This window comes from Tubulanus polymorphus, chromosome 2, assembly GCF_964204645.1.
Source record: "Tubulanus polymorphus chromosome 2, tnTubPoly1.2, whole genome shotgun sequence".
NCBI lineage: Eukaryota > Metazoa > Nemertea > Palaeonemertea > Tubulaniformes > Tubulanidae > Tubulanus > Tubulanus polymorphus.
Window position 1 is genome coordinate 25650203 of NC_134026.1, and position 287484 is coordinate 25937686.

General features: G+C 36.5%; 30 protein-coding genes and 2 long non-coding RNA genes across 39 annotated transcripts; 14 read left to right on the forward strand and 18 right to left on the reverse strand.

Moving 5' to 3' along the window:
- The first annotated feature begins 13174 nt into the window (after positions 1–13174).
- LOC141899258 (serine/threonine-protein kinase NIM1-like) lies at positions 13175–22123 on the forward strand. The gene is made up of 4 exons (XM_074785446.1): positions 13175–13266; positions 15877–16330; positions 17333–17601; positions 19573–22123. The coding sequence occupies exons 2-4, from the start codon at positions 16066–16068 to the stop codon at positions 20335–20337; spliced, it is 1299 nt and encodes a 432-aa protein (XP_074641547.1). The 5' UTR covers positions 13175–13266; positions 15877–16065; the 3' UTR covers positions 20338–22123.
- Positions 22124–33396: 11273 nt separating this feature from the next.
- LOC141900372 (E3 ubiquitin-protein ligase RNF34-like) lies at positions 33397–36824 on the forward strand. Its single transcript, XM_074787239.1, has 5 exons — positions 33397–33917; positions 34030–34329; positions 34587–34787; positions 34876–35095; positions 35174–36824. Exons 1-5 carry the CDS (start codon positions 33804–33806, stop codon positions 35338–35340), a joined length of 1002 nt encoding a protein of 333 aa, XP_074643340.1. The 5' UTR covers positions 33397–33803; the 3' UTR covers positions 35341–36824.
- A 1102-nt stretch (positions 36825–37926) lies between these two features.
- LOC141899507 (zinc finger Ran-binding domain-containing protein 2-like) lies at positions 37927–40244 on the reverse strand. Its single transcript, XM_074785868.1, has 8 exons — positions 40073–40244; positions 39924–39976; positions 39710–39815; positions 39544–39626; positions 39336–39415; positions 39037–39186; positions 38598–38773; positions 37927–38393 (listed from the first exon to the last, which is right to left on the reverse strand). Exons 1-8 carry the CDS (start codon positions 40162–40164, stop codon positions 38231–38233), a joined length of 903 nt encoding a protein of 300 aa, XP_074641969.1. The 5' UTR covers positions 40165–40244; the 3' UTR covers positions 37927–38230.
- Positions 40245–46048: 5804 nt separating this feature from the next.
- LOC141898761 (ubiquitin-conjugating enzyme E2 W-like) lies at positions 46049–48710 on the reverse strand. Its single transcript, XM_074784842.1, has 6 exons — positions 48671–48710; positions 48249–48340; positions 48062–48164; positions 47814–47969; positions 47516–47591; positions 46049–47364 (listed from the first exon to the last, which is right to left on the reverse strand). The coding sequence occupies exons 1-6, from the start codon at positions 48683–48685 to the stop codon at positions 47351–47353; spliced, it is 456 nt and encodes a 151-aa protein (XP_074640943.1). The 5' UTR covers positions 48686–48710; the 3' UTR covers positions 46049–47350.
- Positions 48711–48796: 86 nt separating this feature from the next.
- LOC141898734 (inositol monophosphatase 3-like) lies at positions 48797–51557 on the forward strand. Its single transcript, XM_074784803.1, has 5 exons — positions 48797–49259; positions 49369–49534; positions 49839–49934; positions 50013–50204; positions 50316–51557. The coding sequence occupies exons 1-5, from the start codon at positions 48936–48938 to the stop codon at positions 50594–50596; spliced, it is 1059 nt and encodes a 352-aa protein (XP_074640904.1). The 5' UTR covers positions 48797–48935; the 3' UTR covers positions 50597–51557.
- Positions 51558–51587: 30 nt separating this feature from the next.
- Positions 51588–53350, reverse strand: LOC141898733 (exonuclease V-like). The gene is made up of 3 exons (XM_074784802.1): positions 53184–53350; positions 52638–52877; positions 51588–52527 (listed from the first exon to the last, which is right to left on the reverse strand). Exons 1-3 carry the CDS (start codon positions 53290–53292, stop codon positions 51770–51772), a joined length of 1107 nt encoding a protein of 368 aa, XP_074640903.1. The 5' UTR covers positions 53293–53350; the 3' UTR covers positions 51588–51769.
- A 451-nt stretch (positions 53351–53801) lies between these two features.
- LOC141900128 (uncharacterized) lies at positions 53802–56131 on the forward strand. The gene is made up of 2 exons (XM_074786883.1): positions 53802–54300; positions 55013–56131. The coding sequence occupies exons 1-2, from the start codon at positions 53904–53906 to the stop codon at positions 55489–55491; spliced, it is 876 nt and encodes a 291-aa protein (XP_074642984.1). The 5' UTR covers positions 53802–53903; the 3' UTR covers positions 55492–56131.
- A 123-nt stretch (positions 56132–56254) lies between these two features.
- On the reverse strand, positions 56255–60137 carry LOC141898508 (mitochondrial enolase superfamily member 1-like). Its single transcript, XM_074784432.1, has 16 exons — positions 59957–60137; positions 59307–59409; positions 59110–59225; positions 58945–59031; positions 58825–58851; positions 58670–58710; positions 58380–58411; positions 58259–58297; positions 58028–58110; positions 57792–57826; positions 57618–57705; positions 57404–57538; positions 57153–57324; positions 56974–57073; positions 56813–56894; positions 56255–56737 (listed from the first exon to the last, which is right to left on the reverse strand). The coding sequence occupies exons 1-16, from the start codon at positions 60029–60031 to the stop codon at positions 56621–56623; spliced, it is 1332 nt and encodes a 443-aa protein (XP_074640533.1). The 5' UTR covers positions 60032–60137; the 3' UTR covers positions 56255–56620.
- Positions 60138–60354: 217 nt separating this feature from the next.
- Positions 60355–69172, forward strand: LOC141898507 (sodium-dependent lysophosphatidylcholine symporter 1-B-like). Its single transcript, XM_074784431.1, has 14 exons — positions 60355–60625; positions 61615–61776; positions 61863–61984; positions 62084–62210; positions 63446–63524; positions 64144–64292; positions 65035–65125; positions 65214–65326; positions 65415–65498; positions 65584–65667; positions 65747–65859; positions 65976–66113; positions 66267–66443; positions 66523–69172. The coding sequence occupies exons 1-14, from the start codon at positions 60530–60532 to the stop codon at positions 66662–66664; spliced, it is 1677 nt and encodes a 558-aa protein (XP_074640532.1). The 5' UTR covers positions 60355–60529; the 3' UTR covers positions 66665–69172.
- A 338-nt stretch (positions 69173–69510) lies between these two features.
- Positions 69511–71392, forward strand: LOC141900348 (peroxisome assembly protein 12-like). Of its 2 annotated transcripts, none has more exons than XM_074787200.1 (8): positions 69511–69749; positions 69920–70028; positions 70102–70217; positions 70346–70438; positions 70516–70733; positions 70831–71002; positions 71083–71168; positions 71253–71392. In XM_074787200.1, exons 1-8 carry the CDS (start codon positions 69621–69623, stop codon positions 71368–71370), a joined length of 1041 nt encoding a protein of 346 aa, XP_074643301.1. In that variant the 5' UTR covers positions 69511–69620; the 3' UTR covers positions 71371–71392. The 2 variants fall into 2 exon arrangements, with proteins under 2 accessions (XP_074643301.1, XP_074643302.1); XM_074787201.1 differs by having other exon boundaries at positions 70951–71002.
- A 184-nt stretch (positions 71393–71576) lies between these two features.
- LOC141899315 (rabankyrin-5-like) lies at positions 71577–78719 on the reverse strand. Its single transcript, XM_074785552.1, has 23 exons — positions 78704–78719; positions 77947–78136; positions 77743–77861; positions 77537–77675; positions 77324–77447; positions 77088–77237; positions 76832–76997; positions 76552–76747; positions 76205–76449; positions 76019–76116; positions 75708–75936; positions 75382–75634; positions 75128–75296; positions 74914–75032; positions 74768–74830; positions 74388–74682; positions 74123–74299; positions 73884–74031; positions 73713–73803; positions 73515–73639; positions 73288–73434; positions 73109–73199; positions 71577–73017 (listed from the first exon to the last, which is right to left on the reverse strand). Exons 1-23 carry the CDS (start codon positions 78711–78713, stop codon positions 72882–72884), a joined length of 3480 nt encoding a protein of 1159 aa, XP_074641653.1. The 5' UTR covers positions 78714–78719; the 3' UTR covers positions 71577–72881.
- A 27-nt stretch (positions 78720–78746) lies between these two features.
- LOC141899316 (synaptic plasticity regulator PANTS-like) lies at positions 78747–79778 on the forward strand. The gene is made up of 4 exons (XM_074785554.1): positions 78747–78858; positions 79024–79069; positions 79179–79297; positions 79388–79778. The coding sequence occupies exons 1-4, from the start codon at positions 78781–78783 to the stop codon at positions 79613–79615; spliced, it is 471 nt and encodes a 156-aa protein (XP_074641655.1). The 5' UTR covers positions 78747–78780; the 3' UTR covers positions 79616–79778.
- Positions 79779–80299: 521 nt separating this feature from the next.
- LOC141900178 (E3 ubiquitin-protein ligase RNF10-like) lies at positions 80300–84568 on the reverse strand. Its single transcript, XM_074786949.1, has 14 exons — positions 84136–84568; positions 83838–84019; positions 83555–83763; positions 83382–83472; positions 83244–83301; positions 82911–83168; positions 82705–82817; positions 82446–82607; positions 82045–82363; positions 81724–81857; positions 81429–81648; positions 81259–81348; positions 81089–81174; positions 80300–80970 (listed from the first exon to the last, which is right to left on the reverse strand). The coding sequence occupies exons 1-14, from the start codon at positions 84233–84235 to the stop codon at positions 80698–80700; spliced, it is 2295 nt and encodes a 764-aa protein (XP_074643050.1). The 5' UTR covers positions 84236–84568; the 3' UTR covers positions 80300–80697.
- Positions 84569–85358: 790 nt separating this feature from the next.
- LOC141899097 (uncharacterized) lies at positions 85359–87339 on the forward strand. Its single transcript, XM_074785250.1, has 7 exons — positions 85359–85386; positions 85471–85631; positions 85704–85808; positions 86000–86123; positions 86210–86540; positions 86643–86747; positions 86832–87339. Exons 1-7 carry the CDS (start codon positions 85359–85361, stop codon positions 87337–87339), a joined length of 1362 nt encoding a protein of 453 aa, XP_074641351.1.
- Positions 87340–88282: 943 nt separating this feature from the next.
- Positions 88283–92455, forward strand: LOC141898824 (RING finger protein 24-like). Its single transcript, XM_074784940.1, has 6 exons — positions 88283–88290; positions 88546–88675; positions 88766–88805; positions 88899–88937; positions 89241–89320; positions 89411–92455. Exons 2-6 carry the CDS (start codon positions 88575–88577, stop codon positions 89526–89528), a joined length of 378 nt encoding a protein of 125 aa, XP_074641041.1. The 5' UTR covers positions 88283–88290; positions 88546–88574; the 3' UTR covers positions 89529–92455.
- Positions 92456–92798: 343 nt separating this feature from the next.
- LOC141898472 (nucleolar protein 14-like) lies at positions 92799–112064 on the reverse strand. Of its 3 annotated transcripts, none has more exons than XM_074784384.1 (23): positions 111987–112064; positions 111424–111620; positions 111205–111339; positions 96870–97020; positions 96684–96802; positions 96502–96597; positions 96306–96395; positions 96156–96224; positions 95933–96036; positions 95600–95745; positions 95363–95520; positions 95216–95270; positions 95008–95138; positions 94692–94916; positions 94514–94615; positions 94342–94404; positions 94161–94251; positions 94006–94078; positions 93847–93924; positions 93617–93761; positions 93414–93535; positions 93098–93253; positions 92799–93010 (listed from the first exon to the last, which is right to left on the reverse strand). In XM_074784384.1, the coding sequence occupies exons 2-23, from the start codon at positions 111598–111600 to the stop codon at positions 92905–92907; spliced, it is 2592 nt and encodes an 863-aa protein (XP_074640485.1). In that variant the 5' UTR covers positions 111601–111620; positions 111987–112064; the 3' UTR covers positions 92799–92904. The 3 variants fall into 3 exon arrangements, with proteins under 3 accessions (XP_074640485.1, XP_074640486.1, XP_074640487.1); XM_074784385.1 differs by having other exon boundaries at positions 111995–112055; XM_074784386.1 differs by lacking the exons at positions 111205–111339; positions 111424–111620; positions 111987–112064 and adding an exon at positions 99635–99730.
- Positions 108883–115654, forward strand: LOC141898473 (nicotinamide/nicotinic acid mononucleotide adenylyltransferase 1-like). Its single transcript, XM_074784387.1, has 12 exons — positions 108883–108893; positions 109441–109585; positions 110537–110832; positions 112231–112327; positions 112556–112644; positions 112724–112791; positions 112885–113063; positions 113241–113368; positions 113454–113555; positions 113651–113709; positions 113874–113969; positions 115333–115654. Exons 3-12 carry the CDS (start codon positions 110653–110655, stop codon positions 115640–115642), a joined length of 1308 nt encoding a protein of 435 aa, XP_074640488.1. The 5' UTR covers positions 108883–108893; positions 109441–109585; positions 110537–110652; the 3' UTR covers positions 115643–115654.
- Positions 115655–117644: 1990 nt separating this feature from the next.
- LOC141899600 (stAR-related lipid transfer protein 7, mitochondrial-like) lies at positions 117645–120212 on the forward strand. Its single transcript, XM_074786006.1, has 8 exons — positions 117645–118162; positions 118484–118674; positions 118748–118797; positions 118907–119017; positions 119102–119146; positions 119227–119364; positions 119452–119536; positions 119662–120212. The coding sequence occupies exons 1-8, from the start codon at positions 117741–117743 to the stop codon at positions 119778–119780; spliced, it is 1161 nt and encodes a 386-aa protein (XP_074642107.1). The 5' UTR covers positions 117645–117740; the 3' UTR covers positions 119781–120212.
- A 788-nt stretch (positions 120213–121000) lies between these two features.
- On the reverse strand, positions 121001–153108 carry LOC141900577 (uncharacterized). 2 transcript variants are annotated; one of them, XM_074787542.1, is made up of 22 exons: positions 152938–153108; positions 147135–147272; positions 146578–146697; positions 143754–143948; positions 143010–143094; positions 140744–140838; positions 136177–136273; positions 131928–133902; positions 130921–131140; positions 129531–129659; positions 127360–129309; positions 126580–126877; positions 126137–126460; positions 125933–126052; positions 125602–125847; positions 124625–125379; positions 124364–124535; positions 124064–124285; positions 122842–123104; positions 122585–122761; positions 122334–122468; positions 121001–122221 (listed from the first exon to the last, which is right to left on the reverse strand). In XM_074787542.1, the coding sequence occupies exons 1-22, from the start codon at positions 153103–153105 to the stop codon at positions 122075–122077; spliced, it is 8031 nt and encodes a 2676-aa protein (XP_074643643.1). In that variant the 5' UTR covers positions 153106–153108; the 3' UTR covers positions 121001–122074. The 2 variants fall into 2 exon arrangements, with proteins under 2 accessions (XP_074643643.1, XP_074643644.1); XM_074787543.1 differs by lacking the exon at positions 129531–129659.
- A 599-nt stretch (positions 153109–153707) lies between these two features.
- On the forward strand, positions 153708–164244 carry LOC141898659 (receptor expression-enhancing protein 1-like). Of its 2 annotated transcripts, none has more exons than XM_074784687.1 (10): positions 153708–153886; positions 157579–157651; positions 158168–158244; positions 158644–158764; positions 158867–158980; positions 159062–159173; positions 159256–159387; positions 159613–159698; positions 160203–160293; positions 162521–164244. In XM_074784687.1, the coding sequence occupies exons 1-9, from the start codon at positions 153855–153857 to the stop codon at positions 160290–160292; spliced, it is 837 nt and encodes a 278-aa protein (XP_074640788.1). In that variant the 5' UTR covers positions 153708–153854; the 3' UTR covers position 160293; positions 162521–164244. The 2 variants fall into 2 exon arrangements, with proteins under 2 accessions (XP_074640788.1, XP_074640787.1); XM_074784686.1 differs by lacking the exon at positions 153708–153886 and adding an exon at positions 155869–156020.
- A 323-nt stretch (positions 164245–164567) lies between these two features.
- On the reverse strand, positions 164568–166723 carry LOC141899748 (beta-1,4-galactosyltransferase 7-like). Of its 2 annotated transcripts, none has more exons than XM_074786246.1 (6): positions 166657–166722; positions 165834–166190; positions 165521–165746; positions 165354–165437; positions 165172–165276; positions 164568–165097 (listed from the first exon to the last, which is right to left on the reverse strand). In XM_074786246.1, exons 2-6 carry the CDS (start codon positions 166169–166171, stop codon positions 164897–164899), a joined length of 954 nt encoding a protein of 317 aa, XP_074642347.1. In that variant the 5' UTR covers positions 166172–166190; positions 166657–166722; the 3' UTR covers positions 164568–164896. The 2 variants fall into 2 exon arrangements, with proteins under 2 accessions (XP_074642347.1, XP_074642346.1); XM_074786245.1 differs by having other exon boundaries at positions 164569–165097; positions 166652–166723.
- Positions 166724–169964: 3241 nt separating this feature from the next.
- LOC141900430 (uncharacterized) lies at positions 169965–171979 on the reverse strand. The gene is made up of 6 exons (XR_012618690.1): positions 171590–171979; positions 171310–171511; positions 170866–171123; positions 170616–170791; positions 170403–170528; positions 169965–170321 (listed from the first exon to the last, which is right to left on the reverse strand). It is a non-coding gene; the product is annotated as an uncharacterized LOC141900430 (long non-coding RNA).
- A 25689-nt stretch (positions 171980–197668) lies between these two features.
- Positions 197669–200606, forward strand: LOC141900042 (N-acetyl-D-glucosamine kinase-like). Its single transcript, XM_074786744.1, has 10 exons — positions 197669–197745; positions 198202–198286; positions 198367–198465; positions 198574–198715; positions 198798–198908; positions 199002–199114; positions 199574–199661; positions 199848–199942; positions 200015–200093; positions 200178–200606. Exons 1-10 carry the CDS (start codon positions 197696–197698, stop codon positions 200348–200350), a joined length of 1035 nt encoding a protein of 344 aa, XP_074642845.1. The 5' UTR covers positions 197669–197695; the 3' UTR covers positions 200351–200606.
- A 713-nt stretch (positions 200607–201319) lies between these two features.
- On the reverse strand, positions 201320–205272 carry LOC141899766 (F-box/WD repeat-containing protein 4-like). Its single transcript, XM_074786279.1, has 9 exons — positions 204508–205272; positions 204122–204214; positions 203801–203983; positions 203435–203573; positions 203275–203366; positions 203136–203201; positions 202679–202825; positions 202463–202601; positions 201320–202098 (listed from the first exon to the last, which is right to left on the reverse strand). Exons 1-9 carry the CDS (start codon positions 204804–204806, stop codon positions 201985–201987), a joined length of 1272 nt encoding a protein of 423 aa, XP_074642380.1. The 5' UTR covers positions 204807–205272; the 3' UTR covers positions 201320–201984.
- A 2383-nt stretch (positions 205273–207655) lies between these two features.
- Positions 207656–210514, reverse strand: LOC141900414 (uncharacterized). Its single transcript, XM_074787304.1, has 2 exons — positions 210447–210514; positions 207656–209210 (listed from the first exon to the last, which is right to left on the reverse strand). The coding sequence occupies exon 2, from the start codon at positions 209160–209162 to the stop codon at positions 207678–207680; it is 1485 nt and encodes a 494-aa protein (XP_074643405.1). The 5' UTR covers positions 209163–209210; positions 210447–210514; the 3' UTR covers positions 207656–207677.
- A 1920-nt stretch (positions 210515–212434) lies between these two features.
- Positions 212435–215730, reverse strand: LOC141900368 (cysteine-rich venom protein-like). Its single transcript, XM_074787235.1, has 11 exons — positions 215535–215730; positions 215135–215277; positions 214345–214530; positions 214158–214264; positions 214029–214067; positions 213846–213941; positions 213557–213682; positions 213402–213479; positions 212932–212985; positions 212716–212835; positions 212435–212596 (listed from the first exon to the last, which is right to left on the reverse strand). The coding sequence occupies exons 1-11, from the start codon at positions 215715–215717 to the stop codon at positions 212451–212453; spliced, it is 1278 nt and encodes a 425-aa protein (XP_074643336.1). The 5' UTR covers positions 215718–215730; the 3' UTR covers positions 212435–212450.
- A 2323-nt stretch (positions 215731–218053) lies between these two features.
- Positions 218054–220309, reverse strand: LOC141899949 (uncharacterized). The gene is made up of 3 exons (XR_012618650.1): positions 220110–220309; positions 219573–219625; positions 218054–218218 (listed from the first exon to the last, which is right to left on the reverse strand). It is a non-coding gene; the product is annotated as an uncharacterized LOC141899949 (long non-coding RNA).
- Positions 218214–219551, reverse strand: LOC141899948 (fatty acid desaturase 6-like). Its single transcript, XM_074786589.1, has one exon. It carries the CDS (start codon positions 219474–219476, stop codon positions 218565–218567), a length of 912 nt encoding a protein of 303 aa, XP_074642690.1. The 5' UTR covers positions 219477–219551; the 3' UTR covers positions 218214–218564.
- Positions 220310–234936: 14627 nt separating the features above from the next.
- LOC141899099 (matrix metalloproteinase-21-like) lies at positions 234937–238230 on the forward strand. The gene is made up of 6 exons (XM_074785251.1): positions 234937–235283; positions 235817–236543; positions 236865–237152; positions 237262–237516; positions 237604–237779; positions 237949–238230. The coding sequence occupies exons 1-6, from the start codon at positions 235125–235127 to the stop codon at positions 238228–238230; spliced, it is 1887 nt and encodes a 628-aa protein (XP_074641352.1). The 5' UTR covers positions 234937–235124.
- A 3670-nt stretch (positions 238231–241900) lies between these two features.
- Positions 241901–254090, reverse strand: LOC141900250 (uncharacterized). The gene is made up of 3 exons (XM_074787052.1): positions 253486–254090; positions 244800–245005; positions 241901–243749 (listed from the first exon to the last, which is right to left on the reverse strand). Exons 1-3 carry the CDS (start codon positions 253877–253879, stop codon positions 243249–243251), a joined length of 1101 nt encoding a protein of 366 aa, XP_074643153.1. The 5' UTR covers positions 253880–254090; the 3' UTR covers positions 241901–243248.
- A 10188-nt stretch (positions 254091–264278) lies between these two features.
- On the reverse strand, positions 264279–265825 carry LOC141900319 (uncharacterized). Of its 2 annotated transcripts, none has more exons than XM_074787151.1 (6): positions 265583–265825; positions 265335–265400; positions 264901–265251; positions 264694–264768; positions 264516–264605; positions 264279–264433 (listed from the first exon to the last, which is right to left on the reverse strand). In XM_074787151.1, the coding sequence occupies exons 1-6, from the start codon at positions 265730–265732 to the stop codon at positions 264329–264331; spliced, it is 837 nt and encodes a 278-aa protein (XP_074643252.1). In that variant the 5' UTR covers positions 265733–265825; the 3' UTR covers positions 264279–264328. The 2 variants fall into 2 exon arrangements, with proteins under 2 accessions (XP_074643252.1, XP_074643251.1); XM_074787150.1 differs by having other exon boundaries at positions 265529–265825.
- A 430-nt stretch (positions 265826–266255) lies between these two features.
- Positions 266256–267149, reverse strand: LOC141900418 (uncharacterized). The gene is made up of 4 exons (XM_074787308.1): positions 266889–267149; positions 266724–266765; positions 266538–266627; positions 266256–266460 (listed from the first exon to the last, which is right to left on the reverse strand). Exons 1-4 carry the CDS (start codon positions 267024–267026, stop codon positions 266341–266343), a joined length of 390 nt encoding a protein of 129 aa, XP_074643409.1. The 5' UTR covers positions 267027–267149; the 3' UTR covers positions 266256–266340.
- Between the last annotated feature and the right edge of the window lie 20335 nt (positions 267150–287484).

A 287484-nucleotide genomic window follows, 5' to 3' on the forward strand; every position in this document is an offset into this window, starting at 1 on the left:
TCAGCGAGCAGAAAATTGAAAATCATTAATTAGGCCCTCCCTCAAAATAAGGCTTTCATAATGATTCCAGTACAGGGGGCAAGGGCCACGGACCGCTAATGACCAACTCGTCTTAATTATCTAATAAATACGAAAATCGATTTGACATGTATTCCAGATTTAGAGACGGAAACATAATGAGCTGTTTCACTTGCGATGGAAGAATGAGTTTCTGGTTGATTGAATCGTTGATAATCAAACGATATTTTCTCATTAGGCTCTCATTCGATGGTCAAGTAAAATCGTGATCGGTTTTTTGTCGTTGAAATAATTGCCGTCTCGGGATTGAACGCGGATGCTCACACGACGACGACGTGTTCTAATTCGGCGCGATCGGGCTGTATAAAAATCGTTGGCACTTATATAAAAATCAGATATCAGAGAGTTATTTTTCAACGCCGGATTACGGAACGATTCGATCAATTTTTGCACGTATCGCAGCTGTCATCTTGAGATGTATGCATCGCCGTGTCCGAGTGTAACAACAAAATCCATAAAACACCGAATTGTTTTGTCAATGTTGTCGAACTGTTCATGATTGATGATTTTAGAATCATATTTTTGGTCAGTTTATTTTTGAGGATCTTTTTTCGTCGTCGGTATATTCAGTCGCAGAATGAAATTAATTGCCGATGCATTGTTTCATAGACGCTAAGGACATCGTTTGCTTTTGTCCGAAGACAAGTGAAGGAAATTTATGCAAATTCTGCCCTCGGGGTTTTACGAAGACTAGCAATTTCCTGTTCACCCCACTATACTGTATGATTAAAATAACAGTTAACGCCAGTATAAAGTGAAAATTCCCGAAGGTGCTCTAATAGACAGCTGAAATATATTAAAAACTGCAGAAACTACACATGCCTTAGTCCATCAGCAAATCAACATCTTTTGCGTGTGATGCATCGTGAATTTTCAAAGTTCGATTAGAATGAGTTGAAATGATTTAAATTTCTAAATCGATCAATCATTTAGTCAGGCTTTATTCTGATCATTCCTACTTATGTATATTTCGGGATTATTTCATAATTAGCCCACAACGCACAACAGCTTTTTGAGATGAAATATCTGTCATTTTGATAAACTTAGAAAGCGTCCGATGCGGTTTGAATATTTGCCAGCTCCATCGAATGTACATTAAGTATTATAAGCATCAAATATTCATAGCAGTGATTCAACAGTAATCCACACTGTTTACTGGTCAGTCTAATTTACATTGCAAGAAATTTTGCTTATGCAAGCTCGCAGCTTTGGTAGTAAATTGCCTTCGGGTATTATATATATGTATGTGTAGATATCTATGAATAAACTTAAATCTAACTGATGTATATTCCAGTGGTATATACTGATCAATTACTAATTTCATCACCATCTAACAGTACATAAGTCGTGCTTTCTGCCTTCGGACAAGATTAACCCTTTCACTGCAGTTTGATCGCGACGTTTTGCGTTGTAAGACGTTTTGTCGCGGCTCACTTATCTTGAATCTCATGTTATAATTGTAACTTGGAAGAGAATCATAACCATGACTAATTTGAGTGGGTGATGATAACCCTTCGAGTTCCGTAAACATGTCTATTCTGCCAGTGTACACGATGTTGTTGCTATATTGCAAATTTTGTGATTTTTCTTGCTTAAGCTTTATTGTATTCTATATATATATATATGCTATGATTGTTGCCTTTTTGCTTTGCATTTTAGCTTATTAATTTGTCAGTCATCACTACATGCCTGGATGTTTTGTCCTTGCTAATTGCAACCAACACTGGCATGTGGGGATGTCACTCGCATGCATTTATTTACTTAAAACAAAATATCATTAAAATAGCTATATATATATATATATATATGTATATATATTAGATATTGAATAATATATAAAATATGTTGGCTATCTCTGCCACTTTCACTTTTTTTAAATTTATGAAATGATTATGTCCTGCCTTATACTGCTGTCAGTTGTCTCTGGGGGACTATGAAAATAGCACCAAAGTTTATCAAATAAATGGTTTTATTAAGCTTTCTCTTATGGTAATTCAAACCAACCAGACTTCTAAGTCTGTCTAATAGCTAAGCACTTGAAATGAATATACTCCACGAGTTTTGAAATACATGCATTGTTTGCAACAGATTTTTAATCACAATTTTAAACACTAGATGAATATATAATATTTAAACGTATATCATGCATATTTATTTCCATGAGTGAAAAGGTGTGATTTCTTAAACCCGTGTGATTTGCAATTGTGGATTTATCTTGTTTGAAAAAATAAAAAAATGATTTGTAATTTATTAAAAGGACAATTTCATGTGATTGTTTTGCTTCTTATACATGTTTTTCTGCTTTCAATGGACGATGTTGTTTTGTTGTCAACGTTATTGTAGATGAGATGGACCATTCATTGTTTTCTTTTTCCAAATATTGATCAAACTTAAGCAGCCACTCCGAAGACATGTGCAATTTAGAACACGGTGCATTCCATCTACAATAACATTACAATATGCGTCCAACATGGATTCATAACCAAAACTAAAATAAAACTCAAAATTCCGTTTGGATATTGGCCAGAATCTGTGATGGATGCTGTTGAGAATTTCGGTGTTGTTGCAAAAATACGATACATTCACCTGATGATGATGTTGGCTTAGAACTAGCCCGGAGGAGCGAAAGAGAAATCTCGGTCCATAGAGGAGACTACGGGAAGAAATTAAGCCATTCCATTCTTATGAAATACATAGATCTATACAAGACTAGCGCTGATCTCAATTTCATTTTGCTGAATATTGATTAATTTTATTCAAGTATATAGTCCATCCATGGCTTATTATAATTATCCCCTGGTGAGCATGGGAATTACAGCAGTTGTCCCTAGATAATTAAGGGCAACGTATTTGAATTGAAGCCTGGAAATTGGACACACCTCACTTACATATATAGGTATGTATTCTAATCGAAGTGGTTTGATTAGTTCTGTTGAAATCCTTAAATTGCCATATTCACATTCTGAATGCGGTTGACTGAATTTGCTTTACATGTTTTAAAAATCATTGTTGTGAATATCTTCGTTGTAGTAAATCTTTTTAGGACGACGCATTTGCAAGGAAAAATGCCATCTAATGTCCATCACTGAATCGGTATACAGCTTTATTTAGCCACATTCAGCCTCGCTGAAATTTAATCTAATCCATCCCTTAGTTGAAGCGATAATCGATGAATGTTTAAGGGTTAATCTAATTCGAATCATGATTACGTAACTTAGTTGATGATGTTTAATAATATAACAGATTAAGCCGAACTGTATTTGTAATCCTGTAGTATTAAACTGATGATGCAAGGTTGAGTCATATATTTAGATGTAGTTTAGACGGATATTCACGTCTTAGGCTTTAATTATTACAACGCAGGTATTGTGATTATTCGCTGTTATTCAAAGAAGTTTCGAATTTCATAATCAATCCATTCAACAGATTTCTTCGCACCCGAATCAAAACATTTCGTTCCAAAGTTTGAACCACACCAACTTAAAAATCAGTCGACGTGTTTTTGCCTGTTCGCTGTCCCGGTGTTGCCTCCAGCTCTATTTCACGGACAAGAAATCTCATTTGTTTTATAATGAGTAAGAGAACTAAATTTGTCCGGAAATTCACTTGAAGCAGTGTGTCGCACAATACATTTTTCGTTTCTCTATACGCCGTATCACGAGTTCTTAATTATGTATCTCATAGAAATTTTGATAATGGAACCCTTTCCATTTGATTGGACTCGGACAGAACTAAGTCATTAAGAATTGTTTCAGTTTTCTATCCGCACACGCTCGCAGGCTCTCGACAAACTGATTAGGAATTATGAATGTGTCTTGTCCTCTCTATTGTCCGCGATGCACAGTATGGCTAAACTGCCGCTACACACTTGGACAAATAAACTAATGAAATTTATTGTGAACAAACTTCTTCAGTACCGGCCGTTCTCACAGTCCTTCAGCGTCGACAGCTTATGAAAATCGTTAATTAATTGATACACTGATTTTATATATTGCTTCACGATTGATTCATCTCACGTCAACCGTGAAATCCGTAATCGGTGCTTCTAGAAAACTTTAATAAGAACGCGGCTTCGCGCAGTCGATTACCATGTTGCTATACGTATATACACGCGTATATGCGGTATTTTTACCATTTCCACAAACGTCGCTTGAAAAAATTTATAGAATCATTCATTGCGATAAACTCGTATAGTACAGTGAAGAGAGACGGTGATATCCAAAATTATCTATCCAACCATGTTATTCGTATATCTTAGGGGAAAACTAATTTTTTCGTCCACTGAAAATTTGAAATTGGCCAAATTCGTGATTTGAGGTAGAGTTTGGTCAATTTGCCATGCCACGCGTCAATTTCATTGACATCGTAATGCAGCTGCCATAGGGCGAGTTCGGATGAAACTTCGGTCTCACGCGGAAGATTACTTGTTAGGCCTATAAAAACGTTTGAACATTCTTTGAAAGCTAAGGGGAATGAAAAAAGCTGCCAATTGTCGCGATTGAAAACATAATTCACTCGGAGTTATTTATAGAAAAATAACGATGCAAGGCGTAAGAATAACCACTAATCAAAATGGGCATAGATTGAAAAAAAAGGTTAAAGAATGGTCCATAGTTTCATGAAAGTGATATAAGCCACTACCAATTCTATGGAAGGTGTAATATATTTTTTTCATGATGCATCACACGGACATTAACACCATAAGATATCAGATTAAAAATTGTCATGGAAGTCGAAATCAGGTGTATACGCGCGTTTGGCCATTTCTTTTTGTACCTGCTGAAATTAATTTTCGTGTAAAATAACACTTCAAAGGTTGCTAGGGGTTACGCGGCGTAAAAAGATGAAAGCACTATCCGGAGAAATTAGAGATAAAATTCGGTTTGTTCACCAGAGTTTCATTGTTCGTCGTGTACATGTTTATCGAAGACTTGTAATATTGGATTTATTTCCGACGAAAGACAATCAGAGATTTAGTGCTCGTACAGCGCCCGGTTCGGTTCCCGAATAGACGAAACTGACAGTTACATTTTGAAAAAGTTAAATATGTATTCTTTTGAGATTATCGCGACGTGCGTCTAACGTCAGATGATTGGCAGCCGCAAAATCTAAACGCATTATCTCCGAAGAACATAAGGGACTTACATCAATAATTGAAAATTTGATGCGATAAATTCGCGTTTTAAAACAACAATTGATGCCAGACAGGCGACTATAAAACACACTATTTCGCCGGAGAAAAAGGTTTAATCGTGTGCAGGTAAATTGTATTTCTGTCAATATAATTCCATTCAATTCGAAAAAAGGATTAACTCGCTGCAATTTAGATAAAGCCAGTCAGTCAATGCGATCAATTTGATTGACAGTTATTATTTGAATTCTCTGGAAAAATAAACGCTGTACTGTTTGGTTCTCGGCAGAGGTTCAAAAAGTTGAGACTGTTCGCTACTAAAAAGACTGAAAGTTAAGCAGTGTCCATGTGGGTTCTATCCACCCCGACAACACATGAATGACCAGCCATTGTTCTTTCTTTCAAGTGTTCATAATTAGATCTCTATCTGGTTGACACTCCAGTGACCACCGTTCGTAAAATACAATCACAGATGGGAATTTTCAGATGGTCTGCCGAGAGCCGGTCATTCTTTTACAATGAACCACGTTTTAGCAGGCATCATTGGATTTGCGTTAAAGGCCAAAAATATAAGAAAAATTTAATAATCCTCGGACAAAAAAAAACTAGTGGACACGAAAAAAGCTAATTTCTTTGTTGAGTAGCCGCACCTGGTTGGCTGCGCCCAATGCAGTAAAATAAAATTTTATACTCGGACAGATGGTCAGTGCTCGTTGAAAGGTCACTCAAATTCACAATGTGGTCAAAATAGCCGAATAGCCGATACGCCGTCGGTCATTTATTTGGGGACAAAAAAATTCCAAAAATGACCATGTTGCATGTGAAAAATGAGCCATAATTCATTCCGTGGTGATTTCAACTACTGACCGATCTCTATTGACAATTTTGCGCTGAAAAAATAATCAGGACAAAGACATTTTTAGTGTCCCAATCTGGCGTAAATATTTTCACTTCGGTGTTTGGGAGACTTGAAAATAAATGTAAGTAAACCAAGTCGGCTATGTCATTAATTCAATATACTCGCGTCCATTGTGAATATCCGATGTGTGGTTATCAAAACATTTCAAGAATCGATTATAAAATGTTGATTTTTAACTCGCATTTTTCATATATTTTTAAACGAAAATCGAAGTGAACATTGAAACATCTTATGCCGTAAATGTTTCATCATTAAAATCTATTCGAACGATTTTTCACATCAAACGAACTCTGCAACCGAAACATTATGGAAGATGAAAGGTTTAGAAGTTTGCTTTTATTGCCAGAAAACATGTACATCATTGTGAATGAAATAAAAACAAACTTGAAGTTGAACTTATTTAATGCGAAGTGCTTGTTTCGTCCTAAACCCTGGACCCAATCATCAAAGCTATTGATCTACACCTGCATTGAATCACGGAATACCCTTGTTAAAATTTTTTGTTCATGTCCGAAATACTTTTCAAATAGACATTAATAGACTAAAACAATGAAAATTACAAATATTCATACGTGAGTTCGCGTTTGAATGAAAACTTGACTAAATGGGAAATCTTGTTTTTGGTTTCTGCTCCAGGCAATCAGGCAATAACTGCAACATCAAATATTAATTCCAAAGCCGAAAGTATTCCTGTGCCATTGAGATTGTAAAAAGGTGTTTCTCGTTCGGACAATGAACGTTACAAGGATTTCATTTTAGTTTATACGGTTGATTTGGCACTTCAGGGCAATTTTTTAAAAGAAATACTTCATCTACATCATGGTTTGGGTCTCAGCGTAAAGAGAGATCGCCTACATAAATTTTGGAACTGGAAAATTTAGAAATCAGAAAAAGTGTGAAATACTGTGTGCTGGGCTTTTTGACATATATACCGACGTTTTAAAAGACATTTTAAACATACGTGAAAACGATGAAAATGTGTAAGATATGGTAGAAACAAAGTGTACTCAAAAATATAGATTAGCCATGTTCGTTTTCTCTTTTTACCCTCTGCAAGTTTTATTTAATATTTGCATCTCATTTTTTTTATTTTATAAAATGCACTGCTTTATTAACCTCATCTACCTCAACATTTTGGTTAAAAGTATTTTCCATCCATATTTTTCAACATAATGTGGGACTTCCAACATAAATGTACGATTTTTTGTTGACACGTCGATGTTATTTCCACTAAACCCCGTATCACTTTTTGAATTGCTTTATTCAAGTACGTAGACATCGAGTATAATGATGGACTCTAAAACGTTCGTTTTAGAGTCCATGGTTTAATCAAGTATTTGATACTTCGATATTTGCTCCACAAAACATAAGGATCTGAATCCTAAGGTTAAAGTAAAATTCACAAAGCTTGGGCAATAAAAATTATTTTCATCTGTTAATATTTCTGACAAAATCATCAGTGAAACTGATATTTTCTGTAAACCGCCATATTGTATGTTAGTCTGTCCAATCCGTGCACCCTCTGTAACGGAATTCCAAAATCTTAATAAGATTGCTTAAATCTAGTTTATGCGCCACAAATGAAATGACACAGATTTTGAATAGTTTCATTTGTCATGATATCTTTATTTCAAGAATATAAAGAGTTCATTTACACTAATCCGAAAGCTTGAAAAATAAAAAAGGGCATTGTAGTTTGTATTCAAAATATGTGACTGAAAATTGTAAAAAGAAATACATATTCCTTTCTGCTAAAGAAAAAGAAAGTTTCTATAATGCTGTAAATTACAGAAAGTCTAATATATGTAACGCAGAGTTAACTGTAAACTGTTTTTATACCGACTGAACCCATTTTTTTCTTGTTCATTTTCGTAACGACTTGAAATCGAAGTTTACCTCAAGAAACACATATGATTCTTGCTTTATTTTGCTAACCTTACCATTTAATGACAGTCCGTTTTAGTAGATGTATCTATCCGACAGCTATTATGTCAGTACGCTTTTTGCATAATCTTTTCTCACTTTATGAGGCATTTTGCTTCAAATATATATCATTATTATCATTTGAATCATTAGTTAGAATAATACAAACAAACCTCTGTTAATCATTATATATCAATTATATATGATAATATAAAGTTTTTAAGCAAAGTATTTTTTAAAAACCCTGTTGTGATTTATTATAAAGTATATCCATTTCAAATGGACCGGTGTTCACATAACAAATTCTTCTTTATTTACTCGAAATCTCTCTTAATCCTTCCTGTAATCTTATTTGCCTGATTTTACCTCTATCTACCTCTTATACCTGTAGAAACCTTGACGCTACTTAATTTGCCATTTTATCCTATTGCCAATTGATTAATCAACAGAAACAATTCGTAATAACATTTCTGATAAAATGAAGGTCAGTTTATTTTATGTTCTTGTATATATGTACAATGTATATTACATAATCTGTATCTATTGGTTAATTGATAATGAAATGATTGTTTGATTCAAACTAACCAAAACGAAGAGATATGTCAATGATATGATATCGCTAGTATTCAACCCTGATCATTGTGGCAACGGTCAGTATTTCGTGCATAGTAGACGTGTTGATATGTTCTTTTTATAATAAAAAAAACAATGTTTATATCTATACATACATACGTATATTTGAATATATATGATATACTGATGACTCGATGATATATTGCAAAACAACGATGTACATATAAAGTAAAATGTTCGTCTGTGAATTGTGTAATAAATAAACATGTTAATTATGAAAACACGCAGAGGATGTATCGGTGGATTTTTAACCCCAATATAATTGACTGTGTATATGTAACTATATTTAGAACCAATTGGTCATTAATCATTAAAATGTATATGACCATATGTTTCCTCAGTGTATTATATATACATGAATGAATTTCGTGTTGATTACCAGTAAATATATGAATATAATATTTATGAAAAATTTTACGTGGTCGGATGCGTCTCATAAGGCGTCAACGACGCGTGTGTTTGTGTGTATGTATAAGTTATGTTTAATTTTTAGTTTTGACATGAACTTGAATGTTAGCGCTTTTCGTATCAAGACGGTTTGTAAAAATATTTGCTTCTCTGCTGACGAGTCAAATAAAAATAAAGAATTTATTGAAAGGTGAAATTTGACTTTTTGTTTTGTATTATGGATTATGGATTCTGATGGAACGAACTTTCCCCCTCATGATTGATACTTTTGGACGAAATCACGATGACGAGGAGGATATTGAAGCTCAAAATGAATGGATATTCCCAAATTAATGAAAGTTCGCCCTTATCGCAGTTGGTGCTATAGATTCCGTTTGAAAATGATTTCCCGCCCCAAACTGGTGGCAGCACCAGCCTGTTTACTCGAGCCAAACGCCTGAAATATTCGCGTGGAAAGGAGTGTTGATGATTCAAACATTGGTAAAAACTGGAATACGTTTATTGTTTACCGGATCTCACGCTTCCAAAAAGTGTCCCCTGTTGTCTCACTTGTAATAGATGTTTATATTCATCGATGAGAAAGGGTTGAGAAACCATCTGATTAAAGCAACGATGAAGTCATTTAGAAAATTATAGCAGCGCCGAGAACCGCCTAATGTGTCATTAAGTTACAAGCTCAAACGTATAATGTGTTTAATTGATTTCTGCATGCCAGTGAAGTAAACAGAATTTCACAGGTTCACGTCCTCGGTAAAAATGCCGCGATGTCAGTTCATCCGTAAATTTCATTTCTATGTTCAAAGCGAAGCCACGTCTCATCCCATTAATTAGTCGAAGGTTTTGTAATGAGCGTTTTTAAATAATTCCCCTTTTCATGCTTACAACAGCAGCGTAGTGAGTTTCATACCAACATTCAAATTGCACCAATTCCCAGAAATCTATACTTGGCCACTGCATGGACGTATAAACTAGATATATAGTTTATACGTTGGTGGCTACAGCGACACAGGAGCCTTCGACCAGTTGAAGTGGGTTCCACCAAGAATATTCTGTTATTGCAGACAAGGTGATGGAACATGCTATTAATACGTTCTACACGTATATGTTATGAAGAGCCTCTCTCGCTCTCTTTTTCATATAACTTCGCTGTGACAGAATTTTAAGTGAAAGATCTCTTCAATATAATCAAATTTGGCGTTTGTTTCTGAATTCCGTTTAATGGGTTTAGGTTTATTGCAATTTTGCGCGGTCCCACGTAAAGTGGAAATAATTTGATTATAAAATCTCATAAGCTTTCATAAAGCAACGTAATTTAAGTGAAATGGCCATAGTTAATTGTCAGTTCATTTTACTTGATCTATGCGAAGTCATAAATAAAATTGCGTTGTTTGCATCAAATTTAATCTGCAGCTTATAATTGAATTTGAAAGCGAAAGATATAACTGGATGGGGGGAATTGAAGTCGACTAGAACATTTTCAAGAGACAGTTTAAAAGCATGAAATTGTAGATGTCGGTTCTCTGAAATTAGCTTCATATTTCATGATATCTTATTAAGAAACACGAAATTATACCACAGCCTCCTATCTTTAAGGGCTGGTCCGGCTGTCGGCCTCGGTCGGACCAATAATTTCCCAAATCAGTTCTACTCAAATTCGTCATTTCACTCCAATAGAAATTCTCGCCCAATTTCGGCAAAATCGTATGTTTCAAATGCCGGAAAATGCATCTAGAGCATCTGATTTTAGAAATCATTCTGGGGGATGACCCTTCGGCGCTCGCCGGTGATGCTATCGACATTTGAAAATGTTCCACTAATCCTTTCTGGTCGCACAAATCCCAGATTGCTTCCACCGGCCGTAACTAGAAAATACTGTCCATATAACAAAATTCCAATTTCCAATTTCAAACTTGTCTTATCAGATATATAAAATTGCCTTGCGATGGGGGCATCTCAATCACCGGAGTAACCAGCAAAACTTATCCCAATTAAAATGCATTATTGTTGTTTCACGCGCGAATGCAAATTATGCGACTAGAGATTATAGCATTTTAATAGCAATTGCCATTACGTGCCGCGCCATAAGATATTACGACTAAATCGATCTATTAGAAAAATGGAGTGAAATTCAAGATCGTATTTACGACGCATTAATAAACAACCAGCGACGATTCAGAGCACTTTACGGAATACGATTAAGGCTCATTTAATTTTCAAACCGTGATCGAGAAAATTCAAAACGCAATTACATTAAATTGGAATCGTTAAAAGCTGACGCATGAACGAAATGATTGTGCAATTTGTGCTGCATGACGCCGATTAACAAAATATCGGGTAATCGGGAGAGTGAATTATTGCTCACAAATGCCCCAACTTCAAACCACCGGAAAAACTGTGTGAAATTCACCACGAGATGCTTATCATAGACTTAAGTTGATCGCAACAGAGGGCTGGTTAAATAGTTAACCCGATGGCAAGAGTAGTTGCTAATCGATTCCACGGTCATGCTGGGGTTGTCCAAAATAGGTTTGTTGGTAATCAATCGAGCCGTTTGATCCCAAACATTTGTAGGGGAATCCGCACAGGGGTGGAACTTTGGGGACCTGTGAGAATTGTAAAAAGCTATCAAATTTTTTTGCAGTGCCTTTTTCTATTTTGACTACAAAGATAATTGGTGTATTCATACCTCTGTGGACATCAAAGTGCCCTTTTGTGATGTGACAAGTCCTTCAAAACTAGCCCCTCAGTGCGGGAGTACACATGATATTGCCTTTTTGTACGTCAAAGAGCCCCTTTGTAGCAAGTTCTTCAAAATGTGCATCTGAATCAGCCCTGTACATCGTCTGGTATTCAAACTAGGTTTGATAGGGTTCACAGATTTTTCGTCAGTATAGCTTATTAAAAACTTTAAGATGGCATAATAAAAACTAAAATTCATTGTTCACAGGTTTGATTTTTACAGGGTTTCGTTAGTTCTCATCAGTGTTGTACAAATTTTGACGAGCGGTTGTCTCAAGACGTTTTTTTTTCGCGAATTATCGACGTTTTTGTGCTTCGTAAATCGAAGAAAGCTTTACGTTGACTTTAATCCGGCCACTCTAAAAGCTCTCCAGCAAATGGCGATATTTTTATAACGTAATACCGGGCGAAATATAAATCAAAGGGAATACAAACTTTATTCATTTGCGACGTCTTGAAACCTACAGTGAGCTCAGTACCTGGTCGCTACGGATGAGAAAACTTTTAATTCTAAAGTCAATACAACGAAGGATTAGCCCCACTTTGATTTCAGCACCGATACACAGTGACCACACGAAGTCTCTGAATCAGAATGAAATCGAAAAGAACTTTTTCCAATTCAATTTGAAGCAATCGGTTACCATGGGAACGCACGGACGGGTCAGTAGTACAAACGTAGACAATGCATCTGAGGGTAATTCAAGCCTTTTAATCGAATTGTGTTAAAGGCAGGTTTCGATAGGTTTCTACCGATGAAACGTTACTATCAGAATACGCTTTAACCCTGTCCGGAATATCATAATCTTAAACCTTACAGACGCCGGCATCCATTTTAATCCGGAATTAATATTGTTTTACCGGAACACGTTCAACTTGCCTAATATTATCGGTAAAAGGCCGAATTATTCAAAATTGATATTTCAGTTGAGTACGGTACGCGGCTCAATCATCTCGTAATAAAAATGCACCCCACATTTTTTTTATTGCAGGGACTCTTACTCCGCTGGTAAAAAAAAACAATTGATCGCCTGAATTAAACGACGATCCAAATAGGTGGCACATTCATCGACAGTGGCACATACATCCATTATTAAAATGACGACTGTACGACATACGCCCCGACCCCGGTAGTACCTATTTCTTGAAAAATGCGTGATTTTTCTCCACAATATCTCAACCATATAATGTATCTTCGTTCTATATATCATTTTATATTTTCACTGAAATCAACGGAGTGAAGCTTTTGCGGTGAACAAAATCCGCCATTTCAGTGATATGTTTTATTTTTAAGTGGTGCTCGTTTCGTCAAATGTTTTGCACTTCATTTACAACTTGATTGGTGATGGGTACCCATGGTGATGGCGTCTATTTTCCTGCATTTTCCTGTTCATTCCACGAATAATAAGTATTTCTTGGACCTCGGAACTGCTTTTAGGTATGTTACATGTATGTTAAACCTATAATATTTATGTTTCTACAGATTAAAATGACTATAGTTGATACGAACGATCAGACTAGAATTTGAATGGTGTGTGAAATGTCAATGCAGTGTGAAAAGAATGAAATTCAACCATAATTTATTGATCGATCATGTGCTTTCTTAGTCAGACGACATTTAAGAACATGTCTGGCCGAACCCGTCAGTCCTTATTAATCAATCAAAATGCCATATTTTACAAATCTATGCTTATCTTGGTTTTAGGCTTGCTTCAGGCCAGCATCGCATGTGTTCTGTGACTGATATTACACCTTAAACTTTCACTGAGAACCTAAGTGTCAGTGGTATATCGCGATTGCGACCCCTGACACTAAGGTTCACACGAGCTCAGTACACACAGTATCCAGGTTGCGCGAAACGGCCACTTTCAGGACTGGGTGAACTAACACTCTGGTCTCCTTCCACTCCCTACCGCCCTACCCTTCATCTACCCATAACATCCAGACTGGGAGAGGGATCTTAATGGGTAAGAGACCACTCTCCCAGTCAGGATAATGTCTCAATTAGTAACAGACCACACAATTTATTCATCCTTAGCCTAGTACATGCAGTTGATAGTCTCCAGTGTTTTTGATTGTGACCTCTTTTCATAAAGCAACAAAACACATGTGAGATATATATAGTACAGTAGTATTACATTATTAGCGTACATGTAGTGTGACAAGTTTGGAATTGAAGACCAATCTAGCAGAATCGCTCAGAACGAACGCTTACGTTGTAGGTATGGTTCATACCATGTTCAAATTCAAGAAATTTTTCCCTTATTCAACTTGATTAAATGAGACTCTATCGTAATCCTTCCAATTGGTACAAAGCTGGTATAATATCGGATATTCCGTTATTGTGATTTTTGGGATTCTGTTGGGACCTTAATGAGCACCCTAAAAGTAAGCAAAATATCCCAGAAAAACAGGTCTTATCCATTGATAAATGGACCATAGGCCTAATCCTTAGGCCTATACGTTGTTTCTAGGTTAGTCCATCATTCTGAAAATAGCTTTCTTGGATAACTCGGAAGTTCGGCTGATAGTCGGACTAATGCCTATACCACTCTATTCTAACTGTATTCACAAATATCACTCATCAGTAGTGTTGTGTTAGAAACCAATCGAAATAACTAAAATGTGCGGTAACTATTTGCATTATTGATGTCTTTTAGCTCAGCTACATTCCATTTGACGTTATCAAAGTAAAGTTTACTATGAGATAAGAGAGTTACATGCTGTCCAGTGTCTACTCAGCATTCATCTGGTCTAATTGAGCTTAGATGCATTTCATTAGTCAGGAGCTTGCGAGGTTTTAAAAACTCCAATTATAGGTTTCCCTAGTTATACCTTAATGAAATTAACATTTGGGACAAAGACCTAGACCTATCTGGTACATTTTATGGTAGGTATAAGTTGATGGGTAGGCGCGTGCCTGAGGTGTGAATGGTGGTTTGTGGGTTTGTTATATAAGTTGTAGATGAAGCAATATAAATCAACAACATTGATTAACCCTTCTCCATAGTCTACTGATTGATCACTGATATCCCATATATACATGCATACATAGCCTATGTACATTCATAAACCATTTTGGATTGGAAGGAAATGTTTCCTGAAAATGAATATTTACCTTTTTACGATGGTTCATCAAGTACATGCTATTTCTAAAAATTATTCAAAAGAATTATTCAATCAGTATTCTTTACTATGAGTTAGATTAAAACTGTTTCTTATCGATATTTTCATTACTGACTGTTTATTGTCATGCAGAGATAGGCAAATTTGAAGCTTTCATATCTATTCATGGATTACTAGGTGTGTCCAACATTTTCACAATTAGAAAAAAACACTGAATAGCCTCTGCCTATGGGAATTCATTCATTGAGAAAGCTTCTTTCAATTATTGTGCGCTCCATGGAGACGTGCATGTTTTATATAGTATTACCAATGTCATTTTCTATGTTAAGCGATATGAAAAATTCCGGTTTTTTTCAATCTTGAAAAAAAAACAGTTCAGTGACGGGATTATTTAATCAAAGTTTCCAGTGAATGTGGAATGATGTGGGAGTTGAGAGCAGATCATATTTTATGCGGTAGCAACGTTTCGAAATCGTTGCCTGTTGGTGATAACGCAATTATCATTAGCAGAAAACGGTGACAGAATTAGAAAAAAAATGATTGTTGTCAACTGAATGCGACAGTGTCTATATTCATAGAAATTGTATAATGATTTCTCTTCACTGTAACTATCCAAAATTGAATTTCCAAATATCATCAATAATACATTTGTCCCAATGAAAGCGTTATATTTCACAACATATCGCTTCATAATTATTGAAATGTAATTTATGAAATCAATTGCATTTCGATGTTTTTATGGATATATTCACCAGTTCCAATTAAATGCATATATGCCATTCTACATTCAGTTCCGACTCATTACAATTACGAAAGGAAGCTAAGCTTTTAGCGACATGTGATTATTGTTGCTATGCAACAGGAGCGACGAGGATGGCTGCGATCTTTTGTGCTCACGTAAAGGTTTGCTTTTATTTTGCAGCGATCAGTACTCGAGAACAGGAAGTATCCATGGAGTCTATAGAAAGCGAAAGACGTTTAATTAACGAACATTGAACATTGCTCGGGACACAAATATACATAAATTTCATCAAACGAAATGTAGTCATTACGTCGTCTGTGTGGAAAGCATGTTTTTAACTGGTGCACTTCCTCGATTTCGTTTGTTGTGATGCGCGCAAAGAGCACGGACGGTGCAACGATGTCGATTTCGGAGCCGCGTTTAAACAGCAGGGGCTCGCTTGAAGAACAAGAAGAAATCAAAAAGGAACGCCGACTGACGGCGTACGAACGAGTCACCGAAGAGCTTACCAAAGATCAAAAAGCTTTAAAAGAACTCACTCTCGGAAAACGAATCGGATTCTACCGAATTCGCGGAGAAATAGGATCCGGTAATTTCTCTCAAGTTAGAATGGCAATACACGCTCTAACCAGGGGTAAGTTGAGGACGCTTTAATGTCTGAATAACGATGTTGTTAACCAACAATCATCTGGATAACATTGTGAAATGATCGATAGTGAATGAAATCTCTGAGAATCATATTTATGATTGGCATAATGTTTGATTTGACACGTTCACATATCAATTATGAGGAAATGATAGTTAAGACTCCCTGATATATTTGTGAAATAAGGTTAATTTAAGAGGTTGTAATTAGCAAGTAAGACAATAGAGACTGGTTTTATAAACAAGTTTCGACTTAACCCTGGGTTTACCATTAAACGATTGGTTAAAGTTGAAAGAGTCGAAACTTGTCTGTGAAGTTAGCTCATGTTGGCTAATTTCTGGTTAATTTAGTCGATAAACTTTTTGAAAAGAAGTTTTTGTCATGATTATATGAAAAAAAGGTCATTTGTTTCAATATTTTATCTTTAGAGCGCTATAACTGTCATGAAATAAAATCTCATCCCTAAATAGTGCACATAATGATGTATAAATCATTCAAAATCATTAAAGAATTCTTTTTTCTTCTACATTCACATCAATTTCAAGAGCCAATATGTCTAATGCAGAATGGCAGATTTTACGAATATCTGGCTGTCAGATGCACACCATTAATAGCGCCTCATAGCAAATTGCGTCTGTGCTTCGAGCACGTGATTTTAATGTGATTTAGCTTACAGAATGCGCTACTGTGCATTACCAAGCGTGGAAAGGTTTTTCAAATCCAATTAACTGCAAAATCTCCGCCAGAACTTTTCCATCATCGTATAACGTATTTATCAGGTGTCATGATGATTCTGCATTTCTTGAGATGAAAAAAAAACTTTCGTTTAAAAAAATTCTCAAGTGTCACAAAACTAGCGTTTTGTTGTACATGTATATTGAAAAAGTATTTCAAATCTATAATCAACCACTGATTTTTTCCGATGTCGATACCTTCTGATGACGTGCTAATTACGTATAACTGAACTCTTCTCTGTTATTCATTTAACAGAGAAAGTGGCAATCAAGATTCTCGACAAAACGAAACTCGACCAGAAAACTCAGCGTTTATTGTCGCGAGAAATTTCCAGCATGGAGCGCTTACACCATCCGAATATCATACGTTTATACGAGGTGATAGAGACACTAGCGAAATTACACATCGTCATGGAGTACGCTGGAGGCGGTGAACTGTTCACGAAAATCTCACAAGAGGGTAAAATGTCTGAACCGGAGTCAACACGAATATATGCTCAAGTCGTTGCTGCTGTTGAACACATGGTATGTACCGCGTACATGATCAATAGATGGGGTAATGTCATATTTGTGAAATTAGGTAAACCTTGATTTCAGTCAATCGTCAAAAGTACTGTTATCCCTGAACGAATGAATATAGCGTGTTTGTATTGATGTCGTTTTTGTTGTAGCCATTAAATCTGTGCTATAACTTTGATTTATTATTTACCGGTTTATATCGAGTTTTATTGCGGCTCGGAGCGAGAATATCTAAGTGCATTTATAGAGATCTGAACACGGACGTATATAAACACTAGTTCATAAGTCTGTGGTCTGGAAAGCAATTACATGGTATTAGTCGCCGATGATATTAGTGTGCGACGTATCTGCTATAGCGAATCACTTGTGTACACGTTAGAATTTCTCAAGCTACATCATTAAAAGTCGGATAATTCCCTAATCGGCATCGAAATGATGACTGATGAGTTTACATTTTCTTCATCATTCATGATTGCATGTATTGCATTTCTAAACGCCTCAAATCTCTGCAGAGTTTCATGTTTTTTGTTCATCTCAAATCAATTCATATTTCAAATGAATGCGTTGAAATTGAATATAAGCTCGGGTCCTCGACGCAGCACGTTCCCACCAGGGTATATCAGATACTACATTCATCGTGGGGGATATTTTCACTTGCATAAATCGTATTCTCACTAATTGGCGCGAACTAACTTTTAGCACTACTGACACTGCTGTGCAAAGGGTGTTCTTCCTGAAAATTGTATACATTCATCAATCTCGGGTCGATGCTACGATTTCAACCGATCCACTCTTTGGACATGACATTGTAAGTCCTTGCGGGTATATCGTATTCAATCCATATATTGTATACATATCCATCAACAACTAATCAAATATCATGTAATATATTGATTATTGATCATGGCATTAGACGCAACTTATTCCGGAGGAAGTAAAAAATCATCTCATGTTGATGAAGGCACGAGATTTGTTATCATCGGCCTTGAATAAGATTTGATCAAATTTGTTGGAATAATCTGTTTTTATGTACAATTCGGCCACAATTACGATATAATGACCAATCCATCTTATATATGATAGATCTTTTCCAATTTTTGACTTGTTTCGGTTGAAAGTGTCAAATAAGAAGTGATTTATGCAAGAATCTATTCTACGTTGTTGACAAAAGAGATATAAAGATTCTATTACTGTTTCCCTTGAATTAGTAGTAAAAATTGTAAATGTATGATGTCCACCATTACATCGAACACCAGCATTAATCACAATTCAAATTGTAGAGTATGGACCCCATTACGAATACGTGTTCTTTTCATCCGTCACCCGTACTGACTGTGACTGATGATGATGGAAGCTGTGTCAGTACGTAGAGGCGTGTCGGTATCGCTGTGGACCGTTGAGAAAATTGGTATCATTCAGTTCACCTTACTTCTGTTCAGATGAACTGATTGAATGTGTAGTTATTAACAACTGCGTACTATTAGATTACCCATCCCATTAACAGCCATGACAAATCCTTGATCGATTTCATGTCTTGGTTACACATGGCAACATACAATAATATCCTCACGTTCGCTTTGTTTGGGTTGCAGATATTTTTTCTTAGTGTTTCCTATTGATGTATGATGAGGCAATTTGAGTTAGAAATCTTGATGTAATAATTGATAGGCTTAGCCTTGGGGGCACCCCCGAACTTTTTACCTCGGTTAACAATTTTAGTACAATGATTTGGTAAGTGGTTGCTACGGTCACTCTTGGGTGACAGGAAAATTCTTGATATCAATCTCATTATAAAAAATTCAGACCCCCTTAAAGGACTTTTGACCTACAGTCGTCCTCGGTAACAGAAAAGCTGTTGTGTACACAGTACTTCTACTCGGATGCCCTTCCCCCTCCCCCTACCCTCATTCAAAAATTAGGGGCATCAACCTACCACTTTTCTAACTTTTTTTAATGAACTTTTCTTCTATTTTTCAGCATGATAATCACATAATACATCGTGATCTGAAGGCGGAAAACGTGTTTTACGCGAGTCCTCATTCTGTTAAAGTTGGTGATTTTGGCTTTAGTACATTCAGTCGTCCAGATCAAACACTAAATACATTCTGCGGATCTCCTCCCTATGCCGCACCGGAATTGTTCAAAGATGAAAATTATTACGGTGTTTACGTGGATGTATGGGCCCTGGGTATATTGTTATATTTCATGGTAACTGGAATAATGCCATTTCGAGCCGAAACCGTAGCAAAACTGAAAAAGGTCATTCTGGAAGGAGCATTTACGTTGCCGAGTTACGTGTCGGATAGTTGTCAGTTTCTTATACGTAACATTCTAAAACCACTTCCACACGATCGTTTTTCAATAGATGAGATCCGAAAATCGGAATGGCTCGAAGGGCAAGAATTTCCGGAGCCTTTAGAACAGTATGAACTGAATCCTACGCTCAATATCGGTATGTTAAAAGACGACGAGAAAGAAGCGCGAAAAGTTTTACTCGAACTCGGAATCGACAACGACCACATCAAACAGGTTCAAGGTCGTGATTCGCGGAGTAGCGTGACGGGTACGTATCGCATCGTTCTGCATCGTATTCACAAGAAAAACTCGAACATCCAGGAGACGATCGCGGAAGATGAGACGAATGCCAATCATGTACAAAACGGAATTAACGAAATTCCCCAACAGAGGCCTCCGGGTGCAATTCAGGATAAACGCACTTCTAAATTTTGTACGATTCTATAGACTTGGCCTTATCTAATGTTACGTGTCAAATAGCCTGTGATCCTTTTTCTAAAACTGTGTTAATGTTGTGTTATTGGTTATATATCTATTTTAAGTTTAATATTTATTGTGTATACTGAAACGGTACCAGTACCGGTATAATGAATGTCACTCTCCTCCCCACCGTTTTAGCCATGCAGGTCTAGGCTGAATACTTTTAAATCGCACAAGAAGTGCTCTGGTTTTATGACACTGATCTCAACGAAAATTGCGGGGATCGTATGACAGATTTTATAGTGACAGACTGACATCTTCTTCAATGCCGTTTGCGTTTACTGCATTTGATAATGAATCATAATTGTGAAAAATAATGTGACATACTGTCACCTTTCTGTTTTTCATATTACTTTGTGTATGTGCTATCAGCAGTGTTCACACTTGTCTGGGCTCACTTTATATGTATCAACATATCGAAGACTGGTTCTAATTTCTACCGATCACTGTTAGTTACAGTTCAACCCAATGTCTGATTTAATGATTCCAAATTTGGTCCTGGCCAGAGATGTCAGTGTGAATGCGGGCAGCTTGAGTGTGAATCTCACAATTTGTTGTTTTTCCAGTTTCATTAGAATCATGCAGTGTAGGCCTAATGTTTGCTGTTAATAATACTCTCTCAAAATCATGACAACTTAACCGTTCATTCTCTACCAAAAGTGTTTTTGTTCAAGAGTTATGTGTTTATATGTAGCACATTTTGGAGATGAATACATTATGTACAAATACCCAATATCCATTTGCAATATATTTGTTACCTTAAAAAGTCAAGCCACGAGTAATGATATCGAATGACATAATTATGATCAATTTCAAAATTTTCAGTTCATTCTATTTACTATTTTGGTGGTAAACCCCTAATGGTTACTCCTTTAGTCCAGAAATGTTAAAAACTTTATCAAAATTTGAATGGATGTTAAGTCTGCTGGCAGACAATGGTTAGACTATGTTGTGGCGACAAGCTAAGACTGTTATACATTAGATGTGATTAATGGTTTTTCGTTGAAAAAAGTATAAATTGTTTCAGTTTTGTTTGCCAAAACTATATACCGGTATACTAAATACTATCAAACAACAGGGTCTTTATTTTTCATTCAGTCATCTTCTGTACGATTTGTTCATCATAAAAACATCAAAAATAGTATATTCGTAAAGGTCCTTGACTTTTTTCTCAGTTCCCGTGGCAGCCTTTTAGAAAATTGACTTTTCACAAGAGGCTTTTGTCACATGTATGTCTCATTCAGTGCAATTAAGTTCAGAAGGCTGATCTATGAATTTTTGCTAAGACAGTACCCCGTTTATTGTTAAGATCATCAAAGAACAATTATAATTCACTATGCTTATTCACGACCGATGTCAGAGCATTAAAGATTTTAGGTAATGCATCAAAACTGGTGTAAGAATGTACTATGTGACATGAGCTTTCTTAGCCATTTCTACCACCAATGAATTACAAGAATAATCACGATACTTTTTAATAGCTCTTGTGAGTGGCCTTTTGCTCTTGAACTCAAATGAATTCCTTGCACAATACATTTAATTGTTGGTGAGATGTTGAAACTGCTGAAATTCATTGAAATGATGGGACCTTGAAATTGAACAGGAAATCACATTCTATGTTCTATATTTTAGCACTCTATGGGGCACAAATCACTGCGAGTTGTTAATCTATTATTGTTATGTGTACTATTTTTTCAGAGAAGATATATTTTAGACTGAGATATACTAATGAGGTTGTTTTTTTTTCATGGTATCAGAGTCTAGTCTTTAATTGTAATAACAGAATGCACATTGAAGCATGTGCAAATAAAGTGTAAACTTTTTAAACATTCCTGTTTTGAGCTTTTCCAATTCTTAGTGTTCGTCCATTTGAATATTTATTTAAAGGCTCTTTGGACCAGAATCAACTTTCAAGCTGGCTTTGTTACATTCCTATTCTCAAATCCTTGAAGAGATCATATCTGCAAAGAAATTCATCAGGCGTATGTATTACGTATTAGCTCTTATCGTTACAGCAATAGAAACGACTATTTGAAATCTTCCAATCAATGAATGAAGTAAAAACCAAGAACATGAATATTAATTTGCATCAAAATCAAACAATGATTTAATCATTTACTAGTAACAGAATTATGCAAAATACCATACATGCCGTTTCAAATGACCGATTATGAAAAATCTAAATCTTAAAATGCCAACGACGAAGTGTTAAGCCTAGCGCACATCGACACTGGGGTTGGAGACAACTAGTTGCAAGGCAGTTTTCGGCGCATGAGAGGAACTGGCTGGATACGTACGATCAGTTGCTTGAATGTGTCGATGTGAGCGAGCTAACGATTGGTAAGCGTCGATCTATCTCCAGTTCCAGCCAGTTGCCCATGTTCTACTTTTGAGCAACTGGTTGTACTCAATCGCAGTCATATCCGTCGATGTGCGCGCTCTGGATCTCGACATGCGCCATGCAGTTGCTGACCGGTTGTAACTAGATTTCGATGTGCGCGGGGTAATCGTTCGGTATCAACTAGTTGTCTCCAATCGCAGTGTCGATGTGCGCTAGGCTTTAGAAACATATCCATTAGAAAGCCGTAAAACGAAACTAACGACTCGAGGAAACATTAAACTGAAATGTTTTGACCGTTTCCTTTGGGATAACTATGAAAACTGCACCGATGCTCTCTTTCACCGGCCGCAGATTAGACATCCGAGCTACAGAACTGCTATGCGTAAAAATGACCGTAATGTCTGTTAAATGTGAACTTCGCGTTTTTAAACATTGTTAAAGTCATGCGAAGAAAAACGTAAAGATCAAAGTATACACAAAATCATAGTGTCTTGACGAGATGAAACACATATTGTTATGCGTCAAGTATGCGACATGTATTTTAAAACTGCCATCGTCAGAATTGACGAAATTAGCGCGGACGAGTTTGATAATCGAGCCTTGGTCGTTGAATTGCAATAGTTCTCTTCACAGAAGCAGTATGTGGCGGTATATTTTCCTTTCGTGAATTCGCGACAGCCTGCGCTGAAATTCAATCCAGGTATCTGATACGGAGAGTAACACACCCGTACTGTGGCTGTTATATAATCTAAAAATGAAGATATAACTGTATACAATAGATCTTCAGACTACTGATTAACGTACGAGTAATTGAGGTCTTGACAAAATTTCACACCATTCACAGATATCCCTGGCATTTAATAAAGAATATACGAGAGAAATCCCACATTAAATTCAGCCAAAGATGAAAAGTTCTATACTCGTTTACTATTGACATTTTCATGTTAGGCTGATTTATTCATTGTGGGATTTCTCTCGTATATTCATTTCACTTTATTTTAGGGAGGTGCGCCTGTAGCCCTTCTAGATCCACCCTAGGCCATATATAAGATGGGGAATGAATAACTGATAAATGATTGAAAATCTTCCCCATCAACACTTGATCGCAGTTTGATCGATGGACTGTCGCGCAACTACTTTAAACGTTGTATTCAAACAAAATTTAATATCACTGATCGAAATCAATCATCGATTTTGATAAAGCCTATATCGACAGCCGCTCAAATAAACGACTGAATTTTCTCCCGGATAAGATGGATTCATTTTATATAACATAGATTTCGTTGAATACTCGTTTACAAGTTCACCGCATTCGAATTTATCAATTCCTAACCGTTTTCTCGTTTCGGATATTGAATTTGGACTGCACAAGTCTCAACCCCTGGTCCACACGGGATAGGAACGATCTTCCATGGGTCGAATGGATATCCACAACCTGGATGATGAACACTTTCACAGTGGTAGCACATGATGCACAAACCTGAAATACAAATGTTGTTACTTTTTAGTGTATGGCAAGCATTTATTGTTGATTTTGGCGCATTCAAACTTCAGCGTATTAACGAAAGCTCCCAGTATCGGCCCTTCAAGCCATTTTCCGGTTCATTGAAAATTGCTGAACTAACTTCAGAGGTTAGTTGTAAAATATAGGCCTTGTAATTGCTTATCGATTCAAGCACACTCGAGGAGATCCGAGATCGCTTTGAAATTTCGATAGAAATAGTCGATGAAGTTTTTATTGTTTCATTGAAATTAACGCTCGATAATCTCAACAATGCTGTTGGCTCGCTACGTATCTTCATGTTATGTCGTCTGGCATGCAGTTTCACGAAAGCGGTGAACAGAAAATACAGAACTAGTCGTTTTAATCTTTAATGAGATACGGTCCGTTTTACTTTCATTCTATATCGTCGAAAACAACGATAATTGCTATATGAGTACAAATAGACAGTTTATTTCTGGAATAGTTTGTATAAGCGATGCGGAGAGCCTATTGCAAACCATACAACGTGTAAAGGATTTTGAGCATGGGGGTCACATTTCCCTCGCTCCCTGGTCAGAGATGTCTGGTTGGGTTACTCGTTGATTATCCCAACGTAACGTGTTATTCGTAATGATGTTAGCGAAGACCTACCATTTCCTGACGAGGGTGCGAATTGGGTACGGGCATGGAGTAAATAAGACTGTACTCCAAGGTACGCACGGTATATCGGTGAACCACATTCTGTCGTCTTACTGATTTTAATCCATTCCAAATGCCATGTCTCGCATATTGTGATCTTTCCAAATCAAATTCGGATGCTATGAATGTTTGATTCTTGTTAAATAAGAACGTGAAACTGTTGCGCGGGCAAATTGTTTACACTGTGACTAATTACTTTAGTGATATTTGCAGTAGAGGATCATGCACGCTATTATTCCATCCCATTAACTAATGCAAAACGAAAATAACGAATTATGAATTATTTCGTGAATCAACGTCAATGAGTTGATGTTCGTCGTTTTTACATTCGAGAACATGGCTATTTACCAGAATATGATTCTGTCGAGCGAAAGAGCATTGAATATCCAGATAATTAAGAATAGTGGCAACATAACGTGGTTCAAGGAGTCATACTGTGGATGTAATCTAACGACGCAAATGATTACAAACAGCTTCTCTTTCCCCGAGCAATTGCGGTATCTCTAAGACTCTGCAGTCACGCAAAAAAATGCGTGAACAGAATCTAACTTTCGGATGGTAATTTTACTTCTGAAGTGAAACAGGTGTCTTAAAAACATCTACCACGGAACGATATATGAGTGTGGGTTGTTTCAGTAAACGCGATCAAGTTTGCAAAATGAGGTTCAGTCAATCGACCGAGAATCATTTGTGACAAATAGCACGACAGCGTTTCCGCTTTCTATTTCCCTGATTCATGTCGCCGAAGAAAGTTGAGACGTATCGGATCATTGAATATGAGGTTCTTTTCATTAATTATTTCTGTTTAATGCGAAAATGTCCTCACAAGAATCTCTGCATCGTACGAGATAATGCGTGTATAGTCTTTTGGTTATGGGATTAATGTCTTAACTTCTCTGGTCGATTGAGGTGTACATATATCATAGTAGTGATTCTCTCCGAGAACAGGCGTCATGAATAAATCTGTTGCATCAAGTAAATCCCTCAACGCGCACATAGCCTAATAAATGGCCAGGTTTGAGAGTAAATGTGAATAATTTAGAATTGTGTTTAATTTCCGAATAGTCAATACGATACGAAAACTGAGAATCGGAAATCGGTATAAAAGCTAAGCTTGTAACTGATACAATTTGAGTCCTTAAATCCATTTATTCAGTAAGAAGTAAATATTTAATGGTGTTTTCCTCGCTTGCCGGGTTGAAGTCATGTTCTATCCTCGTCCGTAGAATTTAGACAAATCTCGTATTACCAAAGTCCAAAAGCAACGTGGGTATTTCCTCCCGGCATTTCCTTTTTCTTCTTATACATATATACTTCCCCTAGCGTTTTAACACTAATTCAAACGCCTAGCAAATTCGATTTAGCACCATATACAACTATCATCATCGATTGTTCAGCTATACGGGAATCGTCGGTGCGTCAGAGCGTCAGATTCTGTTGCCATTTTGTAGGATTGATTAAAAAGCATCTTATGTCGAATCAAGAATCTCGATTTTATCACGACTTGTCAGTTATCATTTGACATCTTTCGGAAACCGTGCAGTTCTTTCCCTCGAAGCAGTAGCAGAATTATACAGAGCTCTTTATTGTTAGAATAATCATAGCGATGAATTGTTTAAGACGTATAGCTAGACAGCATAGCGTATGAGACAATAGTTTTGTCTTATCGAATTCGACGAGTGTTATGACTTGCAATAAGTACCAATATTAGACGATCATGACGCGGAGAACGTTATTAGAAGGATCAGAACTGAGACAGTAGTGGGCCGTCGGCGGTTAGACGTGTTTGATAAAACATAGTGTCGAAAGAATCATAGAACAAGTTCACCAAGTGTTCTATTTTTTAGGAAGCAGAATTGTTCACGTAGCTGCGGGTTTTTCATGTGTGCACTTATCATTTCCATAACGTCATGACCAATGTAATGGTATGGCATCGCTGTCCCCGATAATATGCACGCTAAAAATGACAGTTGATCACCGACAAAAGAAAACACACCTATGATTTGTTACTGGATCAGTCTATGGTACGATTAAGAACGAAAGCCGATCTTACATGCTTAGACATAATCGGCTTTTGCAAAATATTAGCGCGGCCAACATCGAAGATAAGATCTGAGACTGGAAACCAATAATAACTGGCCATTTACGATAGCTAACTCAGAAAGCAATTTCAAGACTCTGCGCCTCTTGCCTGATAATAGAGAGAAATCTTTCGAGAAATGTTAATCATCAACGTTTTCTGGCATTACCAAAAGTATTCGTTTATACATCGTCTGTGTATTCGTCATAATTACATATCTATTTGCCTTAGTTCTCTCGCGAATTGTCATCTGGACATTGGGCAATAACGGAAAGTACCTCAGACACAATGTATTTATACAAAAATACACGAGCGGTCGATATGAAACATAAACCGACAAATGAACACACACTTGTATTTGGTAAAAGTAATCTCCGTCTAAAATCGACCAAATGACATTCGCTGGTGTAATCGGTGCCCCTAGAGTGTAATACATCTTTCCAAAACTTCTTATCTATTCATTAACACCGTGCCGCCACATGCAATTATAGTCTCCCAAAACTGTCGTACGGCACAAACGCCGCAACTGTACCGCACTGTTGCTCAACTCGCGAAGCAGATCATACAATTTGCACTCTCGTCAATTTTCCCGTATCCTCTCGGAATTATGAAAATTCCAATATCGAGCCGAGTTCGTTCGTGTAGAAAATAAACACGGACGAATGGAAATATGGGAAAAAATCGCAAGTAATATGCAGGTGTGAGACACCGAACGGTTCACGATATCCAGGTAATGTACGCAGAGTACACTTGCGTTCCATTAGATTTACACCGCTACGAACATTTTTTGAGCATTTGCGAGGTGGTGGTTTCATTTCTATCCAATAAAAATGACATCAGAATCCCATTTGCTCCATATCGACGGACTAATCATCCCTGACATTCCATCAAAGCAAATTGAGTAAACTTAGAAAGCATCGTTTTTATCAAAAAGTTCCAAAACCCAGAAGAGAAATAGATTTAGCTTTATCGAAATATGGTTCGTGCACTTTTGGTGTATCTTGAAATCTAAATGAACCATAGGCTAATTTACCTAAGGGCTAAAACGTTTCTGGAAGTCAAGTCATGCATATTCGATGCAAAACGTGACAAAACATGCGATAAAATGAATCTTTTCGGCATCCTCGAGCCACTCACCTATTCTACCAATCCCCTCTCGTTATAACCGATTGGAAATGAAGAGCCTGGCAGTGTTTGAGTTTTATGAGCTTTGTCAAAAGATAACTTTATAAAATGGGAGAGATTTTTAACGACGGCAAACGCCCGGGGAGTGTTATCAAGTCAAATCAACTGCAATACAGCGTATCCATCTTGCTCCTAGTGAATCCCGTGAGTCTGATGAAAATGTTTTAAATCATCTTCTTATCTAGTCATCAGAAAACAGAGTACACTTAGAAAAACTTTCTATTTCTATCGACTTTCCCGCGGGAAAATGCAAACGTAAATGATAAATGCAAAATAGCAAACATTAATTTTAGGAACGTTATTCTTAGCTAGAAATAACTTATCCGTGCCTTTTCGGGCATCCATTCTATTGTGGCTCTTTGCATGCTTTCTTTTTGAGGCAAAGCCTACGAAATCTCTACCCCCCCCCCCCCAAAAAACAAAATATAGTTCTTGTAACTTGCGAGGTAAAAAAAAAAACGAGAGAGCGGTTGTTATCGTACGCTTCAGGGAGCAATTTAACGAGATGAAATATAAGAGGCCAGAAAACACAGACTGTCTCCAAATAGCTTCACAAATAATATGTCACCACCGATGATAAGGCCGATGTGTTTTCGTGTTATTAGAATTGCTGTCTATACAGTTGACTACTAGTGTTAGATATCTTACGGATGGTAGATTGAGAAAAAATATTTAACATTTCCCAGATTTACCGACTAGACAAGACTAAAAACAAGACTGTTTCATTTATTTCATCATTAACAAAGTGAAGGTATGGAATACAAGGCAATTGATTTGAGTTGATGCCGCATATTCTTCACTGATTTACATACCCGCCCGTTGCACTATGTGCGGACGTAAGGCATTTACTTGATAGTTAAGAATAATATCAGGAATGTTTCAATTTCCGCAAATCTACCTCTAAGTGGCCTAGAAATTGATGAAATATATAAACGTTTCCAATCGGAGGTCACAGCTGAACTAAGCCGTGATAATTAAGGAATAGTCCTGTTAGTCATTGTCTGGAAAGATCGTACATCGAATCATGGACTCATTCCTTTTAGAGTCCACGATCGGATTCACGTGATGTGTTGCCGAGTAATTTCCACCATTTACGTACTACAAAGAAAAGCTCGCCTTAACACAGCTGGGATATAACTTTTCTACTCTGGTCACCTGACACTAATTAAAGCAGATACCATGCAAGTTCGTGTATTTTTTCCAATAGAATAGCTGAAAACTATTCAAATAAGGGAATAAAACAGAATGTGTTATGAAAAGTTCAAAAAAGTGCTTTGAGAAAAAGAAAGGCGACCAATTTTCAAAATAACGTTAAAAGTATTATTTACCTTTAGAACACAGTTCTGCAAGAAAATAAAGTAGCAGAACCAAGCATCGATAAAGTAAATCCATATTTAATAAGCACTGTCAACCACTATCCATCGTAGCACGACCAGCACTGACAGCAGAGGTGAGTCGCGCCGTGACTTCATAACATTAAGCGTCGAGTGAACGGATGAGAGCTAGTTTCTATTTCACAGGGTAATGACACTTGTTGAAGTCCGAGGCTTCATCTATCATATCACCTCTCAACATCAGGCACAGATAGCTTTAATTGGGTTCACTAATTATATCAAGAAAGTGTTAATGATGTTGGCGAAAGAAAGTCTTTATCGATCATTCTAAAACATTATTGAAAATTTATTGATTTATTGATTGACGTACTTAATGTTTATATTGATATAGCTTCGACGACTTTCAAATTTCGCAGCAGATAAAATAACTCGATCAAAACAAGCTGATTTGTTGATATAGGCTTAGTCACACAATTGATCTCCACCTTCTTTCATTTCTTCTCGCTATTTCTTCTGCATTTAGAGCCAAGCTAATTTGCATCACGTGAATTTTGATCTATTGTCAACCCTGAAACATATGATTTTCTTTTTATTAAGTGCATTTGAAACGGATCCGTTCCCTTTGCGAGATTGTTTTTCATCCAATGCTCGGCCAGCTTCTGAGATGTAACTAATCGGATTACAGTATATGGTGTCGAAATACCTTTCACTACGCATATTTTCTGTACGTAACTCTGTTGATTCATAAGATCGCACTGTAGGCCGCAAAATTGATTCAAGGCGTATTCACTGCGATTGAAAGCTCCTGAATCTATTGAAATGACTGTTCGTATATATTATCTCAGTTGCTAAGGGAAAATTATAAAATTCAAACTTAAAGCACTTGATAAACCCTCTTTCTCTTCCACAATAATTGTTCATCTTTTGTTTAGTTCATATATGAACTTCATTTTACTTACCAGTCATGTTTAGTCACATGTTTTTAACTCCCGATCCGAAGTGTCGATTTACTTAGTAACAAAGAATCAAAGTCTTGAAAAACATCAACAGATTTAGAGGAAAAAGAGATAAAAACCAACAGCTATAATTATTCAGAGGTGTAGCGTTGTTTGGTTTCCAACCATGGATGAGAGGACTTAGTGTGGAGAGAAGATCAAGCATATTTTTCTCTGTCGGTGCGAAAGCTGAGATCAGAGTGATTTGCGAATTAAGGACTCCGCAAAGAACGGATATTTCATTATTGTGTTCACGTACCTAACTGTTACGCCTAAGTATAGTTACAAGGTTAACAGATTGTTTTTCGTATCATTACCTTATTTACGTTATAAGCAACCGTTTACATATTGATAATGGATTAAAAATATTTGAAACTTATAGTTGGAATATTAGCAAAACGGTCCAATCAATAAGAATGTCTATCCTTCAATAGATGTTTCCTGTTCTATAGTTATTTGATGAATTATAATGCGATGAGTTACGCAGAGATCCATGTCTCCCATCTGTTTATCTGCACACGTATAAATCAGATGAATCTATTCAATTACGAAGAAATATCAATCACTTTGTATCGGCCTTGCGTCAAAATGACTGTCAGGCTTTTTACACGGTCATTTTTGACTCGTCGTCTCTTGAGAGCTGTTGTGTCGCTCGATATCCGACAACTAGGCTTAATTGGAATTTTACGGGGATCAATGACAGTAATGAAGGGACCGCTCTGGTGTCTGTCGCGAACAGTGGATAATATCACCGGCTGTAGATTTTATCATCGGACCATCAGGGTATAAGCCCGACTGAAATGACTGGATAAAGTTACATATCAATGTTCAATGAGAGCCGTTCTCCAATAACATCACCAATCGCAAAGGCGACGTCGTTTTTCTACATTTCTTATTAGTTTTCTTTATACTTTTTGTTTGCTTAACGTCGGAAAAATACGTGTTTGGAAAACTAAAACATTTTCATCTTGAAATGCATGCTTTTTTGTATTACGAAATCCTGTTCCCTATATTACCTCCCTACGTCTAACGTAGCCCATATTAGTAGTTATCCATTTGTTTTATTTGGTTAATTTTGTTTCCCCTCTCTTTGCATAGTGCTTCATAGTCCGCTGAAGTTATTTTTAATCGTACCATTGAATCAACTTCAAGCGTCTATAATTCATAAATCGAACTAAATGCGACATCCTCGGCAAATAAAGTGTTGATAGATCTCTTCGAAATCAAACATTTCTGCTCGATTCGCAGACAGAATCAAACAAATGAGAATAATTTGTGTAGCGGCTCCCGATAAAATTTTTCAATAAAGAAGATGATAACGTCAAGAAAACGTCCTGGGGTGCATGGAAGAGCTTCCCTATCGTAAAGCTTACTGACGTTAATGTACACGTTAATTTTGGTTCCGGTTTCCATGAATATGCATTGCATTTCTTGAGATTACCGATACTTCGTTAGCTCTATCAAGTCTTCATCATGTAAATGTAGTAATTTATTCATTATGAGTGTTTGAAGTATATACAGCTGTATGTATTCTCTGCAGCGATAGTTGGACATTAGCGATAGGTCTGATGAATGGTAAGGTCGGTGGCGTACGACCTGAGAAGCGCATCTTGGTTAAATTACCGTACTCTTGGCTCGAACTGCACGGAATGTTTTGTCACCATCATCCCAAACTCTATACAGGCGTGCGTGATGAAACCGTATCTATTATTTAAGTCGAGCGGTCGATGATAGTTTTATGTAGCTAGGTGACCACAGGTCATGTAATTACCGAGCGTGGCTTGGTCGAGCACAGAAATTATCCAAGGGGATTTAATGACAGTAATGAACATATGGATGCCTATATATATATATATATATGATATGTGGTACTAGACATGAATAATTAATGTGGTACTTTCCTTTTGTAGATCGCCACTCAAGAAGAGAAGGGTCGGTATTAGGAATACTCCCTGCAAGGTTTTGACAATGTATGACCCCACAAACAGCGAATTACTTTTCAACATATCACTTGCTCTCAAAAAGTACATGCTTGGCATCTGACACATTCTTCTTGATTAATATAGCTATTGATTATTTCTTCTCACAAAGCAACTTGAGAAATTTCTCATAAACTGTCGATGTACAAGACAAGTACAGGTTCTCATAGACGTTTTATACGGAGAAATATATTGTCATACTAATCGAGTATTGCTGTAACACCGAGGCCTGGCCAGGAGGAATATCAGTCAGAAACCCTTTTTGTATAGTAAACAGTTCCATTCATATCGTGTACAATGGAATTAGTAGAATCATTCCTCACAATGTCGTCCCGTATTGACATTCGCTAATGTGTTGGCTTGTGCGCCAACACCATCATCGATTACGAATTCATATTCTTACTAGATGTTGCAAAATGCGATCTAAAATTTTAATAAGCAACTACAAGAGAATGAAATCTAAGTTATCGGTGAACGGCGCCCACGCCAGCGGCCTGCAACCGTGATTGGACAACGGTTTACGTGATTAAGAAAATGTTATTTGTTTGTTGTTTGTGCAGACAATCAATGCGGGATTCCGGCTATGAGTGAAGTCTAAACATCAACGATCTTTGGCGGATTTCCCTTGGAACCGGCGTTAGGCATCCGGCCATAAAAAGCGCTTCTTGAGCCGATCGGTGGTGAACGGAACGAGTTTGAGGCTTTTCTGTCGGATGATACAATGAACTGAAATCATCCATTATGGTCATTTCATGTATCATCGTCGGAAAATTGTAAAATTTGAAATTTACTCCGGGTAAACGAGACTTACGTAAGCGGCAAGTCCGATCTACCAAATACGCGTTATAGCGTCCCTACCCTGGAAAGTGAGGATATTCCAATCGCCTGGCTCTGCATCATCCGATCTAGTAATAACTTCGATAGATTATTCCGGGTTTCCTCAATCCTTCCCATATTTCTTTCGTTTTGATGTTTTTAGGCTTTCACTAGTCCTGTTGATATTGTCGTTGTAACACTTTGGATAATACTACTCTTGAAATATTAGCGGTAGCCAAACAGGAGAGAGAGAGAGAGCTGGGCGCAGTCTCTTTAACTCTCTCCTAAATTGGACAATTCTTCCTTCATGTTGTTGTTGACTTCCAACCATCGCCGTGGCGTATCTATCTATTCTGTCACACATCATGTCCACGTTCTATTGAAGTTAGATTTTAACGTTTTTTAAAGTTGCAATTGTCTAATCTGTTATCGTTTGTCTATATGGATTGAACACGCAATTTATTTGATAAGCTGCTGATAAATAAAGATTTAGAAGGATAGGTCAGGATTAATTTTTACGAATGGGGTCTGGTAATGTGAAACTGGCAAATACTGCAGAATTGTCAAATATCACTAAATTAACCATGACATCTTGTGAAAACTGTTCAACGTCGTTCAACATATTCAGAAGGAAGGTATGTTTTCATTAGCTTATTTCGAGCAAGGCATTCTAACACTCCGTTTAACTATAGTCTGTTATTCATAGGTCATTCAATAATTTCTGAAATGAGTTTTCTATTTTTGTAGAAAGAATGCAATGAATGTCACAAACAACACTGCACTGATTGTCTAGTCAAAGAGCCGTCGCGAGCGTCCAATCGGAGGCGCTGTAACCGATGTCGTATATTGTCGTCGGGGACGCTGATGCGACGCGATCTCGTGCAATTGAAAATAAAACATCTCCGAGAATTCCTACACAGGAATTGTATACGTACGGTGGATTGCAAGGAGAAAGACGACCTAGTAGAATTGATATTACTACATTACGGAAGTGATGCCTATCACAGGCAAAGGGTTGAACACGACCGAGAGGTGCTAGAGCTTAGGGTAAGATTAATAACGTGTAGGCCTACAGTAAACCTCACCTTACTCGGACATGCCCAACTCTTAATTTTAACTAACTCTGACAAAAACCAAATAATTTAGGTGATTTCCTAACTTATCTTAACTCGGGCTTCACTTACCTCGCACTGATTTTGTCGGTCCTAGTTTGTCCTAGTTAGTTAAAGGAGATTTACTGTATTACTACAATTCAGATATGAGAATTTTTATTATATTTTGTACTAACTGCATGAATATTCCAGGAGCGAAATCTGCAAGATTTTAGTCAACAAGATCTAACAGAGAATGAAGAAGCTCCGCCGGTGAATGGTGAAGAAGAAGACATTGCTATAAATGAAAATGAAGGTGTAAATGATAGTCCAATAGCTGAAGCATCTTCTAGTGAGGATTCAGAAACACCGGTGCATGAACAAGTATTAGAAACTGACACTAACAGTCTAAATGTACGTCAATTCAATTTTTCTATGAGTAAATGAATGAAAATGTTCCGACAGGTTTCAAAATAAGATGATAATTTCTATTCTTTTTTAGAATGTTAATGTACCTAGCACACGAGGAACATTTTCAAGAGGAAAGCGAATGAAAATAGATGAAGTTATGTCGGTCAATCAAATCAGAGATTTAAGCGTTAAACGACTTAAAGAACTTTTAACTGAGAATTTTGTTAATTACAAAGGATGTTGCGAAAAGGGGGAACTTGTAGATCGTGTAATCATGCTATGGAGAGAGCATCAAGTAATCAAAGCAAGAGGTAATTGATATTCTGATTATAACTATTCCACCACTCTTTATGGACTGCTCTCTAATTGATTTGCCATTTTAATTTCAGTGACCGATGATGACAGTACATGTAAGATATGTATGGATGCAGCAATAGACTGTGTACTATTAGAATGTGGTCATATGGTTTCATGTACTGACTGTGGTAAAAGGCTTGCCGAGTGTCCAATTTGTCGCCAATATGTCGTTCGTGTGGTTCATACCTTCAAGGCCTGACCAATGTTTTAACTCCGTTACGGCAGCGGTTTTTTTTTGAGACTACAAATTTTCAGTACAGTTTTATGTTTTGTTAGGTTTAACCTATGATGTCAAATAAGTGTCATTTTCGTTGTATGTACAACTCTAAATATTTGTTGGATCTACATACATTAATCCTTGCGTAAGTCGGATCTTTTGGGACTGAGAAAAACACTCCGCCTTGAAAAGTCTGACTTTGAACTAGTCAGATTTAGAGCCTTTTTCCAAAAACTACGACTCGAGAATTAATTTCTGTAAACGTAAAAATTTACATCTACGAGAAATGATTTAAAAACACTGAAATATTTCGGGTTTATTTTTCTATTCTAATGCACTAACCCCAACTAAAATAACGCCTGTTGGCATGAATCGTTGATTTCAAGCCAGGAATAGGGAAGACATCGAACTACATTATGGGATGAAAATAGCCCTCCTACTTTTGGGGAATGATTTACAACCGATTTTTATTTTGGGACCAAGAAAAGTAGTACGAGATAAGCGAGTTTCCGACTAATAAAATCCGACTGGAATCTCTTTGAAAAAGAGACTGAAATTGGGACCATCAATACTCATCCGATATAAGCAATTATCCGACTTTCGCCGATCCGACTTACGCAAGGTTTGCTGTATTTTCCACGTGCTTATTTAGTTCAATTAGATTTTTTATGAAACAATCATACTGCAAATTAATATGGATAATGATGATTGCCCGGAAGATGGTAAACATTGATATAATCAAAACTTCTAATTTATGGTTCACGTTTTATGTTCAATGCTTCAGAACGTATCTTAAATTGACAACTGGAGCCAGACGTGTACATGTTTCCTGTTTCATTGTATGACTACCAATTATCCAGTCAGGAATGAGTATATTGGCAGAGGTTAGATTTTAGACATCCCTAGTGCCACGAGACATTTTTATTGAGCGAAGTTGGCTTCAGCGTAGACTGATATTTGTAATGCTAAGTTCACACACACGATTTTTCATCCAGGATTCTAACAGTTGAGCTCAACCATTTTAGATGAAATCTATGATAAAGTTCTATCGAATTAGTTCCCATGAATGGATCCTGTTCAGATATATTCCTGGTATCTGGCGGTTGTCTATCTTATCTGACACTTAGTGATTTTGTGTGAACCTATCATTAGATATATATGTAGTTTCAATGAGCTATGCACAACTCAAACAATGTAGTATTAAGTACTTAGTGACATACCAGTACTAGTACTGAATTAAGTACATTGTCTTCAGTCAAGTTGCTCTTTTATTTGAGAATAAGAATGGTGCCTAACGATATTCTCAGGGGCTAATTTCAATTTACAGTAGTTTTCATTTTCCAGCTACATGTAGTAATTTTTATGTATTCTGGCGATAGGCACTAATGTCTATTTATTAATGGATGAGACCTGTTTTTCTGCGATATTTTGCTTACTTTTTGGGGTACATACCTCATTTATGTCTTAACAGAATGCCAAAAATCGCGGACAACAACTGAATATCCGATATATTTCCAGTTCTGTACCAATTAGATGGATTGGCAAAAAGACTCCTTAAGTCCAGTTGAATGAGAGAGAAAATCCTCCATTTTGTCAAATTTCTTGAATTTTTACATTGTCACCATGCCTACGAAATGAAGTTATTTTTCTTGTGGGGTCTCAACAACTAAATCAGGGTGGCGTAGGCATGGTAACAATGTTCAAATCCAAGAAATTTGACAAAATGGAAGATTTTCTCTCTCATTCAACTGGACTTAAGGAGTCTTTTTGCCAATCCATCTAATTGGTACAGAACTGGAAATATATCGGATATTCAGTTGTTGTCCGCGATTTTTGGCATTCTGTTAAGACATAAATGAGGTATGTACCCCAAAAAGTAAGCAAAATATCCCAGAAAAACAGGTCTCATCAATTAATAAATAGACATTAGTACTCGAGTCTACATGGCAAGCAATGATATTTTTGTATTCAATTAATGGTCACATTCCATCAAATCAGATGCCGATTTCTGCAAAATAAGAACCTCACCAGTAAGAATGCCTATACTCACACTGCAGTTCCATTGATGTTATTTTAGTTTTAATGTGTATACATGTAATTACAAATAATTGGAATAAATATTTTTAGAAATAACTGTTCATATCTGCCTGGTTCAGTGTAGCTGATTTGCTTAAGAATCTACAAAGTTACTCCTATCCGAGGAAAGATGAAGTCAGCCTTATTCAAGTGCCAGAGCAAATGGCGTACACATAAAATAGTATAACTTTGACCCCCTCCTCATTTCAAAAGAATGTCCTCATTGCACTAAACCCCTTGTCCGTCTGAAGTGGGAAGGACGGTGTCTACATCGTAACAGCCCTACTGAAGTATAAAGTTTACAACCCCTCTAAACCATCATAGCTCCCAGAATTTCTGTCAGGCCACTCGTACGCATTAACAGGAAATTCTCCAGGACATAAGGTTTTATCTGCACAGGATCAGTAATAATGGTACCAGTGATAGAAAAATTCAATGAAAAATTTATTTACTTTTGATGAACAACATTTATTATGTAATTTCAAAGCATACGCACACTCACATTGACATAATTTAGACAAAGTATTGAAAACAAGAATATAGTACACGTAGATCAGTTAATCGCACTGTCATGACACATTTTCATTAGTTCCTTCTCCCGTGGTCATTATATCTGAAAAATTGAGAAAAGAGCTCTACAGATATTGCAACTTATTAAAACCGGTGCGTACTATTCATCTAAAATAAATAAAGGCATCATTCTCCGGATTAACATATTACTTTAAAGAAAAGAAAGTACAAATGCATATACTTAAAACAAACATAAATACACATTTAACTTGATATCAAATAATATCTAATTCAAACACGCCGGTTCAAATATTACAAGGAGAATGAAGGTTTTTAAAAAAGAAACATCCATGTCAAACCTCGACCGTCTATCTCTTGGCGATTGTGATCTTGAACGTGATCTCGAATATGAGCGTCCCCTTCTGCTGCGGGAATTCCTAGAACTTGACCTAAACACATACAATATACGATTACAAATCCGAAAATGCTGTAATACACATCACCGTTCAATTCAGACGTAGTTTTCATCTTGTATTAAACATTATTCACCGGTTTCAGGTGGTGACTGTCAGTCACAGCTACACTAGCAAAATGATGCCATGAGAGTTTAGGAAAAAAGATAGCGACCTTTTTAACCTTATACCCTCGGTTACCTTGACCTAGATCTTGATCGACTGCGAGAATACGACCGAGACGATGACGAGCCAGATCTCGATGAGCCGGACGACGGCGAACGTGACTTTTCCTTCGTTGCACCAGGTTTTGTTTCCGTTACATCGGAAGAAAGATCATATTTACTAGAATCGGCATTGTCATCATCATCATCATCCTGGAATGAGGTATTGGAACAGAATTTGTATATAAATCAGTGGCAGAAGACTTACGAAGACCCTCAAAATATCAATTGCCGCTTAGATATACAGGTACTTTCTCAAAAAGGGCAAAATGTTATCGAAGATAAATCAAAAAGAGCGCTGTCGATCAAAAGCTCTGTCAGAATGCCTTTATATTATCAATTTGCCATAAAAACATTTCGTAAGAGCCTCAGATTTTGATCCTGATCTGGAGGAATTGTGAGGATTGTAAACTCACATCATCTGAGTCTAATTTATATTTTGATATGTCTCCATCATCGTCATCATCTTCATCATCATCATCCTCTTCATCTTCATATGTATGATTTGTTTTCGCTATTGGTGGATTTTCCGAGCTTAAATTTCTCTTTTTCTTCCGTCTTCCAAACTTCAAATGAAAAAAGATCATTTTGTCATATTATTGTGGGATTCTCATCTATAAATTTTACCATCATTACACAAATATAGTGCCTCATCAAAGGCTTTCGATATCCAGTTGCATTGAGAGGTATTTGTGGAATATTTTCTAGCCCTCACCTCGTCAAATTCATCATCAGAATCTTGCTTCTCTTTGTATTCGACAACTTCATCTCTTTCCATATATCCTCCTCCATATCCTGCAATGAATAATTGAAATGAAGGTACATTGTATATACTACAAGTATAAGCAAATCTTTACTTTTTGTATATTATTCACAAAAAAGGATTGTTACCATGAATTTAACGTGTTCTTAGAGGTTCTTACCTGTCCTTGCTTCCAGTTTACCATACTTCGGTGAATTACACATGTTGCATGTATTTCTCCTTGCCCAATTTACGTTTCCACACCTTCAATAACAATCCATTCAAAACAGATATCAACGTAAGTAATAAACAGGCATCAAAACAAATTTAATCACACAGACACCTACATTTTACATTGCCAGTCATCGGCAGTGAATAACCCTTTACTTCGGTCTGCAGCAGCCTTTCCAATTTCAGAACCTCCTTTTTTATAGGAACTACCTTCCATCTTTTCTGTTCAAGAAATTACAGCCCATCATGGACATGGTATTAATTGAGTCAACCCAATATCGCAAGCCAAATGATATGCAGAGTCCAGAGTAAAATAAGCTGTGTGCCTACCTTTACCACAGCGATTGCATTTTGTTCGTTTTGTAAAATTAACATTTCCACATCTTAAAAGGAAACCACAGACTTAATTAAAGTTGACAATTCAATAAAAATTGATTGGAATTTACTTCATCATTGACATATTCGATTTTGAAAATTACGTTGAGTCGGAACAAATCCAATCTCCTTCACTTGGACGGAATGCTTTACTTCCTCCTCCACCTCCTCCTTTAGATGATGGATCAGCAGCCATTGAAAAATTCTACCCGCTCCTCTATTATTCTGACTTGTTATAAATAAAAAGGAAACAGGTTAAACTGCAGCTATGCAGCATGTCCCGTGAGAGGACCTGGGGCCTGTGACGGGACATCCTTGTCCCGTCACAGGTCCCGATGGAAAATGAAAACTTTGCATTTCATAGACGAAATGTCGAAAGAAACTGCACTCGATCGGTTACTATATACACTCAAAATAATGTTAAGAACATGTTAATAATCGAAATTTGTTCGTAATTTTATTATTTCAGATCAATGATATCATCAAATCGAAACATTAAATGTAATAATGAAGATCGGATCAAGAGAAGACAGAACCACAGCTATCGAAATTTCAATTTTTAGTGTATAGACTGACTCATACTATCGAAAATAAACTGAATGTATCTTGACAATTTTGGTGCCAATGGTGTTAGTAACCGTTTGTTAAGCGTTACACTGCAAACAAAAGTAAAAGTGGAGGGGGCAACTTAATGGCCCTAGATCACTCTCGAAAGAGAGAATTCAAAAGAGGACCCGATTCAACACACTGTCCCGTGAGAGGACCCGATTTTAAATACTGTCCCGTGAGAGGACTCGATTCAATACACTATCCCGTGAGAGGACCCGAATCAACACACTGTCCCGTAAGAGGACCCGATTTTTAATACTATCCCGTGAGAAGACCCGATTTTAGATACTGTTCCGTGAGAGGACCCGATTTTAGATGCTGTCCCGTGAGAGGACCCGAATCAACTTACTGTCCCGTGAGAGGACCCGGTTCAACACACTGTCCCGTGAGAGGACCCGATTCAACACACTGTCCCGTGAGAGGACCCAATTTTAAATACTGTCCCGTGAGAGGACCCGATTTTGAATACTGTCCCGTGAGAGGGCCCGGTTTCAAATGATGTCCCGTGAGAGGGCCCGATTCAACACACTGTCCCGTGAGAGGACCCGATTCAACTTGCTGTCCCGTGAGAGGGCCCGGTTTCAAATAATGTCCCGTGAGAGGGCCCTATTCAACACACTGTCCCGTGAGAGGACCCGAATCAACACACTGTCCCGTGAGAGGACCCGATTTTTAATACTATCCCGTGAGAAGACCCGATTTTAGATACTGTCCCGTGAGAGGACCCGGTTCAACACACTGTCCCGTGAGAGGACCCTATTTTAAATAATGTCCCGTGAGAGGACCCGAATCAACTTGCTGTCCCGTGAGAGGGACCGATTTTGAATACTGTCCCGTGAGAGGGCCTGGTTTCAAATAATGTCCCGTGAGAGGGCCCGATTCAACACACTGTCCCGTGAAAGGACCCGATTTTTAATAATGTCCCGTGAGAGGACCCGAATCAACTTGCTGTCCCGTGAGAGGACCCGGTTCAACACACGGTCCCGTGAGAGGACCTGATTTTAAATACCGTCTCGTGAGAGGACCCGATTCAACACACTGTCCCGTGAGAGGACCCGAATCAACTTACTGTCCCGTGAGAGGACCCGGTTCAACACACTGTCCCGTGAGAGGACCCGGTTAAACACACTGTCCCGTGAGAGGACCCGAATCAACTTGCTGTCCCGTGAGAGGGACCGATTTTGAATACTGTCCCGTGAGAGGGCCTGGTTTCAAATAATGTCCCGTGAGAGGGCCAGATTTTAAATACGGTCCCGTGAGAGGACCCGAATCAACTTACTGTCCCGTGAGAGGACCCGGTTCAACACACTGTCCCGTGAGAGGACCCGATTTTAAATAATGTCCCGTGAGAGGACCCGAATCAACACACTGTCCCGTGAGAGGACCCGAATCAACACACTGTCCCGTGAGAGGACCCGAATCAACACACTGTCCCGTGAGAGGACCCGATTTTAAATACTGTCCCGTGAGAGGACCCGGTTCAATACACTGTCCCGTGAGAGGGCCCGGTTTCAAATAATGTCCCGTGAGAGGACCCGATTTTAAATAATGTCCCGTGAGAGGACCCGATTCAACACACTGTCCCGTGAGAGGACCCTATTTTAAATACTGTCCCGTGAGAGGACCCGATTCAACACACTGTCCCGTGAGAGGGCCCGATTCAACACACTGTCCCGTGAGAGGACCCTATTTTAAATACTGTCCCGTGAGAGGACCCGATTCAACACACTGTCCCGTGAGAGGACCCGGTTCAACACACTGTCCCGTGAGAGGGCCCGATTCAACACACTGTCCCGTGAGAGGACCCTATTTTAAATACTGTCCCGTGAGAGGACCCGATTTTAAATGCTGTCCCGTGAGAGGACCCGAATCAACTTACTGTCCCGTGAGAGGACCCGGTTCAACACACTGTCCCGTGAGAGGACCCGATTTTAAATAATGTCCCGTGAGAGGACCCGATTCAACACACTGTCCCGTGAGAGGACCCGATTTTAAATACTGTCGTGAGAGGACCCGGTTCAATACACTGTCCCGTGAGAGGACCCGATTTTAAATAATGTCCCGTGAGAGGACCCGAATCAACACACTGTCCCGTGAGAGGACCCGAATCAACACACTGTCCCGTTAGAGGACCCGATTTTAAATACTGTCCCGTGAAGGAACCCAATTTTTAATACTATCCCGTGAAGGAACCCAATTTTAAGTACTGTCCTGTGAGAGGACCCGGTTCAACACACTGTCCCGTGAGAGGACCTGATTCAACACACTATCCCGTGAGAGGGACAGTATTTAAAATCGGGTCCTCTCACGGGACAGTGTGTTGATTCGGGTCCTCTCACGGGACAGTGTGTTGATTCGGGTCCTCTCACGGGACATTATTTAAAATCGGGTCCTCTCACGGGACAGTGTATTGAACCGGGTCCTCTCACGACAGTATTTAAAATCGGGTCCTCTCACGGGACAGTGTGTTGAATCGGGTCCTCTCACGGGACATTATTTAAAATCGGGTCCTCTCACGGGACAGTGTGTTGAACCGGGTCCTCTCACGGGACAGTAAGTTGATTCGGGTCCTCTCACGGGACAGCATTTAAAATCGGGTCCTCTCACGGGACAGTATTTAAAATAGGGTCCTCTCACGGGACAGTGTGTTGAATCGGGCCCTCTCACGGGACAGTGTGTTGAACCGGGTCCTCTCACGGGACAGTGTGTTGAATCGGGTCCTCTCACGGGACAGTATTTAAAATAGGGTCCTCTCACGGGACAGTGTGTTGAATCGGGCCCTCTCACGGGACAGTGTGTTGAATCGGGTCCTCTCACGGGACAGTATTTAAAATAGGGTCCTCTCACGGGAGAGTGTGTTGAACCAGGTCCTCTCACGGGACAGTATTTAAAATAGGGTCCTCTCACGGGACATTATTTAAAATCGGGTCCTCTCACAGGACAGTGTGTTGAATCGGGTCCTCTCACGGGACAGTAAGTTGATTCGGCTCCTCTCACGGGACATTATTTAAAATCGGGTCCTCTCACGGGACAGTGTGTTGAACCGGGTCCTCTCACGGGACAGCATTTAAAATCGGGTCCTCTCACGGGACAGTGTGTTGATTCGGGTCCTCTCACGGGACGGTAACTTGAATCGCGGGTTCCGTTGTAAAATCCTGCGTGAAAAAGGTGCATTCATATCCCCTATTGTCCCCCTGGCCCTGCAGTAAATAAGAATTTATCGGTAGGCCCTTATGTATTTATAAATGAAATCAAAATGGAAAATGTAATAATTACAATCGATAGTTGAATTTATTTATTCATAATCGTTATAGACAGAATACATAAGAATATTGAGACTCGAAACCGCTAGCATTGGAATCGACGTTTCATGTAAGAATTCTACGTTTGTCCCGTGAGAGGACCCATGTCCCGTCACAGGCCCGGGTCCTCTCACGGGACGCTGCAGTTTAACTCATATGATAAAAAGGAGAGCGATTCGACATAAATTTCAAGGGGGTTATAAATAGATGGTAACCTTCGTAGTGTATTCCACTTACCAGGGGCACGCTTTATTAACCTGTGGATTCGAATCCTGAAATATAGATATTAAAGGTATTCACGCTGCACCCTGCAAGACCATCGCTTTGGGTGGACCATTGGCGTATAACCTTTAGATTATATCATTATCTAGTTTATACGTCCATGGATGGACTGATAATGACGTATAGGCGTATGGGCCATAGAAATGGATAATCTGATGGCATTCCATGCGAATCGAACATACATTATTCTACCAAGAAACAAAGATTAGGAACTTAAGGGATTAATTTCACCAGAGAAATGTGACCACATTGCAACAGCGAGCGTATGAATTTGGACGAGGCAAATTGAAAATTACTACTTTTATTGCATTGTGACAAAAAGCGCGCTTCACGGAGGGGACATTGCCGCAAGTAACCAAGCGGCAATTTATACAAAAATATTGAGTCTTAACATAATTCTTAGTGAAGCTGGGACCAGTCACGTCATCATCTTGGTTTACTTTCTTGATTTACTTTCTTTGACAAATGAGTTTATTTATTTCTTTCCTAACTTCGCTTCCCGATACGAGATATAGAAAGAAATTTACGGCGTAATTAGTAACGTAAATAAATGATAAAACGCCATGTTTTCGTGGGGATATTAACTGGGCAATCCAATGTGGTAGAGACAACCCTAGATAGGAAAACGTGAGGATGAGCATCATAACTGTGATTCGCTGTGACCTTTGATCCGTTTTTTTGTGATCACTGGACATCGCTTTGAGCTGTACAATATTAGCCACTATGAGAGCGTTAAATGTCATGATAAGCGATGCTGGGAGAAAAACGACAGTGATTATGTAAACCTGGGTAGTACTGCTGTGGCTAACAGGGTGAGTAGTGAAATAGCATCGCCCTGAAACGTAACGGATGCTAATGTTGTTCAGAGCCACTAATGAACAAAATGCGGACGTAAGGATGGTGACGATGCGTGCGATTCTTATATCTGAAACTTGGTGAACCAAAAACGGAAAGGATACGGACAAGAAACGCTCAAATGAGACGATCACCATAAACCAAGCAGATATGTGTTGCGCGACTGTGGGTAAACTATTCACGATAATGCATCGACTGGTGGAAATTATCGTAATCATTAAATGATAACCAAAATTCAAAGAAATGAAGTTGACCCAATACATGAAATGAAAGCATAAGACGACTGTATCGGATACAGCGATGGCGGTCAGGTACAGTGAGTATGTCCGCTGTCGCAATACTGTTACCTGCATTACAACCACGGTGAATGTGTTACCGACAAAACCGGTTAAAATGATTAGGGGTAAAGCAATCGAAGTCAGCCAATATTTTGACGGTTTCATTGAGGTAAAATTTGTGTAGCGATTTGATATCATAAAATTCCAATAAGAACCGTGTCTAATTGGATACGCAGAACTATAGTTTCCTTCCATTTGGCACAAGAAACTAGTTTTGATCGGAACTATGCGATCAGAGTTAGATTTGATTATCATCATCATTATTTTAAAACATAGATGCAAATGATTTTTTTAACCATCAGTATGATATAGGCCTGCAATATGGATCTCTGGTGGCAAAATATCAATATCTTAATATTTTTTTCAAAAACATATGTATATGCATATTTTTTTTTCATTTTTCAATATAAATCATAAATACCGGTATATTGGATTTGATTTTAAAATGCCCCGGGCTTGTTTTTTGAGAATTCATTCCCAATGAGATACTTCTAAATAACACAAAAACAATGTTTCACCGTACACACGAAAAGAGTTATTCATTTTTCACCATGCCACCTCCTTGAGTCCGTATACACTAAAATGTACATGTGATCATCAAACAAAATGCACGATGATCTGTTAATTTCGCTCCATGCATGTGAGATGCGCAACGAAGCGTCTTTGAGAAAAACATGAGCAACTACACGTCAACTAATGTGAAAACAAACAAAATGCTAAATTTTATTGTAAATCTAGTTTTTTTTATTCACATTTGAGAACAGTGATTCACCAGGTTAAATACGTATCAATACAACATAACAAAAGCGCAACAAACAATCACCCATATTCTTAAATAGGAAGTTTAGAAATATCACTGAAAATGCTATTTATAGAGAGACAGACTTTGGAATATCTGATCAGTTAACAGTTTTCTTATTCAATTCCTAATTTGAAAAAAAAGACTTATTATATTTACAATGCCTTACAATTTTCTCTTCCTTCATCAACCCTCCTTTCATGAACATAAATCGTTAAAATGAACTAAAAATATAGTTCTATCCAGTGAGCTTACGTCTTATTGGTGACAATAATATTGCCCGAAGACATAAAACTGCACAGCGTATTTTAAGAATAATATGAACATAAATCAATACAGGTACTACCATACGTACATGTCTAAAATTCAAACTCGAATGTTCTCTATGTATTAAATATACACTCATTTCATATTATTTCATGTAAAAAGATTTAAAGTGAAAAGAAACTAAATAAAATCTTGTGAAATTCTACCGTGCGACCATTTCAAATAAACCGAATTTCGAAAAGACTTCCTATATAAACTCCACACATTAATATGCAATATATTAAATATATCAACCACCCACCGCCCTCCCCTTCCCCTGATAACAATTCTAGTAACTGTGCACTAGGCTTAGTACATAAGAAACAAAGATAATGTTTCCAAACTTTAGACTGACACTACACTTTCTAGAAGTGTCTATCTCCATAACAGAGCCCTTGCCGCCCTATTATAGGCAATATACCAAAGCCTTTATTTCAACAAAGATAAAACACACCCTATCGAAATTATCTTAGCAGTAGGCAGCATTCATACCATTGCTTTTCTATTTTAGTTCATTGTCTGAGACCAATCATACTGGCCAGTTATACCATTGACTCAAGGGCAAAGAGTCGATGGTTATACCAAAAGCTTTTCGCACAAAAATCAACGCAGTTCAATCACAGTAAAACGAAATATCCCACAGTTAAAAATTATGATCTGTTTAAATTTTTACATTATTTGTGACAACATTTTCCAATAGAATAAGGCGTGGTGATTTTCACAATTAGGCGAAACTTATCATTCGCTAAACAGGTACGGAATTGGTGAATTAGTTTGGCACAACGTGACTAGCAATAGACAGCAAGGCTAAACAATGCGCATTGATTCCTTCACAACTTATAATTTCAGATCTTCTTTATGTAGTAAAGAACTATACCAACAATTAAGCTGTCATACAGAATCATCTGAAAAATAGAGCAGCAATGATACACATTATTACTTCAATCAAATAAAGAAACCGGTAAGTATTCTAAAATCATTTCAGTATTGATTTTAGATTCCTTAAAAGTTCAGTGCAGTTAGCCATTTTTTTCAATCAATTGATCAGGAACTTACCATGATACCACCATTTAGTTTTTTTCGGATTTTTGTTGCAAGTCTTGACATAAAATGCATTGTCAGGGGGTCGTTTCTGAAAGAAATGAGAAAAAAATCATCCAGCTTATTAGGAAATATATGTTCTGATGTTTTATCATGGAATCTACATTTTAAAGTAATACATGATTTAGCAATACTTATTACAGCAGGCAGATTTAATGAACTGATGAAAATGGGTCCAACTACAGTGAAAGTTGTCATATATGAGTTTGAAATATATTTCGACAAAGAGTTAAGGATATCAAATGAAAAGTACCTTTTCTTTACAGCTACTTAACATGCTAACAATGCTTAGACAGACTGACTGAACTGAAAGAGCTGGGGACCAATCATCTGTCAAGATAGACAAGCAGATGTGACCATTGCTATAAACATGTGGATGCAAAGGAATGTTATCACCGACAAACATCACCTAAAACATAAGAAAACATTATATTTTAATTAACAAACTGAAAGTTATCAAATTTCTGTAGGCAAGTTGCGGATTATTCTAGAAGGGTCTACCTGAGGTGAATCGAATGGATATCTAGAACTGAATTTGAAAAGCAACTGAAATTGTTCTCCTTCGAAGAGTGAACCTTCAGCTCCAACAATGTCTACAAACCACCTGAAATAAATCAAACCACACAAATTACTTCAAGAATTTTGAAAATGAATCGGTGGTTATAAATTCATTTAGTTGACAACTCACTCGGTTAAACTCGATCCCATCTGATCTGTATTAACTGTCACTCCTGGGGGTGGGTCTTTTTTCATCGAAGTTAACTCTTTATTCAGTCGTTTCTGAAAAATTATTCGAACATGCGATGTAACCAAGCTCACTATTCTATTTTTGGGTTTTGGCCGATTCAATTTCCATTGTCATTTCGTTTGGTTTGAGCCTGCCATTTTTGTACTACTACTATTCGGTATTCTATCTCTCCGAATCGACGGCGACGCACACAGGCATAACAGAGATTTCCTGTCATACTAATGCTAAGTAAAGCTTTGTCGTTACCCATAAACAAAAGCCATTCAGCAATTAGCAATCTATATTCGGTGACGTAGTTTCAATTTAATCTGATTAAAAAACTAATCACATGATCCAAAACAATGATCGCAAAAAATCTTTACCTCCATCGACGCCATCTTGCAAGAAATGAGTCAATTTCGGGACTCGAACCGCAGAGACAGGACGATTTGTGAGAGAGACACGCTAATCTCCGGACTCAACCAACTAGCGAGTCCCCAGCCGAATATTAGTGATGACGTTGCCACTTTTCGTTTTCTCCAAGGTCGCGGGCAAATGGCCATAATCAAGATTTGACAGCTAGAAAAGTTGCGCTAAAAATTATTCTATCACGGCTACGACAGTTAAAGATTTACTTCAGCATCAGTCATGGCTGCTGTCAGTGTACGTATGAATCCTCTTGGCATCACGCTTATGCTTTTGATATCTGGTTGTTCTATATTTTACTGGTTTGGAGGTGCTAATTTGTTGAGATCCGAACCGAAGATAAGTATGAAAGAGTTGCTGTGTGTTGGTATAGAACTGGCTAAGCGTGGTGGTAATAGAGTTAAACAAATACATGACAGCAATAAATTGGACGCAACCAGCAAAGGCAAAACGAAGGAAGGTGCCAAAGAAATGATGACAGAGGGTGATTTGCAGTCTCATCGTGCAATTGTGTATGGCTTTGATAAAGCTTTCCCAGGAATAAAGGTTAGTATCATTCCTATAGTAATAAATGATAAATATTCACTCAGATCTAAGATAAAAAATTTAGAATTATGTATGAAACATTGACGACATTATTGCCATTCGATTAAAGGTGATATCTGAAGAACACGAGCGAAAACCTGTGGACTTCAAAGTTATTCCAGACCTTGTTAAACAGATGAATGAAGTGGATGAAATCATAACCAGCGATGTACAAATTCCACTGAATGAAATATCGGTCTGGATTGATCCACTCGATGCTACACAAGAATATACCGGTAACTATTTTGCTCTTGATCACAAGATTCTACGGCAATTATGGTCAACTGCAGATACTATTGTTGAATATATTATTATCTTAGATGTTCTATGTGCACCACACTATCACTATGGAACATCTGTTGGACAGAAGTAATAATTGATATGTTTCATTCTATTCTGTTTGTTTAACCGCGATTAATGTAGAAACACCAGCTGTGTTCTACAATGTGTTCATCACTACTTCTGAAAATTTAATCTATGCTTGACTACTAAATTTTCATGTTTACAACAATCATGGAAATTGTTTTCTTTCAAATACAGAGGGCTTGACTCAATATGTTACTGTAATGGTTTGTGTGGCGGTAAATGGTCAACCGACGATAGGAATAATACATCAACCTTTTCTCAAAGAGACAGGTGAATTAACGAATGAAGAATATCAATTGAATGCAGTATTGAAACATTTGGCGACACCTTTTTTGTTTTGAATTTTAGCCTGGGGTTGGGTTGCATATGGTACGTCGAAAAATGTGAAAAATCAAGTAAATGAAAAAGACCAGAAAACCCCTATCGAAGGCAAAGAGGATCCTGTTAGGTTGATAGTATCAAGATCTCATGCTGGCAAGGTTGAGCCTTTGGTGAAAGATGCATTTGATAATGTAAATGTTATACCAGCGGGAGGAGCAGGTAGTTAGGCTATTTCAAACGTTTTGAGTTTTGATAATACATTCACCCTGCCATATGAAATAAGTACACTTAATAATCCGCTCGTACAAATATTTATTATTTTCGTTTTAGGTTATAAGACATTAGCTTTGATAAAGGGAGAGGCTGATGCATACGTCCATGTTACACGAATAAAAAAGTGGGATATTTGTGCTGGGAATGCACTTCTTAATTCTCTCGGTGGACGGATGACCACTTTAGATGGTACGCACATTGATTATCATGCCGAAAGTAACCCGGTGGTTGATCTCGGTTTGTTAGCAGATCTACGCGAACACGATGTTTACCGCAGTAAACTGAGTAAAATTGCGGAAGATTTAAAAGAATCATCACAGAAACAGCCGTCATCATAATCACATTTTGTAAATGATTTGATAATTTTTGACATGACTGCATATTATCTTCGGAAAAGGGCCTCTTCTAGCTTTTCGTGCATTTCGTCTTTGAGTTTGACAATAATTTGTGTATTTATTTACCAGTACTCTCTGACTGCTAAGGTCACCACCGCTACCATTAATTTTAGCTTGGAAAAACAAAAATTGCATCTGGCAATCTGAAGAACAAAATGTTTTCCCACCACTTTTTAAAAGCTTAGGAGTTAAGTTAATGATAATCATCATGTAGTTATTTGTAGAACATGTTCATGCTAGTAACTTACAAGAATTTTCAACATTCCATTTTCAAATGTCGCATTGATGGTGGAATTCTTATATTTTGTACTTCACTTCCTAATTTTATTTCATTTTGCCTTGAGATTAATTCTTGATGTTGTATACTTGAATGTTCAATATTGGCTACAGTTCAAATGGCACTGAAAAGCCAGTCAAGCTGAAGAGATCGATATTCAGTACAGTAACGACAAGTATTTGAAAGGATTGAACAATCAGCTAAGACTTTTAATTTATTTTGACTATCATTTTGTTGTTGATTTTGGTTTTATATGTATATTAGTTATTCAATCATTATTTCTTAACTTAATCATTCACAACTGTATAAAAAATTGAAATTTTTACTATAAAGATGTATGTATTTATACATTATGTATTCTCTTGGTTAACACTATATGACAAGAAAGTTTAGTTGTGAAGCTCTTTGTATATCTTGGTATATGTACTACTATTGTATTAATGTATTGTTTGCAACTGTTGTGTACCAGCTCACCAGATATTTCCTTCAAATATCACTGTTAATATTATTCATTATTTCTATAACTCATTGGATTAAATTCCGAGGTTTTCACAGCATTGTACTATAACTCATTCAGTATACTCTTGTCATCACTGCCTTTTATTAGAAATAAAGACTTTTTCTAAAACATAACTTACAATTGTCTGTACAAAATTTGTTTGGATAATTGCATTTGTAAATCAATCAATAGTTCACTACAATAATAAAAAGTCAATACATTTGATGTATATCTTATTCACTAAGTTTCGGGAATTGTACATATAAAAATTACATCAATTGTTGGACTTTATCTAATCTAATTTATATCTAATACAAAGTCTATGGTAATGATAGTTCCCTTATTTGTCATTGATCTGGTTATTTTTACCACATAGTTTTGCTTTTTGTTCACGCCAATCACATATCTCGGAGAAGTCGCATCGTTGACATTTCCACGCTTCCTCTATATCAACCCCTGAAGGTTCGCGTCTGCCTAGCCAGAAATCCATATAATAATCATATTGTTTTTTAATCCATTGCTCGTCATTTTCGACCTGGTCGAAACCGATAGTTGTCTGGTTGGCTTGATGGCAGTATTCAATCAGAACACTATTGATACATGTTAAACACTGAGATTTTGTAAAAAGACTTTCCAACAACAAATCTAAGTTTCCACATTCTTTGTTACCAATTATATGTTTTGTGGCTAGTTTCATTATCTCTTCACCAAATTCTTTTTCTAGATCTAAACGAAAATTTTGTGCAATAACTTCTTTCATTAAATTACCCTTCACAATATCATTGAATAATTCCTTGTACAACAACACTTGAAGATGGTGGGAATGTTTTTGTGATTTTGATGGCATTCTGCAATCATTTCGAGTCTTGAATTCTAAAAGTTCAATTTCCATAGTTTCTGGGTCACAGCGCAGTTCGTCAATGATACCCATGAAAAACACATCCTTTCCAAATGGAGCTCCAAAAATTGGTACCTCTCGACAAACCTTGGCTCCCTGTAGTAGCTGGTCAATTGATGTCAAAAGGTTGAGCACTTTAACTGCAAATATATCCTCATCCGATGTAGTTTTTATCTTCACAACATCATGAACCTCTAACTCTTAAAAATGAACAAAATATTTTGTAGGTTAAATACAGCAAATACTATTCATAATTAAAACGAATTAAATGAAACCAAGAAGTGAGATTTTAACAGAATATTTCACTAACCTCTAGCTAAGTGAAGATTTGACCCAGCGGTAACTATTTTACTTTCTTCAATAGGAGGTATAATTTGTGGCACAAGGAACGCCACGCCAGTAAGTTTGTATATCATTTGATGTTCACACCATGACTGACTGATCAAGTCAGACACCCACAGATAACCGCCACGAATTCTTTCCAGCGGGTTCTGGCCTTTGCTGCTTCTTTTCTCAAGTAAAGAAGAACAACTAATTGTTAAAACACCACCTGAAATTCAAAACAGTTTTAAATAACAATAGGGAGGCCTAGCTTCACAAAGACAGAACTGAAAAGTAGTAGACCCCATAAACTATTCGATTTAAAGGGTAAAGCTACAAATCAGAAGTTGGTTAAATTTAACCATGTGAGTGCTAATCATCCGAACAAGTCCAAGGTTTACCAAAACTTGGAGTAATCACTGAATAATGATTACTTGCGGTAAGTAATTTTCTTGCGGTTGAAAAAGCCGCCATTTTGTTGTTGGTAACATGGAAAATCCGTTTAATAGAGAAAAAGATGATATTTGGGAATTACCTTCATGATTTTCATTGATCTTGATTTTCTCACGATCTATCTCAGTTGCAGCTAGGATAAGCACATCATCACTTATTTCATCACCCCACTGGTCTTCAAATTCAGCCATCTAAATGAGTTTGCAATCGAAGAAAAAAATTAAAACAGATTAAATTTCCCTGGGCGCAGCCATGTTATTTTTGCTGCAAGAAACGTAGGTTCGAATCCTGATCATTATTCTTACGAATATGACTTAGTTTATGATTTTATTTGTTTCATTTCGATTGATTTTGTGATAATTGACAAGCAAAAATAAAAAAAATTCTATGAAAATATATCAAATTCAAATGTTTTCTCTAAATAGTAATCTGGGATTCGAACCTCCTTCTTATTTAGGTACTTGTGCGTTTCTATAGAAACCATATCACTACGCTATCGGTATGATTTGCAATAATCATTCGGTTTATGGACCAAAACAACACTTAGAAAATAGATTTGTGTATTGAAGTACCAACGACATAAGAATAGATGCACCATTTGATTGAATTTGAATATGAACTATATCATGAGTAAAATCTGCGAAGTTTTACATTGTATATATAAGGGGTAAACTGGCGTCACTTCCGGGTTCGTTTTGACACTAGTAGTAGTGATTTTTTAGGTTTACTGCACCGTCTTTTTGTTCGATTCATCGAACATGGGGACATTAAAATAACTCGGGACACGACGAGTCACTCAAAAATGGAAGGCAAACACAAAAGCAACAAGAAAAACCATAATAATGGATCATCTCCGTCAGAGCAAAAATCCGATAAGAAAAAAAATTCCGCAAAACGCCGCAACCGAAAAAAGAAACGAACGGCAGCCATCGGTGGGAACAATACAATCGATTGCGATAGTAAAGTAGCGTTGTTACAGTTGCAAAATGCAACTGCATCAACATTGACCTGTGAAATCAACTGTGAAGTCAATAATAATGATTCGGACGTTAGTGTTACTGCCGTGAGCCATCAACAAGATTTTAAAGAGTTAAAAAAGAACAACAGTGCCATAACAAGTAATGGTAGTCATGAAAGGATTCATTCTGATGAAGCATTAAAAGGCAATTCAATTGTCCCTCCACAGAGTACAGTTACGGGTAAATATTAATTGCTTAATGATTTTGGTTTCTATACTATAATAGGTAACAGCATTCCGATCTCCAAGAAATTAATGAACTCAAGATCAGACAATGATTCCAGATCAAAAATTTCAGATCATATTGCTTCAGTAACAGAGCGGCAATTATAACTATCACTATTTACCTAGCAATTAAGACGAATATAGTGGAGGCAACCAGTTTGATAGGCGGGGATGGCCTCCACTTTTGCTTGCAATCACTATGTCATAAATTGAGTATTCGAACAAAATTATAAGCCTGAAGACACTGATACATGACTTCTGACGACAGCTTCAAATGGCGTTTGAGCTTTCGATGCTGAAGAAATTCTTTAACAAGCGTGCACGCACACTTATCAATACCTCGTAGACATAGGCCTAGTTATTTTGTACTTAAACACTGAATTACTAAGCTGTGCTCTATTGTAACTTAATACAACAGCACATTCTTTATGTATATGCTTTCAACTTGTAATGAAGAAATGAATCAACAACATATTGCCTGCATGTCACATTATATTGGGGGCATTAACCGCTGGTGTTCAATTACACGTATCCATTGTTAGTTCATCTGTTTACCTCGTTTACTGGATAGACATATATTTGTTAAGATTACCTGTTATGCTTTCCACATTTCAGCCTGGCCATAGAACTATTAGTATTATTTCCAAATCTTATACTTTATTTTCCAGGTACTGTATCAGAGAGCATAGTTGCCAATCTCCGTGCTATACACATCAATGATCAGAATAGTAGTAAAAAACTGAAAAAAAGTTCATCTTCCGGATCTTTAGTTTCAAAAAAGATATTCAAATCCGTATCGAAATCTAAATCAACAACTTCAGCTACGCCATCGAGTGGAAAATCTAAACAGTCAAAAATTAGTACTTCACAAATCGTCTACAACGAGAGTCTGCGGTGGGAAGAACAAACAAATGACCCAACAGAGGAGGAAAATCGATTGAAAGTTTACAAAATGAACCGCAGGAAACGATATCTAGCAGAAAGACAACGTCTTGGCCTCGATTGTTCAGTGTATAATAGTGGTTCCAGTTCATATTCGGGCAGTAGTTCAGACTCATTACCTACCGATTCTATTGTGCCAACATTTGCCATGAATCCGATCCATACACATAGGACTGATATGGACATACGTGTAAACTGTGCTTAACCCATTGAAATAATAATAATCTTCTAACAATTATTCTTGAAATAGGTCAAAGCTGGCTTTTCATAGTGCCAAATTCCCTGTCTGTTAATTCAAATTTTTTAATGAAGCTTTACACTGTGTGGAATGTATTGTATTGGATTTTAATGCATAATCAAACCATTAGTTGTTACTCTTTACTACTCATGTAAAATGCAGGTGGTTTTAGTTTATTTGTCTCACATGACTGCAATGGAATGTTTATTTCATATACAACACCTTTAAGATTTGAGCGCTTTAATTTACCTAGAAGTCTAGAGTTAACTTAACAAATTCTTTCCTTAATACTTGTGATAAACAACTGACTCCGTACATACAATGTATTTTCTACCAAATTTTACATCACATTTTGTGCCTATTTAATATTTAACAACAGTTTAAGCTACCATGTAATAGTTTTTAAGATTAACATGGGGTTTAAACCCTTGTACAAGATATATATCAATGAGATTTTGGATTGGTAGTTGAGTGATCAAGTATTGGTAATTAAAAATTACTTAACTGGAGATAGCATTTAATACTAAGCTTTATCTGTTTTAAACCCACACCAACAATATTTGCTAATTCAAATTTGAGTACCGGTATGCAAATATAACATATAATATATGCAGTGATTGATATTTGAATCAAATAAAAATTATGTAATCTCCTAGTTTCGAAATTATTATCTTTTTATGCCTGTTTGTTGAGATCAACCCTTCCTCAAGATGACAAGAAATACGTAAAATGATTTATCAACCATTTATTTTCAGAGAAATAAATAAAAGATACAAATAAATCATTGCCAACCCTTTCCGTCGAGGCATTAGATCATGAATATAAATACTGTATAATTAAAATATAAGATTTATGATAAACGTATTAAAAGAATTTAGCACCACATTTTTGTAGATAATCAATGGCCCGCAAAAGATAATTAGAAACATACTTTCCATTTAGTCATTCATATTCATTCACATGATATTATCACACCTTCGTAGATATTCATGAAACATTGTCTTTAACACATATTATCCACCAATAAATTCCCAAACGCCCATATCATGGCTTTATTTTTCAAATATTATGACTTAAATAATTCTAAATTAATAATCTAAATTATTTCAGGTTTGAATTTCCCTTCTTTGAACAGCTGCTGCCACTTCGGACCATTAGGATATTCGTAGTCTATGAGCGATTGTTCATGCATCTCGCAACTATATCCAGCCATCTAGAAGAAACAACATTATTACTTCATACCAAAAAGATGCCATTGTGAAAATCCATAAAAAGTAGAATGTCATACCGTAGGAGCTAGGTAGCAGGCATTTCTAGTGCGAACAGGGTCTTTGAAATGTTCGTGTAGATGATCCACATGTTCTATCACTCTACAAGTTAACAGAATTATACCATTCATAATAGAGAAAAAAATCCAATACAGCAAACATGTAAATGGATATTGTTTACTTTTTGCCTATGTCAGTACTGATGCATATAATATTGAAGAATTGCAAGTGCTGCACTAATTCACACAACCCAACACCGCCAGCATGTGGACAGACGGGCACTGTAAGAAATGGAAAATATTATGAATGTTCTAGAGCCTCAGAAGATCTGATGTAGTGAGACAAAAATCTTGCATATACCTCCAAATTTCTCGGCTAATAGCATAATGGCAATGTTTTCATTGACACCTCCAACTCTTGCCGCATCAATTTGACAGTATTGCATTGCTTCAGCTTGTAAAAACTGTTTGAACATAACGCGATTTTGACACTGTTCACCTGTAGCTACACCTATACCAATAGGATTCAGAGCCTAAAATTGAAACACACTTGTACGCATAACAACGATCGTCCTTCAATAGCCATGACATTTTTTTTTGCACTATCAGTACCTTAGCTATAGCAGCATGTCCAAGTACATCATCAGGACTGGTAGGTTCCTCTATCCATAAAGGTTTGAACCTAGCTAAAGCCTTCATCCAATCAATTGATTCCTGAACATTCCAACGTTGATTAGCATCAGTCATCTACAAATAGCAAAACTATTTTCTTTAAATCTGAAACGAAATTGAAGTATTTAACTACCACAGATTCTTTGTTATTAACCATTTGATTTTCATATCCAATCTCTTCTCGGATTATAGTACAGCGTCTTATATCATCTTGCAGATCTGCACCAATTTTCACCTTGAATCTGAGAAAATTATATCAATTGTCTAACAAGCATGTACACACTCAGCAGTGAGTTTTAAACACGATTAAAGGATCTCATGGACTTACTTAGTGAATCCATCAGCAAGGTATTTTTTGCAAAGCTGCAATGAAATAATGTTAAGCGCGATGACTGGTTGAGAAATTCAGAGACGATTCTTTTTAATGAAGTAATCTGGATCCTGTTCAACGGCGTGGAATTTGACTTCGGAGTTAATCCTATCTTAGCTGCAGCGTCACTGATGAGTCTAACATCATTCTTAAAAGTTTTTAAAGGCTTAAAACGTCTCAGAATCTTGACTTACCATTCGTATCTTATCATCGCTATATCCAATCCATCCACAATGAGTAGTGTAAGCTGGAAAACCAGATTCTAACATCGCTTTTTCTGAAAATGGATATTTACAATGTACAAAATCTTGTATCATTATAGGCCTAATAGAAATAGAGCCGGTAATTATTAATGCTAGAGCAATGATGAAATATTAATTGCATTAATTCTGACTAATGTTAATTTAAACGAACGTAACCCCTACCACGTATTTCTTTTCCTTGTTGACCTTTCCTAAGGATATCTAGAATTGAAATATTTTAGCCTACAAACAACCTACCAGGTACATGTATACAAAAATTATTAGAATTGGTAGTCATATTTACCAAGAGCTTCCTCTTCAGTCAGAGCATCTGATCTGTAATAGAAAATACAATATACAGACCTTGTGATTATAACTATTTAGAGCTTGTAAATTGAAAAGGTTTAAAATTAAATGAATAACACCAGATTCGCCGTAAAAACAATACAGCATCTTAAACACTGTATGCCTACCCAGTCATAGTTTTAATGAAAGTAATGTTAGATTTTGCTATTGACCTAGGGTATCGTTTTTCTTCCAATTGATCTAAAAAACAACAAACCAACAGGATCGATAGATCATAGAACAACTTACATATAACGGAAATCTATCAAAGAAACAATTTCTTCTGGTCTCTAAAACATACAAAAAGGTTTTACCGATTTAAATTACTTCAAATGAAAATTCCTTCAAAATGTTAAGATCTACCCTCGGCACTCGGATTTAATCTTCCATTAAATAATGCTTACCATATCTGCTAGTAATTTCCACACTGGCTATAAAATAATCACAAAATGCATAGAACTGATTAGGCTACATATGAAAAAATATAATTTCTTTATAGAATAATTCAATCTAAGAACAAGTACCTTATTAGACATTTTTCCCCATAAATCCCACAATGCATTCAAGACAGCAGCTGTAGCAAGGTGTATAACACCTTTTTCTGGACCTATCTGAAATAATAAGAGAGATTTACTATACTTCTAGCCTACTGACTGAGTATTTCATAACAAACCTTTATCATAGCTTACCCATCTTAGTTGGCTGTCACTTGTCAACTCGCGATAGAATTTCCCAAAGTTACAGAATATATCAGTTGTATTCCGTCCAACCACAAACCTGGCTAAAGATTTCGCTGCTACAACAACTGGAAGAGATCAACTAAACAGTTAAATTGATGTCTACAAAAATCAGAAATAATCTAAAAACTGAGGATGCCCTATCTTACCTATATCAGTCCCTCGACCAATTGTAAATGTCAAGCCATGGCCTTCGTGCTTGCCATCTCCTTTGATAATCACATAAGCACACGAATAATCAGGGTCAGGGTGCTAAAAATATAAGACGGGTGATTTTAGTACTGAGACTTAGGTAGCCTATCTGACTTTGTTCTTATCGGTAGCTAAGTGCATATTGATAAAGTTATTCTAACCATATAGGCCTAGTGTGTCCTATTCAAAGATTAATTCAAGGTGGAGCAGGACAGTATAGGCCTAGGCTGCAAGTCATTCCTTGGGTTGACAACTCATATTAGAAAAAGAAATTCAGGTAAATCTTAAAATCAAGAAGTTTGAGATTTATGTTTAATGCAATTATTGATCTCATGAAATAAATGTGAAATTTAAATGCAATAAGATTGGGTTGAGTTTCTTGAAATTTGCAAAATTTGTTTTAAAAATTGAACTAGCCTGGTTTAAAGACATCGTAAATCTCAGAAATTCTCTCCCTCTCTGTACTTCTTAACTCCTCATAGTCTACCAAAAGATAGTCAACTCGCTAATTTAGGCCTAAAACAGACATTGTGTTGTTCTATCATTTTCCCTCAGTCATATAGTCATACTTTAACTTTACAACACTAAAACAGTCAATTGATTTTACCATAGCATCGGATCCATCTGCATCTAATGATGTTGGAAAGCGAATGTCTTTAACTTGTAATGATGAGATTTTCATGGTTGATGAGCATTTGAACCACGGTCCGGATTATGTGTGTGTGGAAGGTTTACACCTGTCCGTCAGTCAGCAATCAGCTGTGATTGTGTGTGACGCGCGCGCTCGGGTCGCGACAAATGCTTCAAATATGTGGGTCATCAGCGATAATCACTGATCGCACACTCAGATACGACCACGTAGACCTATAAACGATAACTGAGCTTATTTTTGAGATGTTCCATTTCTGTATTTTAATCTATTATCACGGGCCGTGAGCCATTTATATTTTTGGGGCTCGATCCTTACGCTGAATCAAGGGGAATTTCACAAGAGTTTGGGCTGTTGACGTTCGAGCCCCAAATATCCGAACACTAGTATGGTTCTCAGTAGTTAAAGGGTTAATATTTACGGCGCGCTGCCGCGTCATAAAATCTAATAATTTTGATTGGCTGCATGACGCACACCTCTCTCATTCATAAATTACTATTGACGCTCTACACGTAGAGCAAGAGAGTTAAAATGGCTATCACCCGCGATAGAGAGATGTCGGATATTCAACAAAATGATGCCGCAATTAAAAGCACCGATGTCCTTATTACGCCTAAAGCCGGCAAGGTAAATTACGCTCTTTATTCACTTTGAATCGGCGTAGCAAAATAAACTGACCATGGGGGGAAGAAAGCGATGATTGGAAGGAGACGAGGTCGAGATGATGGCCGGCTAGAGAGGCCGAGGGAGAGATGTTTTCATTTCAGACTTGGAGGTGGCCACGTTGTCGTTATTATCTACGTACAAGAATTAACAATTTAATGTTCTTTTTTGTCTCATCCGTGTCGGAATAACCGTTAATTATATCCTAACGTCCGGTTTACAATTCTTGCGAGCCAGTGTTTAAAGTCTGAGGTCCAGATCTTGGCAAATCAGGAAATTGGCATCCAGCCAAATTTTAAAAATGGTTTTCTTTTAAAAAGATGTTTTTATTGCTTCGTCCAATAGCTGTATTTTCAGTCAAATTTGATATCACTCTATAATCGAGGTCCTCTTGCATCTGAGCAAAGTTTATCATATCTCTCAGCCTTGTCTGAATTAATTGTTGACCTTATTGGTGTAATCAGAGGCTCAAATCCTTGGCTTACAAATGAAAACTGACCCCCACATCAGTCAGAAGCCTTAGTGTGAATACCAGCTGATCTCTGGTTACCCCAAGCAAGATATAAACAAAACTTTTTTCTGGAGCAATAGATACCAGACCAAGTGCAGTGTTGTTGATATTTCAGGAACCAAAATCTTTTTATAGGTGTTATTAATCTACCAAACTTTAATAAAATCAAATCTTGTCCTTCCTTATCATTCTTAGCCATCTGATAACTGATTGATAGATGACCTATTAGATACTGGGACTATAGAACTATATATAATAGAATTTAAACAGTAGGTCTATGACTGCTGGTAATTTGGTTATTCATACATAGCCTATAGCCTATATCATTACAACAATGTTGGATAATTCAGCAAGTATCTCGTTAGGCCTACCTGGTATTTTGATACTTCATTTTAGTGAAAATTATGAAAATAGTTATTTAAATGTACTATCACTTTTTCAGGAAGCTCGCCCACTCATGGAGGGACATACTCCAAAACCACCTAAAGAAAAGAACCTTACGATCATTCAAAAATTATGTTACGCTGTTGGTGGTGTCCCATATCAGATGACCGGGAATGCCATCGGTTTCTTTATATCAATATTCTTCCTTAATATTGCTCAGGTAATTTGAAGATCAGAAACATCTTTCCTATTCAAAGTTGCTTATTGTCAAATCTCTAAAATTCATCATTCATTTTTGCATTGTAGGTAAATCCGTTTTATAGCCCAATCATCATCCTAACCGGAAAAGCTTGGGATGCCATCACTGATCCGTTAGTCGGGTTTTTCGTCAGTAAAACTAATACACGATTTGGACGTATGCGACCATGGTAAGTATGCCTGGAATACCTGTGTGTCTGACATTAATAATTTCAAAAGGATAATCGAATTTAGGAATTACTAAATTCATATATCGCTTCTTACATCAGGATAATACTTTCGGGACCGTTTGGATGCGTGGCTTACTTCTTTCTTTGGTATGTTCCGGACATAAGCGATGAAGGAAAACTTGGATATTATTTCATCTTATACTGCAGTTTCATGGCGTTAATCACGGTAAGACAAATATTGTTATTTACATTAACTAGAGAAAGCATCAGTTTTAAGCCTACTGGTACAGTCAATAGGATCTGCAATCATACACAGAAAATGAGAATGGGTACTATTTTTAAGTTTCTTTTCTAAAAAGATTCTGACTCAATTTTGCAATATCGACAGCAGGCGCGTTGGAAGCAATGTTGTATTGCTGCGGTCAAATGCCGATTTTGGACAGATTCTTAATATTGCCGCGGCGAATTGACTTAATTTCTTTTAAAACGTGGTATTCAAAGAAAAAAAAACGTCATTCAGTAAATTATTGCAGCGGCGATGCACTTCCAACGCCACTGTACAGGATACTATTGTTAAAACGATATACTGAAATCTATGGTGAGTGGCGTAGATATATATCTTCTTCTGAAATGAAAAGCAGCTGTGCTTGTATCCAATTTTTAGAAAACGATTCAAGATTCCTTGACGGTATTTTAGAAATATAGACCTTGGTATTCATGCATTAAGTGGCATTTGTGTCAGTGTGAAAAGCAATTAAAGCATTCGACATTAGAATTCCCGGGTAGAGCTGGGATTATGAGTTTTGACGGCTTTTAATTTGTCAAATAAGGACAGAATTTTACATAAAATACTCATCTGATAATAAGCGAGGCAATTTATTGGTCGCTGTATAGCGTCTGCTAGTGCTAGCAGCTGAGTACACGAGCACTAACAAAGACTGAGTAATGTGCGGGTGTAGAGCGAGCATTATGAGTGGATCAGGCGATGTGATGTGTGGTGTGTTTGTTTTCTGTCGTCATATCACGTCACTACACCAGACATTCGTGTTTTTGAATGGATTGCAATTCACAACGAAAATCATGACAGAAAACGATTGTCTGTTCGAAATTTCATATTTCCCTGTATATCTTTACATCCAGCATCCGGGAAGTACATTGATCATATATCAGGATTATAATCACCCAAAATATCAGTCGTAGAATAACTACTTAATGAAAACATCCTGTCGATGGAACAGACAGGAATCTCTGTGTAAAGATAGATGCGGTAGATAAATCCCATAACATAAATTCCAAAGAAGAGCAAAAAAAGTTTAACAAAAATACTTCTAATAGGTACATAAAACATATTGTTAAAGAATCTCCAGGGCCCTCCATCGATTGTCTGAAATTTGAACTTTTCTATTGCTGGGGTTTTATATCGTATTTAAAAACTATGAAATTATGTTCACTATATTACAGTGCCTTCATGTGCCCTATACGTCATTGACTATGTATATATCGAACAATCAAGCAGATAGAGATTCAGCCACAGCTTACAGTAAGTATCAGCAATTAGAACCCCACCCTTTCATAAACAAGCATATTAATAGCGATAGAAACACAATGATCCTATCTCAGATGGAGTCAAAACATTCGAGAATATTATGATATTTTTGGTGCTGTGCATTTTCAGTTGTGGGATATATGCAATACTCTTTGTTTTTATCAATGTTTACCTATGATTTATCGAATCACAGAGTTATGGAATTAATGCTTTGAATTTGTTGCAAAATGAGAAGCTTGGTAATCTTAAACCAGGCAGGGTACATGCCTGACTCTATATGTTAAGTGACACCCTTTATATGAATAGCAAGTGAATCAATTTCTTCATTGTATCTGACACTTGTTTGTCTTCAGTATATGTATATCTTTCTGAAGATATCAATACCATATTGGAACCACAGCACGTGTTCAGATATCATGGGATCAAATACGGTGTGGGATCACATGGTTTTCAGTCTTTAGTATTACCATATGTTCGATATTGCCCTTAGTACATGACCTGTAAATACTGTATTTAAATATACATTGAAGTGGGAAAAATGAAAAACCATTGTTCTACCACAGATTCCCCCTTTCCTATCATAACAAATGTCTTATGAAATATGAAATTACAGGAATGATTGCTGAACTATGTGGGCTGTTATTGTCAGTGGCAGTGCAAGGTGCTTTCGTTGACAAGTATAAAGTAGATGATGGTTGTGGTTCTACTAATGCAAGTGTTGCAGTTGCAGCTACTATATCACCTCTAGCTCTAGAGCAAGGGGTAAGCAACTTTTTTGTCTAACAATAAAGTAACTGCAAATCACCCGAATAGCGTTGAGACCGATTTATGTTCAATTGGCTCAGATCCAGTAAATAGTAAACAGTGTTGTGAGAACAAAGTTTCTTTACGGAATTTCCAATATGGTGACTAAGTTAGACACCCAACAATAATTATAGCGTACTATAAAATCACACCATTCTTTGTACGACTAGGTTTGGAGTTCAGTTGTGTCTTTATGATTTAATAATGACAAGATGTTTCCCTTGCTGGCAGTTTGCCAGTAGATCTTGCCAAGTGATATTTTGTTTTTACAAAACTGTTTAGCATGAAAAAATAATCAATTGCAGTAAATATTTATTCATATTTTATGAATATGCAAATCTTATTTTGTATAAAAACTAGAGAAACAATGATAACAGTGCATCAATAATGTCAACGATTGAGAAACACCTGTTCATAAAATCTGAACATATTGTATTTACCTCTGAAATATAGTATCTGTCAAGTATCGGCTAATTCTACAGAGTTTGTATATAGCCTACGAGTGAATGGTTTTCCTGAGTCTCAGTACTTGTAATACATCTTATTAGTCCCGAGAATAGATAAACAAAAGTTACATGTGCTGCCTGCTAATATATTAACATGGTTTAAAAGCTTATAGGATTCCACATTGAAAGATACGTAAACCGTGGTAGTCACAGTTATTAGACTTAAATTGTATGTTTATTGTCATTATTTGTAGAGAAAGGCGTATCTCTATGCAGCTGGGACTATATCTGCAATTTTTCTCGCATGTGTTCTAACCGTGTTTTTCGGTACAAAAGAAAGATCAGGTAGGTTTTTAAGTTAGAATTCGAGCCAAATTTGCTTTTTATTACCAACGTTATGAGGAAATTTGAGAGAAATCTATTGTGTTTTCAGATGTTGTAGCTAACAAACGTGAACCATTTCTACCGAGTGTAAAAATGGTATTTAAACATGGACCATACGTGAAGCTAACATTAGCTTTCTTATTCGTTTCACTCGCAGTTCAGGTATGTATTACGATACGAGAATAAACGCTCTACATAGATTCTTCAACCGCCGTCTGTGTTATTGTTTTGGTAACCACTTTTTTTGTAGATTGTGCAAGGAAATTTGGCTCTTTACGTCACACATTCCCTCCACATGGAACAACATCTAAGTTTGAGTCTTTTAGTATTAATTGTAAGTTTTGGAGAGGTTCTATTAAAATGTATTGTATGTAGAAGTGTGTTAACTGAGTACGACTTCTATGTTTTGTTTTATACAGGCTGTAGCTATTTTAGCTATGCCATTGTGGCAGTTTTGCTTACTGAAGATTGGCAAGAAAACTACTTTTGCCATCGGAATGATTGTAAGTGCTTACAAAGTTGAAATCGTTCTTCATTTTCGTTCTTAAATTATTTGATCAAGATTTCATCCCTTTCTTTCAGATCATGATTCCTGACTTATTTGCTCAACTTTATATGCCTGGAAATGTTATTGGTGTTTATGTTAGTATGGTAATAGCTGGACTCGGTATTTCAGTTGCCTTCTTATTACCCTGGTACGTTCAACTGACTAAATGTTGATTGTGAGATGTAGATGCTTCATGGACTATATCATCCGGACTAGTTCATGCTGTAGTCATAGTAGTTAAGAATGTTATTTCTTTACCTAAAGGTCTATGTTACCCGATGTAATTGATGATTTCTCGCTGAAAACGGGACAACGTAAAGAAGCTATTTTCTACTCGATGTACGTTTTCTTCAACAAGCTGGCTGTGGGTGTTTCTCTTGGTTTATCGCAGCTTGCCTTAGCGTAAGTATATTACGAAAAATTATTATTGCACATATATGCCTAAATTATTGTAATCAACCTGTATGATTAAACTATTATTATTGCACATATATGCCTAAATTATTGTAATCAACCTGTATGATTAAACTTTTGTTTTTCTATGCTGTATTTCAGTTTGGCTGGTTATCAAACCGGGGCCTGTAATCAACCTTCTTCAGTTGCCTTAACACTGAGAATGTTACTATCACCATTCCCTATAGTGTGTATACTTATTAGCTTATTATTTCTATGGCGCTATCCGATTAACGAAGATCGACGAAAATACGTCCAAGCTCAATTAGAACAAAGGAGGTAAGTTTCATCAGGATCTCTCGGTGTAGACTATGCTGAATAATAGAAACGGATATTGACATGAAACTGATTTTTCCAGAGCTGAAGCTGCTGAGCGAGCATCGAAGGGTAGAGCAAGTAATGGTACCGGAACTTCATCGTCATCAACAACTGAGATCTCCGAAATTGCGGAAAATTATCCGACAAGTCGTGAACAGCTTGTATGCACTGTAACTGTATAGAAACTGGAGTAACAAAGTTTGCTGCTGATGTGTAGAGCTATGACAATTCACTGACCGTTAATGGTAAACTAGTAGTGTGTTAGATTGATACTTTCATGCCTTTATTTACCGCTAATATAGGTATTGTCTATGTGTAGGCAGTCTCCTTAGCACGGGTTGGTCTTCAAGAACTATTTAGATCGCTGGCAGTGTCTATAATATGGTTGACTTTTCGGCAGGATTTTCTTGTTGTACATTGGTTACTGATACTATTGTACATCGGTATTCAATAATGCCATTCACCTTGAATTTATACTCCCGAGACATATCCACCATAGAGACTTGTATGTCTATAAATAAAAAGTTTGTGAACTTCTAGTCCATACTGAAATGGTCTGATTTCTGGATGATATTTCAAATTTCTATCATTCAATTTGCATCTGATTCAAAAAGGACTTTACATGATCTGTCTAAAAAAGTTCATTTTTAGTTTTCCACTGGTTTATTGTATATTTGCCATCACTTCATAGAACATCTAATGGACGAGCTTTTCAACATCGCTTTTTGAAGAAATTTATCTTATAAACATTCCTATAATGAAGATGAATATGGAAATTATTGCTAGTGTTAATTGCATAATCAACTGTTAAGTCTCTGTTACAGTATAATCATTCAGTTGCATATGAATTGGAGCAGTATGCATTTAATGTAGAAATGAAATTCTGTAGATATGGAAGTGTATAATTTATTACATGTACTAGTTTGTATATATATATAGATGTACATAACTGCCTTGTCAATGCAATATCATGGGAATATTTCATAAGGAGAGAACATGATGCTATTTTTGTTTGATGAATTTCGCATGTTGTATTTGTGTAATGTCTTGGTGAGTGAGTCGAATGATATTTCAACTTCTGTGATATGTATATTTTCATGTTGATGAAGCGACTATTTGAAATCAGATGTGGACAGTTTTATCTCATAGAAATCTGTATAAGGAACCTCATTCTGAGCACCTTTGTAAACCATCGTATTTCCTGCCTCTAACTAATTTATTTATTCGTAACATCTTAGTGAGGCAGCTATCACTGAAAAATGATAAGTTACTTTTTCATATCAACATGTTGTTAATGATGATAAGCACTGCCCTCCTGTAAAAGGAATTTAAGTCAATTATGCTATTTGTTTATACTACTTATTAATGAAAAGAAGTATTGATTTGAATTGATCTCCAGGAACTATTAACGTCACAAGTCGTCATCTATTGTAATAATGCTATTAACGATTGAGAAGCATTGAAGTTGATAAATCATAAACATCATGAGTAAATCAGGGAGCAATTTAACATCTTATTGACTCTAATCTGTAAATGATATCAGGTTTTGACAATTGTGAGTATTAATGATTCTATTGTAATATATGTATTACTAATGCCGATAGATGTTATACGTGTGTAAATTATCTAGGGGCTGCTTTTTTGTAGATATCCACGTTTCTTGACGATTGGTTTCTTCCCTGCAGTATGCGATGTCATTGTTAACCTTCCATCTCCTCTAGTTCTGTTTACATGTATTTCAATCATTAATTGTTTTAAACGTAATGTGACTGACAAACGATGAAATGTGCTGAATCTGTAACCAGTGATTTCTGTAATGTCATGAAGAATGCATTTCAATTTTTTAAAACCAGTCAGGTTTTCATATACACAGCTTTCTTCGGTAAGGCATTTTGTATTATACATGTACTTCCTCATCTTGGCCACAGCTGGGTGTTTTTATCGATACATGGCAGGTAATCTGTGTAGCAATTGATCATGATTTGGTTGTTTCACTGATTGTAACTTCTATATAATTAGCAATTAAGACTTTTTCGTTTTTGATCAACAACAAAATTATATCTAGTTATTAGTCAGTTATTGTTCTTTAATGTTGAATAACAAAGGACATGGAATGAACAATGAATATGTTCTTTTGGGTTCAACTAGAACTAGAAATCTAGTGTTTTTCCACTGCCTTTGCTTTTCAATTCTACACACTAATGAATTGAAAGAAATTTGCGCCTGTTTTAAAAACCAATAAACTTGGCTACCACTTTGTCATTCTTTCTGATACACAATAATTCAGGCTTCCTACAGATTTTGAATGGGTCGATTCATCCAGTTCAAATAAATGGGCAAAGTTCTACTGAGGAAGTGATGTGCCTGAATCATGTGTCTCTAGTGCAATGTGAATTGTAACATGGAATATACAAATTTAGCAATTACGTGTATTTTTGTTTTTCAAATATTTATATAAAAGTTAATTGAAAAAAGATTATAAATGCAGTGCATTCCAATTATTCATGTGCTTGCTCGGATTCACATTGTAATGATATGACTACAATAAGAGCTGATTGTAGAGGATTATTATTTGTAAAACCTGTTTTGTAAATTTGAAAACTTTACTTAGTAATTTATTTTAGTTGATATGAGAGTGTGTTGCTTCACTGTAAATTATTTAAAGGTAAAATAAAATGTTTTTGTAACTAACGGGATAAAATGATGTCCTTTTTGTATGTTTGTGAAGCGTTCTTTGACTGATTCAGACGCACTCTGAGGCAGATCTATGATAGGTTACTTGGAAGCAGAAGGTTACTAGGGATTAAGGATCAATCACCATCATCAGGAGCATAGACCAACTTCCAGGCTCCTAGTGGAGCCTGACCCGCGCTAGTGGTCATGTTGACCAACCCAATATTTCTGCGGTTCAAAACGCCGCCATTTTTCCCGACACCACTTCCTTTCCGAATTCCGTGCCGTACTGCTAATTCAAGTAGAGCTATAACCGGAGATTTCCTTTGAACCCAAGGTCGTTGGCGATGGGGAGTTTTTCATTTTCTGAATATAAATTTACCAAATGATACTCACGAACTGGTTTTTCTGAATACGGTGCGCCTGTGAAACTTTTTTGAAATGTGCCAGATTTAAGTTGTTGTTATGGCTGAATTTGGAGCTCACATTACGAGTAGTAGAAGCTCGGTTACTTCAAAACCATCGATATTTGAGGTTTTAGCTCAAGAAAATCTGACAGCTGCTTTGCGACCAGCTATAAAACACGTATTAAAGGTATATTCTTTTGACTCACTTGATTTGCAAAATTGCCCTCATGGAAGTTACGCTTACCAGTCGGTAATTCATAAAATATGCAGCCAGGACCACAGGTCACGGGCAAAGTAAAAAAATCATCATCTGCTCTATAATATTGACGTAATACTTTCCTCTGATTTACACTACAGGTTTTAGCTGATAAGAATCCAGCAAGATTCCTAAACCTATATCGTTTTGCAGATGAGATTCATCTATTTATCAATATCATTCTTGAGCATGTATACCTTAAAAAGTTTGGTAAGTTAGGGTCGAGGGAAAATATAAACGAATTAAGCTTACAATTGTAACATATTTCATATATACATTTTAGGTGCTTCATTTGCTGAAGAATTCTATAGTTTGAGGCGGGAGACAAAGTTAACTCAATCACAAACTCAGCCCTCAGTGCTTCCTACGAACACCAGGATTAAATCACTGATATTTTTGGTATGTTTGTCGTTGGAGCGATAATCTTGACAAAATGAATACTCTAAGGTTTATCAGAGGTACTCAGGGTTCTACATGGCATTACTTACAATATTAAGTTTTATACTTTATATTCTGTTTTGACTTAGGCTGTGTTCCCTTACCTGAAGATGAAATGCAATAATCTGTATGAAAGACTGCTATATGAAACACAAAACCTCAATCAACAGATTGGGAATAAAGTAAGATGTCGGCTTTCATTACTTTATAACGTCCTGATTTGATAGTATAGCATCTAAATTGACTCTTCTAATTTCAGAGTTTACATAAGAAACTTTGCCTAGCTTATGTATCTGTATACCCATACATTCACAGCCTGTTTGAAGCCAGCATGTTCATCTGCCAGCTTCTGTACATTTTTGGAAAACTTGATTATCATTCATTGTTCTTGCCACTGGCCGGCGTTCGCCTAGTTTGGCAGAAACCCAAAATGAATAATGAAATGGATCAAGTTAAACATAATGAAACTGCAGTAGGGTAAGAAATCTTCAATTTTATTTATACCAACAGTTAATTTCTCTTGATTTATCAAATCACATGCATTTCTCAGTGAAAGGAAACTCATTTATTTCAGACTTGTTAAACGAATGCTGTCAATATTGTCTAATTGTAAGGATCTATTGATAACTCTGATTACAAATTCACTAACTACAAGTGTATTTTTTCTGCAATTCCTTGAATGGTGGTATAATAGTGATAAAGTTCATAATATAGCTGCGTTACCGATCCCACCTGCACCTAATAAGGTAAGGCTTCAATATTATCTATATATACTAACAGTGATCTATTTCTGTAAATGAAGAACATGAGAAAATTTTCATTGAAGGATGAATACCTGAAAGATATTCCAAATACCAACTGTCCTCTATGCCATCGAACAAGAACAAATGATACTGCGCTCACTGTATCTGGGTAAGTATCTAGCTATACACTGACACATACACATTCCTTGGTTGAAATTGATTCGTAAAATCTTTTCATTAATTGTTCTTTCAGATACGTTTTTTGCTATCCATGTATTTACAAGTATGTGTCCTCTCACCACAGATGTCCTGTCACTAATTATCCAGCCACTGCCAAAAGCTTGATCCGTTTATACAAAGATGGATTGTGATACACCTATATGATGTTATTCTAGTCAGGTCTTAATAAATAGTTTATTTCTATTGAAAATAAATAAATATGGCTATTTTTCTGTGTACCGATTGGAGTACCAATCCTGGGTTCACTAAGAAAACATTCCTTTAGATTGAAAAAAGAACCATCTACAGCTGAACTTGCATTCATTCCAGATAACTGAACAAATTCATTTTCATAGGCATTACATATATTTTTATATCAATTTAGATTTACAAGAAAATAAGCAAATAAAAATCGCTGCGTTACCCTAAATGAACCCTCAATATGATTTCCCATATATGGCAACTGAACAATAGTCGCTAAATAAAAATTACATGTTAGTTAATTTTGATACATGGATGAGAAAAACTGACTTCAACTTCAAACATTACTGGCCACAATGATAAACGTTAATTCAAATTGGCAGCGCATGTAACATTCAGAGATCAGGAGATTATTTCAGGCGTGACTGGTAGACTGATATTAATCTCAGTATTTCAGAGTAAATGAGCAAAACCCACAGTTCATGATTTATTCTGACAGTTTCAAAGTTTTGACTAAACTTCATCATCATCTGCTGTTTCTCTGATGATGAAGTTTATTCAAAACTTGAAACTGTTTTATCATCAACTGTGCTTTGCTCATATCAGATATCAGGCGTACTGGTATGAGAAAATCGATTTTGCATGTATGATGGAGAAGAGGCATGTGTATTTAATGCAGCAGTACCGGTACTTCAAATACAACGCAACATACCTTATTCCAGTACATATATCTTTTCATGATCATTTGCTGGTAAGAATAATTTCACATAAAACTTAACTAAAGGTACCTTTTGAGACAAAACTACTCCCAGGTTGTTACTGAATAGAATGATTTATGGGTCATGAAGAAACAATATCATGTATAATGCTCATTGCGATTTATATATTCATGCATCGATTATATTCATAAAAGTTAAATATGAATTTTCAATAGATGAATTACTTAAAATGATGCAATAGATAGCCTGAATGATTTATTTCTTAATACAAAGCCTAGAACAGAACAGGAACAGCAGAATACAATGATGAACTTTGTTCTACAGAAACCTACTACATCAATGGACTACATCAAGCTGACATGAACGTTCTGCCTTTTTTTTCTAGGATTAAGTTCACAATAAGACTTAATTCAACATACTTATATGCGTATACAAATGAAATGAAATCTAAGGACATGATTTTGCATGAAAATACATACGGTAATTCAAAAAGCTCTTAAGTCTTAATTAAAAACAACTTATACACAATTTTTAAAAATGTACTCTTGCTTGCTGGTGGGAAACTGATTTTCTTCAATTTCAAAAACTTTCAATGGACATGAATCCCTCTTAACATATCGTATATTGCGTTTAACATCGAATATCAACCACTCATGAACATGGAAAATAGTTATGACTGATAGAAAACCTTCATTTAGCTCCGAAAACCTGCGACAACAAACAACTCCATTTCTTGTCAGCGTTCAGGTGAATGATGTTCCCATTGTGATCACATCAAAACAGATCTCACAAACACGTACAGGTTTAGTCAAGTTAAATTTCACTATAGGAATGTCTTTATCAGAACATTTTGAACACAGGACTCGACCACAATGACGACTGAAACCAGAATGGTAATATATCATAAGAACTTTTAAAACGAATTTTGTGTACAAAAAAGATGTAACAAACTAATGGCCTTATGACTTACCAGTGATGCTTTCTTGTCTTAATCGTAAATTTAGTTGTGCATTCTAAACAAACATCGCTATCTGTCCATGGAGGTTCCTTAGACAGCATATCTACAGATGTGGAAATTAAGACAAAATAAAATTCGATATATAGAGTTTTTGGTGGTAACGTTAAGTGCACAGAAAAACGTCATCTTACCCAATAATTTGAAAAGAAGTTGCTTAGTAGGGACTTGAAAGTTGAAAAGGGTGACTCCATATTTATTCATTCCACCGAAAGAGGCTCCAGCTCTCACAACAGCACGGCATAAATTTGAGTTTCCATTCATATACGCCAACAACAATACTGAAATGATTAATCTATTAGTCAAATGATACATTTTATATAAACTATAGAAGAGATAAACAATGCTAATAATTTTTTACTTGTATTTCCCTCCGAGTCTGGATTATCTACTGGATATTCAGGCATACATTCTCTGAACAGTTCAAAGATTGCAGCTGCGCTCTCCTTTCCGTACTGACCAAGTGTGTGCATCGGTGTTTGGCCCCTGATGACGAGAAAGATACCAGTACAAACATCAATGTTAATCCAATACTGAGACCACACAGATTATTACATACTTGATATTTGAAGCCTCAGCATTTATCCGGGATTCTGTGAGCAGAACACGTACTGTATTAATGAAACCATTCTGTACAGCAACATGTAAAGCTGCAAAAGAAAGGTCGATGTAGGAGCTTCCAAGAATTTCCAAGAGAACAAATTATATAGAATTCTGGTCAGATATATACCATTATTGAGGCTTTCATCAATGGCATCATAGTCCACATTATTCTCCAACAGTACACTGCCAATATTAGCTTGGTCAGATTGAGCAGCCAGATGCAAGGCAGTTTGTTTAAGTACTGTCTTTGCATTTACCTGAGCTCCAGCAAGAAGCTAAAATGAATTATATTTTGGTCATATCAGAATAGATGTGCAAAAACAGGAACTGGTTGAAATCGAAGCTACTGATCGTCATTAAGCATACCAAATTCCGAACAATGATTTCAGAACCAGCAATGACTGCCAAATGCAATGGGGTTAATTGATGAGAATCTTGAACACGTGAATTGATATTGGCTTGAACACCGATCAAGAATAAAACACTCTCTATGTCTGACTTTTGGATGGCAATATGTAAGAAATTTCGTCCTTTATTGTCGACCTGTAAATTGTAAATTGTAAATTCATCATAATGGTGGTTTTCATTGAATACAAGAACGTTTCGCGTTTCAATGAAATTGAATTATGACCTGTTCAGCCGCAGTCGGTTCTCTATCCAGTATACTTTGAGCAGCTTTATTGTTCTTAGTCATCATTGCCGCTGCGAATGGTGTCAAGCCTTGTTTGTCACGTACGCTGAGATTCAACGCCGGGTGCGACATTAATAACTGTATAATCACCGAATGTTGATTCATGATTGCAACGTGAATAGGAGCATTACCATCGGCATCCTGAGCATTCACATCACCATTGTGTTCAACTAGTGCTTGTACAATACATTCCAGCCCCCAGGAACTGGCTAAATGAAGTGGAGCCTGCTTATCCCTTAAATAAAAGTGATTCCAATGTTTTCGCTAATTTCAATTAAGTATATCAGATGATAAATGATGCTCTCTGTAAAACTACAAACCTTGCTTCATCTTCACCTTCACCATTAGGACCCGGACGGCGAGGAGAATTCACATCACACCCACTAAACAACATAACAAACTAATTAAAATATGTCACTTGTTTCATAACATCTATCATTTCTAATTCATATACTAATGTACCAACCTTCTAATGAGAAAAACACCAACAGCTTCATTGCTTTCATCGATAGCTCTGTGCAATAATGTTTGTAAACAACCACTTGGACCAGATCCCCACATATCACAATCACATCCGTGTCGAACCTACCGGTACATTGATATTAACATCAACTATCTAATCTATGAACTGTATATCAAACATAGAATAGAAATCAAGGAGTTCTCGCAAGAAAACCTACAAGAGTTGACGCAACATCTTCTTGACCAGTTTCCAATGCTAACCACAATGGACAATCACCAGATTCATCAAATACATTCATCGCTGCTCCCTGACTGCACAAAGCATCAACAACCACTGGAAGATGACGCTTAATAGCTAACTGTAATGGTGTTTCATTATCTTGTGTTCTAAGAAAATATACATACACGTACTTAGAGATACATGGATGAAATATCACTTAAAATGTGTTACCATTCCCTTATCATACCATACCTCACATTAATATCAGCTTGACGTTCTAACAAGAATAAAGTACTTGCGGTGTCTTGTTTTAATATGGCTTGATGTAACAGAGTAAACCCTTCAGAATTACGGTCATTAACACTAGCACCGCCTGTAAGTAGCTGTGTAGCTACACCATGTAATCCACTCCACAATGCCAGACCGAATGCTGTATTTTCTTGCGAATCTTTCAAGTTGAAATTTGGTATGATTAACATGGCGTCTTGTGCTTTCGTCACCATTTCTATGAGAGACAGAGAGATATGAGTATGAACAATAAGTCAAACTGATTAACTGAACTCAGTCAAGACACAAACCTTTTCGACGCAGGAACACATTAACGCACTCCTCATGTCTATTTGCAATAGCGATGTGTATCGGAGTTTGTTGCGAAATTCCTGGCTCATCCTCACCAAAAGGATTAGAATCAGATGGTCCATCTAATGGAGCCCTCGTTTGGGCATTCGGGTTAGCACCTTTTTCAAGTAAAACATGGACTAGTCGAGGTAGACCCATCAAACAGGCAGTGTGTAGAGGAGTTTCACCCTGAAATGGCAGCATAATCAAAAATACTCTAAGTCAATTCCGGCAAAATTTTTTTTTCACAGGAAATGTTGTAATGTCCTACCTTATGGTTTATATGGTTAGGCTTTGCTCCATGTTTAGTAAGAAACAAAGCAGCCATTTCATGACCAGCTCTGGCAGCACAATGCAATAGAACATCACCTAGTATGATAGATAATCCGATTATACAATTACCGGTACAGTTTTGTTTGTCTTATCTACTTTTTTGTTATTTCATTTCGATATTGACCTGTTTCAGGGTTGATAGCGTCACATGAACATCCTCTTTGACTCAGACGGAATGCATAACTATTTTCACCATAGTAACCATCAGGTGTCTGTTCACCGGAGCCAGAATCTAATTTACATTGCAGAGCCAGCCACAGAGGAGTTTCTCCTTCGATGCTTTGTAACTCTAGATTCAACGCTGGATAGGATAATAATATCGAAAATACTGGCTCGTTTTTACGTAGAATGGCTTGATGTAGTGCAGTGCTGAAATACAAGAATACCGGAATTACAAAATATCAAAACATCAGCCTTTTGAATCCTTAAAAAATCAACATGTTGTTAATGATAAATGTATTCAGTACATACTATCCATTTTGATCTTGTGCATTTGTGTCAGCATTATATTCTAGTAACAGTTTTGCTATTCGTGCCATACTCTCCATCAGCGCAGGACTAGTATTTTCTTTCGCCACCAAATGAAGCGCAGTCTCTTTCTCAATGTGAGAAGCCATGTTGACATTGGCATTGTTTTTTATAAGAAATGAAGCTGAGAATTCGTCCCCTAGAGAAAGAAAAAAGAAAATCAAACAATAAAATCACTTTCTTCCATGTAGCATTTGATTGATAATAAGTTTATATGACTGACCCCGTTTTAAAGCTTTATGTAGAAGACATCGACCAGAATGATCAGTTTTATTAACGTCTACCCTATGCGAAACCATTGTTTTTGCGATACTTTCTTGCTTTTCCGCTAATGCCATATCCAATGGAATATCATTTCTGTTGTCAATCTCATTCAGTTTACCAGGCAACTGTTTTATGGAAAACAAAACATCTCTTTTTGCTATTATGAAGCTTAAATTTGATTTAAAAAGGCACAAATTTCCCTCGTTTCAAATTACCAATGAGTCGAACTCCAGCAAATACAACATAACCACATCCTCGCGTCTAGCTCGTATTGCCATATGCAAAGGATACTCAGTTTTTTGTTTGAACATGCCATATAATAATGGGGCGGTCATCATTGCAAAGTCTTCACTAGTAAAATCATGCTAAAAATAGATGTGTACGAAATATAAGTGGATTAAAAAATACACTTGGTTATCTCAGAATATATTATTGAAAACATAAAGCTTACCCAATGATTTGATATCAATTCAGAACAATGATTTAGTAGAAGTGAAGCTCCAATTTCATCAGCAACTTGATAATATGAGATACAGTTCTTAACATTTACGGAGCTAACCAATGCCTTCTCACACCTTAAACAAAATCATTTTGCGAAATGCTCAGTTTCAATAAATGAAACTGTAGATATATTTTGGGAGACATTTTGATGTAAATTCATTACCTATCTCGCAAGGGTTCAAGATGGAATTGACTCGCCGCTTTCATGAGTCCCAATATGAATTTGTCATCTTTGGCCTTGAGATCCACTTTATCTGTATAAACCCATTTTAACATAGACTGTCCGATATCAAATGGAATACCTGGAAACAGACCAAATGTTAAAACGGCAGTACTCAGATGTATCCCACATTCGGTCCTTATATATACCTGTGAAGTCAAGTTCTGACACAGTAGCCAGATCAGTGACACCCCAATGGTCACTGCGGGCTGCAAGTACAAATCTATGAGCTAGGATTGTCTCTCCATCTAAAACTACATTTAAATCACTGAAATGAAAAAATCACATTCATATTACTCATGAGACTCTTGTATTTTCTTCATTTGAGTTCTTCTTTGACTAGTCTTATTAACCTATATAAAGGCTTATCGAATAAATCAGCAACCGTTCTAAGAAGGCGGGATACAAAGTTTTCATCATTAGACTGCCCGGATACCGCTGCAGCAACATGATACTTTTTCTCAACATCAGCCAGTTTGTTCTGTAATTTTACATATTCTTCTCTCAGTAGTTTCAGATGATTCTGTAACTTGGTGACTTCGGCTAGAAATAACAGCAAAGTGAAATGTCATAAAATAATATCATTGGTCTTGGACAATCTGGACAATCACTGAAAATTCAACAACTTTGTGGCCAGGATATATGCAAACTATTACTCCATCCGGTTTTTAATACCGATATAATATGATTTCAAGTGTTTAAACCGAAATGAACTAAAATGCTATATTTCATGTATTCTCAGTAAATTGTCTGGATCCTTTTGGGGATCATAGTTGACTGGGCATTCTACTTTCACATGACAATATTGCCCCTGTGGTTGAAAGCACTATCGTAACACAAGTCAAATCTGTTTGATACATGATTCCAGCACAGACATATGACACTGACAGAAACAACAACACAAGAATTTGACAGGTGAACGAAGGAAGATAAATTGACTAAACACTAAAAACAGCAATTCCATTTTACTAACATACTTTTATTTTTCTTCATAAATTGCATATCCCAATATTCATCATCAAAATTACATTCATTGAATGATAGCAGGCCCCGATTAACTTGTACGGACATTTAATTATAAAAAAAATTACGCCCAATAATAAATTTTACCTTCCGCCATCTTGACCACTAGAGAAGTCACATGATCTACGTCACTAGATGGCAGCAGCAACTGGTGCCTTTAAATCATGGATTCTCCGGTCAACGAAAGATTTAATATAAAAGACCCTGAAGTAATAAAGGATCTTCCTGAAGATGTATGGATGGTAAGAAAAATGGCTTATCTTTTTGTGGTACTACTTGATTTTCCCTGACTGGTTTAGATTCAAGCATAAACCCCTCGATTTAAAGGCTCAATTCTGAATCAAATTCAACATCAATTCAAAGATTTAATTAATACATAATGACATAAAGATTGTCAAAATTTCTAGATTCGACCATGTGATACATATGAAAGCGAATATAAAGAGTGTAAAAGTAAGTTATTTGTCCGGCTATTGTCATTAATCAATGTTTTTGTACTGTTGATTAATGTTATTATTACTGTCAACAAAGTACTAAACTACTACATTCTCAATCATTCTAGGTTATGTTGGACGCTTTTATCAACATTTCATTCAAGGAGAATACACAGAATGTTCAAAATGGAAACATGACCATCAAAATTGCCTCAAATTCATGAAAACATTAGATCCAACTGTCGCTGTAAGTGAACAAATGTTAACCGTTTATCACGCTGTAATCAAATATGTAGTTTATTTGAAACATAACTTTATCGATTTTCATTTCTTGCAGGAAAAGATTATCGAAAATGAGAAGGAACGACGTGAAAAACGTTTATCAGCCTCATGTGCTAATGATATATGGGAATATCGTACGGAGCCTCCGGCTAACTGGAGTGGGCCATTACCCGACTGGTGCAAAAAGGAGACCAGTGTTCAGATGGAACACCAAGAAAATCTGCGCAGAAAGAAAGGAGTGGACAATACATCAGAGAAAAAATCATTTTGTATTATATCGTAGCATTTAATTAGTTTATCATTCTCAATGCGGCAACCAGTGGAAGGTTTTGGCGGAATAGCTTTTTGTTTAATTTACATTTTTTATTGATCGATATAGTTTTTTAATTGTTACTACATCCTCTTTATTTAGCATGTGGTGAGTATTTTGTATTATGTATGTATAAACGGGTATATCGAAATAAAGCTTACGTGAAAAAAAAGTTTTGAGTTTTCTTTATTCAACTCTCGCGAGCTGGTCACACATTACTGGTGCATTTTCATCAAAGCTGACAAACGGAATGTACATCAATTGATACTACAGTGGAATCTCATGACAACGAACTTCAGGGGACTAGAAAATATGTTTGTCATAAACCGATAGTTTTTATATCCAGTATGAAATTACGAAGGTATCCTATTTGGGATGGAGTACTAGGTTTGTAATACCTGATTGTAATATCCCACGATGTAAAATTGAGGTTCTGCTGTAGTCGAACTCCAATAGTCGTCAGATATTGTTGCAGGTCGCAAATTAGTATGTTATGTATTAGCAATTCCGTTTACTAAGTTGAAGTCGTCATTTGATCATCCCGATGATGCAAGTTTCAACGTAGTCGGATCCAATCTTCAAGTATTTCTACCTTAATATCGTCCTAATCCTCCTGAATTTTGTGCAGTACAGGAAGCCTTTATCAACACACAAAAGTTTGTTATCTTTAGGTTTATTGTCTATCATAAGTCACCATCGTTTACATATAGCTTTCAACTTGCACGAATAAGTGTTATCAAGTGAAAATGTGAAATAATATTCACTAATTATATAAACATAAATAAAGTTAAGCTCAATTAATAACAAAGCAAGCAATCCATTGCATGCATTACATACATTAAGGGTGCTTCTTGATTTTCTCCAGTTTTAATATATACACTAAAGGTAAAAATAAATATTGATGAAATAATTGGTTTACCCTTCTCAAATTAGCTTAACATATCAAATTCATTCCAAATATCGGTATAACAATTAACTCAACAGCTATAATAAAGAAGTCTTAAATAACGAGACTAATATCGGCAACTTTAAGATAGCCCTTTCTTAAGCTCTAACTATTTCGATCTGTTCACTGTGGTAGTGAATAAAAGTTTCTTCCCCTTCTTTTTCTTTTTATTGCCAGCTTCTGAACTACTGGTGTCTATAGCAGCTTGTATAGCATCTCCAAACGACTGACAAAAAGATTGTTGATACATCGGAGCTGCCACATGATCTTCGTTGTCACTATCGGGAGTTGCAGCCGTTTTAGATGAAGTTGCACCCATCACTGATTTGTTTACACGAGGCCAAGCATCATTTGGGACAGACGATTTCCTTGATCGTAGCATCTGCAAAACAGCCAGAAGATTAAATGTATTCATTCCTCAGAAACACAACAGAGAATATTGATTGAATAGCTTAATCGAGGATTAAAGAAATCATTAAGGCTATAAATGAGGACCTTACCTGCGCAAATGAAATAGATTGCGGCATCCCATCTGGACTAACAAGAACAGGAGATGAAGGTGATTTATCAGATGCACTCACTGTTTCTATAAAAACAAAATATATTTCCACATGAATATATCTTTCGCATACAACTTGCAGCCAGTTAACTAAAGAAGTGCATTGCATACCTGTGTAGTCATTAAATCCAGTAGATGATGTAGTAGGTATTGGTTGTGGATTAGAATGCTGTTCAGACCGCACCACTGTTATATCATTATCTATATATAATCAACAAATAATCATGTTATTTACAAACTATTCCCCATCGGGTGAATGGAAAAATTTAGCTATCACTTACATTTAGCGAATGCCTGTCTCTCCTTGGCTTCAACGCGTCGATTATGATTCTTCTCAAGCCTGGCTTTCTTCTGACGAGCTCTTCGTCTCGATTCGATTTCATGAAAGTAATGGCGCAGCGTTTCCTTGCTCACTAGTGGTGCTTTCAGGGTCAACTCTGCCACTTGGAACTCACAGGTAAATGGTAAATGATTCAAATACCGCAGGCGCCGACGGAGCTCCTAAAATTTTCAGTAATAGTTTCGGCTACTTTGTATTCAAGGTTGGTTTACAATAACGAACAGTAGAATAATTACCTGAGTCATACTGATGCCTTCAAGCTCTTCGATCCTGGCTGTTATTGTTTCAGGGCAGTTTTCTAGAGTACCGTAGTCTCGCAACAAGCATCGAGCATTCAAAGAATGCATGTATATATTTTGTCCATCATCACCTGGAAGGGTTGGGAGACAATGTACACTTATTCCTCTAATGATTGATATCCATACATAAGTATAGTCTGTGTGGTTTAGTTTCACGATCAGATATTTTCACGTTGGTATAAGCCCATCTGATTATAAAAGCTTACCACCAACGATTAGGTGACTAACTGTACAAAGTATAGAGTCCTTTTTACTTACTTTGATAGAAGTAAAAGAAGTCATCATCATGAAGCCTTTCTTGTTTTTTTCTCTGCGTAGTTTTCCCACCTGGTAATGGGATTTCTAGTTGTTCCGCTGCCTCGTCTACTGGTAGGACATCACGGGTCTCTTTCTCCATAAGGATAGCTGGAGGGCCGAGTGGAGGTGAATGAGACAAGCCCGGTGGTATAGCATTGTCGTCAGTTGATGCTGGCGATTCAGATAGATCCAATTTTTCAGCTTTGTGCGTCAACGAGGGTTCATTTTCAACTTCTTCCTCATCATCAGAGAATGCCGAGGCATATGTGAAAACATTCTCCTAAAATAAAATTTATGCCATATTCTATTAACTCATCCACACCACAAGAGATAGTAGAATGTCAAATTTTAAGAATACAAACCTTTTTACCAATCGTTGTACCAAGGGGTGGAGGGGAAGGTGGTGGTAGTCCAGGAATAGCGGGTGGTTTAGGTACAGGTGTCATCCTTTGATCCGAATGTAAATCTTCCTCGCGTAATAACAAATGTTTCATAGCAGCATCGACAAATGAACCAGTCAAACTCTACAAATGAAACCACATTACGGATTATTTTAAGTTCTTAGCATCTGATGAATTATCTAATCCTGGTTCGTTTTGAAAGCTGGCACTTATTACTTACATCTCCCTCTTCTGATTTCTGTTGATTTAGACCCAATCTCTCACCATCTATTATATCTTGTATATCCTCCTTTGTGGCCAGAAGTAACTTTGAAAATTTTGTACCAGAATACGCTGTAATAACAGAGTACATGTACATGTAATGACACTTATAGCAGCAAAGCATATATCTACGAATCCAGTATACACTGTTAATTGAAGCATTACCTTTCATCGTTAAGGGTTTAGTGCAGTCCTGCCACTGCGCGATTGGTAAAGCAATTGCGGACCCCTTTGCTTTTTTCATTAATCGCATTGTGATCTCTTCACCGACAGAGAACTGATGGGTCTGTGTGGCAACAACACTCTTCAGGTCATTTTGTAGAACAGGTTCAAAGCAGATTGGACATTTATTATCTTCATCAAGCGACAAATAATGCAACATACAAGCCCAACAATATATATGTCCACATCGTGTAATCTTTGCTGAAAAATAGCACACACTGTTACAAAAAAGTTTACTGGTAACTGACTGAGGGAAAAACTTCCAAGGTTACATACCAGCAACAGGTGGATACAAACAAATTGGACAAGATGATTCTTCATGACTGCAAGTTCTCTGAAAAAGATCGCGATGCTCATTAATTATATGAAGATCTAGGCCTACTATTCTCAATCAATACTGATTGCAGTACTTACAACTTGTTGAATAAAATCCCATTCAACTAATGTATCAGGATCTGCGGAATATATGGAATAATCACAATCATCCCGTACGATAAACTGACAACTGAAAACAAAACCATATTTACCAAACATTAGAGATAATTCTTAGTTTTTGATAGTTTTCATCACGTTTACCGACCACATACTTAGCTTGGAGAAATTGTTCTTTGTTATATCTTGCTGGTTTTGTCCAATTTTTATGACGTGTCCCACCTGCAGAGCCATAACCTCTAGTAGCGCGACCTCTCTGTGTTTCGCGAGCTGTATACTTGAAGTTTAGCAGATGATTAAGGTTCTGTTTCTTCGATCCGGTCATCAAAGCTGATCCAATTTCAGCTTCATAATTATCGCTCACCTAAAATTTAAGAACATTATAAAACATTTGCAAATTTTTAAGAATTGATCTAAAAATAAGAAGTTCTTTCCGACCTCTTCTCCTTGTCTATAATCAGAATAAGTTCTTGATTTCGTTTGCCGTTCGTAACCCCGTGATTTCGGGGACTGTGTAAATCTTGAAGAAGAATTAGCAGCGTCATTCCACCGGCCATTTGTATTTGCTTCACGACGCCTCGGTTGTCGTGAATATTGTTGTTTAGTATACTGTCCATTTTCTGAAAGATAAAATTGCCAATTTTAATGTTCAACTCAGAAAACTGAGAACTAGCCATGAACCACAGATACGACAAAATGTCTAATTACTCTCAATTTTCAATACAATAAGGCTCACCCTTCTTATTATATTCTGCACCATTCCCATTTTTCGGAGGGACAGAACTGGGTCGGTTTGACGATTGCTTTTTCTCCATGTTTTCTTCCGAGTTTTGCATCAACAAAACTGATGTTAAATTCCCTGCTAGGCCGGGAAGGACGAGCCGCTGAGAGCAACAGATGCTGATTCTCAACCAAATTTGACCTCAACATTTTCAAAACGCCATGATTTCAACACGATAAGAAAAAAACTAATTTTGTTCCTTTTATCAATGTGTAAATAGTTGAATGTGGGGTTTTAAAAACCGTTAGAATGCAAGGAAGAACGCTCTCAGCTGGGGTTGTTCCCCAGATGCGCCGTAAACCTTTACGGACACTGAAAACAGAGACTTTCGGCCTCTAAATCACTTGAAATGGCGTCCGTGCGCCAGGCATATAGGAGGAGGAGGAATAGGATATGTATTCGGTTACGTTGGATTCAGAATCAAATATTTAAGATTCATCATTTCTTTTTTAAACTCATATTAAAATCTAGAAATAATTTCAATCTTTTAAAAATTAACGATTCAATTAATTCTAGATTGAAATGCAGTCAAGCGTGTTCAAGTTCAGTCGGCAAATCCGTCAGTAGTCTGCATCCACGTTTTAATTTTCGGCCGTGCTGTCTACCACCTTCGCAGAAATTCCGCTAGGCGACCGTATGAAGATTCCTCGAAAATCCGTATCCACGTTGTTGGTTTTACCTATGTGTGGAGCCACCGGGAATTTCAAAGTACTTTCAAAATTTGGTGAGTTCTTATTTTTTAGTTTCATCGTAATTCTGTTTCCTATCGACACCAGCATTAGGTGGGTATCATTCACACTCACTGATTTATTCTTAAATAAGTTGAGATAGAGCTGGTTTTACTGGATGCTTAGGGCTTTGTCCGATCACTCGATTTATTGTCAAAAGACAATTGAATTGTCTGCCGGTTCGTTCTTGCCGCGGTCGGTGTGGGCGTGGCGTGTTGTTATCATCAACCAACCACCAGGAGGGCGGCCAAAAACTGCCAAAGTCAAAATCAAATCTATATTTCTTTTTAGCGTGTTATTGTGAATATTTTCAAGCACTTCTTCCACTTGACTGACGATACCGACCGGTACCAACAAGAAGATTTTTCCGTTCACTAATTTTGATTACTGAATCAACTTACTTGGATTTGGTCATCAGATCGAAAACTATCAAGAAGAAAAAAATCCAAAATGCTGAAACATGTAAAGATAAAGAGGAGTATGTTGCAATTTTCAAACATTTTATCAGTTGTTGCCCTTATAATTAGCCAACGTTTATTTAATACTTTAATTTGATTTGCAGAGGTACCTGTAACTCCACCCATGGAATCGTCAATTAGTGGTCTCGTAGAAGAGTATAACTGTTCACCACTTCCCCCTCGACCGAAGAATCTGTATTGTCAACAGCTTTCAGAGACTCAGTACGAACATCAAGCTTCAACTGAAACGGAGAAGGCTCTCAAGGTGATAACAATTTGCCTAGACCTAGATATCTTGTTTATTGACAGTTGCGTGATTAAATCGCTCTTCTTGTAGGAACTCGTTGAAACATTAGAAAAAAATCCTGATATGTACAAACAGCTGCTAAAAAAGCGTAAACAAGAACGTATGGAAAAATCTGGTATATTCACGTATATTAAGGTAACTGCCGGTGCAGATCCAGGGGGTCTTGTACAAGAACCTCAGATGTTTAGAATTGCCCTTATCTGCATGAACTCCTAACTTTTCACCGACTTCAGGATTGGATATGCCCCCCTAAATTGCTATAAGAAATATGCATGTACTGGTAATTTATGATGGTCACCTAGAAAGCTTCTGCTTAAATATTTCAGATGAAATTCCAGCAATTTATTCAAGGAACAAAATATAAAGGACCACAAGTAACAGACTCTGAATGTTGGATCCAACTTTATGCTCTGAAAGCTGGAATGCTAGAAGCTTTCGAATATTCACAAGGTACGAGGCTCAAAATGCATATAGCATGTTTTCATGAATCTGTAACATAATGACGATATTTGAAAATATTCTTTTATTTCATTCAGAATTTCGAAATCTTCGCAATAAAAGAGAGGGTAAGAAAACTCTTACATCGAATCAGGCTGAGAATCGTCTGAGTCTTTTGACTTCGACACCTCGTTTCCCACCAGCTATTAAACGCACAATGGAAACAGAGCATAAGTCGTCAAACTTAATCAAGAAAGCAACTCCTCTTAGAATGCCTCAGCCACCTAAACTGAACATCTCCGTCTGTGCAGATAAACCGCCGTCGGAGTTATTTGTTCTGCCGCAAACATATAAAGCACCTAACTTGACCAGACCACCATTAAGAGACTGCAATCGTATTCCGCGAGTGGAAAGGCGTCAAAATAAAAGGTAATTAAACTTCGAATCAACTTGGAAGTTGTCTATTAGTGATTTATAAATGAATGGTTACCCGCTAATTGATATGAGTGTGTATGTGTTTTATCTGTATAGATTGTTACCATCATTAGCTCCATTTTGTAAGAAGACAAAATTAGATGATGCTCAAGTTCTTGAATCTCATCAAGAGAATCATGTTCGATTTAAACAGCACGTTAAGTACGTACCGGTGTATAACCCTGTATTCTTAAAAAAACCTAGTAAAGACTCATTTAAAGAATTATTTGTCTTCTCGATATTCAGATCACCGGGCTCCACACCGTTCAAACGAATGAATTGTAAAAACCAGACTCAAGACTCTATGATGACATACAACAGTTTGAATATGAGTCTTGAAGCTTCTCTCTGTCAAGCATTTGGTGAAATCATGCAGCGAGAAAGTATCCGAAGGGTACAAAAATCTGAAGTAAAGACAAATTCTACAGATGATTCTGACGTTGACCAGTCTAATACTGATGGTGGCAGTAACCAGTCTACTAATTCTGATTCTGGTATAAGTAACCAGTCCAATTCTGATTCTGGTATAAGTAACCAGTCTACTAATTCTGATTCTGGTTTAAGCTACCAGTCCAATACTTTTGTGAGACCTGAATGTATTAATGATACTACGTGTTCATCAATTAGATCTGGAATATTCAAATCTAAATATAGTTTTAGAGATCATCTAAATTTAGGTAATCCAGTAGATTCCAGTTTCTACCAGGTATCTGGTAGTGATTCGATGTTTAGCTATTCTGAATGGCAAGTTTAACTCGACGCTGAATGTTTCAAATGATACCCTCATTACTACTCCATGCTTATAGAAATTGGTTGATTATATTTGATCAATTACTGTATTACTGATGAATTTTTATCACAGACCAATTGCTTATTTTGATTATTGCAATAACTATACATGTAACCTTCCGATCTATTCTGCATTTAAATTGTCTTAAAAACTTGTACACATTGATTGTCGTCATTATTTCTTAACTTAATTACTGTAGCTGTGATTATTTATTGGTGATGGTTGTCTGATACACTTATGTTTTATGTCTCTAAAATTATTCTTAAACCGTCCTTTTAATATCGTTGATTATGATATGTGAGAATGCAATAATGCTTAATCTATAATTCAGGCCTGTCTTGCCCTTAGAAAAAAATTATGTCTTTCCATATGATTTTAAGATCATTTTTGTGAATATTGTATTAATCTAGTTTTTTTTTCTTTAATTAGACTTTCCTATACCGTCCTTTATACACATTAATTTAAAACTGTGACTTTTTCAATGCTCTTGCTTTAACTTAATGTAACAGTTTTATAATTTTAAAATCATCTTTCTGCCTGAATAAAATTGCAATATATCCACAATTTCTTGTTTATATTTTTCTGCTTCTGTGACTTGAGGCTTTTTTCAGCCTGTTAATCTACGTAGTAATAAGCTTTTTACATCATTTACGTTTGGTCAGATTATGAGTCAGCTGCTGGATAGGATCTACAAACGGGATTAAATTGCTAATCAGATGATCTTTTTTAATACGATAAATCCCTATATGGGTCGGAACAGATGTGGCAAATTATACAAATATCTATTTAGTGGAGAAATGTATTCTTACCAATTCTTAAACTACTCCGATAACCTCAGAGCGTTAAAATGGTTATGGCAAGCGAGTGTTTGATATTTATTACAGCTGTTACACATCCCTGTGGTTTGTTATGGTGGTTAGTATACTGTAGCACAAATAATGAAATAATTACGCGTATTTATGTAATTAATTTGTCTCGTTAACGGATTGAGATATATTCCATCGTATTTTGTTTTAAAGGCGCTATTGTGTGCTTGTATAGCCTTTTTAATGATTTCCTTAATGATAATGAAATGATGATTGGGTTTTTTGACAGCCAGATGACAGATGTCAAATGTTCACTTTTAAAGTACGTGTGTCTATTATTGGCGAATCTGTTTCTTTTTTCCAGTATTTTTACTTAGCCGGCCAATACCATGCATGGATATGCAAAGTATACCCTTCAGTGCAACCATTCCATTGTTAGGCTTTGGTGCAGCAACTCTTCTTCTAGGATTCTTCTTTTGCTGTTACTTGTGCAGGTACGTACACCCTTTAAACTAGAATATCTTAAACTAGAATTTATTCTGAATTAAGAATTTGTTTTTATAAGCTTAAGTTAAAAATTTCAGACTGAAAAAACAGGCACGAGATGAAAGAGGGTATAGGCAGGTAAGATGTGCAATGTGTAATCGCCGTTAAAATATTGATCGCTCAAAAAGATGATAGTTACATCATATCCAATGAACTGCTTTTTACTTTCAGGTTATTTTTCATCGAGGGAGACAAATTTCGAACAGTGATGTAAGTTTTTTTTTAGTCTATTGATTAGGCTTCTCACTCTCTCTCAGAGGATCTGATATATACCGGGTAGTAGACTCTTCCTGTAAACTTGAATCAATTTGGTCTAGTGATTTTTGTTCGAATAAGGTGATAATTCAAGTTAGGCAATGGAATCCAGCTCGGATCTGATGCAGTGGTTCTAAGATTTGTGTTCTAGTTGAAAATGATCTGACTTGAAAGCATTCAACTGAAGAGGAGTCGACTGAATGCATTGAAATACCTGTTGCTTCTACATAATGAAATTAGTCTTTCTTGTTTTATCAGATATGTCCTGTATGTTTAGACGAATATCACACAAAGGAGCAAATTGCTCTGTGCCGCTGCGGTCACACATTTCATAAAAAGTAAGATTTTTGACTCGAATTTGCTCGATTTATGGAAATTTGCATTGCGGATATTTTTTCTCGGATGTTGATTCTCATCGTTTCTTGCAGATGTTTAGTGATGTGGCTTGATCAAAAGAATAACTGTCCAGTTTGTAAGGCAACAGTTCAACAGTGTCGGTTCGACGAGGGATCGGGACTCGTTCATAGCGCTGTCAGTCATGTATAGGATGAACCAGTGATTATACCTTATTGATAAACGTGATGGATTTAGTGGAATTTCAGAATTTCCATGCATTTCTATGCGATTTATCACGCGTGAATCGTGAGATATGGATATTCAGTACTAGTTTTAACATGAATTAGAATGTGGATTTAGTTCGATGTGATAGACGATTATCCCAGACAATTTTCTTTGAAAAATTCCTGTTGTTGTATGATGGATACATGTGCGACTGTTATGCACAACTCGTTTTACCTTGGAATGGATGATTTTCTGGCCATGAGCATTTAAGCTTTTGATGCGTGATTTTCAAATGTCAGGGAAGGAAAGCCAGAAAAAGATAACTCATTACAAAATGGTTGTTTCTTTCATTGTTGTTTATGACTGAAAAAAATGAATGAATGTACATTGATTAGGCTTAGTTGACATCTAGCTGTGCTACTCGAAAAAAATTAATGTGTTGTGAAATATCCTTGGTATTATGCAACAAATTACTGAGTCTGAGTTTATGAAGATGAAAACCTTTGTTAGTTTCCTCTAATAAATGTGCTTAAATCAACAGTTATTGTGGCTTCTAATATGATCAGCTATTCCAATTCATATCAACATTGCAGTGACAATCTGAAAAAATGAATATACTTGACCATAACAGGATGTCTAAAGATATTTGAAATTGAAACCCACATTTGAATTTAAAGGCGTGTTTTCTAAGATTATCTGGTGTTTGCTTATTTCGTTTCTTTCCCCTTTCATTTTGCAATCAACATTTTCTTAATTCATTTATGTTTAATCTGAGCTTGATTAATGCAATGTATGATATACATAAGAAGATTTACACTAAGGGACCTATCGGTTTTCCGATTCAAAATGTTTTTTAATGTTTATATTAATGTGAAGTGTATAATAATGTCTCTGCTAAATCTAGCGCTACGTAATTGATATATCATTATGTAGATCTTGCCTAAATTCAATTTATTACTCAGTATTATTTTTTTGTGATATAATTGTTTCTATTTATTCCCGTTTTACATGCTTGCATGCTGTTTATGATGGTGCAATAAGTTCACAATTACACTCAACATCTTTCCGCTTGATTATTTTAGAATATCCTACATGTATTGGTATTTATCATAAAATTCTTTAAATAGCCTGCAGCATTTTCCAGTATTTTCTCATTCCAAGATTTTATGGTACATTTATCTTCATATGTGCCTTCGCTAAATAATTGCTACAGTATGTTGATCGTTTTATACCTTTTTTTCTGATGAATCTATTGCATATTGATTGTACAGTTTTTTAAGTTGCACAATTTTCGCACAACTTTCAATGTTTGTTATAATGGAGTAAATAGACTCATCAAACTCGTGTGCAGGGAAATTACTGTGTAAATGCAAAAAACTTATCCAAGGCTTTTAAAATGCCTTTTCCAAAAATAGAATTTGAGGGATATTTTAATTTCTGCTATCCTCCACTCTACGCTTTGATAACCGTCCAAACTGCTCATAAATGTTTTTCTTACCTGGATACCTTGCATCTGTGCATTATCTTTTTTCTCATCTATTCAGATCCTGCAAGATCTATATTTTGTGTGATATAGACGTGAACATGATTTCAATGTCTGTTTGTTTTCAAGCCGTGCATTATTTCTTTTCATGATCTTGAAAATTATTATAGACTGATCAATAATATTTTGTTACTGTTTGGCCATTACGGTAATACAGGTACACTGTTAAGATATTCAGAATTGTCTTTATGATCCATGTTTGAGATTTTTGGACTGATTTTGATTTTTTGGATTTGAACAGTTGCATAATTCTATAATACAGTAATAATCTCAATATGTTCAACATGTCTTTCAAAATGAAGAGAAGATTTCCGTAGAAAGTTTATTCCCATTGTGGCATTTGAAGGTGTTTGGTATATAGGTACATGTATATGAAAGTATTCATTTATGGGTATTCAATTATGTACTTAAAAAAGTTGTAAGAAGGTCTCTAACTGCTATTTGTGAACATAATGACATTCAGAAAAGTGGGTCTATAACACTTAACATTGAAAATATTCAGCTATGATAATTACTAAAGGTTGTTATTACATTTTTATTTGATTCACACGCGCAAGGTTATTTAGGTATTCCACCATCATGCTGAAAAATTCATTATTATTCGGTACTAACACATACTTATGTTCACGCTACTGATCTCTTACGTATGAATGCTTGACAAAAAGCCTCACTGATGAACTGATTTCCGAGTTCGCACAGTTTAATTATCCTGAATTCGGAAGAATTTGCTGCGATGTATGTTTAACCTTTTTGCTAATGACTGGTTTATCTGACGAACATGCACATAAGTTGCTGGTAACCTATATTACCGGTACCAATTATTATCACATGTATATTCATATCATTGTAATTTATGGGCTAAGTTGTACATTTTTTCGTATTTAATATTTAATGTATGAAGTAATCTATATTGTAAAAAACTGACACATGATTGAAACATGTTGAACAAAATGCATGGGTTTTGTATGCTTTTTACGTATGTGAATAATCATCATGATAACTATGTGAACAAGCTTCTCCAATCTGTCATCAAAAAATATAGTATTCAATACTGAGAAATGAACAATTTTCTACTCACTTGAAGCTATATAGCTTCAATGATAATAATGACGTACATACTAATGGAAATCTTAAACCATTATGATCTAACGAATGATTTTACTTAAATCGAAGTATATTACGTGAAAAAGAACTACTACGAGTAATTCTGTTTTAAAGATACCTGGTAAGATTAAGGGAATCCTTCAATTACTATTGTCAACCAATTGTCAACCATCGAGAAGTTGTTCTACATGTATTTTTAGAGATTTTCAAATAATTGCTGCAGTGGAATTGTTGTACCTGATTCATTACATAAGAGGCCTGTACGCACCATATAAATGAAATAAAAACTTTCATACATCTACATTCATTTCTGCTTTTTTTCATTGGATCTGAAGTTCAATACCTGTAAAAACTATTGTTTTCTTCTCGACTCATGAACACCTGTACCATGTAGTTATAATATCAATCGGGTAACAATTAAATAATAATTGATATAAGAAAGTTTGATCTCTATCCAAGTCACATACTGGTTGACATCTATTAAAACTGGTTTCCCTTCATCTGATTGTGGAGGATATGAAAGAAGTTTCCTTAAGGTGGATCTGTGAGTAATTCCTCTATTCCTAAGGTAGTCCCTCAATCCAAAAAAACATAAAACAAACACTCGATTGATAGATATCTGTACATCCCCTCATTGGGTATTTTATTATACAAATCTACAAACCAGTTACTGTGTATCACAAGATACAACTATTACAATTAATCACTATAAACTTAAGTGATCTTTTTCTTTTTGCCACGCTTCAAAGCACGCACATCACCTTCTTGTGTACCCAATAAACCATAAATCTCCTTAACTTTTCGCTTTCTTTCGGCATCCCTGAATTTACACAATCATTTGAACTCATGTATTGAGGAATATATGCTATTATTTCGATAAGGGGTGGTGGAAATACAAATTACGTACAATGTCATTTGCTGTTGTAGTTTTTCTCGAGCAAGGAACTGATTATCTCGACGCAGTTCTCTTATAGCACCCTTCATTTCCTTCTTATATTTATGTACGAGCGTTTGCTTCTCTTTGGATTCCCGACTTCCAACCCGTTTTTTACGTCCATCAAAACTGAAATATAGCATTAAAATTTTCAAGTTATTTAACGCTTACATAGAGATAAATCAGGATTTTATCTAATTAGGACGTTATCTACACTTAATCATGCTTAAATGTATGTTAAAATTATCCGGATTGAGTCGGTTTTATTGTATCTAATCGTACAACTCACATTTCATCAAACTTTGGTTCAATTTGACGGATCATTGGCGGCTTTTTCTTCTCTTTTTGTACTGGTTCCCTTTCACGAGTATCATGACGAGTCAGACATGCCATGACTTCAGAATGTCGATCCTCAATGAGAGATAAGAACAAAATATTACATAATTGTTTAGTCAGTGGCTGTCTATGAGATAGTACATGTAATTTTCTAACCTGTAAAGCTTTTGGATAAGAACCTATTGGTAATTTCTTAACAAAGTGCAAAACTGGAGCGAACACTTCTTTGTAAGCTGGAACTTGACTGTAAAGTTTAGCAAATTCCAAAACGAGATGAAGACAACAATTGATGTATGATAATCTGCAATACAAAATAAATGAATGAAGCTATAGTAAATGCGATGTAGTTAAAGCAATCATTCATGTTTGTCAATTCATTTACGTACCTTTGCTCAGCATTGTCCAGTTTTCGTAAATCTGTACAACACAATATAGTGAGCTTTAACTTTCCTATTTCACATTTACTGCAACGAAACGTACAAAAACAATCATCGAGGAAGTCTAATTTTTATCTAAAACTGTCTTATTCATGTAAAAATTCATACCTTGCTTCTTTTGAAACTTCTAATAAATGCACTGTTGGGCCTACAGGTTTGAACGGGGGAACCACTGCTTCAACTGCAAATAATAAGTTTTCATGTACATTGAATGATCTCATTAATGTTACGCGAAATACGATATGCAAATTGAGTATTCATACTTTCAGTCTTGGACTTTGTACTGGCTAAAAAGAGTATCCCACGAAGAAAGTTAATGACTTCAGGTATATATCGCTTTGATAGTGTAACATACTGAAAAAAAGAGACCCAACAGTTTCAAACAAGGGAGTCATCATCAATATCGTTAATGATGGAGCAGATTTAAGTTTAGTCTTTACTTACTTGAAGCAGTAAATTTGAAATAAATAATCCACTAGCGACATCTCTAAGATGGTTTACAGAACACTTAAACACAAAATGAAATGATGGAGGATGACAGTAATTCTTAAAACACAAGTGTTGAACTGTATCTGAAGTCTTGTCTAAAAAGTACGTGTCAATTGAAATATCTTACCTGTGATAATAAATGTGTCATGAACAGGACTGTTGGTGAGACAACAAGGTGAACGCGATCAGATGTCGGAAACAGCACCGAAATCAGTTTGAAATACAGCATCTACAAGTTTGAAATGTAAAACTGAAGCACAATTTTTCATGAACAACATATGGCTGTTTTATGACCTCATACTTACTGTATCGAGTCCTGGATAAATTCCTCGTCCTTTTCGACGTTCGCAGTATTCTACGAAGCCTTCTTCACGCTCCTGTATCACTTCTCTCATAGCAATAGCAGATTCTAATGGCGACTGTTGACACAGTTCATATAAATGCGTGGTCAATTTATCGATGAGTTGAAGTGGTGGAGTATTTTCTGTAGCCAAGTCTCCGTAATATTGTAAAATATGTTTGAAAATCATCTGTAAAAAGTGAGGCAATAATAAAAACAGTTTCTAGTATAAACTACTCGGTAGTACCAATATTTCTTAACAAAATGATATGGTGACAGACCTGGAGCTTTTCCTTGTTTCCCTCAGCAAGGCTTGGATGATGACATTTTCTCAATCTTTCTACGATTGTCAACTGATCCTCGGGAGAATGCTCTTCTAATAATGCTAGAAAATCTTCATACATTTCAGGAGCTGAAAACAGACACAAATACTTTACATATAGACACACAGGAACAAGTTTGCCAATGAAACCAGGGCTAAGAACTCACCGGTAAAGGTATACGGCAGTTCTTTTCTAGCCTTGTCCATGACTTTCTTTCTTTTCTAAAATTGATAGCATACTTATCGTATCAACCTAGTTAGACATTTCATAACTTCTTTACATCTTGAAAATCAGTCAACAGTATTTCATTGACCTTTAACTCTTTAACAATTTCGTTTGACTTTTCATTTTCCATTTCAGTAGAAACATCTTCTGCTTCATGTTCGTCTTCATCTTCATCCATCTCTATATCCGAATAGCTGTCATCACTATCGTGTGCATCATCATCATCATCTTCCTCATTTTCATCATCTAAAAATCAAGAAAACATGGAAGTATTTATGTAAAGAGTAAAATCAACCACTTTTCACATGAAATTTCTATATCCTACCATCCTCATCTTCAGCACTTCCACTATCATCATCGTCATCCTTTGTGTCATCATCATCAGCAGCAGCTTCTACTTCGTTGGCATCAGATATCAGTTTACCATCATTGTATCGCACATGATATCTATCATCTTCATCCAATAACAGTCTGAAAAACATGAGACCAATATCACAAATATCATCATGAACATTGCACCAGTAATAATCTAAGGAACATCAACTATATTACAAATATATATATTATGATTTAAAATGCTTGCATCAGGTACATTCTCGACAGTCGAGCGTAAGAAGTTAACAATAACAGCTTTAATATTGGGAGTTAGTAAACATACCCATCATCAAGATCTTCAGCTGATCGATGTTGTTTAGATGATTGAGCGTGTACACTTTTCCCATCCTCGTCAACAATACCTTTCATTCTTAACATTCGATCATGCTACAAACAGTACCGAGTATTCAATTAGTCTAAATATTTGAAAGCAGCAAGTTCCACAGTTGTGGATGAACATTCTACCGGTAATCCAAAACAGATGAGTTCATAGAACTGATAGTTACCTCCAATTTTTCTAATCTTTCTTTCTCATCTTTTGCAAGTTCTTCTTCAGTTTTTAGACGATCGGTTGCCTAAATATAATTTGAACCAAATGAATCAATAGATCATCAAAAATACACAATATTACAAACCTTTTAGATCGAGCAACTCACCATTCCTTTCAATTCGAAAGCCATTTCTCGGACAGCTATATCGTAGTCATCAGTAGTTGGCTTATACGGTTCATTTCCCATACCGAATACCTGAAATAAACAGATGAGTGTAATCCATTGATGCATGCACCATCTATTGTAGTTATACATCATATTACAAAGCAGTAAGATACTGCCTAGAAAATCATATTCCTACCTTCCCAGTTGACATCAGACCGCGTACATCTTTCCATTCTTCATCGAGTTGATTTGTCATTTCCACAGCTTTCTCTCTTTCGGACTGTCGTTCGTACTGTCACAGGAAAATGCAAAGACTATTAATTCTTGACTATATCGAAGTGCCGGGGTAAACTAGATTTAGTAGGATGATTAACTAACCTTCTCCTTCTTCGACTTTGCAATCATTTCCTCCATCCTTTCCTTCCAAGTTTTATTTTCACTCTCCTGATCTTTCTTTGTCATGAATCCACCAAAATGCGCTTCACCAACGATTTTAGCTACAAATTAATCCAACTGTCAATAACATAACTCCAAATTGTATCAGTTTAGAAACCAGACACTTACCGTCAATTCGTCCTTGATCTTCATCATCAATGTCCTCGTCATCGCTAACAACAGGGTTCTCGAATTTCTCAATCTCGGACAAGGATTGTCCATAATGGGTCAAGTCTTCCTCGTCATTCAAATTAAACACATTGGACTTATCATGATTTTTCTGAAAGCATAGAAACAACAGGATGTTCATCAGAAAAATGAAATCTGACTCGTATACAGGAGTGGCTGGTATGGCAGAATATATCCAAGGAAAAGTTGTTGGGTTTTTGTTACTCGACAAGAGAAAGATTTACCATTGTAGTTATTGATGGGTTGGATGATTGACCCATTATTCATCAAAGTCAATAGTCCTATAATCTAATGTCAGGTTCTACATGGCAAACAGTTCCTGAGACTGAATATCATTACAAATATAACCACAATTGCGTGCAACTGAGATTGAATTTGTTGGAACCCATGGTTCAATAGTTACTGAATTGCATGTGCTTATCATCAATTTGAGAAACCATGGCCTCCAGGGCATGTAACTTGAAAATCCGATAAAAAAGGCAAACCAAGTGAAAATTGATTTGTTGAATGCTTTTATCCCTAAATGAATATATTGGTCACTTGTTACAGGCTTTGGTAGAGGTATGAGTCAATAATTGTTCATCCAGTAATGAAATTCTTTCAGCAAAGTGTAAAATCGTATCAGAATTATTGACTAAGTTTCCAGAGAGACATTCATTTATTCAATACAACCACATTTTTATTCCGGAAACTGTTTATTGGATTTTCTCAGCACTCATGCCACGACAGACCGGATTGATATATGAATTAATTTTGTCCGTTGAAGAAAAAATTCAATAACGAGTGATAGGTTTATATTAAATCTTAAATTGCTGTATAACAAATTCCTTGTAATATTCAGAATGTCACATGGAATTGATTATAAAATACCTATCGTTTACCTATCTTACTAATGAAAAGATGAATAGTACATAATGAGATCTAACCATCAAATGATATACCACTAAATAGTTCTTGCAACCATACAGTTTACAAATAGTAAATTAGTTTAAAAGATCTATGATCAGCGTACAGTGATTTGTAGCTTAGAATAATAATAGATTATTCTGGAATGCAGCAACTAGATTTACTTCGATTTACAGAAACCAATTTATGAAAGCCACTGTTACTGCCTATCAGATAAGTTATCTCTGTTATATTGTAGAAAGTAAAGCAATCTCCACAAGCCACTTGATGGACTTTACGCCGACAATGTCCCATAGATCGTTTCCATTACACAACTAAATCGAATTTACGTTTCTTCTATCCGAGAAAATCAATGAGATTATTTCTCTTCAGAAAAGCTACTCGATGCGCAAAGTTACCAAAACCGGCGTGCTAAGACTACAAACCATCGGAAATATTCCGGCGGATTCTAAAATTACAGTCAAACTAATGTCAGATGGAACGTGAGACCTGGTATTTTCAATGTTATCCCTGTATTCGCATTAGGTTCAATACAGATAGGAATATTCTCACTACAAGTGTTGTAGTACTGTAGTACATATATCCCATCTTAACTTGTAGTGTTTTATCAGTCCATAAATTGCCATCAATAAACCCAAACGTTTCCATTAAACTGTCACCTCAACTGTCATTGTAACCGTTAAGAGGACAGCACTTGAATCAGGCGATTGCGGCAGAAAATGGCAGAATAAATCACTCACAGAATCAGTCATTTATCACTGGTCTGAAAACATTGGATTAACTCGGATATAAACTAACCCCGCAGTAACAAGCACCTGTCATATGAATAAGCAATATTTCACTTTATACGATACGAACACAGTGACATACTGAGCCGATTGGAGAAATAGAAAGAATGTCCGCAAAATTCTTCCAATTATGAAGCGACAAAATGAGAAAGTTCTTGTCTCTTCATGCGCATTCTAATTGAATACCAACTATGCTCATTTCCATATCTATTATGCCTGAACAAACTGTCATACATTTATATTCAAGGCGTTTGTTTCTTTGATAAAATCATCCATACCCTTTGGCAGAGACTTCTTCTTCATTGAATTGACTTCCATCGCATAAAATGCATGTACCGCGTATTTACAATACTGGCAGCGAGTCAAACTCTTGCAGCCCTGGGGGGCCGACTTGATTTGCTGAAGGATTCAACTTAATCCTGCCCTACGATGGGATTCACCATATCAAAAATACTTCATATACAGTGGCAGAAAGAGTAAATGTAACACAAGCCTCATAGGACGAACCTCCCATTACAGTATCTTTTCTTCTTTTTGATAACGTATCCCATGTTCTTGGTGTCAATCAAGCGTTATTGTTATATTGTCACACAAGACCGACAATAAAACAATGATAACAGAACAGAACGCAAATATTGAATGCTTCTTATTGGCTATATCTGAGCTCTGTTGAGGAGAAAGATTTTCAGGGTTGGTTCGAGATAAAAGAGTTACCAAAGCAAATGAGAAGACACTATTCGCAACAAATGATACGTAATTGACAAAGTGTACCTTTGATCTCTGGGTATACAAGATGGTGGAACCATGTTTAAGGTATGACAGCGGCATTGGATTTTCTTTGAAGTCTTAATTGAAGCTTAAAATACATTACATTTACGATAGATAGCTAGGCGCAGATTGCTGCCTAATCAACACTGAGATTGGAAATGATTGGAACGAAGGAAAACGCTCGAATATGAATTTGTTCTATTTTGCAAAAGCACAAAAAGCTTTTAAAAAGACCTTCCTTACTCAATTAGGTAGAGTTCACTGTCTTTTTTTTCACAGTAATCCAAATCTCATATTCAAGGCACATCAACTGTCAAATGCTAAGCCAGCATCAGGATGCTTATCAGACAGCCTAAGATATCTATTCCATCAATTGTAATCTCGACTCATAAACACGAGAATAGGCAACTCCACTAATAATGGATACGAAACTGAAAATGTAAATCTGTCATCATATTTGAGTTGTCGAACAGGTAACTCAAGGATGAACTGTCACATGCATTCATGATTTATTACAAGCCAGCAGTCATAATCCATACTATCAAATAATCTTGGCTGTATGTGACTTATACTTAATTGCTTCAAATCTCAATACTTCCCTATACACTGATGCTTGCTTAATCCATCTTAGCTCATGTTACCATTCCAATATTTGTTCACAGAATATTAGCCGCGCTGTACTAGGTTCACGTTGAAGGACATTTCACCCAATTACCATGTAAGAAGTTGAGCATAGAGCTCGCAAAACCAACAGCCGATGGCAAAAACGTGTAAAATCATCAAAAAAATAGAAGCAAAAAACTTCCAGTCAAATAAAATCAGAATACAAGTGAAAATAATGTATTTGGGTTCCAAAAGAGTGAATTAACAGAAAAGTAGTTTATGCCTGAAAGAATCTCATCATTATCAGTGCAGTTAGATACACACGACTACAAACGCGTGTCAGTTTTCAACGAGATAGCCACCGAGACCATCCATAATATCGTCAACATTGGCAGCAGACGCATGTGGTTTGTGACTGAGAACTAAAACTCACAGATACGCACCTTATTCTTCTTAACAGCGTGACAAGTGTGCGTAGGTGGAAATTTGCATTGAAGATTTGAGAATATGAGATGTTGAATTTTCAATTCCTACTGACAACTTAATCACTATGCTGGATGTATAGCAATGTTTAAACGCGAACAATGAAGCCTCAAGGATCTTTACTAACGTGAATCGAGGGACATTTTAGTAAATTGTTTCGCGAGTGGGAAATCACAGTTTTAATGGTTTTCGGGGGGATGTTTAGAAGCATTACAGGCAGGCGAAGACATCACCACTAATTGGATTCAAGACCAGCCGTTACAGTCTGCTGTAAAAAACTAAACGAAAGTGTCTCATGGGTGCAAACTATTGAAGGATTTACTGGTGGGAGAATGGATTTCAGTTAATATCACGGAGAGAATCTATGTAGCTATTGATTTACTCAAAACCGTCAACACGGACTGAGTTTCTAAAGATTTTGTGTTCAATAACTAACAACATCTTGTTGATGAAGCGAAGAGCCAGAGCTGGGGAAAATATATAAGCGAGAAAGGCGCCAATAAATCAGTGGAATAACTAAGAGAATGTTTTATTACGCTGTAGTAGGAAATACGTGATTAATGAATTTCAACACCGTATGAGTGATGGATTTATAGGATATATTAATACCTGTGTTAAAGACAGCACATATTTCTGACAAAGCTACACAGAATAAAATATTCATATGGATATATTTCAATAATTGATACATTTATGTTGATTTGAGAAAATGCCACACCCGAGTACGCCATCACCCGAGGATGGGGTAGAGACTAAAGAAGTAGCCCAGACTCAAGATAGTTCGCCGAAATGTCAAGAGCAAGTTAAAAGCCATCCGGAATCACCTTGTAAAATAGTCAAAGAGGTAAGAAAAGATTGTTCTTGTTTTTCCATGTGGATCTGTCAGGAAGAGCTCAGTTCCATGCTCTTATCAATTCCCCAAACGGCGTTCTAATAGATGGCTGCATAGTAATCAGCAGTTTTTCCTGAGATGACCACAAAAAACCTGTCACAGGGTTATCACAGCCTAGCAGTGAGCTGAATAATCTACAGAAGGTGAACATCAAATAATCTGAGCATCACACATTTCCTAACGATCAACACACTTAACAAGACATATTTCATGGTTGATTTAACTCTATTAACAGCTCATTTTTATCACATCGCAACACGAGGTTAGGTGTATTAATTAAAACACACCAAAACATGAATAACAATCACAAGATTGATTCCCCTGAGCTGAAAATGACCAATAAACTCATTTCTGCGAAAGATAAATAGAACAGAGAGGTTGGATAGAATGAATTGAGCATTTCTACTAAGATTTACAGTCATTTGACTTCCCTCTCCTGATCGGTATAATCTCCCAGCTTTTGAGATTGAGGGGCTTCATGTTTTATGCTTTGTTCATTGTGCATTATGTTCATTATTTTCAATATGCTGTTATTCTGTATTTCACTGTGTGCTTGTTCTTTGTCAATTTTTTCCATGTTTTGTCTTGCGTCAATTCATTAGATGTTCAATACTACGTGAATATTATCTATGGAGCAATAAATATAGGTTCAAGTTCATCCTGCAGCAGATAAGATAGTTGAACACACGAGGCGAAATCCGGTGACTAATTATCGATTACTAATTAGTACGTTCCGGTACGTCTTGCCCTGAAGACCTACGAGACTCACGCCAAATTCATGTCTTAGACTAATGAACTCGAAGATCTTCAGGAAACACAGATAGTGCTGCGAGAACAACGCGCTTCAATGACTTAAGAACGATGCTTAAGACGCGGGAATATGGACATTGAATGAGACACTCGAATTACCAATGACTTGTACCTCGTTTTGTGTTAAACGTTACCGATAGATTTTATTACTCGGTTCAATGATTTGCAAGAGAAATGCGACAAAACTTTACATGAACTCTTCTACTAGATCAAAGGAAACATATAGAAGGGTGAATTCTAACACCCTTCATTATTCTACTTCGATACACTTCATCCTGAGAAATAAAGCATCTGCTTCAATATCGTCTATATTTCTACTTAATAATATTTTTAACACGCGAGGAGATCATCAGCGATAAAAGTCATTTCAATCATTGCGGCAGACACGAAATCGCATTGTTAATTGCCATCCTTAAATGGTGCTGAAATGCGAACTAATTTCTTAAGCAATTACAACATCACTCGCAAGTTGATGAGAGAACAAATATTGAGCTGATAAACTCGAATGAATGTCTAGCAATTCAACGCTAATCGAACGAGACAAGCGTACAAAATTTCAAATGTTCACTTATTCAATAAAATGAGACTTAATCTGATAGGACAGTGGGAGTGAAGCTCATTCATCGACTTTCTTTTAGAGAATATAAACCTCGGTATTCATGGTACATTTGTGGCGTCCTAACATGATATTCTCCGGGGTACATTCAGACCGATCAATTCACGGGAATAGTTGAGATAACATGCGCTGCTTTTTAATCTTCTAACTATCCATCAACGTCTGACGCGATAACATTTCTTAAACAGCGCGTTTTATAGAATGATTCTCGAATTACGTGACACCGAATAATTTTTGATGAGGAATAATCGACGAGCACTTCTAAGCAGAATAGAGCGGTTGTCTTTTGACGGATTCATAATCCGCCGTAAGAGGTGATTTCTCTCGCAGATTTAGCGACGCGGCGGTAACTTCAGCCGCCGTATCAATATTCAGAGATATTCCATCGAGAGATCGAGATAATTGAAACACCAGTGTATGAATAATCATGGATCAGTGATAGGATCGATTGAATGATTAAATCCAGCACAGTCTTTACCCTATATACCCCAATAGTACCCAATACCAGATTTAAATCAATTTCAGAATTTTGACATCGCCATACGATGATGTTCATTAAGTACAACTTTTGAACGAAGCTACCATTTGTTTTACAAGTAAGCTAAAATGTATCATTCGTCACGGAGGACAGAATCTCTGATGAATTTCCCAGTTGGATTCCGGAATACGTAATAAATCACTGCAACTTAATTTGAATGTACAAATTGACGAACTCATTCATAAACATTACTAGAACATCGCGTAGACACAGACACGGTTGATGACGGGAAAATAGTGAAGCTGCGTCTTACACATGATCGATTGTTATTCAATATACGATCAACCCTACATTACTCCTTCGACTATACTACCTGTAGCCTCGCCGAGAGATAAAAAACACCCGGATTGTTCTAGTACAAATCTGAGCAATAATAACACAACGATAAATTTGATCATCGTTAAAAATATAACGTTTGCAGAAATACACAGAGACAAGCGTCCATCAGTTTTTACATTTCATATTCCCGTGCGGGCGAGTTCCCAGAGATATTTTCAAATTACCTCCAAAACGCTGCAGGCTTCGACTTGTTGATTGCATATGAAGTTCTCGTCTTAATCTAATAGAATTTACTTGTAGTGTCAAATCCTCTCATTTTAATTAGATTTCGGCGACATTCTAATTACGAAGTAGTCGCAGGAGGGATTTGAGGATTGACAGCGGAACTCCTTTCTCAGTTCAAACACTGAGATTATTTCTCCAGGAAAAAGACTTATATGACCTAGACGTAGGTGTGATTTGGTCATTGAGATTATACGTCTTATTTCAAACATCATGAGAGATATATATGGAATATGTAGGCGCGTTAAGATTAATATTACCTTTCAAAGAATTATGAAAAGATTTTCCCAAAGGGGCATCACCGGAAATAGAATTATCTTATGCTCTCGGTAACATTTTGCCACGGACAAATACACCCCCACGAATCTGACGATCTATTCTTAAACTCTATAAGAAGTTGCAGACCAACTCCATATTCCGATGAAAAGAAAGTTGAACTATTCATGAGACAGGAGTGTATCAATCTAAATTATCTTTGACACCGATCGGGACTGTACAAACCTAATCCCAACTATTGTTGGCTCGGCAATGGCTATCAACAATACTTATCGTAACTATATCCTTGTTAGTAACCATGGGAACACTGAAGTTCTCATTTCGATCTCATAAATGAGAATATTTGTTATTCAGACGCGTCAGCTTTCAGCTATATAGCCACCAGTTTTCATTTAGCCTCCCACGGCAATAATAATTTCATTTCTATAACTGCGGATTCGCAGACATCAACAAATTAAGGGAAAGTAATAGTCGAAATATCAGATTAATATAACACCAGACTGTCTTATATCTAATAGACGAATTAACACACGAATCAACATTTCATGTCAGTCATGCGCGTATGAAATTCGGTTATGACGAAATAATTTCATTACTGAACTGACCGTTTTGTTATAAAATGCCATCACCCCTGCGAGTGATATCAATTAACATTCGGCTGATTGAGTTATCTTCTGGTAGCGGCAATCTGACCCGTACTGCGGGGGAGGGGGGGTTCTGGTAATTTCATCGAATCCGATTAGAAAACTGTGATGGAAAAACAGGCGTATATAATTTAGCACGGGTAATTTGCAAACGAACGCCGACGTGGAGCCAATTAGGAACGAGACACTGAACTCGGCGCGGAAACACGCACAAAAAGTGCGATTCTATTGCCATAGAAACCGAAATATAACAACAGGAAAATGGAAGCCAACCAAAACATAATACACATTGTCGCGAAAGGGATACTGGCTTAATAGCTAGATATCGCATTCATTTTATAAGTGTAACCGGTAGAAAAACAGGTGGGAAATAAGTTCTGCAACTTAGCAACTTTTTTTTCAACAAACTACAGAGAACTGTGGACATACCAAGGGTTCATTAGAGATGAGTGATGCTATCATAGGAGCTAGCTGACAATAACACGTTCTGAGGATAACAAGCAAAAGTATGCTGATGATGTCAATGGAAAAACCAAGCCCCAGGAGTTAAACAGCCATCACTTAATGATGGTTGATGATGCTGACACCAGTAGCAGTAGTGCTGGTAACGGGTGACCAGTAATGATGCGGACATCCCCTCCGGTATCAACAACCACATCTGTAACATCTAATGACTTTCAGAAAGTGCTATAAACCATTTCTACATGACATTATCACATTCCCCCGTAATAAAACTATCATTATATGACAATTTGAACTGATAGAGGATGTTGAGTCTGAAAATCACAAAAGTTAATAACGCTTGATTATGAATTTCTGTGTAGCAAAAACAGTGAATCATAGAAATGAAAAGTCTTTCAAAACTTTCTTTTTCAATAATAAATTGTTCTATTGCTCTGCGTATTAATGGTTGATTAAGGTCACGAACATATATGAAAATATGACATCAACTCGCACTCTAGAGAAAAGAGCTGAAAACAATCAAGCATCATCACTATTCACATAAAAAGCACTTATGGGGAAACGTTCTTCTTTCGAGCCGTCGGCAATCTTCGTAGAAAGTCTAGCTACATGTACGAACCCATGGCACAGTACACAATGCGTCAGGATTAGCCATCAGAATATCATAATCCAAAATGTCAGTGTTTCGAAATCCGTAGGGAGAATAAATCTGTACAGGTTTCCACAGTGTAAAGCTCACCTTTCATTCGTGATTGCAGCAGTAAAGCGCAGCTGCACGAAACTTCCAACATTTGTTGATGCAGTTTAATAGCAGATGTATTCGGCTTCAGAGCTTTTTATGAGATTTTAGTTGTTCAACGTGTAGACTTTGTGCAAGAATGTTGTGAGTACAGTTGAAATATTCTAAGAATGGAAAGCTTTCCAGATTTCCAGATTCGTCAAAATAACTGCGGATTCGCAGACATCAACAAATTAAGGGAAAGTAATAGTCGAAATATCAGATTAATATAACACCAGACTGTCTTATATCTAATAGACGAATTAACACACGAATCAACATTTCATGTCAGTCATGCGCGTATGAAATTCGGTTATGACGAAATAATTTCATTACTGAACTGACCGTTTTGTTATAAAATGCCATCACCCCTGCGAGTGATATCAATTAACATTCGGCTGATTGAGTTATCTTCTGGTAGCGGCAATCTGACCCGTACTGCGGGGGAGGGGGGGTTCTGGTAATTTCATCGAATCCGATTAGAAAACTGTGATGGAAAAACAGGCGTATATAATTTAGCACGGGTAATTTGCAAACGAACGCCGACGTGGAGCCAATTAGGAACGAGACACTGAACTCGGCGCGGAAACACGCACAAAAAGTGCGATTCTATTGCCATAGAAACCGAAATATAACAACAGGAAAATGGAAGCCAACCAAAACATAATACACATTGTCGCGAAAGGGATACTGGCTTAATAGCTAGATATCGCATTCATTTTATAAGTGTAACCGGTAGAAAAACAGGTGGGAAATAAGTTCTGCAACTTAGCAACTTTTTTTTCAACAAACTACAGAGAACTGTGGACATACCAAGGGTTCATTAGAGATGAGTGATGCTATCATAGGAGCTAGCTGACAATAACACGTTCTGAGGATAACAAGCAAAAGTATGCTGATGATGTCAATGGAAAAACCAAGCCCCAGGAGTTAAACAGCCATCACTTAATGATGGTTGATGATGCTGACACCAGTAGCAGTAGTGCTGGTAACGGGTGACCAGTAATGATGCGGACATCCCCTCCGGTATCAACAACCACATCTGTAACATCTAATGACTTTCAGAAAGTGCTATAAACCATTTCTACATGACATTATCACATTCCCCCGTAATAAAACTATCATTATATGACAATTTGAACTGATAGAGGATGTTGAGTCTGAAAATCACAAAAGTTAATAACGCTTGATTATGAATTTCTGTGTAGCAAAAACAGTGAATCATAGAAATGAAAAGTCTTTCAAAACTTTCTTTTTCAATAATAAATTGTTCTATTGCTCTGCGTATTAATGGTTGATTAAGGTCACGAACATATATGAAAATATGACATCAACTCGCACTCTAGAGAAAAGAGCTGAAAACAATCAAGCATCATCACTATTCACATAAAAAGCACTTATGGGGAAACGTTCTTCTTTCGAGCCGTCGGCAATCTTCGTAGAAAGTCTAGCTACATGTACGAACCCACGGCACAGTACACAATGCGTCAGGATTAGCCATCAGAATATCATAATCCAAAATGTCAGTGTTTCGAAATCCGTAGGGAGAATAAATCTGTACAGGTTTCCACAGTGTAAAGCTCACCTTTCATTCGTGATTGCAGCAGTTAAGCGCAGCTGCACGAAACTTCCAACATTTGTTGATGCAGTTTAATAGCAGATGTATTCGGCTTCAGAGCTTTTTATGAGATTTTAGTTGTTCAACGTGTAGACTTTGTGCAAGAATGTTGTGAGTACAGTTGAAATATTCTAAGAATGGAAAGCTTTCCAGATTTCCAGATTCGTCAAAATACACCGAGTGAAGGATAAGAAATATTCATTTATGCTTTTTCAGAAGTGATTATTGGACATCATTGAGTGAATATGACACAGTTTTATAGCCGTAATTGCAGTGGGAATATGTACGGATGGAATGATACTCTGGTCGTAGGAATATTTATTCATGGCGCTTGTTTTTCGGGATACTCGGGATACTGTTTAGTATTATTGAGGATGTTAAACATATCATAACAAGAAACGGATTTCGTTCACAGTATGCCTACGCATACTTGACTTAGTTTTATAGTAATGCACAAATAACTAAGGTACGACTAATACATGAATATATCCAACCAACTCACTAAAAACATTGATATCAGTTGAGTATCTGTCCTAACATAGCTGTAATCAGAGAGATTTATTTAGTGCGAGACACAACTCAATTTCCTGGGCAGATTACAGGGCAGGGGGTTATTTTTCCATTAGTATCATGGCAGAACTGTACATTGAGACCTGCCACAATAATAGCCAGTGAAACTACAGGTGGTGGGTGATCTGTGGTCTCGATGATCAAGGTTGACAACGGGGAAGATGCCATATGAGAAATATCGATATCTTGATGCACCTAATATCAGTCAGACTGGGAGAGTCCAGAAGTAGATTGAGAGGGAAAGTAATGAAGTCGAATCTAAAGAATTGATCTCGTAACAGATACAAGTCAAATCGGTTCCTTCATTAAATATTTATGATCTTTCAACCTTGATATAAAGAAACATCTGGCTATTAAATAGATAACAGAAGACACTACCCGTAGCTTGGCTAGGACAAATGAATCGTACATAATGAATGACAAACATGTATATTTCCATTCGTATGGGCACAATGAAAACAACAGGATGATAAGCCATAACTGCATTACAACTAGCACACGATGCTGAAAAAAAAAATGCTCGATGAAAAACAGCAAATAGTTTAGCCGAAGCTGAACATCATAATGTAGGTTGACAAATATACGTAATGAATACAACAGGCAAAATACTTTCAACCAGCCATTTACATGGATGCGATGCAAAAGTGTTGAGTAATGTTGCTAAAAGGGATATTCATAAAGTATCTATAAAATTCACGTTGTTATATCATATCATAAAGTGGTTAAAAGGCTATGATGGAAATCATCATTTCTACTGCATTTTCAATGATGTTTGTCCTGCCGAGCTCATCAATTTGTGGAATATAGGGAATGAGATGATGCAGTAAATTGCACAATAATTAGTTTCAGAGTCAACGGATCTTTAGGAATACAGATTAATTGGTATATTTATGATGGATAAGTGATGAGAGATGTGATATTTCATTTCGTGTCGTGGTATATCATATCAGGATCATAGAGCCAGGGATCAACTAATTTGTGGGTCGGACTGAAAAACAAACTGACAGGTTCAAATACAGAATAATTCATTTTCTAACTATTATCCTGGTTATTGTACGTTGTCAGGAACTGTCATATGATAAATTCCGCGTAATGTTTCCCAGTTTTGCCTTTTAAGGCGATGATCCGGATTTCGTGGTGAGAGCTTGAATCTAATTATGATGAATGGCATCTAGTTCATTTAAGTTTGTCTATACAGATGCTAGAATACAGAAACTACTGATCTACTCGACAGAGATTTACAATATCAATCAGAAATCAAATTATTAAAAGCTGGTGGATTTAGAAATAGGGATCCATACGAACATATGTTGCTACTGTAGATGAACTGAGTCGACAAAACGGTAAGAATATTTTGAGGTAAAATTTTAGGATGAGCATACGATGGGTAACAAACACGACTATCACATTGCAAAAAAGGAAATGCGTGTTGCCATCAATCAAAGCCAATTCCGAACTAAACTTTATCTCTAATGTTGAATTGATATTGCATTAGCTAGGCTGGAGGTAACATTCCATTGCGGTGAATAGGGTAAACTTGTAGGCAATTATAGTACCAATGTACGATTGGTTTTAAGGATAAGTAGTGTTGTTGAATTGGTGAAGCAAGATCAACGAACTAAACCAATATACCACCATACTGACAGATCAAATCAAATCAGTACCGTGTACGCCAATGGATATGATGTACACTGACTGACGTTAAATGGTAGCAGCAGTTTTCAGATTGGAAAGTCAATCCAATAAATCCCTCAGGATTGACCCTGTGAACTGGAATTAACAAAGTTGATGACTAGTGACATATAGGCCATTGATATGATGCTTCTTTTATCAAACTTTCTGAAAATATGGATACGCATGTACAAGTAATTATGGGTTATACAGTTTGGATGTGGATCCATAGCTTGCGAAGAGAAACAGTGAAATGGCTCAGAAATACGATTCATCAGATATTTCAGAACCACATACATGATATAGATGCTAACAGTACATACCTAGTTGTTGAGTTTATACTATCTAAGCAATATGATCACTTGTTTAGCCATTATAGTTTAGTTTAGGATTCATTTCTAGCTTCAAGAGTTTATGTATCTTACATTCCTAACAATATTATTACTGATAGTTTTGGCATGTGTTTGAATGTAAAGTATGGACAAGTGCATTTTTCAACATCCTACAGAATTGTGTCAATTACAGACTAAATAATCGGACCCACAAAACCTATAATCTTTATTGTCTTATGTTTTGGTAAGGTGGAAGCCTTTAGGAATTGAGAAATCTATTTTCATTTTTAGCTGAATGAAAGGATAGGATAGTAAAGTAAGATATTGGAAGGAGATTTTACACTATTTAAGAATCGAGAATAGGTTTTCTGAACATGTAACAGAAAAGGAGAATAACTATATCAAGCATGATGGGCAACACAGTGACTTGTATACACACAATCCCGCAGTCTCCTGTGAAGAATTTAAAAGCACCACTGGTGCCTCTGCCTCGCTCACCAAATAGATACCAAGTACACCAGTGTGACTGCTGTGATGAAATACAAATCATTCACCAGTTAGAGACATTACAAATGGAACAGATTGCGGTAAGTCTTACTCAGGGGTCTCATAGACCAATTTCATAGAGAAATAGCCATTCCAGTTTAAACAAAAACAAATACTTTCCAATGGACTTCAATATTGCCACACATTCCTCAAAGAATGAATAAAACTAAATCTATGCCACCAGTGAGATTGTGATTATTCAATTGAATGTGGAATTATGTAGAACTGGATAGTCTTAATAACCCAGTGAACAGGCAAAGCATTCTAAAAATAGTTTATTTAGTCACAGTCTCATAGTTTTAGAAGAATCGTACAGGACATACAGACGGAATAGGAATAACATGCTGATATGGGAGTAAAACATAGCTTTGTTGGACCAGAACCTGAAAACAGTGAAGTAATTTTATAATTACCTGTTTTTCTATGGCAAACCTTGCCAACATCTTCTCTTCAACGGACAATTCTGGATTGTTTTCTCCGAATCGTTTGTCGATGATCTTATTAGCTTTGTCTTTCTTCTTAAATTCGACCAACAGTGTTTGTTTTCGCTGGAACGATAACGCAGTACCGTTAGAAATGCCATTTTATCCAAACATTATCACTGCTTCAAAACGGAATATCCGATCACGTACCTTAGTGATGGCCTTTGATCTAGAAAGACCAGGCATTCCTTTATCATGTTTTGAGATTCGGCGCCCGAGAACGTCATGTTTCTGGCGATTAACTTTAACTTCAAATGGATTGACTTTTTTATCGACTTCTTTCTTTTTCCTGTGAACCTTGTCAGCGACGATCTTTCTTTTACCCATTTTGATGAGTAGTGATTTATCTAAGAAGAAAATTAGAATATGAACAATTTAATTCATATGGTTCTGAATGTTGTGACTGACTATTTAGGAGAGAATGGTAAGGGTAGTTGATCAAGACATACCAACGGCAATCGCTTTGGTTATACTGACTGATGAAACTGAGGGCCATGTCATATATCAGCTGCAGTATTTTGCACCATGCTGTATTTTCAGCAGTCAATCAATAAAAAATTTAATTGAATTGTAACTGTGCCACAACACATGGATCGAAGTTAGAACCAGACACTTGACGCGTCATAAACTACACAATCAACCTTCGACTTTTTTAAATCGTGATTAGTATCGCTCCATAGCTTATTAAACATGTTAACATGTCTGAGACGTACATAATTACCGTTCAATCTGTGTTTAATCGCAAATTCTTCTAAAAATTCTGAAAAATTAATCCGACATGGGCGCGGCCATCTTATTTGCTGCGGGATGACGATCGTCGACTGTAAATAAATTTCAAATGATAGATTATGACAAAGATTTTACTAGAATTAACGAATCATTAAATCTTAGCTTCGTTATTAATTGTCTCTATTTGAAAACAATTAGTGATAATTTATGTTAAATGTTTAATTACAGTCACGTGATATTGATGATTCCAAGATGGTGAATAAAGTTGTATTAATCGCTTGTGGATCGTTTAATCCGATCACTATTATGCATCTGAGGATGTTTGGTGAGTATTTGTGAGTTTAGGGATGTCGTTTGAAGTTTCATGTTTGATTTCAGTTCGGTATCGAGTACGAGAACATTCCAATGTGACGACTGTCTCGTGATTTGTAGTATGGGACATTCAATCAAATTCATGACTTTATTGGCATTGCGTTTCAAATGTCAACAGGTACCTGTAGTCTATGCATAAAATACCCAGGCCATATAATATATGCTGATCTTAATGTTTCAGAATTAGCCAGGGATGTATTACAGCGAAATGGAAGCTGTAAAGTTATTGCTGGAATAATTTCCCCAGTTAGCGATGGATATGGAAAGAAGGTAATTGGATTTGGCTATTCATATTTGTTGCACCGTCACCTACTACTGACAAATGTGTTCATTTTGTTTATCTGAACAGGGTTTAGAGTCTGCAAAACATCGATGTGCGATGATTCGTCAAGCATTGAAGTCATCAGATTGGATCAAGTATGCATCTTTCCTGAAGTCATTACTTATAGGCACAAAATTTAGGAATATAAACTTCAATCCATTTGTCAAATTGTGAATATTGCATTGCAGGTTGGACACGTGGGAATGCGAGCAAGAAAACTGGTCTGAAACAGTGAAGATTCTTCGTTATCATAAAAACCGAATTGAAACGCGTTATAACGTGGACAATTCGACGGATGATATCAATTCTGTTATGTCTCCATCCAAACGTAGACGAGTGAACAGAAGTCAAAGCAATAAAAATAAAAGTAAGCATCAATTTTGATTTATGTCAATGTTTTCAGAATTTTTGGTATAAGTTTCATCATCATTGATTGACTGCAGTTTTCAGCTCATCATTATCAGCTTCAATGTGTCACTTCGTGTTGCCTACGGCATGCTTACAAATAAGTTTTCATTGTTCTAAAAAACAATTTTGTTTTCAGCAACTGATAGTTGTGATTATAGTATTCCTCTGAACATGAACGATAGCGGCAATGTACAACTGAAATTATTATGCGGCGCTGATGTATTAGAATCATTCGCTGTGCCGGGTCTGTGGTCGGATGACGATGTTAGTTACATTTATTAACAAAAATATAGAAATCTTGAGTGCATCGTGAAATGAATGTATTAATGATGTGTAAATATCTCTGCAGATGGAAGAGATTGTGAGTAATTTCGGCCTGGTGTGTGTCACCCGTGGCGGAAGCAATATTGAAAAATTCATTTATGAATCTGACATATTATCGAAATACCGGGTAAATAAATAGCTTTCAGATTTCTCGCGTAAAGTAGCAGTCGTTGTTTTTTCTATGATATGATATGAAATTTGATTGTCTTGTTCTATTTATAGGATAATATCACAATTGCAACTGAGTGGATCACAAACGATATTAGCTCAACCAAGATACGGTAAGTTACTTTTCATGAAATTATGATAATTTCAGATGACAAGCGCTTGAAGCATGAGTTGGGAAATATTCAAAATATAGTGAACTGCGTCAAATCTAATGACTATTAAACTGGATGCTGCAATACTCGATGGATCAAATGTAAACTGTCTTTTGAAATTTCAGGCGGTCATTACGACGAAACGAAAGTGTGAAGTATTTACTACAAGACTCTGTGATAGATTACATTAATAAACATAATCTATACAGTGTACCGGACAAGTAAGACTGCATGCTACCATTCGTGTTGCGTCGTCGTTGCGATCCTTATTTACTGTCTGTTCGGCATATATTTTGTAGAAACATTTACCAAATTGGAGAAAAATCTGATTGTACGATGATTTCTATTTATTTTCATATACATGTACCAGTTCTACAAAAATCCCTGATTTTCACAGAGGGAGAATAATCGATCTATTGCTGTGTATGTGTATTGAATGTATTTACTTGTGTATTTATTTGTTTGTACGGCAAGAGGGGAAATTTGTATTAAACAAAAAACTTATTAAGCTGCCAACAGCCTCTTCAAATGTTGCTTAGCATTTTACATGATTTATACTAGCTGCCTTCAGATTAGGTTCTAATCTCTGATGATAATTGATTATTAAGTGTTTTGTTATAAAAGAATAATCGGTATATTGGAAAAATAGATCTGTGAAAACACAATTTGTATTGCGAATTTTATGTTACATTGTCTTTGCTCAAATATTTGAAAGCCTTTATTCATCATTTCTAAAACGTTCAAAAAGGAGCTTTCATTTAGTAGGTGTGTTTGTTATTTACTCTTTGAATTTGATATATTTTGTGATAGAGTAGGTTTTGAAGGCCTCCTGCTTGCAATACAACAATTGTTGAAATATTGTCTCTTAAACATACAACTTGTGCCAGTGAATATTAAAATGGTGTTGTCTGGTGAGCTACCGGTATTATCCAAAGTATTGTTAAATTTTTAAGAGTTCATTATCCTTGTATTGTGATGATACAGTTAGTGTCTACAAGTATATCTTCCATGTTGGGCTAAGTTTGATACGAGTCTATAGTTTAGTAATTTCATTCATTTTGTATTTGTAGCATAAGATTTACAGTAGAAGGTACTAGGTTTTGGTTCAAATATAGAAAATTAGTGTTAGTAAAATTAAGCTCACCTAACACAGAATGAAAGCTTTATCACTCAGGTTGAATTACATGCTCATGCAGTACAACTAGACAATCTTCTTAGTTGAAGAAGTCTTGTCTTTACTTTCTGCAGTTATCAGTAAAGCGATAACTTATGTATTTATTTGTAATTACATTTTAAGACATAAGGTTTCTTCTCGTATGTGCATGGAAATTGTTTTATTTTATATTTTTATACTGAAATTAAAGACATTTTTACCTTACATATGTGTTATTTCTTTGCTTTTTTACTTATCGTGATAACTGTAATTTGTTCTTTGATTTATTATCGCTTTTTGGTCGTAACTTTCAGTAAAATGGACTTGTGTTTTTGTGCATGAAATTTATGTACTACTCCGATACTCTCTGGATCTACTGCTACCTGCTCATTACTGCTGGAAAATATAGTGCCTTTGTTTCCATTAAACAGCAGGTCCGTGAACCACATCACACCATCGCCGAACAGAGATAACGCCCCAGATGTAAATCTGCCTTCAGTAAAACACATTCAGTTTCTGTCTCCATCTCACAGTAGCAGTAACAGTACCACAAACAGCCCACCAAGCAACAATGAAACTAGTCCAAACAGTGGATACAGCAGTGGTAACGAGCTGGAAGACAGCGACAACTCGTCTCCAAAAAATACACCTCGTAGAAACAACCCTGGCTGTATGACAGATCTCAGTTCTATTGTTCGTCGAGTTAAACGTGTTGCTTTAACTCCTGAAACCTGTGTTTAAATAAAATCCCATTGATGGTGAACAACTCGTGGAAACTCGTTAACAATTGCAAACATTAAGTTCCACTGTAACAACCATGTGCATATTCTAATAAGCTGTTTAACCATAGTTAAATGTGAAAAATAGGCTGAAATAGGAATAAGATGAAGGGATATTCTGAAACAAATATCAATGAATGTTCAGTAGGAAAATACTTTCAATGTGCCATGTTCAATAACTGGTATATAATCTGCTATCTAACATAAATGCTAGATATGAACAAGTATTATATATCTGTATGTGCCTATATGTTCATGTACATGTATGTGATGCATGTTATTTAGCCATCTAGATGATGGAAATATAAAAATTGAATCAAGCTATCTATTTCAACAGATTTAAATAAAAAAGACCATATCTCATACCTTTGATATGGAGGGGAAATACATCATCATACCCCTATTATGAAAGTTAAGTGTAGATAACATAAATTACTGGGATATCATGAATGCTTGCTTTTTAATGGTGCTATGTATTATATGAGATGAGTACATGTACAGTAAAAATTTAAGTTTATAATTACGGAAGTTTTAATTCCAAGGATTATACATGTATACTACCTGTTACTAGCAACAAATGGAAGTTCTTCCAAAGTGTATATACATGTAGCCTAGTTATTAATTATTCTCAGTGTATAGCTACCTCAATAACTTCAGAAAAAAGATAGTAAATGAATTGTATTCCGATGTCACTAGAGAAAAATATTGGAATAGGTGTGCCATAATATCAATGAAGAGAAGTTTCATATGTAGACTCAAGACGGTGTATATTAACTTTTGTGTTCTGTTTCATTAGATATGCATCTGAAAATCAGCCTGGCTTGATAATATTCCCATATAATGTAGCTCAAATATATAAGTCCTATATTTCGACAATGTTCTTCCAAACCATGCTTAATGAGTCCCTGTTTCATTGATCAAAGTAAAGTAAGATTCCATTTCATGAATTAGGTTTTCATACATTTTGTCTATTACGGTACATCTAAAAAATGGATATAATTCCAGTCTAGTTTTACAGTTTTCCTGATGACCTATAGATTGTTACATGACAAATAGAATAATGTTCAATTATTCGTTAACAACTCATTTAACATGATGTAATCAATTGTTTGATGCCTGAGTGAAAATGCAATTTACAAGCAATGTTATAAAATTCATATAATTATGTTTTTGATAATAAAATAATACTGTTAACCAAATCTATCAGTTTATTTCATTGAATACATCTTTTTCATTTTTTTTTGAAGGGACAATACAGAAATACATCTTTCTCTTAACATTTCAAAATTCAAGATTTTCTAGTGCATTCTCTAAGGCTTTTACTAATTTTCTCATCTGTTCTATATCAAGTTCAATGTTTTGAGAACCAGTGGTTAGATCATCTTTTATAAGGAGCTGTATAGTATTAAAAACCTGACTCATGCAGCTCAAACTACTGGTTGATATAACCAATTTAACTTTCCAATCAAAATCAAGTAGACATCTATTGGAGATGGAGAGAGATGAATTGCTCAGCTCAAGTCGACATTCCTCCTTTCTTGAGAATATTGCATCGAGAATTGGTGTATCTAGATAGATGCGGCACATTGCCTGGCTTCAGATTGTACTTTGATATTGCATTTACAACATATTCCAGTGATTCATTTATGTGTAACCATTCGTCGAATGTCCAAATATGCGAACAATCAGAATATCCTGGGCCAGCCTTTTCAAGGCAACTATCAATGATTTCATGCACTACAGAAATCTGGAAGTCAATTAATTAGCTCGACTTTGTTGATCAATTGAAGCTTGTCTAACTTTTTGCCATAGAAAAGTTCATGAAGAGTAGTGAAATATTTATTCTTTGGGATGACACTTCACCAACTAAAAGATATTGGCGATTTTTGAACAGTTTGATTGATTCAGGTTGCTGCCAAACAAACAACCCGGAAGTAAATAAACGTCAGAGGGCAGCACTGTCCGGTCCATGAACCCGGAAATACCGGTTTTCATGCTTCGACGCTTATGTTTCGAAAAACTCATATAATTTTACTAAATCGTAAAAAATAGACTCTAAAATGGGTACGCCAGGATTCTTTCAGGCAGCTAGGATATTCTTCAGACAAGGGATTATCCATAGAGCTTGTGAGGGGCCACGAATCGACGTCAATTCCAGCGTGAAACATTTCTGGGGTAGTTCACATTCGACCTTGACCTCATCTTTAAGAAAATTTGCCAATGCTTTTAATGAAAAATTGAATGTACTCGGAGAAGTGTTCGCAAAACAGTGTCACGCGATTGCCGTGCAGCGTGTGCGAAGATCTGCTCAGATTATCAATTTGTACAGCACATTATACAACGAACAATCGCTGGAGCAAATCGTTAAAAAATTCGGCCATCAATTCTTGCGGAATTCAAAAGGACGGCCGCTATACTTGTTATTTGGTGCATCGCTATTTTCCTGGAATGAAAGTAAAGTCACTGATGAAGAATTAAACAGGTAACAATTAAACATTGTAACTTGAATTATTTGAGAATTTGATAGATTTTCCTCTAATCCTGGTAATATTTGGGATTTTCTACACTCATAGCTAGCATTTGCCAAGGGCAACTTTCTTCAGGAATCTTACTTGAAACTCACCAGTCGCCACTAAAATGTTGGATGTGCCTGTAGTATGATGATATTCGTTCAGTTTTAATAATGCCCGATTTTCAATTGGGAAAATTGAAATATCACCCATGAAATAATTAGGAAAAACTTGGCAATTTTGATTCGTGTAACCGTGGAAACCGTGTAATATTAATAAATCTTATATTGTAGCTGTGTGGATGATATGAATCACGTCACCGATTTGGAAAGTCAAAAGCTTCACATCCCTGATGACAGCAGTAAAGAACCAAACAATAGGAATCAAGATCATTACATGGATCAATGGGAGCTTGTTATCGACCGTGAAAACATAAAACTCTGGCGTCGACCGATTCAAGACACTTATCTCTATGAGTATAAAGGTAAGATCATAATTTTGCTAAGTGCTGAATATGATTTACTATTGATTAAACATTTGCATCTTCTTTATTGCAGTGTTTGGAAGGTTCTTTGATATTCCGGCTAAAGCGTTCTACAGTGTACAAGTAAGGGTCAGGTTTCTTGTCCATTTAAATTCACTAGTACTAGTCTAGTACTATGTATGATTTTTGTGGCTCTTTCTCCAACGATTAATGTAGGAAGTTTTAATTGTAGGTTGATATAGAATATCGTAAACAGTGGGACAGACTCGTTATCGCTCTGGAAACTGTTGATAAAGATGAACAGTCTGGTTGTGAAGTGCTTCATTGGATCACCCATTATCCGGTAAGTTGCTATAAATCATTCTTGAATTTCTCCAACTCAGACAAGCCGCTGATATGCGTTATGCTTCGTTTTTTTTTGTGACAGTATCCTATGTACAGCCGTGATTACGTTTACATTAGAAGACATCGGGTGAGTTATCATTGGGGTCGTTGTGAATTGTCAAATAAACACGCGAAGACAAATATCATGATCGAAATGAATGATTTCAGATTGACTATGATAAGAAAGCGATGGTTCTGATATCACGTGCTGTAGATCATCCGTGTCGACCCGAATCAAAGAAATATGTCCGCGTTAAAACGTACAGTTCTCAGATGGTGATCAAGCCTCATACATCGTTCGATGAGGTATTTTCCCTTACTGAAAAATAACTGCAATGATAATCATGGAAGGGAATGAATTAATCTGTAATTTTGTGTTGTCATCAATTTCAGAATGGTTTTGATTATATTTTGACGTACCACGACGACCCTAAAGCAGCCTTTCCTTCAGTAGCGTATAACTGGATGGCTTCAACTGGTAATTGTCAACTGAATATACTTATAATTAATCACATCATGATGATCCCAGTGTGATAATGTGATACAATGCTGAACTTATTGTTGTCTCTAAAGAATTATTGGGTATAATTGTTGTATTTTCAGGTGTACCAGATTTTGTAGACAAACTTCACAATGCAGCAAAGACTCTTCACGAACGAAAGGCCAAGCGATTTAGTCCTCAAAATGAAACTACCGATGAAAATATATCATGTTATTCATGAATTTCTCAAACTTGGAACCTCCACATGAAATGAACAATTCAATCGCTCTAATATTCGCCGCCAGAGTAAATGAATATGATATATGAATGTGTGAATTCTATTTTAATATTTCACCGATATACTCTATATAAGTGACTGGCATACGTACAGTGGAAGTGATACTTGATTTTAAGTGAAATAAAGCAGTTGTAAGACCCATATATGAAGCAAATTAGATTTGCTATATTATAGGTGGTCACATGTTCATTGATACTTAAACTTTGCTTAAATGTTTTAGTAGATCAGATGTAGTACACTAGTGCTCTGCCCTCAATCTACAACGCAATCCTTGTTATGTAATCAATTCAATTTGACTAGTTAGTGACTTTAGACAATGAACATTCATTCAAAACAAATCTTTATTTCTGTGATTTTGCTTGGCATTAGGTTAAATGTGAATAAAATGAATGATTTACAAAGCATTTGAATTTACTTATATATTATTGACACGGACTGCATACCTCTTCAGCAAGCGACTCCTCCAAAAGCAGTGCTAATGTTTACATTCCAGTGGTAAAAATGTGTTCACAGATATTGCCCTATCATTATTCATGGGGCAGCACTGAACAGCTGAAATTTAACAGCACCTTGCAGGTTTACTGAGGCATACGAGAAATACAGATATGAGGTGCAGATCCAGAGGGGGTTTGAACCTCCCTTTTCTGACCAAGTGCCCTTTTGAAAATCACATGAAAATTCCAATCGACATTGATCACAGACATAAGTCCATAGTACTTATTTAAGCTGTTATATGCACAAAATTTCCCCCCACGAGGCCATCGCGCCTTTGGCGCTCACCGAGACTCCCTCCAAGTGTAATGAAGTGCCCTTTTCATATGAGGTGAACCCCTCTTTCTCCCAGCCTGGATATCTCAAATTGCATTCATCAATAAACACTGGTTTAAAAGGATAATTGTATCCTAAATGATAAGTCGTGGTTATGGAATTGGAATGAGCTAAGGCTGTATCCAGTTTTGTCATTCAGAGTAGTACCATGTTACTCATAGGAGTCAAAATTGGTCCATTTTTGAATGCATACTACAGAACCTTTGAACTGTTGAACCCATATATATAACTTGTGGTCCATTGAATCTAGAGATTTTATTTAAGTCCTTAGTGTATCTTGAGTAACCAGTGCAGCGAAGTTTGAGAAAAATAAAGCACTAAGTCATATGTAAATGTACAATGTGATATTGTTTTTTATTAAGAATCGATAGAAGACTAGCCCACATACATACAATACATACTAATATCATATAAAAATATTTCTCCTTCATACAGAAATACATAGAAGATGCACGTACATATAATATAATATATATATTCATATATATTGTTAACAATGCCAGCTTTAGAAGTTATACGCACAGATGGACGATGTGTTCTATGCTTATCGCGCCATGGCATCAATTAACATATGTATTCGTTCTCTATGTATCTGTACATATATATCCATTTAAGTCTGTGGCGACTGCGTTCCATAGCAAACATTTGAACACATAATTTCTGTCAGGAATAATATTAATAATAATTACTCATTATGATAATAATATCTTATCTTTATGAAATCTACTTTAGATATTTATCAATCTACCATTCTGAAAAGGAGTGATGACTGCCATGATACAAAATTATTTACAGATGATTTATTTACAAATGACCCCACATACTATAGCTACATTTTTGGCCTCAAATAAAGGGAGAAAAATTTTCTTTTCGAAAGAATTTATAGATTTAAAGCATGAGTGTATGTACAAATTTTGACATATTCCATTCCACGATATAAACATAATCTTATAAGAATTCTTTTTGCCAACAGCAAAAAATAAACAGAGCCAGGGTCTGCGGACCGTTTTCATATATCACTATGGCTCTAGTTTGTGAGAACAAAACAAAATCATAAAATTTCCGAGACTTTCTAACAAAAGAATCTGGGACAACAAAACAACAACAATACGTAACAGTGGCTCCTTCAGGTGGAGAATCACAACATTATTTTCTGAATACCACAGCGTCATCATACAGCTAACTACACATCAAAAACATGGAGAGCAGAAGACATACGTTCATACTCGAAAATCAAAATTACTCGAAAATCCACCCACAAAATTCACTAAAGTCACTAAATTTAGATGGGCACAACACTTTTGTAGTAAGAAATGGTCCAGTTTTTGCCGATAATTGCTGCCTGATTTGACTGAAAGGTACTTGTCACCATGGCAATGCTGCAACTGGTCGGGTACCATGGCATTAATTTAATTCTGCTCCATGTTTTCTTCTTGTTTGATATTTTCGTCCGTATCATCTTCATCCATATCATCTTTATCCTTATCCGTGTCATCTTTTTGTGAAATGAGTAAAGCACAAGCCTCTTTCACAGCGTGATAGATGATATTTTTGACCTAAAATTACATAAACACTAGCATTAAATTATGAAATAACCCCTGAAAATCAGTATAAATACAACTAAGTCAAAACCTCCGAGGGTGATCGGGAAAAGTTGTGTTAATTCACCTGTAATTTGTCTTCATGATTACTGTGAGCATCTGACAATTGGCGAAATTCTTGCGTCAAATTGAAACAATGATCAAGATGTTCAGGTGAAACAAAGTCCTCGGCAACTTTAATACAACTGTGCAAATTCCGCACCTAAAAAAATAGAAAATATCAGTGAGTGATTGAACATGAGGAACATCAGCCAATACAGAGTATTTTCCCTGTCAATTGATTCACAGATTCACAACAGAATCACAGTAGATTCGTACCTGATGTGGAGCTCCAGCAGGGATGAATACTGCATCACCCCAGCACTGTATGATAGTGTAACCAGTCACACTGTATTCTTTATACAATCGATCCCGCAATGTCAGATCAAGGTACCAACTCTGATCATGAATAGGATCGTGATCCGGCTCAACTGTCTCACCATTCTCTTTGGCCACCTGTAAAAATTCTCAATCTTTATTTGCAAATTCTATACAGCAAAAAAACAGAAATATAAATCTATGTCCATATAACTAACCTTGTTCAGCAAATCACGAATCTTATCTGCATCTTGGGCATCATAGACATGCCACAGAGCTCCGGGTCTTTCATGTACCTCTCGTACACGACGTTTTGTTATGATGTCACATCCAGCCTCGTCAATAGCTTTCAATGCTGCAGCCTCGTGGTCAATACCCTTCAGATCATCGTTCGGGACACCGACATAGCACATTATATTTACAGCATCCGAAATGTCAATATGTAAATTTGTAGTACCTTCGTGTGGGAAACAAGCTGAGCCTGAGAATAAGAAAAAAACAGAATGTGTTTAAATTGCAATCATATTTCAGTCACAATAATGGCTGTAGAAGTATCTATGTAATACCTACATCAGTGAGACACACTTATGGTTAGAAATGTGTCAATGGTTCGAGGTGAAATGTTTCTATCGCATAGTTTTAAAAACCATTGGTTCATCAATACAAGATCTAACCAATGGTTAAACCACCATGCTTAGATATGCAATCCAATGAAACTTAGTCTAAATTGTAATGTAATACCTACATCAGTGAGACACACTTATGGTTAGAAATGTGACAATGGTTCGAGGTGAAATGTTTCTATCGCATAGTTTTAAAAACCATTGGTTCATCAATACAAGATCTAACCACTGGTTAAACCACCATGCTAACAAATGCAATGTAATGAAACTTAGTCAAAATTGTAATGTAATACCTACATCAGTGAGACACACTTACGGTTAGAAATGTGACAATGGTTCGAGGTGAAATGTTTCTATTGCATAGTTTTAAAAAACCATTGGTTCATCAATACAAGATCTAACCACTGGTTAAACCACCATGCTAACAAATGCAATGTAATGAAACTTAGTCTAAATTGTAATGTAATACCTACATCAGTGAGACACACTTATGGTTAGAAATGTGACAATGGTTCGAGGTGAAATGTTTCTATCGCATAGTTTTAAAAACCAATTGGTTCATCAATAACCACTGGTTAAACCACCATGCTTATGAATGCAATCCAATGAAACCTAAGTCTTAATTGTAATACCTACATCAGTGAGGCACATTTATGGTTAGAAATGTGACAATGGTTCGAGGTGAAATGTTTCTATTGCATAGCTGTTAAAACCATTGGGTCATCAATCAACGATCTATCCACTGGTTAAACCACTGTGCCCTTACAATTTACAGAATTAGTGATAGAGAGATCAGAGTTTTTATATTCCCACTTACCATATGCATTGTACATCTTTGGTCCAAGATCGGGTTTCACAAAGAAATCAGGAAGTCGAGATGCAAGGTTAAGAATACCATTGCGACGTGTGTATTCAGGTAAGGGTAACCCTTGCATAACATCACTAAACCAGGCCGGTAAGAGGTCACGGAAATCTTCAGTCGGTGGCCAATCTTTCAATTTCAACATCATCGGTTCATTATCATCATCCGTTAAACGCTCTGGAAAATTGTCAACAATACAACATAAATTAATTCAATCATGACAGAATTGAGCCCAAGGTCTAGGAGGATACTCACTCTGCATGGTCTCGAATCCTTCCCAAAACACTTTCATCGGATGGCCAATGATTACGACACCGTTATGACAATTTACAAGGTCATTCTCAAGTTGACCATACTCCTGAGAGAAAGCCTCCGGTCTCCACAGATGCTTATCCAAGTATTTATGACAACCAGAAACAAGAACAGGCTGAAATGAAAAAACAATCTCATGTTAGATTTTTACATAGATTTTTTTACTTTTGCAAAATATATTCATCGTACTCTAGGCATTCTTACCTGGCCCTGTTTCCATTGTTGCTGGAACAGTTTAACGTTGCCCTTATGCTGTGGATCGTGGAGTCGCAATAATCGTCCATCGCACAACCAGGAATGTGGTACATCTGGGAATAGCACACTAGTTTCAGTTAATGTATAAGTTCGAATAGGAGTATTACGTCCATACAGTATCTGACCACTACGTGGTTTGTAATGCAATAGTTTCGGACAAGTCTGCGATTGAAATTCAGTGTTGTGATCTTTCGGGAGACTCTTTTCTACGACGGATTGAATAATATCATCTAGCGTACTGTTCATCGCTTTCTGATTAACTTTTTTGTCATTTTTCGCTTTCGTTGTTTTCGTGAGAAGTTCGCGCAACGTCGAACAGTTCGGTCCGCGTTTGTCGCCGCTATCCGAATCGATTTGTTTCTCGCGAGATTTTTCGCTGTCCATCGAAGCAACGTCGGCGAGGATACTGAGCGGGGATGCTGTTTCCGCGTTGTAAGACATCGATGTTTTGAGATCACTGTTCGGCGTTGAGCTGCGTTTTTTACGATGTCGTTTCGACGATCCATGATCTTCACCGATGCCATTCGCGATTGGTTTCTCAGTTTTAGAATCCGATGATGACGATGATATGTGATTGACAGCCGACAGAATTTGCTGACTGACACCATTCTTCGGCGTGACTTTGGACTTGCCGCACGGACAATTTGAGACAATGTTGTATTTATCTCGGACCACGTGAATTAAATTCCCGAGATCCCACAGCACTGCAAATAAATTCATTCGTTATTTGAGCGACACAATGCATTGACAGTTATTAACATATGAATAGTGATGTGTATTGTGGAAGTGTCACAGCTGTTATAAGAGTATGAGATCGATACCCGAGAACATTGATCAATACTTTATTAGTATACTGGGCTAAATTCTACAATGTCTGGCATCATCTGCACTTCAAATTATCATGAATAAAGCGGCATTATGCTAACCTGTGGATGGTATGATCTGAGTGAGGACTAGTTTCTCGGGTTCATGACCTTGTCGATTCGCGCTGCACGTGATCCAATCTGCCGTACTGTCATCCGATGTTTGTCGCTGCATTTTCACTTTGAAACAATCCAAACAGACGACAAATCCACACTTGTGACAAACCCAGTGTATGTTAAAGAGAGTCGTGTCGCAAACGTCGCACATTTCACGTACACCTTGAACAGCTCGTTTCCAAGCTACTTCAGCTAAAATACAAACCATTGAATATATTATCTAATATTATCTAAATGTCCATTTACTCGAAACAATATTTACTGAGCATCGCCTTACCATTTTCTGGTGCCCAACTTCTGGCTTCTTTCTCCTGTTCAACTAATTCGCAAAATTTGTCGCCGACATGTTGTACGATATAACAGCCAACTTCAGCAGATAAACGTGGCGTTTGAGTATCTGAGAGTGAAAACATAATGAAACATTGATCAGACACCGCTTCGAAAGAGAACAATTTAATGGATGAATTGAGTTGATACTTACAGTTATTTACATCAGGTGCCCATAAAGCCAGGTCATCGGCCTCTGCATCAGAAGGTGATGAAAATCCAGCCATTACTAATGTGCCTTTTTGGTTGTATTTCAAACGCCGGAAAGCGTAAAACCGACAAAAACTGTTGTTGACTTTTTTATTATTTTTTGTAACAGGAATGACTTTACACTCGCGACACTTGGCTAGCTTCGGCGTCACTTCCACACAGGACCCGTCCTGAAGAAACGGTTGTAGGCTTTTCTTTAATTGTGCGACTGTCATCTTAACTAATGGGCGTTCGACTACAGGAGCGGGAGGTTGTGCTGGTCCAGTTCCTGAAAATAAATGCATTGAATTATCAATTGAGCTCATACTAGGCTTTTCATAATACAGTAGTAATGATCTGTTTTTATAAAAAAACGTGTAATCATTAATCCAATTGTTGAATTTCTACCTGGCTTCTTCAACTGTTCTTTGTCTTTCTTCCTTCTTCCTCGGCGTTTTTGTGCGTCATCATCACCGGCACCATCTTTACCATTCGGTAAATCCATCGACGAAGAACCGCGCGTGTCTTCGTCATCCATTTTGACTTCGCCAGCATCGTTAGTCTTCACTAGTTTACTACGACCCGTGCTATTGAGTTTAGAAGAAGTAGATGTTGTGCTATCGCTGTCGCTGCGTTGGCGTTTCGCAGTGGCGCTGCTCGGCCGTTTTGTCTTCATTCTTCGTTTTCGCTGCCCGTTCTCTTCATTCTAAAAACAAATATCTATCGCTTTTAAAAGATAGTTCATCGATGCCAACAATAATAAGGTACGCCACATCATTCTATTTTTATTGATGTTTTCTTACGAGCACTGTATAAATCAAATTTCTATTCTGGAAAGACATTTACCCTACGATCAAAACAAATATATTGGATATTGAATAGAAAGGCGCCAAAGTTATTCTATCCCCAAGCACTTCATACATATGAAGAATTCAAGGTCATTATATAAACAATTCATAGATGAGTATACCTCCCCGCCATCCACAGCAAACAGAAGCTTTTTATAGCAGTAGTCGTATTGATTATCGATTCAGTATTGCTGGTGGCGGCTGATAACGTAGCATTTGGTCGGTTCATGTATAATTCATTACTTAACGATGAATGCCTGCAGCTACACCACTCTGAAGTCTACCTACCCAGTGAATACAACAATGAATAAACAATTTATAAACTAACGCAAGAAATTACCTGAGGTTCACCCTCTGAGGCAGAAGTTGTAGAATCATCTTCTCGTCGGATCAGATCTTTCAAACCTCCATTTAACGAACTGATCGGGCTTTTACTTTCTCCTTCTTTAGTCGGCGAAATGTAAGAACAATTAACATAACAATCTTTCACTGCAGCTGGACTAGTCTTATTACTGTCACTTAAGTTTCCGGGATCGATAACTTTCGAATCGACTCCTGTAATGCTATGTTTGTCCTCATCGGAATGACGCTGTAACCAGGCCTTCTTCAGTTTCGGAGCGCTCGGAGCATTGTTTGAACGACTCGGCGAAAAAGATGTTGTACTATTTGTTTCCGATTTAACGGAGTGCGGTGGTGGACTGGGTGCACTTAGTGTATCACTATCAGTGTCTATGATACCATTCGCAACTCGGTTAATGGTTTCCATTAATGAAGAGGTAGAGGTAGCCGAGACACTATTTGGTCGACTCGGTTGCGAGTCAGTTGTACATGTCGGTGTTACCGGTGAAGTAACAGTCGCAACTGCTGAAGTCGAGACAACTGATGGCGGATGATCGAGCTGTTTGTTTTTCATACGAAACTTCGGATGCCGTGAATTTTGCGTTTCGATATCTTGCAGGAATGCGTTATGAACAGTATTCTCGACGAATGACTTAAAGCTATCCATGAATCCAGTTGCTTTAGCAATATGATGAGTTTGTGATGTCACTGCTGGTGTAACCGTGCACGTGGTTGGAGCTGAAGTGTTAGTTACAATGGACTGGGTACTATTTACAGGCGCTGATGTGCGCACCAAATTGACGGGTTCGTCTACTTTAGGCTTCTTACGTGGAATTGCTTCTTTCTGTAAACGATGTTTTTTCGCGGCCGCGTGTGCCTGCTGAGCGGCAGACGTTGCTGTCAATGTTGAAGAAGTACTAGTAGCACCACCCATTAACTGGGTCCGTAAAGTGTCTGCTGTATGTCGTGACGCACTTGAATACATCGGGTTTGGTACAAGACCTTGTTGGATTAAGTTATATGCATAGGCTGCGGTCGTATTCGCCGGCAGAGAAACAGGAGGCTGAGCTATAGTTGGTAATACATGGCTGCTCGTAGGTACACTGCTACCGAGAGATGAATGGCAGCTAGTCGGAATGCTATTACCTATGTGCGATTTAGATTTTTGCAATTCCATCGGTTGCCGAACTGCCGCTGAGAGCTGCTGCGGTGAGGCTACATGCAATGGACTTTGTGAACGCGAAACTTTTACGTTATCAGGCCGTTGTTTATAATCTAAAGCACTGTCATGGTTCGTGGCAAATGAATGTGAGTTGGGAGATCGCAATCGATCTTGTGGTTGTTGTTGCTGATGTTGCTGCTGCTGTTGCGGATGTCGACCATGCATCATCAGATGTAACAAACGACTCTCTTGTGACATCAATGACAGTTTAGAGTCTTGTCCTTTGTTCTCGACAATCACCGAATTTTTACTATCTTTACTCGATGTCGGCGACACTTTAAGGTGCTCGGGATTCACCTTGACATCTGGTTTCTCCTCTTTCACCATAGCACTCGCGCGGTCGTTTGCTAAATGTTTCTGTAATTTATCAGGGGTTATATACATTTGCTGGTACGGCTGATAGCCATACAGATTAAAGTTCGGCTCTTGTTTTATTTGATGTCCCGATGACACTGCCGCTGCCTGCGCTCGATAATAAGCATGCGTCGTTTTAAGGAATGCTTCCTGTGTTTTAGGATCACACGATTTAAGTTTTTCAGCGAGCGCTTTTTGCTGTAACTCGTGTTGTATCTGAATATGGTTCAGCTGATGCTGTTGTTGTATTGCTAGTTTTCGTTTCTCTTCTGTCTGTTTTTGCAGTAAATCCTGCTGACTTTCGATCAAAAGTTTATTCGCAAAGCCTTCCTGATACTTCTGTTCCGCTGCTTGTCGTTCGGTTGTGTCCTGGTCCTGAAACGTAATACAAGTAACCTATAAAACCTACTCGAACAATGACAATATCACATGGAAATAACTATGATATTACATGCTTAATTAACTCTGAACTGTTCACGAAGAAATAACTGTGGTGTTGTTTGTAATGATTGCCTGATTATTCATAGTCGCAAAACCTTTTTTTCAATATCTCTATAATTATCTCAAGTGAATAGAAAAATTCAATCTATTTGAACCTTTTTGTTTACGGTAGTATCTTTCTGTTCTGATGCTGATGGTTGCATCGATGAAGGTTGTGGCTGATTCGCCGTCACTATTGTGGGCCGAGAAGCTAGTCCCAATCCCCAGACAGCATTCGCTTGTGCCTGTAACAACACAAATTACAACACATCTGTCGAAAGGCATTTGGAATTCCTTAAGGCTAGATTAGTAGGAACACTTATAAATCTCAACTAGTCTATATTAATAACTAGGTAAATTGATTAGACTAAATCGTAAGTATACGTAATATCAATCCTAGCTGAATGAAACTTCTCTGATTCAAGCATACGTATTGAGACTATGTTAGTACAAAAATACCAGATTTTGTTAAATAGTCATTGATATATATTATCATTTTGTTTGATTGATCTACGTAAGAAGTTATATCTAGGCCTATATCAGGTGATAATAGTCAGCAGTAAGTCTGGTTCAGGTCAGCTTATCTCCGATAGAATACTGATGACCCTTTGTACTATGATTGAGCAAAGTAGGTGAGCTGTCTATTTCCCTATGAGCTGAGAAATAGTTATGTTAATTTATATTGATCGAACAGCTATTCCCAAGGCATATCGCTACAATGGAAATCAGCATTCCACTGTGAATACGCAAGTAGTCTAAGTCTGTTACTTGTCCCTGGAGGAGATAGATTGTGTAGAAATGGCTTTGTCTGAATTATCAATACCAAGAAAGCCTGTTACGCAGTATTGATTCATGTATATGTATGCATGAACATATAGCGGTATCAATAATGGTTCATATTAGACTTGATGGCATCTTACAAGCACAGACAACTCAATATGCGAGATTAGCCTGAGGCTACACAAATCTACTACAAGACTAGCTATAAACACATGGTAGTTAGAGAAAATCTATTACATCTTCATAATCCTAGCAACATTTTTATCACAAAGCCATCATTTCATCATCCTCAAAATATCAAAAGTAAACATTTCAGATTCATAATTTTAGTTGTCATAAAAAGCTGGGATATGAACACGCACACACAGTTAGTGCTTAAAGCTTTATCAATATTAAAACCAGCAGCATAGAGTTAGTTAAGCATGCGTATCTATCATAGATAATAAACAAAAATTCCTATTCTTCAATGTCAGAATTAATTCATAAACTTTTTAACAAATTGTGACCTTAGATATAATGAGTGAACAAGCAGTATACATATCAACGTTGATTCATCGTGCATGCTCAATACAATGTACAATGCATATTCCACAGCACGTTTCTCACCAGCTGTTGTGCTCGATAATAGCACATCATATGCATCTGTTCTAGATTCATTTACTAGAATATCATACTCGCTACGATGATATGATATGACATGCCATGTACTGTAGATAGAAGTGATACCTTTTGACTGGCTAGTTGTAGAGATTGTTTGAAGTGTTGGTTGACAGCGGCTGCGGCTGCTGCTGATTCCGTTAACACACGTTTACGTTCTAAACGTTCGCGTTCATCTCTTTCTGCGCGTTCTCTTTCTTTGCGTTCGAGTTGTTCTCTTTCTCTATCGCGTTCAGCTCGTTCTCGTTCTACGCGTTCCAGTTGGGCTTTCTCGCGATCTTTTCTTTCCCTACAAAAATGTCTGTACATTACTACTACGGCGACATTAGTATCCGATCAATTATCCGCATTATCAGACAGAAGACAGAAATGTTCACTAATGCGTCATATATCTGTGAATAAGAATATACAAAATGTCTAGCATACACTGTGTATGAGTACATCCGCCAATAAGAGATGAGAGTAGTGTGTATACACAACATACACAATAGCTTGGCTATTAGAAATTTAGGTCAACACTAGTAACACAATACAGGCTATATACAGGGACCTACTAAAATTAGATTAGCATAACAATTACACTGTAACCACAAACATTATGTGGCCATACCTGCCCGATTTTGCCTAAGTGGGATGTTCTACATCTAAGATAAATTCCTTCAAGGTATTCATTTACTACCATGTATATAATCAAGACTTAATAATATTCCAAGCAAGACGCGGATGAGCTGATGAAAATTACATATGTGGATGCTGGTTGTAGAAGGTCATACACTGGATGCCGTATCACCATAGCAACCAAGCCTCATTATGTAGGCAGCTAATGTAACATCTATCTACATGACACTTAGTCAGTTGGAAAACTAGTGACATATACCTATTCAGGCATACTTAGGAATGCAGTACTTGAAGCCATTTCTAACCTATGCGCATAAGAAAAACTTGTTGACCTTCGTTCAATTTGTTTTCACACTACAGACGCAGCAAACTGGTTCAAAAATATCCAGACGAAAAACCTTAGTGGTCTAATAAGACACTAAATTTATATTTAGAATTCATTAGATAAATGGTCTTACCTTTCAACGCGATCTCGTTCAGCATGTTCACGTTCTAAGCGCTCTCGTTCAGCACGCTCTCGTAATAAGTTCACTGGTATATCCCTTAATAGTTCGTCCTGGTATTGTGCTAACATCCACGCAGGCGGTACTGGAATGGCCGGGTATTTTTGTTGCCATAGCAATTCTAACTGCGGCAATGTGACGTTACCGGGCAACGAATAAGAAAGCACATGTTGTGGAGGTTGCTGTAACAAATGGGCGGCAGGATACCCGAATGAGGCTTGTTGTAAAGCTGCCAGGCCCCTCGGGTCTAACGTATGCTGCATGTGCGGGCTCATCGGACCCAGCTGATGTTTATAATGTAAAGGCGTCAGCATTGACTGCGATTGTTGATGAGATGCAGTAATGTGTGATGTTAGTCCATGATGACTGGCCGCTATAGGTGTATGCACTGTAGGATAAGAAGATGACGGTTGAGCAGTGGGAGCTGCCGTTCCTGAATGCGTCGTCGAATGATGTTGCATCATGATGTGCTGAAGCGAATTGATCCGTCGTACTTCGGAATCTTTCTTCAACAACTCCGGATCGCGATAAACTTGTATCGGTTCGTTTTTATCGAACACTAACGGACTCGACGAAGTGTCTTCTTTCCTGTGAACATCTTCCGTAGTATGAACGCTAACCGAACGTTTGTCGTCGCTCGCGCGCGAAGAAACGCTTTGTCGTGAACTCGATCGTTCCTCTCCGAGTTCGGCGTGTACACTAGAACTCACACTGATCGGCGTTCCTGAAGTGCGTTCTGGATGCCGCGTATCGGAACAATGTTGGGATAAGGTACAACCTTCGGTCAGCGATAGCCCTTGACTATCGACGGGTCGGTATTCGGACGCTACTTTTAAACTATCGACTGAAGATGTCGATGATATAGAAACTGTGCGTTTATCGTCGGCGCTACCGTTATTATTAAATTTACGGAACTGTTTCGCAATTTGGTCAGTTACTGAATGATTAACGTTTATATTCGCCGAAAGACTTTCACTGGCCGGCAACGGTTTATCTTTCACCAAATTTTCTGAGAGCAAATGTAATTTCTTAAAGTGCATATTTTCGTCGCTTGTAGCTTGTTGATTCCTGTTCATACTCTCTGACTCGACAGTCTTCAATTTCTGCTGTACGATACATTCCCGACGCACAGATTCAACTATACTATCCACTAAACTTTCATGCGCTTTATCATCGGAATCAGACTCAGTTGCGTCTTTTTTTAATGATTCACTATTTACTTCAACTTTACTATCTGAATTCACAACGCCGCTATTACAGGAATCAGTTGTGGAAGTAGATGCCACAGATTTTATTGCTTCTTCTGTTGAATTCCCGCAATGTTTGCTTTTCTTAGAATTTTCAGTCTTTTTCCTGAAACTTTTCAATGTTTTATTTTGCAGGTTGTTGGTTTTATTCGTATGTTTGCTGTCTTTTTTCCTGTGTTCAGACTTCTTCACGCTCTGACTAATGACGGAAATGTTATTTACTGGTGGTTCAGATGGTTCTGACTTTGGCACATTGACAACACCAGAGTTATCACTAACAGAACTTGGCACATCAGATTGAACGGAATTAACTGTTTCGGTTTTATCGACTACCAGGTCAGGTGATATACTCTCTACTGGTGAAGATAACAGTGCCTTTTTGACAGATTTGGCCTTCTTACTTCTACTACTTCTTTCTTTTGGAGGGTCCCTTTTATTATCTTTTACTGGTACTGGTTTAGCTGTAGCTAATTTCTCCTTTCTAAACACAGGTTGGTCAACTGGTTTTGGTGATATCTCTCTTTTCTCTGGTTTTAGAACCGTTATTTTGTCCGACTTCGGTTTCTTATTTGCTAATGGTAACGTGCTTTTCGTATCCTCTGTAAGCGGAGGTAGGGTCTCTGTTTTCCGTTTTCTATGCTCCTTAATAGATGGTTTTAGTTTTGTCCTCTCTGATACTCTTTCTGCAATATAGAAATTATACAGGATGATAAAATCAGAATAAACCATTCGAGCATCAATAAAAATCTAGTATTACAAACCAAAGACAGTTCTTAAGAGCTGCTTAAAAGGACTTATTCTCTTTCAAACCTTCAAGGACTCTAGAATTGGCAAACCCATAATTACTCAGTCTGGCCAGCTAATTAGTGATTGATGTCATTCTTCGAGATACACCAAAAGCGATACACCAGACAAGATAAATCGATAAATCGATGTGTGCTCACTATAATACCCCAAGCAAATTTATTTTGTATATATGCTATTGACATTCTTACATACACCTACAGGAGAGGTGGAATAAACTCGGAACTCTTTGTCAATTTATGCATGCATAAATGCCCCCGCAATATGATCGACATGGAGCTTTAAGTTGCTTTGACAATAGTGCTAGACGCGTATAATTCAAATGCGCCCGGAGAAGCCGCTCTTTTGAATTCAACCAATATCAACGCAACTGAATTGAATCATAACTAGATTTTGAATCCTGTTATTTGTTGTATGGACTTCTTATCCAAATCTTCATACAGCCAGAGATAACTTAAAATATTATGGATAATAACGAGGTTATAAATGACTTGAAAACTGAATTCATATGGAAATATATATTCTGCCAAACAATATATTACAAAAAAAATTCATCATGTAACAGATTGGATAGTTATTGCCGTGACAAATTACTGACAATCTTGATAGACATAAAAATTACCATTCATCTTATGATTATCAGGTAGTGGTTTTTATGAAGAGTTTGTACAGTTCTTAATTTCCAAATGTTTAGGGGCTTTGCTTTACTGATTCACAATGAATGAATGCACCTATGATAAACAAGTCCTGAACTTACAGGCCACAGAAATATCTCTATAGAACCAGGTGACAAAAAGCCTAGAATAAAAACATTTCTTCATTGCCAAATAAGGAAAGAGAAGGAGCGAAAGAGTACACTTCGGTTGACTGATTCACCAAGTCTATAAACTCGTCTCACACCATACAGTCTATTGACATAAATAAATAGGAAATGTTGAACAAACAATGGCAGATACCATTTCATTTCACTAACCAGATAACGCATGAGCTTTGATATTAGAATTCTAAGCGCGCATTGACAATTATCGAACAAATACATGATATCAGTATTATTCAACTGGTTCAATATAATTTGAATTTACATGCCATCCGAAAATACCATGAGAGTTGTACTGCTGGCTTCTACGTAGTAGAAAAAGCTACGGCAAACAAAAAAGGCCTATTCAGAGAGGCTATTATCACGCATAAACAGCGTTCTAAATCGATCCATTTCCTTTCTAAGTATTCATTAATAATAGATGACATCGTATTCAGACATGAATGACATGTATCCATGGCAACTACTAGTTTTTTTTCAATTGCTGTCATTTCTGAGAAATGAACGGGTTTGATATTACACGCAGTTGAAATAAGAAACCTCCTACTAAATATATATATATACATATATGTATTGCTATATCCAAGGCCTGAAGCAATATGAAAAAAGGCCGAGCACCTGAGGCAATATATACATACATACGCATATCAGGGAAAAATAATTTCTAACACAGTTCCACTATCTAGTGGTTCTTATTTTCTCATTACCAAAGGGATAAGTTATCAATATGTAATGAGTCTCATCTATTTACTATCATCAATTAATAATTTTCACTAGTTGCTAGGTAGGTGTAAAGTTCACCTGTACACAATACATACAATGAGACATTCATATATGTGAATATACAATTAGAATATCTATGGTTTATCAAGACCTCGACAATTTATCACAATATCGAGACCATATGCCGATAACGCATAAATGTACCAGATGTACATACTTAGACCTACTACACGTTCTACATGTACAAACATATATTTATAAATTTTGTCATATCTAATGGCTTATTTGAATCGCAAAATGATCTAATATCATCACATATTTTCAGCGCTATTTAAGCTATACTTAAATGTTTTCACCTGAATATCATTAAGATATTTTTCATATGTTTCACCTACAAGTTCTTCCTATCGAATCAATCTCCCAGTTACTGGATTGTCTACAGCTAATGGTTTATTCCTCGGGCAATAATCAATCCTATGTGAAATCTCTCTTACGTGTCACACCCATTGAATGATACAAATAACAATCTACATCGTTATTTATACCCTATATAAACATATCGTTAGAAATTCTGATTCAGCAGTTTCAAAATTTGATTAATAATGATACTAACCCTTTGAAGAAACTTGTGGTTGTTTGACTTGCAAACGTCTCGGTGGTCTGTAGTGTCCGACGTTGATTGGACTTGAACCTCGATTTCGTGCTGCTGCCTATAAAACAGATAAAGGTCCGATAAGAATTCTGCTGACGACAACAATGACACACACACACACACACACATGTAGATAGCGCCTGAGGTCAAGGTCAAGTTCTATCACATTAGGACCCGCCACGCGGTATTCATTGATGAACGTGACAATGGTATTGCCTCACTATGCTTGGTTACAATAAAACGAATGGTATGGACATAACTTGCACTAGAAACATATGATTACATAGATTGTCTTGGAGAAAATCAGAAAGCACTTTGTTGATTATCAATCCTTGCCGCAGGCTGGTGCCTATCCTCAGAATACCCGAGATAATTTCAAACTACACCACGCATATACAATGAATACATTGAACAACCGGTTTACAACTTCAATCCTTGTCAGGTGAAGTTAACATTTAACAATTTTTACGCTCGCAGGGGAGGCAGGTTGTTTGAATTCTATTTTAGTCTGGAACTGCGCGACATTTTCAAATGGATGTTTTCTGACGATCACAGCACTTATTACAACCACGGAAAACCGAGACCGAAATTAAATTCGAACTTGTCATCATTACTTGTCACCAATGACGCGATATATTCTCAAAAATGTACACGTGTGTATCGTTAACGCCTCAATTAATTCCACGGACTGAAATCCTTAAAATAAATCTAAAACATGATATGCGTAGAAATATATCGAAACATATAATCACAATCTAAAACATGACGCAAAATGAATAAAAAATAATATCAAAATCTAAAACTGGAGAACGCATGAATATTTGATGACAAATTATAGTAAACTATCAAAACACAAGACGTCAGCTTTGTAAAATGATAGAGCCTACCTTGTTATAAATAGTAATGAAGCCGGTGTGTAAAATATTTTTCACACGAAATATATATCACGCATATTTCCAGTATACGGGTTCGGATATTAATGCCGCCGAGTAACAAACAAACCGTGAGTCTAGAATTTAACCTTGGGACTAGTTACACTTCATTATTCAACATTAATAATCAGATATAGTCATAATAACGAGACTGTAAGCAATACAAATGAAATATTCATTTCCATGCGAAAAGCTGCCTCGTTAACATATGAAAGGTTAATAGGAATTGCACTTTTGGATATAAGTAGACAAATAATAATCTTGGCTAGATAACTGTGGGATTTATTGTCAACACCATCAATAGCCTGACCTGAATGTATGAACACAATACATTTACATTTAATAGTGTGCATATGCTTCATGGAAATAGGAAATTTAATTATCATACAGAGAATGACTGTTATAAATAGAGATCTATAAAATAGCAGGTTTTTATTATGATGAAAGCGGATTCAACTGTGAGCAACGACCAATCATCACAAATCCCATACACGCATTGCTGGCCACGACAGGTATTCATACAATCAAACTATTTCTGACCCGACCACTAGTTTCATGTTCACCAATAAAAATAGATACCATAATGCATGGAGTTAAAGAAGAACGCAAAACTTCGAATACGTTTCTGAATAGAGCTTTTGACTCATAAACATTAAGTCATAAATATTAAAACTTACACTGAGTTTCTATCAATAATCTTAAGATTTATCTAAAAATGCTGGGCGACTTATAAACAGCATTTTCATCTGAAGAATAAAACCCACAATCAAAGAAAAACTGTAAGAGGATTTTGACGTCAATTCAAATGAGCCATTTTCAAAAGTTTTAGAAAATGGCTCATGAGCATTTGAGTTGAAAAGTAAAAATCCTCTCACTTTTTTTCTTTGATCGCTCGTTATATTTTTCAGTTGAATTAGACAGTCACTCGTCTATGAAAAGAGCATTTTCTATGTCTGCTAACGGAAATCGACCCCAAAACTATTAAATGGACAAGCGCAACCAGATGACCTTGACCTTCCATGCAGCAGGCACATGCTTTTCTGAACAGTCCCGCTGCAAATAATCTCAGTCTGCGGGGTTTCATTCGTCATCGGCAGAAATAATTCCCTCCACGTATTCAATCCGAGCAACCAATTTCTCCAGCTTCCTTAGCGAATATTTGTAACCATGGAAACATACTCGTTCTTACGGGTGTTTATTACTCCAGCGGAGAATGTATGCAATCACATTTTACACTGCGATCAACAATCTCATCCCTTCATCCATAAAATAAATGAATGATATGAGGAAGCCTTCAATCAAAATCTACAACACACTCATTTCGACCAATGTCTACTAGTACTACAAATATTATTTTCATGTATGTCGAAGACCTTTTTTTAGAACATTTCTGGTCAAACATTTATTTCATAGTTACCTTTTATCTTAAGCAAATGTTAACATCAAATCCAGATTATATGTTTATCAATACTGCCACGAACTTCACTTAAAGCTATTTCACGTTCTCAAATCTGACCCGATGTGATAGATCTATATCAAGCCTAAAACTAGCTATACATTCAAAATCTAACCTATATTCAATATTGCACATGATTAACTTCCTTGTGCTATCGTATAAAAAATAGGTAAAAAAGATATAGTAAACCTGTAATCTTGATTTCAACATATTGAAACTGAAAGTGTAATAATTACCTAAGTGCGCAATCAACAAAGAGGTAACCGTCCTTTTTTACTATTTCGCAATCCAACGACAAATATCAATTTATCCATTCCATTTTGTCAAATCCCTGGACGAACGTTTTGATACAATCGGTGGGGCAACAATCCCGAATCTTTTGGGAGATCCACTCCTTCACTTCACGTTTAGACGCAAACAATAGTACTTGTGTAGTATACTTGGAATATAGTTGATATACACTATGGCTGGTAGTAAAGCTAACCACCATTCCGCGCAAATGAGTCATGCGGTTGTTGATAGTGTTGTGTTGGCGGCTGGCTGAACTTACTGTTACCCATAGTCATAAATCTACGCACCACATGGCAGAAACAGGTCAGAACAACACTTGATATCATATCAGTTAGAAAGAGTACACACACCAATCTTTATTATTAGAAACCGGAACTTGGCCTTTATATTTCGAGTGGAAAACTATTCATCTATGATCTTTTTTAAATGTACACGTGATCAGGTACAAAGGCGTGGAGCCTTGGAACAATCCTATGAATTTGAATCCAATAATCAACAGCTAAAACATACATACGCAGCTGCTATATTGAAATATAATTATATCATGCAACATATTTGAGCATATGGGATTCTTCCAAGGTCATTCAGGAATATGTAAGTCATGACCCAGCTGCTTAGGGGTTCCTCGATGAGAATCGTACCTATAATCATTTTTAAATGATATTGTTTTGACTACGGCAGAATAGACTTTTCTAATTCAAGTCTGTTCGCAATTCCGCACGGTAATTTTGCGAAGGTTATGTAATTTTTTTCATATACTCCAAAACAATTAAATGCACAGACTCTTCTAACAACATTATTTCTATCTGACCCATATGACATGTATTTTATTTATTACAGGCTAAGTTGGAATGTGCGTAAAAAAGCTACTGACTATGAAAAAAAAACAACACTATACAACAAATGTTGCTGCGCGCATATATCACACCACACAGATAGAGAGCTCAGTGCTCGGGTTCTCTGACTAGATAGTTCTTAGAAATTACTTTTTATACCATCATGGTTTTTATGGTGGCTGATTTTCAACCTCATTGCCATCATGTGGTTTAAGCGCTTGGATCATTAGTTTTTGTTTACTGGTTGAAACAGGTATCTTAGGTTTGCAGGTAACCTTTGCCTTTTTGTCCCCGTAGGAAAATTCACCGACTTATATATTCCCTGCTTTTTCCACTTTTCTATTTCAACTATTTTGTGTTTCATTATCTATAGCTCATAATATAACACTTAGTCATCTATTATTAATGTACGCGATATAATCAGTACAATCATCATTCAACAGCCATTCATCTAGGGCATATGTAATGCCAGACATACATATAAATATAATCAGACAAAAAATGGATGACATTCAAAACATGAAATATCAATAGCTGCATGTGCGTAATACAACAGACAGTCCCCAGGGTCTGTTTTAACAGACAATGTGCACTTATTGTCTGCATTCTTCTTCAAAGTTATAAATGAAGTCCTACTAGGTACACCTCAGGTAGCCTTACAAAAACATGATTGAAATGCCCTTTAATTATCTGCGCACTATAATTGCCATTATCGTAGATAATATTCATTGCGTGGACCCACCCTGTTATTCACTTCTAAAGGTATTTATCATGCGTGCAATTTGACCCCTGAATAATCTGACCTCGGTCAAGCATTTGCGCGCGCATGTAGAAGCAGCTTTCACTATGCGGATAGTACAATAAATTATTTGAAGAGTAATGAACCTTATCAAATACTAACAGCTGTGCGTATGGGTTTACAATAGTTTACAAAATGTGCCACTTCTCACATCATCAAAACACACATAAACTGAAGTGAAATCGTGTTGTTTACGATATTGAAAGTAACTTACTGTATTTGAGGTCGTAGAAGAAGTGTTTCGGCTATTACAAGATCTACGTCGAGGAGCTATTCCAACATCTATACCCTTCAATATTGAATCGACCACTGAAATATATAATAATGGATCTAAGTTATCATCGCTGTCATTTTTTTTCTCACCGAAACTTATCCGTTTCGGCAGTAAATACTTTGACCCCATCGCGTCAATGCGGGGTAAAATGCCGACACGGCAATAAACTGTCTGCTACGACAATGCCGATAATCTGCAAGCAAAAGTGACATTATATTATTCGGGTAACAAAGAATGAAGTCATCATTGCTGCATGACTTATCCTCAAACAACATGACTCATGAAAGACTCACTCACCCGTCTGCTACAACCTGCAGGATAAGAGAGATGAGACGATTGTTAGTATTTCCACACCACTCTGCACCGGAGAGAGCGAGAATAGACACCGCTGCGTAAGAACTCTTTAAATTGCCTCTAATACGATCAATATGATAGTCTACCCGATTTCAGACTAACAACACGGCTGATCTGCGCACATCACATAAAGGAAGATGATGCTCGCCGATCTACACACATCGAACAAGGTGAATGCTTTCGACATTGCTTCCACATTCCGTAGAAAAAACAGGTCATTCCGTAAGGCGCATTATGTTTACCATTCTTTGACGTATGGGAGGTTTTCTGGTTGAAATTCAGTCAGTTGATAATAGGATGACCTTTAGCCATTAAATCACTAGTTGTACGCGGCTTAGTCGATTTCACTATACACACAAGGGGTGAGAGGATAAGGTCGTAAAGCAAGTAATTTATGTTCCTTCGTCAGTAGTGTGCTTTACAGATGAATTATGGCACTGACGAGTGAGGAAAGCAGTTGCCATAGAAACAGAGTATTACAACTGCCATGGAGTGGTTAGAAAGGTTCAGAAAATGACACGAAAACTTGATGGCACACAACATATTGATAACGAGACATGTAATACATACACTGCTGCACCGACATGCCTCGCATTGATTCCACACAAATGAATGGCACTGATTGGTATATTTTCATTAACATAATGAAGTGTACAACTTCAAAGAGCTTAACATTGTGATTGTATGGAAGAAATACGAGATACCATCATTGCTGGAAGTATACACAACGAATATACCTGCAAAAAGCAATGGTTTGGCAGAATGCCACCATAAACCAGTAGTGTATAAAGGTTGAAGTTACTGATGCTATACTGGATGATGTATGAAAAAGCCAGTTAGAATATATAGATATGTCAAAAGCGCTGTTCAAAATATTTTCCTCGTGGCAGTGCATGTTTACATGTTACAAGTAAACAATCCATGGCGACAAAATTCATCCAAAGTGCATAAATAAATTCCACAGACTGTCTAATGAGGCACTCGTTACGTATGTAGTGATGTCCATTTCACTAACTATGAAAATGACATCTAGAATGCGGAGGAACAATGATAGATTAGCTTCTGTGCTGACTCGATGTTGCGTAGTGTCACTGTGAAAAAAATAATGGCCACCGAAGAAACAGATAGAGTTCAGCGAGTAAGCGAATCATTATAACTGAAGGTAAACTAACCATAAACAACACGCATAAATGTTCAATCATTAGGAAAGAGTAGAGTACGTAAGTCATCTTCCAAAAAAAAGATCGCCAATGATACCCATATCTCCTAATCATGAATGACCATACCAGCACACGGTCCTTACTATGCAGTCTCAAATACCACCACTTTATAAAGAAAAATCAACTCAAGCTTGCTTCACGATGCCATATCGTTTTGTCATAATATCATCGGAGATAGGCATATTCAGCCGTTAGTCGACTGCTGGTTGCCCATTACAGGAGCAATACATTTTTCATTGGCTGAAGATTTCTCAACATTAAGGCACATATATCAATGTAACATGGGATAAAAGTACAGCAATATGGGTCTCCCCGAGAGATTAGTCAACAAACTCTGTGAGTTTTGTATGAATCACTGTCAGGATTTTTATGTGAATCAGTCTCTGGTGACGTCCATTGACTGAGGAATGCAAATGATTTTCTGTCAAGTATCCCAAAAGATTAGCATTCTTCCGCAGCAAGACTCTCCTTACAAATGCAATATAATTATATCATCACAACGTAGTGGTGCCAAAATGATTTGATTAAGAGAGAAATGCTATTGAAAGCATTGTGAATGCGACGAAATAAAAACCGGCAACACCGAACTGAACCTAACTGCGTATGATAATAACCAATATAAAGACACTTACCACCATCTCCAATAAGTCGCATCTGAACCAGAGCTGGATCTTCATTATGTTCTTCGAGTACAGTATCATCAACAACAGTCAGTTCCTAAAAGGAGACCACAAAAAGATAAATACAACTGAAGATAAATTGCACTGTTTACCTTTTTATGTCGAGAACTACAAAATCGAGGACAAATCTATAAACTTTTGATGATATGTACTTGATGTACAAACTGTAATGCTTTTGGAGTGTAGTATACAAAAATGAATTATCATTGTTAAATCATTATTAGCAATTCTAACTTTATCATGCTTATGTTATTCGGAAACGCTGTACACGGAATAGTGTTACCAACATCAGAAATCACAACGTTAAAATTATGATATACCTAATCGGCAATATGATACTTTGCCTGGGCGCTGAAAACGACAACTTCTTCCCTTTTCCTTTAATCAATGAAAATACCGAGGGTCGTACTCAATCACCGCCATGACAATTTACCGGTAGTGTTACCATAGTGATTACTGTCACCATGCATGAATTCATAAGGTAAATCTATTGTAGGAATACGTCATACGTTTAGTCGGCCGTATATATGAAAGTATTGGAAGTACTGAACAGTTCCTAATGAATAACCTTTCTGAGAAAGTCAAACATTGTCCGGTCAATTGTCAATTGCGCCGTTAACACTTTCAGAGGCAATGACCTTGAAAATCATTGGGTGCTTAATATGATAATTTCTGCGGAAATACGGAAATACTCACATGCGTGGAATCATTGTACGACTTGATAACAGCTGTGTACCACTGCGTTGTACCTTCGGAACGATAAACCCGCACTCTGAATCCAACTAATACGGTCGGCGTCGTCAATAAGATCTTCTGACCGTCTTGTTCTTCCAGCCAGTTCTGTATTGCCCGCTGCGTGTCCTGATTCGTTAGCGTGCGCACGTCTTCTTCCTGGAAAATAGAACGGCGAAATAAACTAAACGAAAAAAAATCATAGATGTATCTAGCGGCGGTGATGTAAATATAGCGGGTATATACTATAGCGAGAAATCTGATGCAGAAAACAGTGTAATGAAAAACATCAACATGAAAACCATGAATAAGATCTCATACAATCAACGTATAATCATGTACCTAAACCTATATATTTAATAACATATATCAGTGAATATAATAATGACTGTAGACGCGTGGTTTCTAGTGGAGATATTCATTGCGCTGAGCCATGAACGGATGATGATATTGCGCAACTACAGCGTTTCCGCGTGGCGCTCAAGAGGCTGGCTGCTTTGATGTATAATTGAGAATCAATGCGCGTCATATTGATTGAAGCCATCGTAAAAAATACCCGAAACAGTCGAATATCCATCTCTCTCTCTCACGGGCGCGCGAGACGATGAATCTACACGACACAATCAGCTGGAATAAATGAGGTTACCATGGTGATGGTGCAGATCAACAAGTCAGTAAATATTGGCGGCGCCCGGCGACGACGTAGGGCAGCTTCACAGAATTAAAGGCGACACTGCAGATAATCACATCTTCCTTTTACAAATATGTCTCGTTCATAACAGGCCTACACTGAGCACCCGACCTGTTTCTTTATTGTACTATTGTTACAGTTACATTTGAAAGATGGATAGGCTGTCGAAATAAAAAGACTTCTCGACTGCACTTGCCTATGCGATGTCTACCGTCTACCACTCTTTTGGTCTCCATGGTTAGTAGAAATCTTTCCCTTAGTAGATCATACAATGATATTGGATACTCCCATTTGCAAAGCTTCTTCACCCAGAAGTAGCTCAATCTTTAGCCGTACTACAGACAACAAACAAACCCATACTTCACTAGGAAATGGTTATTTTTAGTCGTTTGGAGCCCCTGTTTAACCTGATGTTAGACTCAAGCATGTTAAGGTATCTACATATCACAGATCTGTAGGTATGTTATGTTTACAAATATCCTATGTTTAGATTGCTGCTGCCAGGTATTCTCCACTCATATTTTCTGCACCAACATCAGTAACATCTTTGGGTAAGTTCAATACAGATAAAACGCGGTGTAAAGAAAATTCTCACAGATAAAAAGAGCAGAGATAATGGCAACAGTGTGTGAGAATATAGAGAGAGAGGATCAGCTGAGCAGCTAAGCTATGCATCAGCTGGAGGTGGAAGGATTGAACAGAGATATTTCAGAAAAAAAGAAGCAGCTATATTTTTAGTTGGTAATCACAGGGTACTTCCACTCCCATAACCCAGTGATACACATTTGCCCTTGCCCTTGCCCTGATCAACTGTTTTGTGGGAAGGCGGAATGATTTATATCTCTTAAGCATGCATATGATCGATTCTAGTTTCAGAAGTCAACTAAATAAAGTACTATCAGTCCTACAGGGTTTTCTGTGAAGTGTAACAAAAAGATATAGAGATAAACAAAGCCCACCACAAAATGATGTAATGTTCTATATCAGTACTACTGATCGATGATTGCAGTTAATATGTTTGGCAAAGCTTCAAGAATGTAGAATGGATTACTTCATTAAGGGATAGTATTCTATGAAGAGGTCATACTAGGTAATCAAGTTTCTGAAACTATTTCAGGAGTAAGGATTGAGTTCGGGTTGTCTCTTCCGTGGACTGTTACATGACCTACTGTACTGACAGCAGCTACATCATGCAGGTTATAAACATCAAGCTCATATTCCATTCTAGCCTGAAAGCTTGAGCATGAATAAACATTGAATGATGTTGAGTACAGTGTGAGTCAGTACTGTGTGCGTGAGTCCTGACAACAAAGAGACAACCAGTGAAACATGATTCATACAAGAACCTCTCCTCGATCACACACAAGCCCATCCTTTCGCAATCCATATACCCGGCATATCCTTTTTCAAACCATTACATTCATTTCTTCGCGATTATCAACGTTGGAACCTTATGCATATCTTTGATACGCCAAATCGAGAGACGAATTACCATGGATATACACTATTTCGACACCAACGTCCTTGACTGCAAAGATTGCTTTCGCAAGTTACCATAGCAATGGCTTTTTATGAAGAAGAAAAAGATAAATGGTGCCTGGGACTTGGCAACGAATTGCAGAAACGGTACAGAGAGCTCGTATGAAGAATATAAAAACGGACTTGTCAAAGATAAAGAAAACGAAAGCCTTTTTAAAGCTATGATGGATCATAATATGCATCATTCATTTATATCAAGGCTGAGGAAACTGATAGCATTTGATGTCTGACTCAAGCTGAATTATAGTGAACCTCAGCAATCATCAGACACTAGTCATTGAAAAGAATAACATGTTTGTGCTCATCGAGCATAACCCTCCAGAGGTTTACATTGCTATCATCTTATCTAGAAACAAATTTACAGGCATACTCATGTTGCGTCGAATTCGGAAAGGGTAATGACCTGGAATTGTTGACCAACAACTAGGCTCAAAGATTAGAAATACCATTATTGGACCTGAATAATCTATTAGTTGTAAATTCTTCCCAACAACCAATAGGAGGAGCATCTTATGCGTCTTGAGTTACGTCTTCCGAAAAAGTTTATAATTTCCTTACCTTGAATAATTTGATATCTTGCTCGTCAACGAACTGAAGTCGAGTATTCTGTTCAAAATGTTCAACAGGAATGAGCTTGTTATTCGTAAGACCAGCTTTATCAACAATCACTTTAAAATTCTACAAAAATAATCAACGCATCACACAAATGAAATAATAACTGATCAGAGGACTTAGGGAACACATAAATCTAGATACAGTTGAAGGGTTAGGCAGAGTAGGTCAACAACTGAAAATTGTCTAGTCAAAATTTTCAGGTTTTTTTTCAAATGGGATGACATTAAAAAAAGAGAACATTTTTTTTCTGAAAGGCAAAAGTAGGTTATTTGTAAGCATAATGACAGCCGATTGTCAAAACAAGTCACGCATTGTAGACAGACGTATTAACCATTTAACACAATGGCCTTGACCTTCATATTGCAACACCTCTCTCATGTAAAATAACACGTAAGTGTAAGAGGATACTAGAATTAATAGGTGGCATACGATATATCAGATTTAATCGATTATTCATAACAGTAGCGCGTATCTATTATAGTTAAGAACCAAATACTCACTAGGGCCGGCCAGCAGATTTTCTGTTTCGATTGAACCCACACTAGACTATTCTCGACGACGAAAATTTGGAATATGTTTTCGTTGAGTTTAATCCATTCTCGTCGCGACCAGTCTCTGTCATCGAATTCAACTAATACCTGCAAAGATAAAAATCGTAGGATACGAATAACATAGCGCGACCATGCAATCAAATCATCACGTGCAAACGGACCAGCTGTCTGAGCTGAAGGTTAACAGTTTTGTCGACTGAGTTACTAAAAAATGACACATATATTCATACGGATTCCTTGGCTTATTTATAAAATTGAAACGAGTAGAATAGCTTTTAATTTTTCTACGTAGCCTGTGATTATACAAAAAAATAGCTGAAAAATGTCGGGGAAATAAAGTAACATGAACAAATTTATGAATGTAACAGGCATTAAGGCGCAAAACATTACAATAGAACATTCATCAAAGGCATGGAAACATGGCCCTTCATACATGTTTTTCCACTCTCTTTCTCGGTGACATGAAAAGAGTCTGCAGTACCCAGCACAGTAGCAGTACTGACATAGCAATGTCGATTCCTGGCTGTATTGATTTAGCTCTCAGAAATGAGAAATTTCTGTAGTTATTCCAATGCAAATGGAGTTCCATCAATCTTCAGTAACAAGACAGTGTGTGCTTGATTGCGCTGCCATAATGAGCGAGTATTACTTGGTCACCAGCAGCCGTATGATGTCATCTTAAAGGGGCTGCATTAACCTTTAACTACTGATTTAGACGTGCACTTGAAATTCCCAAATGCCCTTAAGCCTTATGTATACAGACACCACCCAGAAACACTACCTGTGTTCCTCAGTAAACTGGGGTTGAAACATAAAATACAGATGCGAATCTTGCATCTACAGGCAAGCGGCAAAAGTATGAGTTTCCAGATACATGGTGTAGCCTACAGTCTGGAATATGATTCGGATTGTACAACCTTTACTATCCCGGTCCCTTCGTAAGAGATTAGATCAGGGCCATCCATTGATATATGACACTGTAAGACCGGGACCGAATTAGGCCCAACCAAAAACATCGGTCAGGTCAAATCATCACTTGTGAATGCCAACTGGTTTGACATTGTTAAGTATCAAGTGAGTGGTTAACGTTTGATCATGCACACTCTATAGGCACGGGCCCAATTTGACTCGGGTCTGTATGGGCCAAATCGTCTCTGTATGATTGTCGCACATCTGATATGAATTTGAAGATTCAATTTGACATCAATATAGGGATACAAATGATTTTTCTAAAAGAAATAATCGATGATTTGGTCATGTATTGCACAGAGGCTGGAGTATCCCAGTTGCAGAATGGTCAATATTGATTGAATACATGTAGTCATGGATACTAAATACTGGGATTACAGATGATAATGACAGGCTTTTACTCCCATGGAATAGTAGCACTAATAACCTTGATTTAGCAGCTCACCATAGTGCAATAGATTCACATCAAGATGTATATATGCTACAGACAGAAATTTCACACATTGTATATAATCACTATAAAGAATTATATTGATATGAAAACAAATTTACTATTCAAATATATATTTGATAATTCGATTATGAAGATTATCAACTAATTAAAGAATAGTACTATTTAATGAAGCCTTTTTGTATTGTTCTAACAAGAAATGTTCACCCTAAAATCATTCATAATAATCATAATATCAATGATAAAAACGTATTTCAGGCTTAGAAACTTCATCTTCATCAAAAGCTTTGAAGCCTTGTCAAGTTTCGCAAATTGTCAAGTTTCACAAATTGTGAAACTTCTATCAAATAGGACTGTAATATATCTGTTCTTTCCTTAACAATCGCCATGCAAGAGAGGAAAATAGTTTACTCAAAGAAGGATTTGGCGAACTATTGCATTTTTTTCCTACCAAATGCAGCATTTGAGCAATGGTTCTATCGCAGATAGATCTATATGAATTTCAAATCAATCATTTTCTCCCTCAGCATTCGTAAATAATTGCTTATCATTTGTCTCGGTGAATCTAAAATCTGCTGGAAATGATATTTCCATACAGCGATCTAGCAGTGCATCATGCTGTCAATGCGAGAACCCAATCAATAACTGGCACCGGACTTTATAATACAAGAGACACATAATACATCAGGATTACGTCCCATGCTATAATCATTAATTAGACACGATAAAACAGAGGCTTAATTAATACATGTAGCATTAGTATGCGTTTCGTCTTTATTAAAATGAAATATTACAATTAGTGACATCTAGGAGATATTGAAATCACTAATATTCAATGACTATCCTATGTTGAATGATGACCGTTGAACCAACTTATTCAAAAACGAGTATTTCAAATAGCATTAGGGGAGCAATCAGAGGCTTTCTAAAATTCATTTTTTGGTATTTTTCAATGAAAGCAGATCTACAATTTAACGATATTTCTACTGTGGGAAATAGAATATTTTTACAAACAGTGTATCAAATACTAATCACTGCACGGCAAAGGTTAATTCAGGACCTACTTTTTACTACAATACACACAATTACTGAAGTCTGCAATGTAGAAGCGACTAAAAAGCGGTGTATACTTCCCAGCAAAACATAATCCTTTGTTAAACCTATCCAAATATCTAGTTATTCAGGTACACTAGAACTTGCAAATAATTTTAAGTGCCCTTTTTAGTCATTATCTTTGCAGGTTAGCTGTGTATCAATAATTTCTCGGATATTGTAGGTATATTTGAATATTGTCGGACTTCCCATATTGAAATCACTGTGTTGGAATAGGGCTTTATAACAAAAGAAACCACATAATAATTCTAATTGAAAAGGAACTTATTAGAATGATAGTGAATGTGTGAGCCACTCGTGACTTATTTAACAATATTACAGAGATTTATACCTTCACTGTCTCAATGAATACATTACATAGAATCATTCAGCAAACCTGAACCCTAATCAGACAAGCCAAATACATAAACCTTGTATATTACAAATACATATATACAATAATAATCCATAGACACCATCTGGAACTACTTTCAGCGTGTACTGTATAGTGTAGTGAATGCACATTGAACAGGGTTGGCTGGAAGCCAAGCAGGTGGAATCTACACTACACACACACACCACAGCACTATATGTATAAATACATGCTAGCACAAAGAGAAACCATTTTTGTCTTGTTAGTTCACATTTTCCTGTAGTTTCATGAAATGTTAATTTTTTCGTAAGGCCCTACTCTTAACATTATCAAAAACTATGCGCTAGCTCGATTCAGATGAAAAACGAATACTACATTTAAACAAGACACTGGAGTTCAAACACTATACCCACATGAGTCCGCAATTTAACTAATTAAGATCCCATGATAATTGATTTTTAAATTTTAATGAGAGCCACAAACAGATCTAAAGCTCAATGGTATAACTCAGGTCACCAAAATAACAAAAATACCGTCTTTATTATTACCATCAAAGACTTGAGAAAAATCCAATTAATGTGAATTAATGGATAGTTCTCATCTCAGTAGGACTAGAAGAACTAGTGAAATACCAGATGTCTCAAGCACAGAGAGTCCAATTTCACAAAAAAGCATTCACCTGATGAAGCTTCTATACATTAGTAGCGAAAGCTTGTGCGTCAAATAAATAGTTAACCTATATAGTACTACTCGTCTGGTTATTTATTTATTCTTAACCCGGTTAAGACGGCTATTCTACGAATCTTCACCAAAAAAAGCTTTAACTCTCAAAATAGATTTAAATTCTTCATTAATCCAGTTTATCTTTAATACCGACTAAGGATTTCATTTTTTGTAGTCTGTAAATAATCATGCTATAGGCCTAACGCACAATGATGTTAGTTTCTAACGTGATCTTCGCAAGTATCATGGCTTCAGAGGATATGCGGAGAGAACACAAGCCCGTGATAACCGATCAACCGGTATTAAAGCCCCCTACGCATCTCCCAACAAGGGAAATGAAACATGGACCATGATGTCTATATCATTTTGATACTGAACAAATCTTCAATAGGTTAAAGGCAGTAATGAACGCCTGCCGCTATTATTCAGCCTCCCTGATCTGTGATATACAAAGAGGTGTATAGCACACACCAGGCGTATTGCAATACAAGATGTACTTACTAGAACTTCAATAATACCAGTGCGATGATTCTTATAAAAACCTGGTCCTTCATCATTAGACAATATCAAAAATGTTTTACAATATCAGATCATCATTTGATGCTTCCAAATCACTTTAGCACAATGATTCTAAGAAATATTTCAAAGGAATCATTATTTTGTCTTATAGTACTAAAACATATCTTCAGTATGGCAAAAACTAGTAAGGTAGTGAGCATATCTTATTTTATCCCTTTTTAGATAAATTGGTTTTGTTAGTTCCTTGGACTTGTCATCTTTTTAAAACTAACATGTCAAAGACCGGAAACCAGAAAATCCACAGTAGCCACCAGTTCGTGCCTTAAATTTATCACAGTACGCAATATTTTAGTCCCAAGGTTATTATCATTATCAGTTAGCAGAGAAAGCAGAAAATAATAGCAGTAAGCAAAGGTATCTAGGGAAAGACGAAGGGTCCATGCACCAGTGCTGAACACATGGAAGCCCTGCGCAGTTTTTCTCCAAGGAAAGGCATTCTTCAGGCTTCCGTGAAAAAAAATTCCTTGAATTGTTGCAATGGGTTATCATGCCATTTGAGATTTTTCAATATTTAGTGCCCTCCAAAATCTGAGGGCGGGGGATAATGTCCGGACCTCTTGGTTAGCCTACCCCTAGTTTAGGGAATATCCTGTAACCTATGTCATCGCTGTGTATATTAATAGGCCTAACAAATTAAACTCATTTAAATATCTTAACATATTCCTTTTCTTTTTCTCTAGGGCACTACAGCCTATTCAAACTATTTTCTGTTTGTATAAGGCTATATCTCTACAATATGGCACGATAAAATTCAAGTGTAAGTTCAAGATCTTCTGCTGTCCAATCTATGTGCGTTAATATGATGATTTGATCTTTGAGCATTAATATTCCAAATTTCTCAAGGTCTAGGCCTACATCAAAATGCGTGATCAGCAAGACACTTCACGAACAGAACTCACACAGGGCTTAGTTTAATGTAAATGTTTGACTGGCTATTGGTTACTTCGTGATTTCAACGAGGACAACAATTCAAATTTAACCGTTTGAAAACTTTTTCACGAAACTGTATCCAGGAGTCAGAACTTTACTTACTAGGTCACCTAACAACCAGACCACATATAGGCCCTACAATGTTTTTATAGTCGCCTGATTATAAACAAGGTTCATACTATCTATGATATTAAACACCTAGAATTTCCAGAGTTTTCCCTGAACAAAATCTTCAAATCTCCATTCTACAATAACTGAATGACTGATCCATTACCAGAGGGATGTCGGAGAGAAATTTACGATGGCGTGGCTTAAAAGTTTTTGTTATAAATGAAGCAGCTCTAGATAAGAAGAAGGAAATTTCACGATCACAAAACTCAGCAATAAGTAGCAGTTAGCAACATAAAATTGTAGGCCTCTATATGCCACTACTAAACTCTATATGTTAGGCATGTTTGGCACTTGGAAGTCCTCTTACATTTACAACGACTAATTTTAGATTCAAGATGATGCTGTTGACAGGCACCGTGCTAAGCTATTTAATATTTTGAATCTTTACATACCAAATAAATAAAAATCTCAGAAATTACAATAAAGAAGTAAATACACGGTTCAATGAACAGATAGGTACTTACCGAAACCTCAGGGTTGGTTAAATCCTTATGAGAAACAGCACGTACAACTCCAGCCCGCCATTCCCAATCCGATATACGGTTCAATTTCAGTTTCACGGCGCTCCGTACCGATAGAAACCGCTTCCCTACGATCTCTTCTCTGTACTTCAACGCCATATTAAACGTCATATATCCATAATTGTATTCTAAACATGAAATTTCGACAAAATTTGTGAGTATATTGCTGAGGAATGTCAGCTCTCAGTGTATCAGCGCGGAGCGTTACACATGTTGAGGTCAAAGGTTCCACGCTGAAAACAGTATGCCTACGCGGCCACTCTGGCATCATATAGGTCTAAATTATTTGATAGATATTCGCCAACGCATAATTTCTTTCTTAAAAATTTTAGATTTCGACCGGATGAAATGCTCATGCGTGTGCACTCATTGTATGAGACTAAAAAGAGGAGTTAGGAAATTATTGAAGTTTCAAAATGTGTCAATCACAATTCGCGCACCTGCAAGGCAGTGATCGAAGTTCGGTCGTCGTAAATCGTACATTTTGCGTTTTATGCACTAAAACCTTGCATTGAATATTCTGAATAGTTCGTTTCACATTAGAATATAAAGTAACTACGCATCACATACACTTTTATCAGAAATTGTATTTCTAATGGTGCGAAATACGCAGAAAATCACATACTATCTTTCAGGTTATAACGCTAATTGGATTGACCTAGATTTGTAGCGAAGTTTACACCATGTGACTGTCACGTGGCTTGATCCAAAATGGCGGCGTATGCTACAAAATATTCATTTCCTGGTTACGCTTCAGTTTTTGGGATAAAAATCTTCATGTAGGCACCGTGTTACGACTATCCATTAAGTTTTTTTCGTATTATCCGTGATCTCTTCTCTGTGAAAATCAAACTTCAGCCATGATATCAGCGCTCGTGTCAAGAATAATTATGTAAGTATCGTTTTCATTCAACAACAAAATCAAATTCAATATTATTTATTACCATCTGGGCCCGTAGGCGTAATTTATCATATCTGTTCCAAAGTCTGTTGGCTTGTCTGTTTGATCTGTTCGTTCCATTTCTAATTGATATTTTATATAGATGCAACCATGGAAAATCAACCGCCATCTTGAAGCATTTTTTATAGATTTCTAGTAATCAGGCTGCTCTCTGTCTGGCACAGTTGGCTGTCATTTCAGGCCATAGCGGTCTAATGTATTTTTACAGCAAAATAGTTCCAATCATGACAGTTGTATTGGCCAGTGAACAGGTGCAATCAATTCATCCATCTTTTCCTGGTTCTATATTTTTGATGTCTTGGAGGCAGCCATTTGAACAAATCGCATAATGATAATCAATGACCAATACTACTATACATAGGTTGAAGAAATCAATCAATACTAACTATACGTATCTTGTACATATATTCATAGTTGTCTATACATATATTTTTTTTAAATCAACACAATTGGTTGCAGCTGATATAGTCTGATAGCAGATGTTTTAACATCAAAACACAGGCACAAATATGAGTATTAAACCTTTCACTCCTTAGGATTAATTTCAGGCAGTCACTCACTTGAAATGTCTATGTCTGTTACCTAACTAAATTAAAAAGTTATTGGGTGACTCAACAATTAATTAATTGATTATTAGGTGTGTAATTTGAATGTTAAAAAAAAGCTGCGCTCAAGTGAGAACTATGCAATCTTGTATAGACTTATGCAATTGATCGTAATGATATGTCTACCTTCATGAAGGGCATTTATGAAAGGTTTTCATTTAGTATGAATAACAATGTTTTAATAGGGACCTATTTATAGTGATACTTTATATCAACGGTATTGCGTTATTGGTAACTAAGCATTACACTAGATGGCGGCACTTGCCAGTGAGCACAGAATATCGTTGTTAGTGAAAAAGTTGAATATGTTTCAAAGGCAATTGTGATATCTATGCATATTTAATAGGCCTATAACTGTTAAGTGAGACATTATGTCTATAGTCAAATTTTAAATGACTTTTGAAGTCAAGGTTTTAAAGAGTCTATAAAATGTCTTTGATGTTTTGATTTATTTGATAATCTTGCCTTCGTAAGTGAGGAAATCCTTCCTGACTCGAGAGTTTGTGTTAGAGCAAGTAATGGTTGTGTAAGATATATTTGATGAAAGATGATCTTGTTGATTAAAGGTTAGAGAAGCAGTAATACTGTTCTCTTGACCGCAGCATCTGATAAATACATTCTTCCTGCAGTCAGCCTATTGAAAAGATGGATTAAACACTCGTCTTCAGCTAGGATGGGTATAATTCATTGATTAGATTCCGATGGATTCAGTTTTTACAGAGTTTTCGAATGAAATTGTGAAGGTTGTGAAATCTAACTATGCGATAGAAGATTGCATTGAATTAGCTAAACTGATCTAGGATTGGTTTCGATATATTTAGTGAATGCATGTGTCTATTGAATTGATTAAATGAAGGTTTTGTAGGTAGGAATTAGTAAAAACAGGCTGATATTTGCCTTTTCTTTTAGGTGGTACTGATCAACCCCTCTGTAACTAGGATGGGGGTGTTAGATAAGATATCCCTTTTAATACTTGGGTTTTCAGTAAGAGTTTAGACTAATTAAATTTCTCCTTGTAGATTTCAGGGTGACATAAATTCGGTACTGACCTATCAAGTATGAACACTTCGGTCCGAACTGTAGAACAGAAAAATGACTGTAATCATTGTTATGTAATATAATAAGCTGTAATAGAGGAAATTGTGTTAATCGCTGATAAGGCTTCATCTGTGCATTTACTCTCAATAAATTGTTATTTGTAATGGCCAATTTTATCCAATTAGTTAAATCAGAAATATTATTCATCCAGGAATCCAGGCCTTGCTCTACTGCATATGCGTAGTTATCTTCTATAACCAAGTAGCTGTGTTCAGGGAAACAGTCAGCAAGTTGTGTATGCATCCGTCTACGTAGTTTTTCTCGGTATAGGGAGGTCAAGCTGGGAGCACCTTGTGGGGGTTGATTTGGATTTAACCAATGTATAGGGAAAAAATGCTGGATTTTGCTGGTCGGATTATAATGTAAGTTTTATTCTTTTGATATCTATTAAAAGACTTAGAGCAAAAACTTCTTACAAAACGTATCTATCATCTTAGTCATTACTGTAAGGTGGTTAAGGAGATGAATATATCAGGCGTGCGTGAGTTGGTTTGGAAAAAGGATTCAACAGTAGGATCCATTTTATGTTTGAGTTTATTTTCAGTGAACTTACGTAGAAGATTCATAGCTGCTGGACAGTAGTTATCTCGTCCAAAATGAGCTAAGATAGGAACTTAATTTCATCGGGTTTTAGGAACAAAATTTTTGCCCAGATTGTGTTAGATTTAGTTTAACGCAACCAGACTGGATACAATCAAATATCCATAGATTTTTCTTACTGTGTTAGGTAAGAGGGTTTTTAATATAGTGAGGCCACATACAATAGCTCACTATACTACATTATTAAACCTTTGAAACATAAGAAAAAAAGTTCTTCAAAATCCTGGTGAAGTTGTGTTACAACTTGTCCTATAATATTTGTTACAACTTGAAAGCATTTATACTTATCAGAAATCAAATATTGTGCTGAAAGCTCATTCGTTAGATTTGAAGTGTAAAAAAGAGAGACCACGGTCTGAAAACTTATCTTTAAAAGCTTTCGATAAAGATCTTCAGACTTCAATTGATCGTTAGTGATATTCAATGCAATCTTTTTAGACTAAGAGGAATAAGCAATGGAAACAAGTGTTCGGCATCAAACCAAATGTGTTTGAACTTAACTTTCGATTCGGTTTCATACGCGACAACGAGATTTTGTTACCCCTGTCAGCAACATGAGTCCTAAATGGCTTTGAAATCGAACTGCCAATTTGTGTATGGATTTACAGCTCATGAACATATGATCCAATAGCTACTGATGTCACAGATTTCATCATTGCCTGACTGGAGTCAAAAAATGTTTGACGTGTATTGGTTTTAAACAGTGGCTGTGGAGTATTGGCCAAATTCACATCAACTCTGGAAGCTATATATTGTTTCGTTCATTAAAATACGTCCAACTGTGACTGAACTGTAATTGTTAAGTGTTTCACCACATTTCTTTGAAATGCTGAAATTGCTGTAAAATTGAAAGCAAACAGTTCTACTAGATTTGTATTTGGAACAAGAACACTTCTACTTGATTGTTGTGCGCATATATTAAAATTGGTGCCTCGGTCGCATAACTGTGAGCTATTTATAATTGGGGACCTTTACTATGTGGTGCATATATATCCCAATCCAGTATGAAGACAACACCATTGACTGAGACAAAGAATGATCATAGAATAGTGATTAGGAATAAGATCAGCGATCAAAATAGGCTCTCATATCTGTGATTGGAATATATCAGTGATTTTAGACTAAGATTTGTGTATCTAATAAGTTACGAATTGGTCACTTGACAGAACAAAGACGTTTCGATGGATATCAAATTCGGATGGATTCCATGAATTTCAGTAGTAGCGAAACCGTGAACGTGAACTAGTCCTCGATGGTGTCAGACTTGTGGTGGGATTGTATTTATAAAATGATTGTGACGTTTTTGTATATGTGTTTCAGACTAGTGTTTGGCACGTTATACCCTGCCTACAGATCATACAAGGCAGTAAAAACGAAAAACGTCAAAGAATACGTAAGTATAACTGTGAAATATTCATGTGAAATATTCTGAGGATACATTGTAAATATATAGAATGTAACTGGAGACCTATCTCAGAAGTTTTGACAAAATTCTGTTGGCCATTGTGCAAGGCTGCGAAATAACCATATAAGTGTTTTAAGCTTACGCTTCTATGAAATAAGTAAGGAACTCTAGTTTAGTACAGCCAACGAGCAATCTGTGTGTGCTAGAGTAGGTACAGCAGATACTGTAGTCTATGCTTCTGTACAGCTACTGCATAACGGTTACTACTGTCTTAAGATGTAAACACTACCAGTAAAACTGATAAACTACCTGTTTCTGATCTGGCATCTTACACCTGGCTTTCTGTATATCTTGCTTTTAGTACATCAAGCTCCAGTGCTGAGATGAATCTCTGCTTTTAGTACATCAAGCTCCAGTGCTGAGATGAATCTCAAAATTTGTTTTGACTGCCTGAAGATCTAAACCTTAGTAAATTGGGTTACATGAATTTATTTTTTATTTCAGGTAAAATGGATGATGTATTGGATTGTATTTGCCTTATTTACTTGTGTTGAAACTTTTTCCGATGTCATCCTTTGTTGGTGAGTAACAGTAATATTATTGTAAGCACTGGAGGCCTCGGGTAATTTGGTGCAATAGATCGTTCATCTTCTGCAAATATTTTGAAGGCTCTATAATCGAGTGAGATCTTTGAGAGTGTAGTTTTACCACAGCCATATTTCATCTGTTATAGTATATCTTGGTAACTTTCTGTTCCTTTCTCACACAACGCGGTGTATAGATATAGTCTATTAACAGGTGTGTTCAGAAACAACTTTCCTATTCAGATTTATCAGAAACATTCATTGATAGAGAAGAAAATTAATGTATCAAAGAATAAGTGCTTGCGGCTCAAAGCAGTTGGGTGTTTTTATGTAGAAAGAATTGTGAAACGATTTATTACCACTTCAATTGTAATCCATGACATATTTGTTTTTTAGGCTTCCATTTTATTATGAAATTAAGATAGTATTTGTGATATGGCTGTTATCTCCTGCAACCAGGGGCTCCAGCATACTGTACAGAAAATTTGTCCATCCGCAGCTTATGAAACGAGAAAAGGTTCGTTTGATAAAGAGAGGAAATTTAATACAAATCATAATAATGTATATAAATGTACAAAGAAAAAGAAGGAATTCTAGAATATTTTGTTCTTCATTTTAGGACATAGATGAATATATTGCTCAAGCTACTGATAAAGGCTGCGCTGCACTTTTCACAATTGGAACCAAGGGACTCAATTTCGCTGCTAATACAGTGCTTACTACGGCTATGAAAGTAAGCAGCACAACACCTCGTTAATTGAGCAGTTTTTGTCGCATCCATGAAAATACAGTAATTGTTTTTATTTGATATCAGGGCCAAAGTACATTAGTGGACCACATTCGACGTAGTTACAGTATGAATGACATATCTGAACCTCAATCCAGACCCAGACCGGTTTCAGTCGATGAAACGATTGATGAAACAGGTAAAGAACCATTCGATGACCGGTACTCGAATCTGCTCTCAACATTTAGAATTTTTCACGCCAGTTGAATTCTGTTTTGCAGATAATCGTTTCTCTGAAGATGAAGATGCCTTTTATCAAGAAGAACTCAACCGATCAACTCAACAACCCCAACGATACCAATATACAGCTAAATCAGGTATATCATCTACCACTAGTAAGAAGATAACTAAAGGTATATTTAAACAGTTTCCTCATCCTGGCATGGTTAGTTTTTATTAGTTTTCGCTTTTATTTCGATCTTTTAAGGTTTTTTGAATACTTTAGTACATAATATATTATTCAATCTTTGATTTCGTGATCATTGCTATTTAATTTGTGAAATAACTGTATAGTGAATTTTTATGTTATGTTTATTTTATTAGCCGTTATACATACAACAATTTCTGTTCTTTTCTAGGTTATGATAAAGACTCACAGTATGATCCTTTGTCACCTAAAACTACGGCGACATCAGCTCAACAAAGACGCACATATACAAGAGAAGTAAGCTTTATTTTGTCATCTCATAGCTTCTTCAAAAAAACCTTCATGGAGTAATCTCATTAATGTACAATTATTCAATTTTCTTGAAAACCTTCATGGAGTAATCTCATTGGTGTACAATTATTCAATTGCTTGTTTTATAGTTTTTGTATAGTGAAAGGGCTCATTACCTGCAGAAATAAGTAAGATTATACACATGCCTAGTATATCCACTTTTTAATATGCTATAAACAAAGAACTATACACTGATATATGAATATCTATCTACATATGAAATAGAAATGTGTTTCAACAATTTCTAGCGATTTAGGAATTAAATGAAAACACAAACTTTAGATATGATATCATAGCAAAGTCTGTTTTATTCACTCTCTGAATTGCCTAAGAGTATTTCAATCTCGAGAACTGGGAAGTTATACAAAGATTACTAAGCAAATGTGTAGACCATTTGTCTAATTCTGAGAAAGTGAACAAGAATATCCACGAACTGCATTGTATATTTAGGCACGACTTGTGACCCCCGGCCGCGTTCAAGCGGTTGCATCTAAATTCAACGATGACAGTTGGCTCACAAGATTAAACTACTGGAAGTGAAGTAATGATTCCTATTTCTCTTGGCATCTCTTTGTGAAGTTATTTTTTCCACCAATTCATTTGGCCTTGGACTTCATGTGGATAAGGAATCTGTAGTAATACAAACAAATTGTATAGCGTTTACATGCGCAAATGAATTGGTGGAACTGATATTGATGCTTAGCTTGTCCCTGACTAACAACTATATTATAAATACATCTATTTGCGTGTGCACACTACACCTCAAACAGAAACTTATACAGAAGGAAGTATTAGTTTCTATGTATAATGATGACTTCTGATTTACTCATCAATACTCATGTTTATCTAAAGGATGATAGAAAGATTGCTTCAGCCAGGATATCGGATGAAGAACTGATGCATCCAATTTCACTTGGATGAGTTGCACGATTATCTTGTTTTATGTAATTAATGCCCAGACGCCAATGTTCAGCTTTTGGCAGGCACTACGTATGTCTCTGTTGATTCCAGGACCTCTCCCACCTTATTTACAACTGAGATATTTTCTTATGATAACATTGATTGTTGAATACAGGCGATGCCGACAATTACAGAAGAAGCGCATGCCCGTAGATCCCCTAAAAACGTGGAAAAAAAGTTGGCAAACAAAGAGCAAAATAAAGTGATAAAAAGCTCACTTGGTAAAAGTGAATGTCATACTAAATCTACTGGTTCTATTGGAAAAAATGTCCGAAGACAAGGTTCGAAAAAAACCAAAAAGAAGGGATCTTCTGAAAGTTTAACTGATGCTTCTGAGGAGAGAGTAGTTCCGCAAACATCTGATGAAAATCTTTTGGGTCTTGACGAAAGTGTTACAGCTACGGCAACTGATAAAACAAGAAGAGACTCAGAAAGTTCCACAGTATCTGAAGATGCAACTAGTGATTCAAATTTGAAAAGAAAAGGTTCAAAAAAGAAGCAAACCACCATTGATACAAAATGTGAAGAACCAGCTGATGACGAGTGGGAAGCTCGTAAGAAAGCAGTTAGTGATTTTTGGACTGCTGTTACCAAGTCGGTATGAGACGTTTCAATTTTCGGTTATCAGTTGTTATTGAAGGATAGATAACGTAGATATATTCTGTTAGAATATTCTGATCTTGGTGATTGGTATGAAACAGGACTCAGATATACATTGTATGGTGAAGGGTATTTTCGCCATTATGTATCAGCCATTATCTACGCCTATACTCTAGACAGCTGCGGAGAAACTTTTGCTTATTTCATTTGGACAAGATTTAGTTGATGTTTTGTGGGCTTTTCATACAACGCGGTCTCCGTGGCTTCGGAAGGTAGTTTCCTTAAGCATGGAGTTTTTTTACACACCCTGTAGTGGAGCATGTTTTAGAATGGTTTCTACAAATGTTTTTTAATTTCCATGTATTGATTTAATCACAGATTCACTGCTTGAATTTCACTGATACAATGTTGAATGTGATGAAAGTAACATGTAATTTTCATGGAAATAGAAAACTATTTAAGTAAATTAATGAAATTTTATTCCGTATGACATTTTAGGTGAAGAAATCTATGAAGAACAATAACAACAAATAAGATGGGTGAGGCTTAAGCCCTTAAAGGGTTCACACACCACCCTTTTGCACATACCCTTATTACTGGTTATTCGGTATTATTTAGATTAAGGTGGAGAGTCAACCCTTCAGATCTTATCACATTGATGTTACATTACAACTCATCTTTCAGATAAGCATCTGTGAAAAAAAGTCTGTCGTGTTTTAACAGATTAGCATGGATTCTCAATTCTGAATGAAAGATTGATAGTCCATGTTTATAGTGTTTTGATTTCCTTCATTCTGGCAAGTGAATAACAATTGATAGGAAGGTTTTTAATCTAGAAAATAAGTTTTTTTAAGAACTCTTTTATCTTATCTTTTGTTTGAATATCAGTCTTGATTGGGCCAGTTGCCCAAAGGTGGTTAAAGATAACCGACGCATAAATACCATAGTAACGATGAACTTTTAATTGTCACTATGCCAACTATCCACTGGTTAACTCTAACCAACTTTAGAGCAACTGGTCCCTGGTTCTAACGTGTGCTTTTATGTAAGATTACTGTTCTACTGTCTGTCACTCCATTTTTATGTATTTTAACAGAGTTACATAAAAATGTTTACGCATATCTATCTATCTGTATACGCAAAGTGTGCTTAGATTGATTTTCTCTTCATTGGACAGTTTATTCCAATTTTATAATTTTTACTTACAGAGTTATGAGTATGAGTCGCAAACTTTGCCGCGAATGACAAGATCTCGAGCACGAGCCACATACTATATGGATTAGCAATGTGTCCGGAGTGGTCAAGTCAGTCATGCCTCTTTGCACCTGTATTTTTGTCTGTGATGCTGTTACCAGGGACACCGACATCTGATTCATGCCTTCAATTTGTTGTACATAATAAGGAACAATTTTTGAATCTCAGTTGGAGAGGAATGTATCAAATAAGAATAATTAATTAGTCAAATTTAAACCATTTATACTGTATTGGTACTTGTAAACAGTTAGTGTGGGAATCTTCTCGACGCATAGTACCCCCATAACTAATGTCTCTTGGTTTGGGTATTTCAGAAATGTATTATGGAGTTAACTGGTGTCAAAACTTGAAACATATCAGTCATTATCACACAATGCTTGACTTTTCGTTTTTAAGCCCTGTGAGCACTGATGAATTAGTGCTCAAAAGGGTTCGTAATAATTTGTTAATATGATTATGGTTTAGCATTATGATTTGCACAACGTGATCGATTTATCATTAAGAATTGATAATATGTAATGTATGTATTTCAATGTTTAGCCATATTTTTGTAATGAAAATTGTCTATTTCTGCCTAACTTATATTTATGTAACCTATTAACTTATTTATCTATTCTTTCATTCATTCAACATATTGAATTTCTTCTGCAGCATATGTCAATGATATTAATTTTTCTTCATGTGTAAATTAAGGATTTAAACATTGTTTAAGGGATAGAACAGAGGCTATGGAATAAAGGATATTGGACACATGAAATATAGAATAAAATGCCCTCCAACTTCTACTAGGTGTGTAAGGAAACAAAATATTCTAGCTAAAATGGATGCTGGACATGCCATGCTGGACTTGCATACACTGTTCTTTTCGTAGGCGATCCATTCTAATTTACTCTCAATTGTAAGATGGTGACTGGACAATTAATTAGCTGTTGGTTGTAATTTTACTTTTGAATGATTATGAATATCTGCTGCCAGGAGCCGTCCCAAATTAGTTTAAGCTATGTTGAGTGTCATTGTCAAACTCACCGTCCATGACTGAAATATAGCATGTTGAATTTGTGAAAACCTATGCATATTCAGTAAAAGATTTTAAGTTTTGTGAACAGGTTTTGTTAAATAAAGTATATTCAATTTTAATGCATGGAAGTATCACGCTAAGAAAAATAATTCAAAATTCATTAGGGTTCCGGTTGAACTTACCGGTGCTTTTATCTAATCATAAAAATGTGGAGGTGGCGATGATAGTACCTATTCCTTGCATAATAATATAAATTGGTAATGTTTAATCTTAATATAGCTTTTCGTTTAATGCATTTAAAAAACAATACATGAGATAAATTCATTCATTCTATGTCTCTTAATATGGTTTTCTTGAAATTTGTTAGTTCATTAGGCAATTGATAAAACATATCTAATTGATTTAACAATTCACCCACTACTTGGCACACGTGTAACCCTATTCTATAAACTTTGAAATTGACTAATGGAAGCTTTGGCACGCAGTTATCAATGTTATGTAAAATGTATGAAAGAATGTATTCATCATTTTGTGGCTGTGATGAGAGTAGTGATGTATTATTATAAGGGTATTGCTCTACTTGTATATAATAGACTTGTTTTATATTATCATATTATGTATGGATGGATACGGTTTTTCAATAAATGCTAACTATGCAGATATTCAAGTAAAACATTGTTTTTCTTATCGCTGCATCCTACATTCAATTTAAAACTGGTTGAATGAATATCCTGCTGGAGTATTGTGAAAATGATGCAAATATGAGACTGGTACCAGGGTCAGTATTGTACATTTGGTATTAGGTTGTTAGATCCTCCTGATCGCTATTTCAGCATGATTTAACTGAACACCTGATCACCAAGTAACGAAAATGCATGAATGAGTTTACTGGTGACAGATATTAACACAAATGTATAAATGATAAAATATACATGTATTTCAACGATAAAACAAGACATGCAGACATATACAAAGATACAAAATACTCTGATTCATTTTAAGCATTTCACAGAAACAGATGAAGCACAAGTCACAAAATACAAAACAACTCTTCCTAAACAGATCCTTAACAATGAACAGAAACAATTTCAGTAAACACTTCGATGAAATAAATAGGAAATGCAAATTTGAATAAGTATAATTTAAGAACTAGATTTTGTTTACACTTAAGATACAGATGTAGAGATTCTGTATAAACAATAAGGACACAAAAGCTCAACGTAGGACAAGTTTGACAATAATTTCATTTTCCCGGAAGCTATGAACACTGAAACATGGACCTTACAGTTTCATTAACAAACTAATGCAGCAGCTATTGTTTCAATCGTTTTGGTGGGCGCGGTTTCTTCGGTGGATTCGTTGGATGTGAACAGAACGGAGTCAGACGATAATCACATGTCAGCTGTACATTAATTACTGTTATATTAGCACCATCTACTACCAATGGAATACGACTGAGTACTTGATATTTAACATTTCTTATACCAGTTTTGTAATCACGTTTGCTAGTAACCTGGAATAAATGAATCTATTCATTAAGGATACTGACAATTTTGTAAATTAAGATATTTGAACACTTAACCATACTTGTTTTTGGTTTTCATATTTTGCAAAGTCTCGCTTGCGTTTATGTCTGTCATGGATATGGTAGAATGTCTCATAACCGGTAGTAATTCCTTCAGGACGTCGAACCTAGTAAAATAGTTAAGACTAACTCATTATTCAAGTAGATTATTAAGCAATCTATGTATAATAACCAATAAATTTACCTGAAGACCAGCTTGCATCATTCTTACATAAAATTCATCATCTTCTTTACCCCAACCCCAAAAAAGATTTGTTAATCCACCAACCTAAAACACAGAAAGGTTGTAATATGAACCTCACACTTTATGATATCTCAAATTCCAATTCAGATAGTGTAATAGGGCTGTACCTCATAGAAATGCTCTCTTGTGAGAAGTAAAATTCCGCCGACAAATTTTGGATAATGGTAAATAGGGTGTAGTTCAGGTGAAGATACATGAAACGGTCCTTCACCCGGGTAATCATAATTCAGATCTAAATTCAATGGTAATAGGTCTACATCATGCATAGCCATATAATCGCAATCATCTCCACTCTCTTTGACACCGATATTTATTAGAGAACCACGATTAAACCTATAAAAGGAATACAATCATAATATGGACTTTCAACTGCTGCAAATTAGATTTGTAGACGAATCTCATATCACAGAATTTACTCACCTGAAACTATCAGCTTGATTTATTACGTAAATATGATGGCGGATTTTCTTGCTGATTAGATACTTTTTCATGTAGGGAGCAAATTGCATCAGTTCATCAAATCTATCTCGGAATGGGACGATAATGGCGAGTTTATGTTTACCCCAAATTGGATTATCATCGTCTGGTTGAATAGATTTGTCTAACAGTTGCTTATTGACTAACGGATTCAACACCTGATTGTCGTTTGAAAGTTTGTAAAACATGAACGCCACCATGAATAACGTAAGAGTTATAGCACTGATTGCTACTCTTTTCAAGGCTGTTATGCCACTGCATCTTCTTTTCTTCATTAACATTTATTCTCTTACCACCAACCTAAACAGTAAAATTCAATAAAAATGCATTGTTATTACCGATATCTTTTGCCAGCGAGTAGACTATATTAAAGTTATTTAACGCACATGAAATTGAAAATTGAGTAAGTAGTAGTAGACTTTTTTTAGGCCTAACTTGGCTAAAAATGTAAAAACTAAATAGGCTAAAGCAGCTTTCGAAAAAACAAGTTGCACGATCACAGGGGCTCGTATCAGAGTTGTAGGTAATGTAAAAACGATAATCTGTTAATCCAATGTATATAGTATATATAAAATAACTTATATATACTATATACATAAATAAATAAATAAATAATACATTGGATTAACAGATTATCGTTTTTACATTACCTACAACTCTGTCCTGATACGAGCCCCTGTGTGCACGATTAGGAATGAATCAATTGACTTAATTTTAGGACTTTTTTACTCCCATAGTTTTACCACAATTTGCGTACTTACCTTACCTTACACAGGGTATACGGGAGCATGAATTGAAAAGAAAGCTGTACACCCAAAAGCCAAATTCAACTATCGTGAAGTGAGCCTGTCATTCCAGCCTCGTATTCACATATAGTGTGTACACATTGAACAGCTGCATGTACATACTGGTTGATGTGAAATGTATAACCTAACGCTTTGACCTGACGAAACGACGATCATTCAATGAAGTCACCGGGGCAGTAGAGTGCTCAATAATTGTTTTATATAATTCATTATTGTTTAATTAAAATATGAATTATTTTCGTAAATTTCATAGAATCTCATCGAAATGTATCTTACATCAATAATACCTGTTACTTCAATACGATTGCGTGACAGGATGCGTTATTTGAATTTTAAAATTCGAATATGTCTAAAAGTAAAACATAAGGCTACCTGAAAATTAATAATCCGAACGGGGAGACACCATATTGTTCAATTTGGTATTATTAATTAATAGCTAGCCCACGCGATGTCATGGCGCACAAAATCTAATGAAAGATCAAATTTCACTAAAACTAAAGCCTGAAAATTCTTGAAAATGGAGCATTTGACGAAAATCTCTATTCTTCAAGTTAATTTTCAAAGCATATGTCTTGATTTGTTCATAGTAAAAAATACGCGTATTTCAATTTCACGATTGCATCATGGCTCAACATTAAAAAACTAGAATTCAAAATCAAATTTCTCTAAAACTATAAAACCTGAGGCTTTCTGAAAATTGAGTATATATATTATTTAGGAGACTCTATTCTTCAGGTCGATGTAAAGCAGATGTATGTGCATTGATTTGATAATAGTTAGAATACGCGTTATTTCAATACACGATTGCAACATGTCGCGGTATTTAAAAATTAAACTTCAAAATCAAATTTCTCTAAAACTGAAACCTGAGGGTTCCTGAAAATTAAGTATATCATTAAGGAAACTCTATTCTTTAAGTTGATGTAAAGCAGATGTCTGTACATTGATTTGATCATGGTTAAAAACGAATAATTTCAATACACGATTGCATCATGGGGCGGTATTAAAAATCAAAATTCAAAATCAAATTTCTCTAAAACTGAAACCCGAGGCTCTCTGAAAATTTGGTAGATTATTAAGGAAACTCTATTCTTTAAGTTGATTTAAGGCAGATATCTGTGCATTGATTTGATCATAGTTAAAAACGCGTCATTTCAATACACGATTACATCATGGCGTGATATTTAAAGATTAAAATTCAAAATCAAATTTCTCTTTAACTGAAACCCGAGGCTTTCTGAAAATCTAGTATATCGTGAAGGAGACCCTGTTCTTTGAGTTGATCTAAAGCAGATGTCTATGCATTAAATTGATCATAGTAAAAAAAACGAAATATTTCAATACACGATTGCATCATGGCCCGATTTTTAGGCCACTTGGGGAACACAAAGTTTTGTCCCAAGTAGGCTACCAGTGTATTGATTTCACTTTTCGTCAAGAACGAATGATGTTATTGACACGATCTTGATATTTGGTTTATGGCATTTATGCCTACTACGCAAGTGTATTGGCATTCCTAAAGTTGGATGTGTTGATAATTTTATGAGATACCCGCACGATTGATTGGGGGAAAACTTAGGTCATTTCTCAAACATTTGTTATTCATAATTTACAATTTGTCATGGTACTAGTTTGGGAATTTTTTGAGAAAGTTTGGGAAAAAATTCAGATAATTATGATGGAGAAAATTGACGACTCATTTAGGCCGTAGGCCTACGTAACGGAATGGCTGTGAACGAAAAATATGGCCTTATAGCTCGGCTGGGTCATATTTGTAAAATATGATGAAATTTGTAAACAGTTCATTTCTATAGCGACCGGGTCTGTAATGGTAAAATTGATCACGATTTTTAAAAAAAGTCATGTACAGGGACAGGGTAGATAGGCGGCCGGCGGGTCTACTTTTAAGCTTGGCAGAGCGGAGAAACAAGGTTCCAAATCAATTTCTTTAGCCTTAGACATGCTTGCAACTGCTGTGATGATGAGATAAGCTATCTAAACGAAAGCCCCTTTTAAATTTTTCGGAAGGCATTAGAGAGGATGGCTAGCCACCCTCACCCCCTAGATCCGCCCCTGCTAGAGACCCGCTAGATTGGCACTAGTTGCAGTGAAAATCCGAGTGAGGTTTACTGTAGTTTTCTATCACCTAATAATGTATCAATAAACTGGAAAATATAATCCCAGGGACTATCAAGTTTAAATGTGCATGAGTAGACCGACTTCTAACTAAAATCAATTAAAACAAGTGAGTACAGGTGATTGTACAGACAATAGATTGAGTTTGAAAGTGTATGAGTCCGAGTCGATACTATAATTGATTAGTGTGATTCTTGTTAAAGAGCCGAGAGCTGAATCATCTGTAGATCACAGAAAAATAACAAAAACAATTTGTAGTGATCAACTAAACCACGAATAGGTTTTAGTTGTTGTCATTAATAGTTCAATATGTATTTACATGTAAACAAAGGTCAACCAATTATCAAACACCAATCACAAGCCCTTTAAATCAATTAAACACCACAAAATCAATATAATTCATCAATGTAACAAATAAAAGACAAGATAAACTGGTAACGTAAGTACTTTCCACCTCGTTTTATACTATTCTACACCAAGTTGAGAATACAGCTCCTCTACGAATCGATCATCTCATTTCATAGAAATAAATATGGTATTTACAAAAACAATCGAGTTAAAATGCATTTTAATTAACCAACACCGACAGAAATCAACGAAGAAATCAAGGTCAGTCATCATGTCATGTCGATATTCAAACACACTACGGAACTGACTGCTGCATTTCAGTTAGACCTCAAAACAACATCAACAATTCTTTAGAAGCGATCAAAGATATTCTAACTTGTTTTATTTAAATCAAAATAAATAAATAAATCAAAAATCTCAAATTGAACACATATGTTCATACACATGGTCAGTTGCACCCACAAGAATTCTCAAAGTCTTAACACGCAGAAGAGTTGTCCAAGTTCCAGGAACACATTAAGAGTTCTCCAAGTTCGAGCAACGCATTAGAGTTATCAAAGTTTCAGTAACGCATTAGAGTTCACCAAGTTCCAGCAACGCATTAGAGTTCTCGAAGTTCCAGCAATGCATTAGAGTTCTCCAAGTTCTAGCAACGCATTAGAGTTCTCCCAAGTTTCAGCTACGCAATAGAGTTCTCGAAGTTCCAGCAACTCGTTAGAGTTCACCAAGTTCCAGCAACGCATAAGAGTTCTGGAAGTTCCAGCAACGCATTAGAGTTCTCAAAGTTCTAGCAACGCATTAGAGTTCTCCCAAATTTCAGCAACGCAATAGAGTTCTCGAAGTTCCAGCAACTCGTTAGAGTTCACCAAGTTCCAGCAACGCATTAGAGTTCTGGAAGTTCCAGCAACGCATCAGAGTTCTCCAAGTTCTAGCAACGCATTAGAGTTCTCCCAAGTTTCAGCAATGCATCTTGAAGTTCCAGCAACGCGTTAGAGTTCTCGAAGTTCCAGCAATGCATTAGAGTTCTCTTAGTTACAGGAATGCATTAGAGTTCTCTAAGTTCCAGAAATGCATTAGAGTTCTCAAATGATTAACAGGCGCCATCTTACTATTAAATTAGATGTATCACACATCTTTTCACCTAGAAGACAAATCAAACAAACATTAGGATATTTTAAACAATCAATAAAACATTTCAAGTCGTTTTTCTATTACAATATACCTGATTTATAGTCTGTTCAGATTCATGACTCATCCATTCTTTCATCCTTTCAACTAGAAGAATATTCATGTGAATCCCTGCAGGTATTTTTCCATCTTGTAGTAACATAACATCTTTAGATATTTCCTACTTACAACACGAAAACTCAAAATATGAATAATATTTGAATAATGTCAGATATGAAAATTGATTCATGTAATTTCAAAATTATACCTGATTTAAAGTCAGACTCGACCTTCCTTTGCAACTGTTCACTTTGTGACACTACTTTGTTGTTGACTAAGGCAGATAACTCAGTACTACTGATCTCAGCAGTGACATTCATCTAACTGATGCCTGGTGATTGTCTCATCTATAGTGACTCGGTTCTGTGGACCTCTCAATATTTGCTACAAGAAAACACAAAATATGAATACCGGCAATTTTCAATTTTTGAGATTTCTATATAATTTCAATATTATACCTGATTTATTGTCAGTTCAGACAAATGACTCGACGTTCCGCTGGAACTGTTAACGTTTGACTCTTAATTGTTACTTCGTTCCTGACTTAGAGGCAGATACAGCACAGCACCACTGATCTCATCTCACTTGTGATCCTCTTATCTCACTGGAGACGCCCTGATCTTACCACTTGGATAGACATAGTTCTGTACCGATCTCACTGGTGATATTCCCCTCTCTGGTGACCCTCAGTTCTGTGGTAAACCTCTCAATATTAGCTAAAAGAAAACAAAATATGAATAAATTTAGATTTTGACACTTTGATCTATAGTCAGTTCAATGACTGATCCTTCCTCTGGTATTGCATGTCTAATGATTTGCTACAAGAAAACATGTGACAGACCATCATAACGTTTGAGACTTTCCCAACAACAAGAAATCCATGTCTATCTAACTTAATGTACCTCATTTATAGTCAGTTCAGATAAATGACTTGACATTCCTCTGGAACTATTAACCTTCCTTGCGACTCTGTAACTCTGTTGCTGACTTTGACAGAGATGAATCAGTACTACTGATCTCAGTGGTGACATTCATCTAACTGATTCCTGGTAATTGTCTCATCTCTGGTGAGACTCAGTTCTGTGGTAAACCTCTCAATATTTGCTACAAGATAACACAAAATATGAATAATTTTCAATTTTGAGACTTTGAAAATTGATATATACAATTTCAATATCATACCTGATTTAAAGTCAGTTCAGACTTATGACTCGACATTCCTCTGGAACTGTGAACTTTCCCTGTGACTCTTGTCACTTTGTTCCTGACTTTGAGGGAGATAACTCAGTACAACTGATCTGGCTGATCTGACGCTCTAATCTCTCTATAATCACTGCGACTTAATCTTCACTATATTATTTCAGACATTGATAATTTCACATTTCATTTTTTCCATTTTCCAATTAATCATTAACCTTTTATATTTTTGTCTACAAAATGGTATTATATCCACACACAAACAAAGATAGATAGCACTGTACATGCTAATCAAGTTTTTTACCATGCGCATGGACCCGCGGGTGTGCATGTGTATACCCTGAAATACATAAACAAAATTTGTGTGTCTTTATGTATTTAGTGCCATTTCATGCAAGTGCGTTAGTGCATGGATGCATCAGTGCAAAGTGAGACGTCAGGTGCTTAGTAAGGAGACGTCAATTGTTTTCACCGGTGTTTATGATGATCGATCTTCACTTTATAGGCTTTAATAGACAAGAGTTGGCTCCAATGTTTTGAAGTTTTATTAACTCAGGTTTAGAGTTTATCAGCATTCATAAATTGCTCCGACCCAGTTTAGCTGATTCAAGGGCTATCTAACACCCAGGCTATCAAGGGCTATCAAGCAATAGTATCTTTGAATATAACAGTCTTATAACGCAACTCCGTAATATGATAATAAGTTGCTGATACAATATATATACAGTACAAACACCAGTGAAATTTCAATGATACAACCACCACAAAGCTATCGATGGATAGCTCCTTTGAATATTTATACATTACATATGATAAGGGAGATCAGGAAACAAAACTCACCAAAACTCAATATCACCCCCAAAATAGAGTGTATCAATTAACACCCAGCAGCAAGCAGCAGTATTAAGGAGGTCATCAGTGATGTAACACACTGACAATTCAGTTTGTTTGTCACGTTTCTACTTGACAGTTGAAGTAGGAAGGAGAAGACTCCTTAACTCAATATCACCCCAAAACAGAGTGTTTTAATTAACATGCACCAGCAAGCAGCTGTATTGAAGGAGGCCATCAGTGATGTATCACACTGACAATTCAGTTTGTTTGACACATTTCGATATGACAGTTGAAGAAGGAAGGAGAAGACTCCTTAACTCAATATCACCCCAAAACAGAGCGTTTTAATTTACACCCAGCAGCAAGTAGCAGTATTAAAGGAGGTCATCAGTGTTGTAACACACTGACAATTCAGTTTGTTTGTCACATATCTACATGACAGTTGAAGCAGGAAGGAGGAGACTCCTGAACTCAATATCACCCCAAAACAGAGCCAGCAGCATGCAGCAGTATTTAAGGAGGATGATTCATGATGTTATGATGTTTAATGTAATAATTCTTATTGTAATAATGTTTAATGTAATAATTCAAGAAGTTCATGGAAGGTGGGTGGTAAGAATTAACACCACCAGCAAGCAGCAGTATTAAAGGAGGCCATCAGTGTTGTAACGCACTGACAATTCACTTCGTTTGTCACGTTTCTACATGACAGTTGAAGAAGGAAGGAGGAGACTCCTGAACTCAATATCACCCCAAAACAGAGTGTATTAATTAACACGCAGCAGCAAGCAGCAGTATTAAAGGAGATCATCAGTCTTGTAACACACTGACAAATCAGTTTGTTTGTCACGTTTCTACATGACAGTTACCGGTAACAACCTTCAGGTGCAAGGAACCAAAGTGAAGCAATCAAACAATAGCATCTTTGAGTATAACACTTTTAAAATGCGTAATGTGATAATATTTGCTGATACAGTAAACACAGAGAACCACACCAGCATTATTTCAATGATTCAACCACCACAAAGCTATCGATGGATAGCTGTTTTGAATATTTATGCATTTAAAACGTAAAGTCATAATGAGGACGATCAGGAAACATGATCAATCCCATTTCACCGACATACATTACAATATATACAATGTACCAACACCAGTGACGTTTCAATGATTCAACCACCACAAAGCTATCGATGGATAGCTGCTTTGAATATTTATACATTTAAAACGTAAAGTCGCAATAAGGACGATCAAGAAACATGATCAATCCCATTTCACCGACATATATTACAATATATACAATGTACCAACACCAGCGACATTTCAAAGATTCAACCACCACAAAGCTATCGATGTATAGCTGCTTTGAATATTTATACATTTAAAACGTAAAGTCGCAATAAGGACGATCAAGAAACATGATCAATCCCATTTCACCGACATATATTACAATATATACAATGTACCAACACCAGCGACATTTCAAAGATTCAACCACCACAAAGCTATCGATGGATAGCTGTTTTGAATATTTATACATTTAAAACGTTAAGTCGCAATAAGGATGATCAGGGAGCAAAACTTGCCAAAACTCGATATCACCCGCAGCAGCAAGCAGCTGTATTTAAGGAGGTCACCAGTAATGTAACACACTGAAAATTCAGTTTGTTTGTCACGTTTCTACATGACAATTGAAGAAGGAAGGAGGAGACTCCTGAACTCAATATCACCCCTAAACAGAGTGTATTAATTAACACGCAGCAGCAAACACCAGTATTTAAGGTCATCAGTGTTGTAACACACTGACAATTCAGTTTGTTTGTCACGTTTCTACATGACAATTGAAGAAGGAAGGAGGAGACTCCTGCACTCAATATCACCCCAAAACAGAGTGTATCAATTAACACCCAGCACCAAGCAGCAGTATTTAAGGAGGTCATCAGTGTTGTAACACACTGACAATTCAGTTTGTTTGTCACGTTTCTACATGACAATTGAAGAAGGAAGGAGGAGACTCCTGAACTCAATATCACCCCAAAACAGAGTGTATCAATTAACACCCAGCACCAAGCAGCAGTATTAAAGGAGGCCATCAGTGTTGTAACACACTGACAATTCAGTTTGTTTGTCACGTTTCTACATGACAGTTGAAGAAGGAAGGAGGAAACTCCTGAACTCAACATCACCCAAAAACAGAGCCAGCAGCAAGCAGCAGTATTTAAGGATGATTCATGATGTTATAATGTTTAATGTAAAAATTTTTATTGTAATTATATTTAATGTATTAATTCAAGACGTTCAGGCAAGGAGGTAAGAATTAACATCCAACAGCAAGCAGCAGTATTAAAGGAGGTCATCAGTGTTGTAACACACTGACAATTCAGTTCATTTGTCACGTTTCTACATGACAGTTGAAGAAGGAAGGAGGAGACTCCTGAACTCAATATCACCCCAACACAGAGCCAGCAGCAAGCAGCAGTATTTAAGGAGGATGATTCATGATGTTATAATGTTTAATGTAATAATTCTTATTGTAATAATGTTTAATGTAATAATTCAAGAAGTTCAGGGAAGAAGGTAAGAATTAACACCCAGCAGCAAGCAGCAGCATTAAAGGAGGTAATCAGTGTTGTAACACACTGACAATGCAGTTTGTTTGTCATGTTTCTACATGACAGTTGAAGAAGGAAGGATGAGACTCCTTAACTCAATATATCACCCCAAAACAGAGTTTTAATTAACATGCACCAGCAAGCAGCAGTATTAAAGGAGATCATCAGGTTGGACATCAGGAGGACAATTCAGTTTGTCACATTTCTACATGACAGTTGAAGAAGGAAGGAGGAGGCTCCTGAACTCAATATCACCCCTCAAAAGTGGAATGATTAACATGGAGAAGAAACTTGCCAGCTTTTTTGATGGCCATAATGCGTAATTTGGTAATGTAATTATGTAACAATTCATGATGTAATAATGTTTAATGTAATAATTTTTATTGTGATAATGTTTCATGTAATAATTCAAGAAGGTAAGGGAAGGAGGTAAGAATTACTACCCAGCAGCAATGAGCAGTATCAAAGGAGCACATCAGTGTTGTATCACACTGACAATTCAGTTTGTATGTCACGTTTCTACGTGACAGTTGAAGAAGGAAGGAGAAGACTCCTGAACTCAATATCATCCAAAAACAGAATGTATTAAATAAAACCCAGCAGCAAGCAGCAGTATTGAAGGAGGTCATCAGGTAAGACACCAGGAGGACAATTCAGTTTGTTTGTCACATTTCTACGACTGACGATTAACGTCAATGACAATGCGAATTGGAATTAATTTCAGCAGTAATCAGCAGTATTTGGGAGAGGCAGCAATCAATGTAGGAGAAAATTCATAATTCTTTTAGTATACCTTATTATTTCATACCTATCATTCATACATATTATTCAAGAGTGAAGAAGGTCATATCAACTAGCCAGTATCATAGTTATTGAACACTGACATTTATCATATCCCTAAAAGCAGAGGAGAGGAGATAAACGTACCACCAAATCAGTATGTGTATCACTGTTTCAGTATATGTATCACTGTTTCAGTACATGTATCACTGTTTAAGTACATGTATCTATGTTTCAAGATGGCTGAACTCCACAGCAGCTATCAGCATTATTCAGTGAAGTTGATAAGTTGATGTAGAAGCAACTACCATACAGCAATAATCAACGAGAAATATTATTTCAAACGAATTGTTATCATTTTTCTAAGCCTATTATTATTCTATACCTATTATCATTTCATACCTATCATCACTTAATATATTATTCTATATCTATCATTATTTCATATCTATTATTATCTTATACCTATTTCAAATATCAAAGAGCGAAGGAGGTCACATCAACAAGCCAATATCATAGTTATTGAACGGTGACATCACCCCTAGGAAGGGGAGGTAGAACAAGCCACCATATCAGTATACATATCAATGTTTCAGTGCACATGTATCAATGTTTCAAGATAGCTGAACTTAACAGCAATTTACATAGCGTACCAGTACAACACCATGTACTACAACACTAAGTTTGAAGTCTTAGACTTAGACCTATCCCATAAGCAGTCTTAGTAGTCTAACATTTAGACCTATCCCACAAGTAGTCTTAGTAGTCTTACACTTAGACCTATTCCCCAAGTAGTCTTAGTAGTCTTACACTTAGACCTATTCCGCAAGCAGTCTTAGTAGTCTTACACTTAGACCTATCCCGCAAGCAGTCTTAGAAGTCTTACACTTAGACCTATCCCGCAAGCAGTCATAGTCTTACACTTAGACCTATTCTGCAAGCAGTCTTAGTAGTCTTACACTTAGACCTATCCTACAAGCAGTCTTAGAAGTCTTACACTTAGTCCTATCCTACAAGCAGTCTTAGTAGTCTTACACTTAGACCTATCCTACAAGTAGTCTTACACTAAGACCTATTCCGCAAGCAGTCTTAGTAGTCTTACACTTAGACCTATCCCGCAAGCAGTCTTAGTAGTCTTACACTTAGACCTATCCCGCAAGCAGTCTTAGTAGTCTTACACTTAGACCTATTCCGCAAGCAGTCTTAATAGTCTTACACTTAGACCTATCCCGCAAGCAGTTTTAGTAGTCTTACACTTAGACCTATCCTACAAGTAGTCTTAGTAGTCTTACACTTAGACCTATCCCGCAAGTAGTCTTAGTAGTCTTACACTTAGACCTATCCTACAAGTTGTCTTACACTAAGACCTATTCTGCAAGCAGTCTTAGTAGTCTTACACTTAGACCTATCCCGCAAGCAGTCTTAGTAGTCTTACACTTAGACCTATCCTGCAAGCAGTCTTAGTAGTCTTACACTTAGACCTATTCCGCAAGCAGTCTTAATAGTCTTACACTTAGACCTATCCCGCAAGCAGTCTTAATAGTCTTACACTTAGACCTATCCCGCAAGCAGTTTTAGTAGTCTTACACTTAGACCTATCCTACAAGTAGTCTTAGTAGTCTTACACTTAGAACTATCCCGCAAGCAGTCTTAGTAGTCTTACACTTAGACCTATCCTACAAACAGTCTTAGAAGTCTTACACTTAGACCTATCCTACAAGAAGTCTTAGTAGTCTTACACTTAGACCTATCCTACAAGCAGTCTTAGTAGTCTTACACTTCGACCTATCCCGCAAGTAGTCTTAGTAGTCTTACACTTAGACCTATTCCGCAAGCAGTCTTAGTAGTCTTACACTTAGACCTATCCTGCAAGCAGTCTTAGTCTTACACTTAGACCTATCCTACAAGCAGTCTTAGAAGTCTTACATTAGACCTATCCCATGAGCAGTCTTACAATTAGACCTATCCTTTAAGAAAGACTCTTAGGCTTAAATACTTTGATAGTTGCTCAAGGAAAGAGAATTCTTATCGATGTCTCTTAAGACAAATCCACTAGAGGTATCTTATACTGTGTCTAATGGAAATCTTCTTAACCACTGTTCAGTATAAATTCGGTATTACCAGCAGCATCATCATCACCACCGCCACCGCCACCGCCACCGCCACCGCCACCGCCACCACCACCACCACCACCACCACCACCACCACCAGAGGGAGAGCGAGAGGGAGAGGGAGAGCGAGAGCGAGGGCGAGGGGGAGGGGGAGGGGGAGGGGGAGGGGGAGGGGGAGGGGGAGGGGGAGGGGGAGGGGGAGGGGGAGGGGGAGGGGGAGGGGGAGGGGGAGGGGGAGGGGGAGGGGGAGGGGGAGGGGGAGGGGAGGGGGAGGGGGAGGGGGAGGGGGAGGGGGAGGGAGGGAGAGGGAGGGAGGGAGGGAGAGAGGGAGAGAGGGAGAGAGGGAGAGAGGGAGAGAGAGAGGCAGTTTAACGTCGTACCTCAGGACAACTTTAAAACACTGGTAAAAGTATAAAGCCAAGATTGAATGAATTCTTCTTATGGTTGTATCAAAATAAATCATTTTATGAAAATGTGGACTAAACTGTATTAAAAATCTGGGCTAAAATAGCTTAAATCGACGTATAGATATTATTTAGTTAAGAAAATTAAAAGGCTTTCAGATAATATCCAAGATCCAAGTTTTAAAGATACCTAAAAAGTATATTTACAAGTAGAAATTATAATCAATAAAAAAATAAAAAATGAACAAATAAAAACCAACGACTATTTACAATTTTACAATATGTACAAGTGGTGTTAGTACAGATAAAATGTGTCAATTTGATGAAATATCTAAATTTCTAGTTTTCATCATTATTTACCTATAATAATAAAAGCCCAAGTGAGTTTAGAATAACTGTGCCAGGCCAATCACTCACTCGATGATCATCAATTACTGGTACTACACAATCACAGAGAGAGTGGTTTTTACCGCGCGGTATATAAGGCCAGGTGCACCTCCCAATGATAATGCCACCTATAATGTTTGGCTTATTGTGTGTTGATATGTACATTGATATTTATTGAATGAGAAAGCTGCAGGTAGTAGAGAAGAGCGATAGAAAAAAATTGTATGCAGAAAACAAGTGCATATGAGACACAGGAGATTGCTGAAATTCAATACGGCTACCAGTCAGCCATCTTGATTGTGAGATGAAAAGAAGATAAATCCAATTCAGTCACCAGTCAGCCATCTTTATAAAGAAAATAAAAAAATGAAATCTGATATGGTCACCAGTTAAGCTTTACAACCAATATGGCCACAGGTCAGCCATTTTAGTGTGATTTCAACCATTGTGGTACCTTATACCTTTTCCTTGAAAATGATAAATCAACAGTATGTGTAAACATGGCTGCCAGTCAGCCATCTTGATTCAGAGTTCATAGCCAAAATGAATATCAATCATTACCATGGCACTCTAGCCCTAACTTATTCAAACTAAACCCCTAAAGTTTTGAGAATTAAATATGGCTGCCAGTCAGCCTTCTTGAGCATGCATGTAACTAATGCTTCACTTAGCACCCTACAAATTTTCCATGGTAATAATGATTTTGAGTACTAGACTAAATAATAGTTTTAACTATCAAATCTGGCTGCCAGTTAGCCATCTTAAGTGCCGCTATTAATGTGGACAGATGGGCAGGCCACAGCCACGACAATACATTGTGCAACTAAAGACTAAAGAGAAATAAGTGAAACATGAAAGATTATGGGGGATATATGAAAATGAAACAAGGTTAGAAATAGTTTCATTCAATAAATATAGCTGTTTATATGAAATGTGTTTGAGAACCTTAAAAGTGGTGACACTAGTGGTCCAGGGACACCATGCCCTTTGGATGAAATGCTTGACAATCTAAAATTGCGCCCGGTGAACACATACACAAACCAATGACCTTTAAACTCATCACAACCATACCAACAACGAATACCAAAATAAATGGAACAATTTCATACAATTCAATATCAGGCTAACCCCAATTCCACGTATGGAGATGTGTCCAATGACAATGCTACGAATTAGCAAATTATCAAGACTAGATGTTAAAACCTGTTAAAACATGGGCACTATGGGCATGCATATATAAGAAACATCAATCAAATTGGGTGAAGCATCTCTAAAATTTCCCTTGTAAAATTCAAAAATGTGTACAAAGTACTGAAGTACTGATTTTGGCGAACAATAATCACCGCCAGTTGGCCATATTGATTCTGTTTGGGCCTTCTTTTGGTGTCTAGGGTAGATACATGTATAAACCAAATATCATGACGATCCATTGAAGCATCTTACCAAAAATTTGTCAGATTCTGTCTACAGACAGAAGACGATAGACAAAAAGTGAATGCAACAGTCTATATGTGCTTAAAAGTTCGAGAAGATCAAAAGAAATATTTGAGAAAAAAAACTTTAAAGAAGAACCCCATAGAATTTAGGATAGAAATAATAAACCTAAAAAACTAGAAAAATCATTTTTTTTCATTTCCCTATTTTCCTAAATAATTAAAAATCGATTCAAAAATCTATTCTTTCCTTCAGTAACAATCGATCTTATATACAAATCATATCCTAGAAAAAAACCATCCAAGATGAATCCCACACATAAAAATATAAAACTGATATCTAAAAGGAATCTTTTCTATGAAAAAACTGTTCCATTTTAACAATTAAAATGACATCAATTATGCTCAAATGCTCTATTGAATAATGAACTGACTTGTAAATACTTCTGACATCGAACACGAAACAAAGGTAAAAATAGATCTAACAATTAATTTTTTTTATTTAATCAGAATGCCCTGACACAAGTTGATTCATAATCATCTGTTCCATTACTCGAATGTTACTGACATCATCAAATCCATATCACACTAAAATATTTCAATGACCCAGGAGTAATTCTATTGATGACAAAATTTACCCTCAGTTCATCAATCATAAAAAAAACCTAACCCTATTCTATCATGATTAAAAAAAACATATGAAACTTTATCATTATTTTACTGATGAACTGAGAGTAATTCTATCAATGACAAATTTACCCTCAGTTCATAGCATAATAAAAATAACCTCACTACAGTATTCTATCATGATTCAAACTGATCAATTTTACTTTAATTATATTCTAGTGTTAATCCTACTAACTATATAATTAATGTATTTTACTGGTGACCCTGAGAGTAATTCTATCAATGACAAATTTACCCTCAGTTCATAAAACAATAAAAATAACCTCACAACAGTATTCTATCATGATTCAAACTGATCAATTTTACTTTATATATATCTTAGTGTTAATCCTACTAACTATATGATTAATGTATTTTACTGATGATCCTGAGAGTAATTCTATCAATGACAAAATTACCCTCAGTTCATAAAACAATTACCCTCAGTTCATAAAACAATAGAAATAACCTAACAGTATTCTATCATGATTAAAACTGATCAATTTTGTTTTGAATATATTTTAGTGTTAATCCTACTAACTTTATAATTTATGAATTTTACTGATGACCTGAGAGTAATTCTATCAATGACAAATTTACCCTCAGTTCATAGAATAATAAAAATAACCTACCAATATTCTATCATGATTCAAACTGATCAATTTTACTTTAATTATATTCTAGTGTTAATCCTACTAACTATATAATTAATGTATTTTACTGGTGACCCTGAGAGTAATTCTATCAATGACAAATTTACCCTCAGTTCATAAAACAATAAAAATAACCTCACAACAGTATTCTATCATGATTCAAACTGATCAATTTTACTTTATATATATCTTAGTGTTAATCCTACTAACTATATGATTAATGTATTTTACTGATGATCCTCAGAGTAATTCTATCAATGACAAAATTACCGTCAGTTCATAAAACAATTACCCTCAGTTCATAAAACAATAGAAATAACCTAACAGTATTCTATCATGATTAAAACTGATCAATTTTGTTTTGAATATATTTTAGTGTTAATCCTACTAACTTTATAATTTATGAATTTTACTGATGACCTGAGAGTAATTCTATCAATGACAAATTTACCCTCAGTTCATAGAATAATAAAAATAAGCTACCAATATTCTATCATGATTAAAACTGATCAATTTTACTATATTTTACTGATAATCCTTCGAAATTTATAATTTATGGATTTTACTTATGACCTGAGAGTAATTCTATCAATGACAAATTTACCCTCAGTTCATAGAACAATAAAAATAACCTACCAATATTCTATCATGATTAAAACTGATCAATTTTACTATAAATATATTTTACTGATAATCCTTCAAAATTTATAATTTATGAATTTTACTTATGACCTGAGAGTAATTCTATCAATGACAAATTTACCCTCAGTTCATAGAATAATAAAAATAATCTACCAATATTCTATCATGATTAAAACTGATCAATTTTACTATAAATATATTTTACTGATAATCCTTCTAAATTTATAATTTATGAATTTTACTTATGACCTGAGAGTAATTCTATCAATGACAAATTTACCCTCAGTTCATAGAATAATAAAAATAACCTTCCAATATTCTATCATGATTAAAACTGATCAATTTTACTATAAATATATTTTACTGATAATCCTTCTAAATTAATAATTTATGAATTTTACTTATGACCTGAGAGTAATTCTATCAATGACAAATTTACCCTCAGTTCATTAAACAATAATAAAACCTAACAGAATTCTATCATGATTGGAAAAAGCTTATTAACCTCCATTATAAACATAATTTCATCTTCATTTTACAAAAACAAATAATAAAATTCTATTTGTTTCAATAAAACTATTTTTTTGAAAATTCAACAAGAGAAATCTGATGAAGCCTACCTATAAATGTATATTACTGATGATCCCAAGAGTGATTCTATCAATGACTAATTTACCATCAGTTCATAAAACAATAAAAATAATCCAACAGTATTCTATCATGATTAAAACTGATCAATTTTACCTTTAATATATCTTAGTGTTAATCCTAGTCACTTTATAATTAATGTATTTTACTGATGACCTGAGAGTAATTCTATCAATTCTATCAATGACAAATTTACCCTCAGTTCATCAGGCAATGAAAAAACCTAACAGTATTATATCATCAAATTAAATCCAAAAAAATATATTGAACTTTATCATTCATGTAGTTTACTTATGAACTGAGAGTAATTCTATCAATGACAAATTTACCCTCAGTTCAAAAAAGAAAAAAGTCTATTACAAACTGTTTCAATAAAACTAATTTTTGAAAATTCAGAAAAAGAAATCTGATGAAGCGTTCCTATAAATGTATATTACTGATGATCCCGAGAGTAATTCTATCAATGACAAATTTACCCTCAGTTCATAAAACAATAAAAAATAACCTAACAATATTCTATCATGATTAAAAATATCTGATGAGTTAACATTAATGTATTTTATTGATGATCCCAAGAGTAATTGTATCAATGATGAAAACTTGTTTATCCCGAATATAGAAACAAATGACTTCATACCTTTAATAACTAAACTTAAAGATAATCATATAGCTTGACCTAAACTAACTTAAATAACAAGACTTAACTATACTTAAATAACTAGACTAAAATAACTAGACTAAAATACACTTAAATAACTTGGCTTAAATAGACTTAATTAACCTGGCCTAAATAGACTTAAATAACAAGACCTAAATATACTTAAATAACTAGACTAAAATAACTAGACCTAAATAGACTTAAATAACTAGACCTAAATATACTTAAATAACTAGACATTGATAGATTTAAGTAACTTGGCCTAAATAGACTTAAATAACTAGATCTAAATATACTTAGATAACTAGAAATATACTTAAATAAATAGCCATGAATAGACTTGAATAACTATATCTAAACACAATAAACAAATAAACTGAAATCAAAAAGTGAAGACAATAAACTCACTGACAAACTGAAAATATCTTTAAAAAACTAGGAAAATCAGGAAAAGAAGATAAAATAAAGTATGAGAAAAAGTTCTCAATCACATTTCATATGAACTATGAGTACAAGCTCTTCGTGCATACATTATAATATATGGGCCTTTTACATAACCACTATTTATATCTGCGTTGTGGACCACGTAATTGTGTCAAAGAGTATTCAGTGATAAAACCTGGACCTTCAGTTATCCATTTCAAATATCTTGGGTTCCAATATATTATATAGTCAAATACATAGAGAAATATAGTCAAGATAGATAATTCATCAAATTGATCTGTAGGCGTGTTCTAAAAAAACGAATATTATTTAGTTCTAAAAAATATAAAATGGTTCTAAATTATATACAAATAAAGAAGTTTAAAATAAGTACAAATAAAACAATTTAAAATACAATACAGATTAGAGAAAATTAGTTCAAAAACTCAAAAGTTGGAGTAAATTGGAATCTTAAGCAATGAATGCCTTGAAACATAGAATTTGGTTGAATCTTTAGGAAATAAATGAAACACTGTAACGGCAATAATCATAAAACTAACTGTTCAATAACTGGAATATCACTGAAATGTTTGTTGGCTATTGATGATGATGATGATAATGCTGGTTTTTGTTTGGATATGTACCTCTATACAGGGGTTCAACCTACTCTCTCTCCCGTCCTCTATACTGGGGTTCAACCTACTCTCTATGACTGTCCTCTTTACAGGGGTTCAACCTACTCTCTCTCCCGTCCTCTATACAGGGGTTCAACCTACTCTCTATGACTGTCCTCTATAGAGGGGTTCAACCTACTCTCTATGACTGTCCTCTATACAGGGGTTCAACCTACTCTCTATGACTGTCCTCTATACAGGGGTTCAACCTACTCTCTATGACTGTCCTCTATACAGGGGTTCAACCAGTCCTCTGACTGTCTTCTATACAAGAATCAACTTCCCATGTATATGACAGCCCTCTATACAGGGGTTCCCTCTATGACTGTTGTCTATACAAGGGTTTAACCTACTCTTGACTGCCCTCTATACACGAATTTAACCTGCACTCTCTGACTGTCCTCTCTATACAGGAATTAAATTCCCTTTTATCTGACTGTCCTCTTTACAGGGGTTTCCTCTCTGACTGTCCCCTATACAGGAATACAACCTGCACTCTCTACAGGTATTAAGTTCCCTTTTATCTGACTGTCCTCTTCACAGGGGATCCCTCTATGACTGTCCCCTATACAGGAATACAACCAGCACTCTCTGAGTGTCCTCTCTATACAGGAATTAAATTCCCTTTTATCTGACTGTCCTCTTTAAAGAGGTTTCCTCTCTGACTGTCCTCTATACAAGGGTCCTCTATACAAGGGATCAATTCCCCAATTTCCCACGTATATATCCTCTATACACTTGGCAATTTTGAACATCCAAAATTTGAATAACATCTAATTTTGATTAGAATTAATCATTTCAATTCATCGTTAATGATGTTTCAATACTTGCTGATCCTAGGTCAAATCCCAGCAATTTCATTTCAAAATATCGATGATTAATCTCAATTTTCAATCACATTATCTAAAAGTATCTCAATCTTATCTTTTATTCATTAGCTTAATTAGCGAAATACTTTTTCTCTCTCCTCTGCTCAATAAACAAGTCAAATTCTGAGCCTGATGATAATTAGGCTCATTATTAGCCAATACAACTTCACCGACTTGACAACAACAAATTCTCTTATCAGAGATCATTCTTTTTTATTCCGCGTTTTAACTGAATCTTTACAGAATTCTATAAGGTTCCATTTTATCGCAATTATCAATTCATGTATTGATCATCGATCAAGTGAATCATTCCATTTCACACCCTAAATAGGACCATGGGTGCAGCAGGATCAATTGAGTAAAGTTTACCGTTGAGCATTTAAATGGATTTATGGGATTTGCAATAAGGTATGAAGATGAAATCTTAGTGCACACAAAACCACTGTGTAGTAAGCGTGTTCAACTATGATGATTTGCATGGTATTAGGTTATTCCCATGACTTACGAGCAATTTAGTTGAGATAATTGCTCGTAGCCATGACTCACTGGCACATGGCAACACAATCCATACAATTTTTACAAGGCCAACTTGGATGCTGAAGGACTATCCCAGTGACGTCATTATCGAGGAACAAGGTCAAGCATCGATAAGTAGAAATGAGGAAAATTCATTTGCTCATTTCTCTCAGTACTTCCAATCCACTAAGAGCTGATGGACAAAACCTTCCATATTAATTCCAACGCCTATTTCTCTCCTAATGACAAAATATCAGCTGTGTATATCCAATGGTTATAATTCTACCACCCAGAACTAACAGAAAGTTACTCTCAGAACCGTTCTATAAAGATGAACGTAGTTGATCCAATAAGTGTAATGAAATTTATTACCGTTGTTTTTGCTGTGATTTCCATTCTTGTGCAACATTTTATCCAATGTCATTATTATATGTATGCGTATGAATACATATTCCTATTCCTAAACGAGTGGATATTTGAAATCCATCCGTTCACATTTAAAGGATTTCTTTCCGCTGTTTGGCAATAGATATTAACATTTCAAGTTTTCGCGATAAATCAAATAAATCTGTAACTAGAAAAACAAGTATTTTAATAACAATGAACAATGATTTTAAACTTGACATATGAACGTCATAGTATCAGGGGTGGGATAACATTGAGCACATTGTATTTCAATGTAATTCTATAAGATATCGCATTATGTGTAAAACATAGCTGTTCCTTCTCCGTGTTTTGAAAAGAATCACATTATGTGAATCAAAGCAATCCTTATATTTGAAAAATCCATTATTTAGAGACATTCTTTTAAATTTTTTTTCAAACTCCACAGAAAAATTATGGCAGCGATGGCACTTTCCAGCGTGTCCTAGAGGACTTTTCGAAAGGCCATAATGATTACAGCAATTGAATAGGTGATTAATTACCACGAGTACTGCCACTGAAAAATGGCAAGGATGGATACAGATGGTAAAGATGGATACTGAGGCTGAATGCTGCTGCAAAATGGAATGCAAGAATGGAACTGCATGAGTTAGTTCGAATGCAGGAATGGAACTGCATGAGCGAGTTCGAATGCAGGAATGGAACTGCATTGAGTCAGTTCTAATGCAGGAATGGAACTGCATGAGTCAGTTTGAGGATGCAGGAGAGGAACTGCATGAGTCATTTTGAATGCAGGAGTGGAACTGCATGAGTCAGTTCGAATGCAGGAATGGAACTGCACGAGTCAGTTCAAATGCAGGAATGGAACTGCATGAGTCAATTTGAATGCAGGAATGGTGTGGGAGGGTTTGGTAGGAACACAGCGGGACGTACAGTCAAAAAAATAGATTAAAATGATTTTAAATAAGTATGGATGATATGATGGAACAAATTTTAATTTGCCCAATAAAATAAATAAAGGGATGAAATGAATTGATGGTTTCTTTTTTATTTTTTAGTTTTTATAATTTTTTCAGGAGAACCGTAAAACTCCCTATAAAACCGGTAGCATCTGGTTTTTATATTTTTTTTTTTTTTTTAAATAAAATTGAAATGAAGGACTGCGCGCCCACTGGTTCCTAATGCAAGGGGGTTGACAGATATTTTGTGGCACCGCGCCAACTGCAGACCGACGAAGAAATGAAATGAAACGAAATGAACGAGTTCTTAAAACTCACTTGAGCGGTAATAAAAATGAATGATGAAAGGAGTGCCGATCTGCAGACGTGCATGGGCTGATGTTGTTGCCCGGAGTGATGGCGAGTGAAGGGGGGATGGTTTTTTAATTTTTTCTTGCTCTTTTATTTCTCATAAATGTATAGTTACCATCAAAGGCCCCTTCAACATCGCGGAGCAATTGCATAGGATCTTTCATGCGGATGTTTCGAGACCAACCAGGGCCGCGTGCAACCAGCTCTACAGCGGGGGCGGGTGGTACCCCCGCTGGAGCGCCCGATGTTCCAGCCTGGGCGGGCATATTATTATCATCATTATTATTAGTTCTTTTTCTTTTTCTTTTAGGTTGCACGCACACAGGTGGTTGTGGTGGTGGTGGTGGTGGGGGCCCTGGTTGCGGAGCTCCAGGAGCCGCTGAGGACTCCTCATCACTGGACTCCTCAAAATTTGGTTGTGGTGGAGGAGCCGCACGTTTTGGTGTTCTTTTTTGTTTAGGCCGCCCCGAACCTTCCGTATAATTCACATCTTTTCTATTCTTGCGGGGCGACCTGCGCGGTGCAGGAGTCTGAACCTGTGGCGCCTCTGTCGGGGCAACCACGGCAGGGGCAACCTCCTGCTTCACGATAACAGGTGGCACGACCTCCGTATCCGAAGATACGGTGACCGCAACCACCTGCACCGCAGAAGCAGGGTCCACCACCCGCGGGGGAGCCAACGGTGTTGGTGGATTTGGCTCCCCGTGCTTATGAGACGATAAACGCTCCACGCACCTTTTTAGTCTCCTTTGAAGAAGGGAAGCCGCCTCATAAGCGCGGCCAGACTCATCTTTTCTGTTGACAACATCAATAACAATTGATTCAGCTGAAATGAAAAGAAAAACTATTAAGGATCACGAATATTACACATTAATACCACGTAGACTTAATGACTGCAAATATGCAATTAATTGCCAGTTTATCTGATTCATTTCTAAATCAAGAGTTTGAAGGCAATTTCAGTTTTGTCATAGTATGTGTTGATACATCAATAATGGTGATGGTATTAGCTTTAGGAATGCATTGGTAAAATTGGTTCATACCAATAACTGGAATTATGGTACAGTTCAGGTTTCACAACTACATAAATTTGTTTTGGAATAACTCATATCACAATTTAACAGAAAACCAGAGAAAGCTCATAACAGCTCATTATGATCCAGCCTTACATCGTTTTTTGTAGATTGTTGCTGAAAAGCTTTCAAATGTATCTTCTTCATTCATCATAATTATCAAATTTGATATTATCGTTAATTCATTTTCATAACATTTATAACGCCCATTGCTATCAATACAGTTTGGGTATAACTAACTGCAGATGCCTCTGGGGTAGAAACAAGTATAAACCAAATATCAAGAAAATCCATTATGCATTTCCTCAATCTGTTCTTAATATCTTTTAAGAAAATGCTCAGTAACAAATAATCAAGACAAAATAATTACTTTAATTTGTTCATATTCTATTATCTTAACTATAAGGCGCATTCACACGACAAAATTTAGACCGGTCTTAATTTGGTCCGGTCCAATTTAGACCATCATCCATTTTACTGCCGTGCTTTGAACCGTGTTTAAATGATACTTAGAGTTTCATCGTGATAGAACAAAATCGAATTTGCAAAAATGTCTAAACCTGACAGAGGATCGAATTGGTCAAATGAAGAATGTCTTGCTCTACTTCGAATCTGGAAGCAATTTATTATTTAGCAGATGTCGACATCTTGTGGGCCCGGTGACAAGCAATTTTATCACCGCGTGTCAAAACACCGTGTGAACGCTCACCAAAATTTGGTCGGGTCTAAGGACCAGGTACGGACCCATTTAGACCGGTCTAACTAGTTGTCGTGTAAACGCGACTATAGACAGTACATGGTAAATCATATTCAATTTTCACATATTTCAAAATTTTTTTACATTTTTTTCATGGTAGAAAAACAATGCAAAAAATTTGATTCAAATTTCATCAGAAACGAAGGACAGATATAGTCGCAAATTTACTGGATTTTTTGTTTTAAACGAAGTACATAATTAGAAAGCTTTGGTTCCAAATGGTTTGAACAATCATTCAACCAGCCTGAACTGACTGTTCTTAACCAAAACATCACATTTCTCGACGTGATTATCATTTAAGTTACCAAACAGGATATGCAATACATCAGTTCTCGAGGATATTACAAATATAACGTTTCACCATTGGCAAAACCTATCTATATATCATGCGCCGGCCATGTTATCAAACCAATTCACTGCTGGCTACATCCAATTCTACAAATAAAACAATTTGTATTGATTTAATCAATAATAAATGACATCTGGAATTAGGCCTATTTTTTGACGCCGTAAAAACCGTTATATGATAATGTTTTTATCCATTGATAACTACAATGCCTTATTTGGGGGGTTCTGTGTCAACATTTCTGTTTCTAAATAACAATTAATATTCAGCATTTATTCTATCGCTAGATATATCTATCTTGTACATATTTTTATATCTATTTTGTATTATGAAAATTGTATTATATTTTTGATAAATTTTTAATTGAACTACATCAATAATAATGAAGCTTGCCTGCCCGGGCAAACCTCCATTTTCGAAGGAGGTGACAAATTGAAACCGAATGACAGTTAGTCAGAACTACAGTCCGGAAACGGCCGACCGCGGGATTGAGCACGGTTGCTGTAGTTCGTACCTAGTTTCAAGATGGCCGGCACTGAAATATGTAACGACCGAACTATAGTGCCTTTGGTTATTAGCTTCGACCTTTAATTGACTAACGATAAAAACCAGGTTCGCCCTGGTTAGACAGATTGCAACTCAATTCACTGTTGATTTATTCACATTCAAAATAACCAAGATCTGAAACCATGTGCCCTGGATTGATGAAGGATCAGCGACTGGGTCACTTCACCTCAATGAAGGCCTATTTCACATAAATGCACGACTTATTCAAATGAGCCACTTACCCCTTGAATATCGAATCCTTCAGACACAGCTTATTTAAGAATTCAAAGGTTTTTGAGTTGTCGCGATAAACACAAAAAACTTCACACAGACGCAGCACAGGTAAAAGTTAATCTCCCACAACTTCATCAAGAGGATATGGTACTAGTGGTTCTGATGAAGTTCTGGAGTTGTATTCAACAATGTTCAGCTCATATTTGACATAATCTAAGACAATATTCGAACAAAACGCTACGTTTGAATACATTTTAATGTTTGAATACATCTTTATGTGTATTCCTCTGAAACGGATTTTAACCATTTACAAAAAGCGATTTGTCTTGAAATCAAACACCAAAATTCATTTTCACTTAAACCCGATTTTAGCTATTCACATAAAATGCTTATCATATGAAAAAAGTACAAAATAAGTTTAGGCCTCATTGAAACCTCACCAAATCTTCAAATACTGGACAGTCATTAGTTACAACTTTGCAATTGAGAGCAATAAAAAATATACAGAGACCAACGCGAATCGAAAAATTGCTTATATTTTCATTATTTTCAGTTCTCCTTATGGGAGTATCGATACTGAAAAATACTAATTCAACTTGATGAGATGCTGTTCAATTCAAGTAAAATAATATCACAACATGATAATTCAGTTACCATTTTGATTTACATGTATAGGAATTGTACAATGGTGATACAAATAGACAATTCAAGATGGAGGGACGCATCAAGAAACCTGTTAAGGTTTATGAAAGTAGTAGTATGAAAGTAGTAGAACTATAGCATTAGTAGCAAATTGAAGCAAAAGTTGCAGATGGACAGGCCGACGGACGGATGGACGGACAGACGATGACGGATAATCCCCCGGACCCATCAAAACCCATAAAAACTCATTGGAAAGCGGGTTTCATTGAATATCCCTTCCCCAAATATACCGATTTCAAATTTCAATGTAATACGGCTAGCATTAGGCTTAAAAATGATTTTTGCGGCATAAATACCCACAAGAAAGCCATTTTGTTTCTGATCAAAAAATGTTTTTGAGATGATGAAATAAAGGGTATAATAAATGTATAACCAAAATTCCAGACGAGAAAAAATATGCAAAATGTACTTATTTTGACCGAGAAACAACAAAGGCTGCCAGTCAGTTATCTTAATTCTGATAAGGGCCAATACTTTAGATTCGTTTACTGAATATTGAATTTCAACCAAAAAAATTATTCTGACAATTCTGATTTCTCAATGTATCATTTTATTTAAAATTTTTTTTATTTTATCATTTTATTGAAGTATTCACAGAAACCAAAACCAATAGAAACCGAGCAATTAACAATCAGCAGTTTGTAGAAAAACCAGACAGCTACAGTTAACAATAATAAGTACTGGGCGTGGATACGCTGGTATCACTGGTACTGGCTTGATGCGCTGGTATCACTGGTACTGCCATGATGCACTGGTATCACTGGTACTGGAATGATGCTTTGGTAACACTGGTACTGGGATGATGTACTGGTATCACTGGTACTGGGATGATGCACTGGTATCACTGGTACTGGGATGATGTACTGGTATCATTGGTACTAGCTAGATGCACTGGTATCACTGGTTTGATATACAGAACACCTCGCTCCGACCATATCACGCCAATCCTTGTGCAACTACATTGGCTCCCTGTATCAGCTAGGATCGACTTCAAAGTTCTGTTGCTTACCTAAAAATCACTCACCCACCAAGCTCCTGACTATCTCCGTGAACTATTAACCACCTACAAACCGTCCAGAAACCTCTGTTCGGCTCAGCAGCATCGACTTCTCGAACGTCGTTATAACGTGTCAACATTTGGATCCATAGCGTTCTCTGTTCACACTCTGTTCGTCACTTTGGAACTCTCATGAACTATCTAGATGGTTATCTCTCGACCTCAATAGCTTCAAGACCCATCTCAAAACAACTTTGTTCCATGCAGCATACCATTAACTCTCGGAAAGCGCATTTGAACTGTCAAAGGATACTTGCGCGTTATAAATGACAATTATTATTATTACTATTACTGGTACTAGGATGATGCACTGGTATCACTGGTACTGGGATGATGCACTGGTATCATTGGTGCTGGCTTGATGCGCTGGTATCACTGGTACTGGGATGATGTACTGGTATCACTGGTACTGGGATGATGCACTGGTATCAATGGTACTGGCTTGATGCACTGGTATCACTGGTACTGGGATGATGCACTGATATCACTGGTACTGGGATGATGCACTGGTATCACTGGTACTGAAATGATGTACTGGTATCATTGGTGCTGGGTGCTGGCTTGATACGCTGGTATCACTGGTACTGGGATGATGCACTGGTATCGATGATACTGGCTTAATAGGCTGGTATCACAGGTGCTGGCTTGATACGCTGGTATCACTGGTACTGGGATGACTATACACTGCAACTGGGTTGGTGTGGGTTGATAGTACTTAATCTGTAGTAATGAAGAAGGCGGCCAGTCTCACTACTGGGTAGCCTAGTATCAGGTGCTGAACTCAGAAGCGGTGCTGCGACGTTGCATAACCAATTCATATCTGGCTTCAAACAAATTCATTCTAAATATAATAAACACATTTTCATCTACGTCGTCATAAAAAAACCAATATAAATCATTAAATAATGAATAAATGAGGGATCGATTACACTTACATTTAGTACATTGTTATAGTACGTTGCGCAATTATTCAAACTTTCTCCCTCAACCAGGTGACTTCATATAAATCAATCAAAACCATTTACTACAAAATATCAAATATATTTTCATTCAATTATAAAACATAACACCATTAAACAGTGAATAATGAATAATAATCGGAATCTAGGCCTATTTCACATATACCGATATTTATGAGATATTTCAAATGAATCACTACTTACCCCTCGAATATTGAATCCATCACCGGAATAATTCACTGACACTGTCAATATAATGACAGCTACTTCCCCGCAGGAAAAAAACGCTCATAGGCTGGAAAAACACTAGGTTAGGGTTGCTAGGCTTATGAATGGATAAATATTTGGGTCTGGTACCTACCGTAGCTTTTTAGGCCTAATTGAAAATAATTCTTTCAACAAAATCGAAACATTTTCTAACTTGCAATATCGATGAGTTTCAAACTCAACGAACAATCAAACATTTCGGCCTGACTCGCAATGATGAGTTTCAAATTCAAACTTCACATAGGAGGCCTTGGTTATTTGTATGTAGGCCGTGTGGGTGGTGCATATGCCAGAGCCAGCCCACAGGCACTTGAATATGGGCTTTGATAATGGATAAATATTTGATAATTTACCAGCGATACGTTAATCCTACTTTAATAGATCGCCATGTTTTATAATAAATTTACCCATGATGCAACGCGCGCCGGTCGTTTAGCTATACTATACAGAAAGGCTGGAAACGATCCTATCTCCGTAATGCTTAAATCTACCCGCAGTTATCGGGACAGCCGAACACTGCCGATGATTGCCGAAGTACGTCCTTAGTGTCAATTTTAATCCTGAAATATAGGAGCGCCCATAATTTCAATTGTAGATGATTTTTTTGGAAACATTGACACTGTTTTAGCTCCATTAAAGATTTTAAATGGCAACAAAATTGATTTTTGAAAATTTGCGATGCCTCTTCGGGATTGCTGTGACGTCATCTGTCCCGATAACTGCGGGTAGATTTAAGCATTACGGAGATAGGATCGTTTCCAGCCTTTCTGTATAGTATAGCTAAACGACTGGCGCGCGTTGCATCATGGGTAAATTTATTATAAAACATGGCGATCTATTAAAGTAGGATTAACGTATCGCGGGTAAATTATCAAATATTTATCCATTATCAAAGCCCATATTCAAGTGCCTGTGGCCAGCCCCAGCGCCAGCGCCCGGGCCCTGATACGGTCTGGACCGGGCGGAGGGAGGACTCGCCCACCACCCGTGGCGTCCCAGCTAATGATGTCAATGATGACTGAGGCCTATTATCAATTAAACAGTTTCAAACTGTTTATTTGCTGTTTTCTGAAAGGAATTAAACAGCATCAATGATACATGCTTGGAGCGCATGATGGAAATTCCTTACAAACGGCACGTCAAATTTGGACCCGGAAATAGGTTTTTGCATCATTATAATAAATCCCATCCATCAGTGTCACATTCTATCAAATTCAATTCAATTTTGTTCCGCGAATATTTGTGTCGAGAGACGGAAAGGAAATTCTATGTCGAGACATCAAGGATAGTTTTATCGTAATTACTGCAGTTAATTTTCTGTTTCAATGCAGATATAGAAATAATTGTCTTTCCTTATTGAATGTTTCTAAATTTTTTTACTTTTCAATAGAATAATTGAGATTCTTCCTAGAATGAAATATTTAAGATCAGCAAAATTGAAAAAAAATATATACTTGAGATATTGAAACGTCGATATTTTTGTGATCACTTTTGAGATTAAGAGTTGAAATGATTAAACTTTCAAACTGACTGAGGTATTCAAATGAATAAAAAAATTATCTGATTAGAATTGGATAAGTGTTTAGCAGTTTAGATATTCTAGTTTAAGATTTCGGATTCGAGAACTATTTAAATTAAATTTCAGAGATTTGTGCTAGATATGTTGTGGATTTGAGATAACCAAGATAAATAATTGAGATATTTGAGGCATACTAATTGAGATAAGGTAATGAGTAAAAACTTACTTAAATTGAGGAACAGGTCGAGTGCCCCGCCATTTTTCAGCACCTCGACCTGTACGGATTTCAGCACGTCGAATAAAAAGTTACATGACATGATTGTTGTAGTTTTTGTAGTTAGTTGTCGACGTTGTTGTAGGTTCCGTAGAAGGTTCTCACGGTTGTCGAAGGTTCGGTTGTCGAAGGTTCTGTTGTAGAAGGTTCTGTTGTAGAAGCTTCTCACGGTTGTCGAAGGTTCTGTTGTAGAATGTTCTGTTTTAGAATGTTCTGTTGTAGAAGGCTCTGTTGTAGACTGTTCTTCTTGTTGTAGGTTCTCTGATTGCTGCTGCTGCTGCTGCTGCTGCTGCTGCTGCTGCTGCTGCTGCTGCTGCTGCTGCTGCTGCTGCTGCTGCTGCTGCTGCTGCTGCTGCTGCTGCTGCTGCTGCTGCTGCTGCTGCTGCTGCTGCTGCTGCTGCTGCTGCTGCTGCTGCTGCTGCTGCTGCTGCTGCTGCTGCTGCTGCTGCTGCTGCTGCTGCTGCTGCTGCTGCTGCTGCTGCTGCTGCTGCTGCTGCTGCAATATTAATAAAAGAATAATTAATACCAAGATATCAAATCAATCAAGAAACATTTCATCGACAGAAAAAAATAAAATGGACGCAGTTTAGCATACCGGAAAATGGCCGAACTGGAAAGAGTGACCCCGTGACCGGGCCTTATATACCGACACCGGTGTGACGTCATATTTCACAATACTGACCAATGACAAGTAACTTGACATTCCCGCCGAGAAGTCAAAGAATGAAATTATTGCCACCGAAATGCCATTAGATTCGAATCCTGCAAACGGAACGATAGTTGATTTTCTATTAAGGGGTGCCTTCACGTTGGAAAGCGCCGATGCCCAGGCTACACCAGTCTACTTAGTTTTGTGGCCAATTTAACATACCGTAAATCGGGGTGACTTGAGACGCTTATTTGTGATTTTTTCAAATGCAGCTCGAGGACCTACCAACAATCTACCCAAATGATGATTATTTGAACAACAATTGGTCCCTCTTCAGTTCTAGGCATGATGAAAAAATGTGTCTAATGATTTTCTAATTTTTCTTATTAAGAAACAACTGTCTCGTGTCACCCCAAGGTTAGGGTCTTGAAAATTTGCTGTAAATAAAAGTCTGTTTGATTTTACGCCGATAATTTGATTCTGTTTGTTCACCAGTTGCAGACTTTGAGCAGCTTATGCAACTGTGGAACAATTGGATTCAAAACTCAGTAGAACTGGATCCAGAACTGTAGAACTGAACCGCTGACTACGTATTATTAGAAATCAAATAAAACCAGAAAATTTGTAGGAAATTTCGGTCTAGGAGACGACGCCTTCGGCCACTCGCTGCTTTTGTTTTTGATGGCTGATCGGGTCTTATCTAAAGGATCGTACTCAAGCTGGTCAGTTAGGGATCGAGTTCAACTAATACACCTTTAACCTGTGGAAACAGTAGGATATTATGTACAGCCTTGCGCCGATAATCAAGTCTTTTTACTTTGGATCATTTAACCAATCCGTGAAATTGATTGTCCGATAACTATTTCCTAAAAAATGTTGAAAGTCTCTTTTACTCTCCCAAGACCGACTGAGGTGCATGGATCGTATGGTGACATCAAAATACTCAACTTTGGAATAAGTCGAAATCATTTTTCAATGAATAGGCCTAATTCCAAAATATTCAGTATTAATGGAAATGTCCATCTATCGTATATCGCTATTCTATGGTTATTTGCATTGATTGACCAATTTATTCGAAGACTAATGTTTCAGTCCACTGGAAATACACTGCCAAATTTTCCTTGAGATCTGAGAGTTGGGTATAGGCTAATATTTTCATTAGATAGAATAGGTTTGCGGATTTTACTTCATCATATTTAGAAATATTCTGGGAAGGATTAGCCATGCATTTACAGTATCTGATGCTGCACTATATATACATCATCGCTCCGTCATGCCGAGTTATACATTTCACATCAACCAGTAGGCTACATGCAGCTGTTCAGTGTGTATACACAATATCTGAATACGAGGCTGGAATTACATGCTCACTTCACGTAAGGCCAAATTCAGACTCTAAAGCAAAGTTGTTTAAACGTGGATCTATTAGAAGTTCACTATTTTAGTTCTATTAGAAGTTCACGCATTATTTGTTTGGTAGTCAGCCAGGCATCAGGGCCCAGATTTATGAAAAAAAAGTTCAACTTCTTAATCTATTTAAGATATAATAATGAATAACGAAGAAAGTATATCGATGTAAGAGTTACTGGGTTCAGGGTTCGAACCTGACAACATTGATATTCAGGCACAGGCACACAAGTTCGGTTAACACGAGAGTCGCTCTCAAGGTCGATGACACACCGGCGGCCCAGATTCAACGAAGAAATGGAAGTCGATGGTATCTTAGAAAAAGATATATTTGTTGGTATCGAGGGGTAAGTTTTAAATATATTTTATACGTCCCTTGGATTGTTTGCTATCCTATCTTTAATTATTTGCTCGAAGTTTCATTGTAAAATTTGTTTTAAGCGTCAAGTTCTAACGACAACGTTGTTGTCGTTCTGTCAGTAGTCAGTGTCATCATGATCATCATTCCCTCCAAGTATCAACCACAATGATTTGTTGTGAAGAGATAATATTGGCAGTATGTATTCTACAGTGAAGATGTAGTGTACACTGTAGCCTGATTGACAGTCAGTTGCCAGAACTGATAATGTACTGCACTATTTCATTTTATTTTTGTTCGATCATCATGTGGTTTTCTTTTTTCAACTTACTTACTGACAATCAATTTCACTTAATTCGCAAAAAGTCTACTGACTGATAATGGAACTTTGCCCTAGAGACATAGTTATCCACATATTAATTGAAAGAAATATTTTTATTTTCAGAGGTGGAACTCATTCAAAGGTTGTATTGATGACTAAAGATGGCACTATTATTGCTGAAGGTGTTGGCCTTGGTACTAACCAATGGGTATGTTGTCCAAGCGAATTTTACTGAGATCAATTTTTGAGTTAAGTGTATGGTAGTCATTTTCTCGTTTTGCATTTTAGCAAATTGGCTTAGAAGAATGTGTTAATCGCATTGTTGATATGGTTATGGATGTCAAACGAATTTCTAAAATACCCATGGAACTACCAGTGAAGGCAATTGTAAGAAAACTAATACTTTAGCATCGTGCATCATTAAGAATAAGCTATTGATATGTGTTTTGAGCTGATGTATTGATGTATTCATCTGATCATTGCGGTATATTACAGGGATTAGCTTTGAGTGGAGTAGATAATGAAATAACTAAGGTCAAGATAAAGAAACTTATGTCGGAGTCGTTCCCAAATTTCTTTGAAAATGTGTTTGTTTGTAATGATACTGATGGTGCTCTGGCGACCGCTTTCAAAAATGGTAGATCCCGGTACTTACGTTTTTGTTTACTTACTCGTTTATTTTTGAAAAATATTCGGCTTATGATTCTTTTCTGGTTAAGGTGGTATCAACATTATTGCCGGTACTGGCTCAAATTGTCTGTTGAAAAATGATGATGGGAGTTTGTATAACTGTGGAGGATGGGGGAATATGCTCGGAGATGAAGGAAGTGGTATGTATTATCATCGATTCTGGTGAGCTACAATATTTGTATCTTGCAGGTCAATTTGTACATTGAGATCTCTGACTTACCTTTATTTATAAGCATATTGGATCTCTTACACTGCAATGAAGACAGTATTTGATCATATTGATGGCTTAAATCCCTCTGAATATGACATCACATTCGTAAAAGAAGCTATGTATAAGTATTTCAAGGTAAATAAGTATGAATGGCTTATCCCAGTGATATGATGAAATGACTTAGATATTAAGCCAGTGTGAGAAAGTATGAACGTGAGGGTGAGAGTGAAGTGTGTATTTGGGTACCTGTTGCTACAAACTAAAACTTTTAACAGGTTCACCCTTCTAATAAATATGTTAAAAATCATGTATGTACTACTTTATTATATATAATTCATGTTTATTAGCTAAATAAAGAATACTAAAAATAAAAAAGATTATAATTATCTTTCGGTAATGAGAAAATGGATTATAATGTCTGAATTGCTTAAAACATTGGTTTCTTTACTGTATGTAAATTCTTTGGTATATTATCAGTCACTCCACATTGTTCCTACCAGGGTGTTTGAATTCTAGGCTACCCCCAATTGGCCAAAAAAACAGCTCAGCCTTTTTGAAAAGAGCGCAATAAATGTGTTTAGCTTCATTTTGCAGATGAATGAGCAAGCGGATATTCTGGAACATTTATATACTCACTTCGACAAAAAGAATATTGCTGGATTTTGCGAAGTGTTAGCTCTCGGTAAGCACTATTTATTTAACATATGGGTACCGAATGTGATAGCTTTGCTAATCCTGCCATTTTCAGTGACAAAGAATGATATGAAAATGATTGCCATCAAAAATGCAAAAACGATGCAGTATGTTATTTTTGTATACGATTTTATGAATCTATTACTTTATAAACCTTCTTTTCCTTTTTTTACAGAGGGAAAAAATGATAGTCTTTGTTTCCACATTATGAAAGAAGCAGGGAAATATCTGGGCAAACATATATGGGCAGTCCATCGGAAGGCTACCCTGGTAAACAACCTCTTTGCAATTATTGGTTATAGACACATATATCATCATCTAAAATAGATAATACATTTTTAGGGAACTTTGAAAAATCCTGGTGGTTTGCATGTTCTCATCAATGGCTCAGTTTGGAAGAGTTGGGAGTTACTTCAAGAAGGTATAAAGCGTCGATAAAGTTTCTGATGTTGACAATAGCAGTGCTTCCTATATGATTAGTGATTCTCCATCTTCTTTTCTGTAGGTTTTATCGAAGGATTGTCGTGGAGGGAACCGAAAGTAAATGAAGTGACTATGTACCGTCTCACCTGCTCGGGAGCACTAGGAGCAGCATATTTAGCTTCTAAATCAATAGAAGAACCAATCAGTCTGGATTATGATAAAAACACTAAACTCTTATATCATTATAAAGCTTAGTAATTTGAGCTGTACTGTGTATTACCTTCAGCAGATTGAAATTATGCACTGAATTAGATCTGTGATCTGTTCATAGTGCAGATATTTACTCGACCTTTAATCTCATAATGTGCTAATATAATCTATGATCGGGTTGGACTGGACACAATAGCCACAATAAGAATCAGATTTTGATTGTTATTTGATTGGTGTGGTTGTACTATTTACATTTTTAATGAACATATACTGTATCCGAATAAATGCCTATAATTTTCTAAATACTGGAATTTAGTGTGATCTTGATTTTTGTCAATAGGACTAATCATCTTGGTCATATAAATAGTGTCTTCCCTTGTTAATTTCATTACGATACTAAATATCATGATTTGCTGTGATATTTGAAATACAATGTAGTACACGTCATTTCGACAGCTGTAGATGTGTCCGGTACTTAGTTTATTACTTATACATGTAGTGTGCTAAGAAAGGAGTCTACTAGTATCCAATCCTCTAGAGGAAAACTTTAACAGGCTCCCTACGCCTCCTTCAAAACAGAAAATGTTTTTAACGGTGCTTGAAACTCCATTGATTTGAACTAGGTGCCCAAAACTGCTTCAATTTTGAGGAATAGGCAATTACATATATATATAAATGAATATTTTGTCTTGTTCATAGTTGTACAATTGACTATCCCTAAATCGATACAGTTAGGACCAGGCTGTTTTCTTTCCCCAATTAGGTGGCTTCTGAATTAGAAACCAAGTTAAGGTAGTTTATAGGATAAAAATAAGCTTACAAAACCACTGCATGACCGGTTTACCAAAACTAACAGTACTGATTCAGGGGAAGTCTGCAGTAATTGGTATGAAAGTGATTCGCTACCTTGAAATTTTCTCCTTCAAAATTCCTTATATCTGAACCCTGTAAAAGACAGTGACTTGACGAAGACACAAAAACAAAGCGAACAAAATACGATTTCGTCTACCGGTATATATAATAAGTTTATTTTAGAATTCGCTGCATGCCATTTATACTATACAAATTAAATTATATATAATAAATAGATCTTATACATAACTAATTGACACACAACAAACGGGTTTTAATTTTCAATACATCACATATCCTGCACAAAATTCTTCTACCACTCGAAACCAAAAAACAAATTCCCTGCCTTTTCCGTTTATAACTGAAGTATTTCGTTGACTAAAATTCACATTCATTAAAATACTAAAAAATATGAATTTGATAGCAAACAACCCTTTTTAGTATTGGTTCTACACCATTTGCACTTATTAATAGTTTTGATTTACAACACTTAACATGTATGAACATATTTTATCTGTAGAACCATATTTCAGTTGATGATGGAAGGGACTGTTCAAATTGTATGTACAGTGTACGCATGCATAGGGCAGGATCATCAAAAATTGGAAATCAGGAAATATTTTCATGCGTATCATTCGAACTATATCTCGACTCTTTCCATTAAAAAGCAATTGATGATTAGCGTGAATTATTATCATGAAGAATTTAATGGCTATTCTTGCTCGGGATGAACTATCTTAACTTTTTAATGAGCAAACTTTTGAAAAAGATATATTTTTCGATTTCTGAGATCATTCATATGACGTGGTAGGGAGAGTGCTTAAGATCTAATAACCCGTGAAGTCTAACAAGTGTATTCCTTTGTCCAGTGCTAAATATAAATATTCTGTAGTATAATCCAGTGCATATACTGGGCTGCGTATCTTCTTTGGATAATACATCTGGAAATAATTGAAATTTACATAACAGACATGTAAAACAAAACTCCGCTACCTCCAAGGACCAATACATTTTTTCGAGGTAAGCGAATTCTGATGCAGCCAGAGTGATGTGGATCACTAACACATTTTTTTTTCAGAATGAAATTTTAATTTCCTAGATATCTATTAATCAGAAATTATCTAAATGTGTCATTCATATTGTGTTTAAATGCCAACATTTCATCTGCAAATGAACCTAGAAATATTTTTTCAAGGCACGTGATAAACCGAGGCAATTGACTCTGAGGCACTTGGAGTATTGTTTAGATTTTGTGATTTCTATTGAATATTCTAGACAGAAGCTCTTCAAAGGAAACTAACTCACCTTTACTGGTTTAGATGTCATGCGTTTGTCCCATAATCGGGACAACCCATGCCGTGCAGTACCACTGACAATTGAGTAAGGAGTGCGGGATTTTATACAGTACACACTTACATCATCTGGATCTTCCCACAACCTAACCCTGAAATAATTTATAAATAGGATTAAATAAACATAAAACCGTGGTTTTCTACGTTACGTTTCTAGAAAATGCCTTACGTCTGATTAGAATTAGATCGTAGATCCCACTGCTTGATACATGTATCATAACCGCACGTATACATAGTTACCGGATCATCAAATATAACGTCTAAAATTCCAGCTCCATTCACCGGCTGATCTACGATTGTGCTCTCTAATAAACCACTGAAAATATATACTGGTACATTCATCAATCTACGTAAAAGTTGACTTTAAATAACAAGTTATTTTTTAACTAATCCAAATAAAGCATTCATACTGTACAGTCAAACCCCGTGCATCCCATTTTAATGAAGTATCGATTACAACCAATAAATGTTCATGTGCCAGCCAAAAAATTTGTTATTCCCCTGGTGATCCTTTGGTTTCAATGGTAGAGGATAATGAAGCCGTATCGGATACAACTAAGTTTTTAGATGGTCCCTAGGATTTCTTTATAACAAGATTTAAATGCTGGATAAGCTATTTAAATTACCTTTCTAAATCCCAAATCCGTAGTGGAGAGATCCCATTCAAACCAGCGGTTCCACAGACAATTTTGCTAGAAATTCAAATAAAATATCTGCATTATGAAATTACCAGTGGTTTTAGATCAGTTTGTGCTGTGTACATACTTTCCGTTTGGATTGATTTTCAATGCCCATACACGATCACTAGTAATTATATTGTGGCGAACTGATACGCTTTCATCATTTTTAACCAGGACCTATGAAATGCAAAACATGACTAATAAATGGAGTCACATTCAAGCTTTCAATGGAATATCGGAAATACCTTGACGGTTTCATTCCTAGTTCCAGCCACGGTAATATCCCTGCAACAATCTATTGCACTAACTTCACTATTTGATTCACAGATTATTTTCCATTCAAGAGAAGAAGTTGCCTTGTTCCAACCGATTATAGTACCTTTTCTGAAATGAAAATTTTCGTTGGCCCTTTATCTTTATCATAGTAGCATGAATATTGTAATTATCATTCTGGACCCAGTTCCACAGTTGTGAGTTAACATTTAACTCAGAGTTAACTCATTGAAAATTAACTGATTCTATCTCAAGAGTTGGCTCTAACTCACAACTGTGGAACTGGATCCTGGACTCAATGAGATATTCTATCAATTATTGGTACAAGAAATACTTACACATCAGCACTGACAAGATTATTGTCACATACACTGAAACAAGTGATATCTCCTGAGTGACCCCTGTATAAACACATATTAGTTCGTTGTAATCGACCATTTGATAAACGTTCACGACAGCTTAGCTCATTACGACTAGAAATATATATCAAATCATTTTCCAACTCCAGATGTGGCATCTGTCTGTAATAAAAGAATATTTCATATTAAATCAATTAGTTCAGACATAATGAACCTGAACGTTGATGTTTAATACACATCTGAGCATTTTATTACCTCCTTGAAGTGACTAGGTAATACAGATTAATTAGAAACTATTACCTAATGTATTCAGTAATCAGCTTCTGTTCCTGGAATCTGCCTCTATTCCAATTGAAGCAAATTCTACATTTTTCTTTAATTGTCTTTTCGCACCTAGTAAGAATTGAATGAACTTTTTATCATATTATTATTATTAGTTTATTATATCAAAAAAATATAAATTTTTTTAATGATATGACACAATAACACGATAATGTATGGCGGGTAAATAATTCAAGTATATAAATGCATTGAATAGATAATAACTCAAGTATATAAATACATTGAATACATAATATATACCAATAAGAATTGAATGAACTTTTTATCATATTGCCACTTGATTATAACAAGCAAATTCAAGAGAGTTCAATAATAAGGCATAGTTAAATGCAATGAAGCATTACCTGGTGGATGACGGTCTCTCAGGAATATGATCATGGATATCAACATTTCCATCAACAACAACAACACTCAAATCATCGATGATTGTCTCATGACAAGGGTTCAGGGCATCAGCCACTGTCAAAGTTTGGTAGAGATTGCGCCATAACCGATCTTCGTTCGCTAATCGGTTAAAATGCTGACACACTTGGCAAAGATCAGCTAATGTCTTCAGATCACAATACGAGAATATATGCAGTAAAACAAGTTCAGGAAGGGTCACCAAATTCAGGCGTCCAGCATATTCTTTTCCTAAAGTCATTTTTGGACGGCTTTAAAGCCCAGGACAGGCGATCTGGACGCTTTACTACTATCTTGTTTATTCGACTGCTGTGATTAACCATTGTAGATGTTGCTCAGTAAGAAAAATATGTCGAAATTTGGGAAATTTATGATGCAAATCCACAGGATTCCATTTTGACTAAATCGTTCAGTAACAGATGTAATGGTTTTGGGTAAAGACTAGATACCATACGGCGTCTTCAACAAATCCAAAATACATGTATTGCCACGATACCATGCCAAAATTTTCGTCCGCGCTTGTCGAAATTTCAAATGGATAAGTTTCTAGAAAACAAGTTCGAAAACAAGTTTCTTCATACATGAAAAGTACCTGTTTTTGACGCCAAGAAAATTGTAACAAAATGCCCGTAAAATTCTACCGGGTTGCTGGGTATTCGAAAAAAAAGATTTTAAGATTTGTTACTTATGCTTCGACAGAGAGATAAATAGTGGTACCGGTAATGAACTGAACTTTTAGTTAAAACTATGGAGGATTCGGTAATTTATCCGCACCGAAAATAATCCAAGACATCAAGATAAGGGTCCACTGGCTCGCATTGCCCGATTGGACCGAAAAATTCTCTATGCCTCCCTATGACATTTCCCTCCCCTCCTAAATATTAGCTAAAATTTCACGGTACCAGTTTGAACGTTTATGCCATGATCAATATTTTGCAAGCAAAAAGTGTCAGTGTCAAAAGTCAGTGTGGACCCGGTACATCTCCCCGGTCGATATCGTACCAACCACCAACTGTCACGTGTATGTGGGGGGGGGGGGAGGGAGGGTAATCAGTAATAAGATGACAATAACATTGTCCGTATCTACAATCGCGGTGAAACGTGCATGTTTATCGGATGTTGCTTATCAGTGTACATGGAACATGACTTTAGGGACAACATATAGATACTACCCACTATCGTTAATAGTTCCACAGGACAAAATGTTGCTAGTTGTTAGTTCGGCATTTTTCTTACTCGCCTTTTCGGCATACGCGAGGCAATTCAATAGTGCTTACCCGCCATCCGGAAATGGATCGTCATCGTTTTGGCCACGATTTAATTCATCAGATGGACATTTTAGAAGAAATGGTGTTCATAATTTCTCTACAACGGCTTACCCAACGATTAATTCAACTTCTATGATGAATTTCACCACAACGGCTTATCCATCGGTCAATTCAACATCTACCACGAATTTTACTACGACGGCTTATCCATCGGTCAATTCAACATCTACCACGAATTTTACTGCGGTGGCTTATCCATCGGTCAATTCAACATCTACCACGAATTTTACTACGACGGCTTATCCATCGGTCAATTCAACATCTACCACGAATTTTACTACGACGGCTTATCCATCGGTCAATTCAACATCTACCACGAATTTTACTACGACGGCTTATCCATCGGTCAATTCAACATCTACCACGAATTTTACTACGACGGCTTATCCATCGGTCAATTCAACATCTACCACGAATTTTACTACGACGGCTTATCCATCGGTCAATTCAACATCTACCACGAATTTTACTACGACGGCTTATCCATCGGTCAATTCAACATCTACCGCGAATTTTACTACGACGGCTTATCCATCGGTCAATTCAACATCTACCACGAATTTTACTACAACGGCTTATCCATCGGCCAATTCAACATATACGATGAATTTCTCTACAACGGCTTATCCATCGGCCAATTCAACATCTACGATGAATTTCTCTACAACGGCTAACCCACTTGTTTCCAATTCATCATGTCCCGACTGGTTTGAAAAGCCGTTTGGGGTTTCGGGCGTTTGCTATTTCGTCAGCAATGACAGTAGAAGATTTGCCGATGCTCAGAAACAATGTCGAAATTACACATCAGGAGGACGTCTAGCTGAACCACGAACCACAAATGAAAGAAAAGCATTGATGAGACATATAAGATTCAATCATTTTCATAATGGCGGTATGTGTGATTACTAAAGTCGAATTAAGAATGTGATTTGTCATCATATTCAATGTTATATTCAAACATATTCTTAACATCGAGAAAATATTTTGTATCTACTTTCAGATTCGCTATTCATAGGTGCTATCAATCCTCGAGGTAGATTAGCAATATGGTCTAGCGACAGAAGTAAATTAGCGTACAAAGCACCGTGGAAATCTGGACAGCCGGACAATTCATATGAAACGTGTATTGCATTATCTAGCCATCATTCGAGACGAAGGTGGGAAGACCTCAGATGCACCGAAGCTCGCCATTACATTTGTGAAAAACGATATTGATTCAAACGATAAGTCGCAGAACATGAAATTTCTTCAAACTGTTATCAGTCCATTTGGTTGATAATAAAATGAGATTTTTAGAGACTCTTCAATTGTGGTTGTTTATTAATGAAAATCATTTTTAGTTAGGATCGGATGACCATATTTCAAATGAATTTCATGCGTTATGATAATATCAGCTGGCAATGTTTCGTTTCCTGCAAATGTGATACCTTTGAAATAAAACAATCTTTCTTTGCAAAGGAACAGAATATATATATATATATATATATATATATATATATATATATATATATATATATATATATATATATATATATATATATATATATATATATATATATATATATATATATATATATATATATATATATATATATATATATATATATATATATATATATATATATATATATATATATATATATATATATATATATATATATATATATATATATATATATATATATATATATATATATATATATATATATATATATATATATATATATATATATATATATAATATATAGCTATCAATCCTCGAGGTAGATATATGATAGCTACGGCTAAAATTTCGTCATGAACAATGTCCTATCATTTTCTGTAAGCTGTTTAGCAGACGGCCCATCATCTGCAATTCTTTGTAGTTCTTGAGTTACGTCATTCATTGCTGAGACAGGTGTATCAATACATGTAATTTCCACGGATCGATTGTCCCAGTCATTATAGTTTGAAATCAGAGAACTACAACTTCTTGACGTTTGTATTGTGGCAGGGCCGTTTCTACTGCTAATAAGCGTGTCCTGGGTTACCAGACTGGTCGAACGAAGTCTGTGTTTCCGTGAACGTAGGGAACAACACTGAGTACACAGTTGGAATTCAGTGGGCGCCTTTCCTGCAATCTCTCTAGTTCCCGATGAAAGAGATGCATTGGAAAACCTTTCGTCGTGGTTGGCTCTTATGGATTGTTGACTACGACGTTCGATTGAAGAACGGTTATCGCATAAGCTTGAGATAATTCTGGGAAATTTAGTTACGTTAACTGAACTTAGACAACAACAGCACAAAAGCCTTTTGAATTTTCGTCGATAGAAATCGAGCGATAGTGTGTAAACGATAAAGTTCAGACTATAATTTAGCATCTTAAACGAAGAGAACAATTTTGCCAACTTGAAAATGAACATGACATAATCTTCATCGGGTATTGTTGACTGTCCTGGTCGAGACATGATAAAGTACATCATCCATACGACGACATATGGTATCTCTAATACCACAAATAAAGATGAAACTATGAGCAAATTTACAATACACTTGTTTTCCATCGCTCGTCTTTGTTCGTTACAGGTTGCTGATCTGATTTTGACAGCTTTCTTAGATTTTATCACACCGATAGTTATTGCCAGATTCACTAAGCACAGTAGCACACAAGGCAGGAAGGTTGCCACGAAGAAGTCTATAAATGTGTACAAATATCCGTATTTCCATTTTGTTTTATCGTAGAAACACGTCGCAGTTACGTTGCGGTGCACTTGATGAATTTCGTATAAATGTAAATAAGGTAGTTTCATCAACATCGTAGAAACAACGAGGAAAATGATAATTCTGCGGCGTCGACCACACGAAATGAGTCTGGTCGATTTTAGCGGGAACCAAACGGCCACCAGTCGTTCAGCGGCGAATGTCACGATTATCCACGAACTGAGATGAAACGAAATGAACGATAGATACCGGCAAATTTTACACAACGCACCATTCTTGGCTAATATCTCAAAACTCCATTTGCCGCTGGATGCATCTTTCGCCCCTGATCGGAACCATTCAGTCAAGCCGTACAACGCTAAATTCATGGTATCAGAAACAGCGAGAGCTGACAAATATTGCACCGAAGCGCTGTCCTTTGATTTTCGAGTTTGTAGAAATATAAGAATGCTCATCCCATTGCCGAATATTCCGATGCATATCAACGGAATTGTAACGTATGCCCGAATAAATATGAACGTTTCTTCTATTGCCTTTTCCCACGGACGCTTGGTCCATCCTGAAGCCATTCGTCAAACTCAATGAACTTGAATATTTGTCTGCTCCTTTATCTATTCCTGCGGAAGACACAATAGAATGAATATATAATATTAGACGAATGGGGAGCAAACTGAATCTTACACGAACACTGAAAAAACAGTTAATAAATCCGTTGTAATTATCAATCTCAATAGTGCGCAGAACCCAAAATACGACAAACCGGATATAGCCTACATATTGAAAAAATGGGACATTCATTTTCGAGTTTCTTCACTCATGGAGTTTTCAAAGATTGTTAGATATGAAGATTTATATCTAATACATGAATGTACGCGTTAAAGCTTCGATTAGAATTCTAACGTTATTACCCGCGTGTAAATATTGTCAGAACCATAAATTCTTCATAAACTGTCTTTTATTTATCAATAGGTTATTTTTTGCTGCGTTTTATGGTCTATATGACTTAATCAAAGCTCCTTTTAAACACAGTTATAAGTGTAATCACGATTACTCATAAAGATAAGGCACTCATTTATCAGACTTACATGGGAAATGATTGTGGGTGTAGTAATATAAAACAGTTGAAACGTCGCGGTGAATGGCTATTTTGGACATGTTTAGCTACGGGAATTTATTTTTTGTTGAAGGCCCGATGAGCTTCTATAACTGCCTTAACCCATCTTCATCCATCAAGGGATTCGAACTCACTAAGCTAAAGCCATTCCCCGAACTGGTGGAGGAAGCGAGTTCGGGGAGCGATACCGGACCCCTGGCAAGCGAGGATGGCCTAAACCCAGATTCAGAGGTTCACTTCTTATATACTCTACATCAATGTAACATGCGGTAAAAATGGAATAGATTGCGACAACTTAATTGCGCACATTAAAAGTGTATTATATTTGCTCAACCATCTACGCTGACTGAAAGATATTCCCCTTTTAAAAGCAAATCTCAAATATCCCCCCGTCAGAGACCCTTCTTTTTATATTGCCGGTACATGATTTGCGCATTGATCGCAGTCTGGGTAATGTAAACACACGGTACATCAAGATTAACTGCTTATCACGATCGCCGGACTCAATCATTTTCTTCCGTGGTCTTGCTTCAATATGATGCTGAGATATCAACGCAAACTACCAATCTGTGTTTCACACCCATTAACAGTGACACTGATTGTTACCAATTGACGTTTGCTTTTCTAACAATTATCTTGATTTCCAAGAATTTTGTGATACCTATAGTTCTTACGGCAAGCAAAGTTACTTATCAGGGATTAACATATACATACGTATGTAACAACATTCTATGCTTACCTTATCGCAATCATCATTTTTCAATTTTGAGGCATGTTCAAATAGTCCCATGTTTATCTCGTTTCGTCATTTCCACATTTTTTTGCGTTGTGAATAAATCCACGTTTCTGTCTCTTGGACCAATTACAAATTTTGCTTTGCAACGACGTTGAAAAATGTCCATGGGAAATTGACTGCTGTTCCCAATATATAAGGCTAGATTAGATTAAGTAGCTACTGTATCTAATCGGTCTGTGGATGGTAGTTGAGAATGTCGATCATTTTCACAATCTTAAAAGTTTGTGTTTGATCAGCACGATTTTTTCTAATCTCTTTATACTAACAAACGATATTTGTGGAATTGCGTTGCACCTCATCTCGGTTGAGTTGACCATCACTTTTAGAATCACAGCCTCGGATCAGTATATCGGCGATAACTCGTAATGATATTTCATATATATTCCGCATAAACCGTATATGAATTTATCAGTTCACTGGGTTAAGTTATATTTCTAAAATCGTGCTCTGCAGGAATCATTAGGATTGCGAAATAATTGAAAAAATTCCACTTTAACTTGGATGTATCAGTGAATCGATCCTCGGATTTTCCTGAAGCCTCCGAAAGTGTGCTCATAAATTATGAATTATTAGCCGCAAGTTTCTTGAATATTCTCGCATTAAATACATTCTTGTCGTCATTGAATATTCAGCGGTAATCGTTCTACACGACCGAGGAAGTAATAACTGACATCGATGTATACCCTTCATCACAACTGGCTACAAGTAATAACCATCCGTGACGTCAGTGGACAACTTTGTGCAGGAAAACAACCATTAGCTTATTGCGCCGCAACCAGTCTACGGTACGACATTGATATCGTATATACGTATGTTATAAATGTCTACAGTGTCCATAGAATAAACAACCAATTAGTTGATATTTCAATTAGTAGTTATTTGTTAAGATAATTTGATTTCAAAGAGAAAATTACAAATCAGATGGATTTTGTGTCTTTCCCTGTAGTACAGTGATGGTTTCTGACAAGATAATCGCATTCGTTCGCCGTCTTCTAAGGATGAAATTAATCCATCTGTTGGATGGAAGCTGGTATGCCACAGTAGCGTCATGTTACCTACGTGTTCACAGAGGTAAACGTAGACAAATGAGTGATAAAGTAATTAATCAGTTGACAATGTACGTGATATTTCATCTCCTCGCTGCGGGTATAGAAACAAATCGAGCCTTGTTTGATTCTGTTTCCCCACACTTTTACAATTCTAGATTATTGTTTGCATTCGTTGGGAATTTCCAAGTTTACTCAGGAAATGTCGACCAGGAAATGTCGACCAGAACATTAAACATTGCTTTCAAGTTCTTTATTGAATAAGCAGAAATAACGTGGTCAATGTCGCTTATTAGAGAAACTTTCGGCCATCTATTTGTCTCCTGAAAATGACCCTATTATTGATTCTGTAAAGTTCGACTTATGACTATTCATTTTGATCCATTTTCTAGTGATGACGGTTACCGATGTGGTTTGTGTTCCAAGGTTAATTTGTTGACCATCGCCGAATTCAGTTCTACTTTTAGAATTTCAATTGAAATTCAAAATAAGACGAATAAGAGAAAGAAATGACACCATTATTTTGTAGCATTATTTTCGTTGGAATAATTTAATCTGAAATGAATGATTTTGGTAAGCTCTGTCGATAATCCAGAATCAAAGAGATACAATATCTATATATATATATATATATATATATATATATATATATATATATATATATATATATATATATATATATATATATATATATATATATATATATATATATATATATATATATATATATATATATATATATATATATATATATATATATATATATATATATATATATATATATATATATATATATATATATATATATATATATATATATATATATATATATATATATATATATATATATATATATATATATATATATGTAGAATCATATGGTATATGATGTTATGCTAAATCACGGGTTGCTTCTGTTACATGTGTCACACGACCTGGCGCAATTAACGTGCATCCATTCCCTGTCTTTGTTACATCTACCTGCCAGTGCCCACCTTTCGCATCTTTCGTTGTTAGCTTTATTAGGACACTGACCCAATACGCGAGCTGGAAAAAAATGTATGAAACAAAGTATATAGTATGTTCGGAGATATGATAACGTCAGGTAATTCTTCAGGAATTTATCGCAATGGCCCGAATCAGTCACACAGAATAACAACCCTTACTGTCACACATGTTACAGGAACCGGCACAGTCCAGCCTCATAGCCTCAGGATTTGCTTTGCAGCTACCGTATCTCGCCCACTCGTCACATTGATCATCGGCCAAATTGTTCGGACAAAAACCTAAAGATATTGCGTGGCTCTTATTGGTGATAATCACACGATCTATGATGTATGAATTTTCAATTACGTAAATAGAGGGTAGTTTAGTTTGCTTACCTCGCGGAGGTAGTGTTGGCTTGGCGTAGTGCTTAGCAGATGGATCCTTCAATGCTGAATGAAAAATAATAGAGGTTACTTATGTATGGGGATTAAGAAAGGTTTTGTGTATATCAGAGGATCATGAGGATATCAGAGGATCACCTTTTGTATATCCATAGGAGTTCTATGGTATATCAGAGGATCATGGACGTATAAACTAGTTTATACGTCCATGCATAAATTGAATAGCACACGTAGGGGACACGTAGCATGTAAGGGAAAATCAGAGATCGAATAGGTCAGATAGTTTTCCAGGAAAATTTTCTGTTTGAAATCTCCTACTCTCTTTATTTGTGTTCCAATAACATTTCGATAAGCACGACTGTCATAATCAATGCTTTTGATTTAACTCTATTAATAATTCTGGCCTCGTTGTATTTTCAAATAAACTGGGTATATGTGTCAGAAAAAATAGCTATGTGTCTTACCCAGTTTCATGTGGTGCTTAACACTTGTCTTAAATCCGTTAGAGTTTACCATACCAGGATCATCAGGAATCAGACTGCCTGCAAAATCGAAAGAAAACGATATCATATTTCAATTTCATTGTGCCGTCATCTCGAATCTGATTCAAATTACGTACCACAAAAACCGCACGTTTTTCTGCATTTGCTCAAAGTCGTCAATATAGCAGCAGTGTTTGCGTCGTATTCACAGTATCCCAATTTTACAAAAGCGGCGCACTCTGGTCTGATATCAACACATTTTTCTAAGGGAAAATATCGTATTCAATACTTTATACGATATGCTAAGCGGCGATTAGATCATTGAAATTGGTGTTTAGAATTTTCGTTTTTTAATGATTTTATTCACTTAGATATATTCGCTTAATTGATAAACCACAAATCAATTCACTTGATATTCAATACTACCTTCGCACAAAGCACCTTCCCATTCATCTGGACACTTGCATTTGCAGTTTTCCTCATCTAAAACGCCTCCGTTCTTGCACTCTTTAATAGTGCATTCTTTATGGGAAAAAAGTTTGAAAGATATTCATCATGAGATATAAATTTGATTTGAATGTTTATTCCTGACAACTAACGGCAACTTACCACATTTAGATTCACTGTTGTCACATGCTCTTTTGGAAGCTGAATAAAGGGAAAAGCAATTCATTGAATTTCATTCGAAATCTTTTTTGAAAGATATGAGCCATATGATCTACTCTTACGAATGCTTACCGCATAGAGCACCATCCATACAAAAGGCGTAGTTAGCCGGGCATTTGGAACAAGGCTTTCCTTTCAAATATGGTTGTGGATCTTTGCCCGTCCAAGGAGAATTTGCACTAGATAATGGTTATCATCAAAATTCAAATACATTGCACAGCGAATGGTTTTCCGTGTGAATTTCGAACAATTCACTTACCCGGTAGCATAATTGCAGTAAAGTTTGGTATACTTGTACTGGCCTTTGCAGTCATTGTAACCGCAGCCGACTAAATGGGATTCAGCCCATGCAACCTGGGTATAGTGACCGCATGGCAAACGGGAACAATGATTCGAATAGTAGTGATAATGCTTAACTTCTCCGTACCAGCTGAACAGCACACCTCTGCAAGCAGAAAACGGTATTCGCTAAGGGTGAACCACTAGCATTAAACAACAAAATCTCAATATGACAATACAATTGTGATGGCAATACAATTTTCACTCGAGAGAAAAAAATACTACAAAAATGAGTATTTGGCTAGGTTTGGATTCTTTCTTGAATTTCACACATTTCTTTGAATATCTTGATCGCGAATTATCGGAAGTGACATATATTACTGATATATACGTAGTACTAACGGGCGTTTTTCTAGCCTTCTCACAAATCGCCCAGTCAGCGTGGTCGAATTAGGAAGCCTATTGCCTCTGAGACCTCCGGTCGGCGATCGAGCGTTGCACGCATCTCACAAACATCACAGGTTTAAGTCTTTCTTTCAATCAGTTTTTGATTCAAATATGATTGAAGTATATTGTACCGAATAATATGGTCGATAACTGTAGTATCTTTTATTTATTCACACCAGGCTCTTGGTTAACTTTATTTATCAGCTGTTTGCTCATTAGACGCAACACCCGCATGACGTCACGATTTAACAGTAAAATAGTGAAAAAGAAACATTCACCATTTGAAAAGGACTGGGCAGAAAAAGGAAACGGTATTAGCTTACCTGTCAATCGTGTTGCCACCGAAGTAATTTTGTCCGACAGTTGGGTAGTTACCAAATCGACGATCTTCTGGTTCATTGTGCATATGTGAGGAACAGCTATCTGCCCAATCCTGGGCTTGTTCCATCAGGCGATCATCCCACTCCTATACGCAAAAATTCATAACATTATCTATGACTTATCCAAAATCGGATTATCGGGATTATTCGACATCGTTGTTTCACTAGTTAGAAAGGTAAAATCTTTCCTGTCATGAATTACTAGATGCACAACCAGAACCTTCATACATTACGTAGACAACAACATCATTATTGACTCAAATGATAATCAAAACGAATTGAAAACTGAACGCACATCGGACACATCAGTACTTTTTTTGAGATTACATTATAGTTTACTTACCAAAGCTAACATGTTAGCAGCGCTGGGCTGTCCATGCGTTTTTCCAACAGCAATCCTAGCTCGAAGCAGATTTTGAATGTCGAGAAGTCTTTGCTTTTCTTCATTCGTTAAACCTCTAGTCAGTTTCTGGCCTCTAATAACTTCTATTGCAAAGAGCAGTAAAACTACGAGCACGACTTTCATCGTTACTGAATTGGTCGACATTCGAGGAAAAAATGATAAAAGAACCACGAACAACTCGGTTATATTTATACGGAACGTCGTCCAGGTCATTTGATGTCCGAGAGAGAATAAAAGAGGTCACAGAGTTAGCAATTATGGCAATTATGTTCTTTTTATCGGCCCCTGATTAGTGATAACATCATTCTTTGTGAGTCTTTTATTCAGCAGAATTATGGCCATAAATGATAATTCCCATTTAGATGGACTTCAACTCATCTCTGGTGACATATAAACATAATTTCCAAAAACGCTTATGGGACATCGATAACACTAACTAACCGTTCAGAAAGATAACGAAACATACATTATATGCACTGGAAAATTGTATATATAAGGAATAAATAAGTACACGTCATTTATTTACACGTGATATTGGCAAAACAAAATAAATGTTTATAACTATGCAACTAAGTAAAAATGTAAATAACATGCAATAAAATTGGTAATAGATGACAACCTTTCGTTGTAAATGTGTATCATAAAACAATCTGTACATGTATATATAACGAGTTTGACATGCGTTCATCTAGTTCATTTCCAAATCAAATTCATCGACAGTGTAGTAGCTAAGCTAAATGTCGAATATTTCAAATTCAGCTTAAGGTCGATTGTATGAAATACCCACCGAGTAATAAGGGCCATTAATAAAAAAATACCGGTATTGGATTCAAAATATCCGAAATCTTAAACGAATTCTATCTGTAAATTCACTTTGCCAAAAAAATCAAAGCGAAATTGATAATTTCTTCAGCTATGCCGATCAAAATCCCCGATTGTGGTACAGCGAGACGATATATTGAAATCCTTCTACTCATAGCGTTTAATGTGTCGTACGTAAGTACCCCGTCACATCATCCATTTCATTCGACGATCAAAACACTTTTATTTCTTTACTGAATTTCTTTTTTTTTTAGTCGGCAGTGTTGTACAATCTAGGGGTAATTGTGTACGATATTCAGGCCCAAAACAACAGGACAATTAACGAATCGACATACCTGTATATCTCACAAGGACTCGGCTGCCTGTTGGCCGATATTTTCATCTTACTGGGGTTGTTGATCGTCAAAGCAAATCACTTATTAATATTTTCGATGATACCACCGGGAATTTTCTGGATGATTGTCGGATTTAGTGATAATTTCATACTAACAAATGTTTGTGTTTTCTTGGCAGCGTTTTTCGCGGAAGCATCGCACACGGGTATGTAGAAAATCACTTAATTCTAATATTAATTATAACAATATTAGCGTAATATTTCCTTCTGAACATATTTCTTTTTGTAGTTGCTTTGGTTTATTGTTCAGAGATTTGGGGTAAAATGAGTTCGATCATCTTTAATATAGTTTTGACTGGAGTTTCGATTGGCAATGTCTTATCGCCTCTGCTATACACGCCATTTCTATCGGAAAGTGCCGTTAAATACAGTCAGTTGACGAAGTCTAAAAGAATAGGTTGTTACGAATACAGTGAGCATGGGCAGCATGATGAGCACACGGGCAATGGATCGTTCATCGTACCGGAAATTAAGATATACATACCAATATGCATTAACTCTGCAATGTTCATCGCGGCTGCCATTTTGTTTTGCGTTTGTCATATTGGAAATCAGCAAAGGTTACCGTACGAGGAGTTGGATGAACATTCGAAACATAGCACGGTATCGGATAAAATTGGAATATGTTTAGGATTTGTATTAACAGTTTGTATTGGTGGTATAGTAACTGTAATCGGTAATCTAACGACTCAGTTCGTGGTGGAATGTTACGACCGTACTACAACTGTCGATGCTGCAAACCTGCTAAGTTTTTATCAGTCCATGGTACTGATTGACAGAATTATCATCGCAATATTTTTGTCATATACAGGAACCGCCAAACCTTTCTATGTACATTTACTAATAGGACTAACGGGTGCGTTATTGCTTACTTTTACTGTTGGAAACATGACGGCTCTATGGGTATCTTTCATAAGTATGGGTATTGCCATGGGAACTTTGTACCCATTGTCGGTGGGTTGGTTGAAAGAACGATTTTCACCAAGTCAGATACAATTTACAGTAATCCTACTCGGCACTAGCACCGGACAGGCACTTTTTGCTACGTCGGCTTCTTCGATCATCAACCACACGACCGTCTTCAATTATAGCACAATTCTTACATCACTATTCGTAGGATGTCTCATAGCGGTCATTCCTACAGAGTGTATACGATTGTTTCTAACGAAATAAAGCCTTATACGTACAACTCGGAAGACAATGAATAGTTTACATTCTAATTTCAAATATATTATGACTATGTTGTCCAAAAATACTAGAAAATATACATTTCATTGAAAGAATTCGTTGTTAATTACTTTTGATAAGGTGGATGTTTACTTCAACAATTTCACTTTCTATTATATATTACACGCTATCATCTTGAATCGAATCGCTTTTCCATGTTTGATCATATATCTGTGATTACCTAAAAGTTGACAAAAGCAAGATATAACATATCGCACTAAAGCTTTCCTGTATAGCCCAAAAATATCCTCCACATTGTCATGTGCATAACTAGTGCATAACTAATCTACATCTTAATGTGCAACAATTCAATTCATACCACCAATTAAAGAGCAGTTCCCGATCGAACAGCGACCGAAATATCAGGTGAAATTGATAGTGTTTGCTATATATTCGTGCAAATAATTAGTAATGTTGAATTTAATAAGCATCGCCGACCATAATAAGGTAAAACAAAGCCATTGCAAAAGCAATTCGCTGAACATCAAATACTAAATGGTAAACGTGATTGTCCGTCTAAAGCTGGTCTACTGAATTCCAATAAAATGAGTTATAGGAGGAGCGTGAACCATTAATTCGTTGTATCGTTTGACGAATATTGAGAGTCTGTTGATGTAACTATCCTGCTGGTACGGCAAACCATTCTTTCGACAGAATTCCGAAACGAGTGGCTTAACTTTTAAGCAAAGACTGTCCGAAAGATTTGGGAAAAGGTGATGCTCGACGTGACAATCGACAAGCGATGGCCCTAAACATACATTCAGTAATGGGTTTGTATATACATTCAAACATCCTGTAGCCATTTGATAAAGTCGCTTAGGACGATGTGCCTTGTCATACATTGGAAGTCCTATGTGTTGGAAAATGTTCATATGAATGTACGGTATCATGAAGATAGAACGACTGGCAAAAAGAATGACGAAGGCTCCCAGCCAACTGTATCCAGAGAAATACACGTACAACCAGGCGTTTATCACAATTCCTGCCGACGCGCTGGGGATGAATTTCAAAAGTGAGAACCACATTCTTTCCTGGATGAGCATCGATATTGAAAACAGTGGCGTCGCTACAGGCAAAAACAATGGTGCCACGAACATGTACAAATAACATGGCAGAATAGGAATCTTCCAGGCGCTCGAGTCCCCTAAACCAATGATGTTCGTGTGTGGATGATGGATTTTCACGTGCATGACGTAGACCAAGTCATCGGAAAATGCACCGCACAATTCAGTGGAGATCCAAAGCCATAATTTACCCCAGGTTCGGGAATCACAGAGGCTGTAGTGCGTGGCGAGGTGTCCCATACGTTGCGTTATTATTATTGAGATTAGTCCCATCAAAACCATACCCGAAAACAGAGAGAGAGGATTCGTGCTAGATACTAGATAGAAACCCATAGGTAACACCAGGAAACAGCAAAGCAACGTGATCCACTCCATTCCATATTTTTCAAACCAAGTTGCTTGAGCGACTATTTCTGAGACTTGACGGTTGATTTTAGAAAAACTGGGTAAGTCTTTGAGATTGACTCGTACCTCCATGGGCTCGCGGGATGAGCATTCTGAATTGCGTTTAGTTTGTTCCATTTCTAAAAAGATATGAAATATGCATATGTAAAGTAACATAGAAAGTAGAGCATTAACGTTAAATATCTTGCCAGCGAGAAAAATATATAATGTCATTGGACATCTTTTGGTAACATATTCCGATAATCAGAATGTCATGCTATGCACCAGTTCATTGTTCAACTGTTGAACGTTGAACATTTAAGATTACATTATGAACTAAAACTTCAAGGCAGGATCTTCATATTATTAGTTAGAAATGATCAATGAGATGATTTTCATACAACTGGAGATGTATTTTAGGGGCAATAAAGCCAAATCCATCCAGGGCAGCTGTTGTACGTATGCATATATACATAATGCTATAAAATACGTAATTCGTCAATATTTACATGATAGATGCTATGATATCACATGCCTTGACAAGGCTGTGAGGACTTCTATTTTCTCGTCAACGTCTCACACTTTTTCTGCAATTTACCTACCTTGATGTTCTACGTCATTTACCTGCTTATTTGTCTCTTGGTCTACCCTCAAGAGAGTTGTCCTGGTAGGATATTTGAATGAAAAATTTGTTCGTATCTGCGTCGAAATCTGCTTGTATTGTAAACATACACTGCACAGTGCAGGCAGTACTGTGACGAGTTCTGCAGTGTATATTGGAATAATAATTCAATGCCTTGCCTACAGCAATTTCTAATCGACCAAACCGTTATATCTGTTATAACCGTCAGATGGCTTATTGGTAGGGAAAATCTGTGACGCAACGGTATTTACGTCGTTGTAAAACGTTGTGACAGCTGCATGACTCACTAGAATGTGACAACCAATTTTTTCCGCAAAATCACCCCGTCATTGATTCAAGAACAAAACAACCGATGAATGATCAGCAGAAACTATTTCGTCTAGCCATCTAATACGCCAGTACCATACCCATGAATAAATACCACGATTGTTCCCATTCCAGTCTTACTCCTACTCCTGTAGATTTACGCCAAAACAAACAGTCAGAGAAATAGCAAACGGTACCGCAACAAAATTATCTCATTGTGCAGTAATTTTACTCCACGTAAACCCAGTCAATGGAAATTACACCACACTATTTCTTTTGAGCGATTTTTTGGTATTTGCGCAGGATGATATCAAAAGACCAACAAGACACCAAAAGACAGATATACATTTCAATACCGGTATGGAGATATTGTTATGGTTACCTCTCTTAAGGGTTATATGGATACGTTTAATTCGGTGATAGAAAAATGGATAAATCTACGGATCGTTAATGACTCGAATAACCAACCGTTGATCGATGAATAAAAGATTCAAGTCTAAATTTAGAGGAATGTATTTATTTTGGTTCCAGTTTACGCAATATCGATCTTATTTTCGGTTTATCTCACCCTGAAGTATACTTAGAATCGAAATATATATAGCTTAAAACTGATGGAACCGTCCTATTTTGGACCTGTATCTTGTAATTGATGAATAATACACTTGCCCTTGTTTCAGATGTAATTAGCAGTATGAATAATATATCTCCCGCCACACGCAATGGGACTTAGCAAACCGAAAATCAGGCTTATAGGTTTGGAAATGAGACATTTTATGTTTGTGTAGGGCTAAATATATATTTTCGCATGAAAAATGAATCGTTATCAAATATGAATCTATCAATTACAATCGAATTTTGTTTTTCTCGTACAAAGAACATTATCATGGTGTTACGAAAGCTACCGCACTGTAGAAATTAATAGCCACTTAACTGTCGTCTGCATAATACTGCGACATAGCACCAGTAAAAAGTTCATCCTCAATCAATCAACCCATAAACCGTATCCACGGTAGCGAGGAGAATGGTTTTATGACGACTTCTTACACTTGTCCCCGACCACAGACGCTATTGATATTCTGCGATAAATTTTCTATAGTCTCTGAGGTGATAGGAATTTCATATTTTCATATTTCACATAGCTTTATAAGATGCGCGTGATGGTCTATCATATCATCAGCTACACATGGCCTATTTCTTGGCCTACCCTCCAGACAGTCATCCGGGTATTCAACTCATGATTTTGTTCCTTTTATCGCATGGAAAACTTATGGTGAAGAAATGAAGTTATCATCCTCTCATCACAACATTTTATCGCGTTATCTAGATAATCACCGCAGATGCTTGGAATTCATCTGAATTGAATCTTATTTAATTAGTAAGTATTTCAGGAGACTAAAACTATTTCGGATTAAACTAATTCCCAGGTACTGACGTCATGCATCGTTCAGTTTACTATCCACAGCATTGAATTACAAGACGACTGGGATACCAAGAGCGCCGATCGTGCATAATACGCCTCGATACCGGACCTTCATCAATATTTCAGAATTAGATTGATTGAATAAGAAAGGATTGGTCAACTATTCACTGAAATTAGTATTGAATGAGCAATATATTGATGAATTACGGATATAAATTGATGTATGTTCGCGTGATAGAGAGGAATATCATTCGTGTCGGAACCAATCTCCTTTTTGATTCCATTTATACATCACAGACGGGTATTCCCGAATAAAGCAAACAGCAACGATTCAGCGATTTGTATATCGCCTAGGTCTCCACCCACATTCTATTTCTGTTTGAATTTAAAATAAACAACCTTTTGAAATTGGCGAAGATGTTTAATGGAAATAAATGTGAAAATTAAGGGTGTTAAGATCAAAATGAAAATAAATGTCACAAGAGGACTATTATAGTATAGTGTACTTCTATCGCACATGCTAAAAAGCTGATACTTAACGTATATTCTCATGAAAATACTCGGCAATAGTTTTGACGGCCAGTCAGACACTCTGGAACGTTGTTAGCGGGTATGCATTTTTGACGATAATGATTTTAAGTATTCATGGTGAGTTTTATTATCCAAAAGTAGTCGTTCTTACGGGTACCGCAGAGCCATTTCACCTGACAAAGCACTATCACCCGCCGCGGGCAAAAAGAGATGTCGTGCAGGAATTTCATTTAACAATTCAAACCAATTAAACAATATTTCAACAGAAAATTATTAGCAAAACACTTTCTATTTCAACGGTGAATATGGGATCCTGAAATGAACGCCTCGACGTCAAGGTTGCCACAGTTACACAGACACACAGTCGTTATTCTAATACTGAAACCACGGACGATTTTATACTGAATATCATAACAGTAAATGTTATTTTGTTTGTAACGGTTCCATTCGATCGAGTTCCCGTGTCGAAATGCACGTAACCCATTCGATGCAAAAACGTGTAGACACAGAAAAACTAATTTAACGAGGTACTCCATAGTCCTTGAACCAACTCCAACAGATTCGGGCACATGGGAGTGTTCACGCCCATGTCTGGTGGCTTAAATGTCATTTATTGTACACGAATTTTAGAAATCCTTAACCCATTTAATGCGTACAATTTTCGAATCAGGAAAAAGACGTTATATAATAAGAATTTTCATATTAGGCCAAGGCAACACATTTTTATCAAATTTTGATGCTGTCATTCAAATGTAATTCACAAAATACAATATAAGCTGGATGGGGCACCTTAACCCAAAATTTTTCGATGTTATGTGGTTTGAAAGCGGTGATTAGTTATGAAACCAGTGACGTATACTATCCAATCAGATCACATCGCTTAGATTCATTGATGAAATATACTACTCGCTACTCACATCCAGCATGTTATTCACTGGCGGTTATCCACTAGGATTCTAACTGAAAACATAGTCATTTGGTTGATCCGTGTAATCTTGATATTACACCGATTTCAACTGACAAAGTAAAGGTAAGTTGGAAATGGGAATGTTTTCTTTATAAAACATAGGGCCTATTCTATTTCTGAAATTGATCCTATCATCAGATTTCGAAGTTCGATTTCTTTTTCTAATGAATGGTCACGATATCTCGAGCACGAAGAATGAAAAAAGGTTATGCTTGAATTAACAGATTAGTTTTATATATTATTTCTACACCAAAACAATCTATAAGGTGAACAAATAACTGAAAAGTAAGATCGAATTATTTCCCAATTCCCCAGTAGGAATACATTTGCTTCAATGTCTAATTTGTAATGGAATAGGTTAATCAATGAATAGTTCAATAGGTCATATTGGACATATTTCATATTACCGGTTGCCGTGTTCCTGAGCAACATTCTTTATGTAAAAAAGCAATCCAATACTCGTATAAATGAACGAATGCGATTTCTGGAAATGTTTCGGAATAGAGAATAAAACATCTGAAAATTAGTTCAAATTCGCTTTTACTTCTAGAAATAATCAATGGTAACATTAACAAAAGGTATCCAGGGAGGGGACCTCTCGGCAATTAATGAATCATCGGAATTATCTATCATTATCTGATGACAATATTTAAATCATTACCAAGTCTGGTATCAACATTCAGGTATGAACGGTTTCGTGCATTGCAGACTGATTCGTGTGCTGTTTCAACCTCCCTATAGATTTCTCTGTAGATGCGGCACAATGCATGTCTCAATTACTCTGTCTCCGGCCATACAATATTTATCAATATCATAATCGAAACCAAAGATGGCTTATCCGTAAAGTACCGCGACTAGCATATTATACACTGGCCATATACATGCGTCCTAGTATAAACGTTCTTATGATCGAACCTAGGTTCATGTGTGCATAAAAAATTAAATTCCCAGGAAAGTAAAATGTTTGAAAACCCGCTCAATCCAGCACCTTATATCGATTCGATTCTGTGAGGTTTATTGTCGGTCTAATTGAGAAGTCATGTCGATCTAACAAAAACGTGTGTCAATGAAAAAGCACCTGGAATCAATCAAGAATCAATTGCTCAGGAAACCGATAGCAAAACGTATTTTATTCATACGTTACACAGTCACCAACGGTTTACTTAAGTTACCAGCATCATGACCATGGGTAAAGAATTATCATTTCTTTCATTAAACTGCGATTTATTTACATGTTAGTTCCACAAAAGAAAAGCAGTAATTCAAACCTCATAGTGAGGTACTTTCATTAAACTACGATTTATTAGTTTAAAACAGTAATTCAAACCTCATTCGATGGTGAGGTAACTCAAAACCGAATTATTAGAAGTTATCAAATCAAAGTCTCGCACTGAAACTTGCTTTATTCGAGGCGTTCAAAAACCTCTAGCTACATTTGTTGCGTTCAGTTCATCCTTACCGCATATCATTCGGATTGTCTTCATACCTGCAGTGATAACTACAGAAAATAAACTGATGGTGAGAAGGAACTACACATATTTCGATATTGGCATAATAAAATAAATATCACATTTGACGTCATCAGCCAATCAGACGAAAATAGATGTATAGGATGATAACGGGGCAGAGGTTGCATTTAACGTGGTCTGATAGTCAATTTATTAATAAACATTATCGTACATACCGTCAATTCGTATTAGAAGTAATAAGTTCTCGCCAGTCTACAAAAACCTGGAGTTTAAAATCTGACTTCTTCAACCATTGTCTGGCACCATTCATTATATATACATATGTTTATTAATACGATGTATACATAACTTCTACATATACAGAGTAATAAGAAATAAACACAACTTTTTATGGTCGTTGTTTTATTTATTTATTTACATATTTAGATATTAGTTTTATTTGGTGATATTAGTTTTATTTGGTAGCGCATATGCATGTATATCAGTATAGCATTCGAAACTGATATCGATTTGAAAGGATTTAAGAAAATAATATCCAGAATTAACACAATCAGAATATGAATAAGAATAATAATGATAAATATACACAATTAATAATGAAAATGAACCCATCGTAAGATGATTGATTTTCAGCATGAACATTCACTGAAACGGTTAAGTAGGGTTGTGCTATGTTTGTTGTATTTTTATTCTATTTTCTATGTTGGTTTTTGAACTTAATAAACTTACGAAAATATTATCATGCAACACTGGAAACTTTATTTTCCATCCGCTTGAGAATAGCTTGCATCGTCGAGGGTCTAATAACTCTAATCATATCTAATGCAGTAATTAGATTTTGCTAAGAATGCTAGTTCATTGTTCGATTCGACGCCAACTATGTGGGATTGATCCTGGGTCCACGGACCGTCGGGGTACTCGCTACATAATTATGCGTGAAAACCTAATATCTGATATCTCGGAAGCTGTAACTATTGTCACTGGCGTGGATTTCATGTCGGGAACTATTGACGATATATGGTTATGAGCTAACGTATTTATGATTTTGGGTCACGACTGAAGAAGTGATTTAATCAAGCTGTTTGTCAACGTAGTCCCCTGGATCGCCGGCGCTGTTGAAACATGGAGGTCTCCCAATAAGCGGACAGCAATTGATAGCAGACTAGCATGTACTTATAGAGCATAATTTTTAACATATCAATTAATGTTCGTTCTCGTTAAGCGGTATAATGATTTGTTTCAGGAGGTCTTGCAGGAATGGCTTCACGAGTTGCGAATAAGACAAACTGATGCAGATCTGGTTTCCGTTTAATTGACCGTTTGGATTTCATATCAGGTTATACGGTAAACTGATACCGACGGTTCATTTCTCATGCAATTCGTTGTTTGGCATTCTATGCGTGTGTGTCCCGCTGACGCGCGTTGACAATCTCAACATGTTAAAAAAAGTTACCCCGTTCCTTTATTACCATTCCGTTTAGCCGTTTCTTGGCGACATTGACTGTTGACGCGAAAGTATAGAAGTGACACGAGGGTTGTTGAAACATGGACGGAGACTAATTTATCACACTATAGTGTGCATTTATAGCCCCTGCTGCGTCTAAACTTGTGCGTCTAAACTTGTAACTTTTGCTGGGCGTGGTATGGATGATGAATCATACTTAATAATTACGTTGATTAAGTTTTCGATTGTATGAAGAAAGTGTCTTCTTGAAAGTATAAGCAATCTATCATATTCACATGTAACCACAAACCTGACACGGACCCTTGTCAAACAAGACTTACCTGATAATCTTCCTCGAACGATGGTTTTAGTTTACATTAGAGAATACTTTTGTTCATTACGTTTCATTTTACATCAACTATCAAATGGCAAGACATCGGAGTTTTTAAAAAAGTATTAAATTATTTCCAAATGATATCCTTCAAATGATATCCTTTTATGTTTTTTTTTTCTCAAGTTCCGTCACCTGAAATCGGACTCTTTCAGTAGAACATTCTTTCATGTGATAGCAAACAAATTTCATTTTGTAATGGGCCAATAAGCCCTGTGAAGGCATGAGCTGCAACTTTTACTTGTACTGCGAAAAAACCATGAACTTTATCATTTTTAAACTATCATTTATAATTGTTCGAAATAAAACGGGGGATTGACATCATTGGCTTCAACCGATTAAGGAAAAATGAGGGAAGGGACAGTTTTACCAAAAATACCAATACTAAAAATTTCCCAAAACGTCCGCGTCAGATATAAACATGTGAGATACTACGTCTTTGTACAGATTATGATCGAACGCCAAAAACTAAGTTGAGTATCTATATATCTACAAGAAGGCGCACTCAAAACGTTGTTGTACAGGTGTTCTCAAACTATGAAAGTAGTTCTAAGTGTCTGCGCAAATGTTTTCACTTGGTTTCGATGTCATCTCTCATCGATTTCAAGTTGTGTACAGAACGATTTGTCGCTGAGGCTTCCGGAAACCCTTGATGTGTATGTACGTTCACAAACAAAAATAACGAGTCAAACATCGTCAATCCTCTATACTGGGTATGACGGAAGAAGCTTTTTTCGCAATGTCAAGGACACGGAAATTTGATGAATCGATTTAGAATGTAATTTTCAGATTTTACCTATCTCAATTTACATTCTAAAATCAATTAAATCTCAAAAGTTTTTATTCAAGTTTATTTATTTTGTCTTTCACCCTGAATTCTTCTGGAATGTGCCGCATTTATTGCACTAATTGTGCGACAAATCAAAGGTTGATGGCGGGTTTCTTCGTTTATTTTGTATTCGCTTTGATTGGTGGGCAGAAATTCTTAGCTTTATCAAATAGAGTCTGCTCCGCCCACATTTTATTATCGAAAAACTGGTTGTAGATATTTCAAAACTGCACGCCCTGCACGCTTCTAAACTTTGTCTTAAAAGGCTGGCCCCATTCGAAAAAAGTCAATGAACACAGAAGGACTAAAATCACTACATGTTACTCCAATGTTGACTCTCCGCCAATTCGGGTAAGGTAGGGTTCATCATCGTCAGAGTGAAGCCCTCAGATCTAATGTTCATTGTAGATTTTCCTAACCCATATCTTTCTTAAAAAACTAATATTCTTAGAGCCTCATAAATCGTGTAATCAATTGCGTAATCTTAATCGAGATCACAATCTAATCAATCTGACCAGATGATAGTTTAAAGTTTATGTTAATACTTTCTATTAGATACTATACAACTATACAATTCCCATGCGTCCATATGTAATTTTCATTATGAATTTTTTTATAACTAATCACGAATTGCACTAAAAACCGCGGATTATTTGTATGTTGTAGCATAGGGCTCTTTCTGATAAAAATATCTTTAGAAACCAGTCACAAATTGTCGATGAAAGCCCGTGAATACAGGTACACGTACACAGCGGGCCATTTCACGACAGGATCGGGTGATTAGAAAATAAGTTTTGTAACCAGACACTTTTTGACTTAGTCTCGTTTTACAAATGCACAGCTGAAATATTCTGTACGCGACTTTATTATGACTAAAACCGTTGAAAAGATTTCTGTCGAAGTACGTAGACAAGGCAATTGTTCAACATCGCCTTTAGACCTTTACTGAATCAATTTCAAGAGCGAAATTCAATTTTGAGTAAGAACAAAGGAGCTAGAACGAATCAGTGCTTTAAAACAAACGTGTTTTTAGTACAGAATTCCTCGAATTGCTCAGACATCGCTTTCTCAATGATTCAAAAGCGAAATTGAAAACAAAATTCAATGTATACTTTACTCGAACAGTCCATTATGAAACGCCGTTAAGAAATTATGGACCACGTCTTCGGTGAAAATTGATTTATTGACTGTTTTAATAGAATATGTGATCAAAGTCAAAAGGGACGATTATTTGAAGCATTCTTCTAGTGTCGTGATTATTGGAGAATTTCAGAAGGGTAAAAAACATTTGCCGAAAAATTCAGCATATTTGAAATATCTTTCTCGTTAAAGGTGAATTGACATGAGAAAGATATTCGCTGAATAGATGTGTGTGTGTATTCTTCTTCTCATAGATTAAATGCTTTTACTTTGATTAATAAGAGGTGTGAGGTATTTAATGGCCAGGTTTTCCTATGTTCAATTTTAGTCTTACAAGATGCCCATCACACTTCGGTGTTAGATAACTGGTACACTGTATAATAAGACAAGTTATTTGCATAACATGATTTTCCGCAAACATTAAAGTTCACCGTTTGTTTGGTTTTTAACTGGTTTCGTTCACAATTGTTACGGCAGACAATAAATAATTTCAGTCCCACCTACGCACACAATAGATTTGCTGGATAATGACTGTTTCCGGATGTATTCTTTCATGACAATAAGTAATACTGACAACAATTGACAAACTATGAGGAACTAGGCACAGGGAAGGGTACAGTTCACTGAACATATTGTCAATTATTCATTTATCACATACAATAGATGATTTGTCGTTCGACCATGAAAAACCTCAACAATCCATTGTACTATGTTGTTCATACAATAGGCATCGTGCCATAACCGGTAGTAGTAAGTTATACTGTGACGAAGTATTGTCATTCACAGACAATGAAAGGAAGACACAATCCAGTATAAATGTCACTGAAGATGGCTGATAATAGAAATTGTTGTCACGAAAATTAGACAAAAGAATTTAGATGACTGGGATAGTTGTTAGTCAACATTCTGCTGGCTAACATTAACAATCTAAGAATCAAATCCACCATTTCAAGATATTGATCGTTACATCTATTTAGTATAGTTTTCAATCTATTGTTATTTGCAAAATAACTCAGTTGTCAGAATTTTAGTTTTGAAGGTTAATTTTGCCAGTAAGGTCTTCTAACAAAAAGACATTTCTCTTATTGGACTTCATCGATCGAGGCGATTATTACATTAGACTCCGCTTGAGGGATTTCTTGGTATAATTTCTCGAATCGTGTCAATATAATGTGTTTAATAGGGACCAAATATCGTCAGATGTGTTAGGTATATTGCCACACCTACACAAGAGGTATTGAATAAAGCCAGAAAGACTAAAGATGCTGAATTCGATCGTACATAAAGACATGAAATAGTAATAATCCATTTCTATATCACCTCGTAGCATTTTGAAAGAAAACTTGGTATTCTAGATATGTTTCCGTGTGGATTCTATAACTGACATTCTGGACGTGAAAAGTACGTATTTGATGTTGATTCAAGCACACCTCTGGAGTGGGTTCCACTTTCGGTGTACAGGCCGGAAATCTGTGTATGGAAGTCTAAACAGTGGTTTAATCATGGCATCATTACTAAAATCGGTAGAAGACTATAGTCATTTAATCTCCGGATTAGGTTTCGCAAAACGCCGAAACTTTTGTGACGAACCACAGCTCTCAACGTACAAAACTTCAATGCTCAATCATGTTTCATATAATCCCGCCATTTCTCAGACCTGCACTCCAAAAGGTTTGATTGTGGTGGAGTGTATATCTTGATAGACATAGGATTTTCATTCTGGATATTTATTCCTCAGAGGTACGTAATTCATGTACTGATAAATGTGATGAAATTTATACATAGAAAAATATTACATTTCGGGAATATTTTGTATGTTCATTGTATATTTGCGATATTAATTCGAAAAGGTTAAGGGTATCTCCATGTCAAAATGACCATCCGTTCTCGTGTCCTGTGACGTGTTTCCGGTCTGATTTGAAGGGTTGGCACTGACAGAGCGATTGAAGACCTGTCAAACTATCCGTCTTTATTTCGGCAGGATATCCTCGCAAACAGTGCTAGCTATAGCAAACTGCTTGGTCAATGTTTCCGGCATTAGGAAACGTAAGAAAATATACAAAATTATCTTCGAAAATACTATTTATTCAGGCTTTAGTGCGGAGCAGGAGCTTGTGATGGTAAGGCAGCTATTTAAACTGATTTAGAATAGTTTTTGTCAACGCAAAACGGTCTAGAACTTACACTGTTGAATAAAGAAAACAAACGCGAACTAATTGAATATGAAAAGCAAAGCTTAACTTTTGTAATGGGCTCAAATTTTCGGAATAGCTTAAAGAATATCTGAAGCTTTTGTCAGATGTATTATATAGTTAATTCCTGAACATTCCATTGCGGATTTCAAAGGGGAAGTGAGAAACGAAATTGTAGACTTATATGTTTACCCAAGAGCAGTAAGGTTTGAATACATTTTCTATACCTCACTTCTATTATGACTGGTTTTGGTGAACATATCTCATATAAATACAGCAAAACTTGAATAAACATTAATCTTTGCTGTGAAAATGCGTCGTGTGCTTAAGAAGTTGTTTGAACCAAACTGCCGTGGCGCCTGACTTCCGCCAGGCGTAGGTTTTCATGAATGTCACTTTCACTAGAAGATCATTAAATTCACACCAAAAATCCTCTTCACGCATATTTAGTTTTGTCACGCTCACTAAATATGTCTCAGTAATAACCTCAAAAGGCAAATGTTTGAGGCTTTCGATTTGATGGAACATATTTCTTGATCAGTTATGTTGCAAAATCCGTCAACCCCTGTTTTTAACTCTTTCAATCATTTAGATATTACGTACATTCTTATTTTAGCACGCAGCTTTTTAATATCGTATTCAAAATTAAAAATTCGTAGCAATAAATCATGATTTTTGATGAAATCCTGTTATACTTTTTGGACATTTAAAGGCCGTTCTTTACAATCAAGGTATATATGTTTTAACAGAGCAAATTGTATAACACGAAGTTGATCTTTTGATGGGTGGTTTTCGAGAGTTTTCCGATGATTTATTGGTTGAATTCATTCTGGAAGCGAATTTTGGATTGCTGACAATAATAATGCGTATACATATCAAAAAGTACACATATTATGAGGGTTTTGACAGTAAACGAATGAAAAGCCAGAAGATAAACATTGAAACAGGATGTCTTCCTGGCGTAAGCGATATTTAAGTCAAGAAAGTCATGAAAAAAGATCGACATATATACACCACTGGATTTATGTTCTACCTGGATCTACGTTCAAACACTATTATGTAAAATATGAGAATATATTTTAAACATCGCTAACTCAAGTTAGATAATGCGTAAATTCAAGTGGTATATATGGCCTTTTAGGTGTAAACCAGGTTTATATATAGTGGATCAAAATATTCGTATAGATATCCTAAAGTGCGAATTGTTTTCGAAAGAATATTTCTTCTCTAACGATCGAGTACGCGTGCGAACGCTGGTTCCAGAGGACAAACCACATTCCAGTTGTCATTATAAATTTGTCAACCACCAACCCGGGAAATATTTCTTACAGACACCTGCTGACTAAGACTTAAAACATAATTTTTACAATATATGTGTTTTCATGATCCCTATTCCATTTTTTGGATGACATGCCTGTAGACGCAAGGCAAACACCTACACTGCATGCGTGTTCATTGGGCTGCATAGATATATTATTGCCCGTTTATATATATATATATCATCAGGGGACTTGCTATTTGTCAGTTCCTAGAAAAGTGGGTCGGGAATGTGATTTTGCTTTAATGAGGAATTGATTCGGTATCGGGCCTTTGTTCTTCTCGTTGGTAAAATGCAATCAAAGTCGATGGCCTAAAGGCTCGGGAACTGACGCGATACGCTGTGATTTTAATACACGACTTGCATTAGAAACAAAATAACACTCTGGAAAATTGTACACATATGACGTATACGGTACACACGTGGGAATATGAAATGGAACATGTTTTCGCTCAATACTCATACATTTTGGTCATTTTACGTCCAACTACTGCAGCCAATAGGTAAGTGAAATTCCGAGTCTTATTATAGCACGTCTGGAGCCTTTTTCCGTTTCCTTGCTCCAAAGGTCGAATAAAGACTGACATTTTTCTCCTGTCGGTATAAATTCGGTTCACTAAAAGATGCTACTCGATTAGGCACGTAATCAGGCAGTTAAAATATATTTTGGAGTGTTTATCAATGGAGATCACATCACAACCAACACTTGAATCTGAGATTCTAAACTTTCCAGAACAAAGTTCGTTTTGTGCTCACCGTACTTGAAAACGACACCCTCGTTATTGCAATTTGACCTTCCAAATATTTAAATTCGAGATTTTCTTCAAGATTTCGTTCTAATAGTCACCTTGACAATACTCTTCACGGACTTTGAAACGAATGTGATCTTAGTGCTGGCGTCCTGAAGAATCTCGATTTGAGTGATTTAAAACGTCGTTGAGTACCGTGTCTAAAAATTCAAAATCTTTTGGGTCGCACTGACGTAACCGTCGATATCTATCGTAAGCTTTGAATTGCAGTTTTTATAAATTTACGATTTCAAAAACCGGCTTTAGTGCACTGGTCCTTGCCGGTCGACGTCTGCACTGATATGAAAGTAACCAGAGATCCCAAACGAATGCAATTTCTTCTTGAAAGACCTTGGAGTATTACTCCAAGGAAAGACTATGAACCTACCTTCTCTATCAACACTGGATATTTCCAACTAGATATAGTGGTTTGTATTATGAGTAGAATGAAATGCTGAAAATATTAGAATGTAACTGGAATCCGTTTGCCAGGTTTTGTTAACAATGCGTACGGGTGTGTTATTATTTCTATGAGAAATCCACATCGAACTATCTCGATCCAGACTCCTTGGTACGTGCAAGAAAACAGGGACCGGTAAACGTATCTTTAGGATTCTCCGAAAAGAAAATAGGGGGTTGCTTGAACTTTTCGACTTTTACCATCAGTATTCAGATTCTAGGAATGACATGTTATATTCTCCACGTTTCTGTCAGCCGGTAACATTATGACTATACGGTGTAGAACGTAACAACCTAAATAGCTAAACTAGTCTAATTGAAAAAAACTACGTATTCTGAAACCGTTTATGTTAGCTATTAAGACACTTAATCTGCAGTTAAGTCGAAGATGTTGGAAGAAGGAATCGCTCGAATAGAATCAACTGTTTCATGAAGAAAAATGAGGGAATTCATCTATTAAGTTAGTTTTTGGTCTTCTTTGCTTTATGATTTATTCAATCCATAAATCGGGGAAACACCTGCGATACAATTAAAACGTTTTTGCAAGTGTATGAACAATCTAAAAATTCAAAACCTTCGTTATTAAAAAGTTATTTATGAGTAGATTATTGATTGAAGCCAAATAAGTTATGTTTTAGCGTGTCTGTGTAATGGAAATCCTCTAGCGTCTTATGTTGGGGATCACAGTTGAAAGAAATCCATTTCGAACGACAAAATTCAATGGTTGATTGAATAATATTTGGTTTTCGGTATTATATGGTTATGATGACGTATGTGCCTTGTCGATTACGCTTTTGGAACTCCTTATATAGTATATTACACCTTTGCAAGTGTAAATATATGCACCGAAGGCACAGGTAGTGAAAGTATGTCTCCAACTGTTCAAGACACATAGAACTATACCAGTGCGTTGTACTCAATATAGATACGTCTATTCAACCTGTAAAAACGTGTGAGCATTTTTAAAAGCTAGGTAAGATAAGACACCTTTTTAGAATTAGTGCTTATTAATTAAGAATCGACAAGGTTTATATAGTGTTTACAAATGTAATGTTAAGGCTTTAGTTGTTTACGCACATTTTACCAACGAAAATTAATACTTATGATTCATGTTTCACGATTTTTTGGAAATCCCTCAATTGCAAGGTTACCACCCATTCAGACCCGCCCCCTGGTTATCTGGCTCATCCCGGCACCCTCGTGGTGAGACAAATAGCTTTTCTTGGTGAGTCAATGATAAAGGTGGGGCATTTACGACCAATTCGGTTAATACTTAACCATTAATTTGCAGTTTTATGAAAAAAGACAAACTTCATAGAAATATGATATGATAAGTTCATAGTGTCCCCAAAATATGTCGGCGTTCTTGGGCTCCGAGTGCACAAGTACTAACATCGAAGTCTTTGAATACCACCTATATAACATGTGTCACCGTTTACTTATCCTTAGCATGTTTTTCATTGCAGACGATTTGGGAGGGGCTTTTGAGAGGCCAATATACTGATAACATTCACTGCGACATCAAAGTAACGAGAAAGATGAATCGTCAATTTCACCTTTAATAACAGAAATATCGCACGTGGAAATCTACTAGTATAAACACCAGCTATCCTATATAAGTCACAGCACAAGAATTCTTAGACATTGAAGCAGAGACTTAACCCGCGATTACTACACGAACAGAACCACAAATCCTGTATCGCACTTAGAAAATATCGACAACATATAACAATCAAAAGGCGATGGTGAAAACGAAGATTGAAAGTGGATTTGTCACTATTTTTATGCTAAGTGTTATCTTGGCTCTGGTGAGTGGAGAATACGCCTACCAAGAAAGAAATCATGCTGATCAAAATCAGCAATCAAGAGCGCTATTAGTGGAGACGGAAGCTGATGCCGCAGTAAGTACACTCATGAACGCGGTTATTTTGAGTTACAATCACAAACTAAAAAAGTTCTGAAAGTCGATCGTATTTACCGTTTATGAGGCCCAATCGGTTTTACACATTGTCCATCAAATTCTTCTCATAATGGAGGTAAATGATAATTCAAATCCGATGCCACCATTGATTGCCTTCTTTTCAGTATTTCACAATTTTTAATTCGCATTTTTTGTCTCAGAATAGTGACTATACCGACGAGCCAGTCAAAACAAGACGATCTAATTATTATTCTAAGGGCCTACGGGTCTCATTTACATACCGTCGAATATCTTTTATGTATCAACTCATGCAACTATTCCGATATTTTTCTTTCGAAGTTTTCCACAAATGTAGCTCAATGGGTTCGATATGGTGTTCGGATTTTTCACGAGATAGCGTTTTTCAAAGCAGTGCAGTGTAGCTAGTACAAATACCAGACAAATCCAAAATGCCCTGTTAAGGAATTTTTATTTGTCCTGTTTTAAAATGTAGTTTATTTTCTTTTTTCCAAGGCAATAATGGTGAAATATGGATACGTGGACTGTGAAGTTCATAAACAAGACGCCGGCCGTGCGTCAGACCTGGATCCGTCGGAACTCGGCCCAATCGATGCCATAAGTCATGAAACGGCAAAACGACAGAAACAACTTTGTACTCGAGAACTGACGCGAAAAGCTATCCGAAAGTACCAGAAACAATTCAAACTTACAGAAACGGGTATCTTAGATGAAGCAACGAGAAAATTGATGAGCGAAAAGCGTTGTGGAAATAAAGATTTCGGTGACACGGAGGAAGAACCACAAGTTACACCGGAAGCAGTTACTAGTACACAGAGAAGCATTCTCGACGTTGTTTTACCGACGGCGAGATCGCCTCTCGTTCGGCGAAGGCGAGCAATATCCGCCGTTATTCAGAAGATGAAAGAAAGGGACTCGCAACACACGAAAAAAACCCGACGCATTCATCGATTAAGAACAAAATTAGGAATGCCAACTACACCGACGCCAAGGAACAGGCGAAAACGTTCACCGGTTATCGATGGAAATTCAACCCGGGCGTTTCTTTCAGATAAAATCATGTGGAGACTATTAGAGTACAGTGCCCGTATTCAACCCAGCGAGCAACTATCGACTTTGAACTTAGCATTTCGCATGTGGAGCGAGGTGATCCCGAAAGTGTTCACTCAGGAAAACAACGACCACATCTCAAGTGTAGATATCGAACTGGCTTTTGCTAAAGGTGAGCATGTGATACGCTTTGAATGTAATCATGTACAGCACGAGTGAGGGCCAGTCCGCGCCCGATGGTTCACAAGTTTATAGTATCAGAGCAAGCAATATAATCTTAAGTGCACGAGGACTAAGGCTTCAAACACTGAAATCACCTTCTACCAAGATTTGATACAAGTATTAGAACTTAATACATAATGAAAGCACTCCGTGTAACTTCGCTCTCTGTCCTAAGTCAATACGGCGATGGAAGATAGGGTAAACATGTACACCACCATTCAACCAATATTCTATAGCTTAATTCAAGTCAATCTATTATTACTTATCCTAGGGACACATCAGAATTGTGCTCGCGTTTTTGATGGCAACGGAGGAGAATTAGCACATTCCTGGTTGCATGGGGATATTCATTTCGATGATTCCGAGGACTTTAAAGCAACTGATGATACAGGAGTGCAGCTACTCCGCGTCGCTGTTCACGAACTTGGTCATTCACTCGGTCTCTCTCATAGTGCCTCTCGTGAATCCATCATGTACCCTATATATCGACCACAAGCTGCACCACATGATGACTTCGAGCTGCAACCGATAGATCGACAGCAGATTCAAGCCATATATGGTAAGAACTAATTTGATTTTGAAATGAAATAAAATTAGGCTACAACCAACCACGTTGAATACTGCTTATTTGAAGTAACCTGCGCTTTTCTTCTGTTCTATCATTTAAGGGGTGTGTAAGGGAACATTTGATACCGTATTCGATTATGTGCGAACTCTTCCCGATAGTACAAGTGTGTACAACACGTATTTTGTTCGTGGCAATCGTTATTGGATGTACGATAACAGAGAGCATAGGACTCGGTATGGGGATCCGTTGACTTTGACGAATGGTTGGTCGGGATTACCGGGAAAAATCGACTCATATATTCACGTATACTATGACAATGGATTATCCGAGCATAGCGAACATTTTTTCTTTGCAGGTATGTCAAATAAAACCGTACATGATCATTGCAAAAATACCATTATTATTATCTTCAGATACATACACATCTATCGTTATATTTTAGGGGACAAATATAGCCAATTTGATCCCGTCTCGGATAGCATTAAGCCAGGTTATCCACGCTTGATATCACATGGTTTCGGCCCGGCTACTGGTCAAACCGAAGGTATTCCTGATAACATCGATGCGTCTTTCTTCGATCCTCGAAATAGGTTAATCTATTTCTTCAAAGGAGAATACGTAAGTACCATCACGTTACACTGTTATGAAAAATCTAGTCATAAAATGGTGAGAGAGTTTCTGAATACGTAATAGCTTTTATGTAAACTTGTTTGAATATTTTTAATATTAATATTAAAACATCTAAATAGTATTGATTCAAATCAGCCGTATTTCAATCCTTTTGCAGGTATACGCTTTTGATGAAAATCGAGATGGATGCTGTGAGTACAAAAAGAAGATTTCCGAAGAATTTCCTACGAAAGTTGGCAATATGCCACTTGTATCGAACGTTGATATCGTATACTATTCGTATTATTCGAAAAAAATGTATTTCATAAAAGGCGAGGATGTTTGGGAAAACGAAACCTTCCGAAAAAAATACAAGCCTCGACAGCCGTCGAACGTTAACAGTCTGATTTACGTCGGAAAATGGTTCAACAGATGGCACGACATCTGCGACACAGACTGATAAAACTGTGTATCATCCTAGACAATTTAGCGATGACCGTTACAAAACGTTCTATACGAAAAATGTGATATGAAAAGTTGCAGTATTTTTGCAGATTGTGGTGAGTTTTTCGAGATGTTTCTGTGAAATCATTTTGATTTTGAAGAAAAGTTCATACGTATGCGCGTACGCATCACAGAACTGGTGTCGTTCCAATGAGTTCTCTTTTCTAAACTTTGAAGTTTCTCGAAAAACAAATGTATGAAAAAATCATTTGGATTGCTCAGAATCGGTTGTATATTAAATCTGGAAGATGCAATACTAACGCTTTGTAGGTAAATGCAACTCGACACGTCGACATACGATAGCATCTGACTGTGCAGTAACTATTTCTGCAAACATATAGTTAATATATTAAACAATTACAATATATGATGATTACTCCGTGAGATAATTATTTTTGTATTTCGGTAGCGTTAGCATCAGATTACTTTGATGATTAATCGTTGTAACGAAATGGACACATCACGCGTCTCTTCACCAGAGAACTCGTGGTTAATAATACGTAGACTAATCTAATTCACGCTGGACAAAACTTACGTGTTTATCCGCCAAAAGTTTACCTGGACTCGGTTTCGTAATATATCACTCATATCACATACCGTATACGAAACCTTAACTGCTTCACATTCCTAACTGCTGCTTTAGTGTTTGACTTCATTTGGTTACAAAACGGATATCAAATTAACACGCAACCGCGGGTGACAAAAATGCATACTTAGATTCGATGCGGTTTCGATTTATGCAAATATTCAATGACAATGGCTGTGAAGTCGGCAGATTCACGTTTCCGGAAATGACGTCACGTAAATCATGTTTGCTTTTTGAACTTTTAACGTTTGTTACTATTTATCATTGGTTAACCTCGAAGAGATATCTGTAAAAAGCCATCCATTAGCCCAAGCCGTCCATTCAATCAGTACTTATATTCTTATCTGCTGCCTATTCTTTTCTCTAAAGCAAATATTTTTTTGCTGAGAAAATATACACCCTTGTCCTTTAAAATCAGCGTATTCCCCATTGGTTGTCATGTGATAATCAATTTTATCATTACTGTTGAAATGATTTTCGATGTTTTGGAAATTCCTTATTAGTTGGAGATTTACTTTTCGATTTCTGAATCGGTGAAAAGCATATATATTTTAAATCTAGGACACAATTTTATCCGGCATTTATTGTAGAAATTATTCATCTGTAAAAACATAACTTTTTATCTCTAATTTATTATCTTGGAGTTATTGCATTATAGTTTCATCATATCCATGCGTACCTTTTTTTGGTATACGTAGTCCTATCATACTGTGGGCCAGTCGTCATATAACCAAGCTCGAAAATCTTTTTCCTAGTTAAATATCATACCTGGTACCGTATTTCAAGCGATTTTTCCATCCCATTCGTCCTTTTCTATTTAAACTATTTTGTATGCTTTGAATCTCTTTTCTATGAGGCAAACACACTGCGTATAACAAAACTCTACGTAGACATTATTTTACATTTTTTAGCAACGAATTTCTTGTAATAGTTTATTTTTGTTAACTTAGAAACATTCATTTCCAGGTATCACATCGTATTTGCAAAAAAAGATAATTGAAACAGAAATGTTAGATGAAGAAATGTATTCAGATATTTTGTAAACACTGTAAGACTGTATGATAGATAGAATATTGTAATTACGGATAGGCCAGCGATCATCATCTATATTCCTCAATGTATATTCGAATCGATATTGCAAATCAAATTAATGAAAACCTTAGATTTCTTGTTAATATTTAATGATCGTATGTGCTGTTTGAAGTTTTGATTTTTTTTCACCACGTTTGTAGTTTATTGACAATGACAAAAGGCGCATTGGCCATAACCTATGGTTTTAATAGTCTATTTTCTCTTCACAATAGATCATATACCCGATGTGTTATCAGTTGTATACGATTTCATTATGTAACTGTTTTCATTGTAATCATTAATCTTCAAGTAAGAGTGATGTGTTAGATTGATGAAATTGACTATTTAAAATTATAGATTTGACAGGATGCCTTGCTTTAATATCTTTCCAGAATGAGCTTTTATCTGTATGAATTTTATATATGATATACAGCTTTATGTTTTAATGCAATATTTGCAAGTATAAAATCAAAAGATCTGTCCAAAAGATTTGTTTTTCGTATATTTTCTTCTGGGGAGGCTAGGGATATTTCGTAAGAATCCACTGCGGGTAGATACCGCAGGAGTTATGCACGATAAGTCCGCTAGATGGTGCAAACAAATGGCTTGGTAATGTAAATTCTGTATTTGAGAGAAATTGACTCGATTCAACATTACGATTGAGTTCCCTAAAAAATACAAACGATGAACCCACGCTACCAAAATAATTTTGTTGGTTTGGGAGGAGTTGATTCAGTAAAATGTGATATTCAATTTCAGTAAATGTGATATTTTCCAGATGATCTACTGAGTTTAAATCATTCCATTACGATCCGCTCTAAGTTGTTTCTAATTAACAATGGAACGATAGCACACAAAGGTTTAGTTAATCGACGTGCCCATGGCTCCAATTGCCTCCTTAATTGTTATTTCAAAGTCTCCAACTTCCATCGCTGAAAGATTAAATTGCTGAAGGATTGATTTGCGCTGCGGGCAACGTTGAATGCGAAGTCATACAAGACCTTGGCAGGATAGTGACGCTAAGCATTTATATTAATGAATAAATTGCAGATTACACGTGCTTCTGGTTAAGAAAGTTGATTGACTATGAATCACATCCTTATTAGATAGAACGCTAAAACGTTATTGCTCTGGGTATTCGTTATGCTATTTATAAGACATTGAATCCATTAGACAACTAATTGTTTAGCAAAACTCCTACTGTATAACAGGTCGGGTAAATTAGATATATTGTGTACATATTTTCTAGATTTTATAAATATATATACGTTGGTTGTGAGGTGTAAAATTAAATGGGGAGTTTCAGATATATATATATGCGATATTCTACTTTTATGAACAATGAGCAACAAGCTTTATGCGCATCGATTACGAGGATTAAGTGGAATTTGTTTTCGTTCTCGGCACAAGAGACTTTTTATATTTTGTGATTGAAGAACGTCTTTATGAATTATGAAAATAATTATTCGTTGTAACCGACTAATCGGCACTCATCATCGTAGGTCAACGATACAGGGATGCTCGGCAATTAGAGTGATTATATTCCAATTAAGAGGATGGTACGTGATGGTCGGAGTACTTCTGAGAAACAATTCCCGCGGCTTCCTAAGAACATGTTCTTTAAAGAGCCCGCCATCGTAGACTCTTTAATTGCAGACTGTTTAAACTGGATGAACATGATTTCGCTGAATAGAATCAATTACCCTGAGTGCAACGTAATGAGGAAGCGACTCATATTCGCAGATGCAAGTGGGCTTCAGGCTGTACAAGCCACCGAAAGAAAACACCGTAAAAGCACACTGATTCGGTATTCCGCATCGCATATTATTCAGAGTTTCCGTCACGGGGTTTCACGATTTCTTACACATTATACGGTGGATAGAATGAGATAATAAGGCTTCCTCTAATTGCAATCGAGTAGCAAATGCATTGGAAAAACATTAGAGAAAACCCCAGGTAAAGACCACATTGCATTTATTATTCATTCAGTTTAGAAATATTTTACAAGGGAGGTTCCAACAAAAGAACAATTGAAATCCACCTAAACATACATATACGTATACAGGTATAATTTACAGTGCAAAAAGTGTGTGAGCGTCGAAAATTGAATGATTTCTGGAAGTTGTTGCAGATCATCAGATCACCCTGGGTTTACTAATGGATGTGAGTATGAATATCTCGAATATATTCATTATGTGAAGAACGTCACATGCTCGAGTCATTAAGTATCACATCACGAAGATTAAGCTAGATTTAGAATCATATTGAATTTAGAGGGAGAATCTTGGAGCAATTAGCATCATTGTTTCTTAATATATAAAACAGCATGTCTATCGTATATCTATCTATTTTAAGATACTGCAGCCTAGTAATAAGTACACGAGTCGCATTTTAATTATGAATACATTACCGGGATTGAAGTGGATGGAGGCTACATCGGAAATTAGATGATTTCATCAGACGAAGACATTTGAAACTTAAGTTGCCATATTCAATTCATTAGGGTGAAAAATATACGAGCGTTTTCATTTGAGAAATATCTCCATCCAAACTTTGTTATTTATATCGTATGAATTTTGTGTACAAATATATCAGATTGATAATACATTGTGTGAGGAAATGTGATGTTTTGCTTTCTTGAATATATGATTCTGATTTTTCTTTCTATTTTCTATTTGTGTCAAACGATGCTTTGATAGATTATTTCACGCGCATCATGTGTTAATCAAGAAAAGATTAAGAGAAGAGACTCGCTTTCATCTGTGTACACGAAATTACGAAATGATGAAACGGCGAATAAAATGACAAAAGATCCGGATGTAAGGTAATCGCCGAGCGTTCACAATCCCGACCAAGCTACATCAGATATATCGTCCAATTGTCACATCGGCTTTGTAACACTATCCTCGCGATCAGTCTCACATGAAATCACAAAACCATCGTCGCCTTTCAATAAATAGGTTTCAGTATGATAGGAAATTGCACGGCTTCAGTGTATCGATCAGTAATTTCTGGTAATAGTTGTAACAACATGCTTCACAGCGGGCTAATAACTCTCTTACTCTTTAGGTTGGCTAAGTTCATTACTTCCACGCCACTTCACGTATCGTGATTACAAACCAGCCAGAAATAATGGGCAGAGCTTCGCGAGTAATGATCTTCCTTAACTCTCTTCAAGATAACACGGCGACGATAGCCAACCGAACGTGAATAGACCGATGAACGAGTGTCGTGCACTGGCGATCGATGAGGTTGATGATGATGGAGGGAATACGGCATCGGAATAAGAGATGATTAGCGACAACCTGACGATTAAATCACGTCTGGCTGATGTTTTGATTAACGTCCTTTTCAATGCAATCCGCGCCTGCAATAGGCATATTTTCCTTGCTCGCCGCCATATTTGAATCTGTGTTGCCAGCTGGAACGCAAATTTCGAGGTCGTTAAAACCTTTGTCGTTAATTGGTTCTGGACTCAGTTTTGGGTCAGTGATAGGTGCATCTGGCAATGACGTAGCCGTTTCCTTTATTTTAACATTACCATCCTCTGCAGATCTCTGTGACAGTACCGTATGTTGTCCGCATTCTGTATTTCCACCATCGTTATTGTTTATATGTGTTCTGGTAGTATCTGATTCAATATTGCCATTGATGGCATTTTCACTCTTTTGGTCGTCATTGGTGCTAGGTTCTTGTTGGCCTACTGTCGTCGCACCATTTTTAGTGTTATCTATATGCTTCTGCTCTGCCGCTTGAGCGTTTGAAATGTTTTCTTGTTTCTTCCATTTCGTGCGGCGGTTCTGGAACCAGATTTTCACCTGAAAAACATCAACGAGGAAAAGATTTGCTGTTATGTGTGTTTACATTTTGCATTATACTCCTTGATTCTGAATTTAAACGCGGCTTAATCGATATTGCAATAGTAAACACGTGTTCAATAATCCTTTAATCGTTGGCCGTGTTAATAGTTTCCATCATTTTAAGTTAGACAAACACCATTAAATCTCAACAGAGCCTCATGAAAGGATAATTCATAATCGAAAAATATAAACCATTATCAGACCGAGATAAAAATGCTACTACAGATCTGTAAGACGCGTCTCTTTACAAATCAATCACTGCCACCTCTACCCCCATATAGCATTATTCAATAATGCTAACTTTTCCAACTCAAAAGTCTTCTATGATTGATTTAGGAGGGCGACGTTTTAATGAATAGACTTTGAATTTCAAAAGTTACTGATATCATGAGAACATTTTTATTAGCAACTCATGGCCATCTACACAGGTAACAGGTATAAAATGTGGCCATAACGACATACTCGTCCGATCCCACAGTTTATGATGTGCTTATCACACTAAAAATTCTTTGCTTTAAACTCACTTATTATATGACCCCGAATATTGTATTTGAATTTATTGTTTATTATTGGCAATTATACGATAATAAGTGATCGTTGGAAAGCAATAAACAAGATAAATCGCGATAAGAAAGTGACGGACTAAGATCAGCAAACTTTTTCTGGGAACCAGCCAGTTGCTACCGACAAAATATTTGTTGACATTGAAGTTTTAATAGCAGTTATACACGGGATAATGGCTTTGTGATCATTCGATTTGAGACCTGATCAAACAAAAGACTGACAAAACGTAAATAAATAAATGATGCGGGCTCCCGTGTAAAAATCTAACGTTTGTTTTGTGGAATGCGGGTTCGAATGTATTTTTACGTGTATTATCTATGCACGCACAAGCCTTCAACAAACAGCTATTTAGAGAAAAAATTGACTGCAATTTAGAGAGAAAAAAAATTGTTCGAATTTCAAATCCGAAATTCAAGACTTTATTTTACATAGACAATGATTTACCTGCGTTTCTGTAACATTGAGAAGTCGAGCCATTTCAGCACGTTCGCTGGACGATAGATATTTCTTCTGCTCAAACTGTTTTTCAAGTTCAAATATTTGGCGACCAGTGAAAGTTGTCCGGGCTTTCTTCTTCTTTTGCTCGTCCTTTTTATCTTTGCTGCAATCATCTTTCTTTTTTCGTTTTTCTCCTTTCAATTCTCCATCACCTGAAAATAGAAGAACACCAAAAAATTATAATAACTTCACATCGTTTGAAAGAAATTCCCTTCTTATAACATAAAATGTAACGAGACCCGTTTCTCAGTTTAAGGAAAATCAAATTGACGTGTACTGAAATCGTTTCTTCTGTGTTACTAGCGACGATTTTATAGCGTTAATCATCGTCGTGAAACCTAAACACACGGAACAATCGACGATTCGTGCGTGAAGTGTACATTTTAATTCCCGACGCAGACGATCGGCGTTTAAAAGCTTCTGGTCGGCACTAGTACATCAAATCACACCGTTATTGCTGTCAGCATAGGTTCCGCACCTATTATTTCTACGGCGCAATTTAATCCCCTCTTTGTCATGCTGCCAGAACGATTCCGGTATCCAGTCCGCACCCCAAGAGCTCCAGCGTCATACATCATCCGACTGACATCAAATTAATTGTAAAATTACGAGTTGACAATTGCTTTCCGACTTGGAATTAAACGAGCCGGATTCCCGACTATCGCAGTACGCTTATCTTCATCGATTTAGCAGAAGTCGTTTTATCGGGTTGCTAAAACATGTAACACGAATTTTGAAACTTAACACGCGGAGGCTTTATGGATTGAGATAAGATCTCAACGTTCGCCAAAAACAAATTAACTGAAAAATTTCAAGGAAAGCCTGTAGCTTGAATTACACGGACATGTGAAACCAACTAAACTTTTAACAAGTGTAAAAATACATATTTTCATCATTTTCAAGGACCCGCTCAATGTTCTGATAAGTATGGCTGAATGGGGAATACTAAATCAAGTATCAAACATAGACGACAATAGCACAATGTATATGTAATTGAAAGAGTCAATGGTTTATAAACAGCTTTGTCGTTTGCAAAAGAAGAGTCAAATTTGCCAGCAATTTCAGCGTACAAGTGTCGTTATGGGAACTGGGAAAAGCGTCAAACCGAATGATTACTCCCAAGGAAGTCATGAATGCGCGGTTAAGTCAACTTAGAATCCCTTGGCTCGACTAACGTTGATAGCTGTAATCCTTATTTTTCACCCAAGAGATTATATCTGACGGATAATGAATCATCCGCTAATTCGGCATGTAAGGGCACACACCTACATTACTAACCGATACCAGCCGCCTGACTTCAGCCGGGAATTCAAAGCTGCTATACCGAATTTTATGCGAGGTGTCTTTTATCAGAAATTTAATCAATTCCCACAATAGCGGCGAATAAACGGTAGCATTGCAGCAGATGAAGTTACCAGTCGACAAGTCATCTTATAGAATATCACACCTTATCGTTTCAGGTTTCCTACCGAATTAATCTTTGTAATTAATATTGCAGTGCGCAGCAATTCGCTGGCAAGGAGATTAACTGGGAATCTTTGATATTTTAAAATTCTGTCGTTATCGGGTGCAATTGTTCCGCGTTTGTTTTCATCGAAAGATACTACACGTTTCAAACACCAGGAATCTAAACTTCACAGCGACGAACGAACGTTCCTTCATTCAAGTAAAAACTATGATTAGAATTTGATGATAATCCCCAAAATTACTAAACCAAGATGTCGTAGAAATCTGACTCGTACGCCATTGAATTGGGAGATGAATGCCGTTTACGGAGTTTATATCGCTTGATGTAAGCTGTTTCAAGAAACGTTAACATTTCCATCGGACAAAAATAAGCCGTTTCAGGATATTCTAAAGAGCTTAAACACAGTACATTCAACATTTCATATTAAAAAAAAACGGGTTTCATTCCCAAAAGCACAAACTAGGCTTTTTTGATTACAAAACGGCGGTGGTAACCGATGGCCAATAAACAAAACGTTAGAAAATTGACAAATTATCTTTTGTACATACTTTGTTCATATATAAAAATACAATTTATACATGGCTGTCACATCCGACACCCTTTTATCCAATTTCAATATACTCCATCATATCGTGGTGTAACTAATATCATTTGATTAGTGCCGATTTCCGCGAAGAGTTCTCTAAATACTGGCGTTTAACGCACGTACGTAATTAAACAATTGTATATGGTGGTAATTCACCCCATCCGTCGTATATGGGCCGTTTATTGTTTCTTTCGTGCGCAAAATATCACAACCGTAATTTTGTCAGTCATTATAAAAAATAAACAATGTAACAGGACGATCGTTTTAATCGACGAATAATTTTGCAGCCTATTTTTTCAGAGAATGTGAAATGTATACACGTTATATGTAATCGACTGATCTTTTGTATCGAGAACCCTCCGGGCGTTACCCAGAAACATTTTCTATTCGAATGTATCTAATTCAAGAAAATACGGTAAAACACTTTCGTATAGCGATACTTACGATGGTTTATAGAGATGGAATAGAAATTGATATTCTGATTGTATCTGACGCGCAGTACTATTTTATGGATAAAGCGCTTTGAAAACAGGAACTTGCCACATACAGCTTCGTGACTTGCATCAATTTTTCGTTTATAGAGCTGGCTGTCTGCTACTGTCGACTCTAATGTTACTCGCATCGACGTCGTTTCAATGTTTTATCTTATCTTATTTTAGATGATCGGTGCATTTCTCACCGACTTATGATTGCGAGATAAAAATGCGCTTTAATCAGTATCCCAAAATAATTGTACATATATATTCTTCATTTATTCTTAATAACCAATTGACACTGTTCACTGCACTCATATTGCAACTGCCCATCATTGTAAATAACTTATGTCCGTTTTTCTGTCGATGGAATGTCACGACCAGATATCGAACGCCATAATTTACAACTGATAGTAAAAAATGCCGTCTGCCAGAGCTAGTAATGATCTTAATCGACCCGTTAGCATACAGACCACGCGGATGCCATTTAAGCCTATCGGTAATTGGTATTCATCGTGAGAAACAAAGCCATTTTATACTCGTATCAAGAACCCTTCGCTCGTAATCTATTTTCTGTGTCGTTGGGTACCGGAAAGTGCTGTTGTAACTGATTGAGGCTGGTCTGGTCTTTTTCTTCCGTATATGCAGATGAAATCTAACCGAACAAGGCACATCGGCACGCTGGTCCGCAATTAGGCAGTTTAATCGTATCACGTCGTCACTACCGGGTGTCTACTATGGGCTGAACGACACCAGAACCAATTAGATACGGCATCAAGGAGAAGAATCTTCATGTACCAGTTTATTTGTCAACCATAAAACGGCCACTAATACAATCTGGTTTCAGCGTAATGAACAAATGAAAAAAATGACATGGGAAATTTGAAAGGAATTGGAATTGAATTGATAAGCTTGATGGTTCCGATGAAAAAGCAATCTTACCCACCACGTGTTCGGCGTTCACTCGTTTAATTAAAAACTAAATTGCTGCGTGAAATAAGATGTGGATTATAGAAACATCGATCATGCGACAACAGCAACAAAAAATCCATCTGCAGTTAAGCACCAATAGGACACCTGCCCGTTAAATTGTGCGTTCCTTATAATGAACAAATCTAATAGTCGCTCTCGATGAAAAATAGTTTACGACTGCCGTCGACGATTACGGTCTTGACAGGAGCGAATTTGTTCGTGAATTCGCCTGATTAAATCGAGTCAGGCTATTAGAAAATAATTGGAATTCATCACAATCAGTTAAGCCGTTAGTTTAATTGCTCGTTGATCGTGCACTGTCACTCACGTATTTAAATCATGTTTCCGCTAAATATTGCGCTGGCGAGGTTTGCTAGAGATCTGACGTCTATGTAGGTTCGCTTAATTTCATTTTTCTAGCTGTCATGCCGTAGAACGTTCGGCAGCTAAGTCAATTAATAAACGATGTGTACTACTCGCAAAAGGCCGGTGATAGATATTCACGCTGAATGATGCGACGGTGTCTTCGACTCCAAGACCTGATTAGACGCTTGATTGAGCTATACATAGCCTTATTGCTGCTCGGTTCAGTCTTACAACAGCGCTGCAAATGAGCCATTGGTGTACACGGTTACAATTAAGGGAAGGTGGACGGATGATGTTCATCAGCGGCTGATTGCCGAGCCAGTTTTTGCTTGTTCCGGGTGCGTCGTTGCGACCACGGGCGAGACTAATAAACACGGAGGTGACACCGCAAATGTGGCTCTCATTACAGCAGTTCTCGTAAAATGAATCGACTCACTGGGAAAGCGCTTGTTATCTTATCATCAATGGATAACAATCATTTGTTCAGTTTGGCGAACTGCTACAGTTCCCGACTTGTTTTTTTCGATTTTTTTCCTATTCTGGAATTTCTATTTCTAATTTATACGGGTCTATTTATTCTAACAATATGGTGTACACATACATTGAGCTTAAAGCTATGAAAATAACATGACTTAAAAATGGTCGCCAAAAATTGAATTATCGATATGCACCGAGATAACAAACACACGAAAAATGGATAAACACTAAAATTATTCATAAATTCATTGTTCACCTGGTAGGTAATATCAAAAATGCAAAACACGATTGATTCAGTTTTTAATTCAAAAGGGAATTGCAAATTCTTAATTATTGGTGGCACTAAACACATGAATTTCAATAAGGGGATTATTTCTAAATGCAGTCGAATTCGTAAGCGGGACCCGTGATGGAAAAATCCTCGTATCTTTCCCGTACATATCAGAATTCATTGGCATTTAAACTGAATTATTGCAATTATTTCATCTATCAAACGGCTATGAAATTCTGAATATGGATTTTATGGTCATAATTCATGTCGTTTTATATGTAAACTTCAATTGAAACACATGTCGACAAAGTCATTAAAACTGACACTAATAATGAGTTCATCGTATTAATTCACTTTTAGTATGGATTTAGTATATTTTCATTTCAGCCAAAATTACATTAGAAGTTATTGCCATTTAACGTGAAATATGCGTATCATCTATTGACGCTGATCAAGATGACACCATATACTAAATCCTTTATTCTCTAGTTTTATGAAAATTGATAATTTCATTTCATAACAATGCCTTTACTACATATTTATTCTATTTTTAAAACAGATGGAAAATTACGTTGGTTGGTTGTTCGAAGAATCTATATGGTCTTTCTAACATATGATCTTGACCATTTTCATGATGTGGTATAAGGCTAAAAAGTATGTATTATAAAAACTGTTTATATATCAAACGATATAATGCGAAACGCCGTTCACAAATATGAAAGACAAATATTATACACGTCGATGTAATTAATGATACAGCCGTTTATTGAGATTTACTTCAAAACACATCGGATCTCTTCATAAAACAAAGAGAATTACTGTTCCCTACGCGAGCAGCTGTCGGCTTATGAACTCTGGGTTTATCTTGAAAAACATTCGAACAGGGATTGATAACGTAACAAAGTCCCCCATTTATTTCATAGCAATGCGAGCGAATATTCGGTTCGTTTATCTTTACGGCGAGCAATTCATCCCCGAAAAATATTGGCATCATGCAGGGGCATTCGTGGCTGCTGGCATCATTAACTTCCTCGATGGTGGGAGTTGTTGGTGTTTTGTGCGAGAAATGGAAGTGGTGTTATCTGATCGTTCAGCGATGTTTAGTCACGCTGTAATATGTGTTTTACGGTGAAGGAAACATTTAGCAGATATAACCGGTATTTAATAGGCGATTAAAAGGCCGTTTTTGAAGCGCCAGACACGTTCAACGAATTAGTCAAACTGCTATAATTACAAATCACTGATAAAGTATATATTCCCCACTGGTATAACGAGAAAGGTTGATCAAAGGCTAACAAACATCGACTCGGGAGCAAACTCAAAGCATGGAAATATTATTTCGATGAAACTTATTCCTACACGAACGTTTTCAAACTAGTAGATATGGATGTATGAAGGTCCATGTAAAGCGCAGTTAAATGTCCCGAGGTGACCTGAGCAGAAGCAATAAATGGACATATTACAATCGCGATGAGCATTTTAAACACATCGGCCATAGTAAACAAATATTATTCTACAGATGATAAGTTGTACGTTCAATAAGCGCATTTTATCGTTCGAATTCATATGTGAAGTGCCTCCAAGACAAGTGTTGAAGTAAGAACGAGTTGAACTTTGCATGATTCAGACAGGGATTCGGGTTATCAGTAATGGGACTTTAATATCGCGCATAGTCGAGTCGGTAATTGCAAGGCAATATACATTCCAAAAGATAAAACCTTTACAAAGTCTTTTGAATTTCGAAACCTCAATAAAATATCGAGCGTATGTTTACCTAGTAGTGATAGCGTAATATTCAGAAGCGATTCAGAAACGCCAATAGACTCAAAACTAGTTACAAGAATTGTTGCTATCATTACGTATAATGAATGTATAAGAATGAATATCTGCCTAAATGTTTAACGAAAATGATACCAGCTTTAAAATCGCTTTCTGGCAACATTCATTCGATTAAAAAAAATCAAACAACATGCGGGTGAAATAGGGAGTGATTAATGAAATGAATGTTATGCGAATTTCTATAAAACTTCCTACACGCATTTTCGGACAGAGCGTGAATACAAATTTATAGATATTTGTGTATATTTAATTCATTATCGTCGTCGTATATGCTTGTATATAAAAAAATAAATTTGAACGCGAATAAAGATACTTATTTCTACGAAAAATTGAAATTGAACGACACTGATATATAAACGCATTTAGCCTAACTAAATAAAAGCACATACTTCTACGATTACCAAGGATCCAACTTGCTCATTATTCACCATTTCATCCAATGAACAAGTATTTAGATATCAAAAGAAACCACGTGATTAAGAAATGAAACGTCGTGATGAATGCGAGGAGGTGTTTTCTTAGATATGTGTGCAAAGTAATTACACTTTGCTTATACGTCGTTCTCGGGAACTGAGGCAAAAAACGAAACATCGTTTCACTAACAATTGGCGATTAGTCGACGCAATTCTGTTGGATACTTGAGCTTGATCGGTCTTCAATCGCTTTTAACGCTTTGATCGATGTCACTTTGAAGCTATCTACTTAAGCACGAACTTCTCCCGTCAATTCGATCCACGCCGTGAATCGCAATGTTTTCCAGATTCCGAAAACATTTTATTGTATAAAATCAACACAACAGCCGCCTGCGGGAAGCCGGCAATCATTTCTGTAGTCAATGTGTTGTTTTAAAGTTTTACGCGACTTTTTACCCCACACGATGGAACTTTCATAACGTATAATTGATGTAGAAATATAAACTTTCCTTGATATGATGCCTATGTATACCGGAAATCTTTTTCTATTCAAATGTGCGTAAAATGATTGTCGAGAAACCTAAATACATTGAAACATTGATTATTGGTGTTTTTTTTCTTTTAATTCTAGTGTAAATACATGAAAATGTTTGTAAAAAAAACTTAAAGAAATGTTATGGAATAGAGAATTATGTCGCGTTGCAATTAGACGATACTGTTACTTAGGCGAGGCATATCATCGTTAAATGAGCGAGGAAGGACAGAGAAACCAGTTCATGTCAACATACCATGTTTGTAACTAGATTTACAATATAGTAGCAATTACCCGGCACTCAAGGCGTTAGTCAGGTTTTGACATGTTATAATGAGTTTCTACTAGATTTCACCATTGCGATCAGATTTCGCCTCGGGTTCTGAGGCGAGACCGTTTTAACATCGCAAGAGTGCTTCCCTTTGTATAGCACGCACTTCAAGACCCGTTTTCCGGTGGTGATTACGTTTCTGAAATTTGCATCTATGTTGCATATGCGGCGATGTAAATCGTCGGTCCTGGGAATTTCTTTGCATATCGCACTCGCGCCATCGACTAAGATCACTGGGGGAAATTCCATTGAGTAATTGATTTTATTAATAGGATCTGTAAATTATCCAAAAGACCTTCAGCTTTCGATTATGTAATCGACGAAAAATGTATCGTATATTTAATAGGTTGTTATGTTTCAGTCACATTTGCGAAATGGAACGCAACACAATTAATTAGAACTTATATTGAAACGCAGTGACCCGAGTGTCGAAACGTTGCATATACCTAGATAAATAGGACTGAGAGAACTGAAAACCCACAGTTTCCTAATTGATAAATTGAGTCTAGACAAACGGCGCGAAAGAAACTGTTCAGAAAACAACAAAATGGCAAACAAGTCCTGAGGGTACATCATTTTGACCTTACGTTGTTCGTTTTATTTATAGCTCGATATCAAGTTATTGCCCTGGATTAGGTTTACGACGTTACCATACGATAACTTACGATTAAAATACGAAATACTGAATTATATCTTTAATAGTTCTATTTCTTAACAAGCTATCTAAACATCTCTTCTCGGTGTCGATACTTGAATTTATTAGTCATTAATCATTGTATCAATATTCAATACTGTAAGAATTTGATACTCGGGCCAAATAGGCCACTAAACGTGCAAATTAAATTGTTTCTTATTTTACACCGTCTACAAATGTGTTTGAAAAGTAATTAGTATAAAAACTAACCTGAAACAGCTTTAGTCACGTCCACGACGTTTATTGGACTTGTACTGGACCGAGAGGACATCGTATCTGCGTCAGTGTCCCGTTCTGCACTGCTGCCTGTCGTCGAGTCGCATCGCTGTGGTCCACCTGCACACCCGAGTACAGAAAACCTCTCCAGTCCTGACGATGAAATTACACTGTCTCGTGAAGACACCGGTGAATGTTTTCGATGGTCCCGAATGGGGCTGCGACATCGTTCTTTGGTAGTTTGGAGTCCGAGGATATCGGCTATCGTGTGCGGCGTAGGCTTCTTCGGTGATTTGTCGTAAATGTGAGGATGCCACGTTCGAGGTAACGTGTACATCTTTTGGCCGTTTAGGTGTATAAACGGAAAGCTAGTTGCCGAATGCTGCATGTTATCCTTCGTGACTAATCCTGACTACGAGTTACGACTGTAATCTTCTCTCATCGATGAATCCGCTTTGCGACACACGACACTATTATACGTCACTAAGCGCGTGCGATTGGTTGGATAGATAACACCAATTAGGTACTTCACTTATGTGTGGCGCGTCTGCCTTTCTCCGTCGGCGCTGCAAATAACACGCGTTTTATTAAAACCGCCGTCAACGTCGAAACCGAACGATCGCTCTGCAATAGTTTACTGTAGTCGTTAACGATCACCCGAACGTTGTCAGTTAGTTGAGAACCCAAATAGCTTCTAGCGATCTGCCAAATAGAAAATTAATGGGAACTGTGACACTGATAAGCTGCGTTCTATAAAAGCGTCTACGCGAGTAGCTTTGTAAAGTAGCGGCTATAAGATTGATCGAGATGGGCGCGAGCAAGTAGACTCCGTGCCTATTCCACAGCCTCCATTCGTCTCCCGTTCACGTCTGTATAATAAAAGAGGGGATTTAAGTGTTTTCAATCCATAATACAGTAATTATGGCGCTAGGATTTGCTGATCAATTAGACTTCCATATAGCATGAATTATTAACTACAGGGAAAAGGCAATTGAGACTGCACAGCGATGGCCCATTAAATCCAGCTCTATGAGCTGTCACGATATATTGGATCGTGCGGCGAGAGAATAGCTATCAAAGATGCCGAGTGTAACACACAACCATTTAATTGGGGTTGATGAATATATGACAAGCCGCGTATAGTCGCCGCTCGATTCAATGCAAAAAAATGAATCAAAAGAAGAAGAAAGGGCCGCGCTTTAATTATCCACACTTAATATAAACTAATATAAACTAATAAAAACATGCTCAACCGTCATACTGGCCTCGAGCTGCACTTCCAAAAATTATAACATGCAACATTATATTGATTTTACGCATGTGGCAAATTTTGATGAACATCAGCAGTAACTGTATACATTTTTATACAATAATATTCGAAGTTCATTTTCACGATATTCAATTCTATTTACCTTTTGTTTGGACAGGTAAGAAGATATGAACGCCACTTCCGCCGTGTTTTATACCCACAGGGATCGTATTTATACGACTTCACAGACTCACTTCAAACAGCTTAACACTGGCACCAAAAACGTTTGCATTTTTTGTTTTGTACTGAATGATCTATATCTTTTATCGTAGCGAACTTTCACTTGAATTTAAGTATGCTATTTTACAAGGATAGAAAACAATTAATTGCGATAGTCGATATTTGAACAGAACTTGCACTGCCTGTCTGGTGATCCAATAACCAACAAATAACAACGTGTTGAAAAGAACTTCTCTGTGGCTATCACTATCAACTATTAACTTTCTGGCTGCTCTTCTTTCTCACAAAATGGCAATAAGTGTGCAATATTGCGCGTCCTCAGTGCATCTTTTCACATCTAAATAGCCCTTAATGGCCCGATAAAACTCCAATTTATTGCATGTTATCGCAAACACGTCTGACAGTTAACCAATATAGTACGTCGTGTATAGATTAGTTAAAGAGGTATAAATCTGCAGCTCGATCATCGGGACATTTTTATCAATCATTGAAGGCGACGGTCGATGTGGAGAATTTCAGCAATAGATTTATCATTTTTGAGTAGACATTTTGCTAACTCTGAAAATACTCAGATCGCCGTAAAATGATGAATCGACAAAGAAAAAGTCTGCCGAGAAAATTGAAAAAAAACGCGATATAGGTCTCGTTCGAATCTTAGTCATAGCTTTACTGCCCTTGGCCATATATCAGTATTCTTTTGCATCGTGGCAAAATTGCATCGATACCTCGGGGACGAGATGAAATATAACTCTCACGATGCAAATCGAATGTGTTTATAGAAATCCCATTGCTTACCATTGAGTAGTTCGCCAATCGTTCGTCTTTGTTCAAGTCACGAATTGCGAGGCAATATGTCACCGAGCGTAAAAAAACGAAACATCAAAGCAACTCATCGCGCAATCTCAACCAATTTAGTTAACGCGGCAAAATAACCACCTTCGGCAACCATTTACATTCGAAAGGTTTGACTTAACAAGCTTCGCAGGCAACCGGCTCTTATTGGCAAACACATTAGCCCGCATTTATTGGCAGAATCCCGGGAAACCTCACCGAGTCTAAATTGCTAACGGCGGCGCTTTAAAAGTAATCAAGCGGCCGGTGTTTAGGATTAATTTATTTTCTATCTTCGTCCCGACGGTAAGGTAGAGTAAATATGCAGCCCATGTGAGTTGCTGCAATAACTGGCGCTGATCTAATATAACGTCAATATGCCACTTTAGAGTTCGGCTAACGTCCCCAAGCGCACATGCTATGCATTAAAACAACGGACATAAACCTGTCAACAGCATCGCTTCCGCTAGTCTCTCCGTACCGCCATCATTGTAGACTTATTGCGCGCAAATCGACAAATTCGGTATAAGAGATTATATTGTAATTTTATCGTTATGAAACGTCTGTTTTCGTGTAGTGTAGATATGAATATTTCAATAGCCATTAAAGCTTTGAACAAAATCATTAATAGCCATACGCGTTGTCTAAAAACAACGTGTGATATGTATGATTGAGGAATTATGAATAGAAGTGATGATTTTCCAAACACCAAAAATGTTATCTTACATTTCATGGCCTGTCTATGTATAACGGAAGTGGTAGTGGCAACCATGTTTTATTCCCAATTTTTCATCGTAACAACTTCCTCACAGGAATAGCGAGAACTCATAACGACATTCTTCGTGCGCTATGGCTTCGTTTACGCAACCATTCCCCAGCGTCAGTCATCTCATGGTTTATACAAACTCGATATTACCAGGGTAATAATGAAAATATTTGACGGCAATTCGCCAAGGCGATATCATTATCCATAGCTAAAACGTCTAATAGACACTAGCTGTTCGCTGCTGTCGGCTATTAGTTCACCCCGACTACCAAAGTAGCGGAGAAGTAATCAACAGAAATTAATGGAAATTGTCGACAGAAACGCATCATATACGCTAGGTCACACACGCTTTTACCGACTTAACGAGAGAAATTGGAAAACAAGTTGAAATAGCGGCAACCCACCGCAAATCGATCCCATTCCGGCAATATGTCAAAAGATATTATTGCCTGCGAAATGTGTGAGCAAACACTCGGCGAAACCCGAAAGGTGGCAATTTAATATCGCCGCCGACGAAAGGTTATTTCGCAATAAAGTGACGTTTTACATCAATATCGAAGAGCGATCAAAATGAAATCTCCAACGGAGTTCACGCCGGTAATATAAGTTAATATATCGATCTGTGGAAAAATGCGAGAGAAATAAAGCGATGCTATTTGTCAAGCATCACGCAATGATATGATCTGAATATTGACGGATTCGTTAAAGTAAAGATTCAATCCGGCAGATTCGCATTTGATTGCACTGCAAACAAATCGATTTTCGATTGATTGAAATCCAGTTGGTTGAATTTGAATTTTCTGTATTTAAAAAAAAAACATCGAATTCAGTTAGGTGCCCTAAAACTATTGTCAAACCTCGGATCATATGTCACTCGAAGATGAAAGGAACGATTTACCCCCGGCGTTGTCAATTAGAAGAGAATGAAAAAAATTGTGGCAATATCCATCAGCGACATGTGGAAACCAAATAAAGCGACTCTTGTTTATCGAGTGAAGCTGATCGCAGTAGTTTTCACCAACTTTGCTGCCATGGGATCAGATTTTCATGCAAGAGAAAATATGGAAAAAAAAACTTGGCGAGCATATCGGTTACTTCGACAACGGCGCGTAAATAATATTCTGTCTTATGGAAACTGTTTTTATGAAGAGCGGTATTATGTGAACAGCTCATTTACAGGGCTTTCAAGTCAGTCCGTACACGGTTGAAAGAACCGATTCTTCCAGTGTTGTTAACAGATTTACACCATTACCCCGAGTCAAGTGAGATTAGCTAGCTGCAATGTGCTCCCGCATAAAGAAGCCGGTCGCTGATCGAATCTCGGCTTCTATCATTGCTTGCCTTGTCAATTTCCCTCGCGGATAATTTCGCTGCAAGTCAAGTATCTTGTCTGCGACACTGAGCTGACTCAATTGGATCAATACGGTGGAAACGATTTGACACTTATATTCCTCTCAGAGCTGAATTGCCCCGAGATGGCGGTTGTCAGCATCACAACAACCTACAATCTGCCATCTGTATTGATTACATTGCGACCATGATTTCTGCTGGCGGGGATTCAATCTCGTCGCGAATTATTCGAGCAGAAATCAACAAGGTACGGGGATCTCTGTCAGTTGTGGAAATTAAAAACGCCCGATTGGTTGTTCATACGCTACACGAAAGATTCTGGTCCGAATTGCCAATAAAACGTCGGTGTTAATTGCGCTTGCCGAGTCTACGCGGGTAATAGCCCGCGTATTTTCCAATGGAGCTGACATATTAAGTATCTCTTGCGTTGATACCCATCTCAGTGCGCAGTACCTGATCCGACTGACAATTACTGCTAATTATGATTTGGTGAGAATCGCGCGCTTAACACGATTCAATAGCTCGCACGGAGACCCATAACGGAAAGCGATAGTCGACCGAATTAAGACTACATTAACAGCGTCTTAATTATGCCGCTATTATATTAAATTGCGAAGCGAAGACCCGAGATTGCGGCGTGTTATGAATTTTGAAGAAGCCCGCATTGCAATTTTTATAATTAACGCCATGTACGAAGAATATCATCAATCGTAGAAATTAGCCGACAACGTCATATATTGTATATCAATGCAGCCGATAATTCCTAACTATCTGGACGATGTAGATTTACTTGCGTCTCAGTGTCTGTCTATTTCATGTCACCAGATTTGCAACTAACGAAGCTTACCCGGCGCAAGTGAAGTCATTAATTCAGATCGGCTGGCGTGCTGAGGTTTCCTTAATAATTTCATTACATACGGTTGAGGATTACCACGATTATAAAAGCTCGAGATCTGATTTCCGACTTAGAAACGGTTGTGATTAATAACTACCGCTGTAACGACGGCCGACGGACTCGAGTCGACGCCGTCTTAATTCCCCAGTCACTTGAATATCTCCTTGTTGTTAAGCTCTTCATACGTACACCGCCATGAAATATAAATGTATCTATGATTTGAGAACTGCAACCGTTACAAGATACTCGCATTAGAGCGGGACAGTACAGAGCGTTGGATCTCGAAACCGGCCTAAGCTAATAGTAAATCGAGCTATTTGTTGTACAAAATTTATTAACTAGGAATGATATAAGATCATCCGGTAGATTAAATAAATGGCCACTTGGTGGTAAGTACATACGTAGAAATAGACCAACAATGGGGATTATTTCTGTCGTTCTTGGATCGTTTCGGAAAAGGGTGCCTTCGATAATAGCAGCCGTAAACCGATACTTATACATATAAATATACAGACATAATCATATATAGCAGATTTTGAGTAATCATACATTGCATCCAACAACTTAACGCATACTCAGTCATTATCCCTAGGTAGCTGTTCATTGTTTTTCATATCTTGATGCGTTTTTACTAAGTGTCCTTGGGTTAATTCGACAATTTGAAAACCTGATGTTTTTTGCCGTTGGTGGTATCATCAAAAACAAGTATATAATTTAGTGATATAATCTGAAACCTATATGAAATTCGTATATTGCAGTATTGGTTTTCAGCACTGGTAAATGTAATCATTATTCAGCGTATGTGGAATCGTTGAACATTAGATTTCGAGTAACGATCGATGATAATATAAATGAGCAATTTATTATTACGAACGTCGTGGGTCGGCGAACGGTCCAATTCACAATGTTCAATTCATTAAGATCCCGTGGCAGCTGAAGATTTCTTAAATCCTCACTATAAGGCCAGCCTTTTTCAAATTTATTGAAATGATATTAGAAAAACTATAAGCTTTTTCAAAAGATAAATTACCTAAATGTCGTGCTTAAATGAGTTATTATCTAATAGAGACGGATAAAAAGTTGTTATTCTAGATGATTGTTTGCTGTCGTTGTTGCCATGAAACCATAAGAGACCAGTGTTTTAGATTGTGTTTGAATATAGTTTTTCTGACAGCAATCTATCAAATTTGAAGAAAATCAACGTTGACAGAATTATTGAGTTTTACGTAATAATCGTTTTTCGACGTCTTTGACTGGTTTGGTTTGTGATTGATGCCTTTCCTTGGCAGGCAATTAAAGGGCAATCAACGCCCTGGTATCATTCTGTCTTGCTGAAGATCGATGATCTTTAGATGAATCTTGAGATGGAGAAACGTTTTTCTGAAAATGTTTTCCAAAATCTACGATTGAAAAGAAGGGTTTTCATAATCCTCTGGTCAATGTGTATATAACGGCTCAAATTGTGACAATTCTCTCTGATAACCTTGAAAAAACTATGAGACCTATGGTCGTCTTGTTTCAGATTCAGTGCTTATGAATAATGAAATCCAACCATGGCAGAGCCGAAAGTGCGTTAGGTACCAGAGCCATCTCTTAAATCAACGTTCTTTTTTATTCATACGAGCACAATATAAGGTATCCAGTGACTTTATCGGTAGATGATACCACAAACCTCTGGTTAATATGCTGTCTTTATCTCAGGATATAACATTATATCTAGAATTACGTTCTATTCGCGTTTCCCTACACGTTTACTGATCCCACCAATAAACAGGAGCGCTTCATAAAAAATGCATAGTATCTATTTGCACGGACTTAACGTTCAGAGAATTGTATTTAAGTATATCATTCGTCTGTTGTATCGTTTGTTATGACAGTGGTGTCACTTTTTTGAGATAAACTTTACATACATCTTCTATCTGTATGTGAAAACCTTTGAATAGGAATAAGCTCGAATGATATTCAAAATAATCAAACTCCGCATAACATCACTCATGCAAAATATCAAGATGGCTTATACTAATTTTCATTTGATGCACCTAAATTACCGTGACTGATAGTGTTCACGTGACGTCGTTCATCGTCTGTTCCGCTCTGACACAACCGAGGAGGCGCAATAATCGATGGCGTATTTAATTCGCGACTTGGTTAAAGCTTCACTAATGAATCGAGAGGAAATTATCACAAACGACGCACCATCTGCATCTTGTCATATATATCGTGCACCCCGGTGTTATGGAAATTAGCTCTCTTGCTGAACAGCGTCGTTCTACTTCAAGTTGAGTGAATATTGTCGAATACCTATGTAATAACTTGCTACATTGGTTTAGATATAACCGGAAGGCTACGCAATATTCAATTAATCGTGGCGATTCAAGTCTATTATTCCAGTATATATATACGCAACATTGAAATTAAGTCTTTTGAAGTGCCCTTTCCCTTAATCCCTATAATAAGAATGATTTTCAGAAAATTGTAAGACATTATAAAAGGTGCAATTCACAATATTTCAGTAATTCACCGAATGACAAGCTTTAATGTATTCAATGCATCTTCAGAATTTATGCTAAATTGTTTATTTTGTTTGTTTATTTGTATATATTGATTTATTATTTTAGGTTTGTATCAAATATACATTGATACACGGCTTAGCGAGGTACCGGTTACAAATATTCTCATTGTGGCTCCAATAAGATTCGAATTGCTCTTTAAATTTAATGGCATTCTTATATTGAATGAGAATGACAATTTTATTCTCGACGGATGGTACTTAAATCAGTGATAATGGATCCATCACTGTGGAGCCCCGCGTTCCTACTGGCGCTGTCGTGACGGTCTTCATTATACGAACGAAGAGGGATCCCACTTAACGATGAATAATAACTGAGCAAATGTTCATGCGAAAAAACCGCCGTCGATTCGGCCATTAATAATCCAGCAATTAAATGATGATTAAGGAACCAGCTGCCTCTTTTACCAAGGTGACGACAACGAGAGAATGCTTCAATTAGCTTCATCGCTCGTACAACTGCATTCTCAATTAAACCACGCGATGATCTCGTTACTGCGGCAGACGAGTGGAAAACGTAGTCATATTTGTCGACCGGAAGACCCTTTACATGTTTATCTTAAGCGCCACCATGCGACTAGTTGCTATAACTGTATGGTAATAATCACGTAGAAAACTAAATATAACTCATTTCTATCAATAATTTGATATATATATATTTGTAACCAATGACTGGTAAGTCATTATGAAAGTTAAGATATAGACATGATAGAAATTGGTTAGTCACGAAGCCGCAATATGAAATATAACAAGCGGTTTGTCTTTCTAATATCATAGAACAATATAGAGTATATATATAGATTGAATGGGACGATAATGGATCTCGTCGATACATCAAGAAACGATTAAATAATTAGTTCATGTCTGGTTAAAACTCTCAAGTAAAAAATAGAACATTTTAAGAGTGCGTATGTTGGATTAATTATGTAGGAAATTAGGGCATGTATGTCGTGCTTAAGACTTGTGGCAAGAAGACGGATATATGAAGACAGTGTTTTGGTTAATGATCACTACGGACAATGTCTAAACCGATCTGTTAACGTCGTGTCGAAACAAATTGAGGATATTGCATTAGTACTGGCCGTTTTACCTTGTCCGAACACTTATTTCCCCATCACCGATTTATCTATCGAACTCGTATCCTCGACACACGCAATCGTGACAGAGTTAGGAATCGAGTCTACAGCGTTTTATTAAGTAAGGCAGGTGGGTAATTGATGGATTTCTTCCTTAAACTGTCATTCCGCGTGAGTTGCAGGTGGATGTATGACAGGCGTAAGGCTTCAAATGGATAATATCTGACCACCGCGCACGGAAGTCGTCTAATATCAAAATTACTCAATGCCACATATTTATCAAGCTTCGTCAGATCATAGTCGAATAACATAAGTAAGCTGCACACGTCGTCCGGACACATCTCCAAATTAGGCCTCGGTCGTTTCGGATCTACGTGGGGGGATGCTTAAATCATAAAACATATAACCGAGCCTATCACACGCCCCGTCGTGACTGGGGGCATCAAAGAGCAAAATTAACCGTCAGAGTATCATCCGAAACACGGAATGGTTGCGATCGCGTCATCAACACCGTCACTAATAACACGGTGTCCATCTATACGAGTCGATCTAATTGGCTTCAGTGAGCACGTTTGACTTGCAGCATTCCAATACCCAAGTCATTAACGCGTTCTCGGTGTGCCTTTAATCATTTGTGACTAACGTTTTGATCCAATTACGACGAGTAGCCGTAATATCGATCTGAGGCTAGTGGGGACCTTTCAAGTTCTAATAGCACGATTTGAAAGGGAAAACTCGGTGCTAAAGACAGTTCAATTAAGCATGGAATTGCACGATTCAGCTGGTAATGAGGGCTCCCGGCAACAGCGCGTCAATCGTGGGCTCCCGTAAATCGGTCGCATAGCCTCTCTTCCGCACTGTAATTACCTTCATTGCAGGAGACTACAACACTGTGTCTTGGGGCTAACATAACCAGCCTACAAGCGTCAACTCATTATGTCTTGGGTGCGCTTGTTTTCTATAATATTGTGCATAGACTGAAGTTTTTCCGCGAACACGAATGGTCCATCTGTTTGTCTGTCTTATAACATGTGTTTAGTCATTTAATGTGTAAGCGATATTTAAAAAAGAAAACGAATTCAAACAACGTGTGGTAATCATCTAATTAATATCTTGTAAACCCTAAGCAAAAATAACAGCTATGTTGTATTTTTACAGCTTGTATATTAAGTTTTAGTACTGGATATAAACCTATGGCGATCAATGATTAACTAATCAAACTTTATTTGAAATATTTGTCGTCTCCCCGGAGTGAAATTCAAATGATTGTCGTTCATGTCACATTTTGAGCACTCGGTTTGTATTCCACCTGCGCGATGGCTTTTATTATTCAGCATGTAGCCCATTAACCGATGGCACCTTCCCTAGTCTCCGTTTAACACGGGATATAATCAATTCCACGTAATGAATATTGCATATTTTATCCCTTGTGTCGGGTTTATTGAAAGCAACGGCGCTTATATCATTTATTGTCTTCGCCAATACGTACCGTTAGAAAGCACCGGTTTGGTTTCACAACAAATCTGCGATAATCGAATTTTGTGATAGACCATGTACTGAGTATAGAGGAATCATCGATTACTGGCAAATGTGGTCCATAAAAAACATCTCAAGTCGATATTGCATATTTGGCGGATCAGTATAACTTTAATGATTTTGTCCAACAGTCGTCTTGCTACGATGTGTAAACTATTTATATTCATAACGCTGTATATTATCCACATAGTGACGAATATGATATAAAGAAAAAACAAAGCAATGTTTAGAAATTATGGAATTTTCTTAGGAAATTTGTAATATCTTTTAATCAGCATTATGAAAGTCAATCATTATGAAATCTACATTAATCGATTTTTCCAATCTAGGTATCTGAATGTTTTCCGTCGCTGGGCTTAAGTCGACTTTCCAGATGGGCAATTCGCGCTTTCGTTTCTCGGAGCTTCTGAGTTAGGATCAACTTCTCAAACTGCAAGAAAACATGTCAGGATGTAGATAAGCGCTGAGCTTTTAACTAAGTCGATTAAGGCGCAAATCTCAACAAAGACTACCTCCTCCGATTGCTGTAACGATTTAATTTCAGCATCCTTCTGGCTAATTTTCACGAGCAGATTAACGATTTCCTCTTCCATCATTTCCATCTGAAATTTCAACAATTCAAGGATAAAAGAAGCATGCGCATATACACCCGTGGACTGGCTATAGGCCTACGTATATTCATATTCTTACTGTTGTCTCGTCAAATTCCTTAGTGAGCCTCATCCGCTTTGCGGGAGAGGTTGCAGGGATTTCCCCTTCAACAAACTGTAAGGAAAATACATTCCAGATAACTAACAGCTAACAGCATCTGACACAAATAACCCGTTCGGGTCTTTCACGATTCTGTTTATTCAGCTAAAAAGATTTTATCAAATCAATAGTTAAGGCTCGGCTAACCTTATCAAAGAACCTTTTCCTGTTACCAATACCAGCGCTTTCAACCCCGGGTTGGTAATTGCTGGTAATCTGGAAAGGGGATATCAGAATTCTTGGTCTTGACGAAGCAGCGATGACATCTGTATTTGAGGAGGATGGCGAGGATACTGGCCTTTGGGAATTGATGGAAGTTTTCTTCAATGTTAGGCCTTGTGGTAGGTCTACTAGTCGCTTCTTATGTTGTGTCGTCTCATGCGTCGGTCCTTTTAGTTGTTTTGTTGATACAGGTGCCTTCGGTGGAGGCCAGTATTTGGTGAAACTAAATATCTTGCTCTCTTCGGAATATTTCAGTTCCACAAGAAAACGGTTTAACTAAAAAAAGAAGTTCTAATGATATCACATTGTGTATTTATCAACATTGAAAGCGACGAAGAATCTTTGTTAATGGGCGTTACCTTATAGACGTCTATATTCTTTTGATTTAGGCGAACGCCAAATTTTAGGGAGTTAAAATCAAGGCACTGTGAATAAATGAATACGGTTAATGTTTATAACACTAAAGTTCGAGATTTGCTCAACATTAACGTACCGTATGCCATCGTTGTGATACCGTATATATCACAGTTATCGAAATGGAATCTATACTTACTTTATTTTTGAAAATAAAATGGGTCACGGAATGACGAGATTTCATATGATTTACCAAGAAATTATCTTCAGTCGAAGTTATACCGCATATCGTGCACTTGTCATCAAATGATCCGTGGATTTTCAGGTGTTCTTTGTGGTTTTTGGATACCCGCTTCGATTTCACGACGGTCCGACAGAAAATGCAGTATCTAGTAGCAGGCATGGCTGCGTATATCGTATGAGACTATAGTGTTGCGTCGAAATTGAATTTCAGTCTGGCGCATACAGTGCATCGGGGTGGAACTACGCGACCAGCAAATAATGACACTTATTATGATGCGTATATTGTATAGTCTCTTTCAAACAGTAAAACCAGGTTAATTCTCATCAGATAAATCGTCACTTAAAACCATTGGTGAAACTATGTCCGTGTTGTGGCGATCTAGAATCGCCAGTAACTTACATAAATAGAAAGATGAAATCCGAAGTTTCCATAAAGCTAATGTTTTAATACTGATACGACGTTTCGACTATAACATAACAGTCATCCCTGAAGATAACTATTAGGATATATAGTGGAAATGCCGATTTTTTCGGACTTCATCTTTCTCGTTATTTAGTTAGTGGTGATTAGATCGTCATTATCTTTAGTATCATTGTACAGTTTACGTATTTTCCAATTCAATTTACTAAGTCGCCATATCATTGCCGTTAACGAATGATCAGGCTGTACTGACTAAACGGAGTTCGACTGTTTTTCCTTTATTCACAAATGCACCTCAAGTATAGTAAAGTTGCACATTGTACATGTTAAATTTCATAAATCAATAATCAATCAAATTTCTCATGTTTTACGGCTGGATGTATGGACCTCGATGCAAGCTGTTTCTCGAGTGCCTCAACCTGCTTCTCAGCTTCTTTCAACTTTCTGATTAGAACGTTTTTCTGAAACTAAAGATTCCAGAAAAACTTAAAATATGGTATGGCAGTCATTGTATTAAAGAAAGATGATATCAAAATTAAAGTACCCTTTCAATTTGTTGAATCGATCGAAAGTGAGCATCTTTATGTTTGAGGATCAACTGCAATGACCTTTTTTCTATTTGCAACTGCATCGCCTGTAAGTATTGTCATCATCTTCACTTACGTTTTCCGCACTTCAGAATACGAGATTAAAAACGATTGTTGTTTTCACATGATAGATAAGGCCCTACCTTGTCTGGAAAAACCGATGTTGGGTCGCCGGTAGTTTCTAACTGAAGAAAAGATTTAACTCTTGAAAATCTCATATACTTATGGTATTTTATCAACGATCCACTGATTGGTCCACTAATAAACTGACTATCGTTTGTACGCGGCCCGCGACTCGGTCGACCTACCTGCGAATTGACGGATGTTGTAGCCACGAAAGCCAACGCCTCGGCATCTATTTTGTGAATTTCCTGGAGATGCTGCTTCAGAGAGCACGCCTTTTCAAATATTTTCGTGCATACGACACACCGGAAACAATCGGGCATGGCGATATATCCAATCTTTCTACTTGCGTTCACCTCTTCTGACAGAAACTCGAATATTGATCCTAGCCTTGACAATGCGGACACTAACTTATTCAACCACTGTGTCTCTAACCTAACTCGTTAAAATGCTGAGCGACGTCGCGCGTGGATACCGAGGTCGAACAATGATATTCGAACGACTGCAACTAAATGCGATAACACAGATTTCTATACGAAAATGAATACGATAACACAGATTTCTATACGAAAAACACGATTTATTATAATTTACTATAAAATAAATACGTTTGAAAAAACATCAATATAAACAGATGAATACAAAATTCACTTTTGATAAATGAATAAGAACTTGAATCGAAATACCGTATGTAAAGATCTGACATCTTTGATGAAACCAATAAATATAAATATAAAAGTTAAAAGTTATTGTAGGCGCTTGTTGATGGTGGTAGAGTTTGTTCAAGAGTTGAACGGATCGTTCTCAACGCATCGTGTTTTTCTTGCCACTGGTTTTCGTCATCAATTGAGATTGGAACAGGGGCTGCAGTGAGGATTCTACGGACTCCTGGTGCTCCGACGGACTTTGATCGGGCATGGTGTACTCTGCTATCACTGCTCCTCGGTGTGGATCTCATTACACGTGTCGTGTATATGGGCTGTGAATATTGCTGTTGTTCTTCGACCTGGCATACAGCAACGTACTGAATGGGCGTTTTTTGATGGTATTGGGGTTGGATTGAGTTTAGTTCAGCTTGCAGTTGGTTGATTTTTTCCTCGAGTAAACGTATCTGGTTATCCTGAAATAAACACTACTTAAATTCTGATGGCCACGAAAGGATGATTAACTGCGGAATTTTTGAATATGATAATCTTTAGTTTTACCTTGCTCATCAATTCACTGACGCGAGATCTTATTTGTCTTTCAAGGATACCGACATGCTCTCGGCAGGTTTTCAATTCCTGCTCGGTACGAATCGTCTGGAACAGGACATAAAGCAACAATTAATCTTCAAGATGGTCTACTGATGCATAACTTTCTATGGAACAGTTTTACTTACCCGATCGCTTGTCCTCAGGGCTTTTATTTCATTTTCTCGTCTTTGTAGAAGTATTGAAGTATTCTTAATTTCACTCTCTAGTCTAGCAATCTTAAGATAAAAGTTTAAAAAATTTACATTTGACTGTAACATTGAGTTTGAAATATGAAATATATGATAGTCAATAAATCATATTTACCCTATCCAGTTCAGATTGGGCATTCATCAGTTGGTTTTCCAATGATTCAATTTTCTCAATATCTGAGGGCAGTGATCTATATTCAACTACAGTTTCTACTGGACGTGATTCTAAGGTTTTAATATCCTCCTCCAATAGAGCAATCTAAATTTGTAAAGGAAATACATTTAGTTAGATACCATATGTAAACCTTCTTAATTTGTACACGATATCACTAATCATCAGATTATTCATAGCCTTGGCCAATAGATATATACCTTATTGAGTAGATTTGAAATGGTAACCTGCGCTTTCTTCAAATCATCTTCGAGTTCTTCTATCTGTAAGAGAATACAGAAAAATAATCTACCATTCATTATTTCCATCCTTTTATATACACATCTTCAGTTTTAAACCGATATACGAATGTAATCCCAATATTTTAAATCATATTCAAAATATGTTAGAAATCATTTTGTAATTAAAGGAAAACTTACTCTCATTAGATCAGTGTCGACCGAACGAAATTCTATTTCTGGTTCCTTCGATTGCACTAATTCTAATTCGGCCTTTATCTTTTCGAGTTCAGTTTCTAATTCGCTTATCTTTAATAATGGAAACAAAGAAATCATTAAAAGTATCAGTATTTTGATTGTGTAATATGACATTGTCATTCAACAAACTGAACGTACCTTTACTAGATCAGCCGATGAACTTTTTTCAACAATTCGATACACGACTTCAGCTGATTTTGATTTTTGTTCAGCTAACTCCTCTTTAACCACTTCAAGTTCAGATTTAAGCTGTGCAATCTAGAAATCATCATCATTAACGATTGATAAATAGACTATCAATGATTATATAATATCAAAAATTTCGGTAATCGATGAACTAGAAAATAAAATCTGGTTACCTTTTCGACATCAGCCTCAAGAGATTCCACCACCGGATCAACAGTTTGCAGTTCAACTAATGTTTCCTGCGTTTGTAAAATCTGAGAATGAAAAATTTGAAACAATCACTGAAATTTTGTGATCGTTCAATACGAAAAGATTTAAAGTAACGGGGTTTTGTTTATTTTACCTGGTCAGTATCACTATTCTTTTCATCTTTAATCTCTCCATCTTCATCCTTTAATCCATAAAAGAACAACAGTTTAATTTGACAATAACGATCTTTAGAATAGACGTTCGATGTAGGTGATATTTTCGTTTGTTCGACAATTTACTAGTATTGACTAAATTTCGAAACTTATATGAATAGCTATGATAGATTTATATACACCTACGCCTACCTCATCTACAAAAGTCTCATCTGGACTCGATTCGACGATCTTGACCTTTTCTACAGTGACTATTTCGGTTTCTACTACTTCGACTGATTCTGCAGGTTCAATAATGTCAACTTCATATGTTTCATTTGAGTCGATGTTTTCCTCTGTTTCATTCGCATCATCCTTTTCGATTTCGTCAACCATCGATTCGACAACCTCAACTGACTCCACGTTTTTGACTACTTCTATGACAGCATCTTCAGTATCAACAGTGTCTTCACCTTCCTCTTCAATAGTTGTCTCTTTTTTATGTTTAATGGTAACATCTTGTTCGTTGCCATTGAGGCATTCCAATAATTTGATCATATCGTTGACCTTGACGGAGCTCTAAAAGCGAATTAATACATAAAATGATTTGGTGGACAATTCGTGTAGCTTTAAGAAATTCTTAATGCCTGACATTATTTACCACAGCAACTTTATGGGGTGCGATTTCTTCAATGAATTCATCCTCTTCCACTGTTACTACATCGGCAACTGGAGCAGATTCGACGCCAATTTTGTGAACTGCCGCGATTTCATCATCAACATTTACTTCCAAGGAATCGACATTGTCGATTGAATCGTGGCTCAGCTGTTTTGTCACGGTCACTAGTTCTGTCTCGAGTTCGTTTATCTTAAGAACAAAACATGTTGGAATTAGAATGGTTTGTTTTACGGCGAGCTAATTCATGAATAACAGTAGAATTACCTTCTCCAAGTCTATTTGAAGAGAATCTACGTCATCTTGCTCTAGCTCAATCCTCTTGATCAATTGTGCATTCTGTATTAAAAGAATAAAATCTAATGACTGAAACGAATATGAAACGCTCAATAAAATCTCAATAAAATCAAATGTTTTACCATGCTAGATAACAGAAAACAGTTTCATTTTTTTCTCATATCATGAATGAAACTGTTCTGTTATCTTATGAACTTCCTAACGCGAAAATGTGGAATGTCGTGTATAAATTAAGACTCACTAACCTCTCTCTTAAGTTTCTCCAGCTCAACAGCCTTAGCCTCTAGCTGTCTGTCATGAGTCGATTGCCTGCTCGTAATAATCTTCATTTCAGCTTCTAGTTTGCCGTTCAAAGCCTCTATCTCACTACTCTTTTCCTTGAGTTGATTTTCCAGAAAGACAATACGTTCGGATTTCTCTTGTAGTTCTATATCCAATTCTGCTTGTACTGACTCGTACTTGCTTATTTCTTCGTCTTTTCTACGCATATCACTTTTCAGGTCGTTGATGCTTTTTGCGGCGTCCTTTTCAACTCGGCCAACACGGACTTGGAGCTCTAGTTTCTCGGAACGCAAATTCCTAATTTGGCCTTCGAGTTCTGTTACTCGCTTTTCACCTTAAATAGTAGAAAAAGGGTTAACAACATCAAATCAGCTGCCTTTTTTAATTTGCAACGCAAACAAGTCTTTGTGAATTACCATTTTCTGCACGATTGACGATCTCTTTCATTTCATCGAGTACTGATGTCTTTTTTCGCACTGGTTCGGAAACGTAAGGTGAAGGTGGAGCACTAGAAACCCGCGATACAGCTGATGACGTAATTGGTTGCTCCTCGATCTTAGTTGCTACTCTGAAATTGAAATTAATGTTACACACACACATTGTACAAATAGCTGATTGATAAGTTGAAATTAGAAAGAATACAATTCTCGACATATAAACCTACTTTCCCTTAGTCTTCGAATTTGGTAGCAAGACTCGATTTCCAGATGTTGTGATAACCCATTTTTGGGCTGGTTCTCCCCCTTCGATAATTGATGATCTTGCGCTCAATGTGTCTGAGCCATAATCTGATGTGGGAGCTTTATTCAATGATGAAGTACTTTGGCTCCTGTAGATTACTTCACTGTTCATCGGATAGATACTTTTTGGTGCACTATTCAACGATGAACTTGACGAAGCAAAAACTCTTTCTTGTAAATAACCTCCATTAGCAGTCCTGGAACTTGTGTCTGCGCTGGATGTATGCATACCTTTCGGTGGGTTGGAAACGATTCTTCGGGAAATGACTCTTTTACCATTGAAATATTCAGGCGATTCTGATGCAGTACTACTGACTTGAGTTTCGCCAGCTGTGTAAGTCTGCTGTGTATTTGGTGCGGCACCGTTGAGAGTAGAACGACTTGATGAATACGTCATATATCGTGTACCATTGCCGTCTAAAATATCATATCGAGGAACAAAATTTTTTAATTTTTTTTTGATCGACAAAATGTTCATAGTCAAATATTTGATTGTTGAGTCAATACAATGAGTACAGGTTCAATTCATACCTTGAATACGTTTTTCGTTAGTTGACATGTTTGACTTTTTTTCGCAAAAATTACCAGTATTCTGAAATTAAATGAGGTAAATCGTAGTTCAAACTACATACCATCTCATTCCTAAAACCAACAGTAAGAACCACACTAAAATGTCTTACACCTTAACTAAGACGTAGTTGACATTTCGAAAAACACTTTCCTCTTGACATAAACATTATTATGACTTTCTTATGAATATAAGAGCTACGTACCGATCCGATGTCTATAGAGAAATCTCTCTTGTTAACTAATAGTCCAATTGCTGAATGTAACGGATTGTATGAGCTGTGATATTTATATGTTCGATGGTCGGTTACTGGGTAATTTATTGTACAACTAATTACTCTCCGTTTTGTTTATGGCCTAATACTTGGCAGGTCTGGGCTTTGGCCGGCCATGCCCTGTCAAGGTACACGCATAATCGAGTTTTAGAATTTCTTAAGGGGATTATAATCGTAATCATTTATGAAATCCATGACCTGTCCGGACAGACTTTGACCCAATTGAATGGCTATGATTTCTTAATCCTCTGTAGGCGATATAAAATTCTCACTGTACAAATCCTCTCGGAAATTTCATCTGTTAATTACTGTTCTAGAAGAAATTCGTAGAAACTCGTAACGTCCATGGAAAACCATCCGTCCGTAACGCCATTTAAAAATCTAATTAAGCTTTCTGCAAGAACGTCTCTGCACGACGTTTAAAGTAAACAATTTGAAGTTTTATCAATGGCTGTGGTATCAATACGCTGTGCCTCTTTGGGTTGTAACTCTTTCAAAAATTCTGACTAAAAGACTACTTAGATAAAGCCGTCAGATCCTAATATGAAATTCAAATGCGTAACCAACATGCAGTGCCTTCATACTATAATATTGGATGGTATTTCTGTGCGTTATTCGTATTGTGGTTAAGGTTTAGAAAGAAACCCTCGGATTTCTTTTCCGTTAGCGGCCTGTTTATGTGAAACTTCCAGTCAGTCTCAATAACGTCTAATTGGTGAATCAGACAGAAAATTTGATTGAACCGAACGAACAACCGGGGAACTGGTGGCGCCGAAAATTCTAGTAGCTATGGTAACGTTCACGGGCGCTTCTTCGGGGCTATTAGTATATATTACAATTAAATTTATTTTATAACTCATTTATTTTATTTTATAACGTTGTACAAATTGGTCTGATGGGAAATATAATTTTACAAAAAAATTACCAGGTGTAGCTGGCGGAATAGTAGTAGAATAGTAGTAAGTTAGTATCAAGTATTGTAATTAGTTTGAAATGATTTTCTGGTGATCAAATAGACTGGCTTGACTTATACGTAGTAGTAACAATTTTGTATTGGAGTTTAATTTGATTAATCGATGCATTTTTCATTAATATCACAATATCAAAAATTTTGAATTACTCTTTGATGTTATCTGATTGCGATGTGTCATAATATGAAAGATATTCTAGATGTTCTAAGTTATCAATCTAGTTTTTTGTCAGTTCGATGTATCATAATTTCATTATCATTCAATTCAAATTTCATCTTTTATCGTCTATGTTTGTTTTTTTCCAACATACTGTGCCTTGCAAAACTTCTGAAACAGCTTATTCCATAGATATTTCATGGATTGCCTTCGTCATGCCGTGTTGCTTCTGCTTTGTAATGTTTGATTGTTTTAAGATCCACTTTCTGAATTTCAAAAATATCCGGATGCATGTTCAGAAATGGTATACACTGTACTGAATTAAAGAAATCTCTCTTTCTTCTATTTCAATAAAACATTTATTAACTCTTAATTTATGAGGAGAGAATCCCACAATGATATCATTGTGGGATTCTCTCCTCATCGCGTCAACACGGATATTGTGTTCTACCTATCGTGAACTCTTAATTTACCTTGAATATGATAATAGTATTGAAACGGTGATTTGTCAGTCTTCTTGATTTTTATCACAATGTAACTTTTTTCACTTTATCATATGATTACTGTGCTTTTCGAACCTTGAGGTATTTGCTTTGGTCTGTTTATGTGCAATCAGACCTATCTAGACAATATCGTTGTAACACGAGTTGTAACTGATGCAGATGTACAATGAATAAAATGGCGGTTAAGTTGCTTAAACAATTATCACCTTTATTCACAAAGTAGTATCAGTTTTAAGTTCAATTCATCATTCTCAACACTGTATTTTATGATATTTGTACATAATGAAATTCCAGATGGTATCGTTGAATCTCGTATTTTATTTCATATTAGGATGTTTGAAACCTCTCAGATTGCATCTCGGACGTTAAATTTTTCAAATTTTTGCCATACATCCAAATATCGACTTCGCAGCGTTGGCATCATGATGTGTCAGAAAACTCATCATCGCTCCTAAGGGTCCGGTATCGCTACCCGAACTTGCTTTGTCCACCAGTTCGGGGATTGGTTTAGCTTAGTGAGTTCGAATCCCTTGACTTGAAGATGCAGCAAACTGCCCTTTCCAATATAGAATGCAGTTACAATTTGTCCGTGGATCCGACCTTGCTCTCCTCGTATGCTTGTCTGCCACAATTTCATGTATCAGAAACTAACAACATTTACATTTACAAAGAATGAGAAATCAAATCCAAAGCGTAATTTCAGCAGCAGAAGATCAGAAGCGAATAAAACTAGAATATATTGCATTATCCAGTATTCATTTTATTTCAATACAAGACTATCCTATGCATCAGTTTAGATATTTTCATAACTAAGCGACTGACATAAAAATCAAAATAGCCTAAATATATTAATTTCTCCAATTCTGATCGTAATACGAATCAATGTTTAGAAAGTTAATTTTCTGTCCAATCGCAATACTGTTAGGTGTAAAGATGCCATTGTATGAAAATAGTGTAAATTTAAAAAGACCACAATAAAAAATAAACTAGTTCAAGGCCACATCTTTTTAAAACACGAAACAAAATACATTACGAAAAATAAATATTTTAAGGAAACAATATTGTACAAAATGTATAATATCGTTCCTATTCTTGTAATTCCATTATGTAACAGCGAAAATGGGAAAGTTTTCCTCTGCGAAAAGTCATATTAGTTTAATTACAGTAACTCCTAAATATACAATTCTATATTCTAAAAAGCCAATATGATAAGCATATCGCACAAATTCGCTTATAATTTTCAAATCTAATTTTACAATAATTTCTATTAATATATATACTGAGATAAAATCTATCAAACGAATAACTTTTCACGCGAAGTGTTCACAGCCATAGTACTTCAATTAGTTGTCTGCAAAGAAATTTTGATGATTTTTCGTCAAACGCATCATTCAGAATTTAAATCGAATGCGATATTGAACCATTTCGCATATGATTTAATACTTACAGTAAGAATGAGAGTAGGCTCGGCTGGTACTAGCACTGCGAGTAGCCGCTCCTCTGGATGAAGTTGAAGATTGTCTACAAAAAAAATCCAATATGATCGTTTTTGACATAAGAAAATGACACAGCATTACAATCAATTAATTAATGCGAAAACAATTACCTGCTGCCATGGGAGGTACTTGTTGCGCCGAAGAGTGGCCCTACCTCGTAAGAGGTGCTGGTTACTACAGTGGGGGATTTGTAGCTGGATACTTTGCGTGTCTCAGTAATTGATGGTGCAGATTCGTAGGTTGTCGAGTACGTGAGAGTTGGGGCAGATTCAAAGTATGATGTAGATGAAGATTGAACTGATTCATCGATGTAAGGTGACGAGGACGAACCGTAGCTTGAAACTTTGCGGGTCTCAGTAATGGTCGGTGCAGATTCGTAGCTAGAGACTTTGCGGGTCTCAGTAATGGTCGGTGCAGATTCGTAGCTAGATACTTTGCGGGTCTCAGTAATGGTCGGTGCAGATTCGTAGCTAGAGACTGTGCGGGTCTCAGTAATGGTCGGTGCAGATTCGTAGCTGGAAACTTTGCGGGTCTCAGAATATGCCGGTGCAGATTCGTAGCTTGAAATTCGTCGCGGGGAAGACTCTTCGTAGGTAGAGATTTTACGTGTTTCGGAATATCTCGGGGAAGATTCAACGTAGGTTGTCTGAACTGGCTGAACAACTTCTACGTGTTGTGTTTGTCTAAATTCACATAAGATTATAAACCGTCAGAAATACGATCAGTGATGCTTGAAGGGATAGAAATTTCGGTGTTGTTCTTACCTAACAGTCACAAGTTCTCCTTCCAATCGTCTTACTTCCTTTTCCAAGAAGGCAATCTATAAAATAATACATGAAGAATAGGATTTTATGAATTGATTACACAAGAAACGAACGTTGATGTATTGTTTAAGTGACCGTGACAATATTTACCCTCTCAATATCTACAGCTGACGTTTTTTCAACGTATTCTGTTTTGTACTCAACACGAGGAGGGGTACTCTTGAGCAGTTCAATTTCACGTTCAAGTCTGGAAATCTACAATATATGATTGACATTCTTTATTGTTCATCATATTATGATCCTTTTGAAAGAAATCGTTGTTTTTATAACTAACCAATGAAATATCCTCTTGCGCTCGTTTCTCAACCTCAACGTATTCGGTCTTGGTTTCCACACGTGCTGGGATATTTCTCATTCGCTCCACTTCTCGTTCGAGATACAAAATCTGAAACAAATCAGGGTTTCACTTACGCTCGTAAGATGACACGATTTCGTGGTGCATACACCACACAAGCCTTTAACCTTACCCTGTCAGCATCGTGTTGTGATCGCTTCTCGACTTCAACGTACTCGGTCTTGATCTCAACCTTTGGTGGTGTATTGCGGAAAGTCTGAATTTCCTTTTCCAAACGTTCGATCTGAAAATAGCGGTAATCTTGAGGTCTCGATCGTTCAATTAACATAACAAAATCAAATCAAATCAAAATCCATTCTTACCATAAAGATGTCATCCTGACTACGCTTTTCAACCTCAACATATTCAGTCTTGTACTCGACACGTGGTGGTGTGTTTCTCAATCGTTCGAGCTCTCGTTCTTGGAATGCGATCTGAAAATTGATAACATAAACTACTGAAGCATCATTCTCTGGTTCAGGTCTTTTGAGTTGTGGGACATTTTTAGTTCCGAAAATATATGTACCTTGTCGACATCAGCTTGCATTCTCTTTTCAACTTCTACTTCAATGTATTCGGTCTGTACTTCAACTTTGGGAGGGATGTTTCTCAGTCTGTTAGTTTCCTTTTCTAAGAATGAAATCTGTAAAAAGAATGTTAACTATTTTTGTTTCTCTCCTCATAGTTGACAAGATGAATGCGGTATATTATTATTTAGTTACCCTGTCAATGTCAGTCTGCATGCGTTTCTCGACCTCAACATATTCGGTCTTGATTTCAACGCGCGGTGGAATGTTCCTGATACGTTGTACCTCCTTTTCAAGGAAGTTTATCTTTTTGGAAGAGAGAAATAAATTATGGATTATCGAATTTTGATATATCGAAATGTATTTCTAAATATAGTATTTTAAGACATTTACCCTGTCAATGTCAGTTTGCATACGTTTCTCAACCTCAACATATTCAGTCTTGATTTCTACACGTGGTGGGACATTTCTGATACGTTGAATATCTTTCTCAAGGAAAGCAATCTGTAACAGATAGATGCATAAATATCAAATAAAAGCTAAGACTATGGTACCAGTAGTTCTGTTTTTTCTTGAGATACTTACCCTGTCAATGTCAGTCTGCATGCGTTTCTCAACCTCAACATATTCAGTCTTGATTTCTACACGGGGTGGGATATTTCTGATACGTTCAATATCACGTTCAAGGAATGCAATCTACAATACGAAAGTGGAAAGTGGTTAATCATTTAATCGAACTAATGTGGGTTATTGGGAATTGGATTAACATTTCATAAGCGACATAAGATCTTACCCTGTCAATATCGTTTTGCATACGTTTCTCAACCTCAACATATTCAGTCTGGATTTCCACACGTGGTGGAATGTTTCTGATTCTTTCAATATCTTTTTCCAAGAAAGCGATCTGTAAAAATAATACATTACCATAGCAATATCTACAAATAAAAATTGACAACATGGTTTCACAGTTTCCAGAACGGTGAAAAATACCCTATCAATGTCAGTTTGCATGCGCTTTTCAACCTCAACATATTCAGTCTTGATTTCTACACGTGGTGGGATATTTCTGATACGTTGAATTTCTTTCTCAAGGAAAGCAATCTGTAACAGATAGATGCATAAATATCAAATAAAAGCGAAGACTATTGTACCAGTAGTTCTGTTTTTTGTCCTGAAATCCTTACCCTGTCAATGTCAGTTTGCATACGTTTCTCAACCTCAACATATTCAGTCTTGATTTCTACACGGGGTGGGATATTTCTGACACGTTCAATATCACGTTCAAGGAATGCAATCTACAATACGAAAGTGGAAAATTGCCAACCATTTGATCAAACTAACATTTGCTCAAACATGTACCTGTGGTTTACTGGGAATTGGATTTATATTTCATATGCAAAATAAGATCTTACCCTGTCAATATCGTTTTGCATACGCTTCTCAACCTCAACATATTCAGTCTGGATTTCTACCCGTGGTGGGATATTTCTGATTCTTTCAATATCTTTTTCCAAGAAAGCGATCTGTAAAAATAATTGAATTACTACAGCAATATTAAAATTGACAGTATGGTTTCACAGTTTCCAGAACGGTTAAAATTACCCTATCAATGTCAGTTTGCATGCGTTTCTCAACCTCAACATATTCAGTCTTGATTTCTACACGAGGTGGGATATTTCGTACGCGTGTAATTTCATTTTCAAGATGAGTAATCTGTTATCAAAATAAAAAAGTAATAAAATCCAATTTAGAGTAGGAAATGTTTGAAAAGTTTGTGACGCATACCATTCGCTAGCTTACCCTGTCGATATCAGTTAGCATACGTTTTTCAACTTCAACATATTCAGTCTTGATTTCTACGCGAGGTGGAATGTTTCTGATTCGAGTAATCTCATTTTCAAGATGAGCAATCTGAAAAACACCACGGAGATCAATTGAAAATACAGTTACTTGAGTTAAAGGTTGATTTTGCTAATAAACTATTGAAATATACCCTGTCAATGTCAGTTTGCATACGTTTCTCAACCTCAACATATTCAGTCTGGATTTCCACACGTGGTGGGATGTTTCTTATTCTTTCAATATCCTTTTCCAAGAAAGCGATCTGTGAAAAAAAAACCGAGTTAACATACTGTAGAATAGTTATTTTGAGATATATACACATATAAGTTGGATTTCCAATTCCCGGTAGCAATTACCCTGTCAATATCTGTCTGCATGCGTTTCTCGACCTCGACATATTCAGTCTGGATTTCTACGCGTGGTGGGATGTTTCGGATGCGAGTGATTTCATTTTCAAGATAAGCAATCTACACCGTGGAATATAAATTTCAGGTAACTTACTCACTTATTCAATGAATAATTTTATTAATGGACCCGTACGCTCTGTCTATACCTTATCGATGTCGGTTTGCATACGCTTCTCGACCTCAACATATTCAGTCTTAATTTCTACTCGTGGTGGGATGTTTCTAATTCGTTCAATATCTTTTTCCAAGAACGAAATCTATGAAAAGAGTTCATAAACTGTAGTTTCTATGCTGATATTAGATAATAGAAAGAAATCTAAAAATATTAACGTTTTTAAAAACCTAAATGATTATTCTAATACCTACCCTGTCAATGTCACTCTGCATTCGTTTCTCAACCTCAACATATTCAGTTTGGATTTCTACACGGGGTGGGATGTTTCTCAACCTTTCGACTTCCTTTTCGAAGAAGGCAATCTAAAACAAATAGATAAGTGCGCATGAAGTGATGCAACAAAAAACTGCCATGCAATATATGAATTGACTTCTCGGATATTAAATCATACCCTGTCGATATCAGTCTGCATACGTTTCTCGACCTCAACATATTCAGTCTTAATCTCTACGCGAGGTGGTGTATTGCGGAAAGTTTCAACATCTCGCTGCAGTTGCTCAATCTACAAAAGTTGTTAACAAAATATTCTCTTGCTGTAAACAGGCTGATGTAAGAAATCATACAAGCCCAAACAAGATATGATTCCTACCAATAAGATGTCATTTTGTTGCCGTTTTTCGACTTCCACGTATTCAGTTTGAATTTCAACACGGGGTGGGGTATTGCGGAGTTGGGTCACTTCAACTTCAAGTTGGCTGATCTGCATAGAAAATCAAATATCGCCAAATGTGAAATAGTCAAGATTTGGTGTTTTTGCCATTTCATGAAAATTTGCTTACCCTGTCAATATCACTCTGCATACGTTTCTCAACTTCAACACGTTCTGTTTTGATTTCTACGCGCGCTGGGGTGTTTCTAAACGTCTGCACTTCACGTTCAAGGCGTTGTATCTAGAAAATGGACGTCGATTACATTCACCTGATTCTTAACTACAGACAGCCAAACACGAAAATCAGAAATACAAAACTTACCAAATCAATGTCGCTTTGCATGCGCTTCTCTACATATTCAGTTTTATATTCAACACGAGCTGGTTGATTCTTATAGGTTTCTACCTGTACGCGATAAGTCTCCAGTTCTCTCTCCAAATACGCAATCTACAAAGATGCGGCGATAACATAAGTCCGCGCAAGCCTTTCAATACGAAGTCCCTCATATTTTGTTCATAAATCGAATTTCCGAAAGTGGGAGGAAATAGAACCTTAGGGGATCTACGAATCTATGTAAGAATCAAATCTAGCATTTACTTAGGTTCTTTCTCAAACTCGGTGTTATTTTCTTGTATTTGAGGGGCAGTCAAACCATGGACGTATAAACTAGTTTATACGTACATGGTCAAACAAGCAACATGATTTATAACTCTTCGGTTAGCATTCAATAAATAGAAGAATAATATTTACGCGATCCAAATCAGCTTGTGATGTTTTCTCAACATATTCCGTCTTGTACTCGACGCGACCAGCCGTAGCTCGTAGAGTTTCTACCTCCCGCTTGTACTTTTCTAATTCCTTTTCCAAGAATGCGATCTAACGTAAAAATATCATTGAGTTAAGATCAATCAGAAATGCAGACATTTCTTGATTTCATGATGAAATTGAACATACCCTTTCTGTGTCCTTACTACTGGTTTGAATGATAGTTGTAGAACTAGATGGAGCTTCGGCATAACTCGAGTAAGTCGACTCCCTGACTAACGCCGGCCTGTTCAAATCAAAATCCACATTTTAGAATGTTAACATCCATTGACATCATATGTGACTTACGAAAAGTGAATTTTCAAAAGAACAGAGTTTGACAGTTTTGATGGGAAAACCTACTCAGAGGAAACATGCGACACTTTTTGGGTAGTGATAGTCTCTGTGGGTCCGTAGTAGTGTGCCCCAACTGAGGATGATTCGTATGTAGTACTGTATGATTCCGGAGCACTACTCTTGTAAGTAGTAAGTGTGTACTCAGCTGGAGTCGAATGAACGGTTGTATATTCAGTAGGTACTACCGATGAATAAGACTTGCTAACAGTAGTGGAACTCGAACCATTGGTTTCAGTGTAACCACCACTGCTGGAGCCTCCACTTACAACAGTGTAGCTACTGCTGGAACCTCCACCAACTACCTGTTTACCACAGCTGCTGCTTGAGCTTCCACTAACTACCTGGTAACCACCGCTGGTGCTTGAGCTTTCACCAACTACTTGGTAACCACCGCTGGTGCTTGAGCTTTCACCAACTACTTGGTAACCACCGCTGGTGCTGGAGCTTCCACCACCTACCTGGTAACCACCGCTGGTGCTGGAGCTTCCACCAACTACCTGGTAACCACCGCTGGTGCTTGAGCTTCCACCAACTACCTGGTAACCACCGCTGGTGCTGGAGCTTCCACCAACTACTTGGTAACCACCGCTGGTGCTGGAGCTTCCACCAGCCACCTGGTAACCACCTCCGCAGCTGCTGGAGTTTCCACCAGCTACCTGGTAACCACCTCCGCAACTGTTTGAGCTTCCACCAACTACCTGGTAACCACTGCCGTAGCTTGAGCAGCTGTAACCACCATTTACAGCACCACTCGTCATCATATAACCACCATTCATATTGTAAGACATATCGCCCTGGAAATCATCAAATATTTTTCTAAGTAACTACAGCTAACAGAATTGACTTCTGTTAAAGGATTTTATATCTAGCTTGACCGTTGTCAAGTTCACGCCCCTTTCTTTACAATGGGTCATGACCTGCTGGCACGGGGAATTCTGACCAACCATGCGTACGAGAACTTCGCCCAACATGTTCATGGGTAAGGATTGTGTAGTAACTAAGCGGCGTTGTCAATGAAAATAATCAACAAAATAATGTATATATGGGCGGGGCGGAAGTGCGCGATCTCCGGTTTTATAATTTGTAAGTTTTATGTCGTCGCATGTCAAAACAATGAAAATAAAGAAATGAAAAATGAAGTTACCTTTAAACTTTTATCCCTCGTAATATCAAAAGATTCTTCCGTAGTTTCTGTAATAATAACACATGATGAATTAGTGGACCCAGTTTATCTTGTAATAGATACCTCGATATTTGAAGGAAGAATTTAAACTTAAAGAAATAGATGTATTGAAACTGTTCGTACACATGTTCAATTAGATACGTATAATCGTAAATAGATTGTCAAATAAAAAGATTCTCCAATGCATTTCAAGAGTTTCTGTTAAAGCCTCTCGCTTTAATTCGATTTATGCGCAATTTTTCAAAATAACGAATAAACGTTTCATAGAAAATAGGTAAACAAAAAACGCTTCAAACAACATATTAGTACTTGATTCAAGTAATGAATAAGTTGATGATTTCGATGATTTCTTCATTTGGACCGACCAAGGATATATATTTCATATTTCAGTAATGAGAAGAAATGTACATGTAAAAAGGTGCATGACGTAAAGAATTCGGTTTAACTGCGACGTTAATGCTTCCTATGAAATGAATTTCACACTTTAGCGGTAAATAAATGAATGATGTAGCTAAATGAATATTCCCAGCGATAACCATTAACAAGTTAAACTGACCACAGCAAAGTCAATCGAGTTGCAGCACTACGACTTACGTCCAAAGGTTACAGTTTTTCCTAAGCTCGACATTTTATATGATATTTATTTTTTTCTGCTGCAAAAAAATCGTCAACTAGTAAAGACAACTTTTACAACGTACTACCGATAAGATGTTTTAATTTCTTTCGGCTCTAGTATAGACTTAAATATGTTAAAAACAAGCTGTGTTTTAGAAAAGTTCATGTGGATTGTGAAAGTAACACGCTCCCCATAAATTATTCTCAGGTACGTATCAATTAGAAACCGAGTCAATGATTAGGTATTAGTTCTAATTCTGTATTCATATATTGTAAAACCTTTTTTTAATTCCTATAAAACGATAAGTGGCTGGTTTTAAAACAAGTAAAAATATAACTTAATGAATTAATAAATTAATCGATACAGTCTTCAAATAAAAAAGCAAGCTAAAAAGCAAGTTAGTAATCAGGAAAAATGCTGAATATAGACTTACGGCGTTCAAGGCAGACAAGCTCTCAGCACGGAACTGGTTAACAGTGTCTTCCTGTCTGAAGTGACGTCCAGTGCGACCCTTGACCGCATTTTATTCAGCTTCGGACCGTGACCGCCACTGCACATCGCCCAGGGTAATAGTCCAACGAAACGTGCGCCGACGGGCAATGCGGGATTAACGGCTATGGGTTGAAAAATCTAAAACAATAATAGGTCGTCTGGATATGAATAAGTCTGCCGAAAAATACACTTATGTAAGCGAAGGATTATTCTAATACTTGAAGAATGATAAATTATTGTAAAACGTGAAAGGAACAAGCCCTGGTGATTGAATTGCTTTCGAAATATATTCATATGTCAACAATGTTTTTCAAGTTTATTCATATTTTTCATATCATGAATATCTTTATGAATGGATTCCTTTTCGCTGAAAAATAACGTTTTATGAGACAAATAGATTATTTGTGTATGAATTAGTATCAATATTTCATATCATTGTAACATCCAGTTTCACGATATACACAGCATTGATTTCAAAACAATATTTTCAACAGCAACACAAGAAACACAAAATGTTGTCAAATGATGTCAGAACTGTAATGTATTCATGGAAAATTGTCTCAGGTGGCCATAATTGAATATCAAATTAGATAAATGAACATGGAGTGTCGCACTGGTTGCCTCATCTATTCATAAATACGGCAATTATTTTCGAAGATAAGTCATGCATACCCTATCCAGATAATGACGAATATGGCATGCTTTGAATTGGGAGTGTCTAATTAAAGAACAGGTCATCTAAGCAGTGCAAAATTAATATCGAGTGGACAGCTTTGATTTATAAGATTCATAGTACTTTAGTAGACATTCGTCTTTAAACTCGGCGGCGTCGAGGCCAGGGCTTTGTAATTACTAACTGTAGCCTTACGCCCGTTGTTTGTGATTACTAAAACGTTTAGAACACCCCTCAAGTTAACTTGGCATAGTTCAAAAGATTTCTACAAATCGATTTTGCTAATTATTCCAAGAAGTCAGGAAAGATATGTTTTGGCAATATACCTTAAAGTGTATGTTGAGATTTTATGAAAAAAAATCTATGAACTTGGCAAATCTATTTTTCATGATATACCCAAATTATTCTCATTGAATCTTGTTTCAAAATATTTTTCTCCCTTCTCTCTTTTTAAATCTCGTCCAATGATTTAAAGCTCTGACTAAAAGTAAATCCTTAATACCAATTGCATAATTGCAATTACGTCATTCGTTTTATTCATACGTATATCTATATAAAACAGAACATTCTTGAAATACCTACGCTTCAACGATTATATGCTGCAATATTCGGATTAATTTTGCTAATTGCGGATTCCAACGTGCGTACTTCGGGTATCCAGGTATAGCGCTTCGCTCGGTTGAACAACTTAAGCCTGGACATAAAACGGGCGAACTCTTTACGCAGTTGTCCAGTCGATCACTGTATACGTGTTCGGAGCACTGTCGCAGTACTGACGAGAGAGTACTCGGGATCTTTAGCGCAGTAATGTAAGTAAAACGTTTTAAACGATCCGATAGTTGTATAAATTTATCAAGTAACAGATACGATCGTTTCATCATGGACCTAAAACCAAATTATTCACGAATCACAAGTAATCGTAACTTTGTTATTTTGATCAAAATGATACGTATATATTTGTTTTTTCTGAACCAAACATGATTTACAATTCACTGAACCTCATTATGAAGAATAAAAGGTTATTGAGCGGAATTTAAATGTTAGTAAATTCCATACCTTTTAGTGGATGACAGTTGTTAAAGTTTTTTTTTAACATTTTCAATTTTTGTCGTAAAAACAATGGATTTCGAGGATGTATTTTGTAAAGATAGATTGACTGCTTTGCAAAATCATTCCCAAGGCAACTTTTTCGGTTTTATATCTTAATTCAATAGAAATTGGTTTGTTTGATGTGACGAACAAGATAGTATCATTTGTCAAATATTGATGATCGTTTTCAATTCTCAGTTGTAAAAGAAGAAACGAGAATGTAAAAGAATGTTTGACATGTTAATCAAATACAATTAAAGTCATCAACAAATTAGAATTCATTTGTTTTCACAATAGAAATGACTAAGAAAAACACGAAGAAATTGATTATTGAAAATTATTAGTAATATTTATATATACAATGTAAAAGGCGTGGCGTTAAGATGGCCGCCAAAAATACGCGACCAAACGGTTGAATGCAGACCAGTGGTCGAATAAAAAGGCACCTGTAGCGCCTAACGACATAAATAGTAATATTGCAAGTCAATGCAGGTTCGCCTCGCTAGAGTGAACCTCTTTTTATATAACAAGACTACAGTAGAGTAATAATCCAAGGCTTTTACATATTATAAGAGATTTCTGAAATATGATTTGTTAACACGAAAACAGATTAGCCGGACTTCGCTTTAACTGATTTGACACCAGGTCAAAACGGCTTCTCTACAACTCTTAGAATAAGATTGGCTTTCTAAATTTCTTTTGTTTGATCTAATTTCAGTAAAAGGGAAAGACGACGATTGAAATGTCGAGACCAGTAAATAGAGTATCGGGTAAATGGAAACCAACAGCGAAATATTTCATTACTGTAGTGTAGAATATCTTTTAGAATTGTAGCAAAAATGAATACTCTTCTATTTCAGTCCCCCAGGGTCATTTGACCAATGGAGCCAACGGTAACGTTACGATTACATCCTCAAAAACTGTTCAAGGTGTAAGTAATCAAGACATATCGAGAATTGATTATCTATTTTCAAAATAGATTTTGAAATATTTTGGGTTTTATATTTTAATATTTCTATTGTAGCACCCTACTGGTGGGAGACGAGTTATCAGCGCTGAGGAATATCAACAACGATCTCGCAGCGTGGGTGCCAACCGACCGATGACTGTCATCAGCTCCCAAGCGGCCAGTCGCAGTAGCAGCGCGTCGGCAACTGCTCATCAACCTGCGAACTCAACTACTGTCATTCAACAGTCCAGAGCATCGTCTTACCAATCGGCCCCTACTCCACAATACACAGGGCGTGTGACGTACTCTGCTTCCTCCAGCTCCCCTACTTCCAACACCGTTTCGAGCCGTATAGTAGCATCAAGTGCCTCGGCTAACTATTCTAGCCCAGCGAGTCAATCACAGACTTACCATTCTGCTCCTTCTAGCCGATCCAGCAGCCAAAACCGCATTGTCGTATCAAGTGCTCCAGCAAGCCAATCAACGACTTATCGTACAGTGACAGGTTCCCCCCAAACTGCTAACCGTGTCGTGGTATCCAGTGGCTCAACGACAAGTGAAACACGAATGTCGATACCAACATGTCAGACTACCAGTCAGACACGAACCGTCATATCCAGTGCCCCAATAAGCAATCAAACATATCGCACAGTTTCAAGTGCTCCTGCAAACCATTCTACGAGCCAGACAACCCGTACCGTAATATCTAGTGCCCCAACCAACCAGGTCACTCGTACAGCTACAACTGCTGCCCCTACAAGCCAACAAACTACTTACCGCACAATTTCGGGTGCCCCAACTAACCAGACAACTACATATCGAACCGTTTCCAACGTACCAGTATCGCAGGCTACGGCTTACCGTACTACGGGACCTGTGAATCAGACGGTCGTCGCATCCTCATCAAGCTCGACTACAATTCGCCCAGGCACCGAAAGACAAACAGAAACTCGTGTCCAGTCTGCATCGTACAATACCGTCTCTGCACCTCCGGTCACCCAAACAACCGTCCGAAAGATCTCCAGTGCTCCTGTTGAAACAAGAAAAGTATCAACCACTGACTACACGATCCAACAGAAGTAAGTTGGCTCTTACGTACTTTTCCCCAATATCAAAGATATTTTCCGAACAAAATCTCATTATCATTAACTTGGTATTTAAAAAGTATAGATACTGTTTCATCTCACATTGATGGGCGGCGTTTGGCTTATAATTAGGACATGTTGATGACCTAGAATCTGAATGAACACCCTTAGAATTAATAGTGAATGGACAGT

Coding starts and splice junctions, on each gene's coding strand:
- LOC141899258 (XM_074785446.1), top strand. CDS start 16,066: ATGCGCGCAAAGAGCACGGACGGTGCAACGATGTCGATTTCGGAGCCG. Junction 16,331..17,332: donor AATACACGCTCTAACCAGGG/GTAAGTTGAGGA, acceptor TTCATTTAACAG/AGAAAGTGGCAATCAAGATT. Junction 17,602..19,572: donor TTGCTGCTGTTGAACACATG/GTATGTACCGCG, acceptor TCTATTTTTCAG/CATGATAATCACATAATACA.
- LOC141900372 (XM_074787239.1), top strand. CDS start 33,804: ATGGGGTCTGGTAATGTGAAACTGGCAAATACTGCAGAATTGTCAAAT. Junction 33,918..34,029: donor TCAACATATTCAGAAGGAAG/GTATGTTTTCAT, acceptor CTATTTTTGTAG/AAAGAATGCAATGAATGTCA. Junction 34,330..34,586: donor GAGAGGTGCTAGAGCTTAGG/GTAAGATTAATA, acceptor TGAATATTCCAG/GAGCGAAATCTGCAAGATTT.
- LOC141899507 (XM_074785868.1), bottom strand. CDS start 40,164: ATGGCTGCTGATCCATCATCTAAAGGAGGAGGTGGAGGAGGAAGTAAA. Junction 39,816..39,923: donor ATGCAATCGCTGTGGTAAAG/GTAGGCACACAG, acceptor TTTCTTGAACAG/AAAAGATGGAAGGTAGTTCC. Junction 38,774..39,036: donor ATAAATTAGACTCAGATGAT/GTGAGTTTACAA, acceptor ACCTCATTCCAG/GATGATGATGATGATGACAA.
- LOC141898761 (XM_074784842.1), bottom strand. Junction 47,970..48,061: donor ATCCATTCGATTCACCTCAG/GTAGACCCTTCT, acceptor CTTATGTTTTAG/GTGATGTTTGTCGGTGATAA. Junction 47,592..47,813: donor TAAGTAGCTGTAAAGAAAAG/GTACTTTTCATT, acceptor CATTTCTTTCAG/AAACGACCCCCTGACAATGC.
- LOC141898734 (XM_074784803.1), top strand. CDS start 48,936: ATGGCTGCTGTCAGTGTACGTATGAATCCTCTTGGCATCACGCTTATG. Junction 49,260..49,368: donor AAGCTTTCCCAGGAATAAAG/GTTAGTATCATT, acceptor ATTCGATTAAAG/GTGATATCTGAAGAACACGA. Junction 49,935..50,012: donor ACCTTTTCTCAAAGAGACAG/GTGAATTAACGA, acceptor TTTGAATTTTAG/CCTGGGGTTGGGTTGCATAT.
- LOC141898733 (XM_074784802.1), bottom strand. CDS start 53,292: ATGGCTGAATTTGAAGACCAGTGGGGTGATGAAATAAGTGATGATGTG. Junction 52,878..53,183: donor GATCAATGAAAATCATGAAG/GTAATTCCCAAA, acceptor TTTGAATTTCAG/GTGGTGTTTTAACAATTAGT. Junction 52,528..52,637: donor AAATCTTCACTTAGCTAGAG/GTTAGTGAAATA, acceptor TTCATTTTTAAG/AGTTAGAGGTTCATGATGTT.
- LOC141900128 (XM_074786883.1), top strand. CDS start 53,904: ATGGAAGGCAAACACAAAAGCAACAAGAAAAACCATAATAATGGATCA. Junction 54,301..55,012: donor TCCACAGAGTACAGTTACGG/GTAAATATTAAT, acceptor TTTATTTTCCAG/GTACTGTATCAGAGAGCATA.
- LOC141898508 (XM_074784432.1), bottom strand. CDS start 60,031: ATGAAAATCTCATCATTACAAGTTAAAGACATTCGCTTTCCAACATCA. Junction 59,410..59,956: donor CAGATGGATCCGATGCTATG/GTAAAATCAATT, acceptor TTATATTTTTAG/CACCCTGACCCTGATTATTC. Junction 57,074..57,152: donor ATTAGCCGAGAAATTTGGAG/GTATATGCAAGA, acceptor CATTTCTTACAG/TGCCCGTCTGTCCACATGCT.
- LOC141898507 (XM_074784431.1), top strand. CDS start 60,530: ATGGCTATCACCCGCGATAGAGAGATGTCGGATATTCAACAAAATGAT. Junction 64,293..65,034: donor CTCTAGCTCTAGAGCAAGGG/GTAAGCAACTTT, acceptor CATTATTTGTAG/AGAAAGGCGTATCTCTATGC. Junction 65,668..65,746: donor CTTTTGCCATCGGAATGATT/GTAAGTGCTTAC, acceptor CCTTTCTTTCAG/ATCATGATTCCTGACTTATT.
- LOC141900348 (XM_074787200.1), top strand. CDS start 69,621: ATGGCTGAATTTGGAGCTCACATTACGAGTAGTAGAAGCTCGGTTACT. Junction 69,750..69,919: donor CTATAAAACACGTATTAAAG/GTATATTCTTTT, acceptor TTTACACTACAG/GTTTTAGCTGATAAGAATCC. Junction 70,734..70,830: donor CATAATGAAACTGCAGTAGG/GTAAGAAATCTT, acceptor CATTTATTTCAG/ACTTGTTAAACGAATGCTGT.
- LOC141899315 (XM_074785552.1), bottom strand. Junction 75,297..75,381: donor CAAGCTGATATTAATGTGAG/GTATGGTATGAT, acceptor ATATTTTCTTAG/AACACAAGATAATGAAACAC. Junction 73,435..73,514: donor AGACTCGGAGGGAAATACAA/GTAAAAAATTAT, acceptor TAATCATTTCAG/TATTGTTGTTGGCGTATATG.
- LOC141899316 (XM_074785554.1), top strand. CDS start 78,781: ATGGATTCTCCGGTCAACGAAAGATTTAATATAAAAGACCCTGAAGTA. Junction 78,859..79,023: donor TTCCTGAAGATGTATGGATG/GTAAGAAAAATG, acceptor CAAAATTTCTAG/ATTCGACCATGTGATACATA. Junction 79,298..79,387: donor CATTAGATCCAACTGTCGCT/GTAAGTGAACAA, acceptor CATTTCTTGCAG/GAAAAGATTATCGAAAATGA.
- LOC141900178 (XM_074786949.1), bottom strand. CDS start 84,235: ATGCAAAACTCGGAAGAAAACATGGAGAAAAAGCAATCGTCAAACCGA. Junction 83,302..83,381: donor GGGATTTTATTCAACAAGTT/GTAAGTACTGCA, acceptor GATCTTTTTCAG/AGAACTTGCAGTCATGAAGA. Junction 81,349..81,428: donor GAGACAGGCATTCGCTAAAT/GTAAGTGATAGC, acceptor GATTATATATAG/ATAATGATATAACAGTGGTG.
- LOC141899097 (XM_074785250.1), top strand. CDS start 85,359: ATGCTGAAACATGTAAAGATAAAGAGGA. Junction 85,632..85,703: donor AAACGGAGAAGGCTCTCAAG/GTGATAACAATT, acceptor CTCTTCTTGTAG/GAACTCGTTGAAACATTAGA. Junction 86,748..86,831: donor CGATTTAAACAGCACGTTAA/GTACGTACCGGT, acceptor CTCGATATTCAG/ATCACCGGGCTCCACACCGT.
- LOC141898824 (XM_074784940.1), top strand. CDS start 88,575: ATGGATATGCAAAGTATACCCTTCAGTGCAACCATTCCATTGTTAGGC. Junction 88,806..88,898: donor ATGAAAGAGGGTATAGGCAG/GTAAGATGTGCA, acceptor TTTTACTTTCAG/GTTATTTTTCATCGAGGGAG. Junction 88,938..89,240: donor GACAAATTTCGAACAGTGAT/GTAAGTTTTTTT, acceptor TTGTTTTATCAG/ATATGTCCTGTATGTTTAGA.
- LOC141898473 (XM_074784387.1), top strand. CDS start 110,653: ATGATGGGCAACACAGTGACTTGTATACACACAATCCCGCAGTCTCCT. Junction 112,645..112,723: donor GCGATGGATATGGAAAGAAG/GTAATTGGATTT, acceptor TTATCTGAACAG/GGTTTAGAGTCTGCAAAACA. Junction 113,970..115,332: donor CTATACAGTGTACCGGACAA/GTAAGACTGCAT, acceptor TCCATTAAACAG/CAGGTCCGTGAACCACATCA.
- LOC141898472 (XM_074784384.1), bottom strand. CDS start 111,600: ATGGGTAAAAGAAAGATCGTCGCTGACAAGGTTCACAGGAAAAAGAAA. Junction 94,917..95,007: donor GAAACAAGGAAAAGCTCCAG/GTCTGTCACCAT, acceptor CACTTTTTACAG/ATGATTTTCAAACATATTTT. Junction 94,405..94,513: donor TGACACATTTATTATCACAG/GTAAGATATTTC, acceptor TTTGTGTTTAAG/TGTTCTGTAAACCATCTTAG.
- LOC141899600 (XM_074786006.1), top strand. CDS start 117,741: ATGGGTACGCCAGGATTCTTTCAGGCAGCTAGGATATTCTTCAGACAA. Junction 119,365..119,451: donor CTCATACATCGTTCGATGAG/GTATTTTCCCTT, acceptor CATCAATTTCAG/AATGGTTTTGATTATATTTT. Junction 119,537..119,661: donor TAACTGGATGGCTTCAACTG/GTAATTGTCAAC, acceptor TTGTATTTTCAG/GTGTACCAGATTTTGTAGAC.
- LOC141900577 (XM_074787542.1), bottom strand. CDS start 153,105: ATGACGTTTAATATGGCGTTGAAGTACAGAGAAGAGATCGTAGGGAAG. Junction 140,839..143,009: donor GCGACTTATTGGAGATGGTG/GTAAGTGTCTTT, acceptor TATATATTTCAG/TGGTCGATTCAATATTGAAG. Junction 129,310..129,530: donor ATACTACCGTAAACAAAAAG/GTTCAAATAGAT, acceptor ATTACGTTTCAG/GACCAGGACACAACCGAACG.
- LOC141898659 (XM_074784686.1), top strand. CDS start 155,977: ATGTATAGGGAAAAAATGCTGGATTTTGCTGGTCGGATTATAAT. Junction 156,021..157,578: donor TTTGCTGGTCGGATTATAAT/GTAAGTTTTATT, acceptor TATGTGTTTCAG/ACTAGTGTTTGGCACGTTAT. Junction 158,245..158,643: donor TCCGATGTCATCCTTTGTTG/GTGAGTAACAGT, acceptor TTTGTTTTTTAG/GCTTCCATTTTATTATGAAA.
- LOC141899748 (XM_074786246.1), bottom strand. CDS start 166,171: ATGTTAATGAAGAAAAGAAGATGCAGTGGCATAACAGCCTTGAAAAGA. Junction 165,747..165,833: donor AATCAAGCTGATAGTTTCAG/GTGAGTAAATTC, acceptor TTCCTTTTATAG/GTTTAATCGTGGTTCTCTAA. Junction 165,438..165,520: donor CAAGAGAGCATTTCTATGAG/GTACAGCCCTAT, acceptor TCTGTGTTTTAG/GTTGGTGGATTAACAAATCT.
- LOC141900042 (XM_074786744.1), top strand. CDS start 197,696: ATGGAAGTCGATGGTATCTTAGAAAAAGATATATTTGTTGGTATCGAG. Junction 198,909..199,001: donor GCTCGGAGATGAAGGAAGTG/GTATGTATTATC, acceptor TTTATTTATAAG/CATATTGGATCTCTTACACT. Junction 199,115..199,573: donor CTATGTATAAGTATTTCAAG/GTAAATAAGTAT, acceptor TTCATTTTGCAG/ATGAATGAGCAAGCGGATAT.
- LOC141899766 (XM_074786279.1), bottom strand. CDS start 204,806: ATGACTTTAGGAAAAGAATATGCTGGACGCCTGAATTTGGTGACCCTT. Junction 203,367..203,434: donor CTAGGAATGAAACCGTCAAG/GTATTTCCGATA, acceptor TGCATTTCATAG/GTCCTGGTTAAAAATGATGA. Junction 203,202..203,274: donor AAAATCAATCCAAACGGAAA/GTATGTACACAG, acceptor TTGAATTTCTAG/CAAAATTGTCTGTGGAACCG.
- LOC141900414 (XM_074787304.1), bottom strand. CDS start 209,162: ATGGCTTCAGGATGGACCAAGCGTCCGTGGGAAAAGGCAATAGAAGAA.
- LOC141900368 (XM_074787235.1), bottom strand. CDS start 215,717: ATGAAAGTCGTGCTCGTAGTTTTACTGCTCTTTGCAATAGAAGTTATT. Junction 213,942..214,028: donor CAACAGTGAATCTAAATGTG/GTAAGTTGCCGT, acceptor TTTCCCATAAAG/AATGCACTATTAAAGAGTGC. Junction 213,683..213,845: donor GGAAGGTGCTTTGTGCGAAG/GTAGTATTGAAT, acceptor ATTTTCCCTTAG/AAAAATGTGTTGATATCAGA.
- LOC141899948 (XM_074786589.1), bottom strand. CDS start 219,476: ATGGAGTGGATCACGTTGCTTTGCTGTTTCCTGGTGTTACCTATGGGT.
- LOC141899099 (XM_074785251.1), top strand. CDS start 235,125: ATGGTGAAAACGAAGATTGAAAGTGGATTTGTCACTATTTTTATGCTA. Junction 236,544..236,864: donor CGAACTGGCTTTTGCTAAAG/GTGAGCATGTGA, acceptor TACTTATCCTAG/GGACACATCAGAATTGTGCT. Junction 237,153..237,261: donor GCAGATTCAAGCCATATATG/GTAAGAACTAAT, acceptor CTATCATTTAAG/GGGTGTGTAAGGGAACATTT.
- LOC141900250 (XM_074787052.1), bottom strand. CDS start 253,879: ATGCAGCATTCGGCAACTAGCTTTCCGTTTATACACCTAAACGGCCAA. Junction 245,006..253,485: donor CGTGACTAAAGCTGTTTCAG/GTTAGTTTTTAT, acceptor TTCTATTTTCAG/GTGATGGAGAATTGAAAGGA. Junction 243,750..244,799: donor TCAATGTTACAGAAACGCAG/GTAAATCATTGT, acceptor GATGTTTTTCAG/GTGAAAATCTGGTTCCAGAA.
- LOC141900319 (XM_074787150.1), bottom strand. CDS start 265,732: ATGCCTGCTACTAGATACTGCATTTTCTGTCGGACCGTCGTGAAATCG. Junction 264,769..264,900: donor GGAAAAGGTTCTTTGATAAG/GTTAGCCGAGCC, acceptor TTTTCCTTACAG/TTTGTTGAAGGGGAAATCCC. Junction 264,606..264,693: donor AGGAATTTGACGAGACAACA/GTAAGAATATGA, acceptor TTGAAATTTCAG/ATGGAAATGATGGAAGAGGA.
- LOC141900418 (XM_074787308.1), bottom strand. CDS start 267,026: ATGCCCGATTGTTTCCGGTGTGTCGTATGCACGAAAATATTTGAAAAG. Junction 266,766..266,888: donor CAACATCCGTCAATTCGCAG/GTAGGTCGACCG, acceptor TCTTTTCTTCAG/TTAGAAACTACCGGCGACCC. Junction 266,628..266,723: donor CATCGGTTTTTCCAGACAAG/GTAGGGCCTTAT, acceptor CAATACTTACAG/GCGATGCAGTTGCAAATAGA.